The sequence below is a fragment of the Molothrus aeneus genome, chromosome 1 (assembly GCF_037042795.1).
Source record: "Molothrus aeneus isolate 106 chromosome 1, BPBGC_Maene_1.0, whole genome shotgun sequence".
Taxonomy (NCBI): Eukaryota; Metazoa; Chordata; class Aves; order Passeriformes; family Icteridae; genus Molothrus; species Molothrus aeneus.
In genome coordinates this window covers 4,104,798-4,393,155 of record NC_089646.1, presented here as the reverse complement: position 1 = coordinate 4,393,155, position 288,358 = coordinate 4,104,798, and the positions used below count along the sequence as shown (strand labels likewise).

The 288,358-nt window shown below is 44.2% G+C and overlaps 2 protein-coding genes across 3 annotated transcripts; one reads left to right on the top strand and one right to left on the bottom strand.

Moving 5' to 3' along the window:
* The first annotated feature begins 9,077 nt into the window (after positions 1–9,077).
* On the top strand, positions 9,078–35,577 carry GARS1 (glycyl-tRNA synthetase 1). The gene is made up of 17 exons (XM_066550662.1): positions 9,078–9,207; positions 12,536–12,637; positions 15,369–15,471; positions 16,504–16,645; positions 17,284–17,372; positions 18,704–18,780; positions 20,599–20,744; positions 21,237–21,386; positions 22,859–23,021; positions 24,003–24,167; positions 26,373–26,481; positions 26,795–26,939; positions 28,116–28,201; positions 28,675–28,784; positions 30,458–30,551; positions 31,852–32,042; positions 35,228–35,577. Exons 1-17 carry the CDS (start codon positions 9,148–9,150, stop codon positions 35,351–35,353), a joined length of 2,058 nt encoding a protein of 685 aa, XP_066406759.1. The 5' UTR covers positions 9,078–9,147; the 3' UTR covers positions 35,354–35,577.
* A 60,668-nt stretch (positions 35,578–96,245) lies between these two features.
* CRHR2 (corticotropin releasing hormone receptor 2) lies at positions 96,246–250,080 on the bottom strand. Of its 2 annotated transcripts, XM_066550642.1 has the most exons (13): positions 249,928–250,080; positions 235,116–235,209; positions 205,005–205,124; positions 167,713–167,798; positions 160,409–160,515; positions 143,789–143,906; positions 141,405–141,558; positions 138,706–138,766; positions 133,979–134,051; positions 121,005–121,090; positions 117,822–117,957; positions 115,338–115,379; positions 96,246–97,471 (listed from the first exon to the last, which is right to left on the bottom strand). In XM_066550642.1, the coding sequence occupies exons 1-13, from the start codon at positions 249,991–249,993 to the stop codon at positions 97,331–97,333; spliced, it is 1,284 nt and encodes a 427-aa protein (XP_066406739.1). In that variant the 5' UTR covers positions 249,994–250,080; the 3' UTR covers positions 96,246–97,330. The 2 variants fall into 2 exon arrangements, with proteins under 2 accessions (XP_066406739.1, XP_066406747.1); XM_066550650.1 differs by lacking the exons at positions 235,116–235,209; positions 249,928–250,080 and adding an exon at positions 205,269–205,676.
* Between the last annotated feature and the right edge of the window lie 38,278 nt (positions 250,081–288,358).

Below are 288,358 nucleotides of genomic sequence, written 5' to 3'. Positions count from 1 at the left end.
TGGGTTGAGTATTTTCACAGGGGTCATTGGAAAGGTGAAATCCTTCTGCGTGTCTCAGTTTTGAAGAAGCTTAATATTACAGCAATGCATCTGTGTCTCCACTCAGGAAACACATCAGACTTTGAAAAAACCCCTCAGAATCCCCAGGCTGAAAACATCACATGGTGTTGTGTGGGTTTTCTTCAGCTTTAGCTGTGGCATCCTCCAAGTGGTTCTTCACCTGAAGGTCATTTCCATCCCAGCTAGAAACTCCTGCTGCTGAGCATTTGAGGGATAAGGAAAGAAGCATCTTGGCTTGGGTTTTTGGGATCTGGGACTGCTTGGACATAAAATGTACCATCCCTGCAAAGCTTTCCACCATCACCCTCATTTTGTGTGTAGAAAAGCAACTCTAGCCTTCCATTCAAATTAAAAAACCAAAAACCAAAACAAAAAACCAAACAACCCAAAAATGAAAGGGGTATGGGAAAAGGCCAGGGTCTTGCTTTCTTCTTGAACAACAAAACCCATGTCTCAAAGCAAAACCAAAGTCACTTCATCATGATTTTGGAAGATGATGTACAGTGCTGTGGTACAACAGTGAGGGGAGGGTGTCCCTGAGCACGCAGCCACCTCGGGGCACAATTAGAAGAGTTTTCCATCTGAATGCTCTGTCTATTATAAATAACCAAGATTTTAATCATAACTCACTGCCTGCTGGAAGTCCTTTTCTAATGCCTTCTGTGGGCATTGGAGACTGGGGAGGAGAAGGATGTGTTGGTTATGTGATGGACTCTTTCAGGAGGACTGCATTCAGTTCTCTCCATGTCCATAATTTGGAAAGTCTGGGGAGTCTTTGGCAAGGTCCTCTTCATACACCCAACTACAGCACCAAACACACTCCTTAAGATAGTCAAGCCATAGGTGATGCACTCCTGCCTACCCTTGGAGTTTCTATCTCTTACTGTTGGTTAAAAGTCTGAAAAAAATTAGGCCAATATGTGGGCATTGGGCCTGGAGGATGCCTCAGCTCAGGTTTTGAAGGTTTAGCTCATGGTTTTTAACTCCTGGACCTTACAGGGGTAATTGCTTGGTTTGCTTGCAGTCTGATGAACTCCATGGTTTCCAGCCAAGCACTTGACCCAGAGAATCAAGGCAATAATTGTGTGACTCACAAGGAAAAACCAGAAATAAGAACAATAAAAATCCTTGGAAACATGAGTAGACTCCATTCCCCTGAAACACCACTATGGCACAGTCAGTTATGGAGCAGCACTTTTACCACCTGGGAGGAAAGGAGGCATGGACCTTCTTTGGATGTGAAAGTAAAACTGCTTATTTCTGTCTCTTCAGGAGAAGATGGGAAAAGGATGGCCTGAAAAAACTAAAACCAGAGAAGGAACAGAATGTATATTTAAGAAAAAATTGCAGCATGTGGCAAAATATTTCCTTTTTGTATCCTTTCTTGGGGTAATGGTTATTCACTATCTGAGTGGCACTAGTGGTTGTGACTCCTCTGAGGATGTAAATCACAGTGTCACAGGCTGGTTTGGGCTGGGAGGGACCATAAAGATCATCCAGTTCCAACTCCCCCATGCATAAGAAGAGCAGCTGTACTGCACATGTGATGGGCTGAATGGACAGCTCAGTCCCTGGGGCAGTGTCTGGTGACGGGTGGCTTTGATGAGGCTTACAGGAAAGCCACTCATGGTGGAGAGAAGCACTTAGGGTCCCAGCTGGTTCATGTTTTACATGCAATCATAAAAAAAATCAAACAATCGTTTAGCATGCAATAAGAGGATGGAGGAAGGGTTTTTTAAACCAGAGTCACAGCAGGTTATGGCCAGTACTGATTCCTTGCTGTCATGGTCAGAGGTCCCCTCTGATGCACAGGGGGACTCTCCTATCCTGCACTGATGTGACCTGGAAACCCCTGTGGTCTTGGAGTTCCCCTGGCTCCAGGCCCATGCAGGGGGGTGAAGGCACTGATTGCTGTTCAACATCCTGTCCCACCAGAGACTGGATGGAAAATATTGATTTCCTTTCAGAGGAGGCACATTCAGAGATGCTTTTATGGGGGGCTTGTTTCTCCTTGGAGGCAAAGGGAATGCAAAGAAAAAGCCCCTTTCCCTGTCATGCTGAAGGCTCAGGGAATGGAGCAGGAAGATAACACTGATAACACAAGGCTCTGTAACATGCAAGATCTTGGTCTCCTACACCAGACCACAGTGCAAACTCCTGGCTCCTTTGTCAGCCACCATTGAGCCACCAAACATTAAATTAAGTGCTGTCTCCACCAAGGTGCTGACAGTCCCAAGTGACATCTCTTGCTGCTCTATCAAATTCAGGGTGCCCCCATTGCAGGGAATGATTGACATCTGACTCCATGATTCAGAATGCTGAACAATTGCTTTATTAAACTATATTACATTATACTATACAATATTAAAGAGATACTATACTAATGAATACTAAAAGGATACTATACAAAAGATACTAAAGAAAAAACCCATGACTGTCTGAGACAGCCAGGACACAGCTTTGACCCAGTTGGCCAAGAAAACAAAACAATCCTCAGCAGAATCTAATTGACAAAATCCCTTCAGGTAAACAATCTTCCTAACACATTCCACATGTGCAAAAACAACAGGAGCAGCAAGTAGAGATAAGAATTGTTTTCTCTTCTTCTCTTTGTGCTTCTCCAGGAAAAATCCAGGGAGAGAAAACGATGTCTCTCTCTGTTCAGAGAATGTGAGTACCACACTGCTCCTTCTACAAAATGCCACATCCTCTCTGGGGGTGTTTTCAAGCTAAGGTGCCCTTTCAGACCCAAGCTTCATGGCTGGGAAGAAGCCCCCTGGAATCAGATGCAGACGCGGAAGAAAACTTGGACTAAGGAGGCACGAGGTGTTTGACCTGGTGACAGCAGTAATTGGCTCAGGTTTGTTGGCTTGTGGATATTCATGGGTGCTGTTGGAGGTGAGATGTGAGAGCACCACCAGCCCTGAGGTGCCACATTTTTCTGCACATGGATGCAGTGACTGCCCTTTGGAAGGAGGTTGTTATTCTTTGCCATGCCATTGCTTTGAGCAGTGGAGCAGTGAAAGACCTGCTCTGCAGCACCTAGAGAGGAAGCCCAAAGAACTGTCTTCTCCAAGAACAACCCACACCCACCCACTTGAAGGACAGACGCTCCTCTCTAGAATTTCACTGCCTCTTGGGAACCTTGAGGTTGAAAGCCCCTCCATGGCACATACCTGGAACAGCACTTCATCTTCCCTGGCTGTAAGAATTTGTCTTAACTAAAGATTTTCAATTAAAAGTCAAGACTGAATTGCTGCAAAGTGCCGGAGACAAGAGTCATTAATACTGGGATGCAAGTTTTAAATAATTTTTAATATGCTCTGCAAGACATTCATAAAAGGCCCTTAATCAATATGCGCTTCAATTCCTTGCATTAGGGTTTGAGAAATTTAAATTCATGGCAGGGGAAGGGTCGAGAAATCATAATGAATTTCCATCAGAGCTCTTACACAGCTAGACCAGGGAGATCAGCAGGGTCCAAGCTGTTGGGAGGGTGTGACCAAATGGATCAGACTTTTTTGGTGGTCCCAATCCATGGGGAACGGGTGTTGTGGCTTGTCATTGATATGGAAGCAAATTTTTGAGTCCCTGTTGGTGACAGCAGCTGTGATTTTGCTTGGCCATTTCAGCCAGTATCAAATATTCACTGGCACTACTGGCAATTTAAGCATTACCTGACTGTCACCTGGTGAGAAGAGCAGAGAGGATGAGGATGGGCTGAGCTGTGGACATCAGGGCTGCTCATGCTTGAGGACCCCAAATCTTCACATGCAGCATTCCCATGCCCTCACAGCTTTGATAACTCTCTTCCTGCAACCTGCAGGGTTAGTTTTGTGGTCGGTGCACAAGCAAAGCAAGCTGATACTCCTGCTTCCCACTGCCATCATCTCACAGCAGGAGCATGGAGAGGCACAAGCTTTTCCAAGGTGAGCGGGACCAAGAGAATCCAACTCATCCAAGAAGACACTGTGGCAATGCAGGTTTGAAGCTAAGCCTGTGCTTAAGCATTTGGCTGGATTTGGGCCAGAGGTGCAGAAAAGAAATTTCCAGTAAGGACAAACCTCTAGGAAGAACCAAACCCTAGAGGAAGCTCAGGGTGAGGTTTGTGCTTCCTATTTCAGTCTAAAAAAAGCCCTGTCCCAGGAGGGGGTGAGTTTCAGTAACATCCAGAGTGTCTCCCACACACACACATGCCAAATATTCCAACTCTTTGTATCCAGCCCAGGGGTGATGGCAGTAAAGCACGTGGAAACTCCACATGCAGATGAACCCTCAGAACATCCTTCCCTGCAGGTAGCCCAGGGACAGAGCAGCATCATCCTTGGAATGGCTCACAGGAGGAGGTACACACTGAAAGGAGCAGAGGTGGTTGTTGCAGCCAAATTGACCCCCAGAGATGATAAGAGGGCCTAGAGATTTATCTGCATGCTCTGTGGCATGGGTCTGGATGAGGGCCAGGTATTTCTCTCACCATTTTTCCTTTGGGGAAGGCAGGAGCTGGGGGCTGTGCCCTAGGAGCAGGCTGGATGCAGCCACACTGTTTCAAAGGCTGAAAAAATGCAGTCCTGTAGAAGAAAGCCAGGTGAAGCTATTTATTAGACTGCCTCAGGCCCTGCCTATTTTGCTGCCAGCTTAAAAATCCCCCAGTGCTGGGAAATCAGCTTGGACCTTGTGTGCACGTTGCTGCAGCTCAGCCTGTGTTCAGAGGGTGCATCTGTCTCATTTTGCAATCCTTACGCTTGAAATGAGCTAGGGAAAAGCAGGCAGCCCTTTGGAGAGGGATAGGGGAAAATAAAAAAGGAAAGAAAAACAGAAGGAAACCAAAAGCGCAGGCGGGAGGGAAGGGAAAGGCAGGATTTTGTCTCGGGAAGGCGTTAGAGCCTCTGAGGACTGTCCCCGCCGTCGCCTCGCATTGCGAAAGAGCCTTTGGCTCGGGTGCCCCTCGGTTTTCCAAGGGATGCCGGCACGGAAAGCCTGTCCCGGGCGCTGCTCGCAGAGCGCAGCGGGGATGCCGGGGAGCCGGGGGGCCCCGCGCCGGGGCCGGGATGCGGCGGCAGCGGAGAGGGCTCGGAGCGGGGCCGCCTGCCATCTAGTGGCACCGGGAGCCGGTCCCCTCCCTGCCCCGGCCGAGGGAACCCCCGGACGCAGCCCAGACCCCTCCGGCAGCCCCCGCCATCCCCCTGCATGCGCGGGAATCGCCTTCGGCTTTGGGGGTTCCGAGGGGATTCTGCCAGCGGGGCTGGAGCATCTCCGTGGAAAACGCGCCGAGACGGAAATGCGGCGGAGCGTGAATGTGTCTGCGAACCGAGGAGCCGCGCCGATCGATCCAGCAGCCATGGACTCCTGCCTGGGGCTTTCTCCCCCTCCCCTTCCTGCACCTTTCCAGCTCCTTACGCCTCTGCGAAGGGCTTCTCCTCCTTTCCCTCCATGAAAAGAAATAACCCGTGGCAGGAGCCGGGCTCTGCCCTCCCCTCCATCCCTTCGCATTCACTGCAGGCTCCCTCCTGCCTCCCATTTGTGGCCTCGTTGCTCCCCCACTGCTGCTGGTCCCCGTGGAGAGCAGCGGGGGGGACACAGCCGCGTTTCTTCTCTTCCTTCTCGTGTGTCTTTAACACCCCTAGATCTTTCAGGGATGCTGACACCTCTGTTTCTGCACCCAGAAGTTTGGGAGCTGAAAGGGGGACATGAACCCCCCCTTCCTTTGTATCTTCCTGCAAATTCCATCATGCACTAAATCTCCCCTGCTGTGCTGGGAGCTCCCCTTTACTCTGGGGGTGACAGTGTCCCATTTCATACCCAGGGAAGGAAATGGAGATGGCTTTTCAAAGGCCACCCCTGCAGGGGATGGAGTAATGCACTTCCTCAATCTCATCCTGCCCCTTGGGGTCCTTTTGAGGGGTACAGGGCAGAAAACTAACATGGACATATTCTAACATGGACATATTCTAACAGCCCCCAGCAGGATGCTTGTCAGGTGCAAAGAGGTGCAGACCTGGGATCAGATTTAAAAGGAGAGGGAAAGCTGGGCCCTGGGCAGTTGGGAGATGTCAGCCATGGTGTGCTCAGGAGTCAAAGATGGTGCCAGCAATGGGTGCTCCTGGCAAACCAGCACCAGGCACACAGATCATCTCTGATGGAGCGGGTCAGAGCAGCCTGGCAGCACCCCAGGACTCAAGAGCACCGGGAGGATGGCACAGGGACAGTGTGGGTCTGTGCCCAGAGCCCCTCCATTGGCAGAGGATGCACAAAGCCCTTCCCACTGAAATCAGCTTGGAGGGAAGGTCCAACCAACCAACCCCAGATGGGACCCAGTTCTGGGGGTGCAGTTTGCTCATGGTATCTTGTGGCAGCTATGCCTGATTTTCCTGCCATCCTGCACAACCTTGGATCCAAGGACTCCAAATCAACACTCTCCATCTTCAGCAGTGCCATCACAAAAGGGACATTTGGGATTTCCTTGTGTTCTCCCCACTCACCTGCCTCTAACCTTGCTCCGAAAATGTGTTCACCTTCCTTTTCCTTCCCTGTTTTCTTCTTCTTTTATTGCTTTGTTCTTTTATCTAAAAAAAACCCAACACACTTTAGAAGTTCAAGTTGACTGTACAGCCCAAACCTTGTGCTAGCCCAGAGCCTGGACAGTCAAGTACATCATGAAGGATTTATTCACCAGGACAGTCAAATACATCATGAAGGATTTATTCACCAGGACAGTTCCATAGGTGCTCTCAGCCAGATGCTTCTTGAAGTCCTTTGTGTGAAGTGCTGCACCCACAGTTAGTTGGGAATGGGCAGGCAGGAGGCTTTTTGGCCCTTGTGTTGAGGGTGCCCATTACCAGCTGTGCTGGGAACTGGTCCCAGGCATGTTTTTGTTTGTTTTTCCAAGGAGAGGTCAGCACCCTGTGCAAGGCAGGATTTTATCCAGGGGAAAAGGCTCAAGGCACCAGTCTGGCCCATCTCCATCCTGCATTGTGCTGCCCTGGGGACCAAGCCTCTGCCACTGAGGAGGGGAGGAAACCTTCTAAGAGGAGGAAAAAAAGAAATTTCTGAGAAATGGTGCTACTTGGTACAGGTACCTTCAAGTGTAGCATAGGAGAACAGAGCTGCCCCATGTCACTGGGGTTTCCCATCTTCCAGGGTTCTGCCCATATTTTCTCTACCATCCCAGCTGGCTGGGATTCCTCATTCCTCCACATGAGCCAGTTCCTTCTGAGGCTGATTCCACAATCTTCACTTCTTAGCTCCATGACAAGCTAGAAGGGGACTGCAGAGCCAGTCCTTACGCTTTTATCAGCACAGGATTAATTAAAAAAGAATTCAGAAATAGAAAACAGCTCGGCATTAACCTCATGCTAGAGCAATTTCCAAGCAGGTACGCCAGCAAAACAAAAACAGCAATTTGCAGCTAAATAAAAATAACAGTTAAGCATTTGAAACACAAATGCACCATTCAGGAGCAGCAGATAAATATTCAGACGCGTTCATTAGGAGGTTGAGGCTGTCTCTCAAATAAACAGACAGGTACAAAATAGCAGCCTGAATACTCCAATTACGCCAACATTGCATCAGTGCCGATGCTCCCGGCTCTGAGAGTGGGAGGGGGAGAAGGGGAGAGGGTGAGGAGGAGGAGGGCAGTGGGGAAAGCATGTGTGGGAAATATATATATATATTTAAAATTCGCCTTAAATTTTGTTTTATGTAACCAGTGTTTGGATTCTCTTCCTGGAGGGTTTAACTCCTGAGGATGGGAAGTTCTGCTGTGGCACCGTGCTCCTCGTGGCTCCTTCCATGGGCTTGCTTGGCCTGGCTCCCAGGGAAGACCCCCCCAGAGTGGGGAGAGCAGGGCTTGGCCCTAAACCCACCCTGCAGAGCCCCTGGGCAGGCAGGCACGGCCATGGATCAGCGCAAAGCAAAACAGCGCCCAGCCCAAAAGCTACAAAGCCTTTGGAGCTCAAGTACTGCAGCTGATCGGAAAAACAACATGACAGCGCCCTCAGCCCCCGTGATCCCCTTTGTCCCCGGAGAGTCCCTGCCCCAAGGCCAGGATGTGACACTGAGCAGAGAGCTGGGGGTGGCTGGTGCAGAGTCCTGGTGTGGGGCCGTGGGGATGCACAAGGACAATGGGGTGTCCCCAGCCACAAGGACAGCCACACTTTTGGGGGTGACATGTCACTGTGTGGTGACAGGAACCACCCTGCCTCACACACACTGCAGGGGGACACAGCATGAGCCCTGGTGTGGGCCTGGGGACACTCAGACACAATGGGGTATTCCCAACCCCAAGGACAGCCACACTTTTGGGGTGACATGTCACTGTGTGGGGACAGGAACCACCCTGCCTCACACACACTGCAGGGGGACACAGCATGAGCCCTGGTGTGGGGCTGTGGGGATGTTCAGGGACAATGGAGTATCCCCAACCCCAAGGACAGCGATACTTCAGGGGCTGTCATGTGTCACCTGAGGGGGAGCAGGTGCAGTACTCCCACCACACACAAACCCTGCTGTGGGCGTGCTCAGGGACAGGGGGTGTCCCCATCCCCAAGGACACCCACACTTTTGGGGTGCCATGTGTCACCTGGGGGAGCAGGGCAGACCACTTGGGAGGGTGTAGCACTTCTCACCATACACAAACTCTTATGCGGGCCGGAGGGGGTGCCCAGGACTGTCCCCTCGCCCTGGGGACCGCCGCACTTTAGGGGTGCCCTGTGCTCCCCTCAGGGCGGTGCCGGGTCCCGCCTTTCCCCGCTCCCGCCGCCCGGGGGCGCGCCGCTCCCCTCACGGCGGGGGCGCGGGAGCGCGCATTGGCGGCGCGGCGTGCGCGCGCCCCCTGCCGGCCGCGCGCGCCCTCCCGTTCCCCCCCGTGCCGAATCTGCGGGCGCTGCCCCAGTGCGGAAAGTGCCGCGCTCCACCCGCGCCGCGCTTTACCCCGGAGTCGCGATTTCATCATGCGGGGGGCGGGCGCTGCTCCGCCCGCTCCCCCTCCTTCTCCTCCTCCTCCTCCCCATGCCGCTTCCCCGTAGCGTCCTGCCCGCCCTGCTGCGCCGCCTCGCCCGCCCGCTCCGCTCCCTCGCCGCCCCCCCCGCCATGGACGGCCCGCAGGCCGAGGCGCTGCTGGCGCCGCTCCGGAACGCGGTGCGGCAGCAGGTAACGCGGCCCGGCCCGCGCCCCGCCCGAGGGGCTCGGCGGTGTCTCCCGGGGGTCGGGCGGGCTGTGGGAGGTGCCCCCGGTCCTCCCCCCCCGGGGGTTGCCCGCCCTGCGGAGGGGTGTTGGCGCATCCTCCCCGGGCGCTGCGGCGGCTCCGGCTCCGGGCGCTGCGCGGCCTGGAGGGGACCCCGGGGACACCCAGGGGGAACCTATATGGTCACCCATGGGGACACCTATAGGGACACCCATGGGGACACCTATAGGGACACCCGGGGGCTGCTCCGCGGGTGCGGGGCGGTCCCTCAGGCACAGGGTGCCGCGTGTGGGTTTCCCCTCATGGCTCTGTGCCCTCGCCGCGGTGCCGGGGCTGCCTGGCAGGGCTGGGTCTGTGCCTCAGCCTACCTGGGTGTCCCCTCCCGGGCTGGCTGTGCCCGGGCTGGCCCTGGCTGTGCCCTGCCTTAGGCCCCTGCTCGTGTCCCCCGTGTAAAGCAGCCCCCTCGTCCCTTCGGGGTCACGCTGTGATGTCCCCTTAGAGCTGAGTTTGTGCCGGGTCTCGGAGGTAAATGACGTTCATTTGGAGTTGCATATTTGTCTGATGCAGTAAGGGATGGTAATTCCTTTGCATATTTTCCATTTCATCATTCTGATTAATCAAGGTGGATGATGTGTCTGTCCTTTTAGCTGGGGCTCCATCGCGTTGTCTTCCCATCTCCCTCCTTTTACCTTTATCATTCTTCTTACCTGAGAAGGATTTGGTTGTCTTTTCGTTTCCTAAATAAATATTGTCACTCTGGCTGTGTACTGTAATGGACCTTGTGGAGTTCCTTCTCCTCTCTTCACCACCTGCCAGACCTGTGTCTGTGTGTCCCCCATGTGTCTCCCTTAAGTGGCTGAATCCATATTATTCTCCTGAGCTGCACACAGAGCTATGCATGTGTCCCTTGTATTTGCAGATTTGTGCGCGTGTTTCCCCATTAAATGAGTGGATTTATGGCCCTCTAATTATGCCAGCACTTCAGTGAGTTTTTATTATGAATCACTGTACAGCATAATGCCTTGGCAAGAGAGCTGCTTGTAAATAAAGCAATGATCTCTAGAACCAGCCAATTTATTTAGTTTAAAATCCTGTGTCATTTGCCTGTGAATACCAAGGCACCCCTTCTTTTCAGGGGTTTAAACTGGGGTGTGGGGCACCAAGGGAAAAATAAACAATAGTCCAGCTGGGGCCACACATATTGTGCTGTACAACTGGCTGTAGTAATTCCTGGAGATATTTGCACAGGAGGAGAGGGAGGGGATAACAGAGGTCGGGGTGGTTGATGCCTCTGGATGCAGGAGTCTGTGTCTGGCAGCTCCAGGAGAAGTGGTTTAATTAAACCTAAGGGACTCAGCCTATGGAGAGGGAGCAGCCTATCTTCCTGCAGCAGTGCCTGATGCAATAAGCTGCCGTGATCCAGGGGTGGATCCCTCCCTGCTTTGCTGGTCTGTGGGACAAAGCTGCAGCAAAATTTGCCACATCGAGTGCTGCTGTGCACTCCTCCTTTTGGGCAGGGCTGGAGATCGGAGCTTTAATTAGATTGAGTCCTGTCAGCAGGGATAATTATTTGCTTCAGTTGTGTTTGTTTGGTTTTTTTTTTTTCCCTTCTCCTTGCGTATGTCTGAGCACTCTTACTTATAGGTCAAGACAAAGAGTTGCTGTGTGCTGCTTTTGGATGCTCAGCACTGAGCAGGGTGAGGGCTCTGTTGAGTCAGCAGGAGCTGCTTTGCTGCTGCCTTGATGTTTTTCCACTGCCGACCCCCCTGGCTCAACAAAGGCAATTTGGACTCACTACTTTAAAAGAGAAAAACACCAGATCAGATCCCTCCCTCTGCCACGTTACCCTGGAATGGCAGTTGCAGTCCTCAGCCCCAGAGTGAAACTTTCACGTTTTTGTTTAAGTAGTTAACAGGAAGGAAACAGCAGATTTGTTCTGTTGGTGTAGCCGATGGGGTTAATCCTGACAGGATTCTTATTTTTCCTTCTTCTCATTGTGTATGTTTTAATGCAGTCCTTGGAGACATCCTTTTACTAATAAAATGCACTTTTGAACCCCTCAGTCTCTGGAGCACTTTTATCTTTTCTAATCTGATTACAGAATAGCAATCTGTTTATTCTCTTCTCTTTGCTTTCTCAGTTACCTGTAATGTTTTTGTCAGGAAAGTTCAGAATTTAGGAAAAAAAGTTGGTATTGTGGAAATGTTGTAATCCCTGTGGATTGTGGTTTTTTTCCTTTTTTTTTTCCCTCAAGATATGCAAGGTGCAAGAAAAATGCTGAACTTGGAGTATTCCATTTTTAAAACATCCCACTTGGGGCAGCTTTGACATCTCTGTGCTTTTTCCTCCAGCACCTTTGTCCTTCTCAGTAATTCAAGCTAGATCTTGGTTTTGGTGAAGAAGAGTGGACTCAAAGGGAGACTTTTAGTTCATTTATCTCCCAAGCAAGCTGGGCTTGACAGCTGAGGATCATGTTCATAGAAGAGCCCTTTTGGGTGTGTAGGGAGATTTCCCTGGGCTGAAAGGAGAGAGTCATCCCCACAGGGCAGAGAGACCTCTGTGGAATTGGTGGTGGTTTGACTCATGTCAAGACCTCCTGTAAGCCCACTGCAGGGTTTTGCTGCTCTGAAATATTTAGGCTTTGGGGTTTTTTTTTTAAGGGTATTTTTATTTTGTTGTTGACTTTGTTGTATCTCTAAATTACAGAACATGTTTTAAAAATGATAGCAATTTTTACTCAAAATGCATAGTTTTCTTTGCTTATACATTGAGCTGCAAATATCTGTCTTCTGTGAGACTTTCTTCTGAAAATTTATGTCCTTACTGGCCAGTTTTGATCAGGTAGAACAGAGGAAAAGAAGTCTGAAATGGTCATAGGCTTTGAAGAAAAGGGAAGGGGTGGAAGGAAAAGAGGAGCCTTCTGGAAGGAGATGGAGAGCACAAAGCCTGTGTGCACCATCTGAGAATCCACTTAGGGCATCCTCAAAGACAGAAGCCAGGAATTTGTGATGTACATAGAGGAATATAATCCCACATGGAGATTGAATAGCAGCTCTGTGCTTTAACAGTTGTGTGGGGTGGTTGCATTTCCCTAATGAAGTCTACTCTGCTAACTCTTAAAAGTGTTTAAACTAAAAGAGTCTGCTAACTTTAAAGTGTCTTTCTCACTTGCAGCCTCTGGAGACCTGTGTGCAGGCTGGACAGAAATCTCCTTTTGGATTGCCAGGGGAGCTGGAAGAAAGAGAGATCTCCTCTGTGGCAAAGAATGAATCTATAATGTTCTTTTTCCCCTAGGGAGAGCTGGTGAGGAAGCTGAAGGAAGAGAAGGCTCCCCAGGTGGACATAGACAGAGCTGTAGCAGAGCTCAAAGCTCGGAAGAGGGTTCTAGAAGCAAAGGTGAGTCTGGAAATTAAATTCTGAGCTCCACAGTTTTGTCTGAAAAGCCTTGAAATCTCTTCTTAATCCTTTATTGCAGGTTTGGTCTAAACAGTCCAAATTCAGTCCTAGATTCAGTCTTAGACTGAATCACTTCTGTAATAGTTTTTACAGGTTTTCAGCTAGTGGCAATTTCATTCTTTACCTGTTACACTAATTTCTGTTAGCATTAAATCAGTGTGGAAACAAATACATATGAGTTCAGGTTGTAATCAAAGCTGAAATTGAGTGCATATTCACTAATCTTTGTTTGCTATATAGATTTTTTGTGTGCAGAGTGAGAGCACATGCTGTTCACTGTGGTGAATTTTCAGATTCTTTGTGCATTGAAATGACCTGATTGTCATAGAATATGTTTCTTTAGAAACCACCCATTTTGCTACAGTAACAAAGTTTCTGTAGATGTTTCAAATAACCTGTAGTTATTCTTGACCTTAGAGGTGAAATTGTATCCCCTTTTTTAAATACAGCTAAGCTCTGAAGTCTTTGTGCAAATTAAATGATGAAACTTTAAGTTTGTTGTTTTTTGATCCATAAAGAAGTAAAATACATTTCTTATCCTGTGAGCTTCCCCTTCCCAAACTGAAACAACAAAAATAAATTCTTTAAAGCTTAAAAACAGTCACTTGTGCAGATTCACCTGTGTTCTAATTTCAATTTCATGTAAACATGATTGCAGTTGTGCCTGGGTGATACTCTTCAAAATAAATGAATTAATGAGTAAATACAGCACTTTTTACAGCTGCCTGACTGTGAGAATGTGAGTTCACCTGAACTGAAACCCATTGACCCTGTTTGTCCTGCTGGGTCATGTGGGATGAACAGGTGCTGCTCTCTGTCAGGTCTGGCCTTGTGGCTGCCTGTCTACATACACTGAACCCAAGAAAATGTCATTTTTACTGAGTATTCAGCATAGGGACTGGGCTTTGAAACCATTGCATGAAACCTGAATTGATAACTTGGTCATCCTGCAGGAAATACCATCTAGGGGTTCTCTCACTTTTGTGTACCAACCCTCAGAAGCTTGGGGGGATGTCAGCAGGCAGGTGAGGGATCCTGGTGTCCCTGTGGATGTCAGCAGGCAAGTGAGGGGTTCTGGTGTCCCTGTGGATGTCAGCAGGCAGGTGAGGGGTCCTGGTGTCCCTGTGGATGTCAGCAGGCAAGTGAGGGGTTCTGGTGTCCCTGTGGATGTCACCAGGCAAGTGAGGGGTTCTGGTGTCCCTGTGGATGTCACCAGGCAGGTGAGGAGTCCCTGTGGATGTCACCAGGCAAGTGAGGGGTTCTGGTGTCCCTGTGGATGTCACCAGGCAAGTGAGGGGTTCTGGTGTCCCTGTGGATGTCACCAGGCAGGTGAGGAGTCCCTGTGGATGTCAGCAGGCAGGTGAGGGGTCCTGGTGTCCCTGTGGATGTCAGCAGGCAGGTTTGGAGTCCTGGTGTCCCTGTGGATACCAGCAGGCAGGTGAGGGGTCCTGGTGTCCCTGTGGATGTCACCAGTCAGGTTTGCAGTTCTGGTATCCCTGTGAGCCCCACCTCTCTGTTGGAGGGTGCCTGTAGGATGCAGTGGGGAGGTTTCTTAGCACTTACACCATTTGTGTGGGCTGTCAGTGCAAGCCTGACTTTGCAAATGCAGCATCTGCCCTTGGGAGTGCAGCACTCCAGTACTGGGAGTGTTTCTCTCCTGATGCTGTTCCCAGCAAGGATCACAGATCCCCCTTTGGGGGAAGGCAGCACTGGTGGTTTTCAAGCTCTGTGGTTCCTACTTGAAGATGTCAGAGCAGCTCTGAATTTGAAGCTTTGAGCAGGGTGGAGCAGCTGAGTACACAGAGTCCAGTGCTTTTAAAATTAAACCACATTTATTTGTCATTATAGATGATAGAAAAGGGGAAATTTGAAATACATGGACACACAATACTTTCTGTTACCCAAAGGCTTTTCCAAGTGATAGTCTGAGACACTTAAGGGGATCTGAATTTATTGCACTTCTGGGCTTAACTCTGCCTTAATGATCAAAACAGCTGCCTTGAAGGAAATCTTTAAGTGTTGACCTCACTAATGGATTAGATTGTAAAAATCACAGGTTTTCAGATAAAGTAGTGAGTCTGCTCTTAAACATCGTCACAGTATCTTGTCAGGGCATTAAGGCACTCCTAAGTTTTCTGAGTGCTGAAAAAAAATTTGCAAATAGATTTGCCATGCACAAATACCTAAAACCACCCCTTTGGCAGAGCATGAGGATGATGGTGCTTGTAATCTTTGTAGTCAAAATTCTTTCATGTGAGGAACACCTTACTGAAAGGTTTATGTATGCCAAGAATTGGATGTGTGCAGTCTGAGATGGTCACTTAAAGCTCCTTTCATAGTCAGGAGAGGGAAGAAGGTCAGAATTGGTTTGGAAATTGGCATTTTTTGGCAGTGATTGTGAAGAAAGCTGAGGATAACTCACTCAGGGAAAGTTAGGTCATGAGTCCACCTCAAGTGTCTGAAATGATGCTGCATTCAGACAAGGATGTTCATAATTGAGCACTTGAATCTCAGTGGGAAGATTCCTCTTTGGAAAATGAGCATGTTGACAGGATACCTTTTCTTCAAAGTGGTCTTTGCAGGCTTTTGATTCACAGTGGTGAGTGAAGAGGATTTCTCCTCCTGCCAGAATCAGGAGCTATTAACTGGTTTTATTTTGCCTGACTTACAGGAGCTGGCCTTACAGCCCAAAGATGACATCGTGGACAGAGTTAAGATGGAAGACACTCTCAAAAGGAGGTTTTTCTATGACCAAGCCTTTTCTATTTATGGAGGTATGGGTTTGAAGAAATGTACATTTTAATCTGTTTAGGTTAATTTTCTGGTCTTTCTAGATGGGTGAAATGCTGCACTCTAGCAATGCTATATTAATGTGGCATACAAGATTTTTTTTTAAAGTTTGCTCTAAACTTTCCTGCTTGAGTCTGTAAACCTTTCAAAAATTCCCCCTTCCTGAAGTGTTTGGGTTGGGTTGGGGCTCAGTTTTTGTCTTGTGCTCTCTGAATGGAAATGAGTGGACTTTAAGATGCATGTCCTGAGGATTACATTGGTAGAAGATGGCTTCTTTGCTGAGGGTAGGATGTTTGGAGCTTAAGGAGATCATCAACTTATTTGTAACCATTCATCTCTACCTGAGCTTCTCTTGGCAAATAAATCACAGAATATTCTGAGCTGGAAGGGTCCCACAAGGATCATGGAGTCCAGCTCTTAAGTGAATGACCCAAAAGGACACCAATAGTGCTCAAACCCACTGTGAGCTTTAGAACCTGTTCCTTAGTGAACTTTGCCAATGAACTTTATGGCAGAATAAATGTGGCTGTAAACCTCTTCAGATGGCTGATATGAGCATCTCAGGAAGCAGCACAGTGCCTCTGTGGTTACTGCTCTTTCACCTTAGATAATAAATTAAACACTCTGACTTGTTTTATTGGCTTTTTTAAAAAATCTTTGCAGCCACACTGGTGATTTGCAGATATGTGTTATTTATTACTGACAGTAACACTGCTTCAGCTCCTGCATGGTCACTTCTTCTGTATTCAGATTCCTCCTTCACACAGATTGCTCCCACAAAACAGAATCCATTGGTGGAGGGAATGTGGTTTTTAGAGTTGTTGGTTGCAGGAGTTTATCAGTTTTAAATTCTGTCACAACCTGATGCCTCAGTGCTCTGCAGCTGAACTGTGCTTCATGCTCATAAAATGAAACCAGCTGGTGGAAATGCTGAGAAGGGAGGACATCTCCTCCAAACAGTGCAATCTCACACTGTACAATCTCACACTTCTTTTTTGGCCTGTTCCTCTTTGCAGGAGTCAGTGGTCTGTATGACTTTGGGCCTGTTGGGTGTGCTTTGAAGAACAACATCATCCAAGCATGGAGACATCACTTTATTCAGGAAGAGCAAATCCTGGAGATTGACTGCACCATGCTCACACCTGAGCCAGTTCTAAAGTAAATATGGGGTTTTTTGTTTTTTTTTTTTTACCTGCAGCATGTAATTTCTGGTCATAGGTGCTTTTTACAGTGTTCTGTAAAATTATCCACAGAGATCTTGAGTCTGGGTCACCCAGTTTCATTCCATAATTAGGTTCCAGCACACAGGTCAGTGTGATAAACTGCTGTTGTAAATCAGGGAAAGCAGTGGCATTCACATTTGAGAGTTCAAAGCTTCCTAGAAGTCCCATTAGTTAAGAAATTGTCATTATTCCTTTTTCTAAAAGATTAAGAAGACAAGGAAAGGGCAGAAACTTCCATTCAGCTGAGGTATAAAATACTGGGAATATCTCCACCTGAATTACTGGTTACTCCTCACTACTGCAGCTCTGTCTAGTTTTGATCATGATGCAGTTCCTGAAGGCATTAAGTGTCATCTTTGTGACACATTTTAAGGTTTAGATGCATTGATACTTCCCACATATCATATTTTCTGAGGGGTGATGCTGCTTAACATGACTGTAATCTGAAGCAGGAGTGAGCCTGCAGTTTTTGAAGGATTTCACTTTGATTAAGGTCTGTCCACTGGGATCACACAGACCTGGAGCTGTCTGGTGGCAGCTGTCACATTCCTCGTTTTGTGTCATCTCTTCTAGGACTTCTGGCCACGTGGACAAGTTTGCTGATTTCATGGTGAAAGATGTGAAAAATGGGGAATGTTTTCGTGCTGATCATCTCTTAAAAGGTTTGATTTTGTTCCAAGCTAGGTGGGCCTGGGGATTTCTTGCAGTGGTACAAGCACTGGAAAAAGAATCTTTCTCAAGGAAAGTCTGCTTCTGTGGCCAGACTTTGATACTTGTGTTTGCAGTAATTAATCATACCATACCAAAAACCCCATAGGTTCTCTTTGTGTCTTAAGTGAGGTTCAGGATCTCTGGTGAAAACACAGTTGTGTCCCTTTTAATAAAACCCAGTGTCATCAGGCTATGAAAGATTACTGTGTTGTCTAAGCCAAGGACTCCCTATATAACAAGATTTTTGTACTCCAGTGCATTTTGGTCTTAGTTTTCTTGAATTTCAGTTGCTTTTTTAAGTACTGAAAAACAATTTATTGATGCTGTGAGGGGTATGTTTTACCTGTGAGAGGTCAATTATATGGCAGTGGATGACTTTTATATGTACCTTAGAAATAGACTTCAGGCATTTCTTTGATTTGCAAAGTCCTCACACTTCTTCCTGCTTATTGAAATTTGTTTGGAAAAACAAACCAAGAAAGTCACAGAAATAAGAAGCCTGTTTGAAAACTTTCACAGGTACAGCTCCACTGTGAAAGGAAGGATTGTTCCACTCTGCCTAAATGAGTGGTGCTCTCTAGTTTTTGAGCCTTTTCCTTTAAATTCAAGTATGCAGAACAACCTATATTGGCATTAAAGTAGTTTTCATGATATTCATTAAGAATTTCTTTTGTCAAAAAAAACCAACCTCAAAAGAAGCCCATCCAACCTCTGCCTCCTTTGCTAAGCAGCCTCATCAAACAAGTGTGTCCCTGTGTTGTGCTGCCCCTCCCTGTGAACAGCCACCTGCTGTTACTGCCAAACTGAGCTGTTACTGACTAAAAAGTCAAATTGCTTTTTTCAAACAAGAGTGGAAAGTCGTGGCATCACTATGTGCCTTTGTGTGTCAGTGAGGATGTTGTGCTGTAATGTGGAATGCAGTCCAGCCTCAGTACCAGCTCTGTACCTGCCTCTGAGAATAAAATCAGCCTTCCTGCTTGGGTTCAGACTAGATTTAATTTATAGTCTGTAAAACAGAAAGCAAGAAAAGGACTACAAAGGACTGATTTGGTGTAGAGAAATAATATTGGAAAGGAACTGGACAAGAATTTGTTGTTTTCCCTGTGGCTCTCCAGTACAGTGAACTGTAGGTCACCACTGCCCTGAGGACATGACTGGAATTACCCTGTCGGGACAAGTTGTGGACATCACTTAACTCATGCTGGGGGATCCTCCTGAGCTGTTTTATACTGGGGTCATTGATGGAGTTGCAATCTAAACTCATGACCAACTTTTCTTACAGCTCACCTGCAGAAACTGATGTCTGACAAGAAGTGCACGGCAGAGAAAAAGGCAGAAATGGAAAATGTTCTAACACAGGTGGGTGCTGCACAGGGAGGAAATGGAAAATGTTCTAACACAGGTGGGTGCTGCACGGGGAGGAAATGGAAAATGTTCTAACACAGGTGGGTGCTGCACAGGAGGGAAATGGAGAATGTTCTAACACAGGTGGGTGCTGCACGGGGAGGAAATGGAGAATGTTCTAACACAGGTGGGTGCTGCACAGGGAGGAAATGGAAAATGTTCTAACACAGGTGGGTGCTGCACAGGAGGGAAATGGAGAATGTTCTAACACAGGTGGGTGCTGCACGGGGAGGAAATGGAGAATGTTCTAACACAGGTGGGTGCTGCACAGGGAGGAAATGGAGAATGTTCTAACACAGGTGGGTGCTGCACAGGGAGGGAAATGGAGAATGTTCTAACACAGGTGGGTGCTGCACAGGAGGGAAATGGAGAATGTTCTAACACAGGTGGGTGCTGCACAGGGAGGAAATGGAAAATGTTCTAACACAGGTGGGTGCTGCACGGGGAGGAAATGGAGAATGTTCTAACACAGGTGGGTGCTGCATGGGGAGGTGGCTGCTTCAGAGAGAGGGGTGTGTGATAGGGTCCAGAGGCAGTGGCCCTTTTCTGTTCCTGAAGGTCTTTACCCCAGAGATCCTCTCAAATACAGAAAATATAATTGTTAATAAATACTCAGAGCTCGCTGCTGAATCTCATCTCCATCTTTTTGAGAGTTTCTGCTGTTATATTAATTAATCTTTTGAGTGTTGGGTTGGTAGGGCTGAAGCTCAGTCTTGGAGTTGGTCTGCTCTGTTTCACTTGATACCCTGGCAAAAAGCTTTTACATTTGTCAGTCCCTTCTGTGGGATTGTCATACAAAGGAACAGAGATGGATCACAAGTTTTGTCAGGGTTTTTTTTTGAGTCAGCTCAGCACTGATTTGCTTTGTTCTGAAATTGTCTCAGTGCTTTGAAGCACTGGAGATTTGTTCCTCTGTCTCTGACACCCCACAAAGATTTTTCCTGTGTTTACCACGAGAATAGTTGGTGTTCAGTCTGACATTCCTGAACAACTGTACAAACATTTGCCTTTATTTTTTTGTTTTTCTTTGTTTTTAATGTTTGTTCTCATGACTTCTAGGATAAATGCTTCCAAAGCCATGCATTGAATGAATGTTTCCTTCCAGAAAGAGAAACTATTTGTCAGTGTTTTGCATCACTGAGCAGCTGTCATTAGTTTTTCCACACTACAATACTGAACTTTTACCATCCTTTAGGGAAATCTCTCTGTTAATAATAGAGTATTTTTATATCCTGTGTTTGGATTTGTTTTCCTGATATATGAAAGATCATGACAACTAGAAATGCAGAACAGCTCTGAAAGGGCATCTAATGCATAGCTTGAATATTGTGTTTCAAGCAGCAGAAGAAAAAAGAAATGAATGCAAACAAAGCCCTGCAGAAATTTTAGCTCTCTTTTCTCTCATTGCTGCATTTTTTTTGCTCCCAGCAGAGTTCCCCATGTTTTAGCTGAATCTGTTCAAAAGAGTCTGTTCTGGTGGGTGATGGTGCAGTCCCAATGACTTTCCTTGTGCTTTACACCCACTCTTAAGCTCAGACCTCCTGTGGTATGACTAAATCCCAGACCTATTACTAAAATGGGTTTGCAAATGTGCAAAGTATATTCTTCTATCACTGGTTCAAACTTCAGCTTGCTTGAAAATTTAGGTTAGAAGAGAATATTTTGGGCAGGTGATTCAGAGCTGTAGATCATGCTCAGGAAAAAATAAGGAGGACATTCATTCCTGTTATCTTGTCTAGTAATTAAAATAATTCTCTTGTGTTTTGGTATTAGTTGGACAACTATGGCCAGCAAGAGCTTGCAGATCTCTTTGTGAACTACAATGTGAAGTCCCCTGTCACTGGGAATGACCTGTCCCCTCCTGTTTCTTTCAATCTGATGTTCAAGACCTCCATTGGGCCTGGAGGAAATATGCCTGGGTAGGTGCTAATTTCATTCTGCTCACACTCTCCTTGATTTAGAGATGATTTGGAATAAAAACAAAGTCTCTGGAGTAGCCTTCCCCTGCCTCTCAGTCCCAGCCTCCTGTAGCAGGTTAGCATTCCTTGGAGTCTTGGGGAAAGGAGGAGAAACAAGGGGCAGTTGGAGAATCATGAAAATACTTAAAAGCACCCAAAATAGAGATCCCAGCTGTGCCCTTGCTGTTGGAGTAGTTTTCATAAAGCTAGTTAATGCTGGTCTGCAGTTGTCAGTGACTTCATGGCTGTAGAAAACCTACTTCAGGATACCTGTTGGAGGAAGGAGGTGAAGTTTTTCCTTTTCAGTCTATTGATTAATTGGGTATTTTGTCTGGAATTAAAAGCCTGAAGAGAAAAACTTTCACTTGTGAGTTTTGTAACAACTGTGGCTTTCTCCCTGCTTTCCCCACCCTTAAATCTTCCTGATTTTTCCTCTCCCCCATCTCTTTTCAGCTATCTGAGGCCAGAAACTGCACAGGGAATATTCCTCAACTTCAAACGTCTGCTGGAGTTTAACCAAGGCAAATTGCCTTTTGCTGCTGCCCAGATTGGAAATTCCTTCAGGAATGAAATCTCACCCCGCTCCGGCCTTATCAGAGTGAGGTACTGCCAACTTTCTCTTCCAGCAGGAGGGCACCTGGGAGCAGGGAACATCTTCCTTTGCTTCCAGGGTTTGTTGCAGCATTGTTTCACTTTAGTGCTTTCTCCCAGAGGAATCCTGGTTTTGTGCCTGGTGAGCCTCAGGCTCTACAGATGAATTCACAGTTTAGGTTTTAAGTACAGAATTTTAAGATTGGCTTGTGAGAAGCAGAATCTCTGAAATAGTTGTTGTGGTAGAGATAGACTCAGTTTCACTGACAGAATTTGGGTTCCATCATAGTCTAAAAAAATCACGTCCAAGGTAGCTGTGTTCTCTACAGGGCTTTGCTTATTTAGTTATGTTTGTGCAATTTCCTTTGAAACTGAAATCAAAATGTGCTTGACCTTGCAGCAATATTTCCTTGTCTCAGTTCCTGCAGATTCTGCAGCTCTACAGCTTGCTGCAGAGAGGAAGTTGGGAGATAACCTGACTCAGGACCAGTGTTGGTGTTGCAAGATCAGTCAAGCTGGAAAGCTCAGGGTTATTGGGAATTGCTTGCAGTTCTGTCTCTGGATAAAAGTGATTATTGCCTTTCACTAGGGATAATCTCTGTATTTAAACTGATCTATCCTAATTGGAAGTCTCTTCCTTATTATTTGGAACTAGGGCTCCCATGCACAGGCAGTACATGTTGTAAACCTGGTAATTGATTATTTTGTGGTGCCATAAATGTCACTGAGAGGCCATAGCATCCTTAGCACAGAGGGAACTCAGGAATTTCCTCACTCCTCCTGTTCTGTTTTGCTCATCTGGAAATGAGAACTTTTCTCATTGAAATCATTTTCAGTCAAATATAAATGATATGCTTGTGGCACATTTATTGGAGACTGTTATTATGCAATCACAGCAAATTACACCCTGATGGCTGTGATTTACAGTTAATGATTACCTAGAGCTTTTTTAAAGGTTGTTGATAATGAGCTAATTCAGTGGAAAGTGATTTCAAGTGAGAAGGTTTAGAATCAATGTCTGAGTAAAGATATTAAAGACAAGTTCTTAAAACAGAATTCATGCCATTGCTGCATGCAGCAGTATCATTATCTTCAGGAAATTACCACCTCACCTGGTTATTTTTGGCACCTCTGACATGAGTTAAAGCTACTGATTTAATCAGCAGACCCTGTAAGGAACAACTGCTTCTAATATGGGCATCAAAGCAGTCTGGAAAAACTCTAGAGAATTTCTGGAAGTACTTCCAAAGGTGGTGTTCTCTGCTCTGACTCATAGTGGGGTTAACCACGGCCTGGAGAGCTCTAGATGGATCTGTAGAAAGTTTTGCTAGGAATTTGAAGATGAAACTAAATCCAGTGATGAGACTGGTCCATGTTCTGCGTAGGATTTTAAATTACTAGCTTGCTGTGAGAGGCTGAAGCACAATGGTTTATTAGGGTCTAATGCATAAAATATTTAATAAGTGTGTGTTTGTTTTCACTAGGGAATTCACCATGGCAGAAATTGAGCACTTTGTGGACCCCAGTGAGAAGAACCACCCCAAGTTTCAGAACGTGGCAGATCTCAACATCCTCCTGTACTCGGCCAAGGCGCAGGTCAGCGGGCAGTCAGCGCACGTCATGCGCCTGGGAGACGCTGTCCAGCAGGTAACCCTCCCCCTACAGCCACACCCAGCTTGCTCCTTGCAGTATTGCACTCAAGGCTAAGTTACAAACTGGCTTTTTAAAATTAGGGCTCTGACTGATGTGTCTGTCCAGTCCTGTGTTGGTCTGAACTCATGTAGTGCTGTTGGAATAGTCTGAATCCAGGACTGAGGGCATGGATCACTGGGCCTACACAAAGTTTGTGTTGTGTTTGTGCCAGCTGGGGTTTGCTCCCAGATTTATGAGTAGTTTCTCTTCAGTGAATCAGTGAGACTGAGATCTAGGCCTGGTCCTTGCTACCAGAAGAGTGCAGGTGGTGTTGGGATAAGGGTTGAAAGCTAAACTTTACACTTAGCTAGTGAAGAGGGGCAGTAAGGATGATTAATACAAGCAGTATCTGGGAATCTCATATTCAGCTGCTGATCCCCATGAGTATGTGGCTTGCACAATTAGATGAATCACTACCTGATTAATGTAATTATGAATGGGTTGATTTACCAACCTCCTCCTCCTCCCCATTCCCTCTGACACCCAAATGAAAAAACCTCCAAAAACCACCAAAACACTGCCTTTAAAAAACACTGCCTTTAAAAAACACAAACAAAGCAAAAAGTCCCAAAAAAGAGCCAAAAAAAAAAAAAAAGAACACCACCCCTCTGTTGTATTGCAGCTGTGAACTGCAGGGTGCAGCTCTTGTAATGCCAGTGACTGCACTGCTGCATACAGGGGGGTATTTACAAGTAGGTGATCCTCAGAGCCAGTGGGTGATGAGTCCTGGAGTGACAGGAACTCACTGTTTGGTCAGATGGACACGGTGCCAGTGCCATGAGGTGAGTTAGAAGAGATGTAACAGCTTCAGGAGAGACAGAACTTAACCACAAGTTCTATCTGTAACGTGGCAGGTTGCCTGCAGAAGTTCAACAAATCATGACTTTGCTTCCTTAGGAATTCACATGGGTTTTTTCCCTATTTTTCTCCCTGCAGGGTGTGATCAATAACTCTGTCCTGGGTTACTTCATCGGCAGAATCTACCTCTTCCTCACCAAGGTCGGCGTATCCCCGGAGAAGCTGCGCTTCCGCCAGCACATGGAGAATGAGATGGCTCATTATGCCTGTGACTGCTGGGATGCAGAGTCCAAAACCTCCTATGTAAGTGGCAAAAGTGCAAACAGCAAGGGGAAGCCCTGTCAGATCTGATTGATTTCTGGCTTTTTAAAGTTAGAGCTGTGGGTCTGATGCATCTCTCTGGCTTCATGTTGGTCTAAACACACATAATGCAGTTGAAATATTCTGTATCCCAGGACCAAGGGGCAGCTCAGCTCCCTGCACAAAGTTTCTGAATTGTTCATGCTGCTTTGGGAGGTCCAGGTTTCTTTGCTGGAGCCTGAAGTAGCCTGGGGACACTTCACTGGTCAAATTTCATCTGGAGCTAAAGGAAACTGAGTCCTGGTGCTTTCCAAATACTGTAGCCTCTCTAACAGCAGTGGGGAAGGATTTGTTTTGCTGGAGGTGTTATTCCAGGGCAGATTGCTTCCTGCTTGAATGCTTGCATTCCCTCTTCCTTTCCCTCTTCCATGCTGTGATAAATGAGTTCACTCCTGCCAGTTCAGACAGCTGGTACTGGAAGAAAAATTCCTCAAGGATTTGTTATCATCTTCCTGCTGAGTCATTAAGAGCTTTTTCATTCAAGCCTTGTTGAGTGCCTTTTTTTCCCCTCATGTATTGTTGGTTGGATTTAGACTCATCACTAGTGATGTTCTATTACAGCATTTTAGAGGAATAGCAGCCAGTAAAATTCTGCCAAACTGAAGAATTTTAGGAAAAAACCAAATCTCCTGCAGCTCAGATGAGTGATTTTTCTTCATATAGAAAAGACCTGAAGGAATGGCTTCCTCTAAATATCCATAGCTGACCTCCACAAGTTCATAGCCAATCTTTCCAGCCAGCCCAGAACTGGACATGGTGTGAGCCCCACCATGTAAATAAGATTATTCAAATTTGCAAGCCATGTCATGATGATCAGGACAATGCTCACAGAGCAGGGTGTCCAACAGCCTAACCCAGGAGTGAGCACAACAATCCCAGGGGTGTGAAAGGAGCACCTTGGGAGCTGGACCATGCTTTGGTTTGTTGCTTAAGTCTGATCAGAAATGTTTGCAGCACTCAGTTGTAAGAAGGGAAGTGGTCTGAGTAGCTTAAAATCCATCCTAGAAATGTATTGTACACAATGGTGTGGGTTAAGGGATTCCAAGATCCACCCCACCTCCCATGGGCAGGGACACCTTCCACTATCCCAGGTTGCTCCAAGCCCCATCCAACCTGCCTTGAACTTCCAGGGATGGGGCAGCCACAGCTTCTCTGGGAACCTGTGCCAGGGCCTCCCCACCCTCCCAGGGAAGAATTTCTTATTAATGTCTAATCTAATCCTGCCATCTTTCAGTTTAGAGCCATTCCTCCTTGTGCTGTCACTCCATGTCCTTATCCAAAAGTCCCTCTCCAGTTCTTGGAGCCCCTTTAGGCACTGGAAGAGCCTTCTCTTCTCCAGGTTGAACAACCACATAAACCTGTATTCTGTGTTTTCTGAGAAGTAGCTGCAACACCCTAATAGCCAAATTTCTGAAAAAATCCTTCCAAAATACCCTGGAGCACCACGATTGTCAAGCACAGGGATTTTTTCTGTTGACACACCTTTTCTGACACCCTGCTATATCACTCCAGCTTGGAAAGCCATACAACATCTGGCTGCCTGTACATCCCACACTGATGTGACAGTGAGTGGGAAGCAGCTGCTGAGCCTTGTCTTACATGGGATTGTCTGTTAGGAAATCCAGAGGGAGGTTGGATTTGCTGCTTCACCAATCCAGTGTGGCCAGTATTCTGAGATTCCTCCTTGCCATACATGCTGAAATACTGAATTAAGAGCTTCCCTTGCATGGGATCTTTGTTGTAGCAGCTCCTAACCCTGGCTTTTTTGGCCATTCCAGGGTGGTTGATTCCCTGCTGTGTGTCCCATGGGGACATGATGCCTTGTGTGCCTGTGGCATGTGAGTGATAGGGCTGTGTGCTCTGGCCCCAGCCCGAGCTGTTGGCACAGGCCTTTGCTCTGCCAAGCCATGTGGAAAAGCTGGCCCTGAACACAGGCACTGGGCAGATGACTGATTGTTTCCTCTGGAAACAAATGGAATCACTCAAATGAGGGAGCAACTGGTGAGGGAGGGCTGCTTATTGTAACAGAGCTAATTATGTAGAAAAAACAGCCATGGGAGCAGGGAGGGCTTAAGGGTGAATAAACATATTTGATGGTTAAGTGGACAAAATGTGAGTTGGTGAAAGCTTCCAGTTTTGTTTTTTCAGGGTTGGATTGAGATTGTTGGCTGTGCTGATCGTTCCTGCTATGACCTTTCCTGCCATGCCCGTGCCACCAAAGTTCCTCTCATAGCTGAGAAGCATCTCAAAGAACCTATATCCTTTCAGAATAAAGCAGCTTCTCCTCAAATGGAAAGGGATTGGGCAGGGAGATGTCTTGGAGATCTGCACAGCTGTTTCAAGTTACATCTGTTTATTTAACAGGGAAACCTACAACTACAGACCAGCATGACTTTGGGAAGTGACCTGGAAAGAATTGAGCATTTGTTACTCCCTTCCTCTCTTGGAGGGAAGTTCCTTCATCTAGTAGTGGAGGAGATGTCTTTGTGTTGTGCAGCAATTAACTTAGACATAATGAAGGAACCAGGCCCTGCTTTCTATCCTCACAAGCTCCTTAACAGCCTTGTACAGAACAGTCAACATTGTTCAGTTTGAGGCAAATAAGGGAGCCATTGGCAAAGCTTACAAGAAGGATGCCAAGGTGGTGATGGAATACCTTTCCATGTGTGATGAGTGCTACATCAGCGAGATGGAGCAGCTGCTCAACGAGAAAGGGTGAGCCCTGTGTGTGTGGTACCTTCCTCTGACACCCTGATGTGGGCCCCAAAGGGCTGCTGCATTTATTTGAGCCACTTGAAACCAGTTTCCTGCTGAGAGCAGGCTGTGTGGGTCATCTGAGATGTTTGAGTGCTCTCACCAGGCATTGCTGGTCACTCATCAACATATTTCTGGGTGTATGCACATAAATATTTGTTTATCTGTGTGGGAATGAGCTGCTGGCTTTAGTTGGATCATCCCAGAAGAGAAAGAGTTCAGTGGAATGGGAATTGTTTAACAGCTTCCCCACTCTGGTTTGAGAGTGGACCAGAACTGATTTAAAACTTTAATAAAATAATTCTGTGACCAATGGAACAAAATAGTTAAATGAGAAGCAAAACTTGCCGGAGTATCCTCCAGTGTTTAGTGAGCTGCTTTAGGACCTGTTACAGCCTTTAATTTACTGTGGCAGTAATTTGTATGATTTTCTTGGACCTGCCCTCCTAACAACTGAAAATATGAGAAGTCTTTACAGTTGTCAGATTTGGCTGAAGCAGGCCAGCAGCAGTCTGTGTTAGGGGAAAGCTAATGGTGCAGTAACAACAAAATAAACTTAATTTCCTGCTTGAAATGGTACAAGGTGTAGGATAAATGGACACATTACAGCATAGTAACACTTACATCTTTCTTTCTTCCCCTGAGCTAAAATGTATTTCTTTCACATCTCTATGAATGTGAGAGTGTAGGAAAAAACAGTAGCACTCAAAATGGGCAGAGAAATTATTGCAGAGAAGAAACTTAGTCCATCCAGAATCTCCCTGGAATGGTTCAGGAGATGAGTTAGAAGCAATATTCCTGCTTTTATTGATAGTCCAGTGCCTGCTTTGTGTGCCTCCCTTTATCTCTTTGGTGTGTAGGCTTCATTCTGAGTATTTCCCAATTGACTTTGCTTCAGGCTGTTAACCACAGCAAATTCACTGTGATTATGAAAATGGTTGCTTTTAATGTACATGTAGTAATTTTATTATTAATGCAAATTTCTTTTAATGGGTATGCTACATGTTTCTTTCATCTCTGGGGTTTTCCCTGGCTTCTATCATCACACTCTCAGGGTCAAACAAGTGATGCAATTAAGGAAATAAAACTTGTTTGTTTATTGCTGTAGCTTTTAAATGACTTCTTTTTCATTTGCAGGGAATTCACTGTTGAAACTGAAGGGAAAACTTTTATATTAACAAAGGACATGGTTACTGTGAAGAGATTTCAGAAAACATTACATGGTAAATTTGATTCTTTGTTGTTTGATCATCATCAGGATACATTTTTGAGTATGAATTTTATTGGTAGCATTGTCCTGTTAGTATTGTAACACAGAATAGGAAAAATGCCAAATGTAATTTCCTCGAAATTTAAGAGTAGGAAGGCTTTTGGAGAGTCAGTGACTGCATCTCCACAGAGATAAGTCCTGATACAGGAAAGGGGGCTAGAAGGAAACTTTTTCCAAAATGCATGGATTTAGTTCCTCAAAGAAGCCAGAGAAAGGGCCCTGAGTTGTTTTCTACAGCCTAAATATGTCCTGTACATGAGCTAAGTCCAAATCTCTATTTCAGGTATTTGTATTTAGAGCAGAAATGTTTAATCTTTTATTCCATATACTCATCCACACATGAGCAAAAGGACAGCATCAGCAACCACATCTTTTTTCTTGTCTAAACACATTTGTAATGGTGATGTGTATTATTTTGTGTTCCAGTGGAAGAAATCATCCCAAATGTCATTGAGCCGTCGTTTGGCATTGGAAGGATCATGTACACAGTGTTCGAGCACACATTCCGCATCCGCGAAGGAGACGAGCAGAGAACGGTGAGGGCTGGGCCAGCTGCAGGCACCTGCCCTCCCCTGGCATCCAGGGAAAGGGCTGAAACAGCACTGCACAGTGCCCAGCAGAGATGGGAAAGCCCAGCTGGGGTGTGGCATTGCTGGTTTTGCCAGAGTGTTGGTGTTGTGAAAGTCCCCAGGACGAGGTGACAGATGTGAATTTGAATCCAGGTTCTCAGAAGGCTGATTCGTTATTTTATGATATTCTATTAAAAGAAATGAGATACTAAAACTATACTAAACTGTAGAGAAAGGATACAGACAGAAGGCTAGAAAACAGTGATAATGAAAACCCATGACAGACTCAGAGTCTGACACAGCTGGCTGTGACTGGCCATTAATTAAAAACAATTCACATGCTGGGGAAGCAGTTCTCCAAATCACATTCCAAAGCAGCAAAACATGGAGAAGCTGGGGCTTCTCATCTTGCCAGGAGAAGAAATCCTGGTGAAGGGATTTTTCATAAAATCTTATGGTGACACCAGAGTACTTTTCATTTTTACATGAGAGCATTCTGCTCAGGTGTGCATGAGGCTCTCACTGGATTCCTGGCAAGGGGGTGAGAAATTCCTCCTCTGGATCCACACTTGACAGTGTTCCATGGCTCAGAGAAAGGCATATCTTCAGTGTTTAATTTCCTTTCTTGCTGCTGCTTTTCCTGGAATCATACTTCTGTGCAGCAGGGTGGACAATGGACTGTTTGCTCAGTCCCCTGTGAAATTCAGCCTTTTCTGGTTCTGGACACCCCTAAAACCTTGACCTGAAGCTTTGTTGTAGCAGGGGCCAGAGGAAAGTGTGTGTTTCAGACAGAGCTTCCTCCAGCCAGTGCTCAGGTGTGGTGCTCTGTGCCATTGCTGGTGGCATGAGAAGCTGGCTGGAAACTTTGTGCTGCTTCCTGCTCGTTGTTCCTGGCTCCTGGACTGTGTTCATAAAAAAGAAATATAACATTAAAAAAGTGTTCTTTGTGTCTCTGGGTGTCACAGGATGGTACATTTATGACTGAGGGAACAAGGTTCAGGAGCCCAGAGTTAGGACACAGCTCACTTTGAATCCCAAACTGCTCCTGAAGTATAAAATACTGGGTTTACCTTCCTTCTAGTACCCATTTACTTTCCATGTAGCCTGGGCTGCTTTATATTGTGGTACATCTCACATGCATTGCTTCTGTCCCTTTTATACCTTGCTGATTGCCAGGAAAGATCTTATTATTTTTCCCTCACTTCTGGTACATTTTTATTTTCTGAGGGTGTCTGTGAAGGGTTCTAAAAACCTTTTTGCTGCATATGCTCCATGTGTGTGGAGTCTCAAACAGTTTGGTTTAGACTGTGCCTAAGACTAAATCTCCTGGAAAGACACCTCCACCCTTAATTTTTTATGTAATTCAGATGAGGTTAGATTTCTTTAGGAAGGCTCTAATAGACCTGTTCTGGTGGGAGGTAACATTTACCTGTCAGGAAATAAGGAGGAATGGAGGCTGGAGAAAACCAGTCCTGCTCCAGTGGTGTGAGATGTCACTGCTGATGCCCTAGAGTAGGCCAGAGACTCCCCATGGACACTCACCCTGCCTCCAGCCTCAGTCAGAGCTTATTCTCACCTCTGAGTCTGATCTGACCATTAAACTTGTATTTATTGACTTGTGCTTTTCCTTTTTTCCACAGTACTTCAGCTTCCCAGCTGTTGTAGCACCGTTCAAGTGCTCCGTTCTTCCTCTGAGCCAGAATCAGGAATTCATGCCTTTTGTCAAGGAATTATGTAAGTGTGTTAAGCACTTTGGGGCTGATGGGGCTGTGCATGGGGAAGAGAGGGCTCTCAAAATAGCATTTGGATCATGTGGCTTTCCAAAGTGCACAAGGAGAGTTGTTGACCTGAACCAGCTGAGTGTCCACCAAACTCTTCAGCTATGCTGAAAAAACCCACCACCATCTTTGTCTCTGTGTTAGTTTGGAGTGTAAAAGACATTGCTTTTTTTCCTTTTTTGTCAAAAATAAATCTTTCCCACTGCTTAGGAGAAGCTGGAGCAGTGGGGGTTTTTGTTTTGTAATTAAAGTTTGCTTTGCTTTTATTGGCCACCTAATATATTGAGTCTGTCCAGAGCTGCTGAGCCTGCAACCATTCTGTCAAACTGCCCACTGGCAGTGAGCATCATGGGCAAAGATAGGGGCCATAAAACTGAACAGAGGAAGGGTAGGAACAGGGCTTGCATGTCAGACAGTGCCTTTTGCTGTCAGCACCAGTTCTGCCTCGGGCTTGGTCTCCCTGCTCTGGATGTGCCCTGCACCGTGGGGCTGGGGTTGGTGTTAAAGCAGAGTCATGGCACTGATGACAAGGGGAAAAACTTGGTGACTTTGCACTTGGAGTGAGGGTTTTAGTGCAATGTGGAGAGCTGGGAGAGCAGGGTGGGTCTGACCCTGTGGTCCAGGGTGTGGTCTGACCCTGTTCCATTTCTACAAAGAATGGAACACTGGATGTTCTGTCAGAGTAAAACTGGGGCTCTGAGATGCTGCTTGCACCTGGGACAGGCAGTGCCTCATGGGGTGATGCCTAGAGAGGCTGACCTGGAACAGAGGCTAGACAGAGTTAAAGGAATAAAGTAGGGATTTATTAAAAGGCCTTCAAAGGATACACCTTGGGCAGCACAAGAGCCTGGCCATGGCTCTGCCCTGGATGGACTCGAGATGGATGTGAGATGGATGCTGGGTCACAAGTTTTTACACTTTTATAAGTTTTGGTCCATTTCCATATTGGGGTTAATTGTCCAATTACAGCTCCAGGTTATGCAGTCCCATCCTCCCAGATTGCTCTCCTCAATTTGCTGTTGTTTACACTTTTTGGGCCTGAAGCTGCAACGGTGTCCTTGGTTCTGGGGCTGGAAAAGGATTGTTTTGTGTGACTGAACTGTGAAGAGAACCTGCTAACACTTGATATGAAGTTCAGAGTCACACCCTAAGGCAGGACAGGATCTGAAAAATACAAAAGCTAAAACTTAAGGCATCAGGGGTATGGGGGAGCCTGTGCTGGGGCCGTGCACCAATCCCTGCTCTGCTCCCTGCAGCCGAAGCACTGACCAGGACCGGGATCTCCCACAAGGTGGATGATGCAGCGGGGTCCATCGGCCGGCGCTACGCCCGCACGGACGAGATCGGCGTGGCCTTCGGCATCACCATCGACTTCGACACCGTGAACCGCACCCCGCACACGGCCACGCTGCGCGACCGCGACTCCATGCGCCAGATCCGCGCCGAGGTCAGCCAGGGCACGGCTCACAGGGCTCACACATGGCTCACACAGCTCACAGGGCTCACACAGCTCACAGGGCTCACACAGGGCTCACAGGGCTCACACACAGCTCACAGGGCTCACACAGGGCTCACAGGGCTCACACACGGCTCACAGGGCTCACACACGGCTCACAGGGCTCACACACGGCTCACAGGGCTCACACACAGCTCACAGGGCTCACACACAGCTCACAGGGCAGGGCACGGCTCACAGGGCAGGGCACGGCTCACAGGGCAGGGCACGGCTCACAGGGCAGGGCATGGCTCACGGAGCTCACACACGGCTCACAGGGCTCACACACGGCTCACGGAGCTCACACACAGCTCACAGGGCTCACACACGGCTCACAGGGCTCACACACGGCTCACAGGGCTCACACACAGCTCACAGGGCTCACACAGCTCACAGGGCTCACACAGGGCTCACAGGGCTCACAGGGCTCACACACAGCTCACAGGGCTCACACAGCTCACAGGGCTCACACAGGGCTCACAGGGCTCACACAGGGCTCACACACAGCTCACAGGGCTCACAGGGCTCACACAGGGCTCACAGGGCTCACACACAGCTCACAGGGCTCACACACAGCTCACAGGGCTCACACACGGCTCACAGGGCTCACACACAGCTCACAGGGCTCACACAGGGCTCACACACGGCTCACAGGGCTCACACACGGCTCACAGGGCTCACACAGCTCACAGGGCTCACACAGGGCTCACAGGGCTCACACAGGGCTCACAGGGCTCACACACAGCTCACAGGGCTCACAGGGCTCACACAGGGCTCACAGGGCTCACACACAGCTCACAGGGCTCACACAGGGCTCACAGGGCTCACACAGGGCTCACAGGGCTCACACACGGCTCACAGGGCTCACACACGGCTCACAGGGCTCACACACGGCTCACAGGGCTCACACAGCTCACAGGGCTCACACAGCTCACAGGGCTCACACAGGGCTCACAGGGCTCACACAGGGCTCACACAGGGCTCACAGGGCTCACACAGGGCTCACAGGGCTCACACACAGCTCACAGGGCTCACACAGGGCTCACAGGGCTCACACACAGCTCACAGGGCTCACACACGGCTCACAGGGCTCACACAGGGCTCACAGGGCTCACACACAGCTCACAGGGCAGGGCACGGCTCACAGGGCTCACACACAGCTCACAGGGCTCACACAGGGCTCACAGGGCTCACACACAGCTCACAGGGCAGGGCACGGCTCACAGGGCAGGGCACGGCTCACAGGGCAGGGCACGGCTCACAGGGCTCACACACGGCTCACGGAGCTCACACACGGCTCACGGAGCTCACAGGGCTGTCACAGAGCTCAGACTGCTCCCAGAGCTCCCAGAGCTCGCACAGCTCACACATCTTACACAGAACTCACACAGCTCACACAACTCACACAATCACTGGGTTTGAAGAGGCCATCAAAATCATTGAGTCCAACCCAGCCCCCCAACACCTCAACTGAACCCTGGCACTCAGTGCCACATCCAGGCTTTGTTAAACACACCCAGGCATGGGGACTCCACCACCTCCCCGGACAGCCATTCCAGAACTTTCTCACTCTTTCTGTGAAAAACTTCTTCCTTATATCCAGCCTAAATTTCACTTGGTGCAGCTTGAGGCTGTGTGCTCTGGTTGTGTCAGTGCTGCTGGAGAAAGAGCCCAGGGCCAGCTGAGCACAGGCCCCTTTCAGGAGCTGCAGAGAGTGATGGGGGCAGCCCTGAGTCTCCTTTGCTCCAGGCTGAGCACCCCCAGCTCCCTCAGGGCTTCCTCACAGGGTTTGTGTTCCCAGCCCCTCTCCAGCCTCCTTGTCCCCTCTGGATGTGCTCAGTGTCCCAAGGTCCTTCCCAAGCTGAGGGGCCAGAGCTGGGCACAGCACTCCAGGTGTGACCCCACCAGGCTCAGGGGCTGGCACAGGCAAGGGTGCTCCTTTTCGCCTTGGGGACAACATCCCCTGCTGGTTCTGATCTGTCAGTAATCCTTGTGGGAGCTGCCTCCAGCTCTGTAACAATTTAGCTGTTGTGAGAAATCCCCAGGAACAGATAGGGGTCAGACAGAAAGTGCTGGCCCAGCTGATAAAGTGAGCAGAAGCTTTTGTTTTTCTTGCATGCAGAGGTGTTGATCTTACCTGGAAGCCATCCCTTGTGCTGACTACACTGCTCTTTGAAGTGGCTCTTTCCAAGAGAAGGCTGCTGAGTTAAATCATTGACTGGGTTGTGTCTGGCTTTCAAAGGCTGGGCTCCTTGTAATCCACAGGCACCAAGAGGCAGAACACTGGGGTTTGCCTTGCAGCTGGTGTTGCCTGTGCAGCACTACAGGAGCTGATGAACCACTGCCCCAAAGCTGTGTGTGCCCTAAGCACACTCTGCCAGTGTGGCTGCAGTGCAGACTGGAATAGCAAAATCCTCCCTGTGGTGGGCTCTGCCTCTGCTCAGAGCTGTGGATCTGCAGTCTTGGGAGGTTTTCAGGGTTTTCTTTTTTCCCTGATGTTCTTTCCTCCCTGGCCTTCCCTCCAGGCACAGGAGGAGATGGTGCTCACCTGTGAGGCTGAGTTGTAGCACCACAGAAGCACCTGCAGTGCCTGGGGCTGCTGAGCAGGCTGGGGTTTTGGCTGGCTGTAAAAGGCAGTGCCAGTTCCTCAGGGCACTCTTCTGTCTCTCTGTCACCTGGGTGACCTCTCACTGCTGACCAGCAGAGATGAGACTTTGCTATCCTTCAATTTCTGCACATTTTCAGCTTTCTGGTTGATCCTTTGCACCATGACAGTGTGCTGTGAGCAGCAAAGAAAAGGAAACTTGCAGCTTCTTTGGTGCTGGTCTTACAGTAGGTAGGGCCTAGCTCAATCCTGGCTTACAGCATCTTTGGGATGTGTGTAAAAAAACTTTTGGGGTTTTTTTTTCCCTTCCCAAACTGTTGCACAACATTACCTTGCTTTGGTTGACCATTTCCCTCCTGGATCACCCTAATAACAGATTGATCTAAGGTGTCCTAATTAATGTTTTTCTCCCCAAAAATGATCTTCCAGGAGATACTTTGAACCTATTCTATTGCTGATGTAAAAATTGCCCAATATCCAGCTTGATTTTGGTGACTTTGTGTTTCTTCTGTCTTTGTGGCTTTTCCTGCAGATCTCTGAACTTCCTGGCATCATCCGAGACCTGGCCAACGGTTATCTCACCTGGGCTGATGTTGAGGCAAAGTACCCACAATTTGAGGGACAAGAGACTGGCAAAAAGGACACAATAGAGGAATAAAGAAAAGGACCTGAAGTAAAATCCTGTCAAAATGTCCACTTTTTACTGTTCATGTTAATATGAAATAAACTTACCATGTATTATTCAAAGCTGCATTATTTGTGCACACAGGGACTATTTGGATATTTTTTTCTTTTCCTCAATTGCTGATCAGATTTAACTTTAAAAACTGAAATAATTGCAGCCTGAGCTGAAGGTGTTACAAATAAAACCACCATTGTATATGCCTGCCTCTCTGTTCCTGCAGCCTTGTGCTTTCTTTAGAAATGCCTCTTTTTTCTCTCATTTTTGCCCTCCTGCTCAGGGCTGTGGGTGTTTCAGGTTCATGCACAGGATTTCATCTGGGTTTGGATCACCCTGGGCTCTGGTGGAAGGTGTTGCCAGGTGCATGGGCCGTGTTTGTGAAGGGGTGATCCCAGTGCCAGTCCTCTTTTCTCCATTGTGGTTCAAGCAGCCACCTCAAGAGATGGCTTCAGTGCTGTATTTTTGGCTGCAGGTGTTTAATACCTGTATTTCTGCAGAATTGGGAGCACTTGCACACAGGAGGACAGAGCAGGGCTGGAAAATCCTGTTCCAGTTCTTGCTCCTGCTGGACACGGTTGGTTTCCTTGGCTGAGGGAGCGAGCAGCAAAGAGCTGGCAGGGTTGTCTTTTCATTCAGTGTCTTCTGGCAGCAAGGGCTGAAACCAGAGACTGCCCTGAGCAGGTGGGAGAAGATCCAGGCACCTTTCACCTCCCTGGGCACTGGAGGAGTTCAAATCCCTGTGCTGTTGGAGTACCTTGGTTTTGGGGAGCCTTAAACCCTCCTGACCTGAGCCAGGTAGGAGAGGCCTCACAGCTTGTCTTGCAGACTCTCATCCCACTGAGAAATCCCTGGGCTGAAACCTTCCCTTTAGAGGGTTGGGAAGTGTTCTCCAAGTTCTTGCTTGGGTTTAAACACTCATTTAAAGAGAAGTCAGAAAACACAAATCCTGGGATGGTTGGGGTGGGAAGGGATATTAAAGATCATCCAGTTCCAACCTTCTGCCATTGGCAGGGCACCTCCTACTGTGCCATGCCCCATCCAGCCTGGCCTTGGGCACTTCAGGGATCCAGGGGCAGCCACAGCTGCTCTGGGCACCCTGTGCCAGGGCCTGCCCACACTCACAGGAGAGAATTTCCTCCTAACAGCTCATCTAAACCTGCACTCTGAGCCATCCCCCCTTGCCCTGTCACTCAGGCTCTTGTCCCAAGTCCCTCTCCAGCTCTCCTGGAGCCCCTTTAGGCACTGGAAGGGGCTCTCAGGTGTCCCCAGCGCTTTTTCTTCTCCCAGCTCCTTCAGTTTTTCTCCACAGTAAAAGGGCTCCAGCCCTCAGAGCATCTTTGTGGCCTCCTCTGGACTCACTCCAGCTGCTCCAGGTCCTTCCCATGTTGGGAGCCCCAGAGCTGAACACAGCACTGCAGGTGGGGTCTCACAAGGGCAGAGCAGAGGGGAAGGATCCCCCTCCTTGCCCTGCCTCTGATGCAGCTCAGGACACTTTCCCCTCTGTGCTTTACCTGCCTGCCCCACCTGGCAGCCTGTGGGAACTGAATCAGGACTGATCCCAACCTTTCTGCATCCCAAAGCAGGATTTGGCTCTGTCAGCTGTAGGGGCACTGATCCTCTTTGGGAAGCATTAGCTGTGTTAGCCCCTGGCATCAGCAGCTCTGACACTCAGCAGGGAAAAGCTTTAAAAAGGGATGCAGGAGAGGATGCTTGAAAGCATCAATGGGATTCATGTGACTGGGAGCTTTCTCTGCACTGGCAGCTGATGCCTTCTTCAGCCTGGCAGGCAGACAGCAATTAGGGAAGGTTTCTGAGTGATTTCCTTCAGTTTTAGCTAAGCTCCTCCAGAAGCAGATGGACCAGAGGTATTGGAGAAGGGCAGCAAGGGCTTTCCAATGCCATCAGTGCTTTGGGGTGTCCCTGCTTTTGAGGAGTCCCTGCAATGATATGGGTTTGGAGCTGCCTTGAAGGACCTGTCTGCCTCCAAGCAGGTGTCAGACCTGCTCACTGCCAGACACTCCCTCTGTCCACATTTTCAGCAGTGGCTGAAGAGTCAGGACAACTCCTCTCCATCCATCTCCCAGCCCCTGCTGCTGTCCATGGTTGATAAAAATAATTAAACATCCCAGCAGATGCAGCAGGGCTATATCCTTCATGGAAAATCAGCAAACATTGCAGTGACTGGGAAAGTTCACAGGGAGTGGGAAACTACTGCCAGGGAACTCATTAAACAGCAAATTGTCATGACTTCACTGCTTGGGCTTCAAAGGGGAGATTTAGCCCAGGATGCAGGTCACCCTGTGTGTGGTTTGTAGTTAAAAACCTTGTTATTTGAAATATAAAACAATCTCTTGAGCCAGCTGCATGATGTTTAATTCAAGTGGAGACCAGACCAATGCCAGGCACAGGGGTTTGAACTCCTCCACAAGTGAGGTGCTCCTGCTGTTGCAGAGGGCAAAGGATGAGGATTTTGGAGGAGGTGGGACCTGGACCCCTGCTGGATGCATGTCGATGGTGGTGCTCCAGCCCTGCCCAGCATCCCTGAGCTCCTTTTTATTTCACAGCCTGGCAGATGTACCCAGCTGAACACAATTGTTCTAAAACTCACACGATTTCCAAAAAGTTGATGGCTCACCTGTGTTTCAAACAAATGAAAGGGCTGGGACATATCTGAGGACAGAAATTCAGGGCAGGACAGTGCAGATTTAACTCCAGCACCCCCAAGCAGCAGTGCTGGGAGCTGCTCCCATCCCCTGTGGGTCCCCCATTCCTGGGTGCTGTGACTGACCAGCACTTGGTCATGCAGGAATCTCCAACCTCCTCCAAAGGCAGCTGCAGGAAATGGCTCAGAAGGGGCTGCCTGATGCCACTCTGCCTGAACTCAGCCTGGGAGGCTCTGTCCTTGTCCTGCTGCTGCTCAGCACCGATGGGAGCTGAGCAGGGAGCACCTTCAGCCAGCACAGCACCTGCTTCCCAGGAGAGGGAGCTGTCAGGCAGAAAATAGCAGTGGAAAGATGGTGTTTAGGCACTGAAATGGTTTATTTTTAACTCTCCTAGGTGTTTCCGTTGTGCTGCAGCCCTGAACCTCCAGCACTGCCTGGCTCTAATGCTCTTTGTTAATTCAATGGCTGAAAATGGTGTTGCAGCATGGATTTTAATGCAGGTGGGACAACAAACCTGTGAGAGGCTAAGAAACGTAACTTGTGGTAGCTCATCCTCAGGGGAGTGCACAGAACTGTGCCTAGAATGAATCATGGAACAGTTCAAGTTGGAAGGGAGATTCAAACCATCTTGTTTTGGAAGGGAGATTCAAACCATCTTGCTCCAACCCCCTACCATGGGCAGGGACACTTCCCACTAGAGCAGGGGGCTCCAAGCCCCATCCAACCACCCCAAGAGTGGATGGTTGTAGTGCAGCCTCTGTGGTTGGCAGAGCCCAGGACATGATTTGGCTCAGTCTCAAGCAGGTTTTGCAAACAGGTGTCGTGAAACCTCTGGTTTTGCTCTGCTGCTGGAATGGGATGCTGTGGGAAGGAGTCTGAAGGTAACAACATTAACCTTACCTCGCTGGTGCGTTGCAAAAATCACCCTGATAATAAAGAAAAACTGCTGAAGGTGACAGGCTTGTCCTAACAAAGATGGCTCCAACAGATGCACTTTGGAAGCTCAGCTTAAACCTTTTTGATTCCTATCGTTGCTGTGACCTGCAATTCACCCTCTGTGCCACACAGGCAGAGTTTAGTATTTATAAGCAGGGGCTGCTGAGCCTCAGTCTGAGTCCACATGGCTCTGCCACCCTCATTTCCATGTTCCCATCCAGGCTGATCATGTAACACCTCTGTAATCTGCAGCCATCTCCCTGCTTTGGGACAGGAGAACACTGCCATTCATCTCATACAGCTCAGAAAGATGAAAAGTGCTGGCAAACCCCGCTGTTTTTTTCTAATTTACTATAGGATCCCTTAGGTTGGAGAAAAGCATTGAGCTGATCAGGTCCAACTGTTAACCTGGCACTGCCAAGCCCACCACTAAACTTTTGGTGGAGAAATTGTTTCTAATATCCAATTCTAAACCTCACCTGTCTCAGCTTGAGGCTGTTTCTTTTTATCCTATCTCTTGTTGCCTGGGACAAGATATTGACCCCCTCCTGTCAGGAGCTGTGCAGAGCCACAAGGTCCCCCCTGATCCCCCTTTTCTCCAGGCTGAGCCCCTTTCCAGCTCCCTCAGCCTCTCCTGGTGCTCCAGCCCCCTCCCCAGCTCTGGTCCCTTCCCTGGACACACTTCAGCCCCTCAGGGTCTCCCCTTCCATCCCTGGGATCAGCTGTGAATTCAGTTTAGGATCACCCCCACTTTCAGGAAGTGTTTGAAGAGAAGGAGTAAAATAGAAAAGTTCATTTTCTCTTCTAATACAGGAAGTGGCGAATAATTTATAGAATTTGAAGGTGACAGCTTTGAAAGAAGGGAAGGAGGAAAGATTTGTGTTTAGGCTGTTCTTCCTCTGCTTTGCATTTTCTGGTGGCCATTGGCTGCTCTGGCCCCTGTCTGATCACCGCAGGTCCTTGTCCCCAGTCCCTCTCCAGCGCTCCTGGAGGCCCTGGAAGGGGCTCCAAGGTCTTCTTGGAGCCTTCTCTTCTCCAGGTGAGCACTTCCAGCTCTCCCAGCCTGGCTCCAGAGCAGAGGTGCTCCATCCCTTGGAGTATCTTCATGGCCTCCTCTGGACTTGCTCCAGCAGATCCAAATCCTGTTTGTGCTGGGGACCCCAAAGCAGGGCACAGCTCTACGTGAGAGTGAAGTACAGGGGAACAATCACCTCCCATCTCACCAATACCCCTGAGCTTTATTTTCCTCTCAGCAGGAGCCCCTCAATAATTTTCCAAATCCCACAGAGCCATTTGAAAAAAAATATAACGATGAAGAGCAAAGCCCACAGGTGAATTTTCTGCTCTTGGGGGAAATCAGATATGAAATAATAAATATATATTATATCCTCCAAGCAAAACCCTGCTGGTCACTAATGCCCACAGATTAATTGTACTAATCCTGTGTGTTTGAGGGGAGGTGGTTGGATACTTGGCACTATTTTGGTCCATTGCTTATGAAACTCCATCTCTGTGTTTGAGAGAAAAGACTTTACATAACCCTAATCACTCAGATAAGAAAAGGACTAAACTGTCCCAGAACATTTTATCTTCTGCACAGATGCTGCCTATGAATTTTGACTTGATTAAATCAACACAGAAATGTAATATTTTTGTTCTGAATAACAAATGTCCTCTGTGGGGGAGAAGGGGCAGAGCTGCTCCCTCAACCAGCAAATGGAAGTGGGGATTGATGGAGGCTGGAGAATCCAGAAATTCACCTGCTCAGTGAAGAGTTGCTTGGAAAAATGTGGTATCCATTGCTTGGAAAAATGTGGTTTCAGGGTCCCCAGGATGAAGGAGGAATTGAGAATCTGACTCCATGTTCTTAGAAGACTAATTTATTATTTTATGTACTTATATTATATTAAAGAATGTTATACTAAAAATAAACTGAAGAATACAGAAAGGATACAGACAGAAGGTTACAAAGAACGATAATGAAAAGTTGTGACTGCTTCCAGAGTCCTGACACAGCTGGACCATGATTGGTCATTAAGTAAAAACAATTCACATGTTGCATAAACAATCTCCAAACCACATTTCAAAACAGCAAAACACAGGAGAAGCAATCAGATAGTTATTGTTTTCATTTTTCTCTGAAGCTTCTCAGCTTCCCAGGAGAAGAAATCCTGGCAAAGGGATTTTTCAGAAAATATGGCAGTGACAGAAAACAGTTAAGGAAACAATCACAGAGTGATGGAAGGGTTTGGGTTGGAAAGGACCTGAAAGTTCACCCACTTCCAACCCCCTCCTATGTCCAGGGACACCTCCCACTAGACCAGGCTGCCCCAAAACCCATCCAACCTGGATTGAAACATCCCACTGGGTCACCAGGTGATGTCTGGCCCAGAGATGTCCCCAGAGGAGCATCCCAGGTACCTCTGTTCGTGACAGATTTTTCCAGACTGATTTACACCAACATGGGTGAGGACCCTGAGTGTGTTTTTCCAAGATGTTTAAAGAGAGACTTGGAAAGCTGAGCTCCTTCTCAGTGATTCCTGCAGGAAAACCTCAGCCTCACACCATCCTCCCCTCAGCTGAATCAAGATGAGGGTGATGGTCCCAAGTGGATGCTTCCATCCTGAGCTCTCACTTCCCCCCACATTCAGAATGACTTGAATCTGACAGCACTGATGCACATCTCTCTCTAGTACAGATTTTATTTATATCTATATATTTATATATTTATATTATATCTATTTGTATATCTATATAATTTAATATTTATATATTATATAGTTATACATTTATATATTTACATATTTAGTTATATATTTATACATAATTTATATATTTATATATTTATATATTTTATATATTTATATATTTATATATATTTATATATATTTATATATTTATATTTTATACTATATATTATATTTATACATATTTTATATATTTACATATATATTTATTTATATAATTGCACATATTTATATATTTATATCATTTAGCATTATATATATATTATATATATAAAATAAATAAATATATATTTATATAATATATATTTATTTTATTAATGATTTTATTTATTTTATTTCATTTGTTTTACAGCAAATTACCTGCAAATCAGAGCACATATAGAAAAAATCTAGGGGGACGAGTGAGTCTCATAGCTGGAGGATCCTACACAGCAAAAGCATGCTGGGATGTGATGTTAAAATGAAGGATAAGTACAACATTCCATTTATTTTGTTCCGTGAACAGCAAACAACACTGGATCATATATTAATATTTCACTCCTGCTACTTACTCCATGTTACTCCATGTCCTGCCCAGCTACCTTTTGCCTACCACTAAATGGAAACAAAGTCATAAAAGATATAAATGGGAAATTTTGGGGTTATACCAGCCTCTCCACCCTCCTGCCTGCAGCAAAAATCTCCCTGAGAGATCCTGCAGGCAGAGCTCCACCAGCACAGCCAACTCTGCCAGAGAGAGGTTTTGCACCAGAGGCATCTGCAGTGCTGACCCCATGCACCAATTCTGTCTGATAAGTAAAAACTCCTCACTGTTCTTCCCAAATAATTTCATAAATTATAAATAAAATAATTTATAAAATTATTCTGTAGGTTAAAAGCACCATGGACTGACAGGGATGTCCCACTCCAAGCCTGGCTCCCCTCTGCTGCTTGTGGAGACACAGTCAGAAAGAGTCCTGGAGTCTGATCCCAGAGTCATAATGTAAATGGAGCAGAAAAATCATTTTTCCCATCTCTTTGTTTCTTTCACATGGTTTTGAATAAAGGGTGGCCAGCTCAGGTGTTTACATCAGTTCAGGTAAGATGAAGTATGGAATCACAGAACCACAAAATACCCTGAGTTCACAGAACCATTGAGTCCAACTCAAAATGGAATCACAGAACCACAAAATACCCTGAGCTGGAAGGGACCCACAAAAATCATTGAGTCCAACTCCTATCCCTGCACAAGCACCCCCAAAATCTCACCCTGTGGACCTGCAACAACCAAGGCAGGGAAAAACACATCTATTCCAAACTTTGTGAATTTCTCACTCACACTGGGAAGATTTGCAGGTGAGAGGCTTTGTTATGAGAATTTATCTCCATTCACCCCACAGCTGTCAGACTTTTCTAGAAAGCCCCAGGCACATCCCATAAACAGGGAGCTGCTTCTCTCTTCCAAAGCTGTGTCCAGCCAGGCCCTGCTCCCTCTCTAATTGATCTCCAGGGTCTCATTTGGAAGATGCTGAGGCAAAGCCTTTTCTCCTTGTATCCCTGCTCCAGGAACACGGTCTGGTACTCATCACTCACAATCCCCTGGCTGGAAAAGCTGTCACCTCATCAGGGCAGGAGTTTTGCCACGATTTTGTGATGTCCATGGCTGCCTCTCCACCATCCCAGCTCCCGTTTGTTTGTGTGCAGAGGGATAATTAGCAATACAAAACACAGGCAAAAGAAATCAGTGAGTGTAAGAGCTGAAATGAGGGATGTGGGACTCCAGGCAGCTCTTCCAAATGCAGTTTATTGTATCCAAGATGTTACAGCACTCCAGGGTGTGGGTGACACAGCCTGTGCCCACAGCTGTCAGCTCCAGCTGCACCCTTAGTTTAGGTTACAAATGTAACCTAACAATTTTGGTTACAATGCATTCTATATTTTTCTTTGCTGAGCACCTTAATACAGAAGAACCAATCTATACCTTAACTTTTACCTATAGCCTGTCATAACCACTATAATTACCAAATTCATGTTTCTATTCTCCAATCACTAGAAGTTAGTACATTACAGTTTAAGCTAGAAGTTGTTTTTCAGTTTTCTTGCAGTGGAAAATTCTGAGACCTTTTTTCCACTTGCAACATTTGCTGACTTGTTTGCCTGTGCTATCTTTCTGCTTGGTAAAAACATCTTCTTGTTTGAGGTGGGTTTATCCTTTGCTCTAAGCCATAAAAACCCCTTCTAACTAACACACCCTTTCCCTCTTTAGTTATCTAATAAAACTAACTCAACCATTCTTTTCTTCTATATCAAAACTTGCTTCCATCTCTATTCTTCATCAAACTCTACATTTAAAAATCCTTCTACTAAGCATATGTATCTGTAAAACTTTCTTGTCCAATTTTCATCTTTCCCAACAAGTGAGAAAAGGGGTGCTGGGTAATTTATTCCCCACTTTCATTTCATTCCTGAAAGAAAATCCCCCAGCCAGGGGTGAGGAGGGGGGCACTGGGGACAAGGGCTGAGCCAGCCTTGCTGTGTCTGCAGCTTGCAGAAATAGGGCAGAGCTGTGCAAAGATTACTGGAGCAAGAACATCTTGCACAAAACAAAACAAAATGAAAAAAAAAGGCTACAAAGCTTTCAGGAAGCAGCAGTCCTCCACCACGGCCTGTTTCCCAGTGAATGGATTCATTCCCAGCTTTTCATGTGGGTTTGGTGTGTGTTGCTGTTATCACGGTCTGTTATCACTCTGCCTGTTTAGGGCTGATGGATTTACCACCAGTGAAACAAATGCAGGGGGAAAAAAGGCCAATTGAAAGGACAGAAATGCTGGAGAGAATCTTCAAAATCAAACAGATCTACTGGGAGAGAATAAGGTGAGGGGATGCAGCATATGGAATCTGTCAAAAATAAAAAGTTTGGTGTTGTTTTAGGGAGATGCAGTGCCCGTGCTGCAGCAGGCTGGAAATAATGTTTATTTACTATAGTTGTCTTTTTTTAATTGCTGTTTTTAGGCAGCTAAACTGAGCTGCTCATTATAAAACCCCAGCAGACACCTCCGTGTTGTCCACATGGATGCTCTCACTCTGTTCTGTGGCTGAGCCCCTCAGAGCTGGGCAAGGAGAGAATCACAGAATTCATGGGATATCCTGGCTTGGAGGGGACCCACAAGGAGCATCGAGCCCAGCTCCTGGCCCTGCACAGACACCCCCAGGAATCACTCCATGAGCTCTCCTGCTCTCCTCTTCCATGACCTTTTTGTCTGTGGAGCTCAAAACTCCTCACAAAAGGGAAACGTAGTGAGGGGACTGAAAAAGGACATTTGGGGTGACAGTGGCAGAGCCAGGTCAGCATCCTCTGCCTGACAGGGTGAGGTGGAGTCCAGGAAAATGGTTCCTTCCCTGTGAACCCTCAGCTCCAAGGGAAGCCTGTTCCTGGGAGCTCTGGAGCAGCCTGCCTGGATTAGGCTGTGCTACAACCAGCAGTGCTGATGCCCTCAGAAAGCCACAATAAATCCATGCTCCTGCCTGACTGGCTCAGCTCCTGGAGCATCAGGTGGCTGCTGGACATGTGCTGATTCAGGCTGAAGGGACACCTAACTAAAAAAAAAATTATATTCCTGTGCACAGCACTGTGATGGTGCTCACAGGGGTGAAGAGACGAGGATCTGACTCCATGTTTCAGAAGGCTGATTTATTATTTTATGATATATATTATATTAAAACTATACTAAAAGAATAGAAGAAAGGATTTCATCAGAAGGCTGGCTAAGAATAGAAAAATAAAGAATGATAACAAAAGTTTGTGGCTCAGACAGAGAGTCTGAGACAGCTGGACTGTGATTGTCCATTAATTAGAAACAACCCCATGAGACCAATCACAGATGCACCTGTTGCATTCCACAGCAGCAGATAACCATTGTTTACATTTTGTTCCTGAGTCCTCTCAGCTTCTCAGGAGAAAAAGTCCTAAGGAAAGGATTTTTCAGAAAACGTGTCTGTGACACAGCACAATTTTCTCAATTCTCACGCTGAAACTTTTAGCCTGAGCCAGGGCTGGAGCCAGGGATGGGTCCCATGGCAGAGCTGGATGATGCCACCCCAAATGGGGTTCACCTGTGTGGGTGCAGGGCAGCTGGGTGCCCTCAGGGCTGGAGAAGTGTCCTTGGCCTGGCTGAACTCCAGACACAGCCACTCAGCTGTTTAACAGCAGCACCTTCCTCTGGCAGCACAGGTCAAAATGCTGGGGACACACTCTCAGAATTAGGAGGTTTTAAAGAAAATGTTGTTAATTCATTCATTATTAATTAAAAAAAAAATAGTACTGTGAAAAGGAGTTCAGTCTGTGTTGGGCACTGCATATTTCGTGCAGTTCGTGCTTTCTGATTTCACATGTGTGTCACTTAGAAGTCAAACCAATTTCTCCTTATTCAGTCATTATTCAGATAAATGAGCCCACAACTGCTTCAAAGCATGGGATGGAGGAACAGAAGGATGAGGGTGTGCCTCTGACATATCCTGCTTTTGGGATTTTGCTGAGATGCAATGTTTCCCTTAGTTTCTCCCTTTCCATAGGAGAAAAGCTATACCTGTCTTTTACAGGAATTTTGTATCCTCAGGGGAAGGAAATGCCATTATATTTGAAATCCTGGGAAGCACAGCTCCAGTTTTCCATTTTTCACTCTGGATTATGCCCTGTCACAGATGATGTTTTCATATTCTCATTCTGTTTTGGCTGGTTCTGTCAGTTTTTGGTTAAGGATGTGGGGTGACACATTGAAGCAGTTGGTTTGTTGAAGAAGAAGGCAGGAGAAAGGAGGCAGAGGAGAAGGGAACAGCTCCCCTGACATCTGTGACCTTGTGCTGCTGGACCAGGTACATTTCTTGGGGATAAAATCATAGAATCACAGAATGGTTTGTGGTGGAAGGGACCTTAAAGCTGGCTGAGGTCACAGATTTTAATATGGTCTCATAAGGGCCATAGAAAATATTTCTACGGCCTCATTAGGGCCTCCTGAGGGCCTCACCCCCTCAGAAGATCTGCAGGGGATCACAAACCAGAAGCTTTGGAGCTCTGATGGAGATCTCTGCCCTTGGCTTTGTTCCTGCCCAAGAAATCCCTCTGAAGGGAGGGATTTGGATCGGGAGATGGAGGAGGTGGCTCCAAGCACACCTTGAGCCCCACCTGGCCCCACATGGTGCTGCCTGGCTGCTTCCCCTTGGCTCTGGATGGCATGAGAGGCAGCCAGGGGGGTGCTGGTGGGCAAATACTCATTCCTCAGTGTCAAATCTGAGAAGGTAAAGCTCCTTTGGAAGTGTGGGATACTCAGAGCCCTGCTGCTCACCCAGCTTTCACCCTGCTCTCTTTCCTCCCCTCACTCCCCATCTCTGGGGACATCAGACTCTCCACAGCCTGGGATTCTCCAAGCAGTTCTCATGGGAACTATCCTGTTCTCAAAGGACAAGTAAACATCCCAAGGCATTTCTGCTGGAGCAGATGTTTGCTCTGGAGCCAAGGACCCTCTGGTTCCCACCACAGAGGACACGCCAAGCACCAAGTGTGTCCCACTGAGCATGAGAGGAGCTCTCCTGCTCGAACACTTCCCACCACAGCCTGTGCCCAGCTCCATCTCCATCCAGACAGGCTGTGCTGAAGGCTGGAGACAGAACTGGTGCTGAGGTCTTACACACAGATTGTCAGTGAGGTGATCCTCTGTGCTGGTGTTCACTGCGGTCCCAGGATGAGGGAAGAGATGAGGATCTGACTCCATGTTTCAGGAGGCTTGATTTATTATTTTATGATATATAATATATTAAAAGTATACTAAAAGAATAGAAGAAAGGATTTCATCAGAAGGCTGGCTAGGAATAGAAAAAGAATGAATGATAACAAAGGTTTGTGACTGACCGAGACAGTCTGGACAGCTGGACTGTGATTGTCCATTAATTAGAAACAACCCCATGAGACCAATTCCAGATGCACCTGTTGCATTCCACAGCAGCAGACAATCATTGTTTACATTTTGTTCCTGAGGCCTCTCAGCTTCTCAGGAGAAAAAATCCTAAGGAAAGGATTTTTCAGGAAATATCATGGCTACAGTCCTTGGCCAAATTCCTCCTGAATTCCGTGGAAAAAATGCGCCTAGCTTGTCTCAAGACAAGCCTTACTACAGTGCAAAACCAGATTTCTTTTTAAAAGTCATCAGAGCTTGGACCTCTCTTCATTAACACGACTTTTACTTTGGTTTAACTCCATTGGTTTCAGTTTTACCTGTTCAATTCACTTGTGGGCATCCTTTTCCTTGGTGACAGACACTTCTCAGGGAATGCTTACAAAGGTGGGGTTTTTGTTACATCTACGCAGTGCAAAATGGGCCAATGATTTGGATTTTAAGCATTTTGTTGTTATCTGGAAGCCTTTTCAATGGATTTAGAAAGAAAAGGATGAAGGCTGTTTTGCTACTGAGAAGATTTTGCTTTGTTCAATCCTGATGACCCTGCCCATGGCAAGGAGTTGGAACTGGATGATCTTTAAGGTCCCTTCCAACCCAAACCATTCTGTGATTCTGTGATAATCCCCAGTTAAACCCATTTGGTTGCCACAGGTACACACCTGGCTCTGGCACTGCTCACCTGTTGCGGTGTGGGGAGAAAACAATGTGGTTCTTTCACTGATGCTTGTGATAAAACCACCCCAGAAACCAGAAAAGAGGCTCAGTTTTCCTTCTTTTCTTTAAATACTTATTTATTGAGGAGACATTACAGAGGTGCACCTTCTGGTGAGCCAGCAGCGTGGCCCTCTGCCCAAAGCCCCTGCTGCACTGGGGGCACTTGAAGGGCTTCTCCTGCCTGTGCAGCTCCCTGTGGGCTGTGAGGGTGCCCTTCTTTGTCAGAACCCAGGACGTTCCTCTGGCTGCCCTGGAGGACTTGAGACCCCGGCAGGGGCTCAGAGACCTTGGCACAGAGTCACAAACACCTGTGCCTTTGATTTTAGCCCATGGAAACAATTCCCAACTTTGTGTGAGGATTTACAAGCCACAAGAGTTTGAGTGGAATGATAGTGAATTTATCACAGGGTGAAAAGGTAGAATTTTGGGGTTTTTAAAATGGTGGTTCAAGACACAAGATGGAGGAATCTTGGTGTGTCCTGTCCTTCTTCTTCTTCTTGTCTTCCATCTTCTGCTGTGATGGTGGCACTTCTGGATTGGTTTAGAGTAGAGACAGACTGTCTAACATAGGTGATAGGTACTGGAAAATTATTGTAAATAAAGCACAGGTAGTTCTTAGTATAAAAAGCGAACACCACCCCAAGGGTGGTCAGTGTGCCACAAACCAACCTGCTGGACAGACCTCAGCAGGTCAGAGAAAGAATGTAATGGATAAGAGAAAATAAACAGCCTTGAAAACCAGAGCTGAGGAATCTCAACTTCTTCCTCGAGCACGAGGCTGGGAAAAAAGACTTTTAATGCCTGGGGAGCCATTTCAGCAACAACAAACCTGAGAGTTCTTCACAAAGCTCTTCTGGCACTGGGCGGAGGCCAACGCGCTCCCCTCGCCAGGGGTGTGTGTTTGGGCACTGGGGGAGATCCTGGAGACATCCTGGCAGATCTCACCCTGGTGTGAGTCCTCTGCTGGGCAGGCAGGCACATCCCCAGGGGAAGGGTCTCTCCCCTGTGTGGATGCTCTGGGGGTGGCCAGGTGGTCCCAGGTGAAGCCCCACAAGGGAAGAGCTCCTCTGCTACCCTGAGGTGTCACAGACACATTTTATGAAAAATCCTTCATTAGGATCTTTTCTCCTTAGAAGCTGAGAGGCCTCAGAAACAAAATGTAAACAATGGTTATCTGCTGCTTTGGAATGCAACAGGTGGATCTGTGATTGGTCTCATGGGGTTGTTTTTAATTAATGGCCAACCACAGTCCAGCTGTCTCAGACTGTGGTCAGTCACAAAATTTATTATCATTCCATTCTTTTCCTTTCCTTTCAAGCCTTCTGATGTAATCCTTCCTTCTATTCTTTTAGTATAGTTTTAATATATCATTTTCTTTTAATATAATATACATCAAAAAATAATGAATCAGCCTTCTGAAACATGGAGTCAAGATTCTCATCTCTTCCCTCGTCCTGGGACCCCTGTGAACACCACCACACTGTGGATCTGCTGGTGCCACCTCAGGCTCTCCTTCTTGCTGAAGGATTTCCTGCACTCCTCACACCCTCACCCTAACCATGTCCCTCATGGCAGGTTCTCAGTGGCTGCCAGGTGGGTACAACAGAGCCACAGTGGGGCTGGAGCATCTGTGAGGATGCAAAAACCACCAGGACACACACATCCAAGAGTGCTGGAATGGATGCTGTGGGAACAGGGTGAAGAACTGGAGGAGTGGAGACTGTCTGTGTCTGACTCCTTTGCCTTCCAGAAGGTTCTGGAGGAAGGGGCCAGGATTGTGCCATCCCAGCTGTGTCCATTTGTCCACTGGGACACAATTTAGCTTATTCCAAAGCGGTCACCTCCTGTAGGGCAGAGGAGTTGCACCCTCAGAGCTCCTGTTCCTCTCCACTGACACCTGCATTTCCCCAGCCCCAGCTCAGCCTCTCCTCCAAACAGACCAGATCTGCCTGATGTCCCCTCAGACTCATGCAAAGCCCCAAAATCCAAGGAAACAGAGATCAAATATTCCTAGGTATGATCCCAAGGTTTTGTTCGTGTGGTGAAAACACAGACTCCAAGCATTTTATGTTCAGGCACAAAGTGTTTCACACAGAAAACTGTGACAGTTTGACAGAGTTAGGCTGGGTCCAAAAACATCTCTTTATACCCAGTTTGGAAGTGGTGATGCCCCAGCCTGAAGTGTCTCCACTATCCCAGGGAAATCCACCTTGGAAGTGAAGCTGTGCCATCAGCTGCCTCAGCAATCCACCACTAGATGCCAGTGAAAGCCCTGCCTGGTTCTCCCACTTAGAAAGCCTCACACTTGGGACAATTTGCTGTTACATTGTGAGGATTTTGTGATTATTTTTGTTGTTTGTTTGTTTTATTTTGTTTGTTAAGGTAATGCTTCACTTTTGGTCTAATAAAGTCTCTTGGATTTAGGCAGTATGTATGTGTGAACGTGTTTTGCTCTCATCCTCTCTGTTTCTCTCCACATTTCTTTCTGTTTCCCAAATATATATTATAAATCGCCTTTGTTTGCTCTTATTTAAATGAGAATTATTTCCCAGTGTCTTCCCAGACCCGGATCTCACCCCCAAGCTCCTTTCCTCATAAACCCCCCTAATCCTCCAAGATTTTCACCTGCCAAATCCTCTCCTCTGCATCATGATTTGATGTCCTGATATGAACAGTCATTCCAGGAAACACAGAGGTGCTGGCATGGCATGTCCAAGCCCTCTCCTCCTTTGGGAGATCATTCCTCATATCAGGTCAGCAAAAGGCAAGACACAGGTCCAGCTTACCCATCTGTGGCATTAATAACCTGTAAGAACAGATCTGCACAGAGCTGGGAAGGGATCAAGGAGTAGAAGCAAATTATTGCAGTGGTGCCTATAACCAGCCTGCAGGTGTTTGGTGGGAAGGTGAAATGAATGAAACTAGGAGAGAAATCCTACATGGAGAAAGGGTGAAAAGTCAATCTCACAGCCCTGAGCACCTGCAAGTTCTGCGCTGCACTTCCCTTGTGCAGAGATCAGCACAGGACTGAAATGATCTCAAATTCTGCCTTAGAGTGCCTGAAGTCCTGTACTTTGCAGAAAATAATTTTTAATGATATACAACATCATTACCTCTCCCATTTTACCCCCTGAGATTTCCACAGGTCTGAACCCTTGAGCAGCCACCAAGCTCTGGGTGGCTTGGACTGTCCCATGGGCACTCAGAGGGAACAAGGATCAGCAGCCACCCAGGGTATTGTGTTTGCAGGGAATGCCCCAACAAAGGCAGGAAGGATGAATCTGACTCCATGTTCTCAGAAGGCTAATTTGTTACTTTATAATACTATATTGTATTAAAGAATACTATACTATACTATACTATACTATACTATACTATACTATAGAATACAGAAAAAATACTGAATGCTAAAAAGATAATAATGAAAATTCATGACTCTTTCCAGAGTCTCAACATAGCTTGGCCAATGAGCGAAAACAACTCCCAGCAGAATCCAATGGAACAATCACCTAAGGGTGAACAATCTCCAAACACATTCCACATGAGCACAACACAGGAGAAGCAAATGAGATAAGAATTGTTTTCCTTTTCTCTGAGGCTTCTCAGCCTCCCAGGAGAAAAACCCTGGGCAAAGGGATTTTTTCAGAGAATGTGAATGCCACACCATGCAGAGGAGGGCTGTGGGAGTGTGTCCTGCCACCCTCTGATGGCAGAGGACCCCCTAGCTCAGGAACACCTTTGGGCAGGTTGGGTGTTTATGAATCCTTCTCCTCCAGCACCCGTGCACCTCTCGCTCTCTGGAGGGCCTGGAGCTGGTTGCCATTGGAGACAAGATGCTGAAATTGGTGGAGAAAAGATCTGATCCAGGCTGGAGATTTCTGTGTGGCTTTTTCAGACAACCCCAACCCTGTGTTTGACCTGCCAGCTGTGTCTGACAGGGCTACATAGGGGAAGTGAGAACCAAATTTAAGCCAAGCTGTCATATGCACCACTGCCTGATTAATTATACAGTGGAATAAAAATGAAATTTGGCAAAATGAAGGAGGATGGGTAAATGAAATCTTTTCTTTTTCCTATTTAGAAGGAAGTATTGCCAGAGGTTTTATTAAAGATGCCACAATTAATCACGTCCAGGAGGCTTCAGAGCAAGAGGTGGGATGTTGTGCTGGGTACACACAATGCAGGAGGGATGGACAATTGGGTGTGGGCAGATAAGGCAGCAGGGAGCCCAGTTATTTGTTCAGGTGAGCCAGTGATTGCTCCTGAGATTTGCAAACATGAGAGGTGCCAGCTGAGGCTGAGGGAGCCCCTCGCTGCCTTGTTGCACTAGGGATTGTTTGTGTTAATTTAGGAAACAGCTCTCACAGCAAGGCAAATGTGATACAAGAGAATAAAGTGTTCAAAATTACAACTAATTTTCTATGCTATTCCAACCCCCTGCTTTTCTTTAATTGCTTTTGAGCATCTGATTAGCAAGGAAATATTTTCTTTTTTTGACCTGCATCTTAGAGCTTCATTGTGCAGCCCAAGCCCACAGTTTCCCCTTCTGCCACAAAGAAAACAACTGCAGTGTCTGTGGCTGCTTCCATATCCATCATATTCATCTGATAACAGCTCAAAATGAAAAACTGGTGTAAGCACAAATGGGCCCAGTGCTGATTTCAAGCCTGGCCAGATCACAGTGACTTATCTGCTTCCTACAGTCAATGGGCTGCTTGAACCTGATGTTGATTTTGTTTTCTCGGGGAGAGCTCCTGGTCACTCTGTCCTGCTCTGTCAGGAGGGAGAAGGAAGGATTGTGGCTGTGATGCTCCCAAATCAGAAACCCGTCCTGTTGGGAAGGATGAAAGTTTGACAAGAAAGTCTCACAGATATGTGTGCTTGGCAGAAAGATTTTTGAATGTGGACTCTGAAGAAGGAATAGAAATGAAAGCAAGTTTTGATATAGAAGAAAAGAATTGCTGAGTCAGTGGCTAACCAAGGAGGCAAAGGGTGTGTTAGTTAGAAGGGGTTTTTATGGCTTAGAGCAAAGGATAAACCCACCTCAAACAAGAAGATGTTTTTACCAAGCACAAAGCACAGGCAAACAAGTCAGCAAAGCTGCAAGTAGAAAAAAGGTCTCAGAATTTTCCACTGCAAGAAAACTGAAAAACAGTTTCTAGCTTAAACTGTAATGTACTGACTGTTAGTGATTGGAGAATAGTAACATGAACAGGGTAATTACAGTAGTTATGACAGGCTGTAGATAATAGTTAAGGTATAGATTGGTTCTTCTGTATTAAGATGCTCAGCAAAGGAAAGTATAGAATGCATTGTAACCAAAACCAAAGGGTCTCCAGGCTTGTCTGCAGCTGGAGCTGACAGCTGTGGGCACAGGCTCTGTCACCCACACCCTGGGCTGCTGTAACACCTGGGATGCAATAAACTGCATTTGGAAGAGCTGCCTGGGGTCCTGCATCCCTCATTATGGATCTTACACCCTCTGTGCCCTACTCACCCTGCCCCACGTGCTGGCACCACTGGGTTAGAGCAGAAATTCAGAACAATACTTCTTTTCCTACCTCTTCTCTCCTTTCTTCCTTAGTCCATACACAGATTTACTTTGTGTATGCACCCTGGGCTGTCCATGGTAATATCAAATTGTTCTCTAGGAAAACTGCATGAAGCCCAGCAGATGGATTATTCCTGTATTTAAAGGGATTTCACACAGAATCACAGACTGACTGAGGCTGGAAGGGACCTCTGGATGTCACCTGGCCCATCCTCCTATCAAGCAGGGTCACCTAGAGCTGGCTGCCCAAGACCATGCCCAGCTGACTTTTGAATACCTCCAATTTCTGCAATTTTTAGTAAAAAAAAATTTGCTTTTACACTCCAAGAGCTTTCCCAGCTTGAAAAAACATCCATTGCATTGTGGACTCCAGAAAAACTGCTGCAACTCCCTGGTACAAACGCTAATTGTGCGGCAGTAAGTCACTTTAAGTGACCCCAAACACTCATCTCCTGCTCTGTGGGCTGAGTTGGTGGTTTGTGCTGCAGAACTGGGAACAGGAGGACTCTCCAGGCAGGCACAATGCCTTTGCTGGGAGCCAAATGCCACATTGTTGTCAGCCAGAGCTGCTCCTGTGCTCTGGGAAGCTGTCAGTCCCCTCTCTGCCCACCCCTGGTTACACAAACACAGCCAAGTGCTGGGAGCAAACCAGGGGATGGCTCTCCTGTTGAAAGGAGCAGATGATGCTTTTTAATGGGAAAAGCACCATAAAAGAAACCTTTGATGTGCCAGGGCTTTGTTGTTCTGCTGTTGGAGTCAATGGATCTTGAATATGGGCTCCTGCTGGAGAGGAACCAGGCTCTCTCCATTCTGAGAGTCTGCTCTTTCAGTCCCCCAAATTTTAGGTCAGAGTTTGTCTGCTCTGGTGTTTTGTGGGGTGTCTGAGCTGTGTTTCAGGTTAGCACCAGTGTCTGCCCTGCTCTCTGCTGGGTCTTGACCCAGGGCATGGAGGATCCTCCTGGCAGGAGCCTGCTCAGCCTTGTGAGAGACAACTGCTCACTTTAAAAATTTTAAAAGGTTTATTAAACCTGAACAAAAATACAACAAACATCTACAACAGCCTCCAGACCCAGAGAGGCTGGTGCTTCTCTTCCTGCCTGGCCCTGGGAGTGTTCCAGGCCAGGCTGGATGGGACCTGGAGCTACCTGGTCTAGTGGAAGGTGTCCCTGCCCATGGATGGAAATGATCTTTAAGGCCCCTTCTAACCCAAACCATTCTGGGATTTTATGGTTCTGTGGCCTGGAGTCAGCACAGCACGAGTGGAACCTGCTTGTGGTTGTGCCATCCTTGGCAGCTGTGTCTTATCTCCTGGTGATGCTTTTAGCTTTTATATTTTGAAGGTTTTAGCTTTTCTATTTTTCAGATTCTGTGCTGCTTTACTGTGTAGTTCTGAACTTCATATTATGGGATGATCATATTATGATCTCTCTGCACAGAGCAGGGAGACAAAACAATTCCTGCTCCAGCTGGGCACCAAGGACAAATGATCCAAATCTCAGCCCAAGAGCACAAACCCCGTGGGCTGGAGAGAGAAAAACAAGCAGGGTGGGACTGCAGGGGCTAAAGCTGGAATGGGACAATGAACTGCAAGATGCAAATGGAGCAGAACTGATCCAAGGGAGAGACCCCGGGAGCGCTGGTGCATTTTGGGGCCATTTTGGTTCATCTTGGGTGCAGCCCTGGCTGGGCTCTTGTGCTGCCCAAGGTGCATCCATGGAGGGCTTTAAATAAATTTTATTTATTCTTTATTCTTTTATTAAACTTTATTGTTTAGCTCCATCAAGTCTCTGTTCTAGGTCAGCCTTCACAAGGCATCACTGGCACAGCACAGTGAGATGCTGCTGTCACACCAACCAGAGCTGCTGCACTCAGAGCAGCCTCAGGCACCCCAGCCCTGTGGATCACTGCAGCCTGGGAAAACATCCCAGTGCAGTTTCCCTCTCCTCAGCCACTCCTGGGCACTGCAAACCCCTTCAGCCCTCAGGCAGCTTTGGGTGCTCCTGGAAGCAGGGACACCTCACTCCTGCTGCTCCCTGGCAGGGGATTGGGAAGGGAAGGTCAGTGCCAGGATCTCCAGTTTCACCAGTGGGCAAAACAAGGCCCAGAGCACTTTTACCCCATGTTATAAAGCACTAACACACTGCTGGGAATAAACCCCAAGCTTCCATCCACTTTCCTAGATGGTCAGTAAGGGAGGTTCAGATTTGCAGGCAACCCCTTGATGAAGGGAAGAATGATGCATCTGACTCCATTGATTCAGAAGGCTAATTAATTACTTTATTATACTATATTATTCTGTACTATATTACACTACATCTAAACTGAAACTGAACAAGAACTCAACTGAACAAAATCTCCTGACTGTCTCCTGACCGACCCTCAGGACACAGCTTGCAGAGATTGGTCAAGGAAACAAAACACTCACAGAATCCAGAATCCAGTTACCAAATCCCTTCAGGTAAACAATCTTCCATAATGCATTCCACTTGTGCACAAACACAGGGGCAGCAAATGAGATAAGAATTGTTTTGATCATTCTCTTCTCTGCTTCTCTCATTGCTTCTCTCAGGTTCAGAGAATGTGAATCCCACAAGGGAGGAGGAGGACAGGACATCTAGGCTACAGTGCTTCTATTCCCTCTTGGAATGATTTTAAATGAGTTTTTTATTGTTGTTAGTGACCAGCTCTTTCTGAAGAGCTAAACAGAAATCACTGACTCATCCCTCTCTTTTGTGTTCCTTTGGCACAATCCTGCTTAGAAAGCAGTGCCACTGCATTTCTTTGGCCTGCATGAAGAAAGCTTTATCCAAACGAGCCAAACTTCAAATCCTTCTTCTATGAAATGAAGTGTTCACATTATCCAGGGATGTCTAACACCTGCTTGAAACCTCCAGGGATGAAGAAGCTCCAGTCTTCTCAGCCAATAAATCCCAGTGTTCATTCCAGAAGGAAGCAGAATTGATGCCACAGTCCTAATGCTGGGTAATGAGCTCCTGAGGTTTCCCTTTGAGAGGGCTGCTGGATTGTGTCTATTTAGTAGAGCGTGTTTCAGCTTTGCAAAGTGGAAACGTGGTGTGTCTGAAACAAATGGGGCTGTTTATCCAACAGCAATCCACAGAGGTGGCACAATCCCAGCCACGTGCTTGGAGAGGATTTCCAAGTTCCGGATCCATATTTCTCCTGCCTGCTGCCTTGGCTCCTCCTCCCAGCTCTGCTGCACCTTACAGACCCCAAAACCTCCCAGCTCTGCTGCATCCTGCTGTGGAGCAGATCCCAAAACCCCCTTATTCTGCTACATCTTGCTGTGGAGCAGATCCCAAAACCCTCCAAGCTCTACTGCATCCTGCTGTGGAGCAGATCCCAAAATCATCCCAGCTCTGCTGCGCCTTGCAGATCCCAAAACCTCCCAGCTCTGCTGCATCCTGCTGTGGAGCAGATCCCAAAACCCCTCTATTCTGCTACATCTTGTTGTGGAGCAGATCCCAAAACTCCCTAGCTCTGCTGCATCCTGCTGTGGAGCAGATCCCAAATCTCATCCAGCTCTGCTGCATCCTGCTGTGGAGCAGATCCCAAAACCTCCCAGCTCTGCTGCATCCTGCTGTGGAAAAAAATCCAAAACCCCCCTATTCTGCTGCATCCTGCTGTGGAGCAGATCCCAAATCTCCTCCAGCTCTGCTGCATCCTGCTGTGGAGCAGATCCCAAAATTCCCCTTTTCTGCTGCAAATTGCCGTGGAGCAGATCCCAAACCCCTCCCAAATCTGCTGCATCCTGCTGTAGAGTAGATCCCACAACTTCCCAGCTTTGCTGCATCCTGCTGTGGAGCAGATCCCAAACCCTTCCAAGTCTGCTGCATCTTGCAGATCTCAAAACGCCCCAAGCCTGCTGCATCCTGCTGTGGAGCAGATCCCAAAACTCTCCTAGTCTGCTGCATCCTGCTGTGCAGCAGATCCCAAAACCCCACCCATGCTGAGCAGCACGTTGGGATTCATCTCATCTGAGCTAAGTTCAGACATTTGAGGCAGTTTTGCTCATTGCAGTCCCTCTGCTGTCAATAAATGATGGGATTTAGCCCACCCCCAAAAAAAGGGATGAAGTTGTCCTCTAGGGAATCCTATTTCTCTGGACATCTGCCTTAGACTGGACACCCAGACCACCAAAAGGAGGGGAGATAAACCCTCTGCTTGGTCTGCAGAGAATCTCCTTGATATCTGTGAGGTTGGTTTAGAAAGAAAATGTGGATTTGGCTCAGTGGATTAAACATAAATATTTCCTCACTTCTGAGATGCTCTGCCCCAGCATCTTCCAGCTTTTATCCCAAGGGAGCACAAGTCTCTAAAGGCTCTGTCTCATGGCTCTCTTCCCTCTGTGGGTATCAAGGCTGTGCAAAGGCAATAAAAATCTACATTTCAGCAGCTAATTGGAATATTCTTCCACATCAGAGCAGGTGAACTTGCATTTGACAAAACCAGGCCAATTCTGTGTGATCCAAATGTCCTCACAGATGGATATTTCCACTCAGGAGCCCACTCTGCTCACCAAGGGAGGAGCAGAAAAGAGCATTTTCCTCACCCAAGGAAGGACATTTGTGCTGGAAAGCTGTTTCTTCCAATAACTTTCAGGCTTTGACCTCTTTTTTTGAGGAAAAACATCAGTCAGAAATAAAGATACTTGTCAGGATTTAGAATTCTCAGTATATTTTTATCAGTTGATGGAGAATTTTTTTTTCTCCAGAGCAAAGATAACAGGACCTGTGAAATCAGCCAGATTGGAGCTCCTGTCAGCTGCTCCCTAGAGATGCTGGTTGAACTTGCCAAAGTTGAACCTCTTGAGTTAAAACTCTTTCTAAAATAATGAAATCTGTTAAAAAGGATTTAAGGATAAGGGGGGGGAAAAAAAGTTTGCTCTGAATTTATCTTTTGAAAAAAAAATCTTTTGAAACTTGAGATTCTCTGTAATAATGTGATTTCAAGCAGTGCAGCAGTAAGTGAAACAGAATAACTGAGGTTTTCAGGAATATCAGAAGTGCTTAGTCTCTCTGCACAGAGGAACTGAGTGTCCAGAGAGTGAGAAAAATCAAGGCTCCAGTAAAATAAAGCCAATATGTCCAAAGCAACTGTCCTTCCTCACAAAGCAGGCAGCTGAGTTAATCACTGGGGAGTATCTTGCTGTAAAAGAGAAAACAGTTTCTTTCACATCATGGTTTATCTGGGTTGTTTTGGCTCATGTCTGAGCTGTGCCCTCCCCAGACTGATCAGATCTCTGCTGGTTTCAGGAGCTCTGAAGGGGTTAACTCAGATGGAGGCCAGGTGTTTACTTTTGACTGAATTGGACAGGTATTTACTGTCCAGGTATTTATTTCTGAGTGAATATTCCTCCCTCCAGCTCTCCCAGCCTTTCTGCATTGGACATTTTGCACAGAAGCCCCTCGTGTCTCTGCTCCTGACTTTGCAGGTCCCACTTAATCATATTTGCATGTTTCTCGTTTTCCTCCTGTTTTTTATTTGACCCACAGTGATTACAGGAATGTGGAAGGAGAATATTGCCAACTCTACTTCTGCCTTGTCTTGGAATCCCTTCATTCATGTGCTAACAAAGCAAAAGTCATGTCCCATGATAATGGATGTGTTTGTAAACTGACAGGGAGGAAAATGATGGGAATTCGAAAATTTGAAAGTGGTAATTTGAAAATGATGGCTGGAAATGCAGGGAGGACAGTGCTGTGCTCATCTTTCCTGAGGAGAATTCAGGTTATCTGTATTTGGTGATGATCAAGAAAGGTGAAGCTTTTCCCCATTCTTTTCTCTGGGGGATGTGTGATCAACAAGGGGACTTTTGTAGCAAAGGGCAGCGCAAAATTCATTTCCATGGCACTCCAAAAATTAAGAAGCTCCCAAACATGTGACATCTCAGCTCTTCTGGGTTATTTCATTCCATCTGGCCTCCTTCACACACCTAAGGTTCTCCCAGAAAAATCCCTACCCAGTTTCCTCCTCATTTTGAGCAGCATATGCCAGGCAGTTTGTGGGGGAAAAGGCTGCCTGTGAAACTTGGTGGGTTCATGATCCACACCCCAAAGAGGTGATGATGGCAGCTGACATGCTCAACACAACAGAACCCATGAGGAACAATCCCTCCAGAGGCTCCCCCACAAATCTCCAAGAAAATTTCTCAGCACTTGTGACAACATTTCTGCTGAGAGGGGAATGCTTTTTAGGGAAAATATAGAATTATTAAAGTTGGAAAAGCCCTACAAGATTGAGTCAATTAACCTGGCATTGCTGAGTCCATCACTAAACCCAAGTGCCTGTCTTGGTTTGAAGAGACAGGTGTCCGCTGAGGAAGGCAGGAGCCTCCTCTGAAATGGAAAATGTAAACCTCCTCCCTCCAAATTGTTATAATTTTGGAATTAAGGGGATCTCAGGCAAAGATATGGGAGTAGGAATAACAGTTTTTTACTTGGAAAATTAAAAATTCAAATGCAACAGTACAAAAAAAGAAAACAAACCACTGCCAGAGTCAGATTAGGAGCTGCCCCCTGTGTGTCAGGGGGGTGGCACAGCCCCATCCCATGGGGGCTCAGCCCTCCTGCAGTGCCAGCTGTGGCTCTGCTGGAGCAGGGATCCTGCACAAGGGGGGAGTTTTCCTCTGCAGCTCCAGGGCTGCTGGAGATGGGCCTGGGCTCCCTCTGGCCATGCAGGGCAGCAGAAAGCTGCTCCTCTGGCAATGCACTGGGCAAAGGCTGCTGGGCTGTGCCAGGCTCAGATTGGATCCAGGTAGGAATGCTTGGCTCCTCCCCTGGGCGGAGCATCTCCCCATGGGATGCTGGGAGTGGATCAGCCCTGCAGGGACACTCAGTGGCCATGGACAGCAGAGATCTCCTGGAGGGAGGATTGGCTGTGGGAGAGAGAAAGAAAAAACTGCCCCATGGACAGCAGAGAACTGCCCCAGCTCTGACAGATGGAAATAGAACACACACCCCCATCTTTCAAGCTAAGACAGTCCCACCTTGGTACACCTTATGAGCATTTCCAGGGCTGGTGATCCCACCACTTCCCATTCCCATCCACCTGCCAAGCTCTCATTTCCTCCCTTCTTCCCTTCGTAAAGCTCAGGAAGTGTGAGAGGCAAGGCCAGTCCATGGGAAGCTTTGCCCAGAGTAACTCCAGCTGGGCAGAGCAACTTCTGCAGCATCAGTCTGTGCCCCAGCACTGGGGATTGCAGGTTGGAGATTGGAATCTCCTGCCAGTATCCAGTTTTAGGGTCTGTTGGGAGCCTCTAGAACTACTCTTGGAGTGTCCCAGCAGTGCCAGCCCTGCGTGGCTGGTGCCAGGTAGTGACAGAGTTGTGTCCCCTTCTCTGAAGGGCCCTGCCCTGGCCCTACTTGAAGTTTTGTCTGTGTTAAGGAGGGGGTGAAGAGGAGCCATAAAACAGCTGAATTCCTGTTCGTCTATTTGAGAGCTGTTCTGTGTCAGAGCCATCCTCTGGATGGTAGGAAGGTGTTTGCAGTGTCTGATGGGAGTCTGAGACTTACTGAGAAAAGTCAGAGAATTGTTCAAGAGAAAATCTGAAGTCCACCAGCCCAGGAGATGCCAGTGCCATAGTCTGTCACCCTGTTCTTCTAAGTTCTTCTAAGCCTTCTGATGTCTACATTTTTCTAATAGAGTTCTCATGCACTTTTATGTAAATAATAATTGCTTTTGCATTCCTTTCTGGAAGAAGAAAAATTTGATAGACTGTTAGTTTAACCAGTGTCATTAGAAAAGTAGCAATTTCATCCTCCAATCCAGAGTCACTTTGGAAATTCTATTTATATCGAAGTCAAGAGATAAACTTCCTTCTTTTTACCTTAGAATTTTCAGCCTCCATGTCACTCATTATGTGTCCTATTACAACAATAGTCAGCTCTGTGCTACAGGATGCAGGGGAGAAGGCATCACCAAGATATATTTCTCAGCAGTGTGGACAGACAGGAATGTTGGGTCCTAAAATCCAAAGCAGGTAGGCACAGTGTAAACACAGTCAGGATGCTCCAGATCCTTCAGCCTGGAATTCACAGAATGACCAGGTTGGGAGAGACCTTCAGGATCACGGAGCCCAACCCAATTGTGCTCTGAGACTTTTCACTCCTTGCTTTATGCAGCCATGCAGAGAAGGAAGTTATTTGATCTCTGCAGACAGCTCCTTGTAGCCAGAGGGAATCCATTCTTTGCTCTGCTGCTCTTTGGAAATTAGCATTAATTGACGGTCATTAGCTGAGAAGTGCCTCTAATCAGTCAGCTCTTTATCAAGCTGTACATTCTTTCATTCTACAAATCAGTCAGGCCCTCTGCCTTGCCATGGCCCAAGGCAGTGGAATAAACATCAGATTCAGATTCAGCGCCTCTCCTGCAAAAATCACATCCACATCATCAGCTTTTTATGCTTTTTTTCAGCCATCCATGGGACTTTGTGGGTTCAGTCTTGAGATTTCATGCATGGGCTTGACAAAATCTTGCTTCAGAATGGACCCTCTAAAATGCCTAAAAGTGATGCTCAAATTTAACAATCTGTAACTTTAACTGATGCCTTTGTAATTAATTACCATCAGGAAATCCCCACTTACTAGATTTTTACCACTGCCAAAGTCCAAAAATTTCCACAAGATGAGCTCAGTTCCCCAAACATGCGTTAGTTATCCCACAAAAAAAAAAGGGAAAGCATGGAAAGCCCACTTTTCCTCTTGCAAAACCCTTGTGGAGCTGTGATAAGACAGAAAACTGCTCATTTTGGCAGGTTTTGCCTGTGAAATCCCCAGACAGAGAACACAACAGGAGCCAATTGACAACTTCAGCAGGCTGTGTCTGCCTTGGCAGTGATGTTTGCAGAGAGGGTCAATCATTCCAGCTCCCAAACACACAGAAGGAGTTGAAAAAGAAAAGAGTTGAAAAAGTGAATGCATTAGAAAGTTGAAAGATTGAATTTTAGGGATGTTTGCAGGTGGATGCAGGTTGTAAGAATCACCAGCCAAAAGTTTATGTGCTGTTCTCTGCAGCCAACAGCCCAATTTATAATTAATATTAGAGGCTATTATTTAATGTGATGTGTTTTTAGGGATGATAGGAATGTGTTTCTATTTTCTCTGATTCAGAAAAAAAAGACATGGTGAGTATAATTGTTTAAAGGGAAACTTGAGGCAGACACTCCCATAGGAAGACAAAACTTTACCCAGCTGCTTTCAGAGAACATTCGAATATTTTGCCTTCAGAGATCATTCACGTTTCAAGAGATAGATTACTGTCATATTTTCTGAAAAATCCCCTTGCCCAGGATTTCTCTACTGGGAAGCTGAGAAGTCTCAGAGAAAAAGGAAAACAGTATTATCTCATTTGCTTCTCCTGTGTTTTGCTGCTTTGGAATGTGGTTGGAGATTGTTTATCCAACTGGTGGTTGTTTTATTGGTTCCATGTGAATTGTTTTGACTTAATGACCAATCACAGTCAGGATGTGTTGGGACTCTGGAAGGAGTCAGGAGTTTTCATTATTCTCTTTTAGCCTTCTGTCTGTATCCTTTCTGTATTCTTTAGTTTAGTATAGCATTCTTTTAATATAATATAGATCATGAAATAATAAATTAGACTTCTAAGAACACGGAGTCAGAGTCATCATTCCTCCCCTCAGCAGGGGTCTCTGAAAATACCACAGACCACTGAAGAATTTTTTTGGCAGAAATGAAGAATTCAATTGAGAGAAAAAGGACAATGCTGCAGACACACTTTGCCTGTGGCTCCTGGTGAGCAGTGGCTCCCAGAGCAGCACATGGGGTTTTGAGGAGCCTTTTTCCTTCTCACCCTTGTCCCTGGGGTTTCCTTGTCCATGGCCTCTATTCCTTTGTTCCCCTGGTGTTATTATTTATGTCTCTGCAACCCTCTCAGTTTGTAGATTCCTCTTTGTGAGAAACCATTGGGTTTGATATGGTTATGGAGGAAGGGGAAAATGCAAGTTTTGCTGTTTTGGCAGGGTGCCACTTCACAAGTTTTCTTCCTTTTATCACCACTTCTTATTCTTGCCTGAAACGAGTGACAGAAACAGCTCCCTGATGGTAGGAGGGGAAAATTGTTAGGATGAAAACACAGTAAGCTTCTTTAAAAACACTGGTGCCTCTTTTGATATATTTTTCTACATACAAATGAGATCCACTGCTATAGAATTTACCCAGATGAGAGATCTGTGGTTTTAGACAAACAGGATGTTTTGATGAAAAATGGAGATATTAAGAAGTGAGAGAGATGAGGAGAGGGAGTGGAATTATTTGGGGAAGGTTCCTGTGTTATTCTTTGAGGAGTCTGTGTGGTGAGATGATGTGTTAGACTTCTGGGCCTTTGTAGTGTATTTTCATTATTTGTAGTTTATGACATTTTTAGGTTCCAGTTAGGAGTGCCACAGGAAGGGAGGCAGATCTGAGTGGGAAACAATTGCTCTTCTTCCAGGAAGGACAGCTCACATGGGAAGAGAAGAGAAGAGAAGAGAAGAGAAGAGAAGAGAAGAGAGAAGAGAAGAGAAGAGAAGAGAAGAGAAGAGAAGAGAAGAGAAGAGAAGAGAAGAGAAGAGAAGAGAAGAGAAGAGAAGAGAAGAGAAGAGAAGAGAAGAGAAGAGAAGAGAAGAGAAGAGAGGAGAGGAGAGGAGAGGAGAGGAGAGGAGAGGAGAGGAGAGAAGAGAAGAGAAGAGAAGAGAAGAGAAGAGAAGAGAAGAGAAGAGAAGAGAAGAGAAGAGAAGAGAAGAGAAGAGAAGAGAAGAGAAGAGAAGAGAAGAGAAGAGAAGAGAAGAGAAGAGAAGAGAAGAGAAGAGAACTCACCAATACAATGCTGAAGGCCATCAAAGGACAGAAAGGGAACTCTAGCCCCTGGCTGAAATGTTCTGCTTCTCTCATAACTCCATGTTATGGTAGGGAGCTCAGAGTGCTTTCCAAACAATCCTATTCAATCTCTTTTTTCCACAACCCTGACCTGGTCTGGTCATCTCTGAGCCACCTACTCCATGTAGAAACAGAATGGGTTGGAAATCCTGTCTCGTGACCTACAGGTCTCCTGAGGCAAGGAATGCTGACCCCTGGATAAAAGGGAGAGTTCTACTGACTCCTGGATAAAAGGGAGAGTTCTACTGACTCCTGGATAAAATCGAGGATATCTAAAATAGATAAAATAGAGAATACTGACTCCTGGATAAAATAGGAGTTTCTACTCATGAACCCTCCCACTGGGAACAGAAATCTTGGAAGGCTTTGCCTAAATCATTGATGATAACTGGGAAGGAGAAGACAAAATGTTGTTTTCATGCAGTTGGAGACAATCACTGATAAGTTTATATTTTCTGGATTAGAAATTCGTAAGGAGATCTCACTCATCCAAACCCAGGGTAGGTAATTTGTGATCTAGAAGAGCCAGTTTCTCTCTGATGACCTCAAATGGGCCTGGAGGTGTCTGACTCTGGTGGTGAGAGGAGGTGGCTGCCTTTGGAGCTGACAGGACAACTTGTGGGGGAGGCAAAGACATTTCAAAGTCCAAACTCAGTTTATTCATGAATTAGGTGTCTAAGTGCCATTCCCTGGAGTGCAAGAGCTTGATTCAGTCAGCTTAATGAGAGCTGCTGAAGATTTCTAATGGTGTCTGCAGTGACCTCCTGGATCAGCAGCCAGGCAGGATGCTCTAAATTATCTAAATTATTATTGTCTTATTTAACACCCAAAAATAAGGTTAGAGAGATCACACCAAAGTTTCCATGGGCTGGAAAGGTGAACCATGGTCCTGACCACTGCATTCTGGTGAGAGAAATCCACGTTGGTCATGATGCACTCTGTCACTTTATTCTGCAGACTGTCACAATCTTCAACTTGAGTGTAGAAGGCACCAAAAAGGCTCCAGTGAGCTGGGGGTCATTGTTGGGCTGATCACAATCTTGGTCATTAAAAGTAAGCGATAAACATAAAATTCACCAGGTTTCACACACATTTCTGCAGTGAGCAAGGGCTGAATGCCTCCTAGCATAATATTTAATCTGGAGAAATGGCACCTGAGTGTTTCTTCTCTTCTCTCTCTCCTCAGCATCCTGCCTTTGGAATCAAATTCTGCCTGGTCAGCCTGTTCCTCTCCTGGGCTTCTGACCAGCTGATCATGTGGAAAGAGTAAAGCTTAATTGCTCTGACCTTGACAAAAGTGTAAAAGCACAGGAAGAAAGGGATGAAAAAGGAGCCACGTTCTTCACTTGTTAGTGTCAATTCATAATAGTTAAAATGAGCAGAATGAAATTATTGTATTTAAAATGAGGGTTTTTTTCATTATAATCACTCTCAATAGAAGCCTAAATGGAAGATATATGATTTTTTTTTTCCCTTTCTTTTTCCTAAAGCAGAGAATAATTTTTTTCCTTCCCAAACAAAGAAGTCTTATTGTGCTAAATCCCAACTAGCAGAAAACATCTCTTGTGCTATGTGATTGCAGGTATTATCCTTTGTGTTTAAAAGATACAGATATGTTGAAAAAAGCAACAAGCTTCTAATTTAACTCTTTCCTGAGACCAAGATCTTCCATGTCTCTGTAAAAAGGGATGAACATCATTTTGGTGCAGCTTGTTCACAGGGATGATGTGGATGGACGTGTCCCACCTCCTGCTGAATTCCAAATGTTGTCTGGGAGATGTGTGGGAAAGGGCAAGCCGGCCTGACTCATCGGGAATTGTAACTTGGAGTTTTCCAGGATTTTTCACCCCAGATCTCATTCCTCTGATATGTTCCCAGCTGCTTCTCAGCAAAGACTCTCACGAGTTGTGAGTGGTTTGGTAGAGCTCGTTGTGATTTACCCAAATGTGGTTGGCCAGTTTTGCACGGGGTATTGCCATTGAAATATTTCCACCTGCACTGTCATGCTCTTGGCAATCTACTCCACTTGGTTAATTTTATAAAATTGCCTTTTCACATGAATTTAATTGGAACAGCAGGAGAGCAGCCCCAGAGCTGGGACATCCTGTCTCCCCTTCCAACCCAGGCAGTTTCATCCTAAACAGTGACATTGTTGGATTCAGCCTTGGTTTTGGCCTGGACAGCCTATGAAGAGCATTTCAAAGAGTAATTTGTGTGCCATTAATATTCTATAAGATGACTCAGAGAGGTAGAAGACTCAGCAGACAGCTGGAAACTGCAACTGCCAAGCAAGCAAGCAAGGTGCTTGTCACCTCTCCCAGTGCCAGTGGGGGTACAGTGGGTCCTGGAATCAAGGTTTATTTGGGCTGAGCTGATATTTAGGTTTTCTGAGTGTAAAAAAAAAAACCCAAAACTGGACATGGCACTTGGTGCTATGCTGTAGTTGAGGTGTTAGGGCATGGGTTGGACTTGATAATCTTAGAGGTCTCTTCCAACCTCATTATTCTGTGATTCTGTGATTTAGTATAAAAACACCCCTATAAAATAGAAATATTTTTGTATGTTCTGAATGTATGTAACAGACTATGTGTGGTAAATAAGAACTAGAGACAAATTGTCACCAACACATCCATAAAACCACCAGAAACGATGAACACCTCATTATATTCCTCTTCTGGGATGAGAGATGCACACAGGACCTGCTGTCTTCTCCTCTGAGTCTGCAGCCAGAATTTGGACTGTGTGGCTGCCCAGCAGCTCCAGTGCCCTGATCCCTCTGCTCCCAAGAGGGCACAATCTGTGCAAGGTGCACCCCTCACCTGCTCTGCTCTGCTTTTGAGCCTGTCCTCCCAATGCACAGACATGGACACTGGGCAAATGCTCTTCCAGAGGAGCCTGGAAGTGTCCCTGGAAATCTTTCTCCTAACAAGGTGACATTCCCTCCAGTTCTCTAAAGCAGCTCTGGAAATGTAGAAAGACAAGTTCTGCTGGGAGTCTACCAGCAATTCTCCCAAAAGATCCAGCCTTTGGATCCTTTGGATCCCAGCTCTAAAGCCCTGATGGTGTGAGGGTCTGAAAGGCAATGGTGACATTGCTACTGCAACACTATTTTTTTATTCCTGGAGAAGTTTTATATAGTCAAGCACTGTGTGTCTGGAATTTTCCCATTTCACCTCATTTACCCACTTGCAATTTATCAACTCCTGCCTTGCAGTCTTCCTGCCTCTGGGCTCTCCTTATTCCTGCATGATGCTTCCTTAGCACAGCACAAGGAGCCTTGGAAGGTGCAAGAGGAATAAATAAATAAATCCATCTGTGGCACCACGTGGAGCCCTCTCCAGCCCTGTGCCTTGTGTGCTGTTGTCACGTTTTCCCCCCAGAGACCAGCACAATGTAAATGTGAGACAGAAAAGCCTCATGCACAGTCACAGCTCTGAAAATCCATCCTGTGAAGGAATGAACAGCCTGGGTTTGTTTGGTTGGCTGGAGTACAGTCACTTGAAGCACTGAGCTTGTGAGGGGAAGCACAACAGCATTTTTACTGCAGGGATCACTAATTACCCCACAGAAATGAGTGACCTTCCCTGGAGACCAGCTCTTATCACTCTCTGTGTCTGATTAAGGTGAAGCCTGGTAGATGGAAGTGGAACTGGGAGGTCTGACCCAGACATCTGATATGCCTGCTTTAGCCTAATTGCAGATGAAGTGATTAACTGAAGAATAGGGATTACATTTTACATTAGGGATTAAATTTTTTCCCAGGGACTTTTTCTTGCCTGCCAGAGAGATGCCTCCAGGACCTGTACAAGCAGGTGAACATGGATTTCTTTTTTCTCTGGCAAGGGAAATCTGTTGCAGTCTGGAAGGTAACAGAACACCTGAAAACTTTGTGTCTCCAGAGGAGAAAAGACAGAGACCCTCTAGGTCTGAGGCTCGGGTCCCAGGGGCAATATGGGCTCAGCTTTACCCAGGCTGAGCCTAGGAACCTATTTTCCTTCATAATTCTGACTTTCTGGGTCTGGAGCTCAGGGACACAGATATTTTGGAGCACAGGACTGTGTCCATTTCCATGGATCTCAGTGTAATGGATCAAGGTCTTCTTGGTGTTTCAGAGTATTTAAAGAGTGGCTGCAGAGATGGAGATTCACTTTTTATGGGGAGCTACATGGAAGAGATGAAGTGTAATGGGTACAAGTTACTCCTGGGGTCTTGGGATCTCTAGCTGGTCACAGGGACCCCAAGATGTGTTAGAAAGTCTCTTTTTCCAGCCCAGCAGTTGAAGAAGGAGTCAGAGCTCTTCAGTTCTTGATCTCAAGGTTGTTTATTGCTCCTTATCTATAAAATTTGTTCTCCTGGCCTGCTGAGGTCTGTCTGGCAGGACAGTCAGAGGCACTGTGACCACCTCAGAGGCAGTGTTATCTTTTATACTAAAAACTACGTGTACAATATTTACAATAACTTCCCAATACCCATCACCTGTGTTAGACAGTGAGCTTCTACTCTAAACCAATCTAAAAGTGCCAACATCACAGCAGAAGATGGAGGCCAAGAAGAAGAAGGAACAGGCAAGTCCAAATTCCTCCACCTTGGGACCCCAAGCCCCCATTCTAAAAACCCCAAAAATCTATTTTTTCACCCCGTGATAACTTCACTATTATTCTACTTAAACTCTTTTGACTTGTAATTCTTCATATAAAGGTTGGGAATTGTTTATTCCATGGGTCAAAATCAAAGGCACAGGGGTCTTGGGCTCTGTGCCAAGGTCTCTGAGCCCCCTGGGCAGGGGCTGGAGCCCTCCAGGGCAGCCAGAGGAATCTCCTGGGTTCCAGCACTGGGGAGATTCTAGTTGGACACAAGAGGAAATTTTTTCTCAGTGGGAACTATCAGCCACTGGAATAATATCTCTCAGGGAAGTGGTGGATTCCCAACACTGGACATTTTTTTGTGATTCTTTTGGACAGGGTGCTGGGCTGTCTTGTCTGGATTGTGCTTTTCCCAGGCAGTATTGGACCAGATGATCCTTGAGGTGCCCTCCAACCTGGAGCTTGGTGATTGTGTGATGTCTGGGTTGGGATGAGCTGCCCAGTTGTGGATTTCTTTGCTCTTTCACCCTTGTCCTGGGCATGTCTAAGCTGTTCAGCCTGGTGCAGAGCTGCATGGACATGGCCTTAGGGACCTGTAGGGAGCTTTTCCTTTGTCTTTTCTCCTTTGGTGCTTTCCAAGCTGATGGAAGCTAAGAAGAGCTTGTGGGAGATTCTACAGCAAAACAAACTTCAGTCTAAAAATATCTTCAGGCTGAGGCTGGAGTATTTAATCCAGGTTTCAATGAACTCTCCCTGTGAGTTTCCCAGCCCCAGGCTGGTTTTCAGAGAAATAAAGGAAAGGGCTTTGTGTCCTCACACCTCCAAATGACTCATGAGACTAGTGACCACTCAACACCTGCAGGCATGAGCAGCTCCAGCCATCAGAAAACCTGGTTATTTTTTATTTGTTTGCCCAAATTTCTGTTGCCTTCCTTCTGAGTCAACGCTGACCCCAGACAAAAATAAACACAAAACATTTTGCCTTCTCCCCATCACTCAAGCACATCACACTCCCAGACATCCATCCTCCCTTCCCTGGCAAGCATCCTGAATTCCATATGCACTTGGGACAGCAAGGAAGCCTTGTTTTTCTGCCAGATTTAGCAACTGGTTACAAATCTGTGTGATTGCTCAAAATCACATTGAGTTTTGAAGGCTGGGTAGCAGCTTGGAGGAAAATTTGCTCCTGGAGGAAACATCCTGTGCACCCAACAGTTTGTTTACTTTCTGTAGACACACCAGTTAATTTAATCAAAGTTATTTCTACTTCCAGCTCTTTTTTTTTGGCCTATGAACCTTATTCATGACAGCCCTTCTGTGTTTCCCACTGCTAATTTTAGTCAGTGTTTTCCTAGGAAGGACTGGCTGTGCTAACAGAGGGTCAGCCTAGGCCAGGGAGCCCTCACAGTGTCTCAGTGCCAGTTTGGGGTTGGGGGAAGCTCTTTACCTGTCCTTTACCTGTCCTAGGGTAAGGCCACAGCTCACAGTCCAGGCAATGTGACACCTTAGCTCAGCTCAGGTTTAAAAGCTGTTTTGGCCAGAGATTTATTCCTTTATATTCTCCCTGGCTAAAGAGCAGCTATGGCTCCTGGATCTGCCATAAGGATAAAAAACCAGATGTTTGGCTTTTCCTCCTGGATTTTCCTCAAGATTTGTGCACTGATCCCATGAACCAGCTGTGAACCTGTGGCTGGAGCAGGTTTGGGTAATTTGGTGGATAGAGGGGGAGGATAAGCAGAAGGAGGTGAAAGAGGGAGTTTGATGGGGTTTATCAACTGATGTGGTGAGCAAGATAGAAAGGGCTTCACTTATTTGTGATCTGGTAAAGGGAAAATCCCTGGGGGTTCTAGGGACCCCAGGATTTTCAGCAATTCAGATGGGCAGGTAGGAGGACAGAAGGATGGACACTGTGCATGAAGGGCAGGGGGGTGGATGTTGATGTTTGACAGATATTTGGCACCAAGCTGTGCAGCTCCAGGGAGGGAAAGCAAAGCTGCTGTCCCCAATGATTGGGGTACGGAGGCATTCTGCCATGGCAGGTGCACCAAATTCTACCTTTCCCTGAGGGTTCTGGGGTGGGGTTATCTCATGGAAAGCTTTAGGAGTTTCTCTGGCACAGCTGGGTAGTAGGAATTACCCCCAGGCAGCAGACAGGGCATGCTGGGGATGCCTTTTACCATCTAGAGGTGAGTGGGTTTTGCTTCTCCCTGGGACACCTGGCGTTTGGAAGAGCCTGGGGACTTGGGTGACAGACCAGCCACAATCTAACACCCTGTCTCAAACATGGGCACATTTTTGCAGAATGAAAATACAGGGGGACAAATATTCTGAGCGAGGCATCCTGTTGTGCTGGTGCTGTGCTAAAATCTGAGATGTATTTAGAGCACAGAGGGAGGGGTCCAAAGACACTGCTGAGATTTCTGAGAATCCAGTTTGAGAGCACCACCTCCAGACTGCAGGGTTTGGGGTTTTCAGTGGGTAACTCCCATCAAAGCAACCCCAAACCACATCACTCTTTTGACTGCACTTCTTGAGGGCATTTTGCTGCTGTGGAGACAGCATGGATCTCACACACAGCCAAGGACTGCCAGTGCAAGGCTGTGCCCTCCAGGCCTTGCTCACAAAAGTGACAACAGAGCATTTGGCTGAGGATCAGGTTTTCTAACAAGTCAGAAACGTGCTGACAGCCACAGAGGTGAGACATATGGTCCCCCTTCCCTCCTTGTCTTCTCCAGAGTCACTTGGTTTTCCTGTGTATTATAAAAGACTCATTGCAATCATAAGGTCAGAGATGGGCTTTATGTCAGACTCTCTTCCTCTCCTGAAGCCACCTATTTTATTTTTTGTTCTTGTTGTTCAAGACATTGTTCTGGAAAGTCCAGGGAAGGACAGGTGGAGATCTCAGTGGCATTTATTTTGGCAGGGAGCTTCTCAGCAGCTCTGCTGCTGGATGGGTGAGAAAGCAATATCTCAGCAGGAGCTTATTAGTGGATTTCAGCTGTGTCACTGCGAGGAATCACTTTGCTACCAACAGCCATCAGGCCCTGAGGGCTGGGATGGCAACTTTAGAAGTGTTCTTTCATTGCTGCTGAGTACCCAGCTGATTGTTCAGTGTCACAGGCTGGGTGAGCTGCCAATTTGCTGAAACAATAATTAAAAAACCCCAAACCAAAACAACCTTGCAGAAAAGAGTTATGAACGGCATAAGGCTCTGTAAAGCAATGAGGTATTTTTGAGCATCCTTTTCTGAGCTGGTTTGACATTTTTAGTGGGCTAACTGGCTGCTGATTGGACAGGGCGTGGGTGAAAGCTGCAGCAGGGATGAGATAATGCATTGCACAGTTTGTCAAATTCCCCCCTGATGCCTGGGTTGAGTCAGGATGGGGGAGCGTGGGGCTTCGTGTTTGGCTGGGCTTGTTTGCAAACACCTACTCGTGCTCTCTGAAACGCAGTGAGAAAAAACACTGGGGGAATTTTTGGGGGCTGAGAATGCAGGGAGCAGCTTGGATGCCCTGGAAGGGAAGGGTGGGAAATGGCTCCGAGGGACGCGGCGGCGCCGGCGCGCTCCTTCTTGGGAAAGCTGCAGAGATCTGATTTACGAGGGGTTCTGACATTGCAAACTCCTTGGAGAGCTCCTCAGCAGGCCTGGGAGGACGAGGAGAAGGAAGCAGCTCTCTAGAGAGGGGAAAGGCTGCAGCCAGCATGACCTGCAGGGGAGCCTGGGTTAGGAGAGGGCTTGGAAAGGCAGAGGAGATGTCAGGGCCCAGGGGCGCAGGAGCAGGGACATCACAGCCATGCTGGTGTACATCACGGTAGCACTCTGAGGGGGGACAGACAGACTGACCCTGCCCAGAACCAGCAGGGGCAGTTTCCAACCCACACAGGAAATTTCCCAGGGCTGCTTCGTGGGTAACAACAAAACCCCTCAGGAGGGCAGCGGGTGGCTCATGGAGCTCTCTGGTCTGCAGAGAGGAAAATGTTGGGAAGGATGAAAGTTTGCCAAGAAAGTCTCACAGATGATGCTTGGCAGAAAGATTTTTGAATGTAGAATATGAAGAAGGAATAGAGATGGAAGCAAGTTTTGATATAGAAGAAAAGAATTGCTGAGCCAGTCTTACTGGCTAACCAAGGAGGCAAAGGGTGTGTTAGTTAGAAGGGGTTTTTATGGCTTAGAGCAAAGGATAAACCCACCTCAAACAAGAAGATGTTTTTACCAAGCAGAAAGATAGCACAGGCAAACAAGTCAGCAAAGCTGCAAGTAGAAAAAAGGTCTCAGAATTTTCTACTGCAAGAAAAATGAAAAACAACTTCTAGCTTAAACTGTAATGTACTGACTGTTAGTGATTGGAGAATAGTAACATGAATATGGTAATTACACTAGTTATGACAGGCTATAGGAAATAGTTAAGGTATAGATTGGTTCTTCTGTATTAAGATGCTCAGCAAAGGAAAGTATAGAATGCATTGTAACCAAAACCAAAGGGTCTGCAGGGCTGCCTGCAGCTGGAGCTGACAGCTGTGGGCACAGCTCTGTCACCCACCACCCTGGGCTGCTGTAACACCTGGGATGCAATAAACTGCATTTGGAAGAGCTGCCTGGGGTCCTGCATCCCTCATTATGGATCTTACACCCAGAGCTGTGGAATTTTGGTGCTTTCTTGGGGATCTGGGGTCTCTTCATGAGCTTTTCAAGGTGCTTGGAGAAGCTGCCGACTAAGATTATCCTTAAGGAGGACTTACAGGTGTCTTTTTGGAGAGGCTAAAAAGGGACATGAGGGTTGGGAACAGGAAGGCCAATCCCTGCTTGTACTTGCAGAACTTTGGCTACTATGTCTGCAAGAAAATGGGGAGAGAACAGAAGACTCCAGTCCCCACCAGTCCAATGTATCTGATGGCCCCTCGAGCACAGATTCTGCAAATCCAACAAGGATTTCAGACTCAGAGGTGGAATGGGAACTAGAGAGCTCCTCAGTGGGAACAGAAAGCTTCTCAAAGCTTTCATGACATAAACCCAACCTGGGTAGGAAGGATCTTTTCTCAGATTGCACTTCCTGGATTCTTTGAGCAGCTGCAGTCTCCTGGCAGATGTAAGAAAGGATCAGGAGAAGACAATTCTGCAGCACTGTGAGGTGAAACCAGGCTGAGCAGGGATTCCATGATTGTCCTGCTTTGCCCTGGAGTTTTCACAGTGGCAATAAACAGCCCCTGGATGGTGTCAGGAATGTGACATGTCCAGCTTGAGAAAGGGATTGCTCATAGGGAAAGGCCTGCTCTCACTGAGGCATCTCTGAAGGGACAGAGGAATGGCTGCTCTCTGTACACATCTGTAATTTGTGTTGAACATTTTGCATTTTCACTTGGTGCTCAGCAGTTCAATGCATTTATTTGGGTCCTTTTACCTTGATTCCTTTTACAACCTGATTTATTTTCCTTTCTGAAGGCTTAGCATTCACTCCAGACAGCTAAATGAGTCTGCTGCATAAACCAGAGGAGCCAGTAAACCTTTTTCCTCTGAAATTCCTGCTGTCTTTTCACAGCTGAACACCAAGACAAACCCAGTCTTTAGCCTCAGGGGGTGACTGCCTCATCCCATGATTTCTACCTGCTTTCATTGGGATTGGCTCCTGGACATCTCTGAGGAAGATCCTTCCCTTGAGATTTCCAGGAAATCACAGCCTTGATCCATTATTCCCTTGAGATTTCCAGGAAATCACAGCCTTGATCCATTATTCCCTTGAGATTTCCAAGAAATCACAACCTTGACCATTACTCCCTTGAGATTTCCAAGAAATCACAACCTTGACCATTACTCCCTTGAGATTTCCAAGAAATCACAGCCTTGACCCATTATTCCTTTGAGATTTCCAGGAAATCACAACCTTGACATTATTACCTTGAGATTTCCAAGAAATCACAGCCTTGACCCATTATTCCTTTGAGATTTCCAGGAAATCACAGCCTTGACCCATTCTTCCCTTGAGATTCCCAGGAAATCACAACCTTGACCCATTCTTCCTATCAGATTTGCAGGAGATGTCCACGTTCCTGCTGTGGCTTCAGCTGGTGTCCCAGCCCAGGCTGTTCAAAGGACTAAAGCACAGCACAACTCCTCCATAATTTCCTTTCCTGGTCCCTGTTTCCTACCCTGTTCCCATTCACATGGAAGGATAACACACACCCTGTCTATTTTTGTACATCACAACAAGGTGCTTGAACAAGCAGCATTTTCCACACTGTGTTGGAGCTACACAAGCTACACAAATACTACTTTACTCCAAAAAAGCACTCACAGCTTGGGCAGGGATGGCCTCTGTGGGTGGGGAGTGAGTTTGCTAATTTTGGAAAGCTCCAGTCAAGAGCCACTTGTTGAATCCCAAATGTTTCTGCTGGGATTGCCAAGGGCTTGCCCTGCAAACTGTGGGTGTGCACGTGAGTTACACTGACAGCAAAGCCTGCACAAAGCTGATTCTGGGCTCCTGATTCCTCCCCCACAGGGAAAATGCCATGGAAAATGCAGAAATCCATCACTGTTGGAAAGTGCAATGGTGCCACTGCTCTGTGGATGTCCCTGAACTGGGTTTTGGGGGTTATTTCAGGCACTTTGTCTCCATCAGCTCCTTCCCTTGCAGCGAGTAGATTCTCTTGTCAAAGCTGTTTATCTCCTACTTAAAAAAAAAATAAAAAAAAGAGTCAGGGAACAGTCTCAGAGGGTGGGGTGGGCTTGTGTTGTGGGTTTACTTTTGTGCCTGAAACACAAAGATTAGGCCAGTGCCTATCCCAGAGCACAGGGACACAGATCCAAGATAGACATTCCCCTGTTCCCATGGCTGAGGAGGGCTAGCAGACAGAAAGGCTGTTAAATGCTGGAATTAGAGAAATGTCTCTTGCTTTGACTCAGCTAACAATGTCATATTCAATCCAGAATGGCAATTTGAAGATGGATCAAAGCCTTATGACAGCTATCAGCCTCTGATAGAATACTTTTGTTGGAAAAAGTGGTGAAAGAAGCACAGCTGGCAGATTGGTGGATAATGGATTTAAAATTGCACACACTGTCAGACCTAAAGAGGTTGGGATTTTTGCTGAGAACTCTTGCCCTATTTCTTTAGATCACAGTGTGTTGATGCTCCAGGGAAAATGTGTTTTTGGGAGCAGTTTCTCAGCTGCATCAAAGCACTCATGAACTGGAGATGTTTAACAGGACCTTTGATGCTTAGAGAGGCTACCTGGAACAGAGGCTTAGAGTTAAAGGAATAAAGCAGGGATTTATTAAAAAGGCCTTCAAAGGATACACCTTGGGCAGCACAAGAGCCTGGCCATGGCTCTGCCCTGGATGGACTCCAGTCACGAGTTTTTACACTTTTATAAGTTTTGGTCCATTTCCATATTGGGGTTAGTTGTCCAATTACAGCTCCAGGTTATGCAGTCCCATCCTCCCAGATTGCTCTCCTCAATTTGCTGTTGTTTGCACTTTTTGGGCCCGAAGCTTCAATGGTGTCCTTGGTTCTGGGGCTGGAAAAGGATTGTTTTGTGTGACTGAACTGTGAGGAGAACTTGCTAACACTTGATATGAAGTTCAGAGTTATATACCAATGCAGTACAGAATCTGGAAAATATGAAAGCTAAAACTTAAGGCATTGCCTTGAACTGACAAAAAGAAGCCTTCAAGATTATTTTCCCTCCTTTAACTGTAGCCTGCAGTCAGCAAAACATTTTGACACAAGAAAATTGCTGTTATTCAGGGTTTTCTGGCTGCCTGTGTGTAACAGCTGGGCTGTTTCAGACCAGGCTGTGCTGTGGTGGTGGCTGCTGCTTTTACCACAGAATTGTCCTCAATAAATGCCTTGGATCCTCAGCTAGTTTTGGAGCAGGTTGTGTGGGCTGGGGAAAAACAGACCAGGAAAGATCCATCTGACAACATCAGGAGCCAGGCTGGGAGAGCTGGGAGTGTTCAACTGGAGAGGAGGAGGCTCCAGGGAAACCTCAGAGCCCTTCCAGGGCCTGAAGGGGCTCCAGGGAAACCTCAGAGCCCTTCCAGTGCCTGAAGGGGCTCCAGGAGAGATTTAGAGAGACTTGGGACAAGGCATGGAGTAACAGGACAAGGCCAATGGCTTCAAACTGAAAGAGGGCTGTCGCTACAGGACATGAAATAAAACAGCGTGGACACTCAGCTCTCCAAGGTAAAAAAGTGTCTTTTTAATTTCTGACTCCGACATTTATTTCTAAAAGTGACAGTGGATTGGAGGGTGACAGTGCCACCTCTCCAATGACACTGAACAAACCAACAGTCTGTTAAATTTCTCCTCTTCTGTAAAAGAATGCAAAACAATAAGTTATTTACATAAAGTGTGTGAGAAAGTTCGTTACAAGAATGTAAATATCAGAAGGCTTAGAAAATCTTAAAAAAATGAGACAACAGAGGGTAGGTTTGAGTAGATATCAGAAAGAAGATTTTAACAGTCAGGGGGTGAGGCCTTGTCACAGTTGCCCAGGGAAGCTGTGGCTGCCCCATCATTCAAGGCCAGGCTAGATGGGGCTGGAGTAACCTGATCTCATTGAAGATGTCCCTGCTCATTGGACTCTCTGACCTTTAAAGGTCCCCTCCATCTCCAGTTATTCTGTGATTCAATGGGTCTCTGTCCAAACCCAGACCCATTCCCCTCAGTTCACTTATTACCATCAGAGAGAAACAGACACTTACAGAGGCCTAAAAATCTCTTACAAATTCCTCTTTTAGATGATTATCTCATCTCTGGCCTCCTGATGCTGTTAACTGGCTCTCTGTGGACCACAGAAGGAACACAGGGCAATCAAATAGAAGACACTTCTATAACCGAGGTCAGTGCCAGCAGCTGGGTGCTGTGGATGCTTGTGCAGGATTTCACTGCCAAACTGGACACATAATTTGTGTCCACAGTGGCAGAAATGACTTTTGACAGAGGCAGCTTTTGCAGTTAAACCATTCTAAGCGTGGTGTCTCAGGTTGCAGGGTACAGCTGGGGCTGTGTGTTCTATTTCCATCTGTCAGGGCTGGGGCAGTTCTCTGCTGTCCATGGGGCAGTTTTTTCTTTCTCTCTCCCACAGCCAATCCTCCCTCCAGGAGATCTCTGCTGTCCATGGCCACTGAGTGTCCCTGCAGGCCTGATCCAATCCCATCATCCCATGGGGAGATGCTCCGCCCAGGGGAGGAGCCAAGCATTCCTACCTGGATCCAATCTGAGGTTTGGGACAGCCCAGCAGCCTTTGCCCAGTGCATTGCCAGAGGAGCAGCTTTCTGCTGGCCTGCATTGCCAGAGGGAGCCCAGGCCCATCTCCAGCAGCCCTGGAGCTGCAGAGGAAAACTCCCCCCTTGTGCAGGATCCCTGCTCCAGCAGAGCCACAGCTGGCACTGCAGGAGGGCTGAGCCCCCATGGGATGGGGCTGTGCCACCCCCTGACACACAGGGGACAGGGCATGGTCTGACTCTGACAGTGGTTTGTTTTCTCTTTTTGTACTATTGCATTTGAATTTTTAATTTTCCTAGTAAAGAACTGTTATTCCTACTCCCATATCTGCCTGAGAGCCTTTTATTTCAAAATCACGATAATTCAGAGGGAGGGTGTTTACATTTTCCATTTCAAGGGAGGCTCCTGCCTTCCTCAGCAGACACCTGTCTCTTCACACCAATACATTTGATCATGAAAAAGAAGCTTTGTTGCAGCTGATTCAGGCAGCCCCAGCCTTTCCCTGCCTGTCAGGGCTGCACGTGGTGTAGGGGGGTTCAGCTGATGGATGGTAACCCTGTGCTCCTTCCCTCAACCCACCTGACCTGCAAGGCAAAACCTGGCTCTGACCTGGCCAACACCCCATGGCTTGGTGTGCCTTGTCTCCAGGACTGGATTATCTCAGTGAGACTTTTTCTCTATTATTATTATTATTATTAGTATTAGTAATAATAATAATAATTTAACATTTATTATAATAATCCTATCTATATCTATATTATTATTATTATTAATCTATGTAGTTAGTTAGCTCTGTTTTTTTTCCTGATCTTCTCCCAAGTAGCTTTCTGGGAGTAAACACCATTGTCTGGAGAAAACACCATGTTTTCTCCAGATAATGAACACTTTATTGTGACCTCACCTCCTTCTCACACAGAAGTTATTTCTCTGTATGAGAGCAGGGGCTGGGAAGTGGAGTGGTTGCAGTGCAGCAGAAACTCTCAAATTGCAATGGTTTCACATTGCATGGACAAAATTGCTGTGGTGGAAGTGGCTCTGCAGAAGATCAGCCTTGCTCAGGCTCTGTATTTCAGTGTTTCCACACCAAATGCCCTCCACTCCCAGGGAATGCAGGTATTTACTGTTTAGGGTAAGTGACTGTGACAGTCCAAAGCTGTGAGTGCCTCATCCACACAGAAATGGGTCCCTGAAATTCACTGAGTCCAAAACAACAGCACAACTCCCTCTTCTTGGAGAACCATGTTAGAGGTGGTGAGGTGCTTGGGGACAAGGACAAATCACCTAAGATCACAGATCCTACCAGATTTTGGCTCTCTGGGGCTACGAGGGAAGGAAAAATGCCCCATGGAGGAGACTGAGAACATTTAGTACATAACACTGGAATCCTGATCCAGACAGCATCTCCTGCCATTGGAGGTATTTGAGGATATGGTTTAGCACTGGAACTGGCACTGATGGGTTTCTTGAACCTCAGTTATTCTCCAATCTGATGATTCTATGCCCCACCTGGGTTATCCCAGCTGGTTTTACCTGGCCCAACTCCATGGAGAGGTCTCCAGTACCCTGGGGAATTCCAGATCCACTGAGTCCCCAGCTCCAGGAGGGAATTCAGCTCAGGATGAGTCACCTACAGTACAGAGATCATCTCAGATCTCTCCACAGCCACTGCTTTTCTCCAGCAAGGCACCAGAGATCTCAGAATCCTGGGATGAGGCAGGACACACCTCTAAATCTCAGTGTACTTTCTCTTCTCTGACCTCAGCTCCAGTAGAAGCTGCCCTTGGATTAGTCTGTCCAAAACATGATCTCTTGGGATGTTTTATTTCTTCATTTTTTATATATATTTTCAAACAGCCTTGAGCACTCTCTCTTTATAGACAGAAAAGTGCCTCAAGCACAAGGTACAGTCTCTAGGGGTGCTATTCACAATAAATAACCTGCATTAATCAGAGACGAAGTACAAGGTCACCTCCTTCTTCTGACTTTTCTTCTTTAATTTGGCTTCACTCCACGCTCTGTTGCTTCTTTCTTACAAATAAAAAAAAAAAAAGAAGAAATATTACAAAATAAGAGGTGTTTGAGTTTCTGTGGTGCTCACTTGTGTTATGCTTTTTCTCTCCTGGCCCAGGAGAAGGAATTGTACAGAGAGGAATTCCTGCAGTAGCACCTCCATCTCCACGGCCTCACCAGGAGCATTTAAAATCCTAGAATTCCAAAATGGTTTGGGTTGGAAGAGACCTTAAAGAACATCCTGCCATGGGCAGGGACACCTTCCACTGTCCCAGGCTGCTCCAGGCCCTGTCCAACCAGGAATTTTCTTATGGCATATTCTTATCCCTGTAGGGGAGCCCTGTGTGCTCTGTGTTTCTTTGGTGCCTCAGGTAGATGGATATGTAGATAAGAGAGGAGGCAGCCCCAAAAAAGCACCAAATTGCTTTGTTTTACTGGAGCATGGGGTGGAAGTACAAAACAAAAAAGGACAGAGTGAGCATTTTTTGCTAGATCTCACTCTGGTCCTCTATGTTCTTTAAATTAGAGCTGATTCCACAACAAAATTCCCCCGTGGTTCACACCAGAGATATGTAGAAATAAACATCTAATATCTAAATATCTAATAAATGCTGAGGGTGTTCAAGGAATGTTTTGGGTGAATGCTGATATAAATCAGAGCAGCAGGACTCACTGGGGCTATAATGGAGTAAAACTGTTGAAGTGAAGAGTAATTATGAGAGCGACATTTGCCTCTGGTGGGGATTTCCAGCTCCTGTGACAATCTGGAAAGGCCTATTGCACACTGGGAATGGTCCCAGGCACTGTCCAAGGGTCTCATTCCCTTGGCAGCACTCAGGTATCTCCTGAGGTTTTCCTTGGCTTCTTCCTCTGAAAGTGAATGAAAAAGAAACTGCAGATAATGAAGATTCTGAGTATTTTCATTTCTGTTCTGTCTGATTCATTGCATATCATCTATCCCTCCAGAAGAAGAGATTTCTCCTCTTTTTTTAGTTAGTGGTTGCTTTACCCCTATTTTTCCATTGAAGACAGATTTTTAAAATATATTTTTTTTCTCTGTACTTTTCCCCACATAGAATTTCTGCATAAATACATATTGCAGTGTTCAAGTTGGCAAAATGAATTTTGTAGTGACAGTCTGATTCAGGAGCTGATTTCCCCTGAAAGGATGATAATGATATCATTAGCAGTTTTCTCCTCCCACTTGCACCACTCTGGATCCAAAAGGAGCTCCATGGAAAACAATGGATGTGATTCATCATCACATCAGACCAAAATAAAAGTGAAGCCCCAGTGAAACCATCCAGGTGGATTGAAGCAGGTTCAGAATGTGGATAATTTCTGTGCTGAGGGAATTCAGCACATATATAAAATAAAAGGGGAATTGATCCTTACAGTGCCTGTTCCTCTCCCTTTTACTGAGTGAGGAGCTCAAAGGTGCATTCCCTCATCCTGGACATCCCACATGAGCTAGGATGGATCCTTTCATCCATCACCAGAGGATGCATCCTCATTGTACCTTGAGAAGCTGTTGGAGTTTGTCATCTACAGGGCAAGGCCATGTCCAAAAATAACACAAATTGGGGTTAAAGTGACTGATTTTAGTTTATTCTAGTCATAAAGGACAAAAAGTGTTGTTGTTCTATTTCTCGAGTCCCATACTTGTTGTTATCAGATTTCTAAAGTCCATACCTCCTTGGTGTGCTCTTATGGCTGCAGATCTTCACAGCATGGACTCTTTCTGCTGCATGCTGTTCTCTCTCAGGTCAGGGCTCCTCCAAGGCTCTCCCTGACTGGCTAACCCACCCCCCTTTTATCTCAGTTATCTTCATTGGTCACAGCTGCAGCCCAATTAAGGACAACCAGGACCTCCTGGAATAAAGCCTATATACAGATATTCAAGTACAATACATTTCCTCTACTATATTTCCCCCTTTTCTTTTACTTACAGAAGCAGGTTTTACATACAATACTTCAAGTACAATACATACATTTCCCCATGACTCACAGGCCATGTACAACACACATAGCTCCTTGCTCAAAGGCCATACCCTTTGACAGCTCCTTGACCCAAAGGCTATGTTTTCTCACAGCTCTTGGCTGTCTCATGTTCTACCAACTATCACATCGGGGTCACCAATTGTTGTTGTTCTATTTCTCTAGAGTCCTACAATGATATTCTCAGACTTCTGAAGTCCATATCTCTTTGGTGTATTCTCATGGCTGTAGATCTTCACAGCACTGACTCCTTCTTCTGCATGCTGTTCTCTCTCAGGTCAGGGCTCCTCCAAAGCTCTCTCTGACCAGCTAACCCGCCCCCTTTTATCCCAGTTATCTCCATTGGTCGCAGCTGCAGCCCATCAAGGACAACCGGGACCTCTGGGACAAAGCCTCTATACAGATATTCAAGTACAATACATTTCCTCTACTATAAAAAAAGAAAGAGGAAATCAAGGCAATTGGTGGGTGGCATTAAGACTTTTTGAATGAAGACAGCAAGATCTGCACTTCAAATTTATTTAGGGGTTTATTTCAATGTTAACCAGATTCTTCTGGCCAAGGTTTAAATTATGACAGGGCTAAATTACCAAGAGTAACCATGGATTAAAAAGGAGACCTTGAATTTTCTGATCAAACTCTAGAAGGTAGCAAGCACTTGAAAGAAGAGCTGACTAATGGAACTCATTTGTTTTGTAAACTCTCAAGGGATAAAAGTTATAAATACCAAAAATTAATTTGTTATAACATTCCTGACATTGCCCATTTTTGCATAGTTTTATTTTTTTTCCATCATGAAAATCATTCTTGGTTCCAAACTCTGGATTAATATTCATTAAAAATTATAAAATTGATAAAGGTTTAGAAGATAAAAGTGATAAAAGTTTAGAAGACTAATATCAAAAAGGAATTTCTTTTTCCAACAAATTCATGAACATTTTGCAAAATGTTTTCTTCCAATTTTCCCTCCCTTTGAGATGGTCCTGGTGAAGTTAATTTCTGCTATGATGCAATGACAGATTTCCAGGGAACTCCTGACAGACAGAGCTGTTGTAGCCATGAGGAGGGAAAGGATTTTGGGTTTTGCTTTCTCCCTGCAGAAGTGGCTGAGAGTGAAATCCACCCTTTGTGGCAGCAGGAATGATTCTGCCATCAGCCTGGAATGGCTGGGGCATGGTCTGGTTCAGCCACAAAGTGGTGCCTGACAGTGGAAATGTCTGAATAAAAGCTGCTTGAGAACATTAATAGTTTTTATCTCAAAGTGTCCACGTTTCTGATCTCTCCCGTGTGCTGAGAACAAGGGCTGGAGGAAAATGTCTGAGATCTCATCTGGGGGTTAACTTTTGGCAAAGGAGAACTTTCCATAATAAGGGTACAGTTTTTTGGAAAACCAAACATTGCTGGGAGTTTGTTAAAACCCTGCCATGAACTTCCTGCAAGAATTCAGGAATTGTCACCCAGGCTGCTCCCAGCCTTGGGGGTATGGAAGAGCTTTGAGGCTGCTTAAAAATCAACCACTGCTCCTTGCACACCCCCTCTGCCAGGAACAGCACAAAGAAAACAAGAAGGTGGAAAATGTTATTTCAATTAATGCTTCTTCCATTACTGTCACAGAATCCTGGAATGGTTTGGGCTGGGGATTGTGTCCAGCTCTGGCCCCTCAGCTTGGGAAGGACCTTGGGACACTGAGCACATCCAGAGGGGACAAGGAGGCTGGAGAGGGGCTGGGAACACAAACCCTGTGAGGAAGCCCTGAGGGAGCTGGGGGTGCTCAGCCTGGAGCAAAGGAGACTCAGGGCTGCCCCCATCACTCTCTGCAGCTCCTGAAAGGTGCCTGTGCTCAGCTGGCCCTGGGCTCTTTCTCCAGCAGCACTGACACAACCAGAGCACACAGCCTCAAGCTGCACCAGGGGAAATACAGGTTGGATAGCAGGAAAAAGTTTTTCACAGAAAGAGTGATAAAGTTCTGGAATGGCTGCCCGGGGAGGTGGTGGAGTCCCCATGCCTGGGTGTGTTTAACAAAGCCTGGATGTGGCACTGGGGGCCAGGGTGTGGTTGAGCTGTTGGGGCTGGGTTGGGCTCAATGACCTTGAAGGTCTCTTCCAACCTGGTCATTCTGGGAATTCTGTGAACTCAGATTGTGGTGGTGTTTGCAGGGGCCCCAGGATGAGGGAAGAGATGATAATGTTGACTCCATGATTCAGAAGGCTGATTTATAATTTTATGATATATATTATATACTAAAACTATACTAAAAGAACAGAAGAAAGGATTTAATCTGAAGGCTGGCAAGGAATAGAAAGGAATAGAATGGTAATGAAATCTTGTGACTGACCAGAGAGTCCAAAACAGCTGGACTCTGATTGGCCATTAATTAAAAACAACCACATGAGACCAATCAAAGATGCACCTGTTGCATTCCACAGGAGCATTATTGTTTACACAGCAGACAATCATTGTTTACATTTTGTTTCTGAGGCCTCTCAGCTTCTCAGGAGAAAAAATCCTAGCAAAAGGATTTTTCATAAAATATGTCCATGACACTCAGATCTCCACAATTCTCATCACCCAGGCTGCTCCCAGCCTCAGGGATATGGAAGAGCTTTGAGGCTGCTTCAAAATCAGCCACTGCTACCTGCAGGCCTGCACAACCCCTTTGCCAGGAACAGCACAAAGCAAACAAGAGTGGAAAATGTTATTTCAATTAATGCCTCATTCATCACTGTCAGGGAATCATGGAATGGTTTGGGTTGAGAGGGACCTCAAAGCTCATCCACTTCCACCCCCCTGCCATGGGCAGGGACACCTTCCACTATCCCAGGCTGCTCCAAGCCCTGTCCAACCTGGCTTTGAACTTCTGTGGGTAGATTATTAGAGTCCAAAAAACCATTGGATGGATCCATTATATAGAGAGATTTAATCATATATTCCTGATCAGTAAAGAAAGGAAAAAAATCTGGGAAAAGCTGGGATGTGAGGATCCTAGATCTTTTCCATCTCACACTTGGGCACCTGCTGAAAGCTCCTGACTGTTGTTGTGAAATTAGACAATTATGAAATGGCCAGGAATCAGTTAAACTCACTGATTTCTCCAAAACACTACAAATAAAACCTGCATCTGTGAAAAAGGCAGAAGAGAGGTTTTTAACTATCTCTGTCTGACTCTAAAATGCCACTGCCTGTGCATTTACTAATTCATGCCACACCTTGAGTAATTCCCTTTTAATTTTATGCTGAGTACTAATGTGAGCAGCTATTTTTTCTTTACTTACAGTGAATTTATGCTGGAAAAACACGAGCTCATAATGACTCTTGATCCAAGCTGTGTATGAATTAGCTAATAAACCACAACAGAAGACTGGAGATAAATCATGTTTGGCCCCATGTGAAACCCTGCTTTGTTTACCTTCTTGTTCATGAAGGAGGCAATTAAATTCACTGAAAACTGCAAGATCTCTTCTGTAACATGTGGAAAAATGGCAAAAATTCTCTGGTGAGCCAGGGGATCTCATATGTAAAAGGCATTATTAAAGAGTTTTAAAAAAGAATATTAAAAACTTCCAAGTGTGAGCAGGGACACCTTCCACTATCCCAGGGTGCTCCAAGCCCCATCCAGCCTGGCCTTGGGCACTTCCAGGGATCCAGGGGCAGCCACAGCTGCTCTGGGCACCCTGTGCCAGGGCATCCCCACCCTCACAGGGAAGAATTTCTTCCCAATATCCCACTTAACCCTGTCCTCTGCCAGTCTGAAGCCATTCCCTCTCCTGTCAGAAGTCCTTCTCTGCGATTCCTGTAACCCCTTTAGGTGCTGAAAGGCTGCAGTGAGGTCTCTCCAGAGACTTCTCCAGGCTGAGCAACTCTCCCACCCTTTGTGTTGGGGAAGATGAAACAGGAAAGCCTTATCAATATGATTGCCTGGCAAAAGATTTTGAGAATATGGAAACTATAAGTGAGATTGAAATGAAAGCAAGCCTTGAGATCCCTCAGTTACTGAACAACTGGAAAACAATGGTGTGGCCAGCTGAAGGTGATCCCCTTTTGATGAAACAACAGCCTCTGCTTGCAGACAGGCCCAAGGGTCAGAGCAGACCCCATTGGCTTGGCAGAAGGGGCCCAAAGAGGAGTTTTTAGGGTTTAAAATGTAACACAGTATGGTAATGTAATGATTCTTATAGGCTGTATGTAAATGCTTTAGGATTTGTATCTTGTACTAGATTGGTTAGTGAGAATTAGAATATTCAGCACAGAAGAAGATTTATGGTATTGTAACAGGAACTTTGCACTCTTACCTCTTGTCTCTTAGCTCTTGCCTTTTACGCTCTTTCCTTTTACTCTCTCACCCTCTCATCCTCTTTACCCCTCTCTTCTCTCAGCCTGCTCTGAGCTGTGTCTGGCAGCTCCCAGCAGGGCCCTGCACCCAGGCCCTTTGCAATAAACCCCAAGTTCCATGACCTGGCCTCAGAGATCTCTCATCTCCATCCATCCTGACCATCCTACCCCTGCCAATCCCACACCTTTGCTCACAGGAGAGGTTTTCCCTGTGTGCAGGCTCTGCTGGTGACCCTGGCTGGGCAAACAGGAGCCATTCCCCACCCACAGGCTGCTCCCAGGGCTGCCGGGGAAGGGAGCACTGCCTGCTCCCATTTCCATCTCCACAGCAGGGGCTTCCTCCCAGCTGCCCAGCAGCCACGTGCCTGCCCCAGGGGTTATGGCACATCCCAGTCCCAAAGCTGAGTCAGGAAAGCCTCAGAGTTGCTTTTGATGGGCTTTTCTTCCTTCAGCTCTCCATCCAAGACCAGCAGTTCTGCTGTGAAAAACTCCTCTGTGACTTGGGAATGTTTTCCTTGGCACTTTGTGTGAGTTACAATTATTTTATGGCTTTTGCTCTCTCTAATTTTTTTTTACCCTTCTCAGTTTAATCCTACCAGAAAACAGGGGATATAGAAAACACACATGGGGGTACCTCATTCTGCTTGTCCTTCTCAGTGAGGTGAATCCTGATGGAGAGGTGGGAGCTTCACCTGCTCTTGGACAGAGGCAGGAATTGAGGTGTTGGTGCCTTTTCCTGCAGCAGATTTGAGATTCCTCCTTAGCTGGGGACAGAGGTGGGCCAGTAATCCTGTGGAGTTGTCATAAAGCAAAAAGATATTTGGGAATCCCCCACCTTTTGAAAGCCACACACTAAATGCTCCTTGTGTGCAAGAGCTGCACATTTGGCATCATCTCCACAGGGTTTGAGGTGAGTCTTTGTCTTGGTTTGGATAGACAGGTATCTGCTAAGGAAGGCAGGAACCTTCCTTGAAATGGAAAATGTAAAACCCCTTCCTCTGAATTGTTATGATTTTGAAAATAAAAGGTTCTCAGGCAAAGATATGGGAATAGGAATAATGGTTCTTTATTAGGAAAATTAAAAATACAAATGCAATAGTACAAAAAAAGAAAACAAACCCTGCCAGAGTCAGAGCAGTCCCTGTCCCCCTGTGTGTCAGGGGGTGGCACAGCCCCATCCCATGGGGGCTCAGCCCTCCTGCAGTGCCAGCTGTGGCTCTGCTGGAGCAGGGATCCTGCACAAGGGGGGAGTTTTCCTCTGCAGCTCCAGGGCTGCTGGAGATGGGCCTGGGCTCCCTCTGGCAATGCAGGGCAGCAGAAGCTGCTCCTCTGGCAATGCACTGGGCAAAGGCTGCTGGGCTGTGCCAGGCTCAGATTGGATCCAGGTAGGAATGCTTGGCTCCTCCCCTGGGCGGAGCATCTCCCCATGGGATGCTGGGATTGGATCAGCCCTGCAGGGACACTCAGTGGCCATGGACAGCAGAGATCTCCTGGAGGGAGGATTGGCTGTGGGAGAGATAAAGAGAAAACTGCCCCATGGACAGCAGAGAACTGCCCCAGCTCTGACAGATGGAAACAGAACACACAGCCCCACCAACATCTCTCAACCTAAAACAGTCTTCCACCTGATTCTGGATGCAGATGTTAATCTGGTCCTGGCAAACAAAATACCCCCATCTCAGCAGTGCCACAGATGGAATGGATGTGCCTGCTCCAGTGGTACACACACTGCTGTGCCACTAAAACTGTCTGTGAGCAGCAAAATAACAGAGCTGAGTTTGATTGTTCAGGTTGTTGATTCATTTCTGAACGACTGCTGGATAACACCACCCAAAAAGATGCTGATGTGTGAGTGACAGGGAAAAGCAAAGTGATCCTCACTTGCTGAACAAGGGACCAGGAGTCTGATGGGTTTGGTTTTTAATTGGCTCTGGTTGCCCAGCATTTCAGCTGGGGCTGCTGCAATCATTTCACAAGGAGCCTGTCCCACGTGAACCACAAACATCTCGTGGCTGGGAGCTCCTGTCACTGCAGAACCTGTGAGAAATCTGATTTATGGAAGGAGCTGGGGGGCTGCACAGGCTCAAGGCTTTCCTCCCACCCCCTGGGATCACTGTGAGTTGGAGAGGCTGCAGATTGGAGCTGTTTGGTTTTGTACATCCCTGCCTTTATGAGTTCAGCAGGAGAGGGAACTGCGTGGTTCCTGAAGATTTATGATGTTGGCAGCTTTGAGAAAATGTTTTTATGCAACTTTTTCTCTTTTTTTTTGCTTTGCAAGCAACTTCCCAATGCCTGTCAGTGCTGAGCAAAGCAAGTATGTGCACATATTGAAAGGCTGTGCACACCAAGAGGGGGAAAAGCACGAGGATGAGAGAGGCAGCTGCTGCAAACAGGTGAAGGTGAGCCTGGAGCACAGCACAAATGTGGAGCAATATTGCTGGGTGCAGATTTTCCTCAGGGAGTGTGTAAAACATGCAGAATGAGTAATTTCATTAAAAGGAGAAAATGCCCATCAGCAAAGCTGAAACAAAACCTTCAAGCAAATTTAGTGGATGCTTGTGTTGAGCTGCTTTGTGCAGACAATGCACCTTCATGCACAGGAGGCAGCTCAGGACCAGTGAAATCATCACTCTCCTACTCCAAACCCAGGACTGAATATTTTCCTTCTGGTGGAAAGCGTCCTGCTCATGGCAGGGGCTGGAATGAGATGATCTGTAAGGTCCCTTCCAACCCACACCATTCTGTGCTCCAGTGGATCTGTGATATTTGCAGCAGATCTGTCAGAAATATGTCAAGTTCATATACACTGAAAACCACACAAGAATGTTTGAGGGTATTTATAAAGTCACTTGAGTCTGACATGCTTTCAACAGAAATCTATGGATGCAGCAGGTTTCAGATCTGCATTGAGTTGTGCAAGCCTGTCAGTTTGTCATGGGGTTTTGTGCATTTTGGTGTTGCACATTGCAAGAAGAGCCCACACTGTGTGAGCTGCTCTGTGCACAGGCACTGAGGGACCTGTGCACCCCAAAGGGAGAATTCTATGATTCTGTGATTTGTGTTTGGGTTTCTTTCTCCAAAAGCTTATCCAGTCCTGTGGGAAATGCAAGCACAGAGAGCTCCCAGGGCCCTGAACAGACAAGCTCAGAGATGGAGATGGAGACAGAGATGGAGAGAGGTGCAGTGCTTGACCTAAGACCTTGGGGAAGGCTTGGAGCTTTAGAATACAATAGTGAAACAAACACGAAATAAGAATAAAGATTGGTAGTTTAAGTAGAAATGTGTTTTAAACAAGTAGAAATATGGCTCATATAAGAAAATAAATAGGCTAAGCAAGATAGTATTTAATTATACTTGTATAGAACCATAAATCAATTATTAATTAATTATAACTACTAATTATACTTCTATAGAGCTATAGAACAATATAATTCTATTGTTAGACAATTAAAGTCTAACAATAGAACTTGTAGAGTTGGTAAAAAAGATAGAGCAATAAGTTTCTGTAGAGTTATGACTGGATAGAAAATAAGTGCATTATTTGCTGCAATCATTGCAGCAAATTGTGTAAAATGTAGCAATTAATTGGTTATGAAGATAATAATGAGCTTTGTGGAAGCAGCTGATTGGATAAGAAATTTATAAAAGACATTGTAACTAGAATTATAAGGGCTTCTGATGTGATGGCTTTGGATGCAACAACCTTACAGTCTCACCCTTCCATGAGACTGATTTTGCAATAAACCATCTTTTAAATGCCTGTTTCTGTATCCTGAACACAATCCTTTTGTTAGAGAGAAGGATTCTTTAATCCTTACTCTCAATGACCTTTCTGAAGTACCTGAGCACAGGTGCCTGCTCAGGGCTCTGACCAACCTGCCCTGGCTGAAGATGCCCCTGCTCAGTGCAGGGGGTTGGACCAGATCACCTCTAAGGGTCCCCTCCATCCCAAATTATCCTGAGGATAATTTCACAGAACTGGGGCAGTCCCTGCCAGGGAAGCTTGCAGGGACACACAGAACCATGGCTGCAGCCATGATGTTTTCTGAAAAATCCTTTCCTTAGGATTTTTCCTCCTGAGAAGCTGAGAGGCCTCAGGAACAAAATGTAAACAATGGTTATCTGCTGCTGTGGAATGCAACAGGTGCATCTGGGATTGGTCTCTTGTGGTTGTTTCTAATTAATGGCCAATCACAATCCAGCTGTCTCAGACTATCTCAGTCAGTCACAAGCCTTTGTTATCATTCCTTTTCTATTTTTAGCTAGCCTTCTGATGAAATCCTTTCTTCTATTCTTTTAGTAGTTTTAATGTAATATATATCATAAAATAATAAATCAAGCCTTCTGAAACATGGAGTCAGATCCTCATCTCTTCCCTCATCCTGGGACCCCTGTGAGCACCACCACACCATGGCAACCTCAGATCTCTCCCAGAGGAGCTGGGCTGCCCTCAGATCCAGCTTTCCTGTCCTGCCAGGCAGCAGCAACCCCAGTTTCCCTCGTGGAGGGGATCCCTGCTGAGCCAGCATCCCTGGGCTGCCACTGCTGCTGCTCCTTGGCTGAACTGCTGGGCTGAGAGTCAGCAACCAGCAAAGGTCAGAGTGAGTCAACCACCAAACCCCAGGCAGGACATGCAGGGTTTCTACTGTGGAAATGCACTTTTAGGCTGGCTGTGGCTGGCCAGGGCTGGGATGAGCCAGGTTAACTATTCCCAGCTCATTAACACTGTGAACACAACCCTGCTGGACCCTGAGGACACCCCCCTGCTGCTCCCTGTGCCCTCACCAGCAGCACCCAGCAATTTGTCCTTCTGCCACCTGGGCAGGCTACAGCGCTCCTTTGACACCTGTCAATCAGCAGAGTGCAATTAATTGGCTCAGCCTCTGAGATGAGCCCTTGCAGCCCTGGGGTGCAGAGGGGAGATGGGGCAGGGGGGTCATTTCTGTCATTTCACAGCCTGTGCACAGTGCTGAGCACACACAGCCCTCCTGGAGGCTGCCTGGCTCGTTAGCTGGGAAACTCATTAAAGCTGGAGGAATTCTTCTTCCAAGCTTTGGCCCCTCAGAGCACAAGGTCACTACAGCACTGCTCTGTGGTAATTACACCAACCAGCATTTGCTTTCTCCTGCACTAATTAGCAAGTGGAGAAAGTTAAGAAACCAATGTAGAACCCAACAGGATTGTCCAGGTGATCCGGGTTTTTGGTTTAATTACATATTTTCTCTTTTCCAAAAGTTTCTCCTGAGAGGCTTCTTCCAGCTTTGTAGAAGACATATATGAGAAAAGGAATGAAGTGAATTAATCTGTGAAAATTTCAAGGATTTATGTGAAACCTTCACACTAATGAACCTACAATATCCTTTCCATGTAGGGATACCCAGTACTCAGAGGACTGCAATCCCAAAATTGCTTTTTTTTCTCCCCATGGACTGAGAGAAGAGCCTTGTGGTGGCTGTCTGCAGGAGTAGGTAGCAATGGAACCATGAGTGTGAGGGTGGTCAGAGCAGGGCCTGTCCCTTCACAACTCCTCTCTGCCCATCCTCCTGCCCCACGCTGCACTGAGTGACTCCATCTCCGCATTCAAAACTCATTTTCCACCCCAGAGCCATTTGGGGTGGAAACACGACCTTGTCTCACTGCAGAGCACATCCCCAGGGGTGTGGTGCTCTGCTGGAAGCTGCAGCTGTGGATTTCACACCCCCTACTCAGGCCCCAATCCCTTGGCTGTGCTGCACATGTTCAGTGATGGAACCCAAACCCAACCCTCAATTCTGCATCCCAGTAACTGCAGCACAGCTGGCTCCACTGCAAGCTGGAACTGGGCATTTACTGCAAAGGAGGAGCGGAAAAAAAAAAAGATTTAAATAGTGTCAGAGGGAAGCAATTAGCCCAGCTCCAAAGTCAGCTTACACTTGTGCCCCAGCCAGTTGGCACACACATGATCTGTGGTGCTCAGCACTGCAAACATTTTCCTGGAAGAGCTTTGGAGAGTCTTGTTTCAAGCACTTGAGTGCTCATAGTTGTTCATTTCCATAATGACTCACTGAACACAAGCAGCTTTGTTTTCCTCCTGCAAAATAAGCCATAAATCCAGAGAAATTTGATCCATTTTCTTCAAATGCACAGGGGGCCATGGACACACGTGTGCATGAGCACACACACAGACACACACGGGCACAGATGCTGTCACTGCAACAGACCCACCACCATTTTCCTGGCACTGATGAGCTGAGACTGTTCCTGCTGATCCAAAAGCTACATCTGAATCAGCCCAGACTCGTGCCATGAATGATTGTTTTGTTGAAAGGGACACACGGCTTTAAAAGGCATCACAAAGTAAAGAGGAGAGTTTTCCCTAAAGAGAGTGACTTTATTCATCTGTGCCTTCCTGCCAGGAGACAGCAAAGGAAGAAGCTTCTTTTGAAGAGAGGAGACATGAGCATGTTTCCAAAGCCTCTGGTGCACAGGGAAAAAGGCAGCAGCCAGACCTTGATCACGTTCATTTTTCTCTTGTCTTAGAGGCATGACTGACAATACCAGTGCTTGGAGGATGGCAGAATCCAGGTTGTAAGGCACCTCAGGAGCCTCCAGTCCAAACCCCCTACTCACAGCAAGCTCAGAATGTTGCTCAGGGCTTTATCCATTTGGGTCTGAAAAAATCCTCAAAGAATCTCCCACCCTCACTGGTAAACCTCTGCCACTGCTTAACTGCCTTTATGAGGAAAAACTTCCTCCTTTCTCCATCTTATCTGGCTCTTTTTTGTTACAGTTTGCCTGTTCCTCCTGCCTCAAGCCACTGTGAAGGGCTTGGGTCTGTCAGCCACCTTGAGGTACTGGCAGGCTGTAGTTAGCTCCATCCAAAATCCTTTCCTCATTTTGAATCGGGTCCTTTTGCATCTCTGCACATGGAGAGTGCTCCAGACCTGAGCATTTTGGTGCCCCTGTGGCTGATCTTGCATTAGTTTATGAATATCTCCTGTGCTGGGGTCACCAAACTGGGCACAGCATATGGCTGTGGTCTAAGGAGTGCAAAGTAGAATAATAATTTCCTTCAAAACATCCCAGAGCTTTGCTGCCAGGTCACACGCCTGGTTTGGGTTGATTTCAGCATCCATGAGCTCCCTGGGTGCTTTTCCACACTGCTGCTCCTCAGCCAAGTCCTCACCTTCAGGAGAGGCCAAGGAACTCCCCTTTGCTGCCCAAGACATCTGGGGAACAGCTCAGCAGCTCTGCTCACAGGTATCCTGGATAATCACCAAACCATTGATTCACAGTTAAAAGGCAAGATCAGCATCACTCAGTGCAAATTCAGAAATATTTATTTGTTTTCTTGGCATGAGGGTGTGTGGCTCACCTCCAGCATTTTTATGAAGGGCTACCCAGGGAAAATGGAAGTTCTTGCTTATCTGTTTTGCTCCCAGGTGTTTTCTCCTGGGCTGATTTCCAAAGAGCTAAAGCCAAATTAATCAATTTCTGAGCACCGCATGTCTTGGGATGCCACCAGCAGCTACTCTGGCTGGTGTTCCCAGGAAAGGAGAGCATTTTGTCATCCAGCCTGGATATCCCAAATGCTGTTGGTGACAGATGTTAGCTGTCCACCTCTGGGACCAGAGATGCAGCAGAGACAAGAGCAGCACCACTGCTGTCAGGAGAGTGAACTGTGAACTTCTTCCAAAGTCCTGGGGGTGAGAGCTTGCAGAGCTGACAAGGTTATTTTAATTTTCTTCAAGCTGCACAATTTCCTTGGGTAGGTACCAAGTGCAGTGGGAGATCAGCCACCTGACTTACTAAGACACAAACCACATTTAACTGTCTTCACCTATTTATTGTCTTAAATGTTCAGGGAATACTATTTTAAGTGAAACTAGGGGCATTGCAGCAATAGCCCAAAACACTGGCACAAAGTGGGTGCCCTGGCAGTGATATATTCCAGTGGCTCACTGAGGTAAACTCTAAAGGACCCCAGAGTTAACCATTAGTTCACTGCTTCAGCTGCCAAATTTCTTCTCTATCTCTACTCAGACCTGCTCCATGTCTGCTACACTCCTGGCAGCATCAATAACCTGCAGTTTCTGACAGAATCTGCTGCCCTGCAAATCCCTTTTTCCTCCCAGCATGGCCCAGAGCCAGAGCAAACACAGAGATACTCACAGTGCATGTTTCTAACCTGTAGATGTGTCCCTCCCTTCAAACACAAGATGCCAGGGGCTGGGCATTGCTACTGTGAGGAATAAAAGAACTCACCCAATCCTTGTCACTGTCATATCTTCTGGAAAAATCCCTTTGCCAGGATTTCTCTCCTGGGAAGCTGTGAAGCCTCAGAGGAAAACAGTATTATCTGATTTGCTTCTCCTGTGTTTTGCTGCTTTGGAATGTGTTTGGAGATTGTTCACCCACAGGTGATTGTTTCATTGTATTCTGCTGGGAGTTGTTTTCACTCTTTGGCCGATCAGGGCCAAGCTGTGTTGAGACTCTGGAAGGAGTCAGGAGTTTTCATTATTATCTTTTTAGCCTTCTCTAAGTATCCTTTCTGTATTATTTAGTATAATTTAGTATTTTTTTATATAATATAGACCATAAAATAATAAATAAGCCTTCTAAGAACATGGAATCAGATTCAACATTCCTCTCATCAGGGGTCTCAGAAAATACAGCAGGTCCTCTCTCATCAGGCACTCAAATCTCCTTCCTCCCTCTGTTATCTCTTTGAAGCACATGAGTCCAAATGAGTTAGGAGAGGGAAAAGTTACAAAATGTTGTTTATTTAAATTTGCTGTTCATTGCCAGCAAGCTCAAAGTTTAATATGACTGAGCTGATAGGACAGACAACCCCCCCCCACCCCCCATAAGCAGGGGATTTATAACAATGTTTTCCAAGAGATTTCCCAGCCCCTGAAAACTAGAGCAACATAAATCTGGAGGTTTAAATCAAGCTCGTGCTGAAAAGTCCTATAAAACATCTGAAGAAAATTCAGAGTAAGCTTGATAAAAGTGGAAACAGCAAATTACTCCAGCTCTGTTGAGATGCAGGTGATGGAGAATGTATAACACAACATTTTTCTTACTGCTGTGGCAAAGCCCAGTGGAGAGAGTGCAGAGGGACAGGGATCCAGTACGAAACCATGAGCTGAGAAGGGAGGCAATTCTTCTTGCATTTAAATGCCCCCATGTCAGGATATTATCATGAGGTTGTTCTTCTTCTTGGCTCACTATACCGAACAGGATTTCCTTCCCTGATTTTAGCTGCAAAACCACTCTCAAGACAGATGTCCTCTTTAACTTTCCAGAGTTAAAGAAAACGATGCCTGGTTTTATTGAAACCAACCCAGAGTAGTGTTTATTATTGAAAATATACAGTTTTCTTGAACATCACATAAAAAGCCTGGTAGATACAACTGCTCTAGTTCAAAATGCTCAATAGATACTTTTGTGCAGCACGTAGCATTTTCCTTGGAACACAAACATCCTCTTCTCATCCGTATTATCTTTACAGTGCTTTCATTTTGTGTTTTTTAAACCCAGAAGAGCTCTCTTTCCCTGCCCTAATGCTCTGAGCTGAAAACAAACCACTTTCCAAAGGCTTTCCACTTACACTGTGCTTGGAAGCGTGGGGCTAAGAGGAATGAGAGTATTTTGTAGAGCTACTTAGAGCTACTCCTGTCCTTTAAAAATCTGTGTAAGAGCAGGGCATGGTGCTCACCAGGCAAAGTGCCCTGTGTGGAACAGTCCAGCGATGCCCTGGCAATTCCCAGTCTGTCCAAGAGAGAAATGGGGAAGGCAGATAAATTCAGGCTTTTCACACCTTTTCACCATTCAGATGCTCTTCTTCTTGCTGCCACAAGTTCTCAAATGACAGTTTTGCACAGAAGAAACATTTTTACAAAGAAAACAAGAAAGGGATGGGCTATTATACACCAAAACTGTTGAAATCATTGGGAATCAATGTACAGAGTGAGATGGGCAGTGTGTTCAAAACAGTTTGCTCACCACAATATGAAAAGGGGAATAAAAACAAAAAAAAAAAAAAAGAAGAAAGTAAGGTGAAAAAAAATTGATTATTCCTGCCAGTGTGCTGTTTTAGACTTTGCATTGTGAACTTCCACAGGATGCAGTCAGGGTCGAACCTGTTCCTTCTTTGAATCTGTTTTACCACCACCAACTCCAAGAGGCTTTTTCCTGGTTGCCTCCAAGCAGCATCGCGGACGTGGGAGATGAAACAGGATGGGCCCCTCACTGGAAAGAGATCAGTGGGGCCAAAGGAGCAGAGTTTGCAGGTTGCAGGAAGGGGCTCTGGGGCGGGAGTGGAGACAGGAGAGCTCTGAAGGCCACGGGGTGGTGGTGGTGGTGGTGGCGGTGGCGGTGGTGGCGGTGGGAGGTCAGACGGCCGCGGTCTGTTTGATGCTGTGGAAGCTGATGCGCGTGGGGGACGTGGGGATGGACATGGCCCGAGCCACGCGCACCCGCAGGGAGTGGTGGTCCTGCCAGCGGTGCCACCTCTTCCTGGCAGCAGAACGCACCTGGGGAGGAACACAGGGCACAACATGAAGGCACAATTTCAGGTTTAATTTCAGAATTTCAGAATTTCACCCGCAGGGAGTGGTGGTCCTGCCAGTGGTGCCACCTCTTCCTGGCAGCAGAACCCACCTGGGGAGGAACACAGGGGACAACGTCAAGGCACCATTTCAGGTGTAAAGGGAAGCTGGACAGTGCTGGGACAAGCAAGTGAAAAACAGGAGAAGGGAACCCTAAACCTCAAACAGTGGGAGGGAAGGCTTGAAATTGTCACAGGTGATGCCTTAAGCTTTTAAAGGGGGGGGAATGATGCCTTAAGGTTTAGCTTTCCAGATTCTGTACTGCATTGGTATATAACTCTGAACTTCATATAAAGTGTTAGCAGGTTCTCCTCACAGTTCAGTCACACAAAACAATCCTTTTCCTGCCCCAGAACCAAGGACGCCATTGAAGCTTCAGGCCCAAAAAGTGCAAACAACAGCAAATTGAGGAGAGCAATCTGGGAGGATGGGACTGCATAACCTGGAGCTGTAATTGGACAATTAACCCCAATATGGAAATGGACCAAAACTTAAAAAAGTTGAAAACTCATGACCCAGCATCCATCTTGGATCCACCTTGGGCAGAGCCATGGCCAGGCTCTTGTGCTGCCCAAGGTTTATCCTTTGAAGGCCTTTTTAATAAATCCCTACTTTATTCCTTTAACTCTGTCTAGCCTCTGTTCCAGGTCAGCCTCTTTAGGCACCACAGGGACTGATTCAGATGCCTGAATGGGAGCTTCTAATTCACTGATGTTCTCTTGAGTACTTGACTCAGGGAAAAAACAAATTTTACACACCTTATGTCCTGTATCTGGTGTCTTAAATACCCCAGAGCATTTCCAACAAGTCTAAACATTCATAACTGAATCAAGCCCTCAGGATGGCTGGACCTGATGGATGGTGCATCCAGGTCTGTCCAGGACCTGATGGAATTCTTGGAGAGCCCCATCCCAGGGGCCCCTGCTGCCCTTGGATGTGAAGAATCACAGGGGATCTCACCAAGCTCTGGCACACCTGACCCAGCACCTCCAGCAGGCAGTGGAAGTTGCTCCACATCAGCAGAAGGTCATCCTCAAGCAGGTGCTGACCAATAGGTCAGATGAACCTTGAATTTAAGTGTAATTTTTTTTTTCCCTTGGAGCATAGAAAGAGCCCAGGAACTCTGGCTCAAATATATACATATATAAGCAAGAGAAAAACAGGAGAAGGGAACCCTAAACCTCAAACACAATGAGAGGGAAGGCTTGAAATACTCCTAAAAAAGACCAAATCCCTGCCAAATCCCTGGCAGGGAAGACTCAAAGTCAGAACCTGGCATGAAGCATTTGGACCAATTTCTGGATATTCTTGTTGATATCTGCTTACTGTAGAGAGGAAACCAATTCAAACCCATAACCCAGGGAGATAAATAAGCCTACAAAATTAGGTGAGAGGAATCTGGGCCCAGCTTTCTGAAGAGTCCAAAGCCTGGACTGTTCATGACACTTGGAAAGGATGCTGACATTCTGCTGCCAACCTGGAATCTAGTGAACTTTGGAAGAAGCATTGTTACATAAAACTATATCACGCCAGAGCCTCCTTTAACCAAAAGCATTGTTTTTTACAAAGAAGGGTTATAGATAATGCAATATAGACATTACACCTCAACTAGTGACCTACAGATCTCCTCCTCACCAAGAGGGAACCAGTCAGTGTGGTCAAAGGGGATGATTCATCTCCTTCTAAAGCAGGTGTCCAAAACAGACCAGATATTTGTGGTCAGATGAAAAATACCTATTTCCTTTAATAGGTTATAAAATGAGTCTAGACAACAAGCTCTATTTAAAATGTCTGGATTATAAATTTAGGTAAGTTCAGACAATATTGTTATCTAATCATGGATATTTTTTAGTCTTTATCATATACTTATTTTCACTGCATCCCCCAAAAGTAAAGGATTGTTTGAAGCCCCATTTTACCACAGGCAAGGGGAACTTTGGGCATTATCAGCAGTGATGCTGTTGTGGAGGAGACCTCAAAGGCATCAGCTGCCTGGGAGGAGGCCTGGGAGGAGCTTTCAGAGCCTGTGAAGCCCTTGCTGGCACAGGTTCTCAGCTCTCAGCACCTGGGTGAGGTCAATCCAAGCCACCCTGGGCGTGTCTGTCACCACCACTGGCGCTGCAGGGAAGGTGGAGTGGAAAATAAAATTGCTCAAAGATGAAGAAACATTGCTTTTCTTCATTTATTTGAGAGCTTGGGGACTGTCTGCAGGGGCTTTGTGAGGTCTACTCAAAACACAAGGAACACACAAAGTCTCCAGCCCCACTTCGGAGCAGCTCAAATGTCCTGTCTAAGGGTGCTCAGATGAGTTGAAACACCTCAGGATTGGAGGTGTTTCCAACCCAAACCACACACCCTGTCAGTTTTAGGTGCCTCAGATGAACAGCGTGAAGGCCCCATGGTTAAAACACAGAAGAGTTCACAAGGAGGACACAGAAAAGGGGAAACTGCTCCTCTTCTCTTGGCTGGTTTCAATTGTCCCATGTCTGGGTGGGCTTTCAGAGCCCTGGGCTGTAGCACTGCTTGTGAGAAACTGTGAGCAGACAATCCCCTCCCAGCACAGCTTTGCCCATGGAATACTGCAGGTTTTTGAGTACCAGCCTGGAAAACACTTTTGCAGTTGCCTCTTTGGGGCCTTTTCAGAGGAATCCTCAACCTGGAAATGTGGCTTTTCTATCAGAGCCCTTCTAGAGGCAGAGATTGGGCAAATCAGAGCAGAGGGTTTCTTTCTTTGGTTGTGTTCTCAGCTGTGATCTGTGCTACTGCCATGGTTGGCATGGTGGTTTTAGGTCATAGCTTGGACTCAGTGATCTCAGAGGTCTTTTCCAACCTAATTGATGCTTCTGTGATTTAAGATAAGCAGCTGCAGATTTCTAAGGTAAGGTGAGGAGAAAGCTACTCTGGGTTTCTTCTAATTTTCAATCAATGATTTGTTTCAATATAAATAATAACGTTTTTTACACTTAGTAGGGGTCAGACAGAACCTAATGAAACAAAGAATATGAGGGAATAGAGCTGGAGAAAGAGAAGAGAGAACACCAATAAAAGGAGAATTAAAGACAGCACTGCCAGGAAGAGCATGATCATCATGAGTGATTTGGAGATGAGAATGAGAACAATGTGGTTCAACAACAGCGCAGAGGGTTTCTGGAAGAGCCTCTCATTATGGAGCAGTAGCTTCAACACCTCTCCAGCAGTTTCACGATGGGGTTTGTTCAGGTTATAAAATGAGTTGAATGGCACAGTTATATGAAATAGCAGAGTCAGGATGGATGGACTCCATCACAAACTGCAGCAGCCTGGACCATCATCCCCTTCTCCCCAAAATGACCTCCCTGGCTCACTGAGCCCTCCTGGGAAACAGGAGGAACACTGGAAAGCTGTGCCATGGTGTTGTACTTGGGAATTCACTATTGGCAAACCTACCGTGGTTCCACCTGCAGTGGCAGAGGGATCCTTGCCCCTGGTTCTGGATGGGAGGGGGGATATAAAGCACACCCAGAAGCAAATCCATGTGGCAGAGTCCATGTAAAGGAGGAGGCACCTCCCCTGACAGACTCACTCCTAATCTTGGCCAATTATCACAGAATCACTGAATGGTGTGGGCTGGAAGAGACCTTAAAGTTCATTTTATTCCAGCCCCCTGCCATGGACAGGGACACCTTCCACTGGACCAGGCTGTTCCAACCCCCATCCAATTATTGGATCCATTATTTATGCTTCCAGTACAGAGAGTGGAGAAAGAGACACAATTCCCCAGAGGATGGCACTCAGACCTGTGGAATTAAACACTCCTTGCTCCTCTGGGGACAAACCCAGCCTAACTGAGTGCTTAAACCAGACAAGTGGTTTAAGTAACACATGAACCACTGTCATGGGAAACTGTCCCCTGAAGCCCTGAGATGCAGAGGGAAGTTGCTTCTTGAATGCTCCTTTCTCCCCAGATGTCACCAAATGCTGAGATTTAGAAAAAATTTTCTTCCTTTCTTCTGCAGTGAAATTTTGTGGGTTGGTTTTTTTTGTTGTTGTTGTTTGGGTTTTAATATTTTTTTATTTTTGTGGGGTTTTTTTTGTTGTGTTTTTTTTTTTTTTCCCTGAGGAACCAGTGTGAAGAGATACTTACTCAGCCACTGAAGCCAGATTAGATTTATCATTTGTGCTTCAAGCCAACCAAGTCAAAAAGAGCCACCTGGAGATAAAGATGTGAGTCTAAACAAGCAGTTGGCTTTTGTGATATGGTTTGAGACAGGATTAAAAAAAAAAAAACCAAAAATGCTGTCTTCTTGTACAGCTGGAGCCATTCCTAATGGACTGGGCACATGGAAATGGGCTCTGCACTTTCAAGGGTGAGGGCAAAGCATTTTTTAATGACAGAATAATTAACTGCAATTAGTATGTGACCAGAGTGCAAGCAGAAAAGGTTAAGGCCAAATTTATATCCTGTACTTGAACTCAGAAACAAGATGCTAGGTTAACTTTAGGCAAGAAAAGAAAAAAAAGTGGCTGTGGCTACTGTAATAATGTGTTAAAAGACACCAAAAAAAGGCTATAGCACAGTGGAAGAGTAAAAGAAAAAGAGAATGCAAAATACCAACTATCAAACACGGTTGTTAATCTCTGTAAGAGCAGCCTCCTCTATTAATTAAGCATTTCTAGAGTCAAGACCATGTCCCAGAGTCAGCATTAGCACATTTATGACCTGAAATTGCCCAAGGATGCTCTGGGCTGTCATCAGTGCTTAGAGCTCCACAAGGAGCCCTGGAACACAAATTATCAGCCTCACCTCTGTGGAACTTTAGTTGCTTGACAGGACCAACATTTCCCCTGCTCTGAGCACAGAGTGCCTGTGTTGACCCTTAGTCTGTCTCTTTCTTGCAAGCAGGTCCTTTTTCAGAAATGCCCTTTTCAGCTCTTTCTGCCATGTGTAAAGTCAATAATCCCAGTTTCAGAGCTGTGGTCAAATCAGGTTTGCCAACATTATTTGTGCCTACAGAGCGTGGGCACTGCTTTGGAACAGTCAAGAAAAAGGATTTGGATAATGGGATGAAAGGAAATCAGTGGGGAACTTTTTCTCTTCTGACTGGATCACCTAATCAGAGCACCTGTCAGCCTTATAGAGCATACTAAATAAAAAGTACTGTTAAAAACCTCTTTTCCCCCTCCTCCACAGCAGAGTAACAAAATAAATGAAAGAGATGGAGAGAAGGATGAAAACATTCAGAGAAGGTTTTCTGTTGACAAAATAGACATCAACCTTGTGCTGCTATTACCTGTACTAGACACTGGCAGCCATAAACTGCAAGAAATTGCATCTGCAAGAAACTGAAAGAAACTGCATTTCAACTAGAAATGAGCTGAGAAAAGAGCCTTGAGTAACATTATAAATAACATTTTGGAAGAAATGTCATGTATCATTAGGAGAGAGGAAGAAGTTTTGATCCACTTACACAGAACAAAGGGGACGAGTCACCTGGAGCTTTTGGATGTAATAAAACTAAAATATACTAAAATATTATATATATATATATAGATATAAACAATATTTATAATATAATATTATATAAAATAAAATATTATATAAAAAGAATATTTATATATAAATATACTAAATATAATATATACAATATTACTATATAATAAATATATATATTTAAATATATAATAGTATATATAAATTTAAATATACACTATTTAATATATTTATTATATAGTAAATATATATATATTTACTATATAATAAATATATTAAATAGTGTATATTTAATATATATTAAATTATATATATAATTATTTATTTTTATAAATAATAATATTCTAAAATATAATAGTTATTATAATAGTAAGAAGAGTAGGAATAAATGAGCTGCCACAGCAATGGAAGCTGGAATTAAGGCTATTGGGATGTCACCACCCTCTGTCCCCAGGGGACATCCCTCACCTGGAAGTGTTCACAAGTGAGGGCCAGAAGGAGAGCAGGTCCTCTCTTTTAGAATCCTAACTGTAACCTTTCTGTACCAACAAACACTAACCCCCCCAAAAGAACACTACATTTAACCTAAAGCCATAGAGAAAACATCCAAAATTAAATAATAAAACTAAAATTACAAGTGTGTAGTTTAAATAAAAGTATAACATATCACATAATAAAAAAATTAAAGTTTAAAATTTTAAAATATAGTAATATATGTGAAAAATAAAATAAAACTTTTAAAACAGAAACTAATTCTTCTTCACCTTCTTCTTTATGGGTTTAAGTACTATTATATAATTAAATAAAAAATTTTGCATTACAAACCACACATAATTAATTATAAAGTTAAAAATAAAAATAATTTAAGTATTATTTCTTAATTAAACAATTTCCCTTTAAAAATGTTATTTAAAGAAAGATACAGCTCCATTTTTAATTTATTAAAGTGCCATAGAACTCACAGATTATAAAACTATAATATAGATAAAAACTAATAAACATCTAAATCCAAACATAAAATACCATCTCACACATTTAATCCCAACAGTAGCACAAAAACCCCATCTATATCTATATCTATATCTATCTGTATCTATATCTAATCTATATCTATATCTATCTGTATCTATATCTATATCTAATCTATATCTATATCTATATCTATCTATATATATCTATATCTATCTGTATATATCTATATCTAATCTATATCTATATCTATCTATATATATCTATCTATATCTATATCTATATCTATCTACATATATCTCTCTATATCTATATCTATATCTATATCTATATCTATATCTATATCATCTATATCTATATCTATCTATATCTATATCTATCTACATATATCTATATCTATATCTATATCTATATCTATATCTATATCTATATCTATATCTATATCTATCTATATCTATATCTCTATCTATATCATCTATATCTATCTCAACACTCTCTGTCTGTAGAATAGTCACAGAATACCAGAATGGTTTGGGTTGGAAGGGACCTTAAAAATAATTTCATTCCACTCCTTCCACCATCCCAGGTTGCTCCAAGCCCCGTCCAGCCTGGCCTTGGGCACTGCCAGGGATGCAGGGGCAGCCACAGCTGCTCTGGGCACCCTGTGCCAGGGCCTGCCCACCCTCACAGGGAGAATTTCTTCCTCACATCTCATCTGTATATTCATGGTGTTCAGCAGTCTGTGATTAAGTTCTTGCTCTGCTCAAATGCCACTTTTTATTCCCAGAAATCCTGATAAGAAGGTAAATTAATTAAATGGGTAAGGTTTACATAGATCTCGATGGGCTTTAAAAAAGACGGATTTTTTTTTTTTTCTCTGAAAACAGGTTGCAGTGGTGAATTCAACAACTTCCACCTACATCTAAGCACCTTTTTTGCTGTGTTCCAGATCCTTGTGCTGCAGTTGGAGGTGACTGGAGAATAACTCTGGACTTTAATTCTGCAAATTGTGGAAGGCTGATGAATTTTGAATGGATCTTTTTGCAAGCTTCAGATGAACAAGAGGGACTTTCAAGCAATGTCCAGACGAGCAAAGTGGATCTTTAAATTTCAAGGCACTGGTCTCACTGTGCCTGACTCTGCAGTGAAATTAATTTTCATGAGATTTTTGAAGTCTTGGCCTCTCCCTGTAGAGACTCAATAAGACCTAAGGTACTGGCAACACCTCATCAAAAAGAGACAATTAAAATAGGTCTCATTTGTGTGAATCATTGCCCATAAATGAAGCTGAAGGTGAGAAGCTCAGCTGGTTCTCTGCATGTAATAGGTGTTTAGGATTTGAGGGGTGGGAAAATCCCATCCATTAATTAACAGAACTTAAATAAATGTAAGGTGATGCCTTAAATGGTACTTTACAAGTTTTCCAAATGTTCAGGGTGTTCCTTGTGCTGGTGTTTGCAGGGTCCTCAGGATGAGGGAAGAGATGAGAATCTTGATTCCATGTTTCAGAAGGCTGATTGATTATTTTATTATATATATTATATTAAAAGAAAATTATATATTAAACCTATACTAAAAGAAAGAGAAATGAGACATCAGAAGGCTAGCAAAGAAAGGAATGATATTAAAATCTTGTGACTGCTCAGAGTCCCGACAGAGCTGGACCTGTGATTGGTCATTAATTAAAAACAACCATATGAGACCAATCAAAGATGCACCTGCCACATTCCACAGCAGCATTATTGTTTACATGGCAGATAATTATTGTTTACATTTCATTTCTGAGGCCTCTCAGCTTCTCAGGAGAAAATATCCTGGCAAAAGGATTTTTCATAAAATATGTCCGTGACAGTTCCTCAGGGAGGAAGGATGGCAAATGCTGGATTTAATAGCAAATGTTGTGTTGGTCAAATACTGGCAAAGAAGCAGAGTGGCCTCAGCACAGAGACCCCTGGGCTGACAGACCTTGGATCTCCAGGTGAGGAGCTCTGATGCTCCCAGAGAGACAGGAGTGTCTTTATCCACGTTTTATCAATCAACCACATCACTGAGCACCTGCACCTGTGCAAGGCTCCCACAGACCCAACCCCTCAGGCTAAAGGTGCTCACGTTACCATCACAAAAATATTGAACTGAACATCCCCATGAAGATGCCATTATCTGGATTTAATCCTCCTGAGGTCAGGAAGGGATGCAGTCAAAACAACCTGCAAGGCTCAAAGGAAACAAAAACAAAGCTTGGGCACAATGTTGGGTTTTGTTTCAGCAGGTACCCTCTATCACACCACTATTTATGTAATTGTTATGGGGTTTTTTTCTGCCAAAAAAAAAATATCCTGCTTAATTAGTCTGCAATCCCTTTTTTTTTGGTTGTTTTTCCCAGGGTCTTTGGCAGCAATTCATTACAATCTGGGGATATTTTCATAGCCTGGGATGTCTAAGTTTATTTGTAAGGCCACAGCAGTGCAATTTTGGTATCCTAAATAACAGTTCAAGAAGCTGCAATAATTCTGACCAGCTATACATTAGACTTGCCACACATTTTTGTCTGGAAACAAATACTGCTCCTTTCTTCTGGGCCACAAAGGACCAGAACTGCCCACAGCAGAGGGAGGCCAGGGGTGCACCCAGCCCACCCCAGCCCCTCTGGCTTTGCTGTGGGGTGCTCTGGAGTCACCCTCACATCAGCAGTGGTGTAATGAGGAGGAAAATGGGATGGGAAAGGACCCTCAGGGCAAAGGGAATTAAACTTTAGCCCTCCAGTCCAACTCCATATTCGTATTTTTTCAGAGATTTTAAGGAATGCTTAATGCACATCCTTTGGGCTTGGGATGAATAATGTGGAGCCAGCCTGGGCTGATGGGCAGGGGATGAGAAACCGTTTCAGGGGTGACTCAGAGCTGGCAGTTCTAATTAACAGCCTCCCAAGATGATCAGATCAAAGCAAGCCACTTTGAGCTTAATAGATTTTGAAAGACAGATGATGCTTGGCTAAAGGATCAACAGAAAAAAAAATTAAACATATTTATCTTTGCCTTGCACCTTGTTGTGAGAATAATTTACAGTGGCATCTGATCTATTCCTCTCTGATGATGTCTTCTCTCCAAGCCAGTTAATTGCATTTTAAATGTCAATTCATGGATGATTATTGATATTGGTCAGATAATACTGAGTCTGAGTCCTGAGCTAAGAATTCAGGCTCTAAAAGGATGTTTTCAGACTCAGGTCTAGCTGGTTATGTATCCATCCAGGATATGGATAGAAATGAAGGACAGGCACTTTATTATGGACACAGAACTCATAATTATATAATAATTAAGGTAGGAAGGGACATCAGAAGGCCTCTGGTCCCATACCATGACCAGAGCACATCCAAAACAGTGGTTTTATCCAGTTTTGAAATTATATCAGGGTCTTACCAAGTCATTTTCTGCACAAACAAGGACAGAGATCTCAAAACACCTTTGAGCCTCTCTTCCAGTGCTTCATCATCCTCACTCTTGTATTTTTTCTTCCCTGTTTAATTTTGCCTTGCTCCCTTCATTCAGCTTCAGAGTGGAGCTTGCTTTTCCATGAGCACCCCCTCATCAAGCACCATCCCTTTGTAGATGTAGGTTGTTCTCAAACCCTGTCACCTCCATTCCCAAGCTCCTGCTCTGGGATGGCCGTGCTGGGCTCTCCCATCATGGCTGGAAAGGTCTGCAAGGATCACTGAATTGCCATTCCCTAGCTCCTGCTCAGGGATGGCCGTGCTGGGCTCTCCCATCATGGCTGGAAAGGTCTGCAAGGATCACTGAATTGCCATTCCCTAGCTCCTGCTCAGGGATGGCCGTGCTGGGCTCTCCCATCATGGTTGGAAAGGTCTGCAAGGATCACTGAATTGCCATTCCCTAGCTCCTGCTCTGGGATGGCCGTGCTGGGCTCTCCCATCATGGTTGGAAAGGTCTGCAAGGATCACTGAATTGCCATTCCCTAGCTCCTGCTCAGGGATGGCCGTGCTGGGCTCTCCCATCGTGGCTGGAAAGGTCTGCAAGGATCACTGAACTCTCTAAAGGAACTGGTGGTAATTGGAAATTGCAAGAAACACTTGATATCAAGGAAAAGTGATTTCTGGAGCAGGGATTCTTACTCCTCTGTTATCCTCTGGTTGCTATCATCACTGCTGAGGTAGCAGGAGTGCAGCCAGCCCTATTTGGAATATGAAACACTTTAAATGCTCTCTTTGCCTCTCTCTGAAATACTTTAGTTTGTCTCAGGAGAAAAGTATCACTGTTAAAGTCTGGCTAAAAGGTAGACATGACACCAGTAAAGGAACTGGATGGAAGATCCCTCTTCCTTTAAAGAAACTTTGGATGAGTCAAAGGCAGGAGAGAAATGCTGGGAGTGCTGTACTCATCTTCCCTTGTGGATACTGACAGTTTGGTCAGAGAGAGAAACAGAAAAACTTTGCCAGGAATTGTTCTGGGGAGTTTTAAGAAGACTGAGAGAAAGAATTAATACAATCTTGCAGCTGGTGTTTTGAACAGTTGTTTTCTCATAAGATGTTCACCAAAGGGTGTTTCCTTAATTAGAAATCATGTGAGGGCTGTTGATTAAGAACCACTCAGGTTCTGGGTGAATGATGCTGGTTAGAAATATTGTCAAATTGCAATTAAGGAGCCTTTTGCCTCTGAGAATGTTGGAGTCAAGTGTCACCTTTCTTCCCATTCCTGACTCAATGGTGACATTGCCCTGGGCAGAAGGGGCTCACTAAAGAACTGAAAGGAAAAACTGACCAGCAGTGAAAAGGATCCAGCAGGAGTTGTGTGGGCATTCATTCCTCCAGCCCAGTTTCACACCATTCACAGAACCACAGAATGGCCTGGCTTGGAAGGAACATTAAACCTCATCCCTCCCACCTCCTGCCATGGGCAGGGACACCTTCCACTGTCCCAGGGTGCTCCCAGCCCCATCCAGCCTGGACTTGGGCACTGCCAGGGATCCAGGGGCAGCCACAGCTGCTCTGGGCACCCTGTGCCAGGGTCTTACCATCCTCACAGGGAAGAATTTCATCCTAATACCCAATATAAACCTGCCCTTTTCAGTTTGAAGCCATTCCCCCTTGTCCTGTCACTACATGCTCATGTAAAGTCTATCTTTGCTCCAAAAATCTCCATTCTAAACCCTTTTTTTTTAAATCCAGCGTTACCTGAAATTAAATTCAGTCTTGTGATCTGTGAGATGACTGAAAACATTTTGAGGAGCATCTTGTTTTTTTGCAGTCATTGAAACAGAAGTTCACAAGCTGCATTCACTCTCAAGTGGCATTCAACATAAATGCATACCGATTTTTCATTATGCCAATTTTCATAACACCTCAATTTCTCAGAAACCTCTCATTGTCAATTTTCTTGGAAGTCCATAGATGCTCTTTTCCACTTGGATTAAATACAATTTGCATATTTTTGCCCTCTAGTGTTTCTCTCTGTCCAAAAAATGTAACTTTTTTTTTTTTTCCATAAAGCCTCTAAGCAAATTAATGAGTCAAGTGCCAAGGGGCCCCTTGTGCCCACCCATGGCACACACACTTCATTCAAAACAACTTCAGACCTTTTCAGAAGCAATAAAACACAAAAAGCTGCAAACTTTTAATCTAAACTGCTTCTCCTCCGTGGATTCACTGCAATAATTTGTCTGTAAGGCTTGGAAAGAGGGAAGGGAACAGAGCTGGGGAAGGGTCAGGAGCACAAATCTGATGAGGGAGCTGGGAAAGGGGCTCAGCCTGGAGAAAAGGAGGCTCAGGGGGGACCTTGTGGCTCTGCACAGCTCCTGACAGGAGGGGACAGCCAGGGGGGATTGAGCTCTGCTCCCAAGTCAGAAACAACAGGACAAGAGGAAATGGCCTCAAATTGCAGCAGGAGAGGTTTAGATTGGAAATTTGGAAGAATTCCTTCACTGAAAGGGTGGTCAGGCATTGAAAGGGCTGACAAAGTGGTGGAATGCCCATCCCTGGAAGTGTTCAAAAGCTGTGGATGGGGACATGGTTTGGTGGGGGCTTGGCAGTGTGTGGTGAATGGCTGAACTTGATTATCTTAGATTGGTTCTTTGATTTACTGATTTTTTTATCTTCAGCTGAGGGGCCTGACAGCCTCTCTCATGCAGCCAAAAAAGCCTGAAATTATTTCAGCTTCACAGTCCAGGAGCTGTGTGAAGCACTGTGTTCTGTGGAAAGGAGGGCAGGGGAGGTGGCTGCATGCCCAGGTCAAATGTCCACTCAAAAATGAGGGAAATAAAATCAGACTGTTTGAAATTCTTTGCATGGACTGAATTTTAAAGCTTCACTTTTCCCCTCCAGTGCTGCCACATTTGTGAGACCAAATCCCTGAAAATCGGGACATTTTGTGGTGGTATCAGGGGTTACCAAGGTGTCATTTTTGGTTAGATCTCAAGGCATGTTTGTTTCAATCAACAGAAGTTACAGAGGAAAAACTCTCAGCTGTTTCATTTTCCAAACTTCACAGACAGAACTCTAGGAACACAGACAAAGGGACAGAAACTTCACAGAACAGAATCCCTGAATCCCAAAATATCTCAGCTTGGAAAGGATCCATAAGGATCATCGAGTCCAACCCTTGCCAACTCTGTAGGCAAACTCTACTTTGGAACAGCCTCTCACATCCTGAGTGTTTTTAAGATGCTGATTTTGATTTTTAAACCCAGTTTTAGTTGTGCAGAGGTTTTGGAGCTACACAGACTGCACTGCTCAGATATTGTGGGAACTGTACTGAGGGGTACAGCATAAAGCTACCAGAGCCAGCAGAATTTTCCTCTTTAGTTTTCAGTTCATGCAGGTTTGTCAGGACACATGGTCCCATTTCCTGTGGCTCTGTCAAAATGCAGCCTTAAGTAATATTTCTGCCTTTTGCTCAGATTCCAGTAACTGCTATTAATGCTTTCCCTGTACCCAAACCAAGTGTTTTTTCACATCAGATTGAGAAATAGTCTCAGCATTTACTAAATCTCACTGCAAAATCTCTACGTGCACTTTAAAACACAAGCAGTAAATTCATTGCACAATTTCCTTTCCTCAGAAGGGACTGGTGTTAATTGTAGGCTCTCCTTATTCTGAGAACATTAAAATCCATCACAACTTTTCAAAGGCTGCATCCAATTCCAGCCTGGACAGGGAAGGAATTTTAGTCCCTATTATTCTCCTTCTTCCTCAAAAATACTTCCTGATGAGAAAACTCAGTGAAATCACACACTGAGCCTCAGGAAAAAAAAAAATCCAAATCAGGGTTTTTAATGTTGTTTCCTAGGGAGTAGAACATCCCTACAACCATTCTTTCACACCTGAGGAACCCACAATGGTGTTTCCTCTGTCTTCCACTAAATGCAGCACCTTTTAGTCTAATAGCAAAAGGAAACACATGAATTGTGAAGGGACAAGTCTCCCAGATATGAAGCACTCATTGAAGATCTTATGAGGGAAATTTTGGGGTTTTTTTGAGGGCAATCCATAATTTTTGAGCTCTACTACAGACAGCCACTGGCAGTTTGTAAGTGCCCAGCAGGATGTGTATCAAACACAGGATGGGATGGATGGAGCTGAGATCACAGCATTATTAAAGCTTAAACTGATGGATTTTCCAGGCTTTTTGCTTGTGTCATCATTCAGAGCAAACCTGGCACTGGGTGGGGGGATGAGTAAGCTGATAAAGACCTTTACATGCATTTAAAGAACCCAGCTCTGCTGCAACTGGAAAACCTGAATTATTTAAAACCTTCTGAGACAGCAAGTTATCAACCCATCCACCACAGCCAGGAACACTGAAGAGATATCTCAGTGAAGAGATACCAACAAGGCTTCAGTGATTTCTATGAAGCTTTCAGGCTACTGAAAGGCTGCCCCTCACAGGTTATTTTTCCCTTTTTTGAGCAAAATCTGGCACCTCATGGGGATTGAGTGGCATTGCCTTCATCACCACTTCTAGTAGGGATGCCTGGCTGGGAGCAGCTCAGCTTTTAAAATAGTGCACTGTGAAATGCAAATTTGTGTTCTGGACAATGTGATTACACACCCAGAAAGCTCTGAAAATTCACTGAGTTTGCTGCTTTCCTTCAGTGCTGTGCAAAGCTGAGGCTAGAACAGAACAGGAAATTTTATCCTGTAAAAGCTTTCTGATATTCCAAAAAAACATTGTCACAGTACATTAAGACGAACCCAAAGTTTTTTCACAGTTTTAAAATAGACAATATTTAATATTTGGGGGTTTGGACTTGTGGTTCACCTCAAAGAAGCAGTCAGAGAGTTGCCATGGTTTAGTCAATCAAGTGGAAGTTGCACGTTAGATGTCAAAAAATGCTACAGGGAAGATTTCCCTCCCAAATTCAGCTTTTGTGGGTGCCCACATGGCAGCAGGGTGTCTGGACATGCAGTGGAGAGCCAGCCCAGACTGGAGCTGCTCAGGTGAGCAGATGGAGGTGCTTGTTGTAAACCAAGCTGATAAAAAACTCCAAAAGCAAAAAGGTTTTATTGGCTGGCTTGAATTACTGCCAAAGAGCCATCTGAAAAACCCCATTGGATCCCAGCTGGCTTTCCCACTTCCCAGTCAGATGAGTGTGGCATTCACATTCTCTGATAAAATCCCTTCACCCAGGATTTTTCTCCTGGGAAGCTGAGAAGCCTCAGAGAAAAGGAAAACAATTCTGATCTCATTTGCTTCTCCTGTGTTGTGCTCACATGTGGAATGTGTTTGGAGATTGTTTACCCACAGGTGATTGTTTCATTGGATTCTGCTGTGAGTTGTTTTCACTCTTTGGCCAATCAGGGCCAAGCTGTGTCGGGACTCTGGAAAGAGTCAGGAGTTTTCATTATTATCTTTTTAGCCTTCTGTAAGTATCCTTTCTGTATTCTTTAGTATAGTATAGTATCATAAAATAATAAATTAGCATTCTAAGAACATGGAGTCAGATTCATCATTCCTCTCTGCCACAAGGGTCCCTGCAAATACAATAGATGAGAATCTTCTCCAGATCCTGGATCAGCTGGTAAGAGCCATGGGGATGCCTCAGATCCTCTGCAGCCTCCCCAGCAGCACCAGATATCTGAGTTTAAGGACATGAATCAGCATCCCAAGCTGGGTGTCTCAACCTTGGACAGACTCCCTCAGAAATACCTACTCCCAGTGTGATGCAGCTGGAAAGTCAGGTCTGGAATCAGTCCAGATCTCCCAGTAGCTTGCTCTCAAGGCCTAGAAGTGCATGAGGTGAATCACCCTCCTTTGACAGGCTCAATTATATCTGAACTCATCAAGGCCACAGGAGATGGGATGCTGGCTCATGGCTTTGGACAGACAGCTTCAGACTGGAATAGGGAAGGGGAAGTGTGGATATTTCTCCCAGTAAAAACAGCTGAAAGAATGCCAGAACAGCCAGAAGAGTGAAAACCTGCTGTGAACAGCCAACAGCTCCAAGTCTGAGTGCCACAAAATGGAAGTGGGGTGACAGAAAGTCCTGACTGGCTGTGAGATCACATGGCCTGGGTTCCAGCCCCTGATGGTCACTGGGACACCAGTGGAAAAAGGAAAAAAGACTTTAAAAAAGCCTGCTATCTACAGGAAGATTCTCCTTCTGCTGGAACAGTGCAGACCTGATGAATACGACAAGTAGATCACAGAATATCCTGAGCTGGAAGGGACCCACAAAAATCATTGAGTCCAACTCCTGCAGAGACATCCCAAAAATCCCAGCTTGAGCACATCCAGAAGGGACAAGGAGGCTGGAGAGGGGCTGGGAACACAAACCCTGTGAGGAAGCCCTGAGGGAGCTGGGGGTGCTCAGCCTGGAGCAAAGGAGACTCAGGGCTGCCCCCATCACTCTCTGCAGCTCCTGAAAGGGGCCTGTGCTCAGCTGGCCCTGGGCTCTTTCTGCAGCAGCACTGACACAACCAGAGCACACAGCCTCGAGCTGCACCAGGGGAAATACAGGCTGGATAGCAGGGAAAAGTTTTTCACAGAAAGAGTGATAAAGTTCTGGAATGGCTGCCCAGGGAGGTGGTGGAGTCCCCATGCCTGGGTGTGTTTAACAAAGCCTGGATGTGGCACTGGGGGCCAGGGTTCAGTTGAGCTGTTGGGGCTGGGTTGGACTCGATGACCTTGAAGGTCTCTTCCAACCTGGTCATTCTGGGAATTCTGTGAATCCCTGGGAGTGTTGTCCAAACACTCCTGGAGCTCTGGCAGCCTTGGGAATGTTCCCATTCCCTGGGGAGCCTGGGCAGTGCCCAGCACCCTCTGGGGAAAAACCTTTCCCTGATACCCAACCCAAACCTCCCCTGACACAGCCTGAGGCAAATGCAGTTCTACAGGCACCTGTATTTTGGAGGAAGGTTTAAACTCCCTGTTTTTTAAGAGGCAAATGTAATGGTGACAATTTATGGAAGGAAAGTTGGAAAGAGAACAGAGAAACCTGCTGCCAGGATATAAAAGTGGATGTGCTTAGCTCAGAAAACTGAGCTGCTTCTTGTAAGCATCACCTCAGAATTCATGAGGAAGAGGGAAAGATATTAATGTAAAATAAAACAAAGAAATATAATAAAAATAAAATAAATTTGTAAAATGAAAATATTTAAAATAAAATTCTGCCTCTTTAAGCCATGCCCATTCTTTCTCATAGCCCACAATGAAATTAAGAAGCAGCACAAACAAAGTTTATACCAATACAGCAGGAATAATGAAATATGGAATTGATTTCTGCAGAGACTAAAATTATAGCTGGACAAAGATGACACATTTTAATGCAGGTAAATGAGTCAATGACAATGTAAGCAAGGGAAAGATTTAAATCTCTCACACTTTGGGGTGGAAGTCAAACACGGAGGGTTATTAGTGAAGCATTTCTTGCTTGAGTAGCAGTACCTCATATTAATTCTGATTTAATCTGTTTTCAGCCCTCTTTTCTGAAGGCAACAGGCAGTGATCACTCAGAGGTAGTGACCCACATGGACAAACTCACTCAGATCAGCATGGTACAATAAAAATGGGTATGCAGCATATCCTTAACCAGAGTCCAGCTCAGGAGTAATTATCTATGCCCAGAAATTGTCTTTTTAAATTAATGAGTAACGTCAAAGAAGTCTTAAGATGAAGAACAGAAAATTTATTATCTGGCACAACTTCTTTCCCTCTGCCCTGATCTCACAGGTAATAGTCTGAAACTGATATAGTTTTGAGGACAAAGGCTGGAAAATTCAGGTGCACATTAAGAGCCTTCTATAAGAGACTGATGGGACTGGGACCCCCTGTAAAAAAAAATCTCAGGTCTCTGTAATCAGGCACCCAAACAAATTCCACCTCCCAGGGGTGAATTACTTACCTCACCATTCAAGAAGCAGTAAAATACTGACACAAAGAAACCCTGGAAAGAAGAGAAAGCAGGCAATTATTAGGTAAATATTTGAACACTGTTACTGACAGAGGGGATTGTCCCTGCAGCTGGGCTAAAACATCTCTCCATCATGCAATCCCCCTCAGAGGAGCTGTCCCATGGCTGACAGCTCTGGGGGGACACCCCAGGCACTCACAGGGGTGTTAAATGGCTTTAGATGGTCCCAAGAGGGCAAGTGCATCATCAGAGTGCTTAAATTCACCTGAGCTCAAAGGCTCTGGGCAATCTGCTGACAGCAGTGACTGCAAAGGCTGGAATTCCTGAGAGTGGAATTCTGCCCATCTTGGTTTTAGGGCTGTAATTATTATCACCATGAACCACCAGAGACATTACCCAGTCACCAGAGATTCCCTGTGCCTGCTTTCTTACACACATCTTCATAGAACTAAAGAGCAATGCAGCATTTTTTTTTTGAGACACTGAGCAACAGCAGATAAAAAATACAATCAATTTTAGAGAATGAAAGTGTGGAATTACTTCACAGGTAAAGGCCAAGCTTCCTTCCTTGTCAGGCTAAAGGGGACATATTTTATTTTGGATATTCAGCTGTGATTTCTGGTGGGATGCAATCAGTAAGAGCAGTAACCCAACCCTAGATTTGGCTTGCCAGCTGCATGCTTGTAGTGATATCCTGGGCATCAGAGCACTTGTTCCTGCACACAGGAGGTAAAAACATCAGTGTCAAACAAATTCTCACCCTAGTTCAGGAGGTAAAGCTGCAGGACCCACCTGGGCAGAAAGGAGTGGCTAAAGATCCTTCAGGGTGTTCAGTTGTTTTTGGGCTTGTGCCAGATTCACAGAGGTGGGGCAATTTCTCACATTGCACTGCCTTTTCCATCCTGCCAGAGCTCCAGTTAATCCAGGGCAGGGAGGAGATGGGGCTGATGGCTCAGAGCAGGCTGGGCAGCACAGCTCAAGTGTGTCTGAAACACTGTCCCTTTCCTCCCAGAGAAATTCCTACCAACAGTTTGTTCAGTGATCCATCCCTTGAAACATGAATGATCTTTGAATAATAGAAAATATCAGGAATTTCTCTGAAAGCAGCTGGTTAATGTTTTGTTGTCTTCCTTTCTTTTTAACCAACTAGTTCTAAACTTACACTCACCATGTCTTTTTTTTCTGAATCAGAGATAATAGTTAAAATAAATTGCTAACATCCCTTAAAAATAAATATCACCACATTACATAACTTCTAACATTAATTAAAAAATGGGCTGTTGGCTGCACAGAACAACATATCATTATTGCCCTAACAAAGAGCTTCTTTTTATTCCCTTTTCTCCTTTGCTGGGTGCAATGAGGAACTAAAGGTGAGACTGATTAAATAAACATAAACTTGTCTGGAGACTCTCAGAACCCAAACAGAGCAGCAAGTCCAACAGGAAGGAGCTGTTTCCCTTTGGTTTAGCAACACTGAGTCCAAGTCTGAGCCCAGTGTGTGCCCTGGGAAGAGAGAGGCACCTCAGGAGGGGGACCCCTCATCCTCTCTCAGGCAGGTGGAATGAAACATCTCTCTCTCTACTGATTTTATGTCAGGAGCTGAACTCAGTGCTGACTTAAGGGAGATGAATCCCTCTAGTCCACACTTGAGAGGATTTCCCACTCCACATGACACTCTTGTACATCTATTATTCCTGTGTGAACTAAGCTGTGCTATTTGCTGAGAGATGTGGGACTCCAGGCAGCTCTTCCAAATGCAGTTTATTGCATCCCAGATGTTACAGCAGCCCAGGGTGTGGGTGACAGAGCTGTACCCACAGCTGTCAGCTCCAGCTGCAGGCAGCCCTGCAGACCCTTTGGTTTTGGTTACAATGCATTCTATACTTTCCTTTGCTGAGCATCTTAATACAGAAGAACCAATCTATACCTTAACTATTATCTATAGCCTATCATAACTACTGTAATTACCATATTCATGTTACTATTCTCCAGTCACTAAAAGTTAGTACATTACAGTTTAAGCTAGAATCTGTTTTTCTTTTTTCTTGCAGTGGAAAATTCTGAGACCTTTTTTCCACTTGCAACATTTGCTGACTTGTTTGCCTGTGCTCTCTTTCTGCTTGGTAAAAACATCTTCTTGTTTGGGGTGAGTTTATTCTGTACTCTAAGCCATAAAAACCCCTTCTAACCAACACACCCTTTGCCTCCTTGGTTAGCCAGTAAGACTGGCTCAGCAATTCTTTTCTTCTATATCAAAACTTGCATTAATTTCTATTCCTTCATCAGATTCTACATTCAAAAATCTTTCTGCCAAGCACACAATATCTGTGAGACTTTCTTGGCAAACTTTCATCCTTCCCAACAATTTGCAACTATAATTTCTATCACAGATTTTCATTTTCATGGCTGAAAAGCAGCAAGGACAGAGCTGTATAGAGGATAGAGCTTTCAGCTGTAAGCCTGCTCTCTTACCTGAAAAGACTGAAGGAAGGAATTGAAATAGATGAAAACAATCTGGGAAATGTCATCCTCGCCAGGGTTGACAAAGAAAAGCATGTAGGTGATGCCAAGCAGGGGCAGGAGAACCAACGTGGCCTTGACTGCCTTCCTGTGGGCAAGGAACAGGAAACAAATGAACTGTCACTGTCACATTGTGTGAAAAATCCTCTTTACCTGGGATTCTTCTCCTGGGAAGCCTCAGAGAAAAAGGAAAAACATATTATCTCATTAGCTTCTCCTCTGTTTTGCTGCTTTGGAGATTGTTTATCCAACAGGTGGGTGTTTGACTGGTTTGATGTGAATTGTTTTAACTTAATGACCAATCATGGTCAGGCTGTGTCAGGACTCTGGAAGGAGTCACAATTTTCATTATGATCTTTTAGCCTTCTGTCTGTATCCTTTCTCTATTCTTTAGTATAGTATTCCATAATATAATTATAATATAATATTATATAATTATAATATAATTTAATTATAATATAATATTATATAATTTTAATATAATATAATTATATTATAAACATATAAAAATTAAAAAAATAAAATATAAAAAATAAAATAAAATATAATAATAAATTCTAAGAACATGGAGTCAGATTCATTATTCCTCCCCATGACGGGGGACCCTGAAAATACAACATGAACACAGGGAAGAACAACCATGGAAAGGAGGAGCAGGGCCAGAGTGCCACCCTCCCTGCCTGGGCAGTCCTGCCCACCTGGGGAAGTGTCCCAGGACAGCCTTTGAATCTGCTGCTTCCCCCACTCTCTGAACTCCAGGGGGTGAATGGGAACCTAATTTATATCCCTCTCTTTCTTCCTCCTTTTCTCTCCTACCAGCGAGGCTTGCAGCCTTGGGATTCTCTGCAGGTTTGCTGAGTGATTTCTGACACCCCAGGGAGATGTGATCAGTGCCCAGCTCAGCTGAGACCCGCTCTGTGCCCAGCATTTGAGGTTGTCTGCAGTGTAAACACTTTCTGCAACATCTGCCCACCCAACTCAGCTGCTCAGGGCTGTCTCAGGAACCACAAATCACAAAGCAGGTGGTGAAAGAGTGATCATCAATAATCATCAATGAGTAACAGAATTATTAGGAACTAATCCTTATTATTGGTGCTGTTAACAGTGTCTTGGGCTGTCAGCTGATAGCAGCATGTCATTGTATGAATACAAAGGCTGAAATTTGGCTAAGTCTGTGTAAATCCCTGGATAATGCCATAACAGGTAGATAAAGACAGGCAGGGGAGCACAAAACCAGTGTCAGGATAAAGTGACAGCCTTAAGGAACCAGCTGCCACACAATTTAATATCTGCTTAGCAAAGGGTTGCACTGCTCTGCCTTAGAGCATCAAGGCTTTGCTGGAATTCTGGAAGTTTCCATTTAGGCTGGAAAAGACAATTCCCTCAGAGAGCCTGCAAGGATAAGATCATTGTCATCTGTTCAGGAACAATGGCAGTTGCTGTAGATTGATTCACTCTAATGTCTCTAATGCCTCCCTGCAAGCTGCTGAAGGGATAAAAATGTACTGAGGTTTGAATCAAGGCTTTTTCAGGCCAGTTTTAGTTTTATGGCGTGAGGTTTGAGCAAGAAAATGGGATGTTCTTCCCTTCATTTCTCAGGAAATGTGCAGAGAAGGGTCTGCACTTCAGACCACTGTATGGACTTCACTAACAAAACCCTGACAGGAGCAAAAGGAAGGAATCAGGCAAAACAACAGAGCCCATTACTGCAGCAAAACTGCCTCCAAAGTGCAGCCTGATTTGAGGACATCAAGATGCAACTCAGCTTGATATGCTGAGATTTTATCCAGAAATGAGTTAGAGTGACTGATCTCACTCCACAAAACCTGTGCCATTTCCTACTGCAAGGACCTGATAGTCCCTAAGTCCTTCAAATATCTTCCAAGATACTGCAGATGACAAGAGGAGGGCACTCAGCATCTCCTGGTGTCTGAGAATTTGCTTTTAGGCTGTTAAGGCTGACCTAAGCCCACACTGCTGTCTGCAGGGGCCAGGCCACCTTCCCTCCTGCCTTTTCCTTTCTGCCATCCCAGTGCTTGTGGGGTCTGCTGGGTGTGGGAACTCATTTCCCTGAGAAGCCAAACCCAAATGAAGGTACTGGTTAGCTGAGGATCAGTTCTGTGCTACAAGCCCCTGAGTGGTTACACTAATTCTGGCAGCAGCTGGAAGGAAGGGGCACAATCACCCCTCGTTCCCCTCCCCTACATTTTAAATGGAGCATTAAATACCTGTATGCATACATGTGGTGGTTTGACAGGAAATGTGTTTTTTGGGATGCTATGGTTGGGCCAATGGATATTCAGATTTTAATACTGGCATCCCAAAAAACACATTTCCTGTCAAACCACCACAATACATTAATCACAGAATTCCAGGGTTGGGTTGGAAGGTTAAAGATCATCCAGTTCCACCTCCTGCCATGGGCAGGGACACCTTCCACTATCCCAGGGTGCTCCAAGCCCTGTCCAACCTGGCCTTGGACACTGCCAGGGATCCAGGGGCAGCCACAGCTGCTCTGGGCACCCTGTGCCAGGTTCCCACCCTCACAGGGAAGAGTTTTTTCCTAATATCCATCCAAACCTACTCTCTGTCAGTTTGAAGCCATTTCCCCTTGCCCTGTCACTCCAGACCCTTGTCAATGGTCTCTCCCCACCCTCTTGCAGGCTCCCTTTAGGCAAAAATTCTGTCACCCCAAAGCCTTTTCCAGGCTGAGCAATCCCAATTCTCCCATCCTCTCCCCACTGCTCCATCCCTGGGATCATCCTGGTACCTCCTCTGGACTGGCTCCAGCAGCTCCAGGTCCTTCCTGTGCTGGGGAGCCCAGAGCTGGATGCAGCACTTACTCTATAAACATTTGTGTACACACAGAAATGGGTAAATCTGTCCTCACATGAGACCAAATCCTTCAGATTTCATGGAAAGGAGGGGATTCTCTGTGTGTTGGGGCACGCCTGAAGTGAAATGGAGTGGACAGAAAAATGCAGGGAGGCTTTTCTGGGGAGCCTGCACACATAAATACTGTGGGCCTAATTTATGAGTTCCATCAACAGTGGCACCTGGAAAGACAAAGATGGGATGAGGACAGGACAATCAAGGCAGAGCTCTGTTAGCACCAGAAATCACAAGCTGACTTACCTGTACTGGATTGTTTCTGAAGTGGTTGAAGCTCTCAGCTTTGTCATTAAAATCCTAACTATGTTAAATAGAAATACAAAATTGATCTGGAAAAGAAGGGAGAGAGAGGAAAAAAATGCAACCAGTCAGTAAAATAATGGCTTACAGGATATGATACACCTTAAAAAGCACATTTTATAGTTTCAATCTGAGTGAAAACAGCCTTTTGGCTTTACCACTGATTGCAACAGACTCAGAAGTTTACTAGAAATACCAGATTATACAGCAAACATCCAACAACTCTTAATGCTTCCAAAACAGCAGTGAAAATGGAGTACATTATTGCCCTAAGAAGGAGCTTCTTTTTACTGCCTTTTCTCCTTTTCTGGGTACAATGAGGAACTAAAGGTGGGATTGATGGATTTGCCACTCTCCTTTTCAATCTGCCGAGCTGACTAATTATTATTTGTGCTGCAGCCTCACCACTGAGAACTGGTATTTGCTCTAATTACTGCTGTACCATCTGCTGGCAACTTTCTTGCATAGTGCAAACAGGAGATTAAAAAACCCAACAAAGTGAAGAGAAGATTGATTTTTAGGCTGTGATCAGTGGAAGGATTTGGCTCTTAGGAGCAGGTTTGGAGTTGTTTTCAGAGCATAAAGCAGGGCAGCTTACAAGACATGGGTCTGTCCCAAAGTTGTCAGAACTACACAACTGCTGAAGTCCCAGCACAGCTTGGGAAAAAATATTTACCTGACACACAATCCCAGGGGCTCCTGGCATTTTTCAGCCCCTGAATGGAACAATTCTGTGATTGACATCTGAATATTTACAAACACCCCAGCAGAGCTGCCAACTGAAAGGTGTTCTCAAAATATGCTCCTTTTTCCCCATGCTATGGGGTGTATTTCAATGTTTACATATCTTGGCATCCATCAGAGCATTCCCTGTGGCTCCTGCTCCATGGCTCAGAACAAATGGAGCAATAAAACACCTGAGCAGACTCTGGAGACTGGCAGCACTGGGAATTGTGTAAACATCCTATGTGAGATACAAAAATGCTGTTCTAGGAGTGAACACGGCATTTTTGGAAATGATTTCCTCAGCAGAGCAGGGCCCTGGGGAGTACAAGAAGTAAACAAAGCACTGCAGCCTATGTGCTTGTTCTTCTCAGATTTGTTTTTTGTCATATTAAGAGCTTGATACTGGTTCATGCTTTATTTATCAGAGACAAAAGCAGCTCCATATCTGAGGTTTTGAATTGAATCTTAAACTCCTCACACTGGTGCCTGCCCTGTTTCTCAGTAACACAAAGAGAGATGTTCAGGCAGACTCTGCCCAACAGGAGGTGAATGGGGGTGACCTTCACCCACAGAATGAAAACTTCCCTCTCTGCAATTCTGCTGCTGAATCTTGAGGTTCTCTATCAGCTCAGAGCCATGCTTGAGTTATTTCTACCAAGGGTGCAAAAAAGGCACTAATCCAAAATGTGCCAGTTTTGCAATTGTAATGAAAAGTGCCAGACTGAATTACAGACTCCAAGGTAAGAGAAAATTCCAAGTATCAGTGGGGCTGATCACGTGGCATTATAGTGATGAGCTGGGTGAAGAAGGCATTTCAAGTTTCCTAAGTCCTGCTTCAATGTGACAGCATCCTGCCATCTGAACTGGAAATTCAAATTGCCACAGTCTGCATCAGAAAATGAGGGATTCTGGCCTTTTGTGAAATTCATTTGCAGAGGCGTGATTCATCAGTCCAGAAGAATTGCTAGCTGAAAATTCTGGGAGTTCTTTCACCAGAAACACTCTAATTCTATAAAAGTCTGGTTTTAATTCTCCCAGTTCAGCTGCCCAAGCCCAGAGCAGAGCAGCACCTGAGGCATCCCTGAAGCCTGTGAGTGGCACTGGCACATGTGACACAAAGCTGCTGAGAGACCTCACCTCTCTCCAGGAGCACCAGGAAGGCAGATTCCTCAGTGCTGACTTAAAAAACTGCCCAGGTGTCTAAGGAACCCTGCCAGAACATAATTTCTAAGTCCATTTTCTAGGAGAAGGTAACAGCAGCATTGGCCACTCAAACTGAATCCTCCTCCTGAGTAATCTCATCTGAACTTCAGAGTGACTTTGACTCTGCTTCTTCCATCATTGATGTAGTCTTTTACCAGTCTGCCTTTACCTGCAAACCAGAGAATTGGGGTTTTTTTTAAAGGCTGGTGAATGGGACAGGGGGAAGAAGAGTATCCTGAGCTGGAAGGAAGGTGCTGGAAAAATGGGTCTCACGTGTGCACCCAAGAGTTGATGGCTTGGATGCAGGGGACCACCACTGAGTCAGGAGAATCCTCTGGCCATTTCAGTACATGAAGGGAGCTTAGAAAAATAATTCACAACTGTTGTGTTGTGTCTGTGCAAGTTGGACTGTTCTGTTCCCCTATCATGCAATGGTTCTGCCCTGGTTCTCCCTTCCCTCCTTTATGCTGCCAGTTATCCCAACTCCTCCCCAGTTGCCTTGGAGATCAATGTACCCTTTCTCAAATCCCTCCCCATTGCCCTGTCCGTCACTCGGCGCTCCCACCCTTCTCTCTGGAACTCTCTGGAAACTTCCAGCTAGAGCATCGAGTGATTGGCTCAGGGGCCAGGGCCCCACCCTCAAGTTATCCCCATTGGTGTTCTCCCTAAGTCAATCTTTTGTATCCCACTCCCCTCTGAAACCCTATTCGTCCAAGGACTGCCTCCTCCCCTGTGTCCCTCCCTCCTTATAAGCTGTTGCAACCCCGCCTTGGTGCTCTTTGGCTGTTGGTTTCTCCTGGGATCCAATAAACCTGGATTCACCACAGCTGGAGAGCGCTCTCTGATTTCTGCTGACTGTAGCCACAAGCCAAGCCACGTCCTACCACAAGGTCACGCTGCTGTCACAGCACAGAGCGTTTGCCTCCGGTGCTGTCCCGAACCATGGAGATCAGGACAGTGCCCCCATACTGCTAGCAGTGCTGGATAGCTGGCCAGGACATCCCAGAAGGACAATCTTTCTCCAGCTGGAGCGCTTCACACAACTCCTTTTGGCTTTAGAATTTCCTTTAGAATGTGTGAAGCTCCTTCAAGGCTTGGTTTTCTGTTGTCATCTCATTGCAGGGGTTCCATACTGTTGTCTCCTTATCACAAAAGTTTCAGACCTTCTTGGTGTTCCTCGTGGGCAGCTCCTCAGAGCACTGACTCTTTCTTCTTCACAAAGTAGCCACTGACTCCAGTTCCCTTCTCAAGGGGCCACCCCACTCTTTTATAACATCTTCTTTTCATTGGTTACTACAGCTGTGGCCTGGTAAAGTCAGGCCTATTCCTAATCTTTGATAATTGGCCCAGCTGCAACTCCTTAGGGATAAGATTACTTTCTATCTTTATTTTCTTATATCTCCCTACAGTTTTCCACTTTCTCCTAAGTTTCTCTGCCCAGCTGTTTCTGCAGCAGAACAGGACATGGTTGCAGCTCTGTTACACACACAGCTCCTGCTGCTGGCTTCATCCCACAGTTTCTCCAGGAAAAGGAATAACTGATTCTTCCCCATTCTGGATTTAGTACCTACGAGAAAAAAGCCAAGTGATTTGGCCTTGGCTATAAATCAATTCCATCCCAGAGTGAGGATTAGAAGAGCAAGAGCATAAGGAACTGAGCTGGGTTGGCATCATTTCTTGTCAGATTAAGCAGTTGGTTATCCCAAGATCTATTTGTATTCACTGCAAAGAAGTGGAAACTTTTCAACAGTGGTTCATTTGACATATTTTAAATGAGTGGCTTTGAACTAACAGGGCTTCGACTTGAAGCAGTTGCCCACACAAATATTCCACTGATCTTCAGAAGTTATCCCACATGAGCTTCAATGAAGTGAATGGGGCTGTGTCAATGAGGTTCTGTGACATTGCAGGCTATGGAAACTCAAAAATGTTTGGAGGCACCAATGTTTTGTCTCTCTTCAGGTTTCTCTGAGAGATCTTTAAGACTTAGATAGGGTCACCCCTACAATGCAGATCTTAGCAAGCAAAAAATCCAAGGGAGAAGATGAAAATGTGGTCACAGAAAAATACTTATTTTTCTCTTCTAGAAGCACATTTTCAGTGTGTTCACTTTTAATGATTTCTTTAAAAAAATCCCCACTTTGATGGCACTCTGAACTCCATTTCAGAAAGACACTTGGCTCAGTAGGGTCTTTTAGCAGCACTCAGAGATGTCTGAGTAAACTATTTTAACTATTTCTGAATTGATCTGAAGATCAATTTTCGGTGCATAATCAGATGGGGTTTTTAATTGTCTATTTGTCCTTGCTGGGCCTGAGACCACAGCTCGTGGGGATGATGGGGGCAGTTTGCTCAGGAGAGGGGACATGATCTGGGAATCAAGCAGGGAAGTGGCTGCTGCACACAGCCTGCAAGGGCTGAAGGCTGGGAGATGAAAATGGAGCTGTTTTCTCAGCTGGAGAGAATCCATCCAGTCCTAGTGGCTACCAGACTGAGGCTGATTTACAGCAGAGCAGATGAAGGCTCTGCTCTTTGTTCCTCAGCTAGATCACAGTGTTTCAGGGGGAGAAGGATCTCACTCCACTGCAAAGTGAGTTTTCCTAGGAAACAGCCTAAGTGCTGTATTAACCAAAGCGCACAATTATTTGTCAAGGACTTCTTTGTTATTATCAGAGCTCTGTGTCAACAGATTAATTCCTCAGGGCTGGGCAGCTCTAATAAAACCCACACATCAGTTCCATCAATGGAGACCCAGGAAATGTCATTTAAGAGAGGCAATGATAAAAGGCAGTGCATCCTTTTTATTTCTCTTTAGGCTCATTTTCTATTTTCATCCATTTCTGTTTATCCATGTTTTCTGCTTCCTAATGGAAAATATAACTAAGGATTTTTACCTTGACATTTACTGGTAAATAAAATGAATCCAAAGGCAAAGTCTTGAAGATAGAATAAAATGGCTTATTTCTTCTTCTCCTTTATTTATGCCATGCTAAGAATATCATTGTTGCTGGAATAAGACCCTCTCCAAGTACAGATGGGAAAGAAAAAAGTTTCCATTTCTTGCCAGAAGTTTAGTCTTTCCATTTCTAAATTGGGATGAAAATTCAGACCCCCAAAATGGAGTTACAAGCCAGTGATCCAGAAAGTATTTGAGCCATCTGTTTTGGCACTGTTCTATCACAACCTGAACACACGAGCTCAGAAACTCTTCTGAACCAAAAGAAACTTTTCAGTAAATGATTTTGGTGGTAAAATTTTTCTCTCATAAAAAGCAAACTCCACTTGGGAGGAAATTTATCTTGCTTATGAAGATGAAATAGCCAAAGTGCACAAAAGAGGCAATGCTGACTCTGAGGGCTTCTCTGCAGTTTCCCCCAAGCCCAGGAGTTTAAAAGGGAGGTCATTAAGCTCTGCTCTTTCTTTTGAGAATTTAATGGACAACTGGCTTTTATTTTGCTCATTTTCTGCTGGGTTTTGTATTTCATGCTTCACAGAAAGCCTGTGCTCCTTTGCTTCCTAGAATGTTTGTTCCTCTTCGCTCCCAGGAACCATAAAAATTATTCTATTTAGATTTCATATTTTTATGCAGTGCTGTAAAATCACCTCAGGGTTAAGTAACCCAAATTGGGATCAGAGCAGTCCTTTGAGTGAGAGCTCTTGGATGCTGCCACCCTGACCTCAGATGAGCACTCTGCCACTTAATTAATGCTTTGTTTTAATTGTTCTACCATGCTGGCCTGACCTGATCCTCAGACAGAGCTTTTTATCACAGAAGTTTCTTTTTGAAAGGTCACAGGCACCACAATGAGTCCTTTGGGCAAAGGGCTGGAAAACACTGTTATGGACAATCAGGAATAAGGATTCCTGAAATCCTTATTTGATTAAGAAATCCTTATGTGATTAAGAAGAATGAACATTTCACAAACAGAAGTAGAAATTTCAGAAAATTTGTAGAGGGTACATGATATTGGACACCTTGCTGGGCACTTATTGACTCCACAGCTACAAAATATGAATAGCAAAAGGTCAATAATAGCAATGGTGGCAAAATTGGAGATAAATTCTGGATGGACTGTAATCAAACCAGCACATTATCTTTGTGCTCTGTGCAGCTAGCACAGCCTGCATGCAGAACAGCAGAAATTATGATAAAAGTCCTGCAAGAAGAACTCAAGGATGTCAACAGGTCATGAACTGCAAAGCTGCAGAAGTGGAGGAACTGCTCATCTTCAGAGAAAAGAGATTTTAAAAAAATCAATAAGAAAACTAATTTGATCAGTGTTTGAGAAAAAACATAAGCCATTCAGATAGGAAGGAGAAAGGGAAATGAAAAAATATATCAATAATAATAATAAAATCTCAGTGTCTAAACAGAACAATGCAGAAGTGGAAACAGAAGTGTGAAGAGAGTCAGTAGAAACCAAGAAAATATTCAGAGAAGCAATTGTATCAGCAAGGAGGATGCTTACACAGGACTACAGAATGCTTTTCAGCAAAAAAACCCCATAAATGAAATGTATAGAGCTACATATACAGGTGAGATAATTATTTACATAAAATAGTGGCTGAGAAAACTTTGATTTCTTTATCAGATCAGAAGAACTTCAGCAATGTGGACTATGGTGTCTGAAATGGAGCATGACAGATCAAAATAAGTGAAGACAGTGACAGGACAAGGGGGAAGGGCTTTAAATTGGAATAGAGTTGGTTTAGATTGGGTATTAGGAGGAAATTGTTTCCTGGCAGGGTGGGCAGGCCCTGGCACAGGTTCCCAGAGCAGCTGTGGCTGCCCCTGGATCCCTGGAAGTGTCCAAGGCCAGGCTGGACAGGGCTTGGATCAACCTGGGACAGTGGAAGGATAACTCTCACTTAAGAAAAATTCCTTTTTGTCAATAAATCAGCTGATTTTGTTGATAAGCTTAAGCACCTCCACTCTCTGATGTGACAAACTTTAAAAACACCCTGTCCTTCCACAGCCTTGGTTCTGAAAAACTGAACTATCTCAGGTATTTACTGATTTTTTTTTTCCTGTCAAGGCCTTCCACAGCATCAGCCAGTGGTTGCTGCATTGAGATACTGATATTTCCCATAACCTGAAGCTGGTCTGGACAAATTCTTTGTAAAGAAGAGAAACCAGGTGCGAAGGGAAGAGTGCTGTGGTTTGTGAAGTCCTCTGAAAGAGTCAATTAGAGAACAAGAGAGAGCCAGTGGACAATTCCCTGAAAGGAATTCCAATTCCACACTCCAGAGGTTCCCAGAGAAATTTGGCTGTCACAGGCTTGAAGGGAAGAGCACTGTGCATAAGAACAGAAGGGAAAAGGGCAGGAATACATATATATATATATGGATATATACACATCTATTATTCTGATTTCTCAATGGAAAGAGGCCAGCAGCAGGTCTGTGCTGTTTCACAGCAATCCCAGTGATCTGTAAAAGGGATTGAAGAACAGGATGACAGATTTTTAGTGGCATCAAACTGCTCAGAGCAGCAAAAACCAAGACTGATTGCAAAGGGCTGTCCAGGGACTGAGTGATCAGGGAATAACCTGGCACTGGAAATCACCTGATGGGAAGGTACCACCATGGGGAGACAAAACAATCTCAGCTTTACATGGAGGGTTATGAGCTTTGGGAGTTTTCATTCACAAAAGAAATGCTGGAATTACACTCACTGGCTCCCTGAAAACCTCATCTCAGCTCCCAGCAGAAGAAAGGAAACTAAAAAACCCACCTGGAATTACTGAGAAAGAAAATAAACCAGGCAAGAGGATGCAGATGTAAAAATCCATTTGTGTGGTCACACCTTGATTACTGGGGTTAGGTTTGATCTTGCCACCACAAAAATGCTGCATCATTAAAGAGCAGCACATCATAAAGACCTCTTGGCTATCTCTGGTTTTCCCTCCTGAGCAAAATCCCACACTGAAATAAGGACCCTTAACTCCTCTACTTGTCACCCAGGAATCTCAAAGCAAGGGAGGATAGCTTTTAAATAGATAATTTTTGAATAGATAATAATTAAAGTGGCTTTATAGCTGGAGAAGCTGAGCTTTGAGCAGCAATCTAACTTATTCAAAGTTAAATAAATGATGGATGAAGGCAGAGGCAGAAGTGAACTCCAGGGCCTCCCCCACCCCATACACCCACTCACTGCAGCAACTAACTGGTTGTAGTGAATTATTTTTAACCAGACACAAAAAACTCCAGAGGGTGCAAAACTCTTCAGTTCTCAAGCACAAGAGGGAAAAAAAATCTATTAAAGCTGAATGAAAGGTTTTGGACAAAAAAAAATTGATCTGCCTGTTTGAAAAATGACAAATTTATACAGTTTTAACTCTGAGAAATATTGCAGAGCAGTTCATAGCTGGGGTGAGCTCATAGCAGAAGTCACTGAGGGAAAAAGCAGCTCAGGTAACTGCCTCTGATGCCTCTGATGCCTCTTCTCTGAGACTTGGCCTCTGACCCTGCTCTGTTTTTGTGGTTCCCCAGTTCTTTGGCAGTTTTACATCTCAAAGTGAACACAAGAAATGTGTTTTCCTTAATGAAATCAGGAAGATTCACTGATTTTATTAAGGAATTCACTTCCCTGGCATTTTTATCCAACCCTTTGCCTCTTCTTTAGCTTCAGTGATTATAACTTGGTTATGTGACTCTGAGAAAAGAATTAAAAAAACCAATGTGTTCAATTGAAGAGAAAATATCTAATAGAGTGTGTCTTTCCAGTGCTATGAGAAGTTAAATTTCAAAGCATCCAATGTGCTCAATTATTAGTTCTCTTGTGGGATATGTAAAAGTCAAAATCCATTCAGGAATGAAACAACAACAAAAAAAGATTATCACCTAAATTTTCTCCTTCAGATGTTTTGTCAGTAAAAATACAGGTTTCTTGCCCAATATACAGAATCAGCACTTATATTCAGTTTCCTTTTTTTTCCTGCAATTTTCTCTAAAATAGTTACCCTGTTTTCAGCTCAAGTCAATCTCTGAGCTCCTTCTACACACACAGACAAGTAGAAAATCAATCAATCAATCAATCCAACAACTCCACTGCTTCATTCAAGGTTTTGTACCCAGAATACAACACAATAATGTGATGTGGAGATGGACTTTAGGGCTACTGCCATGATCAAAGGCATTTTTGTGGTCAGTCTTTATTTCCCAGTGAGGCTTAGAGCTCCTGCATGACCTGATCCTCGTGTTACACCATCCTGTGCTGCAACAGCTCAGTGCACGGAGGTGAGAAAATGAGAAATCAAAACCAGTGGAAATAATTGTTGAGAGAAAAAAAATCCTTAAAAATAATATTTCAACAGAATTGCATCTTTAGAAGCAAGTTTTATCCCTCTAAGAATATTCAGCACTCCAATCATATTGGTTGGTGCAATGATGCTTCTGGAATACACCAAGATGTGTTCAAGGGGTAACCAAAGCTCACCTGAGCTGGACACTGAGCTCTTGGCTCTTCACTCAGGTGGGTGAAGCCAATTGTAACTGCCCCAGGTGCACAGGAACTGCAATTTCATGGAGTATTTAGAATTTCAGCTTCTACTCCTCTTTTGGAAAGCCTCTAGTGCTCCTCTAGTTAGTCCTCTTTTGGAAGTAACACCAATTTCTCCTTGTAACCTCTGTGTCTCTCTTTTTCCAGCAGAGGCCTGGGATAGCTGTCCCACAGAGTTGTCATAGAATGGTTTGGGATGGAAGGGAACCTTAAAGCCCATCCTGTTCCACCCCCTGCCATGGCAGGGACACCTTCCACCATCCCAGGCTGCTCCAAGCCCTGTCCAGCCTGGCCTTGGGCACTGCCAGGGATCCAGGGGCAGCCACAGCTGCTCTGGGCACCTGTGCCAGGTTCCCACCCTCACAGGAGATAATTTCTTCCCAATATCCCATCTCAATCTACTCTCCATCACCTCCAAGCCATTCCCCCTTGTCCCATCAGGCCTGTGCCCTGTCCTGTTTCTTATTTCACAAAACAGAGCTACAGCTCCACTTCAATTCCTCATTAATTCAACTCCAGCTCATGAGCAGTGACTGAAAGATGTCTCAGAACTGTCCTCTTCCTGAAATCCCTGTGTTTTCCACTTGTGGTGGCCACTGTTCACTGGAGGGAAGAGGAAGGCAGCACTTTGTGTGTCAAAATGGAATTTTGACATAATCCCATCTGAGGGCAGTGATGTCTGACTGTGCTGCCCTGGGTACATGGCACATGTCAAATTTCAGTGCCCTTCATCCAGCACTTTTCACAGCACCCTTGAAAGGGTCACTGACTCCAATAACAGCAAGTGATGCTTCAGTCATTATCTCCAGTTTTAATTTATTCTCATAAGGATCAAACAAGCGAGCATGTCAAGTGGCTTTAAGACACTGTAGGGTTGTGGGTTTTAATTAGAAACACTCCAAAAATGAACTGACAGTTCAAATAAAAAATAAAACAAAGCAGGGGAGCAGATTTTAGGAATCAGGACTGTGCTGTAACAGGAGGTTTCAGATTTGCAGTTTAGATTTTGTTTGCAGAGGGATGCTTTCCTGCCTCAGCAGTGCTCTCTGAGGGGAATAACCCTAAAGTGAGGGGAGGAGGGGCTTGTCCTTAAATTATATCAGCTCCTTTCCACCCCACAGTGCAATCACTGCTGTTATCTCATTAGTGTTTTAATTAGGGCCCAAGTGCAGGCAGGCCAAGGTAGGAAGGTTCAGTTCAGTGTCAGCTCTGGGCTCTTCAGTCACTGGCCCAGTTTAGAGGGGGCTCGAGGCTGTTCCAAATTAGAGGCAGATACAATGACCTGTACAGAAAGTGGCAGCCCCTAACCAAACCTCCATCTTCTGGATCTCTCTGGGGTCTTTAAATATTTACAGTGCTGTTCCGGGGAGAAAAAAGCCATTTCATGACTCTATAGTATCTGTCAGAGATGCTGCCCAATGATTTCACAGATCCTGTGGAATAAAGGGCTTATAGAAAATTCAGACTCACAAATTTCCAGGCAATGATGTGAAACCCAAATGCTCCAAGCGTCACAAGTCTCCCACCTTTTGTTGTCTAAATAGGATTTATTTGTGAGGGAATCTCTGTATCAATGAGGGCAATTTACTGTGAGGCTCTTTCTGGTTTTGTGATGGCTCCCTCAGCTACACAATTTATATTTTGTATATCACACCCATTGCTATTTCTCTCCTTAGAACATAAAGAAAACAATTTTTACATAAAAATATACTCTATTATGGGTTTCTTTTTCCTCTTTTCAGGTGATCTTTTTGCTGTATCTTAACAATTAACACAGAAATGATTGTTAAGATTGTTAATCTTAACAATTAAACAGAAATGACCTTTCCTGTTCTCAGGACACACACTCAGATCAGCTGCTGGGCAGCACAGAAACGTTTTTCACACTGAATCCCATGAACAGGGCACTGATGACAAGGTGAGAACATGAGGCTCCTTAGCCCTGAGAAAGCTGCCAGTGGTGCCTGCTCAGGAGCATTTGCACCTTCCCTGTAGGGGCTGGAGTGACATAAGGGACAGCTACAGCAAACCTTGTGTCCTGGGTTGTAAGATAAGTGTGAATTCTATCCCCATCTGTCAGAGCTGGGGCAGTTCTCTGCTGTCCATGGGGCAGTTTTTTCTTTCTCTCTCCCCCAGCCAATCCTCCCTCCAGGAGATCTCTGCTGTCCATGGCCACTGAGTGTCCCTGCAGGGCTGATCCAATCCCATCATGCCATGGGGAGATGCTCCGCCCAGGGGAGGAGCCAAGCATTCCTACCTGGATCCAATCTGAGGTGCTGGCACGGCCCAGCAGCCTTTGCCCAGTGCATTGCCAGAGGAGCAGCTTCTGCTGCCCTGCATTGCCAGAGGGAGCCCAGGCCCATCTCCAGCAGCCCTGGAGCTGCAGAGGAAAACTCCCCCCTTGTGCAGGATCCCTGCTCCAGCAGAGCCACAGCTGGCACTGCAGGAGGGCTGAGCCCCCATGGGATGGGGCTGTGCCACCCCCTGACACACAGGGGGACAGGGCCTGCTCTGACTCTGGCAGTGGTTTGTTTTCTTTTTTTGTACTGTTGCATTTGAATTTTTAATTTTCCAAGTAAAAAACAGTTATTCCTACTCCCGTATCTTTGCCTGAGAGCCCCTTAATTCCAAAATTATAAAAATTTGGAGGGGGGTTTACATTTTCCATTTCAGAGGAGGCTCCTGCCTTCCTTAAGCAGACACCTGTCTTTCCAAACCAAGACACCTTGGTTCCCTAACAGGGGGAACCCACTGAGTCCTGGGAATTTGCTGTTGGTTCATCTACCTGGAAGAACAGAATAATTTCTTTTCAGCTTTGTCCTTACTAACAGCTAACTAATACTTTCCATCCACACTCAGGTTTGTTTTGTCTCTGGGAAAGCACCACTGTGCTTCAGCTGAAGGCTCAGAATGGGTTATGAATGAGCTTCCTTCTCCCTCTGCCTAATCTTGGTTGGCACAAGAGATGGAGTGTTGGGTAAACAGATAAACAGCCTGGTAAGCGTGGGCAGCACTGGGAAGGAAACTTTACAACAGGAAATCCAGAAACAAACACACAGCAGTGCTGGTGATGGAGAAAATGGAGCTGATTGTGCAAGATAAAATTCCTCACTATGATTATTACTTTTTTCCTAAATAATGTGTGTGACAGAATTGCTGTAGTTGTCATGAGCCCCAGATGGATGAGCAGATACTGTAATGCACCCCCTGGATTTTAATATTTTTCCTTTCTACCTCTCAAAACTTGTACAAAGGCAAACAGCTCTGCAGAGGGAGGAGGAAAGAACTGCCCAAACCCAAAGGAACAGCCAAAACCAAATCGCTTCAATTCCTGCACTGTTATCTGCTGTGGCCTTTTCAGAGAACACCTGAAGATGTTTGGCCTTGTTTGTGTCTTATTTTTCACAAAAGCAGACGTGGAACATGACAGATCAAATTTTCTCTCAGTGGGAGATTGCAGTGTCCTCCCACCCACATAAACACATACCAGGAGAACAAGAATCACTGGCCCTTGGTAGATGTAGTCAATATATTTCCCTGGCTCTTTTCCAAACCAGCACCTGTGAAAGACATAACAAATAAGAAAGCAATTTGTAAAGGTAAATTCACTTCTTTTAGACTGCAATATGAAGGACACTACAGAGAGGTGTTCCTTTGCTCACTGCACTGTTTATATATAAATAATCAGCAAGTAATGGAATTTTCTGCTGCACATCACCTGTGGTTGGACACAGATCTTAGCCCCACTTTCCCTTCCATTAGAACATTCATGTTCCCTTGATGGTTTTGGCTGTTGCCTATGTGAATATTGGTAAGAAATATTAGAACCTGCTGTAAGAAGGATGCCTGAGAATGGAATTAAAGAAATATTCTGTGTAAGAGAAAAAAACCCTGTTATCCATTGCAGTGCCCAGAGACACATTAATTAATTAAAGCAATGTCTCAAGTTGCATGGAAATGCTGTCTAAATAAAACACTGAATGGATGAGAAGTCATCCCATTGGCTTTAAACGAATCTGGGGACCACTGGGGACTCTGGAAGTGCTCAAAAACCATGTGGATGTGGCACTTGGGGACAGGGTTTAGTGGAGGACCTGGCAGTGTTGGTGAGTGGCTGGGCTCCACGATCTGAGAGGCCTTTTCCAACTCTAATGATTCCATGGCCACCAGAGCCAGCAGACAGAGCAGAGCCATCATGTGAAGCCACCAAATTCCTGCTCCAACATTCCTTTCCAGGCTGTCTGGGATGACCCAGAACAGGCTGGGAAATGGACTCAGGTGAAGAGAAATCACAGGTGAGCCCCAGAGCAGAGGAGAGCCTGGATGTGTCACAAATGACCCAGCACTGGCCTGACTTCCACTAATCCCAAGTGTTTTTCTCCCTGCTGTATTACACAACAGAAGAACCCCGTGATTTCACAGCAACCCACACTGACACTCACTTCATCCTCCTCCCTGAGAATAATAAATCTGCTCTGTTTGTGTTGGTAAATGAATGAGAGCCTGGGCTCAGGTCTGAGCTCACACCATTCCCTTTTCCTTGGGGTAGTTTTGGTCCAAGCCAAAAACTAACCAAGGCCAAAACTATTCCTGGGGAACAAATCTGGAGCTAGCAGGAGCCAGAGGACATTCCCAATAGTCCACAAACTGCAGCTCCCCTGATTTTGGAGGCCAAGAAGATTTAATGATGGGGTTGTGAATTATTCCATGCTATTTGGAAGTCGAGCCCTAGGAATTAATCCAGGCCCAGCTAATTCAGTTTCACAGATACAGCCATGGGGTCTGCATCCAGGATTCCACCAAGCTAAGACAGATTCGCATTCATAATTCCTTAAGGTTGAGATCATTGGAGCTCCAGATCCCTTAGGAAGTAGATTTTGGAGTTCAAGGGTCTGGGAGTTTTCTTCCCTGTCATGGATACCCCATAACAAATCTATACAGTAAAAGTTGTGCCTTCCCCATGCTTTCTTTGTGAAACAGATAATTTAGTGCCACTGGAACCATGGAAACAGAGATAATTCCCGAGCCACAGAGACCACAGAGCCACATTTGCACTTTTACAAGCAGCAAGATGTAATGGGTTGCCTCAAAGAGGTTGGAGTCTGTAAGACACAACCTCACGAGTCCAGGGAAAATGAACTGGGATCAGGAAAGCTCTGGTTCAGATGGGATCCTTGTGGATCACGCCACACCCTCAAAACCCCTCTCCAAAATGTGGTGTTTGCTAAAACAGGAGGAGCTGCTTGACCATTGCAAGATGCTCTGACTGGACAGGGGTGTTGAGGTACACAGCTGGAATCAGCAACAGTTCAGTACCTCACAATTATTTGCTTTTTCTTGGCTCAGTTCCCACATCCTTTAAGTTCCAAATGAATGAGGGAGCTTTGAATGTTTTAGAAATGTGAAAGATGTCTGCTATTCCCTGGTGCACTGAGCATGAATTGATAATTTTGCAACTCATCCTCCAAAATTTGGGCATGAGAGCAAGACTTGGAATAAGGTTCTTCCTCCAGCCAAGTTATCATCCAAGAAGAATCCCCAGGGCAGCCTTAAATGAATGAAACTGTGTTTTTGAATTTTATTTTTTTTAATGTAGCTGGAAAGACATGAAAAAAAAATTGCAAGATATGCCAAGGGCAGGAAACAAATTTCTCCACAACTTGCAAGATCTACATTTGAGAGCAGATTTTGAAGGGTATTTTGGGAGAACTATTTTTTATTGCCTGAAACTCAGAGAACTAAGAGGAGCAAAGAGTTCCTGGGAAGCTGGCTGCCCTAGCAGTGGGACTTACATGAAGCAGGACTGAGGCATGTGGCAGAAATTAGTGGGCTAGAAAAAGGCAGCAAAGAATTTGGAACTGAGCTGGTAGAGCACAAATGAGGTTCCAGGGCAAAGGCTGCTCTTGTTGCTCTCTGGAATTTAAATGTTGCTTAGCTCGAAGACCAAAATGCTGAAATTTATTATCTGAAGTCCAGTATTAGACCAAGGTTGTGCTGAGTGAAGAATTAACGTGGATTTATTTCCACACTGAGGAAACAAGGTTGTGGCCAAGGACAGACTCTGCAACACAGAACTCTCCAGGGGTGTTGATGCTCCAAGGTTCCTTTTGTAGGTAGTGAAGAAAAAAAAATCCAACAGCTTTTTTAGGTCTGTGTTATTCTCATTAGTAATAAACCAGATCTGTTACACTGTAATGTAAATATTTCTAATAAATCGGGTGAGTAACGCCAAGAGGAGACAGTCATTTGCCAGAAACATTACAAATGTCTGCAATTGATTAACAATATTTCATATTTAGAGTCTTAACTGTTCCAACTAGGACTTTTAGCTAAGATATTGCAAACTGTTCTGCCAATCATCTGAACTCTTACTTTAAATCCAACACAAGCCATTGTTCCTGCAATAAAATAATTTCATTGAAAGCAAAAAGCGAAACTTAAATCACTGACAATTATTTGGTGCATCTGTGGGAAATAAAAGCCATTTAACCACTTTTTATTCTTTTTTTTTACCTTTGGAAAGATAAATAAACACCCCCTGAATATTGAAGAGGACAATTCAGGAAGACAGTTGTGATAAGACTCAGATATGTAAAACATATTTCTGCTGAATAGCACTACTTAATATTCTTCAGGGATCTCTGATAGTTCTTTATAAAACCAAATCCACCACTGGTTTTATCACTATTGTTAATTAGATCTCACTAATGTTCCTCCCCTTAACAAATGCCCATCAATGAAATTACTGCAATAGCTCTTAATAATTTGTGGGTGATTTTTTAAATTGAGATTTAACAGCACTTTTTTTCCCCCAAAGTTGCCATATTTTGCTAAAGAAGCGATAAACCCCAGGCAGGATATTTGCCACAGTACCAATTATAGTTGCCTCACTGTGCAGCAAATGATCTCTATTAAATACAAAGATCTCTATTAAAATAATATTAATAGATATTAAAGATCTCTATTAAATACAAAGATTAAAAAGTCAAGAAGTTGCTTGAAGCATTTTCTTAACATTCTTTCTATTTTAAGCTTTTAAACTACGATGAGCTGCACTACCTGAACCCCAGCTCAACCTCCACACAGCTTAAATGGATACTCAGACAGAGAAAGAGGAAATTCCCATTTTTCCTGAATTTTGGGCAGTCCCAAACAGTCTTGGAAGTGTAGGGGTACTTGTTGGTTTCTTTGGGTTTGGATTGAAGGCACTTGAGATGGTAATTTATATTTGGATTTAAGTGTTTATTATTTCTTATCAGTAAAACAGTCTCACTGCTGTGAGTTCAGCAGTTTTTCATTAGAAGGCACAAAATGGCCACAATCTCTTGTTCCAAGGTCTTTTCAGACTAAACTATCCAATTAAGAACTGACACCTGGATTATTTTCCCTTTTAACCCAATCACTGATCCCACAGAGCTGCAATGGGGACTTTTCTGCCCAATTACAAAATGCCACCCAAACCCATGGAGAAGGAGGAAGAAGAAGCATGGAGCAGAAACCCAGGATGACACCCTGTGCCCTCCATCTGCTTCCATCCACAACACACTAAAAACCCCAAACCTCAATTTCTCACCCAGTGACACACCTGCACTGCTCTCTATAATCTATACTTTTGTGGGTTCCAGTCTATCTTGAAGTCTGGGGAACTTTCTCCATGAATGAGGGTCAGAGTCAGTGCTGCCCTGGGGGTCAGGGCAGCCCAGAGCAGACACAGAAACATTCCCAGTGCCCTGGGTTTCCACAGGAAGCTGCAGCCAGTCCATGTTTGCTGCCTGTGTCCATCTGGCTGGGTGTGACCTCCTGGGAGCAGCACATGACTCCCCCAGTGCTCAGGACAAACGGACAAAAGCTCTGGCAAGGAGCAAAGTCAGGACCCTCCATTTTAGAAGAGGAACTTCCAGCTGTTTGGAGAATCAGTGGATGAGATCCCCCTGGGAACCTGTCCTTAGGGACAGAGGAACTCATCAGACCTGGCAGCTCTTCAGGGACATTTTTCTTGGGGAACAAGAGCTCCCCAATGCCACGTGTGAGAAATCAGGGAGGGCAGGCAGGGATTGGGAATGGCTGAGCAAGGAGCAGCTCCTCAAACTGAGGAAGAAGGAAATGCACAGCCAGGGGAAGCAGGAATATGTGACCTGGGACATGGTTCAGATGTGTACTCATTTCCTGATTTGTTTAGACAGCCACACAAACACAAATATTAACATCACTTACTGCTCATTTTCATAATACAGCTTGCCAATGGCCCAGGCAATGATGATTGGGCAGGGAATACCTGCAGGGGCAAAAAAAAAAAAAAAAAAAAATTAGGAGTTAATAATGGATGGATGTGTCCATGGTACCAAATTAAACTCATATCTGTGTGAGGAGAGTCTCAGTTAATGAATGGGAGACTCTAAACAATAGTGGTCCTTAGTCTGCTTGAGACATCACAACTGCTAAAATCCTTTCATTTAAAAATGAAAAAAGATCATCCCAACAAAACTTTAGTAAGGAAAGTTAATAAAAATATTAACAAACACACACACAAATGCCTATGCTTCCATAGAAGTGACCAGAAGAATTTTGGCTGACTTAAAGGCAGTTTTGGTCCCTTTTCATTTTCCTGCAGCTGGTACAGCAGCATGTCTAAAGACAGTACTTGGAAGTGAGTGTTTAGGTTTTTATTTCCCAGGCTCCAAGAAGCTTGTAAACATACTGGGATCTCTAGATGAAGCACAATTTCAAAACTTTCCACTTTTTTTTTTTTTGAGTTCAGTGTTCCTTATGAAACAGAGTTATGAGAAAGAATAGCTTGGTATCTTGCAGTATCAGAATTTTTGGGTTTTTTTCTCTTTCTGAAGGATCCAGCTACTTTTTAACTTTACAGACATCACTGCACTCCCTATAAAGGGTGTGTGTTAGGCCTTCCAAACCAGCTGGTTTGAAGGAGATTTGCTGTAGGAGGCACCTGGAAGGGAGGAAGAGTAAATGGAAGTGGCCTCCTGACTCACACTTAGGCAAGGGGAGATTTTCAAAATTCAAAGGGGAGGTTTTTGCCTCTCCATTCCCCCTTAAACTTCTCACCTCAGGAAAACCCAAACTCAGCAGCTCCATCCCCCATTCCAAAGTGCAGGTTGATGTCTCTGAAACCACTGAAATCACTGAGGTGAGTGCACGGACAGAGCCCCAGTGACTCTGACCCCCATGAAGGAGCAGAGGTGCATTTGTCTCTGACACAAATTTGTCTCTTTTAACCTCCCTCTTGCTGCCCCTTCTGTGGGCAATGGAGACTTGGAAGAGATGGAAAGAGAACCACAACACAGAGGGGCTGAGTTGCTGAGGGGTCATCTTGAACCTCAGCAGCTCTGATCTCCTGCCCCATCATCCCTGGTGGCTCCTGTGCCCTTCAGATAATTGGGTTTTGTTTCATCTTGTTCACCACACACATTTAAAGGCTCTGGTGCACTCATCTCCCCATGTTCTTGGAGGAATGGACAGGGAAAATGGAGCCATGTCCTCTCTTCTGAAGGAAAACATTTTACTTTTCCTCGTTAAGTGAAGAATAGGGATTTGAGAATAAGACTGGTAAAAAAACGTGTATGAGGAGGCAGAGCAGAGCCAGAATGCACCCACAAGGTGGCTGGAAAGGTTTATTCAGCTCACAGCACTCCTACACTGGTAATCAGAGACCCAGAGGATTCTGACAGAGGTAGGGAGTGAAAACACTCAGGGATCAAAGCAGTCTGTGGGTGTGTGAGAGCTGTGTAAGCAGCTGATTTTCCAGTTTGCTGAGAGAATTGAAAACTATTGGGGAAAAAATTGAATCAACTCCCCAAATAAACATTTTCTTTCTACTACAACTCCTCTTTCCTCCCATTTGATTTTGGATTGAATGACATATTTTGTTTCAAAGGCTGTTTCTGCCTTCAGAATTGCAATCCAATTACTTCTGCAGAGAGGGAGAGGCACTTCTGAACAAAATGTCATTCTGCTTTCACAAAAGAAAATATTGGTGACTTTTTTCCACCTTTCTTCCTTCAACAGAAAAAAACTGCTAGATTCACTAGTTCTGTTTGACCTTAGATTTTCATTCAAGTGAACAAACTGCCTGCATGGGCTTGTCCTGGCAAACATCTCCTGGCAGAGTTCAAAACATGGAGATGCGTGTTGGTTGGGAAGGATCTCTGAAGGTGTTTGCTCCAATTTCTTACTCTGAGCAGAACCATCAATACTCACCCAGGGTATAGCCTGGCTAAATTTTTAATAACCCCAAGGTCAGAGGTTTCACAGCTTTTATGTCACATATTTCAGTGTTCCACCATCTCCTGGTACATTTTCTGTTTCCTTAATACCCAACTGGAACCTCCCAGTCTGCAGTTTATGGATTTTGTCCCTTTTTACAACACCTGCTATTACCAAGCAGCATTTGGCTCCATCATCTTTGTAATTCTCTTTCAGATCACTCCTGGTACCAAACAGATCCCTCCTCATCTTCCTCTTTGCCACATTAAAACAGCTCAGCCCCTTCAGCCTCACATCACAGCTGATGGCCTTCAGATCCCTGATCACATTTTCAGCTGGAGAATCTCCTCAGTTTTTCCACATCCCTTTCTGACCTCAAGGACCAAAACTGACCACAGCATCCCAAAGGCAGCTTTGCCACAGCTGAGTCTTTGAGCAGCCCCAAGGACAGTCCAAAGATGATGTGTGACTCTTTGCTAAAGGCTGTTTTCTAGGAACAAATCCCTCAGCAGCTGTGGATAATGAGGCTCTTTTTCAAGCCAGCTCCACACTTAGAAAAGTCTATTCAGAGTGAGTGGTCCAGATTTCACCCCAGGGGGATTTATAATATCTATTCTTGCCTCTCTTTGTCTTTAACACTTTAATGCCAGGTACCACAGAGCACCATTTTAACCACAAAGGTCACTTACACCATCCTATGAAGAGAAAGACCCATTTCCTCAGCTTATCAGTGGAGTAAGTCATCACTATAGCAGTGTGTAAGTAGCAGCCTTCCACAAACATCCAGAAGAAGTTGGTCACCACAAAGTAATTGTAGACAGTGGTAATACATCGACACCAGGGCTGGAAAGGGAACAGAAAAGAATATTTTAAAGTCATGGTGAGAACATTTCAAAGACTCTGTATGTTGTTATTCCCTTAAAAAAAAAAATAAATCAATGGTAGAATTCACTCATGGGATGCAGATTTATCCTGTGGCTTGGAATCACAATATTTTAGGTGCTGACAGGAACTCCCAGATCCATCTGTGACCTTCTGTTGAGGCTGGCTCTGACCATAACACACAGGATCTGCTGTATCCAAACCTGTCTGGAAAATTCAGGTTCCAGAACAAGCCTCCAAGAGGAGCAAGTCATGTCACCACAGGTGAGCTGTGTCAATGTCATGGTCTTGCTTGGTTTCCACTGAGGAGAAGAAGCACAACTGATATTTAAAGGAAAAAATACTTTAAAAGCATGTTTTTACCAGCCAATTTATCCCCTCTGTTCCTGCCACTGGTGCTTCATTCTGTAAGTCATACAATGTCACATGTCACCTCTGAATTTTGCCACAACCTCAACAGGAATTTTTTGTAAAATGTGAGAAAATGTGTTTTTCCTCCCAGAATGGCTGTGCAGTGAGAGCACAGCTGTGGGAGGCACAATTAGCTCCAGATGGGAACATCCCAGCAATAAATCACAGGGAACTGAGGGTAATTTCCACAGTGCTGCTCACCTAAATCTGGGAAAACTTCCTTCTTGCCAAGCAGACATCTGAGGAACAACTCTAATTACCTGGGTCATTTTGGTCTCACCATTCTCCAGCCTTTTAATTAGCTCTAGTGAAGTATTTCCAACTCTGACCCTCAGTTAAGTTTTTTTTTGGCCTTCACAGACAGGAGTTACTGATGGTCTACAGGCAGCCAACAGAGCAACAGATGCACCACCAAGCCCAGTAAAATTCTGAGGTTTTAGAATTTACTGGGCAAGAAGCACAGTCACAAAATGACGGCCCATCCACAAGTTGTGATCACTTCTGTGTCTCGAATGGAAATAAAAAGAAGAAATCTTTCGGATGTGTTAACACTTTCATTTCTGTATTATTTCATCAATATTTGAAAATTGGTTTGGCTTCACCCTTAAAATAGGATTAAAGCCTAAAACAACCCAGAAGCTTAAACATTTTGTTTTCAAATGTTTGTTTAAACAAAATTCCCTTTCTTTTCCTTTCACTTTCCTGGAACTGTACAAAAACCTTGATATCCAAGTCAATTTTTCCTGTGTCAGAACTAAGAGGAACAGGATGGTGGATTGGGAAGATTCCGATGAATTTTGAGCAAGTCCTTTGTGGATTTATTAAAATTGAAGAGTAAACCAAAATTGCAGAGCTCATTAGTTCACACCTCTCTGTTTATTTAACTGAGGATTCTTGATCCCCACATGTACCCACCATTAGGCTCCAGATAACTTCACCCATTCCTTCTTGATTTTTTTTGCAAGCATTATAAGCTTAATGCAAAATATTTCCACATTGATGCTTCTGTATGTGTTATTTAATCTCCACTGATCAGCACAGAAGAGATCACATCAATAGCCAGAATAAATGACGTTCCCATTAATTCTGGTGGTGTTACTTTGACTGACTTATCCCACAATCACATAACAAAGTATTCACCAAGCTTGTATAAAGCACCTTTCCCAAAAAGGCTGCAGAGAAAAGATGAGCTAATGAAAACTGGGGCATGTGATGCCCCATCCTTATATTTGCAGGTTTATATTTTCATTGTCACCTTGTGCTCACATTTTAAGAGGTATTTGAGTCCTGTCTCCAACAGATTTTTCCTAAATAACTGTAAAAATCTCACTAAAGATTTGCAGCATTATCATGAGGGCAAGTCACACAGCATGGAACTGCTGACCATAAAGCTCATAAACTCCATTTTCTGGAGTGTGACACTGCCAGAAGCACAGACAGAGCAAACACTGAATTAACAGAATTTACATTTTCTCCAAGGAGCTCTGGGAGAGTAATAATTGAGATTTATGCATAGACACCTTCTTTATGTGGGCACTAATGATTTCTATTTGTTTTCCCAAAGCATGGGACTGAAGTTCAGATGTCAGATCTTACATTTGAAGAGCTCATCAAGGATGATGAGTGCCCAGCTGACACTGGAATGAAGAGAAGCATGGAAACCTCTCTGAGCATGTGGTGTAAGGGTCATAAATGTCATAAGTGTCCCTTGAAATATCCATACAAATAAACTCAGCACCCTGAGCTCCAGGGCAGGGCCCTGCCACTTCCCTGCACTCACCTCATTGCTCTCATGGATGTTGTGATCTATCATTTGAAGCAGAAACCACATCACATTCCTCAGGATGAACGTGGTGATCAAGTTCCAGTGGATAATATTCCTCAGACATCTGATACTCCTGAGCAGGGAAACACACTGAAGTGAACATATATAATGAATATATCCACCCACACATCAAAAACCATACAGAACAAATGAGTAAATTCTGTTCATTGCATAGTTTATCCCCCTGCAATCCCTCTGTTACTCTGTGAAAAAAGGAGGTTTGTGTTTTTGCAAAGCCATGGACAACAAATTTGTCTTGACAACACAATTGAATCAAGTCAAGCAAGTGAAACTGCTTGGATCTACTGGAAGATAAAAAAAATCAAACATTCAAACTGTTCTTTCATCCTTGGTTATTAGTTTTGCTCCCCTTCCCTCCATCTCTAGAACCACTGGAATTGATAGAAAAGCCTCTGAACAACCAGGCTGCCCTGGAGGCTGCTGAGTTGCTCACAGGAGGAGATTTAGTGACAAATATTTGTGCTGGAGTGGCAAAGCTGGAATAGTTTACATTTGGTTAATTCCTGAACAGGTTCACCTGTGTGAGTTTGAATTAATGTAACAGGAGAGCATTAACTGCCTGCTTTTCAATCCTGGGCTTAGCTGGCTTAAACTTGCACCTTAAATGAGGCAGAGCTGCACACCCTCCTTCATCAGGAAATATTTGTGTCTGGCTTTAGTCCCTCCCCAGCCCCCATTCAGGTGCAATGTAAATTATGAGCACAATGTAAAATATGAGCTACAGTAAGCTGGGACACAGTGCCATAAAACAAAAGAGAGAGGGCACACCTGAAATATACTTGCTGCTGGAAATGGCTCCAGGAGGCAGCCAGGGCATGATGCTATTGCCAGAAAACAAAGCATCACTGAAGCAAGACAGAGTCACTCGTGACAGGTTCAATCATTCAAGACCAAAACATTTCTGATTCTTTGTGAACTGGTAAAGGATGGAAAGTGTCAAGCTGCAGCATTGCAGTTACAGAATCTTCAATTAAATTGCCTTTTCTCATCTCAAAGCAAACCCCTTCTCTGTGGCATTCATATTTTCTGGAAAAATCCCTTTGCCCAGGATTTTTCTCCTGGGAAGCTGAGCAGCCTCAGAGGAAAAGAAAAACAATAATTATCTGATTTGCTTCTCCCGTGTTTTGCTGCTTTGGAATGTGTTTGGAGATTGTTTACCCACAGGTGATTGTTCCATTGGTTTCATGGGAATTGTTTTTACTTTTTGGCCAATCAGGGCCAAGCTGTGTCAGGGCTCTGTAAAGAGTCGGGAGTTTTCATTATTATCTTTTTAGCATTCTGTAAGTATCCTTTCTGTATTCTTGAGTATAGTTTAGTATAGTATTCTTTAATACAGTATAGTATTATTAAATAATAAATTAGCCTTCAGAGAACATGGAGTCAGATTCATCATTCCTTCCCTGTCATGGGGCATCCCACAAATACAATACCTCTCCATTTATGAAAATCACTTCCACAGGGTTTCAAGCAGCCGGAGCACTTCCTGGGATTTGGCAGTGGCCATATCAGGCTCCCTGCTTGCCAGGGAAGCTGCCAGATAATGTGGGACAAACACAGAAAGTGGCTCAAAGCTTCTCAGCTGGAAGGGACTGATCTCACCCCAGGGACAATAAAAAGAGAGGCACAATCCAGAAACCAACTTTTTGTTGCTTCAGGCCTTTTGCAAGGCAAACAAGCCACTCTTCTCAACAACAAACATCATTTTCCTCACTCATTGTACTGTTCTTAGGGCTAAATGAGTCAGTCTTAGGGCCAGAAGCAATTCTGTGGTGTCCTTCAGCCTCACAAATCTCTCAGAGATTTCAAGCACTTCAGAAAAAAAAAAACAACAAAAAAAAAAAACAACAGAAGACCTCCCACATATGAGACACTTACAGAGAGACACTCAGAGGTATAACCCTGCTAAGCCAATGTTAAAATCACCTCTGTTAAAATCACAGAGAGACACTCAGAGGTATAACCCTCTTAAGCCAATGGTAAATCACCTCTGAGTTTAACAAGTCAGGCTGCCAGAATTAAATTGGTATTTGGTTTGAGAGCCTCTGTGACTCATGGTGAGTTAATCTGGAGAACAAATCTCCAGCTGCTCAGACCCCTTTCTCTTTTTATTTAAGCTACAAACTCCAAAACACTGCTCTCAGACATGTCAGACCAGCCTCACTTTGAGAATTTCACTTTTAACAAAAGGCTGAGGTTCAGGGTTTGGCTTTCAAAGAAATGAGGAAACCAAGCTGCCCATGCTGAGCCCCAGGAGAGCCCCTGGCTCTGAACCATCCTGCTCAGGGCTGTCCTCTGTGCATCTCCCTGCCCATAAATGTCCTGCAGCTCCCCTTCACCTCTGTGTTTTATTCACCTCCTCCAGGTCAAGGATTAGCAAATGAAAGGATGAGTTTGAAACATTGCTTCTAGGGAGAGAAGGAGGCAGGGGACTAAAACTAAGGAAATTCAGGTCAAACTGTGAGTTATTGAGATGAAAGGAATTGCTTTTGAGAGCTTTAACAACAAAACAGATTTGGCACACTTGAATGTATTTCTTGGCAAAGGTAAGATAAAGGAGTGGGGAAAAAAAAAATCCTTGCTGCAGGCATCTATTTAGATAGAGATATATTTAGATATTTTTTAGTTTAATCATTCCATAAGCTGGAACATCACTGAATCTGGCTAGGGGAAATCTTATTGCCACAAGATTTACAGCAGGACATTGGACTGGACACACAGGCAAAGAGGATCAAATAAAGAGTTGTAGATTTTGGGATCATAAAAAACAGATTTTCCCCCAGTCATCAAAACCACATTGTCTTCTTTGACAAACTCAGTGGGCTTGATGACCCCTTCCTTTCCAACCTCAGCAATTCTATGGTTCTGTGTTTTTATCTATTGCCTACATGATCTTTGTGCTCCTTACTGCTTCTTGCTTCCTACTGGTTTTTATTCTTTGTCAATCACTCTGCACCTTCAGACTTTTAGTGATCTGTGCAGGACCCAGAGCAAGAGGGTCTGGTCTGTGCTGGAAACCTCCAATTTTAAGAGATAATCATTAAAACACTCCTTGTTTTCAAAAAGCCCTCTTTGTTGAGGGAAGGCATGTTCCTGAATATGAAGTAAAATGAAGTATATAAATGTGGCCAGCAGCTGGAATTGACCAAAATGAAGCCTGAAGCTTTGGCTTTGCACATGGAACAAGGACAGCTGGCTCTCCTGTCCCACTGCCTCGAGCAAAAGCCATCTTTTGGGTATGAGTAACCGCACACCACTGCCCCATTCCCTTCTGGAGACACTGGGTGTGTGGCTTGGATGGTCAACAGCTCCTTTTACCTGCTAAAAAGCCTCCTGTCTTTGGGGCTAACAGAGCCATGAAAGGTAACCTGAGAGATGACTGAAAGTGTCACAGACTTTCTCAAATAACTCAGGCAGTGATGTGACCCCAGGCACAGAATGGTTTGAACCTTTTCCCTGAATTTTTTTTTTCCATTTTATTTTCTTTTAATAAGAGTCCCAACTGGACACTGAAAGTTTGCTATTGCTCACAATGAGCCCAGAGCCCATTGTTCTTTCCTCTAACTACCACCAGCACAGAAATCACAGAAATCAGTGGCAATAATGCAATTCACAGCCAAGGGCAGGGAAAGCTTGAGAAATAACTGTGTCAGGTTTGCAGTGGGGAGGGAGAATCTGCAGGATAATAAAGTGTGTGGGAGGCTGCAGGGCACAGCAGGGCTGCAGTCCATGGAACAGGGGAACAATCTCTTGGCAGGCACCTGAGAAAGCTGCTCTCATTTTCAGGCACTGCTGGTGGGTGCAGTTATTGCAATTTGGCAGGTGTAAAGCATGTGGAGGGGTGCTGAGGAAAGGGTCTCCCCATTCCAGGCTTTTTTTCAGGTGAGAGTGCTCTGCTGGGCTCAGGAGCTCACCCTGTGCACAGAATGCACCTCTGCAGCCAGGCTGGAGTCTGAGGTGGGCACTGAATGAAGGACATTTCCCAAACTGGGCAGCAAAAGTGCTGAACAACAGGAGACCTGCAGCACAGCTAATGTTTGCTGAAAGGACAAAGCTGACCTTGTCACACTCATTCATCTCAAAGCCTGAGGAAAAAAAAAACCTCAGAATACTCATAGGAGTAATTTATCCTCCACAGGTCTTTTCCTGGCTCTTGTTAGATAGGAGGTAGCTTAAATTTATGAGCCTTAATTTAAATGTAAATACCCCTGTTAGTCATGAAAATGACCTGTCCCATTTTGAAAACTTAAACACTCCTATCAGTCTTCTATGCCAATGAGCCCCACAGTTCTTTTCTCCTTGATTAATTATTGGCTTTGCTCTGTGCAGTGGAAAAGTAACCAAACCTGTGCTCCAGGAGCAGCAATAACTGCCCTCACAGGCAGCACAGAAAAAGAATATTCCTGTAACTCTGAAACTGGCAGGAGGTGGAATTCAGAACACATCAAGCTGTGTTACAAGTTAGTGAACTGAGCTTTTCTGGAGGCACAGGGGTTGGCATGAATGAATTCCCCCAAAATCCAGAAGCTAAGAAATTGGGGGTTGTTCTTACCTCAGGAGGGGGATGTCCCAGTCTAGGGGTGGTGGCAGTGGCAACATGAAGGAAATGAGAGCACAGAGAGCAGAGAGCTGCCTCTCAAGAGGGAAAGAATCTCGTGGGAGAGGGGAGAAATGAGTGCTGAACTGCTTCACACACAATTACAGCACTGCTGGCAAGGCATTGTGACTTACAGAGCCATGCAGAGCTCCACAGCCCAAAGGATCTAATGATGGAAGGTTTCCTATTCCTCTTCATGTCAGGTAACATCACTTATGCCATTTCCACTTGTTTTACAAGGCTTGATGTGTGCTGAATGGAGCAAGAACAGCAGCACATATCACCACCCCAGAGATCCTGAAGGCTGGCACATCACAAGACACCACAGACTGAGGCTACAGGCTTCCACTGAGGAGGAATTTATAATTTCTTTCCTTTCTTTATCATTTCTTTATCATTTCTTTCTAATCTTTATCATTTCTTTCTAATCCTTTTCAGACAAAAATCACTGCTCAAAGCTTTGGCTGGACTCTTCTGCTGGCTCTTCCCTGGTGCATGGGTCTGAGGATGGGTGGAATAAAGAGAGAAGTTGCAGGAATTCACTGACCACAGACTCAAAGATTGAGGTCAGAACATAAAGACATAAGAACTTCCATGTTCACCCAGACCAATGTGCCATTTAGGCTGGGAGTCAGTCCCTGTGGGGATCAGTAAAAATTAATTTGGGAAGGAGCATTGGAAACAAGGGAGTTGAACTGCAAGTTTGTCCTTGCTCTTACCTCCCTGCTCCTGGCAGTCAGAAGATATTCCTGATTCAGAGGCTGCATTTACATGCATTAAATTACCTCACTGGTGGCTCCAACTCCTCCCAAGAGCCACTGGACTCCTTTTGTGGTGTAGGTTCACTGGGGTCAGACCATGGGTTACTCCACTAACATGATGGATTGAAGAGCTCATAACCTGTTATTCCCAGTAGAACATCTTTGTCTGTGTGGGTTCCTCTTCTCTGCTTGTCTGCCCACTCCCAAGGGCTGGATGAGGAGGCATTTCCTCACAAATGCACCCCCTCCTGTCCTGTGGGAGCTGCAAGGTGAAGGAACAGAAAAAGCCTGGATCTGGACAGCAAGAAATTGCTCATCCATGGGCTGTGGGAGCAAACTGGGAGGAGTGCTTGGTGCTGCACCCTGCAGCCACGCAGTTCAGGCAGCAATTTCGCTTCTGGCTGTGCCTGAGAGCTGATTTTGGGCAGGAAATATCCCCCTGAAGTACAGCAGGGTCAGACAGGCACAAGCAAGGGGTTTGTGTCACCCTGAGTGAAGGAGCAGGCAGAAGGAAAAGGATTTCCTTGAGAAGAGAAAAGGACAAACAATTTCTGACATGGAGAGCAAAGATATCTCCACTGGAGGCATCTTGGCTTTGTAAATGAAAGGGTTGATTGGTTCCTCATGATTTCTTAAGAACCAGTGCTTTCCCTGCTGAAAGGTAACCAAATACCTCCTCCTGAAAGAGCAGGAGGTTCTGACAAGGGCCTGATGCAGAGGTGTCCTCATGTCTTCATGTCTTCATCTCCTCATGTTTTCATGTCCTCATCTCTTCATGTTTTCCTGTCTTCATCTCCTCATGTTTCATCTCCTCATGTTTTCACATCCTCATGTTTTCATGTCTTCATGACCCAGACAACTGGTTAAGGGATAAGAAACACAAATAGCATTCTCTGTCCTTCCATTTGGAGGGAATGATGAAGGAAGGAAGAGGAAGAGCCAGCAGATCATCAGTACTTGGTATGAGCATGGTGTCACCAGGAGAATTTTGGGTTTTTTTTTCATCATGGGTTGGTCTAAATGACACCAAACCTGTTTCAAAGGCTGATGAAGTGAGGCTTTGGGTAGAGGAGTGTAGCAAGTGACAGCCCACTCTCATGGGAGACAGTTATGAAGTGCCTTGTTATTTGCAGGAATCTGGGGACAACTCCAGTGGAGCTTGTGCAGAGAGAGGAAACAAAGCTGGGAAAGCATCTGGAGTTTGATGAGGAACAGCTGAGGAGCTGGGGGTGTTTAGTCTGCAGAAAAGGAGGCTCAGGAGAGACCCTCTCACTCTCTAGAACACCCTGACAGGAGGGTGCAGCCTGGTAGGGATCAGGCTCTGCTCCCAGGGGACAGGGACAGGACCAGAGGAAACGGCCTCAAGTTGCACCAGGGAAGGTTTAGATTGAGTGTTAGGAAACACTTCTTTGCTGAGAGAGTGGTCAGGCATTGGAACAGCCTGCCCAGAGCAGTGGTGGAGTCACCATCCCTGGAATTGTTCAAAAACCATGCAGATGTGGCACTTGGGGACAGGGTTTAGTGGTGGACCTGGCAGTGCTGGGGTAATGGTTGGAGTCAATGATCTTAGAGGTCTACTCCAAGCTCAGTGAATCTCCATGGTCTGTAGGAAGATGTGTGTATTCCAGTGAATCCAGAGTGCCAGAGCCTGTCTCTGGCTGTGCTGGCCAAAGCAGATGAGATTATCTGGGATTTGGGATGAGCCTCCCTCTCACCACACACACACGGAGCACTCAGCTCAGCTCTGCAGCAGGTTGGACATGAAGAAGCAATTAAGGTGAAAGCCAACATGCTTCTCCTTGGCTTTCCTAATTAGTTAATCAAGAGCCAGGTGTTTGTGAGCAATTGCACACAAGAACCCCTTCATTTGATCTGAGAACAGACCATGTTGTTCCCTGACTCAGTTTCCTACCACCAACATCCTGAACTGTGTGCAGGGTGTCAGAGCTGGGCTTCCATGAAGGAAAACATCAGCAAAGGGAAAAAAAAGCAAAATTCTCCAGCAGCTGACTGCAGCCTGGGTCAGAGGTGGGCAGGAAGAGCTTCTGGTTGTTGGCAGAGAGAGGATGTCCTGCTTATTATTTCCACCAAATGACCTTAATTGTGTGATTCTACAGAGAAAGCAGAGAAATAGAAACCCCATTCCTTTTACTTGCAAAATTGTGAGATCTGGAAAGGCAGAAAGAAAATCACATCAATCCTTTCTGTAAAGGTGGCCTCACTGATTCAGAAATGGACATCCATAAATAGTCCTGCTAAAACTCAAAGTAGCTTTCAGTTCATTTATTGGGTTTTTTCTCACTCTATCCATACAGTGGTATTTTTCCTCTGGGATGCACAGAGCCACTATTTTCTGATTCAAAGCATGAGACAAACAATTAACATTAACAATCATAATAATGTGCCAGCATGGTTGAAAGCTCGCTGAAGCAGTTGAATTATCTGCATTGAAATAACTGCAAATGAAAACTTTATTAAGGAAGCTTGGAAACCTTCTATTAATTAATGTAGTATTCCATTAATAATGATGCTCAATTAAGACTGCTGTCCCAAAGTCTCTCTGGAAACAGTTGATAGGAGAAATAGGAGTGCCCTTTGCTGGAACCCTTCCCATGCCACGACTGGAATACGCCAGAAGGAGAATCATGGACAATACTTAAAAAATTATTTCCCCTCTTTAGTCTTTTCTAAGGCAGGCAAAGCACATCCACAAGCCATAAATGGCACAGAGTGGGAAGAATACCTCACAGCAAGTTATTTCCCAGGCTCTGTGCCTGTCAGGGCCTATTTGCTTTCACCCACATGGAAGCCTCCCCTGAGGTCCCCCCATGGTTTCTTTCCCCTGTGTGCTCGATCGGTGACATATTCTGGAGCTGCTAATGCTTCCAGATGGGAACAGCAGCTGGAGAGGCTGGCAGGGAAAATCAACTTCTTGATGGCAGTGGCCTGGGGGAATGTAAGTATTCCCACAGGAAAAGCAAGGGAAGAATGGAAGCCTGGAAGGAGGTGACAGCTTTATCAGGAGGACAGGAGTGAAATGCTCAGGTGAAGAGGAGAAGCAGCAGCTTCCATGAGTATTTAGGATGTGCAAAGACCCTAAAAATAAACCCACTGTGGAAGCATCTGTGTGTTTGTCTTTTCCAAAGCTTCACTCTCCTGCCTTCAAGCCAGTTCTTAATCACAGGACATGGGGCATCCTGCCTGCTTTAGACACAAGGGCTTCCAGCACTGATGCTCCAGGGGTGGGAAGGATGCAGCCAACACAACACACAACAGGCAGGGCAGCCCCAGACTGGCTGTGCTCACTGCTTAAATAAGGGAGAACTTAAATTCCCTTAAATAAGGGAAACCCAGCCCCTGCAAACTCCACAAACACTACTCCAGCCTTGACTGTGCTATCAAGACATCCATTGCAGAAAATTCCCAATTTTCACAAGAATGATAAAAATACAGATGACTTTATTTAGTGCAGCTTGTGATTGTGGCTGAAGAAAAAGATTTAGGACTCTGCTCTAATTTCCTCTGCTCAATGGTGGTTAGATGCCAGTAATTTTTGAACAAAGAGAAAACAGGGCTGCAAAGTATTTTTTTGAGCAGAAAGCACCTTGCAGCTCAGGTTTGCTGACACAGGTTGTAGTTATCAGTCCACACTGTGGAAAGGTGAATGTTTTCCATGGAGAGTGACCACTGCAATGAGATTGCACAAATCAGAGACAGGACTTCAGAAGCCACACAGTGAGAGCTCAGAGTGGTTGATCTGGCTTACAGCTGCTGTTTGGGAAATACAGTGCACAGCATGTCCTCATTCATAATCCCCTCATGGGATTACACAAAAAAAAAAAATCTGAAACCAAATTAATTTAAATGACCAGCTAGAGAATTCAAAGGTTATTTTTTTTTTTTATTTTTTTTTTTTTTAATTTTAATACAATTACACAATTAGCAAAGTTTATTACATTATCCACATTTGCAGGTACTGTGGTGATAAACCAAGGAGGAAAGTCTGAACTTGCTGATGCTGCTGTTCACACTCTCCTTGGCCTCATTTACACCAAGACATGGTGTGAAATATTTAATTATTTTGGAGCACTTGGCCAGGAATTCAGGAAAGATTGGCAACCTCCCAGATAATCATTCCTGAGCTTGGTCTAAATTCCTCATTCTCATGGTGCTCTGGGCATTAGGAATCGTGTCCAGTGGCTCAGCCTGGGCACATCCCCAGGGAAGCTGCTGTTCCCATAACAGGCAGAGGCAACCCAGAGCTGCCAGGGGTGTCCATGGCCCATTTAGGGGTGACAGAAATCTCCACCTCTCCCCTCTCCCATGTTTTAGCTGACAGAGCATTGTGAAGCAGCAGAATTCACAGAACCATGGAATTGTTTAGGTTGGAAAAGACCTCCATCAGATCCAACCACTGACCCAGCACCCCTAAGCTCTGTCGCCAAGTGCCACATCCACAAGGTTTTTGAGAATTTACAGGGATGGTGACTCCACCCCTGCCATGGGCAGGCTGTTCCAATGCCAGATCACTCCTTCAGTGAAGAAATTTTCCCTAATATCCAACCTAAACTTCCCCTGACACAACTTGAGCCCATTTCCCTTCTTCCTGTCCCTGTTCCTGGGAGCAGTGCCTGATCCCCCCAGCTGTCCCCTCCTGTCAGGAGCTGTGCAGAGCCACAAGGTCTCCCCTGAGCCTCCTTTTCTCCAGGCTGAGCCCCTTTCCCAGCTCCCTCAGCCCCTCCTGGTGCTCCAGAGCCTTTCCCTGCCCCATCCCCTTCTCTGGACACCCTCCAGCACCTAAATGATCTTTTAGATTAGGCAGAAGACAAGGTTCCTGAGTGCTGAACAACTACAGTGGAGTTAGTGAGGGAGCTATGTATGCAATTCTACGGGTGAAAACTGAAATTGAATCATTTAGCACTTGAACAGCTGCAGGTGCATCTGCAGGTCATAACTCTAAACATCATCTTGAAAACATATTTTCTGATTTTCCTTCCCAGAGATGACTCAGGATGTGGTTTTTTAAATCAAATTGCACTCCTGAGCATGATTCATATATGAACTGCAAAGACCCAACTTTGCTTTCCTCCTTTCTCTGAAATGTTGGAAAAGTTGCAATATTTTCTCCACTGTTCCCAAAACCATTCCATCATCATCAGAAGCAGAACACAGGCAAGTTCTAGCCTGTCAGTCAACATAGATCTAGATCTTGTAAGAGCAGTTCTATAATCAGAATTCAAACAAGTTCATATCCATCTCCAAAAACTCACAGCCAAAATCTTGGCAGCAACAGAAACGTACCAGCAGTGACAAACTTCTAGCACAGGATAGAAAGTGGCTCCAAACCTCAGGTCAAGAAAGGAACTGAGGAAAAACATTTAATAAGTTCCTGATACTCAAGTTTGACTCAATTCTTTTCCTCCACCACGCTGCTCTGGGCTGGAAATCATCCTTTCATATCCACTCACAAATCTGTCTGTAGAGCACCCATACCCATTTTTCCTTGCACTGACACTGTCCTTGATCATAAGCAGCTCTTCAATTTCCAGTGTTTATCCCATGGTGATGTATTTATAGGCAGCAGCAACACTCCTCAGTGGCTTTCATTGTGCTAGGTTACAATACCATGATTTCAGATGCAGCTTGTGAAACCTTTCACATTTTAAGAACAGAGCTCTCTGGGCACATTTTTAATTACTGGTATTGTTGCAGGAGCTCATGAGGGCCCTGCTGTCTGGGATTTTATTTTGTGAGGGGTAGGCTCTACACAAAGAGTGTAAAGAACAAGTCCTGCACATGTGAGGTGAAGAGGGGACAAGTAAAGGCAGTGGGAAGCAAAGGCAATGGCCTGGGGTTAATCAACAGGAAAAGTGTTCCTGGCCTTCATCTGAGTTCATCAGATGAGACTCTTCACAGAGATTCAGGCAGTACAGGCACTTCAGATGTTTTGTATTTAAAGATGCCTCCCTCATTGGGTTTGTTCTTATTTACAGAGCTCCATAATTTTCATTCCTGCCTGTGGGAATTGGAAAAGCAAAGTCAAAAAAGCAGACACTGAAAGATTTGATCTGCAACCTTAGAAGAAGCTTAGATTGATATATAATATACAGATATACAGATATATAATATACAGATATAAAGCAGAAAAATCATAAACTTATGTTACAACTACAGTTGTAAGAATATGCCTTAAATAAGTGAAAAATTGTATTAATAAGACAGTGAAAGGTTTATAATGTAAAAGTCTAGTTGTATAGAGTAAGCTGAGTTTAGAAGTTATAATAGAAGCATTTATGTGCATGTGAGACAGAAGCCTATTGAACAAAAGTATCCACAGTGCAAAAGAAGTGAGTAAAAGTGATAGGTTAGAAAACCAAAATAAACCCTATAGCAACTGTTTGTTAAGTTAGAAAGTTCTGTATTACCTTGTAATGAAGAAACTTGTGACTACTCTTGAGCTATGGCTGACTGCTTGCTCCTCTAAAATCTCACAGCCTCTGAGACTGATGTTTGTCTGAGCAATAAATCCTCCTTAACCCAAAAATAGTCCCATCCCTTCGTTTTTAGCAGTGATACCTGCCTTTCTCTGTGGCTTTCACTGTGGACTGTTAGAGGGTGGGACAGAGCTGTGTTCAAACCCACACTGCCCCCAGCCCAGCCCAGGATTCACGGGGAAGTTTAAAATTGCCACGTGTTGAACCATGAACGAAGGCTCTGCTGTTAGAAGTGGCAGATGGAACAGACTGAGCTGGGCTGGCTGGGAAGGCAGGAGGTGAGGGGGGACATGGAGCACTGACATCAACTCTGTTAAGTGATATTCTAACCTGGACTTGCTCCTGCCTCTTGCTCCATGAGAAGAAAGGATCGTGCCTTAGATGTGGAGTCTACTCTGCTTTAATCACATCAGGAACCTCATCCTTTTAAATGCAAACCAGAACTAATTGTGCACATCTCCTTCCCACTTGAGATATCCCCAGTCTGCAGGTTCTGAGAGGTGTCACTTCACTTTGCTCTATGAAACCTGCTCTGTATTGATGCTCTGCATTTCTCCTGACAGGTTTCTACAAATTATTTCATCAGACTCTTCCATTCTTACCAACAGACCCCTGCAGCAGCAATCCTGCCAAGCCTGCAGCAGACTGAAGAGCAACAGGGTAGTTCAAAGGAGCTTGGAACAGGAGAGGATAAAGGAAAGTAGATAGGAGATGGTTAGGGGGGAGAAAAATGAAAAAAAAAGTGATTACATTGTTTGAGAAAAAAAAAAGTTCCAGTCTTTTGGGGAGAAATAATATGTGAGATTTAGGAAATCTGTGTGTAATCATAAAAAAGAATGGGGACACTGCCTCAGGCCTGTGAGAAAAGAACATATCAGATGCTTTACTGGGGAAATTGAAAGAGCTATATTTAAGGGCTACAAGAAAGCTGAATTTCCCTCAAAACTTCAATTTGCTTTCACTGCCACCATAGCAGTGACAGAAGATGTTATGACAATGTTTTTGGGTTTGGTTGTTTTTAGAGCTGCCTTTATCCAGCAAGGACATAGCATTTTTAATCTCCAGCCTGTGTTCCTGTCAGCACTGTCCTTTATTGGATTCAAAACTCAGCAGGGACGTGGATGCTTCCCAGAACAAATACCTTTCTTCCCCTACTTCTTCTCTGATAACCACTGCACAAATAAAACTTCTTCTGATGGAATCCACCCAGGTCACTGCTGGCCACTGCCAGCACATTGTTTAATAACAAGTCAGGAGTTTTACAAAGGACTCTTATTCTATTCTATTCTACTCAGAGGATGCTCTAACAGCACAGTGACAAAGGAAAATCCAGGACAAAGCAATTTGGGTTTCTGCATTATCAGCAACAGCAAAGGAAAAATGTGATTCAAACCAAGTGTTTTAATCCTTTGGATTTTTTTTTTTATTATTATTTTCTTTTTCTTCAGCTTGATTGGTATTATTGATAGCAGAATTCCTCCTATGGAAAATTTCTGCTTCAGCAGTGTGAGATTGTGATTCTGTGGGATGATGAGGCTGAGTCAGTGGAGGGAGGGAGCAAACCTTGACTATTAATGAGGACAAACAGAGAATCCCAGCAGTGCAGATCCATTCAACAATACCAAATGAAATACCCTGAGCAAATCTCTCCAAGGCCTGTATTGGACATCAATCCACTTCTGCAGCACGCTTTGTGCACAAATCCTTTGTTTTTCCTTCTTGCTGTATTGTTTTCTGCTGCTGAGTTTCTTTTGTTTTACATGGTACAGACAGAACAGCTCTCACCATTTTAAGACCACCAACATCTAGACCTTGAGAAAGTGATATTGACTTGCTGCCACAGTGACTCACTGGCATTCAGCCACTGTGCCAGCAATAACCAAGGCCTCTCCTTCACTTTTTATTATTTAGGTGCTAAATGAAATGTTTACTGGCTTGGTTGTCATTGCAGAGGTTCAGATGCAACAGAACTGGAGAAAACACGGCTGAAATGGGTCTTCACAGGAAAAGGGGGCCCTGGCTGAGCTCTCATCCCCTCCCAGTTGTGTTGGGGTCTTATGGACACAAATGGCAGATGATTTCATCACCTGCTGCTACATCTGAGATTCCTGACCCTTAAAACACTCTGATTCCTCAGTGTTTAGGGCAGCAGGACTTTTCTGCTAAATGAAGGGTGGGATGTGAACAAAGGATGAAGCTGCTTAAGGAACGGAGGAAGAATGAAGCTGGGTACAAGGTGACAGGATAAATTTGGAAAAATAAGATTAAGATCCAGTTCCTTCCCCCTTCCCAGTTCAGCACAACTGAGGACTAAGCCCCACTGGGCTGGGGCAGCACCAGTGATGGTGAAGCTCATTTCCAAAAGCAGAACACCCTCCTGACCAGCTGAACAAATCCTTTATTGGATTCAAAACAGCAACACCTTTTGTCATGCCAGGCAAATATTTCACCTGCTCCTAAAACCCCTGGAGTGAGAGATCCCAAAGCCTTGCCAGCAGTTCTGCTCCAACAGAGCAGGTGTGCTCCAGCCTCCCCCATGAGACAGAGCTGCCTTTGGGATCCACCTGCACTGACAGAGCAAAGGAAAATTGAGCAGGTCCTGGGGGAGAAGCACAAAAATTGGGAGCAGATGTAAAACTTGAATCTTCCTGGGGGTCCTCTGTTGAGGACCTCAATGAGGATTCACCCTCCTTGCATTTTCCTCTATTTTCATCCTCAGCAGGGACTCATGGAGTGAGGTAGATGGATGGAGTAGGGCAAGAATAAAGAACTGGCAGATTTCTACTTTAGGTCAAGATGAGGAACTATCAGATGGTATTTTCTTGGCCAGGAATTATTTAAATTCTCTCCTTCCACCCAATTCCATCATACCTTCTTCCATCCAAAATAAAACAGCATTTAAAAAAGACCCAAATAATAGAAATTGATTGTCAAAACGTATTTGTTCTTGGGGCACTTTATAGGGGGAAATTTGACAAAGATGTCCATAGCCCAAAATTTGAGTAGGGACAGCCTGCAAGGAAACATGAATTTGGGTTGCCTTTCCTGGAACATCTCTAGAACTTCAGAAAATGGATGTATATTGAGAGACCCTGAGGAATCTCCTGCTGGTTAACTCTGGCTGCACACTGGACACGTTTTGCACGACACACTGGGAATTTGAAGAGATGGACTATCTTAATTCACAGCACGTACAGGAAATTCTTAATTGCTACTACTCAGTTGATGGTTCTAATGTTGAAGCTGAGTGCAAAATTTAAACCTTAAAGTTTAAATAACAGAAGAACAGTTTAGAAGAATGCAGGTGAGCCACCTCTGTGTTTGAAGCTGGATAACATTTATATCATCCTACCTAATTGTTTCTGTGTTATTTACTCAAGCACTTATAAAAGACTGAGCATAAAAGCAGGGAATATAGCTCCTGCAATGAATAATTTGCATTCTTTATTCAGTGCAAATTCATTCAGGTCTCCAAGCACTGTGGGAATTAGCTTTATATGCACTGTAGAGGGCTTGAAATGGAAGTTTAAACTGATGCATCATAAAAGTTCCCATTTAATGCTTTAAGGTGCTTTTTTTCTTTCCATTAGCAAGATTATTCTGCTTATAGATTCTGGAGTGCGAGAAGATTCCTATTGTTATTAGAAAAGGCCTTGTTAGGGATGCTCAGAAGACTTAGCTAAGACTTTGGGGATGCTCTGCTCCAGGAAAACAGTAATTCTTGCACTGAGGTCACTGTCAATCATCCTGCTGTACTCCTGGCCAGGGGGAGGATGTCCTCCACCCACAGTTCATCCTCTGCTATTAGAACAAGGTTTTTCTTAAGGATTATCATTGCACAGCATTCAGTGGAGCTGGTTTTAAGTTGAGGTTGTACTCTCCTGGACAATACAGCACAAATTATACAGAAATGGCAGGCATGGAATACAAGAAATAAAACAGAATTAACCCATCAGGCCACTCCTATGAAAATACATTCCTGTGATTCAGGCTGTGGAGATACATATGATGACTCATCCACATCTACTTGTTTTCCACCAATTTGCCTTTCCTCTTGTCCTTTCTCTTCCCTGTAGCCCTCACTCTGCTTTCACTGACATCTCCATTTGCCAAACTCTCTTCAGCACCCTGGGCCAGATCAGGGAAGGGTTTCTATGCAGTCCCCTTGATTTGCATTCATCATTTCATCAGCACTGCTGGGGATTAAGCTCCACTAATGATGTTCCTCTTTTTATTTAAGAAAACTTCTAAGCCCTTTAATGAAAGAAAAACCAAAATTAACCCAAAACAAAATGGAAAGATTTTGTTCTGTCTCCTTTGGCTTAGATCCAGGTTTTAGCTGTCAGGGAATGCAAGACATTACCATGCTCTGCCTTGTGAGAAAACAAAATTTGCCCTCAAAACTTGCAGCTTGACACACTCAGATTTTGGTCTCCCTTAATGAAGAACGCTGTGCTCACTGATTTTTTTTCCTGCATCAATAAATCATGTTCAGTTCTTTCCCTGACCCAAACAGGCTTCAGCTCCTACACTCAGGAGGAGCTCATCCAGCACATTAGTCAGCAACACCACAGATCTGCTCAAGAATATAAAAGCCATGACCACTTTCAGGACCACCCATGACCTGGACAGAGTCAGGAGAGGGCTGGAGCAACCCAGAAAGTGTCACCCAAGGGAGTTAGAAACATGCAAACACATTACTCACCTCAAGCACAAGAAAAGCATAAAGGCAACTATGAGGGCCCCTACTGAAATACAGTGGCCCAGGTAGTTTATGATGAGAGCAATCTTGTAATGGAGCGCATACTTCCTCTGGAGGTAAAGAGATAACAGCATTAAATCAGCATCAGTCTCCAAGCACTGCCATCCAGGAACAGTTTAGCACTTCAGAAAACAGTCATTACTTTTATTTTTCTCAACTTTATAATGATATAATAGTACCAGGGCTGATGCCTATGTGTAAGGCAAATATATTGTCCAGGCACACAGGCTTGGTGTCATTTCACTTTGGGATTTGTCCACAGTTTCTTACAATTATCTGCAAAAAAAAGTTATTTTGTCCCCACTTTCCCATTTTTTATTATTATTTTTTCCCATTTCCTCAGATTTATTTGTTTTAAACCTTTGTCATTTTAGGCGACAAACCTAAAGACACATCTCAGAATTTCAGAAGTTATAAAACATCCTTTTCTTAGGAAACAACATGGTCTTAATGAGCCAGGTTATGCCATTTTCCTACTCAAATGGCTTGGTTTTCAAACAAAAATGTAAGCAAGATTAAATAACAAGCTCTTCCCACACAGGCAGGTTTTCCTCTGAGGGACATTCCTTGCAGGCTGTGATCTTTATCCTTCCCACCAAAGCAGACTAAAAGCTGGAACCCAGTGCTGTCCCTTCAGTTCTGATAAACCAGGGATCCTGTTGTTTTTTAGCAGCAACCCAAATATGTAGTGAAATTTTCTGTATTAGCGTATATTTCCTTGCATGTGGGGGAGATTGTTGGCAAATTCTTGATCCTGTAAACAAAATTTTAAGTACAGAAGTGCTCCCATCTAAATCAGTGAATTTAGGGATTTAGTGACCAAAATTTGGCCTTGCAGAAACATCTTTATTGGTGGGCTGCTGTTGGCTTTGGAGAAAGCAGAAGCATCTCCTCTCTTTGCCTGGCTAGGAAGAAGTAGAAAGACACTATTCAGATAAATACTGAAGATGGCTAAAAAGAGGTTTGCTACTGGAAGACTAAATGTCCCTGAAAAATATATTTATTATTGGTTTTGACATTTATTTCTTTTCAAGTTAAGCAGATCTTTCCCCACATTGGGATGTTGCCCTCCTTCAGAAGAACAAGGCTCTTAAAAACCAACCACCTACATTTCCTCCCTTGTGATAAAAATATGAAAGTAAAATCCTACAAATGGCATAATTTAAAAAAAAAATTGGTAGAATTTTTTTTTTTTCATTTTTTCCCCAACAATTTCCCTTAACATTTTACTCCAGTGAAAGGAATTTGTCAGTGAATGAATGTTTGGCTGAAACTACAACCAGCAGCTGTAGCTCATCTGTTCCATTGTTCTGTGAAGATAAGCATCTTCCAGCACTTTGCCAGAGAGCCAGGGAGCTCTCTTGGAATCATTTCTGTGCTGAAACCTGCCTGCATCTTCAGCTCACAGAGTAAATGTGCTGTTTCTGGACACAACTCAACCATGCAGAGTATTTTTAAGTCTATTATAAAATCCCCTAAAATAAACTTCCCCATCCACGGGCCTATTTTCTGAATTGCCTGGAGGTGAAAAGAAAAAAAAAAAAAAAGGCAACAAAACGAAGCTACAGAATTCAAATTCCACGCTGTGTTTTATTGATCCTTCAGCTGAGGGGACACCTGAAGGGAAAGAAAAGTCACTTGACCTGCTCTGCCTACCTGTGCAATGCTGTTTTATTTAACAATGCCCTGGCAAACTGCAGGGCTCATTGACTCTCCTGCTTAATTGACAGAGCCAGAGGATCACAGAGTATCCCAAGGGATCCAAAAGGATCATTGAATCCACTGCTTCTGACAGCACTATCAAAATCCAAACCCATCTGACTGTGTTCAGAATTGTTCATTTAGGGCTAGAAATCTTCTGGGAGATGGCAAACCTTGTGTTTTTCCAGCACAAGGTTCCTGCTCTTTCAGTCTGACCCTCCTTTGGCTCCTGAACACTATCTGAACTTCACTCAAGTTTTAAGAAGGTGTGGTTCAAAACATGAGAAAATTAATTGGAAAAATAAACTTATGAAGCTCCTGTTTGATGCACTGATGCTGAAGGAAAAACAGGCACGACTTTCGTATTTTCTGCTTCTGATGCTAACGAGGTTTCCTGAAGGCAAATTCAAACACCACAGAAACAAGAACTGCCTTGGTGCCTAGGGAAAACTAAGCTGACAGGGTGGCAAGATCACTTTCCATCAGCCTACATGCAATCTGCATCTCTGGAATGGGAGGCAACGTCTTCAGGGCTGAAAAGCACGTGCCCAGAAAATCATGTGTTTGTTCCCCAAAGCTCAGCCATGTCAAACACTTGCACAGCTCTTTTCTGACTCGCCCTCTTGGACACCAATACATTGAAAATGTCAACAACCTTCTCCTGTTACCCAATATCCTTCTGCTTTCAGGCAAGATTCGCTTCACTAAAACAAAGATTTAAATTCTATTCAGGCTTAGGAGGAGAGTTGCTAGAAATGAGCTAGAAATTAGAAATGAGCTAGAGAAGGAGATCATAGAATCCTGGAAAGGTTTGGGTCAGAAAGGACCTCAATGATGATTCCTGCCATGGCCAGGAGTGCCAGCTACTAGAACAGGTTGTTCAGAACCCCTGACCTGATCCAATCTGACCTGGAACACTTCCATGGATGAGGAATTCAGGGATGGGGAATCCATGGATGAGGAATTCAGGGATGGGGAATCCATGGATGAGGAATCCAGAGATGGGGAATCCAAGGATGAGGAATACAGGGATGGGGAATCCAAGGATGAGGAATCCAGGGATGGGGAATCCAGGGATGGTTTTACCCCCTGGCCACAGCAGGTCACATCACTGCAATCCCATTCCATGACTTTAGACGTGACAATCATGTTACACCAGGTAGGGCAGAGGTGTCTCCAGAGCTTCTAAAACCTGGCAGAGGTGTCTCCAGAGCTTCTAAACTGAGGAATGACAGCACAATGTCTTTACCTGCACTGGCTTTGCACATCTAAGGCATGCTGGGCTCCCCTCCAGGCTAATGACAGACTCATTCTGTCTAGAGCACTTTACCCCTTGCTTCAGCTGCAATGTGACTGCTTAACCTGCCCTAAACAATTCAGTGAGTGATTTGAATCAATAACCACCTAATAAGAGCACTCTCAGACCATGTGCCAAGGATCTGGCTTCCTCTAACAGAACTTACTGACAGGTCCTGCCAGCGTTTACAGCTCATGTCTCCCTGGGAGGCTGCACACGCCACTGCCAGTCAGTCACTTCCAATTTCCTCCCGGTGCCAGGATGATCTCAGCACCAGCACAGCTTAAGGACACCTCTCCAAAGACTTTCAGAAGCAACTGGGAAGTATCTTTGTCATGCCAGATGACTCTGAGCTCACTGCTTTCCCATCCTGAGCCAGCTGGGAGCTGCTGTGGCTGAAGTGACCGTGCTCCTATGCAGGATACATTAGCCTGAGCCCAGCGTGGTGCTAACTCAGCTACTCAGCTTGAAGCCACCTCAAAACATCAGCAGAAGCAAATTCACATACAGCTGCCACAGACCACAGCACCAAAGTTCCTGATTTATAGCTCTTTTTGGAGGCTAAGATGTTTTTTGTGCTGCCTGAGACACTCACTAAGAACAGAGACTTGTGTCAGATGCAGTGAAGGCCTTTTCAACACAGGAGCTTGTAGGCTGAGGAGAATCTTTCCATTTGTCACACATTGTGCCACTAAACATCCAGCTGGATCAAAATTATTTCTGTATCTTGTTCCTGTGCCTGGAGGAGGAGCCAACTATTTGTTGAGAGGGTGAGATCAGTCTGACAGGAGGACACCAGCACTTGGGTACCCGCCCAAGGCAAGGGTTAGGGGCAGTTGTGCACACACAGGCACCTTGTGTCCCCTGAGGTGCAGTGGGGACACTTGTGATTCCCAGCTGGTCCTGGCAGGACCTCCATGGCTGCTGCTGAATCAGAATTTTTAAGGTTGGAAAAGACCTCTAAGATCATTGACTCCAACCCTGCCGTTCACCACTAAACCCTGTCCCCAGGTGCCACATCCACAAGTTTTTGAATACTTTCAGGGATGGTGACTCCACCACTGTCCTGGACAGCCTGTTCCAATGTCTGAAAAACCTTTCAGAGAAGAAATTTTCACTAATACCCACTCTAAACCTCCCCTGACACAACTTAAGGCCATTTCCTTTCCTCCTGTCCCTGTTCCCTGGGAGCAGAGCCTGAATCCCCCAGGTGTCCCCTCCTGTCAGGAGCTGTGCAGAGCCACAAGGTCCCCTCTGATCCCCCTTTTCTCCAGGCTGAGCCCCTTTCCAGCTCCCTCAGCTGCTCCTGGTCCTCCAGAGCCTTCCCCAGCTCTGTTCCCTTCTCTGGACATGAAGGACACAGGCATTCCAAGGGACATTTTACACCACACCACACAACTACATTTAAGGAACTAGGTCTCAGTCAGAGTGGGAATCTAGCAGCAAATCAGTCCCAGAGCAGAGTTTTAGCAGCTGCTTCTACAGGTCTCAACCACAAGCAGAGCAATGATGCATTAATAAACCCAGTGAATGGGTGTTACTGAGCTGATGGCCCCTAAGACTGACCCACAGCTGGGAAAACCATAACATTTCTATTGGTACATTACCAAAACTCTGTCATAAAGCATGGGATTGATGTTGAAAAGTCCTGTTCCTGTCCCCTGTTATCAATCACTGAATTAAAATCAGGTGATTCTTTAGCACTCTGCCTGTGAGTGGTCAAGCTTAAAAGCAGTGTTGGTTTTTTGGATTAAAAATAAACACAAGTCACAGGGCATTACCCCCCCAGCTGATGTTTAGCATCTGCTAAACTCAACAAATAACAATAGACCCACTTGTGTGCCTGAATCTCACCTTTAATCAAAATGGAGCAAATCTGTGGGGATTGTTCCTTTTTTCTATTTTTTTTTGAGATCACAAAGTATTCATCTGTAACACTGAGCATTATGAGAGATTTCAAAAATATTCACAAATATTAATATTTGCAAAGCTTGTCACAAATCTTTAAAGATCTAATAAATGAGTTTTTAAGCCTCTGTAAGCAAGGGTGGGGGAACATCTGCACTTTCATCTGTTTAAGAAACATGCTATTTAAGGAGTTTTAAGCTATCACCATAGCTGCAAAATTTTTAAAAGCCAAAACAGAGTAAAAGGAATAATCCTGTCCTCTAGTCACAACACTTCTCCAGCCTTTTCAAATAAAACCCCTCTGTATTTGCTTGTGCACAGACAGCCACTGTTGGGAGCCATGCAAACACATAATGAGTGTTATTTAAATGCAGCAGCCTTTTCCTGAGTGGCTGCAGCTCACTGCTCCCAGCTCAGGTTTCCTGTACCACCTAAGCCACACCACAGATCTCAAATCTTGGCCCAGCTCTGCTCCCCATTCTCCAAATCAGCACTGGCTGCTCCACATCCCCTCTCTTGCTCCCTTTTAAGACATGGCCAGTCTGTCCCTCCAGTGCCCCAGCTTGTGCTGGCCCCAGCGCTCCTGCAACAATGCACTGAGATGCTTTAGGGACCTGATTCATCCAAAAAAATGACCCAGCAGCAAGTTAGCTTTTAATTTTAAATGAGGATGAGGGGCTGCACTGGGGTGGTCCCAGCTTAGGCTGGCCTAAATTGCCTTGGGAGCCTCTCCCCTGTGCTAGAACACCTTGAATGTCCCTCTGGGTGGCAGTCAGGTACTGGCACAACTTCTCCTAATTCCTAGAAGCCTCTAGGAAAAGGATGAGGGTTAAATTAGCCAGAGGGTAAGAACAGGTTCCTCCTCAGCAGCTGGTGTGTTATTTGTTTTCTGATTCACTGGAGAAAACCCAAGACTGACCAAGCACATGGACCTTACAGGATGGATGCTGCACCACAGCCAAAGCACATCCTGGATCTTTGGGGTGCAGCACAGAGCCCCTGAGCACTAAATGTGGGATCTCATCTTCCTCCTCTCTGTCCCTGGCATGGCACAACTACAAGGACACAATGAATTGAATGAATCCCAATGATGCCTCAGCTTTTAGCTTTTATATTTTCAGATTCTGTGCTGCTTTAGTGTGTGGATCTGGGCTTCATATCAGGGGATGCTGAGCTCTGTGCACAGAGCAGGGAGACAAAACAATTCCTGCTCCAGCTGGGCACCAAGGACAAATGATCCAAATCTCAGCCCCAAGAGCACAAACACCGTGGGCTGGAGAGAGAAAAACAAGCAGGGTGGGACTGCAGGGGCTAAAGCTGGAATGGGACAATGAACTGCAAGATGCAAATGGAGCAGAACTGATCCCAGGGAGAGAGCCCGGGAGCGCTGGTGCATTTTGGGGCCATTTTGGTTCATCTTGGGTGCAGCCCTGGCTGGGCTCTTGTGCTGCCCAAGGTGGATCCATGGAGGCCTTTTAATAAATCCCTGCTTTATTCTTTAGCTCTGTCCAGACTCTGTTCTAGGGCAGCCTGCACAAGGCATCATCAAAACAAACCAGTCTGAGCTGCTGGGCTCCACCCTCGTTCCCAGAGGGAAAAGCCACTCCTGGCAGAGACAGCACAAAGCCTTTATGGGGTTGTGTCCCACCACAACACTCAACACAAGAGGAAGAGGAAGAGCATGAAGGGCTTGAAGGCTTAAACTGTGTGAGGGTGAATGTCTCTGAGACATATGAAAACAAAAGGGCTTTGCATAATTCCTCACAGCCCTTCTGAAGGAACTTAATCCCATATGCTAATTTAAATCCGATAACTCTTATCTCATGCAAGACTGATTCAGTTTCTTAAAGACAGCTGGGTCCTGAGTCTACTTCTTATGTATTTTTTCTGTTGCTGCCCCTTTACATATTTGCTTAAGGAGAAATGACATTGAGATCTGTAAAGGTCAGTTGTTGATGAGACCTCAGAATGGGCAGATATAGGGTGGAATCAGCTGGCTGAACTTATTTTTTAGTGCCAAAGAGGCTTTAGGTCTTATTGTTATTATTGCTAACATTTACTGTAGCAGCTGTAGGCTCTGAACAAAGCTAGGAAAAATCTGCATAAACACACATCATCAGGGACAGAGTGAGATAAAGCATCCTTTTTTAAGAAAACATGTGAGTAGGGGATATGGAGAGAGGATAAGTGATTTGCCTCAATTCACAGGGAGGTTTTGTTGCAGAGACAGAAATGGAATCTCTTTCAGAGGTCCCAAATTAGCACGTTAACCTTAAGTTTGGTTTTGCATTCATTTATGCTGAGAAATCTCATTGAGAAGAATGAAGGGAAAAATACAGACCTTGTCATCCAGAATAGGCTCGCACTGAGAGTAGTTTATCTTGGAAGCCCATGTCCCATTGCCCAGGCATTCTCTGTAGGCATTTCCTGGTACAGACCAAAATAAAAGAGAGATGAACACTCTGTGCTGGACTTAGAACAACTTAGACATTTCACAGGTTCAAGACAAGACTGACAGAACAGATTATTTACAAGGCAAATCAACTTATCCCACCTCTGTGATGACTGGAGCAACCCACTCAGAAGAGGAGAAATAAATAACAAACACATCTACAGACCATGAGTATTTAAAGGTATTTATTAATAGCTTTTTCTTACAGAATATCAGTTCAGAAGACAGCAAAGGTATGGGAACACTTCAACTGAAACCACGCCTGGTGTTGTCCCAAGGTGCCAGTTGTCACAGATCCTAAGTGAAAATCACAAATTGCCAAAGCAGAGATTTAATGTCCAAATTCAACATCACCCTGCAGGGCTCTGGGAAATACACATGGGAATACTGGAGTGAAGAGGGGAGTTCAATTTCTGGCAAGCACACTCTTCATCCCAAGGAATTCTAAGAGAAAACTGCAGTTTTCCTGTACAAACCTTCCTCCACTCCTCAAAGGCACATCCAATCCCAAGAAAGAGGCTCTTGGTTTTTTTCCATTCTTATTTTGATCTGTTTCTTAGAAACAAGAGAATTAAAATAAAACAGGAAATCCAAGAAGATCCCCAAAGGACCAATACAGGCAACTTCCTGATGGACTCTTCATGATGTTGTTGCTGCCCTTTACCCAATTTCTTTTTGAGCCTTTGCCACAGTCATTTAGTGCAGGAAAATCAAATGGTCCTAAATGTGCTGCTGACACCAGCCTTTGAAAAAGGTCAAGAGACTTTTGAAAAGGTGCTTTTGAAAAAGTTAAAAAGACTTTTGAAAAGGTCCTTTTTCTTACTGAGAAGGGAAGTCAACAAATAACAGTCCCTGCAGATGCTCCAGATGACACTGTACCCGCACACATCACTGAATTTCTCATTGCTGGTGTCCAGAGACACTTTTCCACAGCTCCTTTTTGGAGTGATAAGGACAAACTAAACAAAACAGTCTGAGTGGAGTTCAGGTGATAGGATCTGATTTACATCCCTAAAAGCCCTTGCATTTGTCCCCTCCTTTGGCCAGTGCTGAGGCTCCCTGTGCAGGACTGTTGCTGACTTTGAGCCTCTGTAGCAAACTCCTGACTCTCCAGATGAGCTGATGCTTAGTCGGATGCCGAGTCCCACTTCCAGAGTACTGCTCATATGAAACCATCATTTTATTCATTCAAACCCTTGGTTTTACTCATTCTGACTCTTCATTTTCCCTGGTTGTATCCCTCCAGCTCAGCTGTGGAGAGCACAAACACAATCCGTGCTGAGAGGCACTGGGGATGCACAACCCACATCAGTGCAGCTCCCTGAGCTGTCACAGCACATCTCCCACAGGGTGAGGGCATGAACAGGAGGGGGAAAATCAAACTCTGAACTTCTCATGTCCAGGATCTCCTCCAGTATCAGTCATTTCTCAGCACCAGCAGCAAGCAGATCTGGCTTCTGGGAACCTCTCATCCAAACTCCAGCTGTCATTGCTAATTTATACTCCACAGTAAAGCTCTTCTCTCTTCTCTTCTCTTCCCTGAACTTCCCTTCCCTGAACTTCCCTTCCCCCTTCCTCTCTCTCTCTTTTTCTCTCCCTCTCTCTTTTTTAATGACAAAATGCAGCTCTTTTATTCAGTGCTTTGAAGGAGAAACATCTCCTTTATTGGGTGAGGTAAGACCTACACTGGAGGCACGTGGAGGAAGCAGCTTTGTTCCAGCACTGTGTGCAGAAAGGCACTGGATTAAGTTCAGTTTTTCTTAGTGACTGTCACAAAAAAAAAAAAAAGGAAAAAAAAAGGCAGAATCGTAATTGAGAACTCCACTGTAGAAACAAACAATGAACACCCAAGAAGAAAAGAACACTTACATGATCTTTCTAGGGCAACAAGAGCTAATAATAAAGAAATGTAGCTATTAGCACTAATTTTTTCCTAGTTGAAAAACGATTGTGTAAAATCTCATTTTCCTAGACAAATGACATACTGAAGAACTCAGAATACTTTATCTTATAATTTCCCCTTCCTTCCTGACTTTATTTTCAAGAAGGAATACACCAAATAGAGATTTGGTTGTTACAAGATGTGGTTATTTGTGCTCTGTGTGCACTTGCACTTGTTTATTATATAATATATTAATATTGTATAACATAATAATATACTGTTATTGTATAACACAATAATATATTGTCATTGTAAAACACAACTGGACAAGGAGATTGAATATTCATGCAAATGAATAATGAGCAGTAGATGAGTCAGGATGGCACAGGCAGCACTCAGCTCTTGACACATCATCCAATATTCACTCCTGGGCCTCAGTCCATGGTCTCTCCTTCCACTTTAAAAATGCTGATTTCCTTTTCTTGTAGATTAGTGGCTCTTGGTTTCTTCTGCCTAATCATCAAGTCCAGGAGACAGGCAGGGAGGTAAAAGGGAACTGCTTGGACAGAAAGGAATATCCAGGAGTGCTCAGGGTTTCCAGCTTCCACAGAATGGATTTCAGCCCCTCCAGGCTGCAAATGCATCATCCTGTTTCCCCAAGGGCTGACTCAGGGGTGTTGATCAGTCATACTCCACCAGGAAAGCCAAGGACAGCAGGCAGAGCCCAGTCACACTGTGGTGTTTTCGGGGTCCCCAGGACAAAGGAGGAATTGAGAATGTGACTCCATGTTCTTAGAAGGCTTATATTATATTATATTACATTATACTGTTATAAAACTATATTAAAGAATAGAGAAAGGATACAGACAGAAGGTTACAAGGAATGATCATGAAAACTTGTGACTGCTTCCAGAGTCCCAACACAGCCTGACCCCGTTTGGTCATTAAGTAAAAACAATTCACATGAAACCAATCAAACAACCACCTGTTGGATAAACACTCTCCATACCACATTCCAAAGCAGCAAAACAGGGAGAAGCATTCAGATAATTATTGTTTTCTTTCTTCTCTGAGGCTTCTCAGCTTCCCAGGAGAAGAAATCCTGGCGAAGGGATTTTTCCAGAAAATATGATGGTAACAACACATAACAGCAGCAGCACCATTCACAGCTCTCCTGGACTCTGAGGTGATGTAAAAGGGGTCTCCACCCCTGAAAAACCTCATTCCACACCACAAAAAGGCAGGTAAAAAATCTGAGCACGGCCACAGCAAAGCCTTGGCAGGAATACGGCTGGGATACCCAACTCTCCCTGACTCCAGCTCTTGGGAAAGTCCAGCTCAGTCTATTATTTTATAGCTCTTAACAGAATATATCCAGATAAACAACCTAACACCCACAGAAATGTCTCACTTTTATGTATTTATACACACACACCCACACTGCAGAGAGCCTGAATTTTATTCTTAGTGGAGTAGAACCATTTAAGAGCAAGTGAGAAATTCAAGGTGGAGAGCAAAAGTTCCTTGAATAAAGAAGAAAATTAGTGTTGGATTGTTGGGTTTGTGGTTTTTTTTTGTTTGTTTCTGTTAAGCTTGGGATTGAAGTGTTTGAGATTATATTTTGTGTTTAGATTTAGATGTTGATTATTTCTTATTTATATTATAGTTTTATAGTATTTTGTCTGCTATTTTATAACAGACAAAAAACAAATCCCAAAAATACCACTGACACACGACATAATTAAAAACTTTAAACAAACAATAAAAGAGAGTAATCTAAACTCTCCATACTTCAAAAAACTATTAAAGAACACTTTCTGCAATTATGATCTAGTACCTCATGACTACAGACATATCACCACCACAATTTTAACAGATTCACAATACATACTATAAAAAGTCAAATAAAGAGAAATTCTTACTACAGTAATAAAGTCTTATATTAGAAACATTGTATTTATCAAAATACTTATAAATAGAAACATTGTATTTATCAAAAAAAAACCCCAGACTGTGATAATCACAACTCTGTCTGTTTGCAGGGTAAATAGGACTTTTCAGGAACTCCAGCATCTTTGTTGTTTCAATAAAAAGAAAAAAAGAAAAAGCTGATCACGCTAGATTTGAGCCCATACATCAATAATAATGGAAAGTGATTTTCATTTGACGTGGAAGAACATGAGGGAAACTCAGACTTTTATTTACCCATTTGAAGGACTCCTCACACTCTGCTGTTTGATAAAGGGGGGAGACATCCAAACTCTGTTTCCAGTTTTCCCATAGCTCTCCTCAGCATCCCTGAGACTCAGCACCACCATTACCAGAATAATTCTGGGAAAACTTGCATGGGATGAGAGCAGTTTTCCACAAATCAGCTCAAGGACCTTTGTCCTAAACAGAAATGTGTCTTTTGGACATCTGAACTCATGTAAAATGAATTCCACCTCAATTTATTTCACTTTATTAAGAACACTGCCAGAGACTATTCTGAAGAGCCCTCAGTGTGTGTCTAAACAGAAAATGGAGCAGCAACATCCAATATTTGTCATCCTAGCTGTGATTTGTCCCCTCCTTAGAATCCACTGACAATTTTTTGCTGTGAGGGTGACAGAACACTGGAACAGGCTGCCCAGGGAGGTTGTGGAGTCTCCCTTTTTGAAGATACTTAAAACCTTTTTAAGACACGCTCCTGGGCAACTGGCTGCAGGTGGATCTCAGCCATCCTGTGGTTCTGTGATTAACTGCATAAAATTATCCTCTGGAACAGCTTGGTAACACAGCTCAGGTACAATGTTCTACATCAGCTTATGAGGTAAAACCTAACCCTTAATTTCATTTCGAACTGCAGATGATGTTGCATTTCCGAGTGCGGTATGCAAAGGGAAGCGTTTGACGAGTGGTATTTTTGTATTTTTCTTTTTTTATTGACCCTGCTGAAGAGCACACAGCCTTTCAGGTAGTGGTAACTCAATATGTATGGATTGGCCTGGTGGCAGGCTGGTGTTTAGTCAGTAAAAGGCCATTAAAAGCACGACACAAACAGGAGACAGGAGCACTGGGTGAAGGTAAGTGGATGCCATTCTCAGCAGGGAGTTCACCACCTCCTCCCAGCCATTAGTGAGTGAAAGACAATTCCAGACACTGCAGGCAGGCGCTGCCATCATGCATCTTGTCCCTTACTACTGGAACTAAACTGGTTTTGAAAGAGATTTTACTTGTCTTGCCACGTTTCACATAGATGACTTTTGGACAAGGTTTACATTTCCAGTTATCATTAAAATGGAAATCTGACTTCTCTGGCTATTTATGCCTCTCATCTGGCTATTTATGCCTCTCATCTGGCTATTTATGCCTCTCATCTCATGGATTCTACAGAGTGGCCACGGAATCCTGAGCCAAGTTCATCAGCTACTGGAGGGAAGAGAATAAATGGAAAAATGAATAAATAAATAAGACAGCCTATTAATCCCTGAGCTGAGGGTATGTGGCTGCTTTGGCAGCTTGCTGATCCATGGCAGCTGTCAGCTGAGCTGAAATGAAGGGTCCTTCCATCAGAAAACCAGAACACCCCTGAACACACTCCCTAGAACACAGAGGGGTTTGGGAAGTGGGGTTGGGGGTGACTGTGGCACAGACTCAGGAATTTTCAGTAATTATTTTGTAAAACTCTTACAGACAGTCTGGTAAATCTCTCCACTGTGATTCTTACTTGTTAATATCCTATATGTACTTTTTTTTTTCTCACTTTTTAAGACAACTATTAAACTGGTTTTGCCTCTGATCTAGCTGAGCAATTTGCCATCCTTTTCAGGCTAGGTTAGTTCTGCATATTTGCCACAGGTGGAGTTCAAATTTATAATTTTGGAATATCAGCTTTCAGCCAGTCTTGTCCACATCTTACTAATCCCTTCCTGCTCTGGCTTCAGGGCACAGCCCAGCAGCCCATGGTGCCCCCAACATGAAGGTGTTTATGCCAAATTTTCCAATGGAAAAGAAGCCCAAGTAAGTGAGATTTCCCCTTAGATATAAATTAAAATAGTTTCTGTGATATGCTGGTCTGTTAAATCAGAAGAGACAGTTGAGAAATCCTGCTTTGTCTCAATGCCATGATTAAAGCTGGATACCATCTTCTGAGCTGAATAAATGGATTTTGAAATGCACAGTTTTAGGACAGCAAAAAAGCCCAAAATATCCCAGTGCCCAATGTTGCAGCCTAGGAGTTGCTCACAATACAGAGCTCAACTTTTGTCTCTTCCAATATTGGATTTCATGAGGAATTCAAACCCAGTTTAAGGGATTCCTATTTTCCAAGGAGTTCTAATCACTGGAACATTGCAAGATTCTCCCAGTGTCTCCTCCAAACAATTTATATTCATTTAATGTTCAAGACATTTTGCTTGGTATTAGGCAAAAAATTTTTCTCTTGGGTACTTATCCACCATGATCCCCAGTAAATCCAGCAGGAAACTGCATGGTACAAATTCCTCAGATTGGCTGCCCAGATTTCACAGGAGTCTGATCAAATGAGACAGAAAAAAACCTGTGTTGCATAAGGCACACATCCCTTCATGTATAGACTATTCTTAGCCCCTTTTCAAAGTCTCAGAAAAACAGCAAGCTTCTAAAAATAGGGGCTGAATCATGGGGCTATAAATTATTTATTCATGTGCCACACTCCCTCTTTGGTGCTTTATTTTTTCCTGATTGTTGCAGTGACAACTCGAGCCAGGTAGGATTCACAAAGCATCAGGACAATTGCTCACTATTTCTAGAAATTGTAAGTGACAGCAGCATAGAACTGTGACATCCAGGAGACTGGAAAAAAAAATTAAAATAATCTCTCTCCACATATTTTGTTTGTGAATGAGGGATATTCTGACAAAAATAAGGAGAGGCAAGAACAGTTATCCAACTGATGCTCATTGTACATCAGCCAACATCAGCTTGAAAGCCAAGAGGTTTTCTCTGGATGTCACAGCTGGGTTTTTTTAATTTGTACAGAAATATAATGCACTTATAGGAGAGTCTTGGAAGGCAGATAAATCATAATTTAGGCAAGAAATGTTCCCCTAGAAAAATATTTCTAAACTCAGCTCTGTCTGGCTCAGCGCGATGTGTCCTCAGGCTTTCAAGCACATTAAAAATGTTGATGAGGTTTCTATTGTTTTCCTTTGCCAAGAAATCCTAAAAAGGTTTGCAAGAACCTCGAGCAGCCTAATTATGCTCACTTGCTGCATTGATTTCCCATCAGCTGAAGAGCTCAAGAGGCTCACCCAGGTCACAGAACAGGTCAAAAGCAAAAGCAGGAACAGAACCTTTCAGAAATTTAGAAGTGCTCCAGGCTCCTTCAGAGTTTAGAAAAACACTCTGTGGGTTTCTAGCCCAAGGCACCCTCTGTTGGACCTACAGAGATTGAGGGCACCTGAGGTACTCAGTTCTGTTTGTACAGAGGATCACAGAATATTCTGGGCTGGAAAAGAGTTTAAAATGATCCAGTTCCACTCCCTGCCATGGCAGGGACACCTTCCACTAGACCAGGGTGCTCCAAGCCCTGTCCAGCCTGGTCTTGGACTCTCCTTAGCCCAGGCTGGGGCTCTTGACAGTGGCATTAGGAACATCCCACAGACTAAATTGTGCAGAACTGGCAGAAAAGTGGCTCTTTTCAACCTTGTTCAGTGAAATACCCTCTAATGTAATGCTTCTCACAAAAAATACCACACATTCTGTTTGACTTTCTGATCCCCACATAGTTCACCTCAGGAAACACAATTTCTTCCAATATTTTTCACTCCTTGTGCCTTCAGGGTTAATGAAAACTGTTCCATAAAATACAACTTTTTTATAGCAAATACTCTGTTTCATCACAGCTTTGTTTTGAATTGTTTCAGGATTGAGGTGTGGGCACTGACAGGCAAATCCCGAAGTTGCCCTTTCCCAAGACAATCACTCCTGAGAAGGATGATCTAGGAATCATCCTGAAGCTGCCTTCCTCATCCCAAATTGCTTATAGCTCCTGTGATAACCCTCCTATTAATAACTGAATAATAAAAGAATTAGTATTCAAATATATCATTATGATCCCTACGTTACATTAACTTCCTTAAGAAATTATTTCATGGCTTGTGATCAAGGAAACTCTTTTTCTGAAATGTTACAGAAACTGCTGAGGAACACCCAGCAGACATGCAGAGAAAACCCAGTGAAGAGGCTCAGCAGCACTTGACAAATGCTTGGTTAATCCTGCCTGCAGCCTCCCAAGGCTTTGTGCAGTTTGCAGGAAAAGCCCTGAGACAGCCCAACCCCAGGTGTGAGCATACACAGAACACAAAGGTTTCCAGCTCAGACCTCCATGTATCTTTTAAAAGAAAGATAAAAGAGGGAGATTACAAAGCACAGGTTATTCCTCAGGTTATCATCTTTTGCCTTCACCTGTTTTTCAGCACAAGAAAAAAAAAAGAGGAAAAAAAAAAGAAAGCCCAACAAAATATAGAAGTCAAACCAAACTCCCAACCCAAACCAGTTCACTTTTAGCTGAACAGAAATCAGAAATTGTATAACGCCCCAAAACCCTATTGAAAATAAAATTCTGGCTGGGCTTATTTCCACACCCAGTTACTCAAATTAATCTCTCCTGACAAGCCCGGTGTCACAGAGGTGTCACACAAAAGAAGATGCACAGACATCACTTGTACTTCAGCAAGTCACTGACACTTGGATTGCTGGAAACTACAGGAACACCCAGGAGAGTCTGTGGGAAATGGATTTATGGAAAATTTCTCAAGTTTGACAGAAGGTTTACATACTGTGTATTTGTATGTAAACTTTGAGATAAGAAATATTGACTTAGACTGGATGTTATGGAATGGGATATATATTGTTGAGAGAGAAATTGAATTAGAAATAAGTTTTAAAGGATGGTTTTATAAATAAGATTAGATATTTTTAAGAAATAGAACTATGGAAGATGTATCATAGTAGCACTTACAAGGGGTAATTTTAGATGATTGGTTTTCAAGTATGTATTTACAGTATGGTGTGGTAAAAGTTGATAGGTTAAGAAATGCTTATAATGTATGGTAATTAAGAAATAGTTGGGTTTTGATTGTGATGGTCCTACTTGTCCTAGTCTTACACTGCTCTCTGCAGAGGAGCTCAAGATTAATCCATTTAAACTCTGATGTCCTGATGCAGATGCTGATGTGTGAGTGAAGGTTCCAATGTCCATCCTGCCACAGACATCCTGCACTATTTGAGGTCACCTGTCATGTCCATGGTATCTACTCAACCCAGGCCATTAAACTGTACTAAATCCCCAAATTTAAGCTAATTAATTGATCTCAAGATTGCAGCCAGCACAGTTGAGACAGATTCAGCTGATCCATGGCCATTCACTTTATGGAGCTGAGCTGTTCTTCCATTGACCCCACACTGACAACAGGAGGGATTTAATCACCTACAGCAAATAGAACCCTCTTCAATCCTAAATTTAGGTGCTTGGGGTAAACAAAACACTGGCCTGGATGGGTCTGTAATTTGATGTGGAACAATCACTTTATGTTTATTTTAAAGACTTTCTTCATTTGACTCTGAGTAATGCAATTTTTGTTTTAAGGAAGAGGCTATCATCCAACCTGTGTTTGCATGGATCATGCACAAATTACCAGGAAAGATTCCCCAGCCCAGAACACTTCCACCTGCATGGAGAGGGAACTTCCACGTACACAGCTCCCTAAAAAACAGAAAGGTGTAGGCTAAGGAAATGTTCTTCCTGCTGGTTAGTCCAAGAGGTCAATAACTCTTCCTTTGTTGTGCAGTGGCAGTGAATTCCTGCAGGGCACCAGGAGCAGGAAAGGCATCACCCAGGGCTGCAGCACCATTTGTTTCTGAGCCTGACACACCAGGAGAGCACAGAGCCATGAAACTCCCTCCCTAACCCCCTTCTGGAAGGCTGGGAGGGCACAGGCTGGTAATGATGTTTCATCTTTATGGTAATTGCTTCTTAGCTGAAATTCAAAATTCAATTAGTCACCTGGCATAATTACTGAATGCGCAGAGAGATGGCAATGATAATGAGAGGTGTAACTGTACTTTATTACCTATAGTAAAGCACTGTGGGACTGAGAGACTCTAACTGATTAACACAGGAGGGACAGCAAAGGAGCTGGAGGCTGGAGTTTAGGACAGATGACTGGAGAAGACAATTTGCACAACCCCTTGAAAGAAAGGAGTATGTGCAGCCCCCCTCTGCTTTAGTTCTTGCCTTAGCAAAGTGGGAATGTGGGAAGCAATACTCTTCTCGGAGAGCTTTCACTGCCTGGAATTTATTCAGGAATTTATGAGTGGAAGTCACAAAAGCAAAGCACAGCAGCTGTAGGGATGGCTTGTGATGTAGCAGAGACTCAGTGTTCACTGGGAATAATCCTGACCTGCTCTTAGAACTCTGCAAAAATAATGAGAAAGGTAGCTGAGAAAAAGAGAGATGAGAGCAGGTTCCAAAATGCACCCATTCATGTGGTATTTGCCTGGAAAGGTTCAAATACCTTTTGTCAAGGAATTCACATGAAACCTCTGGTCCAGCAGCAGAGGCTGTGAGAGGAAAGCAGCACACAGGAGAGACAGAAAATAAGAGCTGAGAGGAAATATCACACACAACACAGGGAATGAGTTAGGCTAAAAGGCCAGGAGGATCTGCAAAACCTGATTATTATCCCTGAGTCAGCACTGGGGGTTTGCCTACACCACAGGAACCACAACAGTTGCTTGGCCTTACAGGGATTCTCTTTGTTAGGTGGTTTTGGGTCGGTTTTTTTGGTTTATTTTTCCATTTCAAACCATTGTCCAGATCATACATCCAGCATTTTATAAGAATCCTTGCCTTTTAAAAACCCCAGCCCTACGGGATGATTCAGACAGGTCCTGTCACACTTGCACATCTTGGGACAAAAACACAACATCCGCTGCTGTCAGCTCGTGCTGTGTGTGCTTGCCAGGAAGTTCCTGTGTTTTCCCCAAGCCTAAATATTCATCAGGAGAAGGCAGGCAAGAAACAGACTGTCTGCAAGACAAAAAAACCCTGCAAACATCAGACCAGTGACCATTTGCCAAAGCAGCCCCTGCCAGCTTTCATAGCAAAGCCTAATATAGGAACATAAGAAATTCCAGATGTTTCTTGGCAGATATGAGCCCATTCTGCTGAACCACATTTCCCCTTCTAATAATATAAGTTTAAAAAGGGGATGAGAATGGGCAAGTTCTCCCAATTTCTGTGAAGTGAACCTAAGGTGTCTGAATACAATCCTTTCTCTAACCAAACAATTTTGTGGGACAAGCAAAATATTCAGCAACATCACGAGGCTGAATTTTGTCTGTGGAGATTGCAGATGTGGGGGTTATAAATAGCTTCTTTAGGCCATCACAGACTAGGTTTGTCTGAGATAAGAAAGTCAAGTCCCTGCAGATACAGCGAAACACAGTAATTCCAAGTCTCAGAAACCTTTTACACACACTTAACAGTGTTACATTTTGCTGTGGGCTGTCCTTCCACATAAATTCCTTCTCCCACTGGGTGAAGGATAAGGTTTAAAAACAGCTCTTGCCAGGAGAAAGCAACACCTACCTCAGATCTTCTTTCTTACACAACCACAATGAGAAACAGGAAATTTTCATTAAATAAATTACAATAAGGAGCGCTGGGCTTTTGAGCTCCAGTTTTGCCTCCCTCTCAGTTCTTCTCTTCCCATCCTTGAAAACAGTGCCAAAAAGTTTATGGAATTATCACCCAGCACAGCACTGCTCTGGGGACCTCAGTGTCCAGAGATGCTTTATGTGCTGAGAAGGGCAGCAGGAGATAGCTGAGTTTGTAGATAAGCAATTGCTAGGCTGATGATGCTACTTGGATTTAAAAGTTCACCAACTGACCAACTGCTGAATCCCTCCAGGCTCCCCTTTCCATACTTTATATTGTTGCTTCCATTGCTGCATTTCTAGACTTCCCCAAAACACAGCATGGAATATGAATCATGTGCCAGTCCTTCCCTCCAGGACAGCACTTATTGAAACTTAAAGTGAGATCAGAAACCTGAGAGAAATAATATTTCATATAATGTTTGCTAGTGCTGTACAGACACCAGGAAATTTGGTTTGCAAGTGATATCAAAAAGGAAGTGAAGAAGTACAAGATTAATTTTGAGAGGGAACTGTGAAGGACCATATTGTTCTGTAAGGGCTGTTTTCATGCCCACAGCATCTTATCAACCAGCAAATGCAGATCAGAGATATGCCTTTGGCTCTCTGAGGGTGAGATGGGACTGTCTGCACTGCTCCTGGGTTCTCTGCTTCAGCCCAGCTTCCCAAGACATCTCTCAGCCCCCACACAAATGATTCTCCACAAGAGATTCCCCCATGCACAAGGAGCTGAGTGATCATTGTTGGCCAGGAAGACTTTGAATAATCTGCAGAAGGCAGCTGGAAAAGAGGTGAAGAGGTTGTTCCCCTGCTATAAACTGATTAATACAATGCATCTCTCATTTGGGAAGCCTGCTGTTATGTGGGAAGGTGCTTTCTTATCAACTGGTAATGATTGTCTCTTTGGGGGTTTGAAATGTCATGGGAGGGAGAAAGAGAATTTTAAAACCTCTTCTAATTTTATAGCACATAAAATGCTGTCAGCACATGCTGTGACAGTCTAAGAAAAGCATTTCACCAGCTTCATTTCTTGGCTAAACTCCCTGATGAATTTTAAGATCCTGAGCTTATTTCAAGCAGGAATGATAAGTGGGCCACCTCTAAAGCATCCCATGTGGTTTTGGGTTCCCTGCAGCCTGGCAAACGTGGTGTGGCAGCTCCAACATCATCACACACATCTTTTAAAGATCCACATACCTGTGATCTCAGTGCTGCCTGAACCACTCAAACAGCTCTGGGATCTGCAGGAAATAGGAGGATTCATTCTCCATGCAGTTCCACAATGGTAAGATGTGGATGGAAAGGATAAATCATCTCACACTGCCACTGATCACTGCACACCCTGCACATCTTTACAAGCAGGGCATTAATATTAGGGTTGTCATATAAATCTCACAGTACAAAAAAGGACAGAACAGCTCTCTCCCCATCCCATAAATATTCTAGACCCCTCTCAGAGCACTAAAATGACACCTGTCACTGTTTCAGCTCAGCTCAGTGTTTTCCTCAACATTCTTTCCCTATACTTCACTTTTTCCCTTTTTTTCTAAAGCTGATATGAACATCTTCTCTTCAAATCTAGAAATTTCCAGACCCCAAATTTGCTGGTTTAACCATGCCACAGATTTATGTACCACCTTCCTGGGACATGGTCCTGACATAAACACTGGCACCAGGGATTTGGCAATGGCACAATAAATCTGATCTGGACTGAAATTAAACAATAAAAGAGGGAAGCAGGGCAGTCTTCTTATGCCAACACCATCCCTAAAGAAATGCTGCATCCAGCAAGGACATAAGCCAAGAACTGGAGGTGCAGGAAATGTTCCAAGTGTTCCAACGAGGATAAAAGAGTTGGTGATGCTTCAGCACTTCCCAGATTTAGTTTAATACAGGTAACTGCAGGAAGGGCTAGAAGGGAGGATGCTGCAGAAAGCTCCCATCATTCAGAGCTGGATTTTCTTGCTCCTTAAATACCTGATGGTTTCGTGTCGTGCTGATGTAGAAGATGGGCACTGATTGGTTGTTTATGTAATGCAGGAAGAGTTTTACAAACTAGATGGGAAAAAAGGTCTCTTAAAAAAGATTTACCATCTCCTTCAACAAAGAGAGCAATTAGATCAGGTAAAATATGTTTGGAAGTGCTCATTCACCTCAGAGAAATGTTTAGTGCCCATAATTCACTTTCACTTAGCTGAGACTGCATTTAGACATTTACTGACTTTGGCAACAGATTTTCTCAGATCTTCTCTTATGACAAGAAAAACTACTGAAAACTCATACATTACATCTCTTACACTGAGGCAGATTTATCCTCAATGCCATTTGCTTTTCAACTACAAAACGAGCTCCCCAAGAGCAAATTTAGTGAGCAATATTTAACCACTGGGTAGTCAAGTGAGGACTGCTTAATTGATATTCTCCTTGGTACCAAACCATAAAACCTTAAATCCCAAGCTTGCCACAAATGTGGTGTAGAATACAAAAAAAGAAAAAAAATATCCTACAGACAACAGGAAAAGAAGATGCTTGAACGAGCAGATGAACTGCTTTGGACTTCAAAGAACCCAAAGTGCATGAAAAAATGTCTGAAATGTTAACACATTTCAAATTAATTCAGCTTTAGACTTCCTCTACCAAGTAATAATGAGCTACTGGTATATCAAACGTGGGAAAGGTGAGATGGTGATACTAAAGCTGTTTTCTTTGATAGACAAATTAAAAGGTAACTTCATTTTTTTAAAAGGTGGAGTGAAATACTGATTGCATCTGAAGAGCAGTGAATTATGTTTTACAGCAAGAAAAGCCTCCTGTGCGCATCATGAATGGGGTATAGAAAAGCTACGTGATATTTTTGAAAAATATGCTAGCTTGAAAGTTTAGACCTATTTTCATTTTAATGAGAGCATGAAAAAAATCAGCAGTGCAATATAAAACCTCTGCACAAATGTGCATCCAAATCCTCAAGCCTCCTCTCTAAGAAAAATAAGCAATTACTTAACAGTTCCACTGGAAATGTTCATTTTGGACCAGTGCCTCAAGGGATGAACTAAGTGCCGTTCTATTAAGCTCTGCTTGTTCCCTTTTTTACCCTATGAATTTTATTTTAAAACAGTGCAATAGGGAAACCCACTTGTGTCCAACTACTCTGTCACCTCCCATTGCCAGAGCAAAGCCAAATGGCAAAGACCTTCTGGAACACCTGCAGTTCTTACTTCATTTGCCACCCCTGAAGGAATGAAATTCCAGAGCTGGGTCAGAACTTCTCTCTAGACAAGATAGGAGGAGAAGAATAAAGAAAAGGGGGGGAAAAACTTTTTAAAAATGATGATACAAAGGTCCATAGTGCTACATTCTAATTATCAGTTCACAAAATACACCTAAATAATTCTGCAAGCCTCCTCTTTTGCTTGTATTGCAGTGGTGCCTCTCCAAGCCCGTGCAAGTAGCCCATCCATCTTCAAGATGAGATAAAAGGCTTTCCTCACTTGTTTTTAGTCACAGAAACAGTTCAGATGTGGAGACCTCTGGGATTATTGCTAAAGATGGACATGTCCAGAGGGTGATTTGGTCCCTTCCCCTTTCTCTGTTGACCAGAAGTGGATTTAAGAAGGATTTGAGGAGTCATCACTCAGAGATGGCTCAAGTTCAGCAAGATAAATCCCACCTCATATGGACAAAACCCCCCTTAATTTGGATATTGAGGTTCAGTGCTACAGTCTTCTAGCACTAGGCTTAGAAGAATTCTACAGTAATAAAATCTGAATGAAATTGTACATTCTCTCAGGATGGGCTGGTATGGCAGGGTTACCTAAGGTGCACACAGACCATGCAGAAAGCCACAGCCTGAAGAGATGTTAACACTTCCAGAGTCTGGACTTTGATCCCTCCATGATTTTAGCAGGTGTAGTGAGAGATTAATACCCACAAAAGAACATTTTGAGTCTTAGGAATTGGAGTCTTTCTACTTGGAGGTTTTGCACAGCACTGGCTTCACTTCCAGCAGCAAAGCCTCAGGCAGAGACCCAGACCCTTGTGGTGCTGAGATTGAAAACAGCACCTTTCCAAAATTCCTGTGAGCTAAGGCTAGGAAAAAAAAACAGTGTAAGAACAAGAAACTGGAGGCTGGGTGCAGGATCCAAGCCAGGCAGTGAGGAGACTTCAAAGTACACAACAAAAAACCCCAGCTCAAAAGAGTGATGGCCACAACAAGCATAGCAAGGATGGCTTCTACATAAGTACTCCTTATTGGAACCCTGGCTGCTGAGAATTTCAGATTTCTGTGCTGCCAGGCACTGACCCCCAAGAGAACACTGCATTGACCCTGAGGCTGTGGAGAAGCTTCCAAAATGAAATGATAGAACTGGGATTGTGAGTGTGGAGTTTGGATAGAAGTGTGTGATATCACAGGGTGGGAAACTTAGAGTTTAAGGGTTTAGAATACAGGAATGGATATAAAGCAAGATGGAGGTTTTAGGGTGGAGGCTGGTCCTTCTCCATGGGTTTGGGTGGTTTTGTGTAATTGGATAAAAAAGTCCCCATCACAGTCATGGGTGGTTGGTTATTGGGTTAAAAGTAAAAATAATTTAGGTGTCATTCCCTAATTGGACGTTTTATCCTTAAAAGGCCTTGCAGAGAGAGAGATGGGGCTCCATTTTTAGTTTGTTAGAGAGAAGTGCTGTAGAACTCAGGGTTTGTGAGACTGACATAGATAAGAACTGACAAACATCTGAATCTGAACAAGAAATTCAGTCTCACACATTTAATCCCGACCTTGGCAAGAAGTTAAGACTTGACACTCCTGACTCATAAAAAAGAGGGCAGTGAAGATGGTGAAGGGTCTAGAGGGGAAACCTTATGAGGAGAGGCTGAGGGCACTTGGCTTGTCCAGCTGGAGAGGAGAAGACCGAGGGGAGACCTCACTGTGGTCTTCAACATCCTCCTGAGAGGCAGTGGAGAGGCAGACATGGATCTCAAATCTCTGGTGATAAGCCCTGAGGGAACAGCTTGAAGCTGAGTCAGGGCAGGTTTAGGTTGGAGATCAGGAAAGGTTCTTCCCCAGAGGGTTGGGCACTGCCCAGGCTCTCAAGGAATGGGCACAGTCCTGAGGCTGCCAGAGCTGCAGGAGAGTTTGGACAAAGCTCCCAGGGATGCACAGGGTGGGGTTGTTGGGGTGTCTGTGCAGGGCCAGGAGCTGGACTGGATGATCCTTGTGGGTCCCTTCCCACTCAGGATGTTCTCTGATTCTATGACTCTGTAAATTCTATCCACAACAAAAGCAGAGATTCCCCATCCCTGGGAGTGTTTCAGGCCAGGTTGGATGGGGCTCTCAGCAACCTGGTCTAGTGGAAGTGTCCCTGCCCATGGCAAAGGGGGTTGGAACTGGATGATCTTTAGGGTCCATTCCAACCCAAACCATTCTCTGATTCTGTGATGAGGGAGTTCACAGCTGAACCTTCATTTCCCCTGCTGTGCCTCATAAAGAAAGATTTCCCCCAGAGCAGCCCACAAATGAAGTGTTAGTGAGTAAAAGATGACTTTACTGTCACGCAGCTACAACATCCTGGAGTAGTTGGAGTAGTTCCCAATAATGGCTTTTAAAATTAAATGATTAACAAGATTTTTTTTTCCCTTCTCAGCTGTCTGATCTTAATTATATCATGTGAAATGAGATAATTTGATGCACCACCCTCAAACACTTCTCCTCTTAAAATAGAATCTAAATCTTTCTATAGATAGAAGATTCTTTAAGTAATTACACATGAAGTGTTTAGAAGAAAATGTCTCTTACTTTCCTGTGCACAAGAATTTATCTTTAGATTAATCAATAGAAGAAGGCTAGCAGATTATTCTAATGACAGCAAAAAGGTAATTAAAATTTGCTCTTGTTATTTTTGAAACACAAAGGAGATGCAATATACCTCACGTAACAGTTTCTTCTGGTCATCTTCTGTGATATGCAATTAATCACTGTAATTAGCTGTTACATGACTGCACATCACAAATATGTCAGGAAGAAACATTTAACTTCAGAGAAGTACTAAGGATTTAGTTCAGTCTGAGAGAACAATACAGCTCATTATCTCTCTAAACAGATTTACAGTGCAAAATGCATTTGCCAATGACTCCAAGGGCCTCTGTTACCTTTGTACTGAAATCATTTATGAAAACCACTCACAGGATGCTTCAGACTGCAGGAAATGCTGCTTGATTACAAGTGACCACTGCCAGTTTACAAACTTTCCTTTACATCTATTTTCTCCTTTGTTTTTTTACCACTTTCTTCACACTTTCACTTCTCCCCACCCTGAAATAGTGCTGTTTATGGTCTGTTTTGAAGTGACTGGCCTCAGAACTGAAGCACTGAGTTACACAGAACACATTTGTAGGAGGGTTCGGGCAGCCAGAGAGCAGCAGTTTAACAGCCAACCCTCCTTGTGATAACTGAGAGGGAATTTGATTCACAAACGCTGCTGAAACGGCAGAAACTGAAGTTCCTGAAGTTGAATGGAGATCATTTAGTGGAGGAGAGCTTGGAGGTGTCATGGTACAGCTCCTCAACAATCAGCTGATGGCACCAGGCTGGAGCCTGAGATCCTCAGCTAAGGCAGAAACTCTCATTGCTGTGGGATTTTAAGGACCATGCCAAACAGGATATGTCATGTCAAATGACATCAGAAACTTCAGGGAAGCTTAAAAACGTTTCTAGGGAATGATGATCCCACAGATCAAGGCCTTTGTTTCAATGAAAAATGAATAATTTTGATATTCTTTGAAGTGAGACAACTGAGCCAGAATTTCACTTAAAAATAACACCACTTTAGTCTGGTGTGTCTGTTTTGGGAAAGGATATCTGCTACAGGCAGAGAGAATTTCTTCATGAATTCACTGAGAGATAAAAATGTCTCTGAGTCAGCACTCTGAATCCTGACTGTGCTCCGAGACTGAAAACCAGGGAGTGCATTTAGCCATAAACCACAGGCTGGATTTAAAGCATTTCCACCTGGTGTAAAATACAGTCAGAGACGAGATTGAATAAATATTCCAATTTAAAATTCCAATCAAATGCCCCAGTTTGCCTTCTGGAAGTCTCTCCCTAGGACAGCAGCCTGAGCTCTGCAGCATTCAGCCCTCCCAACTGTATTCCCAAGCTTGAAGAATATTGTAAAAAATATGTCAGGATGAATTTTTCTGCATTAATGTGATATCCCCCTGGGATATCAGCCCTGGGTGACTGCCAGGTGCCAACCAGACCTCTTGCTCTCCACCTCTCCTCACCAGAATAAGGGGATAAAATAAGATGGAAAACATTTAGCATGAGAAAAAGACATTTTAGTGAGTAATTAACAATTTAGCTAATTAATTTGGCTCTGGCAAATATGGGGGCAGCCCCTGACCACCTCTTCTCAGAATAACCACTCCTGCATTACTCTGCTACCAAACCTTTGCCACATGAACCCAGCACAGCTCCTCTCTTTCCTCTCTGGACTCCCAGTAGTTGCCTGGGGAAAATATTTTCCAGAGTTTGTTTAGAGCTTATTAAAAAAAAAAAAAAAATCTGGTCCTTAAGCCCCACAACAGTGCCACAAAATGAAGCTAATTTTACCATCAATAATCAATAATCTTGTCCACACAGAAAGAAGCAAACAGGAAGTGCTGGTTTAATGGTTGGACTTGATGATCTTAGAGGTCTTTTTCAACCTTAATTCTTCTATTATTTTATGAAGACAAGACTGCAACAAACACCAGGACAGCAACAAGCCACAGTGTGGCAACAACCAAAACTAATATTTTGCCTGATCATGCAAATAAAAGATGATTTCAAGTCTTCTGTGAATCATTTATTTGCTTGTATTCATGAAATTCATCTGAGTATTCATGACACTGCTACTATAGCAGCTGAAATCTACTTATTAAAAAATAAATCTCTGTGGATATATTAGCAATTCCAAAAGAACACAGAAATGTCTGGAGATCTTATTCCCTATCAGTGATCTGATTGTCTTATTTAACTCTTTTATGCAAAGTTTCTCCTGCTGAGCTTCCTGCCAGAGCCTCATGTCAAAGGCAGGTTTGTGTGAACTGTTATTACACAGCACCACTCCTTCATTACAAAATTACATGTATTACGTGCAGCAAAATTGCATAATCTGTGTAATTAGCTCATCTCAGCGACTGCTGGCAGTGAAAGCAGCTGTGAAGGTTGGGCAGAGGGGAGAGCTAATGACACCCATTCAGGAATAAGGATTGCACCTGGAAATCTGCCTGCCCCAGAGCACAGCTGGGATCAGCACTGCCTGGGGCACTCAAAAATGCTGATTTATTGCAAGTGCTGTGGCTCCTTCAGGTGGGTGTGTGAGAGCTGGGCTGAGCAGACACAGAAAGCTCCAGAGTCAGCCTGTCAGACTCACTGTGCATCAAACCCCACAATGCACAGGACAAGCTGAGCCCTCTCCTTTCTGCAGAAACCCAGGGCACTGGGAATGTTTCTGTGTCTGCTCTGGGGTGCCCTGACCCCCAGGGCAGCACTGACTCTGACCCTCATCCATGGAGAAAGTTTCCTGGATTTCAAGATAGACTGGAACCCACAAAAGTGTGAAATAGATTATAGAGAGCAGTGCAGGTGTGTCACTGGGTGAGAAATTGAGGTTTTGGGGTTTTTAGTGTGTTGTGGATGGAAGCAGATGGAGGGCACAGGGTGTCAATCCTGGGTTTCTTCTTCCTTCTTCTTCCTCCTTCTCCATGGGTTTGGGTGGCATTTTGTAATTGGGCAGAAAAGTCCCCATTGCAGCTCTGTGGGATCAGTGATTGGGTTAAAAGGGAAAATAATCCAGGTGTCAGCTCTTAATTGGATAATTTGGTCTGAAAAGACCTTGGAGCAAGAGATTGTTGGCATTTTGTGCCTTCTAATGAAAAGCTGCCAAACTCACAGCAGTGAGACTGTTTTACTGATAAGAAATGATAAACACCTGAGTCCCAACATGAACTACTGCCTTAAGTGCCTTCAATCCAGACCCAGAGAAACCCACAACTGGGACCTCCACACTTTCCTATTTTGTTTTCTTCTTTCCTTCCTTCTCCTGACAGTAGCTTTGTTTCTCCTTCTGCTACTTTTTAAGTGCAAACCCTGATTTCTGCACTTTTTTGTGTCAGATTAAGTCCTTTTCTGACCCACAGCTGGGGCAACTGAGAGGTGTTTTAAAAACTTCTATTTTATTTTCAGTCTCACAAGAAGGGTGAGACAATACAGATGCTATAATTCACACCATCACAATCAGATTAATTACAATACACTATAAGCATGTCTTGGTCTATCGGCTTTTTGCCAAACCATGTTGTAAATGCCTTAAAGCTAATTATCTAAAATCACCCCTCATGGGTCCTATTAAAATGCATCTTTCCTAGTTCTATTTCTCCAAAGTATCCAGTCTTATTTGCAAGGCCACCCTTTGAAACTTGTTTCTAGTTCCATTTCTCTCTCAACAATGTCTGTCCTATTCCATGACATTTCTAAGTCAGCATTTCTCATCTCAAGTTTTCCACAGAGATGCACACACTGGGTGATCCTTCTGTCAGGCTTTGAGAATTTTCTATAAATGCATTTCCCATATTTTGGACCCAGAATTAAGCTGCTGGTTTCACTATTGCTGCATTTATTGCACTTGTGGGCTGCTGACCCTGTCACACCCTGCACTCCTCATCACACCCAAAGTGCCCCCTGCACCCAAGGGGTGACACCAGGAAGCCTCCAGGGAATCAATACATGATTATTTAAGTTTTTGCATTTTATTTAGGTTTTAACACTTTAGAAAAAGGTAATGCAGAGCCTGATCAAAGGCTGCTTCTTCCTCTCCTTGGCTCACATCACTTTGCCTGAAAGTTTGAAATTCCTCTTCATCCGTGCTACAAAGTTGCCTGATGTATTTGAAGTGTGTTTTCAGAAAAAAAGAAAAAAAGTAATGGAAAAAATTCAGTTTTTGGAAAACAAAGCCCATCTCCGCTGATAAAGCGGGACAGTTCACTAATTTATCTTCATCGGATCAAGGAATGAAGCCAAATCCCCTGGAAGGGATCTGACAACAGGGTATGTATTATACTAGGAAATGTAGCCTAGGAAACAACTCTGCATTGCAGAGAAGAGCAGCAAATAGCTGCATAAATGTGATTGTGATAACTGAGCACTTCATCTGGCACACAGAAAACCTGCAGGTGCTACAGACCAGCAGGCCTGCACCAAGACAGCAAGGCATGAAAACAGAGATACAGAGCTGTATTGTATTCACAGGGACCCCTATTATTTTATGATACTATATTATATTAAAGAATACTATACTAAACTATACTAAAGAATACAGAAAGGATACAGACAGGATGCTAAAAAGATAATAATGGAAACTTGTGACTCTTTCCAAGTCCCGACACAGCTTGGCCCTGATTGGCCAAAGAGTGAAAACAACTCACAGCAGAATCCAATGGAACAATCATCTGTGGGTAAACAATCTCCAAACACATTCCACATGAGCACAACACAGGAGAAGCAAATGAGATAAGAATTGTTTTCCTTTTCTCTGAGGCTTCTCAGCTTCCCAGGAGAAAAATCCTGGGCAAAGGGATTTTTTCAGAACATGTGAATGCCACAGAGCTGTGAAATCTTGTGGCTAAACTCACAAATATATTGGTGACTGTACCCAGCACTTACACAAATTAAATATCCAACCTTGTGGATATTTCTGCAGTTCTAAAGGATTAATGAAAGTATCTCTGGTTTTCCCAGACCACACAAAGGGATGCTTTCCATTTAGTTCACATCTCTTTACTGAGAAGATTTTCACTACTGAAAAAGAGACCTGAAAAGAACACTATTACAGCACTAAAATCCAGCTGCCTGCTTAGCACTTTATACACCCGAAAGTCTTTGTATGGAAACTCTTAAAAAGCACTGCAAAACACAGATTCTCTCCTCAAAACTCTCCTGGCTCAGCCCCAAAGAAATTAATGACACTGAGGAATAAAGGTGACATGTTAGCAGGGAACTTCTTGCACTCTAAACCAAAAAAAAAAACAGGAGGAGAGAAGTCTTTCCAGAGTTGGAAAGCTTCAGAGTGGCTGAAATATTGGAGTTAACTTACAAAGGGCAGGGCTGAAGGATGGGAGCCAGAGCAGGGACCAGCTGCAGGGTATGAACAGGTCCCATTTGCTGCCTGTTCTGACAGAAACAAGGTGGAACCTGCCTCCATCCCTTCCCATCACACTGGCACAGCCACAGATCATGGCTGTGATGAATCATGAGGTTGGAAGAGACCTCTAAGATTGTCAAATCCAACCTATGCCCTAACACCTCAGCCAGACTATAGCACCAAGTGCCATGTCCAGTCTTTTTTTAAACACATCCACATATGGTGATTCTACCACCTCCCTGGGAAGAGCATTTCAGTACTTTATAATTCTTTTGGTGAAAATTTCTTCCTAATATCCAACCTGTACCTTCCCTGGCGTAGCTGGAGGCTGTGTCCTCTGGTTCTGTCAGAGACCAACCCCACCTGTCTGCAGCCTCCCTGCAGGAGCTGTAGAGAGCAATAAGGTCACCTCTGAGCCTCCTCTTCTCCAGGCTGAGCACCCCCAGCTCCTTCAAACACTCCTCACAGGGTTTGTGTTCCCAGCCCCTCTCCAGCCTCGTTGCCTCCTCTGGATAAGCTCAAGCATCTCAACGTCCTTCCCAAACTGAGGGGCCCAGAACTAGACACAGTGCTGCCTCTTGGCTTCAGCAGGGCTCCAGGACAACCCCACCCAGATGGATCCCTGCCAGCTGGGGCCAGGGAAGCTCTGGAAGTCACTCTGAAGGCAACACAGCCAGAACCAGAGTGCTTCTAATGGGAGGCTGTGGTTCTGCCATGTGTCTGCCCACCAAATCAGGGGACAGGAACGTCCTCTAAGAGACAGAAGGAAAAATAATGAAGAAAACCAATTTATGGACATCTCTTTCCTGTTGAGATAAGGGAAGGGAGAAAGTACTTAGGCCAAACATACTAAAAATCAAGCTGCATGTCCCCTTTTCATTTACAAGACAAATACTTTGGGTCTGACATTTTCTTCTGCTGAATTTTGGTTTGCTCAGAGGCTCTGGGGGCCCTGCAGTCAGGAATTGTGTCTGTTAATGCCTTGGATTTGGGACAGTATCACCTGACTCTTTACATCTGGTATTTAACCCTCAATTCCCTTCTCTCACCTGCTGTTCTTTGGGATGGCAACTCAGATTTTTGCCTGCTATGCCAGAGCTGGTGGTGAGGCACTGCAGTTCTGAGACACAAATGCTTTCTGCATGCTTCCCATAGGTTTGTCCCATCCCTTTGTCCTGCTCATAGCAGAGATGCCAGATTTAGGTGATTTTTAAGGCACCTTTCAATTCAAATCATTCTCTGATACTATGATTTGAAACTTCCAGCACTTAAAAGTTCATCCCAAGGAAGCTATTTTTATCCAGTCTTTCCACCTCGAGCAGATAACTTCCATGAATGAGGCATCACTGAGTCATTGACATTTCAGGATTAAATCAAAGCAATTAGCCCTGCCTTTTCCAGCTGATTTTCACTGAGGTAACGTGGCAACTAGACAAAGGTCAGTGCCCCATGAGTATCACTCAATTCCCCTAAAAGCAAGCAAAGGATGAACTAAACCATTTCAATGGTGCAGGAAAATCACATATTATGCATCAATAGGTAAATGGAATCAAAGCAAGAGCTTGAGATCACTCTCACTCTGATGCACATCTGGTAGCTCAAGTTCTTCATGGAGAAAACACCATCACTAACTCACAGGCATCCATGAAAAACAAACAGTTGGTGATAGGAGCCATCAAAGGATCTAGCTGAGATCTGCAGGGACACCACAGAAATGCCTGCAGAATTCATCTGTGTTGTCATATACAGAGTGCAAGAGTTCTATTATCATTATATTGTAAAGGTTCCACATTGCCAGAGTTTTGTACCTCCTCGATGTTTCTTGTAGGCAGCTCCTCCAGGCACTGACTCTTCCTCATCCTCACAGCAGCCAACTGACACCAGATCCCACCCATCCACTCTTTTATAACACTCTAATTATTGGCTACAGCTGTGGCCTGTTAACATCAGGCCTGCTCCTAATCTTTAGTAATTGGCTCAGCTGCAGCTCTTTAGGGGATAAGATTACATTCTATACCACCTTCATTTACCCATACTGTATCCCCCTACACATCTGATCCAACTTGCAATGTCCTATTGCCACACCAGGCTTATTTTCACCAAGCAAAGCTAGAGCTTCTTCAGCTCCATGGTCAAAATTCACAGAAGTGCTTCATTTCATGAAGGAAATGAAATAAAATCCCAGTGAGGTTTTCAAAGCTACTCAGGAACCTAAAGACTCACACACACATAACTGACCTACCACTGAGAAATCAATTTTTTTTTCCCTGAGGTTTCAGGAGGTGAATTTTAGCTCAGGTGCACCAGAAGCTGAGTGCACACACAGTTGATTTTCAGCTGGTCCCAGAGCATCAGTGACTCATTCACATCCACCCCATTCATGCCTCTCTGGGCCTGCTCAGGGCCTGGGAAAATGAGAATGGGGTTGAATAAAGAGCCCAGGAGGGATAATGCACTGAATTCAGCCAGGAGACAGGCAGGTATCTGACCACTCAAAGAAGTGATGAAAAAATAACCCCCCAGATTCTCTCAAAGCCCAGTAATTGCAGTGAGTGTGGTTATGTGTAATCTCAGGAACTCAGCCACAGATTTGCAGCTGAGATCTAACAGAGAATCAGTAAAATAGGAAAGACTTTGCCCCTGTTTGCTGAAAAATCCAACTACCGATCAGCCTATTTCTAGTTTCAGGAGAGCTTTTTACACATCCCCAGGATAAACTGAATCACACACTGCTCTGATGTCTGTGCTCTTCTGACATACTCACCTCACTGGGTCAGCTCAGAGATCCTTCTATCCCCCTCAGCATTCACTGAAGGAATAAAGCAAAGTGCTCATGGAAAATAAAACTGCTGTTATTACTGTTGGATTTTTTTTTCCCAGGAGAAACATGCTGTGAACACAGGAGAGATGAAGGGATTCAAAACAGATTAAGGCAAAAAAAGAAAACCCAGACTGAAAATGGGTTTGTAGGTGGACAAGGATGACTTAACTGTGTGAAAAGATCTTTGTGGGGATCTTTTAGTTCTTCCCAAAAAGGAGTGAGAAGCAGCAAATCTCAGAATTCCCACTGCTACAGCCACTCCTGGAACTGGGTGATGCAGTGAACCACCACAACTGCACTTGGATTTATCCCTGTCCCATTTGAGACAGGCTTGGAAACAGAAAGCAGCAAGTGGCAATTTGTTCCCTCACTTTCACAGCCAACAAAAGCCTTCTGATTTTTGGGCTGCTAAGGAGACTTCCTGAGTCACAGGCAGCTCTAGTGGAAATGTGCATTATCAGACATTAATTTGGTAATTAATGACATAGGGGCAAGTGGGTGAGTTTATACAGGATAGTTTTGTAGAGTGGGAAATTCAGAAGTTTGGATCAGAAGGCCAAAATTAACCAAAAAGTGAACCTATGAGATCCTGTACAAACTTTGATACAAAGTACAGTAAAACTTTAATACAAAGTTTTCCCCTTAAAGGGGCTCTCTCTCCAAAGGCCTTGTTTGCTGGTGATGGGGTCACTGTCCCCACTCACCCAGACAGGTGCAGCCCTGTCCAGATCCCTGCAATCCCACCCAGGACATCACCCTCCACATCCACATCCTGAAAAGGAAAATAAGCCCTTGATGAAAAGGACTTCTCAAAAGGGCTTTCCAAGTCAGGAGTCTCTCTGTCCCCCCCAGAGCTCCTGGAACAGGAAAAATTCCCCCTAGGAAGGAACCTGTGAGGAGCTTTCTCTGTGGAAGGCCAACATGGGGAAATCTCTCTGAATCCTGCTTCTCCCTTTCCCCTTCATCCCCAGCTTTTTGCTCTGCTGTCCTCCAAAGGAATAGGGTGTCCCCTCCTTGTGGATCCTAGACATCCATTTCCAGCACCCTAATTCTCATTTTCCACACTGGTTCCCACACAGAGATCAGAGTTTTCAGTTGTTCAAGTGTGTTAAGATCAGCCCAGAACCAACAATCTTGAAAATCCTTCTGCTTCCAAACTCAGCATCAGCTGCTCCAGCTGCAGAGCAGGAATACAGTGTGGAGCCTGGAGATCCTGCAACAAGTCCTGACTGCTCAGGAGGTACTCTGAAATACACAAATGCTGATGTTTCAGGGATTGCTGGCATAATTCAGCAATTCCTAAGTTAGATAAAAATTCTTAGAAATGAGAAAAAGAATCACTGGGAAGTCACATCTAAGTTTAGTTAAAATGGTGATGATGCACTAGCAAACCAATTTCCTATTTTCTGCACTAGCAAACTAATTTCCTATTTTCTGTGTTTCTCTCATTTCCATAACACATTTTCTATTTTCCAATGCTCTGTTTACTACTCCCTGGCTGACTGAGGAGGATGCAGCTCCTCTGCATTAATTCCTCTCTCACAGCATGATCAGGGCATTCCAGCCACCAGGGGTTTGGGACAATAAAACCAAACTGGGAAAGGTTCTTCCTTCTTTTGGTTTCCCAGGGAAAACTCTTCATGAGACTTGAGAGTATTTTCTTTCTTTAAAAAAACACTGAGTTTCTATTCCTATAATTTGTTTCAAAGTATTGCTTCTCCCAGCACAAGTCTCATATGAAGCAGTATCTGCTCTTTTGTTATTCCCAGCACTGCAGAGAAAGAAGTCAGCATAAAGCAATCCTAGTTTTATTGATTTTATGAATTTGTCCCAAGAGCTACCAATTATGAACTCCAAGAATAACATCTGAGGGGAATGAAAACCACACTGAAAAACAAAGAAAAAAGAAAATATCTACTAAAAATCCATTCCCCTTCAATTTCCATGGGAAACCTTATTTCTCATCAACTTCTCAAGCTGCTAAGAATGGCTGTTCTAATCTGGGTGTCAAGTCTGGATGTTGGGGTCCAAAACTGTGTAGGAGGTTCCCTTTCCCAGGACAGCAAACCTTGGGCAAAGCCTTGAATGACTGTCAGAGCCTGAGAATTTTATTTGGACAAGGATGCAGCTTGAATGTCTGTTCTTCCAAGCCACAGAAATTGCAAAGATTCACCATTACATGAACAGCAAAGATACTTCTGAGTCATAGCAGAGCACAGAGGGAAACCTAAAGAACCTAAATCTGCCTAATTTATTGATTTAATTGTTCTGCACAACAGGCAGGTCAGAGCTCAGGTGGTACTGCCCCACTGGTAACATGCTGGGATCTCTGCTGCTCAGAGTGACCCTGAGATGTGTTGGAAAATCTCTTTTCCCAGCCCAGCAGTTGAAGAAGGAGTCAGAGCTCTTCAGTTCTCTGTCTCAAGGTTGTTTATTGTTTCTTATCTATAAAATTCTTTCTCCTGTTCTTCACTCAGCAGGACAGTCAGAGGCAATCTGCCTGCCCCGGGGTGGTGTTATCTTTTTATACTAAAAACTACAATGTCTAAAATGTTTACAATTACTTCCCAATACCTGTCACCTGTGTTAGACAGTGAGCTTCTACTCTAAACCAATCTAAAAGTGCCAACATCACAGCAGAAGATGGAGGCCAAGAAGAAGAAGGAGAAAGGCTGGACATGCTCACATTCCTCCATCTTGCTCCCTGAATCCCCATTCTAAAAACCCCAAAAATCTATTTTTCCACTCCATGATAACTTCGCTATTATTCTAACAGAATTATTAGAATAATATTATTCTAATAATTCTATTAGAATTATAATTCTATTATCTAATAATTATATTAGAATCTATAATCCTATTCTAATAGAATAATCTGTTATTCTAACCTAAACTGTTGTGGCTTGTTGATCTTCATATAAGGTTGGTAATTTGCTCCATGGGTCACAATCAAACCCACAGGTGTTCTGGGCTCTGTGCCAGGTCTCTGAGCCCCCTGGCAGGGGTCCTGGCAGTCCAGGCCAGCCAGAGGGATGTGCTGGGTTCCCACAGTAACACACCTGGGAGTTATTGCTGGTCAGTGGGAGCACCTGGAGCATCTGCCAGGTCCTGAGGGAAAATCCAACAGCTGCTGCCAGGGACAGCACTGAGACATCAGAAGGGTAAAAAGGGCAGCAGTGCCATGGTGAAAACAGCATTTCCAGCCATGAGCAACCCCTGCATCATCCAAGGGCCGGTTCCTGCAGCCTGCTCAGGCTCCTCTGACAGCTTTGTTTCACCCCTGAGCGGCTGCACTGTGCCCTGCACAGCTCCACATCCTCTGCCCCAACACACCCCTGGGAACAAAGCTCAGCACTGCCCTTCCTGCAGCTTTCCAGAGCAGCCCTGCTGAAACAGGCGACACCCCATAGAAGAGGGGACACAGGATCCCTCCCAGAACGCCCTTCCCACGGTGTCCTTGCCCCTGTCCACCTCAGCGAGGCTCTTCAGCCGTGCAGCAGGATGGGGAGCAGCTCTGTCCCAGAGCAGGGTCACTCTGCAGGGGACACTGGCTTTACCTGCACTCTAAGTGACACCCTGTGGCTGGCAGGCGGAATGGCGGGTGACCATGGCCCCGGTGACACTGTCCCCCAGCTCTGGTGACAGCAAACACAGGCTGCAGCCCCCCGAGTCACACAGAGTCTCAGGTGAGCCCCAGAGTGTCTCAGGTGAATCACAGAGAGTCTCAGGTGAGCAACAGAGATCCCCAGAGAGTCTCAGGTGAGCCCCAGAGAGTCTCAGGTGAATCACAGAGTCTCAGGTGAGCAACAGAGATCCCCAGAGAGTCTCAGGCGAGCCCCAGAGAGTCTCAGGCGAGCCCCAGAGAGTCTCAGGCGAGCCCCAGAGAGTCTCAGGTGATTCACAGAGAGTCTCAGGTGAGCCCTAGAGTGTTTCAGGTGAGTCCCAGGGAGTCTCAGGTGATTCACAGAGTGTCTCAGGTGAGTCCCAGAGTGTCTCAGGTGAGCCCTAGAGTGTCTCAGGTGAGTCCCAGAGAGTCTCAGGTGAATCCCAGAGTGTCTCAGGTGATTCACAGAGAGTCTCAGGTGAGCCCCAGAGTATCTCAGGTGAGCCCTAGAGTGTTTCAGGTGAGTCCCAGAGCGTCTCAGGTGATTCACAGAGAGTCTCAGGTGAGCCCCAGAGAGTTGCAGGCGAGCCCCAGAGAGTCTCAGGTGAGTCCCAGAGTGTCTCAGGTGAGTCCCAGAGAGTCTCAGGTGAGCCCCAGAGAGTCTCAGGTGAGCCCCAGAGTGTCTCAGGTGAGTCCCAGAGTGTCTCAGGTGAGCCCCAGAGAGTCTCAGGTGAGCCCCAGAGTGTCTCAGGTGAGCCCTAGAGTGTCTCAGGTGAGTCCCAGAGAGTCTCAGGTGAGCCCCAGAGAGTCTCAGGTGAGCCCCAGAGTGTCTCAGGTGAGCCCCAGAGTGTCTCAGGTGATTCACAGAGAGTCTCAGGTGAGCCCCAGAGTATCTCAGGTGAGCCCTAGAGTGTTTCAGGTGAGTCCCAGAGCGTCTCAGGTGATTCACAGAGAGTCTCAGGTGAGCCCCAGAGAGTTGCAGGTGAGCCCCAGAGAGTCTCAGGTGTTCAGCACCTGGCAAGAACAGCCCCAACTGTTCACAGTTCCACCTCAGCCTCCCACAGTTTGTCTGGGTGGAAAATGGGTCATAAAGCACCATAAAACAAGAAATCCCAATCCACAAGGAACAAGAAATCCCACGTCCACGCTGCATGCAGCTGGATGGGATTTCTCCTTTCATTTTGATATGGTGTGATGAGGATGTGTGATATATTTACTTCTTTCCCTTCCCCATCTGCTCCTGAGCCATTCCCTGTTCCTCCTCATGCTCTAGAAGCACACATTTTTGCAAGTATCATCTAATTCCAAACTTGTGGAAAGAAATGGACTTCAGTCCATCTGTTTGCCAGCTGGAAGTCACTGCCAGCTTAGACAACAGCAAGTTCCAGAGAGATGGATGGGGCAGCTGCCTTAGGGAAAGAAAGAATCACAAAGAAGCCTCCAAAATAATGTGGGCAACCCTTTGTTTGCTGACCCTCCCGATGGCCCAGGGTTTAAAGCCCTCTCCAAGATGTGCCACGGCTCAGGTCTGACTGACTTTGGTGCAGAATGGCAGCTACAGTTCCAGTTTTGGTGAAGTTTTGGGTGAATTTTGCCCCAAAGCCAAGCCTAAACTGAAGAGAACCCAAATCAGGTGCAACAGGACCACAGCAAAGCCACCTCAAGTTATTAGCAAAGAACAAAAGTACAAATCCATGTTTAACTGGCTGGAGAAAAGGTCCTTGAATGTTGACTGAAGGAACATTAACAACCTCCTTATTTTACTACAGCAATTAACTTGTGTCCTGGGCTCAATGAAGAAATCACATGTTTTACATGATGATAGTAGTGGGAGCAAGTAAAATGGATTCTTTTCATTCCTCCTCGTAAATATTTTTTCCGACACTTTTCTTCCAGACTACAAAATCAGAGCCATCTCATCCCACAAATTATGCTTCACAAAGGAAAGAAAAAAAAAAGAAGAAAAATTTAGGGGGGAGCAAGTGAAGCCTCTCCCATCTGTGCCTGACTGAAATCCAGAGCCTCCCACTGTATTTCTGGAAGATGTGTGTATTTGTGTTTCTCTGCAAAACTAGCAAGAGAAAATGAACAAAAATGGTTGAAATCTTAATCTGGACACAGAGCTTTGGAGACAAGCTGACCTAATCAGCTGCAGATCTGATCTCCTCAGAGAGAACCTTTACGAGCTTAAAAATGATGTTTTATTTCCTCCCCCAGAATTCCAATTCTGGACTTCTTTTTTTCCACTGTCGAGTTTGTTGCATTTCTCATCAGTCTCCTTCCTTTAACTTTCATGTACTCTTGACTTCCTAGCTGTGAAAATACTGTGTTTTCATGTACTCTTGACTTCCTAGCTGAAAATACTGTGTTTCACCCCCCAGGATGGCTGATACATGGCTACTGCAAGGCTGTAGACTTTTTTAACGAAAAAGAAAATCTTTTTCTAGTGATTCCATAACTAAAATTGACTACAAAACATTTATTTTTATCCCAAATCCCCTGTCATTAAACAGTGGGATAAAAGCCTTCTGGACATCTAACAAGGTTACAGAAGACAGAGGAGGTGAGAGTAGTTTTAGGATTTGATAGTAATTTTTTTGAGTGTGGAAACACATATGCATGCCCCTGATGGACATTTTATTTCTCTCCAATAATGATGAAAAGCCATCAGAACTTCAGGGCTCTCTGTCATTTACAGCAGGACTTTGCTTTCAAAAACACAGCCTTTAGAAATCAAGCCAGAAAAACCCCTGGGGAACAAGTAAGTCATGTGAATGTGATCAACAGAAGTGGTCAAGACACTAAAATACATGAGATAAAACATAAATGAAAATGTTAATTGAGCCTCTGGGCCAGCCACTTCTAAAAGTGCACATTTCTGTAATTATCAGGACAGGGCTTGCCCACAAAACACGAACAAGACTCTGAGACTTGATTTCCTAGCAAGGCTCATGTTCTATATGCAGGCTGGAGCCACATCTCCAGAACTCTGAACAATAATTAATCAGAAGGAAAAGGAGCAAAGGTTAGATCTCCATAAAAGAACAGGGTTTTAACCTATGAAAATTAGCTCTTTTAAAAATCGGCTCATCCCTTTAAACCCTTTCCAAAGAGGGGAAATGCATACCAGAAGAGCTATTAATTCACTTCTTCCCCCTTCCCTCAGCACACAAAAGATTATTTCTCTGTGTTCAAGATGAGACAACCATGAACTGCAGGAATTCTTCTCTCACTGTGGAGCAAGCCCTGCTAGCAGGTACAGGTGTGATCCCTGTGCCAGGGGCTCCTTCCCCCATGCCCACCCACGGGAACAGCAGTTGCTCAGTCACCAACCCCCTCCAAAGCTTCCTCAGCAGGCAGCTGGCTGCAGGGCCAAGGAAAAGGTGGTGCACACCCCCTCAGAACAAGGAGGAACCAAGTCCCCATCAGGACAAGGTTAGCAGTGATTATGTGCCTGTTCTCAGCTGCACAGTCCCCGGAGAAGGTGAGGAGGATGCTTTGTGTGATATCCAAAACACTCCTGTGAGGAGGATGCTTTGTGTGATATCCAAAACACTCCTGAGAAAGTGGCTATTTCAGTCAAAGAGCTTCCCTAAACTGAGAGAGAGAGAGAGAGAGGGGGATCTGCAGGCAGGGAGCTGGAGCTACAGAGACCTTTTGTTCCTGTGGATCTAAAAAGCAGTTTGATCTCAATCCCCAGGTGTGGGATCACTTCAGCACAACACATGCTCAGGGATGAATTCAGCTGCCCGAACACAGGCATGGGATCATTTATCACTGAGCATCTGCAACACCTGTGTGGCCTGAGAGATGAAACACAAGCCTGCAACAAGGCTGAAACAGCACCAAAATACCCCATGGCACGTCTAAGAGCACTGTCACTTCTGCAGAAGCCGCTGAGCTGAGCTGCTCATTTAGGCTGAGCTCAGTAACTCCCCAGGCTTCACCCCTTCTGTCAATTAGAGCTCTGACTTGTATTAGAGCTTAAATTCTTAAATTAGCTGTTGATACTACTTGGAAATACCTGGCTTTGTGGGTTTTAATCTGAGAAATCTTCTGAATGCCTGCAGCTCCTGCCTGCAGCCCGGAGCAAAGTGAGCAGCCTGTGATGGAGGGGTGTCACCACAGAACACCCCCCTTGCCACACCAGGTGTTTGAGACAAACTCAGTTCAGTTGAGGCTACAAAAGTCAACACTTTTTGTCCATCAGATGAACATTTAACCCTGCTTTTTTACCTTCTGCACAGGGAAATCTGTAGGGGAAGTGTTAATGGAGACATACTTTAGCCTGTAACACGCTCTAAGTACGTGCTTGAACAGCTGCTTTATAGCAAGCAGCAAAACCAGGCTCACTACGGGCCATTTGCTGAATTAATCAAGCTTCAGGATATCCTAGTAAGTGAATTAATCTGTTTCCTAAAACAAGACTAAAAGCTTCACACTGTCAAAGCATAAACACATCTAGAGGGCAGCAATGATATTGTCATTTTCCACTAAATATAGAACCTGAGCAGAGACAAGTGCACAGTCACACACTGCACCAACACAGACTTTTTTTTTTCCCCTGTTTCTTTTAATTTTTTTCCCCTTTGAGAATAATACATAAAAATTGCATAGTTGTAAGTGGATAGCATAATTTTCAGATCCTTGGTCAAAGAGCATTTTGCCCATATTCACACTTCAGGGTAACCAGAGTGTGATCTGTCAACGTGACTTTACTTCCCAAATAAAGAGGGAGGAAAAAACCCCCAACATATCACCAAAATAACAAAATGTCAGGGATAAAAAATCCTCACAGACTGACAGACTTTGTTTTATGAATGCAGCTGAAACTTATCTGAGTCACTCAGCAGCTCCCAGGAGACACAGAGAAACACAGACCCAGGCACAGAAATCACCACGGGAATTTCTTGCAGTTAGGATGGAAATATTTTACACAAACAGTTTATTCTAGTGTGGCAAACAGGAGGGGAGTTTTTTCAGCACAAGTTCCTTTTCTTAAGGAGTTTTTAAAATGCTTTTTGATTGATTTTGCTGGCATTGGCAGGGTTTGATAGCATTCCCCATCTGAGTTAGAGCGAACAGCAAAGCCTGAGAGGTGCCAGGATGGACACAAAGCAGGGGAGGTGCAGCCAAAGCCTCTGATGAGCTGATCTGTGCAGGAACCTACCTGTCAGTTTTTGTCTTGAATTCCATCCCCTACATGCACAGAGACTACAGTGAGGGGCAGAAACAGCCCCATGAGTACCAAAACTTGGCCATGGATCAGTGTCTTGTGGTGCTTCTCTGAGTTTTTCAAAAGCTTTTCACAGAGTTTGGGCACTTCCCAGTCTGCATTTGCCAGTGTCTACAATTCAAAAGCTTTCCTTGACAGGGAATGCTGCTGGGCTCATTCCCTGCAGCTGATGAGCTGCTTTCAGGAAACTGGTGGGAAATTGGAATCTTTGAGAGCCTGATTTCTAAAACTGAAAAAGAAATCACTGAAACGGATCCAAAATTTTTACAGGCTTTCAAATGAGAAATATGCTGACAGATATACAAAATATACTCACAGATATACAAAATATACTCACAGATGTACAAAATCAATGCCAAAAAAAAAAAAAAAAAGCTGTAGTTGCTAAAAGGTGGCAGCTCATGAACATGGGATACCTGGTAGTATAATAAATGCTGAGTTACAACCTAGAGCTGGATAAGCTCTCAGTAAAAAAAAAGGCAATGCAAGGTGGTTTTTCTAACTAGGTCTGATTTTGCTCTCCAAAAAAAACCAAATCAGTATAATATAACAAACCATCATTTCTCCCTCTGCCTCATCAAAATGCAAAACAAAATAGAACAAAACTACATGTCCTAGGCAGAAATCTTATGTTGATTCAAGCCATCTCCTATCAGACCCTCATTTTGAGCTGTATTATTCACCTCTGAGATTTGCAAGATCCATTTCCCATTCTTTAATCAGTTGTCTGCGCTCATTTTATCATCTGTATGGGGAACACAGCTGAGGTTTTCAGCACAATCAGCCTCGTCACAAATGAGGCAGCCCACAAGCCAACTTGGTGAAATCATGCAAGTGGTCAGAATGTGTTAGTATTTGGTTTTCCCAAATTCTGGACATGTTCTGCATGCAGTAATTTTATTTTTCAAATGCCAAAAGAGATTGCACCTGTGTATTGAAACTTTAACCTGCTGTCCTACTGCTTTCCCAAGCTTTAATCACTTAACTGCTATTTCCCAAGGAGCTGCTGATTCCAAAATTTGACCAAATTTTTATATAATCCTTCCCTCTGTTTTCTGCACTACATCTTGGAGGAACCACATACGTGGAAATGCATAAAATCAACTGGAGGTAGCTACTCACATTTTATGTTGAAAGGAGAAAAATATCCATTTCCTCAGAAAATAATGCTTCAGCATTTAAGTAACATATTTCTATTAGTCTTCCATTTAATTAACATGCCATTGTTTTAAGAGCAAAGAATTTAAGAAACTCATTAGCACCGCAATACAAGCACCAGCCACCACTGAGAAGGAGAAGAGCAGGGAAGAACTTTAAATCAGGTCATTGATGAACTAGTGAAAGCATCAACAGAGTTTATAGAAACCAAACTGGGGCAGTCAATATTTTTTTTTCTTTCATATACAGGAAAAACATTTAAATTCTTTCCACTGTGTTCTGCACTGCCCTTAATTCTCAGAAGTTTTCCTCTGGTCTCAAGTGAGACTTGTCCAAGGAGTGAAGTACCTGCTGTAATCAAAGCCAGCATCACCCAGCCCATTCCAGGTTCCCCCCTGTTTTACTGCAAAGAGCCAGGTCTGAGATTAGAGGGCTTTAGGATGATTTTGCAGTTCTCTGAGGCAACTTTTACTCTGCTCAAAGTCTGTCCCTGACAACAAACCTGGCAGGGGACTTTGTTTCACAGAACCAACACACCAAACTTCTGGCCAGTTATCTGACCATGATACCTAGAGCTGGGGAAGGAATAAATTCACTTTCTACAAGTTTAAAAATAAGATCTAAAATGTCAGGGTTGCTCTTTTACGAGATGCTGGCCACACAAAATTAACACTACCTGCAAGTGAGATCACCAACACCCAAGCAAAAGTTCAGAGTGAAACGTGGAATGAAATTATCCCTGCATGGAATGAAATTATCCCTATCAAAACTACACTGAAAAAGTGAGTGACAAACAAGTGGGTGCACATATTTGGAATTAATATGTTTAAAAACTCTTAATGAAAGGTCCAAAGGGTATTGACAGATAAGCAAAAGGAAATGAGTGCCTGGCTCCCACAGCCTGAATAATAAATTTGTAGTGAATCATCATGATTGTCTACCTCGAAGAATAAAGCATCCAGGAGATTTCTAAGGAGCCCCCATGCTCCCTTGCTTTGCATATTATTTGCCTCCTAATTTCCTCTCCTGTCTCCCGTGCAGAGCTGATGCAGCTCCAGCCTCAGCAGCCAGTCCCTGATGAAGTTGCTAAAACAGATTGCAGCCCTCAGCCTTCTTTCTGTGTGATACATCCAACTCCCAGCAGGATCTGAGCCCCTGCTCACACAGCCTGGAAAAGGCACTGTCTGTCTTTTGAAAATACAGTTTAGGTGGTAGGATTAAGTATTCCACAAGCCCAAGGTTGTCTAATTACCCAGGTGGGTGAAGCACTGCTACAAACACACTGAGCTGCAGGCAGCTACACATGCACAAACACCCAAAGCACAACACACAACAAACCCTCCCCAGACTGCAGAGGATATTTTCTGCCTGGATCTCCCTAAATGCACTCCAGCAAAGAGGAAACAGTGTCCACAAGTCTGCGCTTCTGAGAAATCTGCATCATTCCAGGCAAAAATTTTGAATATACAAGCTGGAATGTGGAGGAAATGTTGATTCCCAAGCAAACTTTTTGGTTTTATTTGTTTCGTTTTTTTTTCTTTGAGGGAAATGGATTTTGGGTGTCCCCAGGCGCCTTCTGAACACGAGATCTGCGGGAGAAGAAAGGAGTTTGTACTTACTGGTGGTGTTGTACTTGATCCCATTGAAGAACTCGGGGCAGGGTCTCTCCACGAGTTCCCCCGCGGAGGTTCTGGGCCAGCAGGTCCCGATCTGGTCCGTGGTGGCATTGCAGTACGGACCTGGGGTTAGAAAAAAAGGGACAGAAAGGCAAAAAAGAAGCGGTTCAGAAAGCACAAAAGCCACGCACTTTGCATCACAAAACAAACCCAATCTCAGCACTTCTAAAGCTTTTCCCGAGCTCTGCACCAGGTAACAATTCCTACCATCAAAGCCCAGGAAAGGGAGAGAGGAACTCTCTAAAAAAGTCTCGTGTAAACGATCCAGGAGGCTGCAGTTCACATCAAATTCTTCTAAGATGAACTGAGAGATGGTCACATCCATTATTCCCTCTGGGACTGCTGGACTGGATCAGGCTCCTTCACTCCTTTCTGGCTGCTTTTTTTTTTGGTCCTTTCTTCTTTTTTTCCCCCTTTCTGGAGCCACGGGAGCATCAAGGCGCGGGCACCCCGCAGTCTGGTGCGTTCGAGCCTCTGCTGCTCGCAGCGCGCTGACAACTTGGCTGAGGCTGCGTCTGCCTGTGCAGCTCAGCCCTCCGAGCTGCTCTTCCCTTTAAATCCAGCGGCTCGGGAGCCAATGGCATCGGGCTGAGCCCGGAGCGAGGGGCTCTGCTCTCCTCGGTGTCCCTGGGCTCGCAGATGCCGCCTCACCGTGCCAGAGCGCTGTGCTGCTGCATCCCCCTCCCTCCCTCCCTCCGACACACTGAGGCACAGTTTTATTGTTAGCTCCAGGGATGAGAGCTTTTGCGAAAAGAAAAAAAAAAAAAAAAATACTCGCTGCAAATGAAAGCCAGGGAGAACAGGAAAAGCCATCAGAGGAGGAGAACTCCTCGGGTTTTGTGTGGAGTGAAGCAATTCCTGCCTTCGCTGCGTGGAGTTGAGGATGAGCAGGGATGCTGGGGCAGGGGGGGAAGGAGGGGACCCGGTCCAGGAGCTGCTGTTCAGGCCTTGAGAAAGAAGAGAAATAATAAAAGCAGGGATGAAGGAGATGATCTGACAGAAGAGAGGTGTTGGGATAAAGGGATCTGGAGTAATTATAGAATCACAGAAGGTTGGGGTTGGAAGAAATGTTAAAGGTCATCTCATTCCAATACCTTCTAATAGACCAGGTTGCTTCAAGCCCCATCCAGCCTGGTCTGGAGTAAAGAAATCTGGAATTATGACCCACAGAAGAGACAGAGTGAGAAGTGTAGGGCACCAAAGGAACACACCTTTCAGCCCCTCACACGGATGGGATGGGGTGAACAGCAGAGCAGGGCAAGGCACAGAGGGCTCTGAAGCAAAGGATGGATCATTCAGGGGAAGAGGAAGAAAAGAAATGCCCCTGTGATTTTCCAGTGGTAGGAGAGGGCAAGATTTTCAGAAAGGATGAGCACCCAGACTGACCAGGAGAAAGAGGAGGAACCTCTAAACCAGCAAATCCTGGTGCGGGGAGACAGAGAAGAGCAAAGAGCTTGACAAACTGAGGTCAGTGTGGGACAGGAGAAGGGTCTGGTGAAGGGGAAGGAGGAGAAATTTGGAAGGAGCTGCCCACCCAGAAGGCTGGTTATCTTTGGGAAATCAAAACTCAGCAGAGTGGGAACTGGGTGAAGGGCAGCACTCTGGAACATGCTGGAGAGCAGCTCAGACCTGACCAGCCTTTCTGACTTGCTATACCAGGCTATGAGGAAATTCTTAAAAAAAAAAAGTGTTTCTGAGAATCATTTATGATTACAGATTCAGAAGGGTTTTGGGAAGCAAACAAAAAACTGACTTGTAAGGGAGTAGACCAAGATCGGTAGATACAGAAGTGGCAGAAAGGAATGCAGAAAAAGAAGGCGAAGACAGCAAAATGAAACACTTCCAGTCTATTCACAGCTTTAGATTGGACAAGGTGCTTACACTGAGCTCAAAGCAGTGGTACTTCCTATAATATTTATCTCCCACCTTGCAAAGGCCTGGACTTCCCTTTTATTCATATTTACGACTGAAGGGCTTTATTCTTCGCTTTTGAAGGACTAAAAGAATTGTGGCATCCAGAGAGAAGAAAAAGGAAAAATAACTGGGTTAGAACAACAAATAAATTAACAACATGCACTGAGGAGAGAACTAGCCAGGATGTTATTTTGCCATGTGGGAATCTGGAGATTTTTTAACATTTTCAGACTGCAGTGGCAGAGAGGGGAGGAGTGCCACTGTGGTTTTGGGATAAGTATTTTTATTTGAAATATGAAAAAACCCCTGAGAATAACAAGTGTACTAACTCTCTAGACACTGAGGAAGTGAATGCATCTCTCTGCTTCTCTCTCTGGAGCCTTGATCTCCCTCCCAAGTGAATGTTCCCAAAACTGCAGCCCCTCTGGAGAAATCTCAATTGCAACAAATTAACCCTTCTCAACACCAACAGATCTCTTTGTCACATGCATCTACAACCCCAAAAAGAAGGTGAGACATTTTTTTTAGCATCAGTCATGTAACATGACCACGACCAACCCACTGGCTGGCTTTGAACAGTGCTGTGAGGAGAAAACCCTTTTTCTTCAGCTTCCAAGAGTAAGGGATAAAGGGTGCTATAAACCCTCATCTTCTCCTTCCTGACAGTTCAGTTGAGCCCATAAAATTCCCTTTTGTCCTCAGGGGTGGCTTTGAGACCTCCTCACAGGACAGCACCTGAATGTGCCCAGTGGTACCACTGAGCCCAGTGGCTGCTCCCACCCAGGCAGGACTGAGCAGTCAGCAGCACACTGGTCCAGGAGGTTTTAAGTTTATTTTTTTTCCTGCTTCTGCTGCCTCTCTGTAGGAGAAAAATCACACAGCCTGGCCAAAAGTCTTCATTTCTCACCTACTGTCTGCCCTTTCTATTTTTTCATGCTGTTTGTTCAGCACACTGGAATCAAAATCCTGCTCGGAGGCTTTGGGTACTGGAGTTTCCTGAATTTTTTGAGGAATTCATCACTCAATAAATTACAAAAAAAGAATGACAGTTTCAAAAAAAGTAACTACTTTTAAATTTGGTAAATGTTTCATGTTCCTAATTCTGCCCTGTGTTTTCCAGAATAAACTCTTGAAGATTTTTTTAATGGTTCAAGTATTACAGAGTTGAACACTAAGCTGGATTTCATTTCAGTTCTGTTCTTTATAGTGGTTAGCACCTGAAACAATAGCCCTGAATTAAACTAAATATTTTTTCAGGATCAGGAGAATGATTTCTTCATTTAAGTGAGGAGAGCTAGAAAATCTTCAATCTAAACTGATTTTCATCTTTTCAGTTCAAATTTTAGAAAATCTTAGAAGCATTATGTATTGCACAATCCTGTTGTGTTCCATGTATTTAATATTAATTTAAAAACCCACTGCAAAAATAAATATAGAGGGGATGAATGTTGAGGATTAAGTCTGAATGAAGAAAATAATTTACTGTACCTCAGTCCACAAATCAGCACCACTCTTTAATAATCCCAGTACTACTGTAACCTCTTGATGAAAAAACTACTTTTGCAGCTATCCCTGGGTACAATTAACCACTTCACCAAAGTTTCCCTCTGACTGGATCTAGTGAAATCCTGACTCTGTCAGTTGGACTCATTTGATGCAAAAATCTTGTTCTTTACACAAGAAGCAATTTCAATGATATGAAAGATGGACAGAAATCCTGCAGCTGCTGACACTTCTGCTTCCCTGCCCATGCCATGGTGCACGTGACACAAATCAGAGCTTGGCAGGCAGCAGAGATCTGCCTTGGAAATTCCTCAGCATCCCAAGAAAGCTGGGATTTGGTTCTTGGCAGGCAGAAAAGCTTTGCCAGCTTCCAAGTGGGCTCATTCCTGCGTGCTGCTATTCACTGCTTGGTTTGGGTGCATGTGCAAGGCTCTGGAAGAGAACAGACAGACAAATAAACCTGAGCTCACTAAGACCCTTTAAAGAGGACTTGTTAAAAGGTCACCTGCAGTTCTTCTGGGAAAGGAATGAGCTCTGCTCATAAATGGCAGTGGAAACCTCTGTATGTCAGCCCTCCCACCACTGCTACACAGCTGCTTTCTTCATCTCCAACCCACTCCAAGCCACAGCTGATGGAATTAGCCAGAGCACAGCTTTTCGTTTGCCCCACTAACAGTGAGCAGCAAGGATGAGCTGTGATTACCCAGCAACATCCAAATTCAGCTCTATGCAGACTCAGGCAGTCACTGGAAGTGTTTGGAGAGGGTGGAAGGAGCTCCAGAACCACCTGACTTCTCCTCAGACACTCAATCTACACAAAACCAAGAAATTCCTTGGTGTATTTCAGGACCCAGGATGATAACTGAGAGGAGGGGGGAAAAGCAAAAAAAAAAAAAAAAAAAACAAATAGAAAAAACCCAGAACACAAGTTCTCTCCTCATTTCCCTTCCTCAGGGAAAGAAAAGCCACTGTTTTCAGCCTCCCACCACAGTGACAGTTTGATCACTCATGTTCTCTGTCTGTCAGTGTGAAGAGCTCCTGCTCTCCAGGCACAGCAGTCACCCTGTGCTCTGCTTTGTACCAACAAGGCTCAGGGCAGGAAATGCACATCCTCTGTCCATCTGGTGACACCAATGTCCTCTGTACCTCAGTGCCATTTGGCTTTCAGGAATTCTACCTCACCAGTGTGGAAGTATCACACTGAGTCACAGTCCCAGTGTTGGCTCTTCAGCTCTCTTCCCCTAACCCAGGTGTGTATATCCACATCCAGACTCCTCATCTCATGTATAAACTGCTCGGTTAATTCGCTCATGGAGCTGTCACTTCTAAATATGAGGCTGGATGGTTTCAAATGGCACAATAATTTATTTTCTCATCTCCTTTTCCTCTCTAAAAAGTGTCCCCCAGTTACCTGTGTTATTGCAATGACCTTTCAGCATCAAACTTTCAAGTTACTGGGACTTTTCAGCTTGGTCCTTTCCTTTTAGTTAAAAATGCCAGCTTTGGGAGTTGGAGATGAGGGTTTGAATCCTTTCTTCCTGAGATAGGATGGTGGGGTAACTCTAAGAAGGGGTTTAGTCTTCAATCTTTGGCTTACAAGACCAATGTTTTTATAAACTATTAGAGTTAATTAGAGTTTGAGTAGTTTATTCTCTAGGGTGGCTGCAAGGGGGAATAAAACTAGGATGACTGTGAGGTAGGTGAATGAAGCTAGCTGGCCAATGATGATGAATGGGTGTTCTACAGGTTGGCTGCCTACTCTAACCTGAGCACCTGCCTTTTAGCTTGGTAAGGAATGCAGAACTTTGAGGAAGGTACAAATTTACCCAAGTGGCTTCTGGGCCACAAAACTCAAGGCCCTCCTTCTCAAGCTGCACTGTAAGACTGCTCTCCCTGCACATCTCAAATGCAGTGACAACATGGCCATGAGCTGGTAGAATATTTATCTTCCCATTCCAGGTGTGTAAATGCAATTTTCAGAGTGGGAGCACGTTCAGACCATAGGGAGCAAGGTAATTCAAATAGCAAGAGACTGAGGACAGCCTAAGGATCTCCAGAGACAGCTCCAGAACTGCCATGGATATGTCACATATTGCTGACTTCTCTGCCACACCACACCCCAGCTCCTCACAATGAATTCCACTCTGCTGCAGGAGTAGGCTGCTAAAAAAAAAAAAACCAAAAAACTTCTCAAACTGAGAGCTACACTTTTAATCAAAATCTGGTCCTCTCTGAGTCTACTTGAGACCTACACTGAAAGTTCAGAGTTGAAAACTGTTGTATGTGGAGAGGAAGATTAGGCACAGATACATAGAGATCTTTGTTTCAGCTGATAGACTCATTTGTTAGAAACAGGAGACATTCTTTATCGCTAGAAATGAAGTATGACTCCACTGAGCAAAGATAAAATTAATAAATGCAGGTCTGTGGTGATGAATCTTTGCAGCTCCATTGATGCTGGAAAATATTTACTGGGGGTATAAAAAGATCCAACAGCGTAAATAATAAATGGCTTGTAGCCATTTCAATACAATATCAATATATTTTTTTTGGCACATTAATACACTTGTCATTCTCTACAGCTATAAAACCTGCATGAGTGAATCATGTTACATGAGACAAACGATGAGACACTGCAGGGAGATTACAAGAACACAAAACACACAAAAGAACCAACCTTGACACTCTAATGAACTGCCAGAGCTATTTTTCTTGAAGTGAGCTGCTTTAGATGAATGTACAGAACATCATCTACTGCATAAGAGCACAGCAGCATTCCAGAATAACTCTGAATTTATACAGGGTCAAATTCAGAGTCAGCTCTTTACAGACACACAAAAACACAAAGGAACCCATCTGATATATTTATCTATGCCTGGCAATGGCCTGGTGCTCTGTTTACAGCATAAGCACAAAAGACAGCAAAAATAAAGAAGGTTAAGTCCCATCTGAACGAATGATGACCATGAGGATGTGTATCATTAGTCCCACTCGTTCTATTATGTACGATGGGACCACAGTCAGAAAGGATGCAAAGATTCAGAGGTCTTGTCCTGTTCTCTTCTCCAGCACACATCAGCCACAAAAGTCCTTGTGGCTTAATTCAGGATATGCCAAACTTTTGCTCTCCCTGCCCCCCACTCTGCTTTGCTGTGCTGCCTTTCAGTGCATGCTGGGAAGATCTGAGTGGTCTTCCCATGCAGCATAAACTGGGAGGATGTACAGAAACAAAAGACACCAAAATGTTCGGAAGTCAATCCCTCATTTCCTCTGGACACTCACAGGCACTGCACAGTGCCTGATTTTGAAACAGCAGGTAGCTCAGAAAGCACAAAGAGAGACAAATAACACATGATCATGCTGCTGAGTATCCCAGCTCTAAAAATGACCCAAATCAGATGCTACCATGTCTTAGGTTGCAAATGCAAGATGTGGCTGGGGGTGTGTGTTCTATTTTCCATCTCTCAGAGCTGGGGCAGTTCTCTGCTGTCCATGGGGCAGTTTTTTCTTTCTCTCTCCCACAGCCAATCCTCCCTCCAGGAGATCTCTGCTGACCATGGCCACTGAGTGTCCCTGCAGGGCTGATCCAATCCCAGCATCCCATGGGGAGATGCTCCGCCCAGGGGAGGAGCCAAGCATTCCTACCTGGATCCAATCTGAGCCTGGCACAGCCCAGCAGCCTTTGCCCAGTGCATTGCCAGAGGAGCAGCTTCTGCTGCCCTGCATTGCCAGAGGGAGCCCAGGCCCATCTCCAGCAGCCCTGGAGCTGCAGAGGAAAACTCCCCCCTTGTGCAGGATCCCTGCTCCAGCAGAGCCACAGCTGGCACTGCAGGAGGGCTGAGCCCCCATGGGATGGGGCTGTGCCACCCCCTGACACACAGGGGACAGGGACTGCTCTGACTCTGGCAGGGTTGCTCTGTATTACTGCATTTTAATTTTTTCTAATAAAAGAACTGTTATTCCTATGCCCACATCTTTGCCTGAGAGCCCCTTAATTTCAAAATTGTAATAATTTGGAAGGAGAGGGTTTACACTTCCCATTTCAAGAGAAGCTCCTGCCTCCCTTAGCAGACACCTGTTTTTTCAAACCAAGACATACCAACAAAACCAGCCTGTTTCAAACTGCCATGATCTAATTGATAGGGCTTCCTAAGCAGCTTTAACAGAAGAAGTAAGAAAATTAACCCTTTGGGGTCTGGGCCCTGCCTTCACGGCCTAGCACACATGGTAGCTACAATGTCGTGACTCCCATCCAACTCATATTTGCTTGGGTTTTCTTTGAGGAGCACTGTGGGATCTCAGCACATCGTTCCCGATGTCCAGAGATGCCAGGAGAACCCTTGGGGGTCTCGGAAATCCTGGAATGTTGCCAAGAGTGTTTGGTGGCTTGATTTTGATCCATCCACAGAAGTGACAGCAATTTGAGGACATGAGAATCACTTTAGAGTGAAGGGTGTAAAAGGGACACATTTAGAGGGTGAAATATAAACTTTAAGGTTTTTGGTACAGGGGGGTTATGGAGACAAGATGGAGGGATCAGGGCGTGTCTCGTCCTTCTTCTTTCTTCTTCTTGTCCTCCATCTCCTGTGGTGATGTTGGCACTTGGGGATTGGTTTATGGTGAGGATGCACTTGCCAACATGGGTGAAAAGCATTGGAAAATAAAGGTAAATATTATGTACGTAGATTTTAGTATCTAAAGACATGACCGCCCCGTGGGTGGTCAGAGAGTGCCTGTGACTGCTTGCAGATCAGACCTCTGTTGGGCAGACAGAAAATTTTGTAGATAAGAAACAATAAACAATCTGAAGACCGAAAAATTGAAGAGTCCAGACTCGTCCTTTGAAATGCGTGCCACCCAAGAACCACCCTACCCGTGTCGGGGCAGAGACAGACAGCCGGACCCGACAGAGCACCATCAGGCTGGTGTTGGGACCCTGGGCTAGTGGCTTCTGTACTCCTTTGGGCCCAAACCAAGTGGAAAATTGAGGCCTTGTAACAGAGTGAAACACTGCAGCGTTGCAGGCTCTCAAGACTTCTCTGAGCCTCTGCTTTCCATGAGTTATCAAAGCTGCCATTTATTGGCAAGAAGGATCTAGACTCTGATTCCACTGCCCAGAAGTGTGTGACCTGCAAGATCTGAGGTACTCCAGCATGTCTGGAATAGCCACATGAGGCTGGCAGAGAAACTCAGGACCTTGGGAAGATCCATCCCTTCTGAAGCAGCAGCCACAAGGCAAACATTGTGCACTCAGGCATTCCAGCTGTTCTGGGACACCTGGAGATATCAGAGTGGGCAAAACCTGGGCCTCTCATAAAAGGAAGAATCCCATCAGCAGCATGTCACAGGGAGGCTTTCACTATTATACATAGGCTTTACTCTATGTAGTAGATTTTTATTCCTTCAGTTAATTTAAATCACTCATAAATGTGGCAAACCTTCTAAAAGACAAAGAGTAGCACAAGCCTTGAAGAGCAACTAAAGTTTTCCTGAGAATTTTCTCCCCTTTGTTGAATTGTTACGTTTACAACACATCCCAGAGAGGAAACAAATTTTGGACACTTCCTTTATGGGGTACCCAGTGCAAATATTTCCTGAGATTCCAGTTAACTGAGGTGTGCAACCAACAGAAAAAAACCAAGAACTTTTGCAATGAGATTCACCTGATGAGATTGATTTTGTCCTCAGCTCTAACCATTACCCTGAGTACATCTTTACTGTCTATAAGAGAAACCAGCTTGGATTGATGTAAATGTCTGCATTAATCAGATTAATCCCATTCCAGATGCCCTGAACAAATATCAAATTGTTTGCTGAGCTTTTCCACACTCGCCCACCTTGTCTCCCTGGAGGGTTTGGCAGCTGTAATCCCCTAACTTTGGGCATATCATTTCATAGGAGAGCAAGCAAAACTATTTGAAATTAAACACATCAGGAATAAATAGGAGAAGAAAAATGTCCTGTTAGGACAGGACTATCACAATGCCAGCAGCATTATGTTCAGAGATTCCATGTCTTAGATTTAATGGAATTATTTACCAGAGGAAATCAATACAACACAAACACTGTGTAATAGATTTGCATCTCTCTGCCAGCCACCACTCAGCAAACACCAGAGAAAAAGCCTGGAAATGAAGTGGCAGGAATGATGAGCAGAATACTGAGAATACTTTGAGAATTGAGACAGGGGTTCTCAAACACATCATTTTCACCAGACAGTGAGGAGGATCCAGTCACACCAGACCCCAGCTGGAATGATTAGGCATGAAAATGGATTATCATAATATTATTATGGCCATGATAACTGAGGAAAAAGAATGCAATAATTGCCTGATCTGTGATTTTCAAACTGCTGCTGCACACATTTACAGCCCCAGAAGAACAGGGAGGATGTCAGAACATTAATTCTGCTGCAACAGCTTGTGCCTGTGTCTGGAATCAGTGACCTCACAGAATTTTGGACACCTCCTGGGATAAAAAAACCCTCTCCAGATCTCCTCCCTTGCTTGGCTCACTACCCCTTGATGTTTTCACCACCAGGGTCAGTATTTCTGATTCTGCAGCTCAGGGTACTTCAGGTCTTGCATGGTTTAGGGTATTTGAGAGGTTCATAGAGGCAGAAGGATTCATCTCACCTAATTCCAGCCACCTAAAATTTGGGTGTCTAGACTAAATCAGGTTCCCTAACAGTCTCCAGGGAAAGGGACACTTTCAGAGAATGATGATTCATTTAATTTGGAGACAAATATCTTCAAATTTACAACTCTCAGATATTCTACTTAGTAGGACATTACTCACCCCAAGATATGTTTGTACTTTGGAAAGAGCTGTCAATTGCTAACACATCACATATCTGAGATGGGTTTTGGAGCTTCACTTACATGTCAGACAGAAACTGAAAGCTAGGACTTCCTGCTGCTTTGAAATGCACATATATTTGTTAAAATGCTATGTTTTTATTTGAATTTTAATGATCTTGTATAAAACCTACAGAATCCTGTTATTTTAAATCATACAATTTGAGCCACCTGTAAATTGTCTGTGCCCATTTTATGGCTAAGAACTTTCAGAGTAAGTATAAACCTTGGGAAACAGTTTAAAGCCCCAAAACCCAAGTTTCTTCTGTTCTTATCAAGACATTGGATATGCAGCTCTCAATCTGTAACTGGTTCCATCAGCATTGGTTATAGTGGATTTTTATAAAAGCCATGGATCAATCCACAAGAATTCAAAGCAAAAAATGAAATAACAAAACCCTGAAAACTGAAATAAGCACCAACATTGAAACAGATTTATTTCAGCATAGTTGTAAAACATGGGTAAATGTCATCAAGTAGCTGATAGTGGGATGGAGATTTTAATAACAGGTGCAGCAACAAATTAATCCTGGGAAGTGTGGCACTCCCAATCTGCTTGACAGCACAGCTGGGTTTCTTTCCCCAGGATGTGTTAATGTGGTTTTTATTTGGAAAACTGCACGTCTCGCCCCAATGAATATTAAAGAATGAGTTTGGGGAAAACATGGAACATTCTGATTAAACATTTTGTCACTCACATGCTCTCACACTCAATTGCAAAGGCAAGATAACAACATCTCATTGCTAAGCAAGTGATGCTCCTCTTCTGAACTCATCAAATCTCCTTGTTAACCTTCCAAATGTCCCACCACCCCCCAGAGTGCCCATCCATGATGCTGCTAACTGCCAGCTATCATAAGCACATGTCAAAATCTGTGATTGATGCCTGGAAAAAATTATTTTTCAGCACTTCTACCCTTTCCCAGTTAATAAGATCATCAGAATCATCACTTACAGCAATGTTTCAGGCAACAAGAACCTGCTCATCACGGCTTTACCTTTGGGGACTACAAAATGAAGAAATAATAATTGTTAATTTTCTTTTGAAGAGGTTTTTTTTTGGCAGTTATTGCATTCTGAATACTAAGACTTACCTTTGTGAGCACCAATTTATTTTCATTTTCAATTCCTGTAAAGTTATTAAGTATAAAACCAATCAGTTTATCCCTAAAGTTTATCCCCTTCACGCAAATAGCCCTTTTTTAGACTGAAATAATGAAGGAATACCCACATATTATTTCCCTCACAGAGTTCCTCAGGTGCTGTGGGATTCCTCTGGCACAAAGGACTAATGCAAGTGAGGTAGAAGCCATCCCTAACAGGGCTGGAAGTTCCTAGCTCTGAAATATGCTGCAGTTATTTCTGCCCCTGGTTTCCGGGCTGGTCTGGCTCTCTGCCAGAGCTCATCCCTTTCCCTCGGCCACTGGAGGGCTCTCCTAATTCTTCATTACTGCAAAGGAAACGTCTGATTGAGGACAGAAACACTGCAAAAAAATAAAAAAAAAAAAATCCTGCTTGGAGTTACCTGAATGCAAAATCAAAATCAATCAAAAAGCTATCAAAATAGGAAGACTTCACTGCTTCATCCAGAGATCCACATGTGGAAAAAGATGCATTTTACTGTCCTGCCTTTGGCAGCAAAAAGTGTTGTTACAGTAAGAGATGAATTTCCCTGAAGAGAAAACTTCCTTTTCCACCCAAGTTTATGAGCTGCACGGAGATTATGGGTTTGAGGTGGCCAGCAGTGCCTGCCTTCATCACCCGTTCCTCCCCATCGCTTCGCTCTGAAATCACAACCCAATTCCTTCTCCAGCTAAGTGTGATTTCAGCCTCCTGCCAGCTCATTTCTAACTTATTTCCCACCCCAATACCAATTTCCCAGGCTGGTTCATTTTTCTCTTGATGGATCAATCATCAAACATCAGACCATTGCCAAGTGAACATTTCTGATTGTTTCTTTCTCCCCTGCTTCTTTTGGATCAGAAGGGCTGAGTTAGTCAGACCTAAATTGTTTTGTGGAAACAGAACACATTTTTCTATCTTTTTTTAAAGCCATATTGAGTACCAGAATAAAAGATAAGTGGCTTTGATCACCCCAGAATAATAATTTGGGATGAACTTTGCCCTGCATCTCTGTCACTCATTGATCACCCAAACTCTTGGGTATATGCTGAATCAAAATCAATTTTTTCCCCACCAGCCAGAGAGGGAAGTGGATTTTAACATTATCCTTGTATGACTTCTCCGAGTTAGCTTGAATATTTTTAATTCTAACTGAGACACAAGCCAGCCAGCCCATCAGGCATGGCAGAAAATACTTTATTTTCCATGAATTAGAAGTAGCTTTGAATAAAGAGCCTTGGCTGTGGTCATTTTATCCCAAATCCTTTGAGACAGTCTAACACAGATAGAAAAAAAAATGCCAGTGATAATGGACAAATGGATTTTCTTGGCCTTTGCTTCTGTCTTTGAATATAAAATTAGCTAGAGTTGGGCTGAAACATCCTAGGGGTCATTTAAATTATACCTTAATTATTTAGTCAGAATTGTACTGGATTTTAAGCTTGCCAGGTGACAGAAAATGTAGACGGAAGAATAAAGGTGTAAGATTTTGAGCAGGAATTTACATCAGTTTCCTAGATTATTTTTTTAAATCTGCAGCTTCCCAAATGAAATAAATGGGTTGGATCCTTAAATTTTAGATGTTGATAAGTGTTCAAGGCCAGGTTGGACCTGTTGGAGACCTGTTCCAACACTTGCAATTTCCTAGAAGTGGAGTCTGAGGTGTCTGACTTAACTGGTGGTTGTCTACATTATGTATATTAAACATTAAACTTTTTAAAGCTTTCTCCACCTCTATTTTTTATTTCAGATATTTTGATTTATTATTATTATTATTATTATTGTTGTTGTTGTTGTTGTTGTTGTTGTTATTATGGCATTGGAACTAAATGAACTTTAAAGTCCCTTGCAACCCATTTTATGATTATAAGTGAAAGTTATTTCTCCCAACACAGTCCTGTGAGTTTAACATTAAAATTCCACTCTCCACAGGAATCAATAGCTGAGTGCTCCCCCACACCAAGAAAGACATGGATTTAAAATTGTTTTATGGAGAAAAAAGGAGCAGCCCAATTTACCCTCTTCAGATTAAAAAAAAAACCAAACAAACACAGCATCATCTCTTTATAAAAAACGTCCTATATAAGATTAAGCAATTATGTTTTTTACAAGAAAACACCACCCCTCTTCAGCAGAATTATACTGGGTTTTATGGATTATGTTCCCTAAAAGTCTTTGCTGGAGGCAAAACCTGCAGAAAATATAAACTAAGCAGTCCATAAAAAATTGATGGATGGGCACTGCTCATGCCAGCACTCCTGCGAGCTGCAGCTGATGTGGCTGGGATCATTTGTCTCAGTTTATGGTCTGCAGAGGAGCTGTCAGGGCAGAGAAGTTTCCAGGTTCCCTTAAAAGTCAAGAGGGATCCACTCTGGGAAGTCAGTGGATTCTCTGGGATGGTTTCTGTCACCATAAAGGAGACACTTAAATTGGATCAGATAAACTGTCTTCTGAAAGTGTCTCTTTCTCAATATTATTAGCAATTTTATTAGCAATAAAAACAAAACAACCTGGCCTCACCTGCTCCCTGGGACATGTCTGTGCTATAAATATAAAGGGACAGAAATTCCATCTGAAACCAGGACTGGAAGATCTCTCCTGTACAAACAGCCTCACTTTGTGCAGAGTTGAACACTTCCACTGAGGCTTTGCTTTGGCTTTTGTTTTTGTACAATTTTCTGTGATGATTTTCTTTTGGCTATGTAGGAATCCTGTTCCTAACCTGGATGTCCTGTGTCCAGCTTGGGGTCCCCAGCACAGGAGGGACAAGGAGGTGTTGGAGTGAGAGCAGAGGAGGCACCAGGGTGATCAGAGGGATGGAGCAGCTCTGCTGGGAGGAAAGACTGGGAGAATTGTGTTTGTTCAGCTTGGAGAGGAGAAGATTTGGGGTGACCCAATTGTGGCCTTCAAATGCCCAAAGGAGCCAAAAAAAAGATGGAGAGAGGCTCTTTACAAGGGCCGGATTGGCAGGACAAGGGGGAATGGCTTCCCACTGCCAGAGAGGAGCTTTAGGTTGGATATTGGGAAAAAAATTGTTCCCTGTGAGGGTGGGAACCTGGCACAGGGTGCCCAGAGCAGCTGTGGCTGCCCCTGGATCCCTGGAAGTGTCCCAGGCCAGGCTGGACAAGGCTTGGGGCAGCCTGGGACAGTGGAAGGTGTCCCTGCCCAGAACTAAATTGTCTTTAACATCCCTTCCAACCTAAACCATTCTATGACTCTAAAATTTGTTTTTGCCAACCAACAGCACCAACTAAGAATAAAGTGAAGAAATAATTAGAAATAATGAGCTGTATCCTGTAACTGCACCTGCTGACTTCACAAATCCATGGTGTGTGTTGAAGCATGGGGGAGGCTGCAACAAACAACCAGCTAGAGCAACAGCACTAAACCAGCTCATTTTGCCCCATTTTCTGGACCCAGTAGGAGTTGAACTGTTCAGGACCAAGAACTCAACATTGCCACATTCCTGCAAAGCACTCAGAAAATAGCCAGCTACTGCAAAGTGCTGATTTGGGGGATTTTCTGCTGAGTATCTGCCATTTGCATAACAAAGAGATTTTAATTTTTCAGCATTTACACTTGTGCTTTTAATACAGCCCATCAGTTTGGGGCTGATGTAATTTTAAGAGCAGCAGTTAAGAGAAGAAAAATCTCATTGAAGCACATCCTTTCCAGAATAAATACAAAGGGAAGGAAGGAGGCAAACAAGCAACAATAAACTCTTACTGTTTAAAGGATAAAATTCTCCTCCATTCTGATTATGTTGAGATCTGCAGTGTTTATCCCAAGAGACATGCTGATCTGGTTTAGCTTCTAGATCCTATCCTAATGAGAAAATGAATCCTAACAATAAAAGTATGATTTATAACCATGAGACAGATTTGGAGTTTCCATCTCTGAGATTAGCAGTGCCCCAGAAAATCAGAACTCATTGGTCTCCTAAAAACTTTCATTAATGGGCTGAAAGAGTAAAAACAAAGGAAAAACTATTAAAATAGAAAGCAGCTGGGAACCTATGAATGCTGAGTTTACATGGATTTGCAAAGAACCAGGTATAGAAAATGAAGTTTTCCAAGAAGAGCTGGTAACCTTCCAGCAAGGAATACAAATGCCTTCATGAATCAATTTATGTTATCCTGTGACTTGCTCCTAGCAGGAGCCATCCCTCTGGAGATGCCTCTTTCCTTACACTGACTGTAAATCAGCAAAGACAGTGGCTGGTTCAGAGGCAGGCAGACACCTGGGTGACCTGGCCCTCCCCAGGAGGACAAAATATTGAGGTTGAAGCATGAACAGGCTAGAAACAGACTCTGCATCTTTTTAATCCTTGTTCCCTTGCCTTTGGACATGATGTGTCCTCCTCTCCCAGCTGCAGCAGCACAACCAGCCCTCTTTGGCTTTATCACCTGGCTCCAACTGTCCCTCTTGCTACTGACAAAAGGTTTTTTGAGAAGTTTTCAAATCATTCTGCCTGCACTTTAACAACCATTTCAGTTCTAAGGAGCCAAAGTCTAAACAGCCCCTTCCTTTACATTTCTGAACATACATAATCTACACCAAAGTGTGCTGATGACACAAAAAATGCTGTTATTTCAGCATTAAAGTAGATTCCTTCGCTATGAATCACCAAAACTGGTCTTCAGTGGCACACAAATTGTGGAAGCAGAAGCCCACAGCAATGGAAAAGAAATGTTCTATGCCAAGCAGCAAGTGATAGGACTAGAGGAAATGGCCTCCAGCTGCACCAGGGGAGGTTTAAATTGGATATTAGGAAAAAAAATTCCTCATCAAAAGGGCTGGAAGCATTGAGCCAGGCTCAGGGAAGGGTGGAGTCACTGTGTACATGTGGCACTTGGGGACATTGTTGAGTGCTGGGCTGGGCAGTGCTGGATTTATGGCCAGACTTGATGATTGTAAAGGTCTTTTCCACACAAATGATTCCAGTAATTCTAGGATCATTCTTCAAAATGAACTTGCTGCTTTCCCTAATTGAACCCCTGTTGTTCAGAACAGCAATTTCATTGGATATTTACTATTCAGTTTATTGGAGAAACACACAAAAAATGCACACCAAGGGCTGCAAAACGTTGATGATACCTTAATTGCACTAAAATGAATGAAAGCATAGAATAGGAGGATAAAAATGAGGGGCAGAATTATTCTCTTCTAATTTTAGGCATCCACAGTGGAGAGTGAGTTTTATCTTCATTATTTTAAAGTGTGGAAATCTCTGCATTTATTCAGACAAGCCTCTAACTTTCTAATAATTTTCTAATCATTTTCCGATTAGACATAATGGGGAGAAATGGATTTTAAGGGCATTTTTTTCCTTTATGGATTTAATATGATTTTTTTTAATAAATGGATTTTCCAAGCTTGTAAAATATTTTCCCTTGTTAAAGGAAAATATTTACAGTTATGGAGATCAAGATTTTTTTTTAAATCTCTAGCAGTAATTGTTGAAAATGAAACACATTCCTAAATCTGCATGATTTGGAGTTTCCTAAAGGTAAAATTCAGTTTACTCTCACTTAGGCAATGACTAGCAACCAGAAGTATTAAGCTTTTAAGCAGATGTTTTAAAGTTTGTTTTTACCTATGGGAAATTTTATATTATCATTGCCATCGTGTTGGAAATTCCTAACCAGAAAGGAACAGCAAACACTCTGGCTGTAATTGTATTTCCTCCTTGGGAATCCCTCAGTACATCAGGGGAATTGAAAGAAAATTTTTCTTGGAATATCCCGTGGCAGCTGCTTCTCCATTCAGTCTTAGACCACTGAGCTTGTGCAGAAATGGCAGCAGGAGAAGAAAACCCTAAGAAGTCCCAAACACCCTGATTTTCAGAGCAAAGTCCAGCTCTGGATCCTGCTCCACCTCATCTCCACGACCCCCATCTTCCCAACAGCCCAGCAGGCTCTGTAAGGTGAATAAGGACCAGTGGGGACACCTAAAAATCTGCACCAAGATGCAGAGGGGGACCTGAGGGTCCAAAGAAGAAGATGGAGTGAGAGATGGATGTCTTACATCTCAGGAATTTGGGAAGGAGCAGGAAGGAAGAGGGAAGAGAGTACAGGAAAAGTGTGGAGGAGAGGGGAGAGACACCCACTCAGCTGTGCCCCAGCTGCTCAGCCCCTCCCCAGCCAGTGAAATTCCCAAATGAGCACTGAATCTTCACTGTCTCAGGAACAGGGTAGAGAAGGTGAAGGCAAACACTGACTCAGACAGCACTGACATGAAGAGAAATTAAAAAAGAGTTTTGGAATGCAGCACTTCTGCTGCTTATTCTTGGACAGCCTGAGAGATTCCAGGAAGAGAAGTGCTGGACAGACCAAAGGCTGTCATGGTAACAAGGTTAGCAGCACTTCTGTCACACCTTAAACCCTGTAACTGCGTGTGCTGAGGTGCTTGGGCAAATTCTCTTTGAGGAAAATCCCACAGCTGACCCCTCCTAGGCGCTGTGCCAGAATATTCTGCAATATTCAGTGAGGTCTGCCAGGACCAAAGTGAATCAAGAGCTTGCTTTAACTCACTTGGACTGTGTTTCAATTTCCTTGTCAGGTTTGATCCCGTGTTTGAGACTTCCCAGCTACTGCTCAGATCACACAAAGGCTGGACATGATCAGGTGAGGATTTTGCCTTGCCCACATCCTTATCCTCTCCCATAACATCCTTGCCCACCTTGCCTAGTAATTAATTAAGCAAATATATTTATTTACCCCATAAACACACCTACAGCATCCCCCATTAACATTTCCATATCAGTAACCAGCTGTATCCATGGCAGAGATAAAGAGGACAGATGTTTTTATAATGCTGATCACCTTCCCCGTGCTCCATAAAACCTTTTAAATACTATCTTTTGTGGGGCATAAAGGCTTTTCTGCAGCACAAAACACACCAACCACTGTCAGTGTCATAAAATTTATATCCTATTTTCTCCACATCAGAACATGTTAAGGGGCACATTTCATACAGGAAGAGAGTGGTGCAGAGAGAGGAATTTCAAACCCAGCTCCAGCTAATGCTGGACAAGTTATCTCCACTGCCCTTACTTGAGCTTTTAGCAGTCACTGCATTATTCACTGTGAACACCTCAGCACTCCCTTCTCCAGAGCAATTGCCTCTGCTCCCTGGAACTTCCCAACAGCCACAAAAATTCAAATGGAATCCATTCTTTTAGCATGGACTGGAACGATGAGCTTCACCTCTGAGGAAGATCAAATGAAGATATCAACACTTGAGAGACTCAGCTAAAAGCAAGAGCAGTTGCATCAATCAATTAGAAAGCTCTCAGGTTGTGTGTGGGCTTGCCAGGCTACCACAGAATATTTAAAACTTTTGCAATGCAAAAATGTCAGCTGCTTGCTTTTAATTGCTCTGGGTTCAGGCCCAACCAAGTACTGCAGGCAGCCTGCAGAGTGAGAAAGCCTCAAGTTCTGATATTCCTCTGGTGGCTGCCTTTGAATTCTTGGCAAATAATTTCATTTTTCATCTTTCACCGTACATAGAACAGAGGTAAAAATATCCACCCCTCATCTTACCCGGATTCTGCTTTTGCTATGAGTTTTTTAAGTTTTAATCTACACAAAGTTAACCAGAACAAACTATTTCTGTTTATTGCAACACTGGAAGGAAGAAGTAACTGCAGAATTGTGGACTTCACATAATACACCACAGTCAGGCCTCCTGGAATGAGATAAAAAGTGACAAAGTGCTCTGAAATCTGCAATGCAGATCAAAAATCAAGTATTCTTTGCTTGTTCCATCTGTGGACTATGGGACTGCAGAAAAACAAGGTTACAGATACCATGTAATGCTGCATAGATTTTTCCTTTACTGTGTGTTTTCCCCAGTCAAACAGACACATTTATTTCATTGTCTTGTGGATGTTGATAAAATTCTGATGATTTTAACAGAAAAATAGAAGACATAACAATTTTTACTGTGCATGTTTCAGCTGCTGGCCCTGAGCTCTCTGTCTCCCTGTTGAAAATGGTCATAAAATTTTATCCTCTAGGTAGGGGAAATAACAGCCCAGAATTTAATATTATGGATGGCTACATTAATTTTCACTGTCATCATGTAAAAAATAATTCCTTTTTTAAAAAGTCGATCTAGTGGGTGAATTTCTGTATTACTTACATCAGAGATTTGTAGCACAACAAGCTATTTTACAGCAACCTAAAAAAACCCTGTATTTTTTCTGCTAATAAGATTTTTACATTTGGAACTGAGAAGGTTTCATAAGAAATTAAATAAAAGAAGACCAGTAATCCATCAAAACAATGTGAGAGACAGCAGCCACATCTGAGTGAACTGGGCACTCACCCAAGCAGAAGTGACAAGCACTTTAGGTGGCAACAGTGGCATTGAAATACCATTTCCTTCCTCTGAAAATAAAGACTTTTAAAACCTCTAGGAGTAACAGGGGGAAAAAAAATTTGGTAAGCATCCTGCATAAATAAATGTGTAAATTGAGTTTATTTATCCATGAATAAAATGGAGATTTGTGCAAAGTTTTAAATTAACTCAAACAAGAGAACATTTTTCTGGAGAGAAGACAGCAAAAAATACTGATCATACTCCTAAATCCTAGAACTGAGTTTACCCAGTGGTTACTGGAAGGACAGTTTCAGCATAATGATACTTTTGATTTCTAAAATAATCAGATATTGATACATACTTCTATGTGTATATTTTTATGCATATATAGGTATAGGTATGTTTAACAACCCACAAATTGCTCAGATATGAAGCTTCTCATCTTAGTGAGAAATCTTGTGTTTAGCTGATACAAATTTCAGAGCTCATGCCCACTGAGGTATGGCTCCACACTGAGGATTCATTTAAAGATTTCACACCCACAGGGATGAACTCACCAGCACTCTCCTTGAACAGATTAACAGCAAAATTGCAAATACATCTCACTGCTGATATTAACTCTTTCCCCTTTATTTACACAGGAGGCAGTGAGTAATAGTCTCCCACCTGCTGTGGAATTACCTCAGGGATACTTTCAAAGAAAGAGCAGGTTCTTAGGGGAATGATTAATTTCCTGTAACTGGATATTGCAAAGTAGGCATCTACAGCTGAGCAGGCCTTAGGCTGCCTTTAAACTCAATAAATAAAAAAAACCTAGGCTTGTTCAAAAATACCAGGGCAGCCCTTTTGGTTCTGCCTGAGGGTCTACCTACTGCATCTTCCAGTTCCCAGCAGTGGATATTTAGGGAACAACACAGAGACAGGAGATAAATGAACACTCTCCCAGCTCCCATGTTCATCCCAGAGGATTTCCTGATACAGGACAAGGTTTCTCTGGCATGGTAATAACTCCCTGTGTATTTCATAGTGACAGCAGGCAAGAGATCAGCTTCTAAATGCTTGGCCTGATGTACCAGGGATATCTGCACAAGGTGGAGAGTCCAGAGGGTGAGCAGGGAGCCTTGAAATCAGGCTCCTGTTCTACATCAGTGGAGCTGAGACCACCCAGCATTTTATACCCTTAGCAATCTGTTTCTCATTTGTGTCACCTCTTAGCTACTGGTATGTGCAACTTGAAATATCTGCATCCATAAACAACCCTTTTGTCTGACCATTTATGCACAGCAGTAGCACGACAAAGAGAATGAATCTGCTACAAAAAAAGATGCACAGGGCATGAAGTGTTGAACAGTTCAAGTCCAAGTGGCTTACATAAACCATGTTAACATTTTCCATTATCTCTTTCTTATACAGCCAGCGTCCACCCTCTGACAGTTTAACAAGTAAGATGAATGCCTGGAGGGGAAAAAAATAACCCTTCTGGTTCTTATTTGGTAATGGAATAAGAAAGCTGAGCAATGTAGAGCTGGAGCTCTACAGGTTCCTTTGCACTTTGACAAGCTTCAGTGCTTAACTATTATTTTTAAGTACATGGGACAGTGGGCTGCCCAGGGAAGTGGCTGGGTCACCAGCCTGGAGGTATTTAAAAGGTGTAGATGTGGCACTTGGGGACAGGGTTTAGGTGGACTGGGCAGTGCTGGGTTGAGGGCTGGACTCAGTGATTTTAAAGGTCTCAGACAATTCTGTTGTTCTGTGGTTCTATGACTATACAATAAGATGTTCTTATCTCAAGGCTGGCCAAGGCCAATTAATTCCCTGCATAACAGAGTTTATTCATCAAAGTTCAACCAAGTGATGCAACTCAAGAGTTAAACAAGGAGCGGCCAGCTACAGCTTTACATCAGGTGATTTCTTCAAGCTGAATCTCTGATCCATTTTCTGTGTTCAAATTCTAGTCCAAGGTAAGGTAGAACAGCACCTGCAAGTATGAAGCATCCTTTCCTTTCCCTTCCTCTTCCTCAAAGCATCCACTGCTGGATCCTCAAACAGCTTTGGGCACATCTTGAACACACCAAGAACAGAGGGTGGAAGGTCACCCTCTTTTTTTGCTGTCAGTAGTTGGTACTGAAGGAAGGCAGCACCAGCAGGCATGATTTTATCCACACAGACTTTACCCTCACAGGGAAATGGATGGAGCTCAGCCTCACCTTGGTCTGGCTTCGTGGTGAATCTGCCTCTGAGTGTGGTCAGAAGACCTCTTCAAAAGAAGCATGGAAACATTGGCTTTGTCCAAAGCAGGGAGACAAAGGTGAGACCATGACTGTGTGTCAGCAAGAGCACATCTAGAGGTGTCGCAGACATCTTTTGTGCAAAATCTTTTCTTTAAGATTTTCTCTTCTGAGGAGCTGAGGCCTCAGAAAAGAATGTAAACAATGGTTATCTGTTGCTGTGGAATGCAACAGGTAGATTTTTGATTGGGCCATCTTGAATGTTTATAATTAATGGCCAATCAAGACAGAGCTATCTCAGACAGAGTCCAAGAGAGCTGCTTTTCTTTTCATTCTTATTCTATTCTTATCTTAGTTAGCTTCTGAGGAAACCTGTCCTTCTTTTTCTTTTTAGTATAGTTATAATGTAATATATATATATCATAAAATAATAAATCAAGCCTTCTGATCATAGAGTCAACATTCTCGTCTCTTGCCTCATCCAAGAGCCCCTGTGACCATGGTCACTTAGAGGCTCACTGCTAACCTGGAGAGTCAACTCAGTCATGGGTTCATGGGTGTTGGACTAAGCTCTTTTCTGACCCAGAACACCACAATCACATCAGAAGCCAACTATTTCCTAATTACAATACACTACAAGTGTTTCTATCACCTATCAGCTTTTTCCACATCATGCTGTAAATGCTTTAAAGCCAGTCATCTAAAATTCCCCTCATGGATCCTATAAAAACACATCCTATTAAAACACATCTTTCCTAGTTCTGTTTCTCCAAAGTATCCAGTCTTATTTGCAAGGCCACCCTTTGAAACTTGCTTCTAGTTCAATTTCTCTTTCAACAAGGTCTGTCCTATTCCAGGCATTCCTAAGTCAGCATTTCTTATCTCAAGGTTCGCATACAGATGCACACACTGTGTGAGCCTTCTGTCAGGCTTGGAGAATTTTCTATAAATCCATTTCCTACAATTGGGCACTAAACTGAAACGAGAAACAACAACAAAAAAATTGCCTGTTCCACCCAATCTCTCCCATTTCCTAATAATAGTGCACCTAATAACATCCTGCAGCTCTGCAGATGTTGGACATCCTCTGACCCACCCATCCTTCAGACCAGTGCCCTCTGTAGTACCACTCTGATGGGTTTACTCTTAGATTGGCCACGGTGTTATTTTAATCCTTGAAGGGCTCATCACCCCCCAAACCCAGAAAGAAATGCTGATTTAAAGGGCAGGGTGTGTTTTCATTTAGGAGCAGACACACTGAGATGATTCTGTGTGAGCAGAAAAGGCACTTGATCTGTTCTGTGGAACTTGACAAAATGAGAATTTCTACAGTGTGTATTATTATCTATCAAGGTTTCCAAAAAAATGGTATGTAATTTAGAAACCACTTTCAGCAAATGGTGTTTATTGTACCAACTGTATAAATTCAAAGATTTGGTATATTTGATGGAGTGGGGCATTTTAACAGTCACTATTGAGGGTCTGCTGGGAATGCACCAGACAGAGGTGACAGAGCCAGGACTGAGGTGTGCCACACTTCTGAAATATGAAAAAAACCTCAGTGTCTGCTCCCAGGGTCTTTACATTCCTGTGTCATGTAAAATCAGAGGGCAGATTACTTCCTTTGGTGCTTTACTGAGGTTCTGCAAAAACACTTTTCCATGGCGCCAAGACACTGGGGCAACTTCTTACTGAAACATGTTTCATGTTGAGATTTTACAGCCTCTTTTGCACAGCTTAGAGATTTGTTGTTGTAGATTTGGAAGAGCTCATCAGCCTCTGGACACCTAGGATAAAAGTGGGAACCTTTGGATGTGTTTACCTATCTCATCCATAAATCATTTACCCAAAAAATAAACCCCCAAACCCCTCATAAATATTTTGTTTCTACAGCAAATTTAGAAATTAGATGTGATGCTTAGGGACATAGTTTGGAGGTGGATGGGGTAGTGTTGTATTAGTGGTTGGACTGGAATGGTTCTAGGGGCTTTTTCCAACCTAAATCACAGAATAATTTGATTTGGAAGGGACTCAAAAGGATTATCAATCCAACTCTTAAGTGAATGGGTCATACATGGATCAAACCCACAACCTTGGCATTATGAAATTTTTCTATTACTCTAAATAATCCTCTCTAGTGGACCACAAAACTTGTTGGACTGTCTACAGTTTCCTAATACACAAGGGATTTCCATATCCTCAGTTTGGAACTGCACCAGACTCAAAAAAAAAATGCAACTTTTTAAAATTATAAGGGCAGTAATACAAATTGTTCAACAACACCCAGCACTGTCAACTTTATTTTGGGAAGCACAAGCAAGCAGAGCTAGACTGCCTGGTATGTCATTTGGGGCAGTGGGAAAGTAAACCAACATCATCACCTCTATTTAAACAGTGCTGTTGCAACATCTGAAAATAGGAAGCGCTGGGAAGGCTGCTGGTGCCCAGCTGGAGTGGTGATGGTGCAAACATTGATGTCTGAGGTTATCTTTCTGCCTGGGAGCAGTGACTGGGTGCTGTGGATGTGACCCTGGCCCCCAGGCAGCTGCAGGAGCAGCGTGGGGAGCTGCAGCCAAGGGAGTGAAAGCATCTGTGAAAATAAATTGCCCATCCAAAGCTCATTCCAAATGGGGCTGCTCATTGATGTGGCCTGCTGGGAAAATCAGGAGGGAAGCAGAGAGAATTGCTGCCATACCATTACTCTGGAGGGATATTTAGGGATATAATGATGCCAAATCTTCTGTTTCCAGGAAACAGAATGGTGTGATGTACAGAAATAAATAACCCCTGGAGCAGAGAGGGGCTCACCTTCGCAGTTGGGGATGGGAAGTAAATTATCAAATATGCTCGTGTGTCATAAAACTTTCATCCACTGAAAGGATCATTGATTCAAGAGTGATTGAAATTGATTATTTAAAACCAACAAGCCAGCCAAGAACAACACTATTCATACATTCCCAGTTCTGTGCGGAGCCTCTAGAATCAAACACTGTCCCAGCAACTGGGAAAATGATGGCAAACTCCAAGTGATGTCAGGTTAGCTGGACACTTGATGAGCATCTTTGATGAGTTGTGGATCTATCCCTGGATACACTCCTCCCACATCCACCAACACTTTCATTAAACCACAGCTTCCCCAGAGACTTGGAAAACACAGGAAACAACACAGGAGCAGTGTAAGCCTGGATTTGTACGGGTGGAATCCTGCGCCGCTCAGAATCAGGATGTTTCCACCATTTCTGGGAGACAACAGCCTTTCACTTTTCACTACAAAGTGACCAGAATGACGGCAAGGAACCAACCCCCAGCTCAAGAGGATCCAGTCACCAGGAGGAACAAATCATTTTTCCTAATCACTGACTAATTTAACATTTTCAGAGGCTGTCAGTAGAATTTATTAGTCCAGTGCATCCCAGGACTTCTTGAAATGAAGTGCACGACATCTGATTTACTGCCTCTCCTTTACTGGGTTGTCTGAATACACCTAAACACCATAAATGCAAACTGCAACCTTCAAACTGACTGAAAGGGAAGAAAGAGAAGAAAAACAGAGAATATGATTTGTATACTGATAAGGCACATAGCATGGGCCATCCACATGCTGTTTTTTTGGTTTGTTTTTTTAAAAAATTTGTTTTCAAATGAATTGTCTTTTGACAAGGTCTTAAAGATTGTGTGGTCAAATGTGTCAATGGAACAAACAGGGGGATCAAAAGATTTCCATGCAGATCAAGATTAAGCAGGATCAGATGCAAGCCAAGACTTGCAGTCTCCTGTGGAAACACATTAGATAGGAAAGGCAAGGGATGTGAAGGGAATAATGCAAAAACATTCCACAATGCATGGAATATCAGTGTGAACTGAGGACCTCTGTTCTCTAAGTTCTTATAAAAATTCAAGCTGTAACTCAGTGCCTGTATCACACACAAATATAGAATTATAGCCACCTGCTCATCCTGGTTATCATTGTAATTCTAGTCAAACCAGGCCAGGAAATTACAACTTTAGAAACATCCTAAGCTGAGTCCTATAAAAAAAATAAATTCTGCCATTTCAACCAATTCCTCTTATATATGAAAGTGAAGTAATAATTAAATACAACTTTTTTTTCAGGTACACAAACACAAAGACACTTCCCATCTGGTGTGGTGCATTTCCCCCATTACTCAGATCTCTTCTGGATTGTTCTGTGATCCCAGGAACTCCTGCTAGGCCATGGTCTTTGTGAAATGAGTTTGGTGAAGTGTCCCTGACCCCATAGTAAGGACTTCTGTGTGTCCAGGGTGGGAGCAGAGACCATGTTGGGTGGGAGTGACAGTGGGAATATTCAGTCATTCCCCGACAGCCTTGGAACGTTTCTTACCTTCCATTGTTACTGGAATTTTAAAGATTCCAGTAATTACCCACCCAGATTGTGGCCAGGATGGAAATTTAGATACCTACAGAAAGTGTAGTATGAATGTTGCCATCTTAGCTCTGTGATTGACTGTTGTAGTTGTAATAAATTCTACTGACAGCCTCTGCAAATGTTAAATTAGTCAGTGATTAGGAACTGCTAAAAATCTTGTAATCCACTGTTGGTTTTTGGCTTTTTTCTGCCTCTGTTAAGTTTGGGATTGAAGCTCTTGAGATGATATTTCGTGTTTAGACTTCGATGTTGATTATTTCCTATGTATATTACAGTCTTACAAGGCATGAGTTTTGCAGTATTTCACTAGTAAGTTACAAAATGTCTAACTATTTTTCTTTACAAGGTCTTTCAAGGCTAAACTACCTAATTAAGAAATGACACTTAAATTTTTTAACTTCATAACTAATCACTTGTGTCCTGCAATGCAGACTTTTCTGTCTAATTAAAAATACCACACAAATCCATGAAGAAGAAGGTGAAGAAGAACCAGCTACTGCCTTAAAACTTCTGTCTTGCTTCACATATATTACTATATTCTAAACTTTCAACTCTAAGTTTTCCACCATGTGATATTACACACTTTTAATCAAATTACACACTCATAATCTTAGTTCTGTCATTCCATTTTGGAAGCCTTCTCCACGGCCTCAAGTCAAATGCAGTGTTCTCTTGGGGGTCAGTGCCTGTCAGCACAGAAAGTCTGAAATTCTCAGCATCCAGAGTTCCAACTAAAAACTGTGAACAAACCTCATCCTGCTGCTGGTTCAGAAGCCGTGTAAAAATTCCATCTGTGGTGAATTGGTGTTTTTACAACATCCCATTAAGATCACCTTTTGCTGGGATACATTTGATGGTGGTGCTTTAGGTGATGCTAATTAATTACATCTGTAACCCTTTAGATTAGACAAACCAATCACCAGGTCTGGGACTAAGGCTGAACTGAGCTGCACCTAAGCTCTGTAATGAGTTTAACAAGCAAGGGAGGTCTACTCTGACCCTCATGACTCAACAGAAGGGCCCCTTTTGCCGTTTTGCATTTTTCATCTCTGTGTAAATCATCCTATCTCAATTCTAACTTGGTTTTCCTCTGTGTGATTCATCCATGTGAAAAGTGATAGAGTGGACCTTGACACTGAACTTTGCTAACTCACACTTTTACAAATTCATGCTAAACATACTTCTGCTAATGGCTTTGATGGTGATTCTGTAATGACCTAAACCACTCATTGACACCACCATCATGCTCAGGAACTGAATCCAAGCAATCCTGAAGGTGCCATCTAGGGATTTTTCAAGGAAAAAATGCCCAAAAGAGAAAATGAGTTATGTTGCTTTCCAGCTCTGAAAAAGTATTTCTTGGTTTAAATTGTTTCAGAATGAATTTACAATGTCATTCTCTCAGCCATTCTGTGAAATTACCCATGCATTACATTCTCAAAAGCATTTTATGCCATCTGTTTGGGATACTTAGTGTGAACATATTTGGGGGTGAAATTAGTAATTATAAGAGGAGGAAATTAACATATTGGACTAATTAACAGCATCTTCTGGAAAAGAAACAGGGAAGATAATGAATTACAGAGCTTAATGTTTACTGTTCTCCTAGCTAAATAAAGATTGTTCAATATGGCTCTCCTTAGGTTTCTTTTCTTGATTTTTTTTTCCCTTCTAGAATATATTTGCACTATGTCAAAGAACAGGAGCCAGAGAAAGACTCAGACACTGCAGGCTCTGTGGTCTGGCTCTCTCCATCCACACCAATGCTCCCGGGGGACACATCCTTGTCATGATCAAGTTCAAAATGAGGCCTGCAACACAGCTCACCTCATTTTGGACACTGAAATATTACAGCAGACTTAGTTCCATAAGCTCATTATTCTTGGACCCCAATAAAGGAAAAGCATTTCATTTCTGCTCCATTTTAGGTTTTAATTTAGGATTAAATGGTGCTTTGGTCTTTAACTGTACCAACAGAGCTCTACTGACCATGAAGAGGTGGTGATTGCATTTCAGACCTCCATTTTTAATGAGAAGGCTCACAGCTGAATAGCCCAGAGTGTTTGGAAGATCCAGTTTTCATGGAGCACAAAACCAACAGGTCATGGCAACCACCACGTTCTTGTTGATGACCCTCCACACTGAGAAAAGATCACTGGTCCGTGCTAAGCAAAAAAGTGAATTTTTGTCCCTAGGGTGTCCCAAAGTTCACCTCATGCTTGTACCTGAGGCTGACCATGGAGCAGATTTGGGGTTTACTATATTTTACTATATTTGGGGTTTATCACCTGTATAAAACCACTCTCAAGGTTCTCAGGATTTTAACGTATCATAGGGAAGTTTGTTCTAAAATAAGCTGCAGGTTGCACTGACTAAATAAAAATCAACTTCCATTGCTTTACCTCTGATCAGTGATACCTCACAAAGATAGTGGAATGGAAGAGAGGCTTCTGTAGCTTCTCCCTTCCCTTTTGCCATTAAAATTCTGTTCCAGTAGCCACACTCCACTGGAGAATATGCTGTGTGTTCATGCATCACATAAACAGCCCAGAAAATTATATTTTGTCAACAACTGAAAAATAAATTGTTTGCTCGCTTCTAAGACAGCCTGGCGTGAAAATTTGGGGTTTTTTTTCTAAAATAGAAGCTCTGCACAAGGAAAAACACTTCATGAATAAATGGCAAGTTTTACGATAATATTTACAAACACATTCAAGAGGCAAAGAACACCTAAAAGAAAGGTCCAAATATAGAACCTCATTTATCTTCCCTTTGTTTCCAGCTAAGGAATGGAAGAGATGGTCATTAAACTGATATAAACAAACCTGCTACATGAGGCAGAGCTGCTTCCTGGAACACAGTGGCAACAAGGGGCAGAGCTTGGGGCAGGTTCATAATACAGGTCAACACACCCATTTATATGCAAATTGAGAGGCAGTTCAGGCACCACAACTTTCACACTTCAGTCTGATATCTAGATCAGCTTATTGTCCTTAAGGAATAGATTAAGTCAGAATAAAACACCACTGATCCAACATATTTTTCAGAAAGGTTTTTAATTCCCTGAGCCTCGTTTCCTTTGCCATTTCTCCAGGGATGGAGAACTGGCTGAATGATAATACCTACATTATATTTTAAGCTCCTCCCTCCACAAATATTCACCAAGGGGAGAAAGAAAGTGAAGAGGAAGAGAAGAAATGTAGTTTTTCCCCCAGAAGCACCATTCCTTGCAGCACACAAGTCATGCTGCAGAGGAGTGGCTCTGAGCATGCTTCTCCCACTTCTGAAACAAAGTTGGATCCAGTTTCACATTTCTTACAGCATCATTTCTGTGCTGGTGCATTTTAGCCAAGAGACAAGTGCTTTGCCCTGCTTCTAAAATCTGGTCTGGATAAATGGAGAAGACATTTCAAATATATTAATTTTCAACTATCACATCAGTCAGTAAGTACAGTTAATTCAATAGATTAAACTATGAGAAAGAGCTGTCAGTAGTTCCCCTGAAGGGAACTACTCCAGGTGTGTAAAATTCCAAGTTCTCCTTCCTTGTCACACCACTGGACATTGTCACCAAGGGAAAGCCAAGGCTGGAGACAGTATGTTTATCTCAGCAGGAAAAGATGTGCCTGGAGCAAGGACACTTTGAAAATGGATCCTCCAGTAACAAGAAGCCACCAAGAAATGGAGGAATAAATACCTGTGACGTTGGCGCGGGCTGACAAAGCTTCGCAGTACTTTTCCAGCAGCACAGACAAGGGCAGGTTCACAGAGGATTCACAGTGGAGAACTATCTGGAGGAACAGAAAGAAACCAAGCAGGTAAAGCAGCAGCCTGGAACAGATTTTCTCATTCATGAGTACAGCAAGCCCCCAGCAGTCTCAGAGCAGCTCCCATTCATGATTTACTCGGGTGCAGACACCCCCTGACACAGAAGGTTTGTGGTTGTACTTGCTCAGCTCCAGGGCATCACACGAAGTTCACCTGATTAATGCAGGAAACTGCGAATTAACCACCCAATCTGGATCTCTCCTTGTGGGAGCTGCTCGATGCCTTTAACAAAGCTCAGGATCCACTGTGTCTCACCTAAAAGGAGACACCTGAAACAGCAAAGCTGAATCACATCCCATTAAAGATCATGTGTTGAGTTTTTTCGGTGAACTTTTAATTGGTATATGGGTGCCAAAGATCCTTGCACATTCAAGAGGTACAGCAATTGGCAAAGGGCAGTTCAGAGGGCTTGAAGAAGGTGTTCCCATGGAATATTTGGGATAACTGGGCACCCCTGTAATGTGTCCTGTGGCTCTTTTTAGTCAATGGAAGACACACAAGTTTCTGACCCTCAGCATTCAGGGCTGAGCCTTCTTCTGGGGCAAATTACAGTGAGAAAGAGCAGTAATGCCAACGTGGGCACTTTGAGAAAGCTGCAGGTTCAGTACAAGGTAACAGTACAACCCCAAGTAAATTTTAGGACATAGAGTTGAAAATCAATGGGGATATCTTAATTTTCACACTCAAAATGAAGCACCCAGTGCAGACAGAGGAGAGAAGCCCACACCAAAATACAGAGCCAAGCTGGGATCCTGCTTGAAGCAAGAGAAGCTCTTGGAAATTCCTTTAAGAAAGGCAGAACAAAACGCCGCAGGAAAATTCAGGAGTGACAAATCAATGACAGAAAATTCCATTTTCCATCTATGAAACTGGCTGAAAATCTTTCTGAGGGGGGATATAAAGCCATGGTAACACACAAAATGCCTTTGCTTTTCTGTTTACACAGAATGACTCCAACACAATTCAGCAGCTTTTACTCAGGGAAACAACCCTATCCCTTGAAGGTTGGTATTATATTTCAGTGCTCTAAAGTGTGTGAAGTGATTGAGGAACCCATTTCATGTCACTGAATTCTCTGTTGCTTAATAAAAAGGAGAGTAAATGCTCATGACAATAGAATCCATCAGCAATGTTGGTGTCTAAAGAACAACTGTTCTTTGTACAGCATCTTTTTCTACCTATTTCTCACTTTGCTATATATCACTTTGTTATTTTATAAAATAGGAAGTGTTGAAGTACAAACAGAAAGTCTTTCCCAGACTTCATTCTTTTCATACAGAAAACTCCATGAAGGGGCTGTTTTCTCCTCCAGGTGTGAGGATTTGTGAAGAATTTTGAATGAGTTAGAGAGGGGACTTCTAAGTTGCTTTAGATAATGTGATTTATTTTTCTTATCTTTTACATAGGTAGGAAAGGTGAGTTCAGATCACATCTTCACCACATAACTCAAAAACTCCCCAGACTTCTAGTTACAAGACCTTTTAAAGATTTATTAACTAATAAAACACTACTAACAAAGATACTTATTTTTTGACCTAATTCTTAAATATTTTGTTTTATGGAGTCACAGCACAGTGTAAGCTTTTTTTAATTAATCATGTTATAACACACAAACTTACAATACTGTACTCTAAAACTTTAAACTTTCTTCTACTTGTGAAAAACGCTGATCACTTGTTTTTAAAATTTTAAAAGTTTAATAGTAGTAAAATGGTTTTAAAAATAGTAATACAATTAGAGTAATAATCATTTGGACAATTTGAATTAGTACAATATGAGACAACAGAAACAAAGAGTTGCTGACATCCAGGTACCTTTTTATGGGCAGCACAAGCTTGAAAAGGGACCCACATTAGCAAAGGATTAACCCTTAAAACAACAGCCTGTTGCATATTCATACATCTCATAAATGATGCATAAATTCCATTCAAACACAGGATTCTGTCTGGTCATAGTTGACTTCTTCCTCATAATCCTGACGCCATCATCCTGCCTGAGTGAGGCAGGAAGAAGTTGCTTTCTTCTGATAATGGAGCAATAAATTCTCTTTCTCTGAAAGATTCGGGTGTCCCGTGGCGGCTATCTCAGTGCAAGTCCTTTCCTTAAAAAGTCTCTTACATAGCATAGTTTCTATTTTAACATTCTGTTATAACCTAAAACTACATTTAACACACTATTTAATAGAATTAATAGAGCATTACTTTCTAACACAACACATACAACATTCATTTGAATATTTGCGAAAAGCCAATCATAAAATACACATTTTTCGCATACTTAACAGCTCTCTGCTTTAAACTACAAATCTACATTCTCACTTCTAGCACCTAAGTTTGGAAGCCTTTTCTAAACTCTCAGATCAAACCTTGTGTTTAATTCTAAACTTTGCCTTACAGGCCCAAAGCTCTGAGAGTTCCCGGCATTTCAAATTCCAACATCCAGGGAGGCTCTGGACTCCTGCCCCCAGCAGCAAACCCTCCCCACGTGGCCAGGTCAGGGAGATAAAGCCAGGAACAGATTCCACCTCCCGAGGCACAGAGCTCCCGAAACCCAGGCTCCGCAGTGGCCACGTCTCATGACCGAGCCAGGCACGGGAGCTGACACAGCAGAGGCATTTCTCCCCCTCCATCCCTCACCCCTCCACCCCTCTGCCGCCTCCCAGGCCAAAAGCACTGCCTCACTTCAAAGAAGAAACCCAAGCCATCCCCGTGTACTGTAAATACGCCGCGTGTTCAGCTGAGCCCTCCCCAGGACGGTGGGGAAGAACAGACAGAGGTCAAGCTGAGCACAGCTTGGGCAGGAATAGGAAAGGTTAAATGTCACATTTGCCTTAGGGTCAGCTCAGGTTAATTTGGCTGGGGGGAAAAGTGCCTTCCACAGATTATGTTACTTTTGGTTTCATTTTCTCTCCGCTAACCACAGTGAACGGACTTGCTGTGTGCGAAATTTCTTTAAAAAAAAAATTGTATTTAAAGCAGACAAACCCAAACGATGCCTCAGGTTTAGCTTTTATATTTTTAGGTTCTGTGCTGCTTCAGTGTGTGAGGCTGAGCTTCATATCAGGGGATGCTGAGCTCTGTGCACAGAGCAGGGAGACAAAACAATTCCTGCTCCAGCTGGGCACCAAGGACAAATGATCCAAATCTCAGCCCAAGAGCACAAACACCGTGGGCTGGAGAGAGAAAAACAAGCAGGGTGGGACTGCAGGGGCTAAAGCTGGAATGGGACAATGAACTGCAAGATGCAAATGGAGCAGAACTGATCCAAGGCAGAGACCCCGGGAGCGCTGGTGCATTTTGGGGCCATTTTGGTTCATCTTGGGTGCAGCCCTGGCTGGGCTCTTGTGCTGCCCAAGGTGGATCCATGGAGGCCTTTTAATAAATCCCTGCTTTATTCTTTAGCTCTGTCCAGCCTCCGCTCTAGGTCAGCCTTGAAAAACTCCTCTTACAATAATAAAAAACAGCAAAACAAACAAAGAAAGAGAAACATTTCAGTAATGTAGAATTTTAAAGATAAATAATTGGGCCCATGACTGCACAGAAATTATATTTTGAAGTACTGAAATAATGGCTTTGGGTCACTAATGCATGACTTTACTCAAACTGTATTTCTCTTAAAACAGCTATTCCGTAACCTCTGCCACCAAATCAGTTCTTTTTTGTCCTGAAAATTTACCTAAATCATGCACAGAAATGTCCAACTTAATTCCTCTGAGCCACTGTGAACATTTATGAACAAATAAACCTAATGTGCTGAGCCAAAGACTGAGGTGGAAATCAGTCTTTTACTTTCCAAAGCAGGGACACCAACTAAGAGCAGGCCAGCTCTGAGTCTTCCAAAAAAAAGATACAGAGCCTTTGGTCAACTTCCCATTTACATCTGGGAGGACTTTGGGAAAAGGATGAATTGCTCTGGTGTCACTGTCTGCCTCTCTAATGGGCATTTTATTGGGCCTTTCCCCTTGGACATGGTCACTGCTCTTCATTAATTCATGAAAGATCTTTATCTCTGTCAGAGGACATCAACTATGAGACACAAGAGTTGCCTACTCACAGTTCCCACCAGTATTTGTGGTTATTTCGTCCAGCTTAGAGAAGATTTGTAACATCATTTTAAGAAGAATTAACAAAGAGTCCTGTTTTGAAATACTGAGTTCCACTATGGAGCAATATAGAAATGTAAAACCAAATGAACACTGGTGCTGTAAAATTCACCTGCATGGGAGGGGTTGTTTTCTCCTCTCAAACATGGAAGAAATGGTGACAGGAATCTAAAGGAATGGCTTTGGAATATAAACCAGCCCCCAAAGCTATGGATAGGATCCAAAAATGTCAACACAAGCATGGGGCTACCACAGAGACACTGTCACCATGATATTTTCTGAAAAATCCTCTTTGCCCAGGATTTTCCCCTGGGAAGCTGAGGAGCCTCAGAGAGGAATGAAAACAAGAATTATCTGATTGCTGCTCCTGTGTTTGCTGCTTTGGAATGTGGCTTGGACATTGTTTACCAACAGGTGAATGTTTGATTGGTTCCATGTGAATTGTTTTTAATTAATGGCCAATCACAGCCAGCTGTGTCAGACTCTGAGGAGTCAGTCATGGGTTTTTATTATTCATTCTTGTGAAGCCTTCTGATGTATCCTTTCTCTATAGTTTAGTATAGTTTTAGTATATAATTTCTATGATATGATATATGATATGATATGATATATGATATGATATGATATGATAATAAATCAGCCTTCTGAGAGCTTGGAGTCAAATTCTCATCTCTCACCTCATCCTGGGGACCCTCACAAGCACCACAAGACACAATGGAGCATCTGCTAAATTTAAATCTCTAACAGTAGATAGCAGCACAGTGGGAGAAGTCAGCAGGAATGCAAGCTGAAGGGAAGGACCAAAGAGGAAAAGGATGACCCACAACAGTGGAACACCCCTTGCCAAGGGGGAGGTGAGTTTGGGTGCTGCCCCACATGGACAGATGCACACACTCCCCTTTCCCATCCTCACACAAGAATTCCCAGATGCCATACTGCAGTGCTCTAATAAAAGCCACTTGTTAGGCCTCCCTGTCGAACATCTGCTGGTGGCCTGCTGAGAGGTGCTGACATCTGACACAGCCTCAAAGCAGCAGAGCAAAAACTCTTTAAAAAAAAAAAAAAAAAAAGTAGTTTCTAGTACTCCCGAGGTCCCAGAGAAATCCATCCCATTAAAGTACAACAGCATTTCAGCAGAAAGCCACTCCCAGAAAAGCAGTGAGATTTGTACTGAATAGCTTAGACTTCAAAACAGAGAGCAGCAGCTGAGCTGATCACACAGGGATTCCTTTGGAATTCAGGAAGAGAAGCAGGAATTTTCCAGATGCAGTTCATCTGCAGTATTTTAAATCTTTAATTGGAATGACCTCCACTGCCTGGGTCTTCTGCACTATAAGGACAGAGTCACTTAGATGCATCCTTCCTAAATTTTCTTTAGACACTGCATACAAAAGGAGAGATGATGGCTGCAGAACACACAAGCACACCATCATCCTATTTGATCATCTGTGCTCTTTCTTTTACTGAGCAAGATGAAGTGACCTTCCAACATGGAAAAATGTGGAGTTATTAACACAAAATGTGCTCAGCCCACAGCTGACAGGAGAAGGGTCCATCTCATGTCTTCTTTGCCACACAAAGTCTTACCCTGCACTATTAACTGTGCTCTCTATAAAGCCAAAGCATTTTCCACTCCTGAGAAACCACCTCTTGCAGTGGCATGGATCAGGTCAGGAGGATGCTTCTCCCTGCCCTTCATCTCTGGGAACCTCCACTGCTCTTAAGACTCCAGCTTTTCCCATGTGTTTCTTTAAAATATCTGAGGTTGCAAATGCTGCCTCGTTTCAACATCAAAATTGCAGCAACACTGTCTTCAGCACACAGAAAAGCTGCTGCTCAGTAGCTTTGCACAGGGAAAAAAAGAAAAAAAAAAGAGTGAATGTGAGAGAAAAGGGAAACCTGCATTTAATTTTTAGTTATTCAATTAGGCAATGCAAATAAATTCACTCCATCTCCACAATGAGACTGAGTTCTCACCCCAACTTTTGGGATGGGCATGCTCAGAACGGTGGCTCAATTAAAAGCAAAAATTTAGTTTGTGTGCAGAGAAGCTCATTTTAGGGAAACACAGGCATCTAACTTCACAATGAAAATGTAATTAGTGAAAGAGCTCAACTCAGCAAAATCAAACTTCCTTGACAAAATCCATCCTCTGTTTGAACAGTTTCCAAGGCAGGTGGGCATCTGGCAAGTTCTACATCACTGGTGTGGGGAAACAGATGCTTTGGGGAAAAAACCATCAGATATTCCTTGGAATGCTCTTATAAAAAATGCCAGTGTTCATTTGATTAGCTCTTTCCTTCTAAGAGATGGCAACACATGGGAGAGAATGAGGAGAGCTGGAATATTTGCTGACTACTAATCACCTGAAAGAATATGCACAATCAGAACAGTGAAAGCTGCTACTTTAGGACAAAACCAGAGATTAGCACAGGAGAGGAGAGGAAAGTCATCTTCACAGTGGCCAGGATGGATTTATATTCACGGCCAGGTGGTTACTTCATCCACAAGATGCATCTGAAAGAGATGCTTATCAAAGAACAGTAGTCAGAGGGCCATTGTGTTGGAAATACTTGTTTTTTGGAGAACCAAAAAGGTCATCCCTCTGCATGAAAATGTTTTTGGCCTTTCTCAACACAGTGACTTAAAATCACTCGTGCAGCAGCACTTGGCAGCGTACAATTGTTTGGCTTGGCTTCACCAGAAGAATAATTTCCATTTGGGATAGAAAGTCTAAATACAAGTTTTCACAGGAGCCTGCAACCTGAAACCTGAGCCAGCTAAGGTTACAGTAAAGGGAAAGACTCTGAGCACAGTTCAAGAAAAATAGGCTCCTTTTCAAATCATCCTTCAGCCCTTGAAACTCCCTCTGAGTTAATCCAAGTGGCCACATAAAACATTGCTACTTGTTAGAGAACACCAAATGCTCCAGGAGACACTGCTCCATGATCTTAGAGGCCAGATGTACTCTGCAGCTCTTCCAGGAAGTCTGGAAAAAGAGACTTAAAGTCTGCATGGAATGGGAATTAGGACCCCAGTTCAATAAAGCAACTGAACACATGCTCAGTTTTAAGGCATGAGATGAAATCAATCTTTATACAAAAATAAATTTTAAAAAACCCCTCGAGCACCTGCTACACTGAACCCACCACTGAACTTCACTGTTGTCTCTGAAACTTGGAGATTTGCCTTCAGTGAGCACATGCTCTGCTGAAGCAGCTTTTAGAGGGGAGGTTCTTCATCCACTGAAAGCCACGCAGGTGCTGAGGGATTTTCTGAATCATGAGATACAAACCAAACCTGGTTAAGGCCACACACGGGCTGGACTTGTCCAACCAGGTCTCCAAGCCCTACCAAAGCAACCTGAGATGTTAAAAATGAGCACAACTCCATTTGAACCACAAGCTGCAGCTTTCCTGATATAAGATTGTTTAATGGAAAAACTTTTCAGATCTCACATCCTTGAAGAGTTTCGTTGGTCATTCCCCACACCTGTGGGTATCACATTCAGAGCCTGGAAGGGGAGCAAGCCCCTCAGGGCGCTCCTGCCTTCATGTCTGCCCTCTCCTTAGGTCTGTGAGTAATTTTTTTCCCACCCAACTCCCATTCCTGTGAATCCTCTCAGCAGCTCCAATGTGATTCACCTCACCCTCCTATTCCAGCAGCCTTTGCTTCAGGCTCCCCAGTGCTCCATGGAAGAAGGAACCACTGTCAAGGACCAGACCATCACCTGTGTTTTAAACATGGACTCCAGGGTGAGATAATCCTGCACTGGAGACAAAACACTCAGGGAATCCAGAGCAGCTCAAGTTTAAAAGTCATATTTACCCAAGTGAATGCCAATACCTCCCTCATCTAACCTTTGTCTACATGCAGAGCCCCTGCAAGGATCATTCACCCATCCATTGTCACCACTGCCACTACCCTTCCAAAGCCACCCCTCACAGGCTCTCCACTCAACAAATCTGAGCTCCTAATCTTCGTTTTTCATGTCTCTGCCACCTGAGAAAGATAAAAAAACCCCATCTGGATCAAGACTTTATCAGCTGAAGATATCTGCTCAGCTTCCCATGGAATGCCCACAGTGGTACCTCTGTATCCTCCACAAAATGTTCCTCTGACCCAAGATTTCCTGACAGGGATTTAAAAATGAGCCAGTGAGGTGGCACTGGGTATTAGCAGTGAACTTTCTCTCCATCTTTCCTTAAACTGCTAATTCTTGGGCTGGAGCCCACTTCTAGATTTGAAAACCAAGTATCACAGTGAAATTTAACTCCAGGTCTGGAATTATCTCTCACTACCTGAAGGGGAATCACGGACTCTTCTCTGAGGAGTCAGATTCCTCTCAAGAGCTGACAGCACAGCATCAAGACAGGCATCATTCACAAACTGAAGGGAAATCTCATAGAACATAAAGAAAAAATTATGCACCATGACAACGACAGCATCAGAACAGAGATGTTGTAAAAAGACATTTCAGAGATGTTGTGAGAGCTCCATCTTTGCAGATTTTCACAGCTGAACTGTGGACGAGAATGATTTGGTTTTGGAATTAACCCTGCCTTCTGGCAATCCCTTCCAGCACAAATTATTTTCTCATTCCTCCATTTTATATGATTTATAGTCCCTACAGTGAAAAGAATCACAGATAACAATTATTCCCCAAGCCTTTCAATGGGCAATGCAATACACAGCTTACATACAGACTGTATCTTGAACAATAATCAGCAATCCAGAGGCTTTGAGGTTTTTCTCACTCATGTTTCTAAGATTTTTTACTGTGTTCACATAATTATAATTGAAATATTTTTCCAAATACTATGAAAATACATTTTTTAAATTATTACTCTGTTTAAAGATAAAATTTCCTTTTAATTCTTTTTTTTTTTTTTTTACTTTCTGAAGGAAAGAAATACTGCAAGTCTGACAAGACTTCAAAACCCTCATGAGGATACTTCTTTTGATACAGTAGGGGATTCTTACACTTTGGAAGGTGTCTCAAGTTCAAGCTAGACTGAACAGCTGATGTCCCAGCAGGTGAGTTTTGAGGCAGGATGAGGAAAGATCCTCAGTGCATCTGACTGGAAGCACACCTGGTCAAAAATGCTTTCCTGAGCTCTGAGACACCATTCTCAGCAGCCAAGGGACACCCTGGGCTTCCTCTCTGCTTTGAAAGAGCCAGCTGATAGCAGAAGGAGCAGCCTGGTCCCTGGCAGGGATGTTTGCTCACAAAACAAGCAAGCAGCAAGGGAAGAGCTGTGATGGCCACAGTGCCCAGCACAGCCCTGGCGTGGCTCAGGAGCCTCTGCTGGCCTGAGCCCCCTGAAACCCAAGCCATGGCCAGGCCTGGGATCTGCTCCTGCCACTCAAAGGGAATGGATACCTCAGCGAGCAGAGCCTGGCTGGCAGCCCCACAGGAAACCTGTTCAGGCCCGTCAGCACACTTCCTTCCCTTCCCTTTTGCCTCCTTTCCTCCTTCCTTTGTGCTGGAAAAGCCACCCCTGCCAGGGCACAGCACTTCCCAAAGCATGGCAGTGCAGAGAGAACGGCGCTGAGCAGCTCTGCTGCCTGCCAGGGAGCTGGGGAAAGCAGCAGGGATTATCCCCCAGCCCTCCGAAGCAGCAGCTCCTCTGCAGCCCTCTGGCACTTGAGCTACTATTACCAGGGCAAGGGTTTAGCATTGCAGTGAGGACAGCTAATGTATTTTAATCTCCATCTGCATTACTCACTATTTACTTTCCCAGCATACCCAGCCCAGAGTGGACAGTTAACTCAGCCAGCATTATGCAAAAGTTTATAGAGCTTTAATTGGCTTCGTTGGATTAGCTTCATTTTCTTACAGCTCCGTGGAAGAAGCACTTTTCAGCTCTTGAATTATCCAGTGGATTTTCTTTCTTATTTAGTGAAAACATGCTGAGGTTCTGTGCAGGCACATGAGGCTTAAGGGATGTTTGGAGAGGCAGATTCCAAGTTCTCCACCCCAGAGCTGGGGAAGGAGCAGCACGCTCCCAGCACCTGACTCTCAGCGTTGCCTCCTCTGCACAGCAAGGAGGGATTTGGGAATCAGAGGTCAGGACAGGACATTGGAATTCACCTCTGTGAGGTGCTTTTCCCTCTCCCTTCCACAGCCAGATGGACCAGCCCTTGAGAAGATCCAGCAGAACATCTGCTGGTGAGAGCCAACACAGATGAGCCCAGGGCCAGGGAGCTGAGCAGTGCCTATCACAGAATGTGCTCCTTGTCAAGGAGCATTGCAGGGAGCGTCCCACAAACATCCCCATGCTGGCACCACAAACTGGAAATGAAATTTTCATGTATTTGGATGTGACTGACAAGATTCAAGCAGACAGTCACCCGAAGGACAGCCCTGTCTGTTGACTGATCTACTTTCTATTTGTCTTCTCTTGAATAAAGGACCACAGCCAAATTTAGGCAACTTGTCAGAGAAGAAAATTAAAATACTCTACCCAACACTTAAATCAAATATAGATACCTTCAAAGCTGTTAAGATTAAAAGAATTATTAGCAGTTAAAGAAAACACTTCTGTATGAAGAAATAGCTTGATAAAGCAAAGCATCACAAAGAGTTTAGTTGTCATGAACAGAAAGATAAGGAGACAAAGACAATGTTTATGCAATAAACACAGGCCATTGAGTACCCACATGAGGCAGGGAGGTGAGAGGGGCTCGCTGGACAGCTCCAGCTTTACATCCAATAAATAATGTTTGCACTCTAAGGAAGAGCAGACTACATTTGGGATTAAAAGTGGTGTAAAATACAATAAATAAGGACATGGATACGATCTGTTGCAATTTATAGACATGGTGTGGGAAAGAAAATTCCTGCAAAAAGTCATCTGCTGGATCAACTTTTAATCTAGAGTAAATCAGCTTTTCCCTAAATCTCCTTTTTGGGTTTGCAGTGCTGCAAGACCTGAAAGTGATATAAACTACAAAGGAACAGATTCAGCAGCATGTGCAGCTTGTTGTTGCCACCCACATTTCCTCACCTCCCCCTCTCCCCAAAAAATAAGATCTGCAGAACTATTAAAAGAATCTAGAAATGTGCAAATGTTTGTTCTAATACAATATTTTTTAAATATTTGGTTTACTAATATATAGGGCAAAATGAAAATAAAAAGAAAAAAGGAAAATGCATCCTTAATAAGTCTGTAACATCCACTACCCCATTTTTCTCGTGGTGGACCTCTCAGATCAGCACATCAGCAGCAGGAACTTGGGAATCCCTGACACAAAGAGAGCTCATCACCAAATTCAAAGCAATGAAGAGTTGGCCGTAGAGGAAAACCCCTCCCTGGGGCGAGCCCAGAGCGATGGCAGCACAGCACTCTCCATCTAAGCCAAAAAATCAAGCAGTGCAAAGGTCTGTTCTAAGTCCTGAATCACTTCTACTGTTCAATTTTTTAGAATGTCTCCTGGCCACATTGCTGCCCCAAGGAATCTGGTGGGATCTCACCCAGTTCCTGGGAATGATCTGGGAGCAGCATGGACCAGCTCTGTGCACAGTCTGTGCAGCATCTCCCTCTTTTAGATGCTGAAGGAGCTCAATCACATGAGCACAAGTCACTCCCTGGCATTTTTTTCTGGAGAGCTTTCCTGGAAATATTGATGTAGCAGTGGAGTTAGAACCTGTGAGGCTGAAATTAAAATTCTGCACCTGAGAATGCACAGGCTGCAAAGAGATCCCAGCTCTCCTTTCCTCCACAACCACGCTCTGGTTTGGAATATGAAGGTCACAGAGTTTAGAGGACTTGATCATGACTTTTCCTCTGCTCTTGACAAGATAATAATATGTAAGCAGCTGCCTTATATGCACAAAAGCTAAAGCTGCTTTCTTGCTGGCTAAGGGCAGGGATGAACATCATCACTGAAATGTTTTATGGCAAAACTACAGCCAGCCAACACCAGCACACAGCCACCTCCCTCCAACACCCAGTAATTGCCACGGGATGGTTACAAACTAAACCCTGACAAAGTACTGCCCCAGGAGAGCCTTCTCCTGATGAGATGTTTATGCTGCATTAATTCACAATGGGGCTGAATTTTGGCAGCCTCAGACCAGGAATACTATTTAACTTGTCATCACTGGCTGATACACTCACACTGCCCCGGCTCTTTTAACAGCTCCAGGAGAACAAATAAATGATAGCAAGCCTTGCTTTTGGTTTTGATGAATAATCCCCCCTTCTCCAAATTACGTGAACTTAGCAAGGACTTTATATAAAAATGTCATAAGACTCATTTGCCTTCGTTTTATGGTTTGTTTTTTGTTTCCCACATTCAGTTAAATGTGTTTTCAAGTGCATCATACGCCCAGAACTCCTTTAAGAGAACATAAATCTCAGTTCAAGTCCTCACCCTTTTGCTGACCAGCCCTGTGAAATCTGTCAGGTCATTTGCACCAGCATTTTCATGTGGCAGATCTAATTCTGTACCACAAAGTTGCCTCATCTCGTGGGCGTTGCAAACCTGCAGCTCCCATAAAACACAATTGCTCGGCTGCTGTGAAAACTTAAACTCCCTTAACTGGGTAAGGGCCTGCTCTCACAAGCAGCTATTTTCCTCAAATCCACAAATGTGGATAAAGGCACTGACTTTGAGTCCACTTTCGAGGGTTTTCAAGTTAAACAAGAATTTAAGAGCTTTGGCTTTAAGCCAAAGTTTTAAAACGCTGCTCTTAAGCTTCTTGGTGCAAAGTTCCCTCCAGCTGGAAAGCAGAGATCCAGATTTATTGACAACATTCAGGGATTAAAACACTCCCCAAAGGAGCAGAAAAACCTTCTGCTACAGCTGGAGCAACCAGAGCTGAAGATTCAAAATGTTATTTCCCACACAGGTATACAAAAGCCCCTGTCAGACACCAGCATGTTCCACCCAAACAAGCTCCTCTATAAAAACAGAGAATACACTCAGAGTTCACATTTCTTGGACTAAATCATTTTATGGAAACTTCACTTTTTGATCCTTAATCTACCTTCTCTTCTCCCTTCTTTTTGAGGCAGTTTTGTTATTAAAGCAGTGACACAACTACCAAAATTAGTAGGAATAATTCAAATGCAAAGTTGCAGCAGAACTGGAAACCTGGAAAATCCAAAGATTCTATCCACAGAGGAAACACATAGCATTTCTTGAGTGACTGAGAATGGATCAGTCTGGCTAAATACTCAGTACCTGACTAGTTTTGATAACCTCACTGACAAGTCCCACACTCTAAAGACAAACTGAGATATTTTGACGGACCAAAATAAATCAGTAAGAGAAAATACAGACTAGGAGAGAAAAAATAATAAGAAACAGAGATCAGAAAGAAGTGGTTTGGGGTTGAAAACAGCAAGTGTGTAGACCCATGCCACTGTGATCCTATGTGCACTGATCTCTTCCTTCGTTTGGGGATAAAAAAAACCCGACACTGGCGGAGGTGAGAAAGTATTCTCTCACTTCTAAGGAAGCTACTGTGAAAAATAAAATGAAATTAAATTGTTGCTTGTCTCTGAAGCCTGTCGTTGACCTGGCTTTTCTTTTTCTTTCTAAATTAGAGAGGGGACCAAAAACCAAACAAACCCCCAAAATAAACAAACAAAAAAGCCCACAAACAAACAAAACCCAAACCAAACCAAAATAGACAGAACTTAGGGAAACTGGACAGATTTTCTTTCTTTATCTAAGGAAATGTTAAAGACAGACCAATTACACTGTGGTTCAGAAGGGTCACTGCCACTTTTTTAAAGCTGTGGGAACAGCCTTTACAAATTCTGCACAGGTTCAAAGCTGCCTAACCTCTCACGTTTTCTTTTCAAGTCTGGCTTAACCACACTTAAAACCACCGCTCAAAACAAACAAGTCAGGAAAGCTCTTGAAGCCCTGTCCGACAGAGGCCAACCTGATTTCCACCTCATCCCAGCATCTCCCAGGGGGACGCTGGTGATGGAGAAGGACCACGCGGAAAAGCTTCCTGCGGGTTTCACTCGGGAGAAACTCGGAGTAAGTGCTTGGCTGGGTGCGTGGGCTGAGCCCTGCCCATCGCCACCCCTGCCCGCCGAGGGCTGCTGGAGCACATGGTGCCAGCACAGGCACCGGGACAGAGGCCGGGGCACCGGGCACCGCCAGCGAGCGAGGAGATCTGAGAGAAAACCCCGCTGGGGCAAGGAGCTGCCAGCCCAGCGGGGTCCCTGTGCTGGCACCTCTTCAGGCGAGCAAACGTAGCTGTGTCACAGGGCAGGGGGCACTAAAAAGGGCGCAGGGACTCGCTCCAGAGGTGAGCGGGCAGAGGGTGTCTCTGAGAGCACCTGTGATGGAGCAGGAAAAGGCCCCGGGCACGGACGGATCCCCGGGCAGCAGCTGGCAGGGAGCGGTGCCCGCCCGGGCTGCCCCAGAGCCGGGGACGCACCTGCGAGGGCGCGGGGCACGGTCCCCGCACGGAGCCCCGAGCGCCCGCGGCTGCCCCGCTGCGTTCCCCGCGGCCGTGGGGCGTCCCCCCGCTCCCTCCCCGTCCCGGTCCCTGTCCCTGTCCCGCACCCCCCGTCCCTTTCCCGTTCCCGTTCCCGTCCCCGGCACTTACGGGCAGGAGCAGGAGCGCGGCGGCCGCTGCCGCGGGGAGGCTGCGCTGAGGCGCTCGCCCCGCCATGAGGGCTCGGGGGGTGCCCGGGGCTCAGCCGGACCCTCGGCGCTGCCCCGGCGCCGGCATCGCCCCCCGCCTGCTGCCCTTGACCCCTGCCCGCCGTCCCGGAGCCGAGCCCGGCGCTGCCGCCGCGTCCCAGAGCAAACCCCCGGCAGGCAGGGAGGGAGGGAGAAGGGGGAGCCGAGCCCGCCCTCCGCCCAGGATTCCTCGGGGATGGAGGCGGCGGGGGGCCCCCGGGGGAGCGCGACCCTCACAGGCTCCAGCAGCCGGGGGGACCGTGCTGTGCCCCGGCTCCGAGCGCCACAGGGGCTCCCCCTTCCATGGGGCGCTGGGTGGAAGCGGGGCCGCGCTCGGCCGGCAGCCGTGGGGAGCCCCCTCTCCGAGCGCTGGGTGATGGAGATCCCTCTTCCCCGAGCGATGGGGACGCCTTCCACACCAGCTTCCAGAAATAACGGGGAGCCTCCTCCACCCTCCCGTACGCTGGAAATTCCACTGCCTCCAAAGTAGCCAGGAGAAAGAGGATTCTCCCTGCCCACGCTCTGGGTGCAGTGGGGATCATTTTCCAAAATTAGGTGCATTGGATACACCCCTTATAGCCCCCCAGGAGCATTAATAATCCCTTCACCACCCCATTTTGCCAGGCATTAGGTAAAATGTTAACTCCACTGACTGAAAACTTTCAGGAGCAACAGGCTTCCCCCAGTGCCCAGGTACAAACTGCATTGCATGCACAGTGTGCAGAGGTGTTTTATAAAAAGAGAGAGAGAGCAACTCTTTGCTTGAGCACATAGCAATAGGATGCTTTTTAAGCTAAAAGTTTAGATTAGATGCAAGGAAGAAATCCTTCCCTGGATTGTGGCTGCCCCATCCCTGGAAGTGTCCAAGGCCAGGTTGGACAGGGCTTGGAACAATCTGGGATAGTGCAATGTGTCCCTGCCCTTGGCAGGATGGTTGCAACAGGATGATCTTTAAGGTCCCTTCCAACCAGAGTCTTTCTATGATTCTATGGCAGCCTACAAGCCTGGGAAGGAAAGGAAGAATCCTCCCTGACCTTGTGCACTCTGAACCACCTGCCTATCCTCCAAGAGTAACAGGACATCCCTCAAGCCCAACATGCAACGTTACCAGGTGTGATGAGGATCTCCACCTCAAAGATAATGAGAAGCAAATCTCCAATCTCCCTCTTTACCCCAGGGCAAAAAGGTTCTGGCTTATTGGTCACCAAATTCATCCACATGCCTTTCCCAAAGGCTGTGGGGCACCTCCTCTGCTATTCCCAGCTGCCATGAGAAGCCCTTTATCCCCCAGCACCAAGCCTTGTAGGACTCCCCAATACATGTACACTCGTCTATCCAGGCAACCCCAAACTTGCCTGTTTGGCTGACCCTTGTGCACTTGGTTTCTGAAACAAAAGACATTTGTCCTGCTCTTATTACAGATATTTGCCAGGCTAGACCCCTGTGACAGGAAAGGCAGAGAAGGGACACTCCTCATCTTCTGACTTGCTCAAGGAGCTTCTGGCCCTCTGGTTGTTCTGGGATAGATGCTGATGATCAGGGAATTGGAATCTTACAGCTTTGGATGCCCCTGAGCCTGTTGGAGCCCAGTTCCTGTGTCTAGCAGAGTTATCACTCCCGGCCCTCCATGTCCAGTTGGCCTCTCCATACAATGGATGTGTCTGTGGCATTGTTAGGTGTGGGCATCAGGCCAAGCCCTGGGGTTCTCCATGCCAGCAATGAGCCTAATAAGATTATTTTCCCCTCTTCCCCACCCCATCTGCCCAGAGGACAGCCAGCTGTGCGTGAATCACAGTCAGAACCTTCCCCCAGCTGCAGCTGGGACTGTCCCCAAAAGGCCAGCTGTGTCCTGAGGCACACAGCTCTGTCACAGTTCTGGGGCAGGAGCGGACAGGAGCAGCTCCCTCCAAGTCCTGCTGGATTTCCTCAGGGAGCAGTGCCATACCCTGCCTGTGCAGTCACCTGTTGCCAGCTGTTTCCTTCAGGGAGATGGAGCCTTTTCTTCCTTTTCCCCCAAGACAGTGTCTTTCCACAGCCCTCCTTGTTGTTTGTTGGGGTTTTTTAAATCAAAATCAATTGGCATAAAGGTCATAGTGGCACAGAGGAAAGAGTTCCAGCAAATTTTTCAGGGTTTGCAGAAGCTTAGCAAGTCTTACTCAGATGCAGAAATACCTGGACATCTTCCTTTAAGGCCTTGCTGAATTATTTTGCTTTTTGTCATTTGCTCAGGAAGGCATAAAACAGCCTCTGACCCTCTCTAAAACACCTATAACAAGACTTACATTCCTAATTTCCTCCAAGAATCCCATTTAGGACAACATGAACATCACAGCAAGGAGATGGGCGCTTATATACACTAGAAAACTTGGAATCCTCCTAAGACACTGGCAAAAGTTCTCAAAAAACAGCATTATTTTCCCTTTTCCTCTGGTTATTCAACAGTTTGAATACATGTAAATATTTAAGCTTGCCTAGTTTTCCCTTTTCTGCCTGTTGCACACCAGCATTTGTTTCCTTTCATTATTAAAAGAAAACAAAGCCATATCCCAAAGTTGCATGCTTCCAATTAAGATGAGTTCGTTCATGAAAATGCAAAAGGGAGGAATAAATCCAGCCCAATTTTTTATTGCATTTAAACATCCACCTCCGGGACTGGAAACTCACACGTGACAGGATTCCATGAACTCATGGGAATGGGTAAGAGAGGCCTGGAGCTGCCTGTGCACAGACATCAAGTGCCCTGGAACCAGGAAGGTTTTCCATGGCTTTCTCTTTTGATTTATCTGTGTTTATTGCGCTGCCCAGAGCCTCGTAATCTTTAAAGTTGCATTGAAACAGAGCAAAACCACCCCAAAACTGTGACTATCTAAGGACTAAACAAATCATTCCCATGGTCTCGTGCCCGAGGCTTTTTCCCTTGCAGCTGGGTTGCAAAGTCCCACCAAAGGTTTTTGTTGCCTGGGTTGCTTATAAGGTCACTGCCTTTTGGATATTCTTTTAGGGTGGAGCTCATGTTGCAGCTTTTCCTTCATTTGGGGGACTCTTGTCCCAGTCATGTCCTTTTCTAAAACTTGTAGGATCATGAATTCTACTGGCTGGGATTCTGGGGGAGGTTGGTCAATGTTAACATGGAAACAGAGACGTACAGACACACAGATATCCACACAGCCATCGTTTCTGAAACAAAAGACATTTGTCCTGCTCTTAACTACAGATATTTGCCAGGCTGGACCCCAGTGCCAGGAAAGGCAGAGCAAGGTCACCCCTCATCTTCCCGCTGACTTGCCCAAGGAGCTTCTGGCCCTCTGGTTGCTCTGGGATGGATGTTGATGATCAGGGAATTGGAATCTTACAGCTTTGGATGCCCCTGAGCCTGTTGGAGCCCGGTTCCTGTGTCTAGCAGAGTTATCACTCCCTGCCCTCACAGCCATGTGTGGATATGGCATGAGAAATGTAAGCCTTGTTCTTCCAGGGAGCACCAAGACCCCTGAGATCAATGCTCAGAGATGGAGTGAGTCTCCACATGGGATCATGGCAAGGACCCAGTTGCTCAGTCCTTGCCCAGATGACTTTCAGACATGGCTTGCAGTCATGCCCATACAAGGATAACTCCTTTTTGCTTGTTTGGTGGTGATTTTTATTCCTCTTTAAAGCTCCTGAAAAAACTTCAAGTCTAAGTATCCCCAATACTCTCAGTGGTGAAGCTGTACAGAAAGAATCCTCACTGGAGGAAGGGCATGGGCAGTTCTTGGTGTCACATCTAACACAGGAAGGTCCTTGCTGTGTCCATAGCCCTGAGGAATTTCTAAAATACAATGAAATAACTTGAAAAGCAATTTCAATAATAACCACAAGCCTCACACAAGACATCAGCAACCAAAGGGTGAAATGGGGCTGAATCAGGTGCCAACTTTGTCTCTCTGAAACACTGGAGGACCTCTCAGGGTGATGAGGTGTCTTTCAGTTGAAAGGAAACATCAGAAAATACCAAATACATCCCTTCAGGTGAGTTCCAGAGCCCTCTTCTATGTGTCCCCACTTGGGGACAAATTGGGTCCCCATTTGAACTTGGATAGGTTTTAGGCCTCTTGTGCAAGATCTGAGTAAATCCAATTTTAACATTGGATTTAAATTTAATTTTAAATCCAATGAATCAGATGTTTTATTCATCCCCTAAAGGAACAAAGTTAGAGCCCTTTCAGAGATGTGACAGCTCAGAACAGCTACAATTCTCTGAAGTGTTGTGCTGCCCTGTTCCCTCCTGTCTGCATCTCAGCTCTGTTTCAGAGTGGCAGGGGAATTGATCTGGGTGTGCCAGACCTGGAAAAGGCCAAGCTGGGAGAAGGAATGGGAGGAGATCCCCCCTGATTCTTGTAGAATGAGTGAATGCCACGATGACATTTGAAACCAGAATAATTTCTGCAAGGGAGGAAAGTTAGCTGGAGGGTTCTTATTAATTATGAATGTGATGGTTTCCTGAAATAATGGTGGGTCAGAGTTGGTAACAAGCATGGCTCAGGAAAACAGGAAAACTCTGACAAAGCAAAGGCACAGAGCTTCTTCCTCTTCAGTAGGTCAGTACTTGCAATGGCACTGGAAGGAGGGATGTAAGTAGGATGGAGGAAAAAATGGTGATATTTAAAGAAAGTTCCATTGTCTGAAATGGCTCTGAAGTCTCTGGGGTGTAGTATTAACCTTGGCAGTGGGGAGAAAGAAGGAAAATTATCTGAAAGCATCACCCCCTTCAGCATAAAATAGATTTTCTGGCTTTCTTTGCTGTGGAACTCATGTGGCCCCTGTATTCTCATGGAATAACCCAGGGCTTTTCCTGGTGCTCAGTGTTTGGCACATCCCATTGCCAAGGAGATGCAATTGGCTCTTCACTTCCCAAGGGCACCACAAACCTCAGGGAGCACCGAGCCCAAAATGGGCTGGTAGAATTTTTCTGGTGGCTGCAGGCCCTGCCAGGTGTTCCCCTTTGCTCAGCCAGCTGTGGGACAGCAAGGCTGCCACATCTGGGGATGCTGATCTGGCTACTTGGGGCTTTCAGGTGCTTTGCTCCAGGCTGGGAAGGACAAGTGGCAACCTGGATGCTGTTCAAAGTTCCCTGGCAAAGCAGTTTCAGAGACAAATTTTAAAAATATGGTGAAAAGTATTATCAAGAGATGTTTCACCTTAAAAATGGGGGAGGGGGGAAATGTGTCATGAGAGGAATCACCTAATTTGGGTTCAAGAATTTCAAGCCACACCGAATACGTAGAAACACATCTCTAAGTAGATAAGACATTTTGGTGGATTCTTGGTAAAACTTGATTATTTCCAAATAGCTTTCAAGTTAATTCTGTGGAAATAAATCTTGGATTTCCAAATAGCAGAGAGAAATGCGTGATTCAGCCTCTCTCTTTCACTCTTTTATCAGAAATGTCTTCTGCATTTTGCATTTAGATTGCAGTGTTCACCTGTATTTTACCACACTGAAGGAGATCTGGCACTAAACAAATGAAGACTGAGACAGTTCCATCCAGCTTTAATCCACTGTGATTACACTAAAATCTGACTCATGAGTTTTCTGCTCAAGTTCTTTCTTCAGGATGTAGTTTTTAGGATTCTTTCCTAAATTTTATATTTGTTTTCCCCCTTGGCAGGCAATGTCTTCATACAATGCTCACTCTTCAAGGAGTGATTTTTTTTATATCAGCAGTCTTAAAATAAATGACACAACTTAAGGGCTAAACTCCCAGTCCTTTTAGCTTGAAATCACTTATAGCTTAGTGTTGAGGCCTCAATAAAAAGAACTTTTATTACAGTACTTTTGTGAATGTAAAGCAAAACTGGAAGATTCACTGCTTTGCAAAGAAATTCATAGAACTTATTCCTCTCCTCTTCCATTTCCCTTCCTCTTTCTGGTTCAATATTATGTCTGGGTTTTTGGGCTCAAGTAAGTTATTAATTTTCAGCTTGCCATGTCCCCTTACATGCTAGAGTAGCTTTCATTCTGTCTTGAGGGTCAGACATCCAATGTAGTCCTGCAATTTAAATGTTACTGTGGACAGGATTTCTCTTGTGGACTGAGATCAATAACTGTAGGTGCCTCAATATTTTAATGCTGAGCCCATATTGTGATCAGTGGAGATCTAGGGAACCCAATGAAACAAATATAATATACTTTTCTGCCAAATAAAGATGTCTCTTGGGGCTCACTCTCATTTCTGACAAGCTTTATCATTGCCTGAGAAACTTCCCTGCTGAAGTGCAGTTTCACCAGACAAAGCTTTGGGAGGATCCTTCCCTTGACAGGCTGCTCTGAATTCCTTGAGGTGTCAATTATTTTAGCAGCTGAGCTATCAGCAATTTCTGTCCCCATATCTGCCAAGTCATTTTAGGATTTCCTTGTCTGGGGTTATCACTCAGCCCATCAGGAATTTCCTTGGAAAAAACTTTCTCTTTGCCAGTGTAATGTTTGTTTTATTTCTTGCCATCATCTGGCAATGCTGCTCACTTACCTTTTCTAGTGAAAGGTTTGAAAATCACTTTTTTTTTCTCCTTTTTTCCCCCCAAGAACTGTTTTCAGGCTCTCTGGAAGCTCACAGCACAAGGCAAGAATGGCAAGAAATATCATGAACCAAAAAACAAACAAAAAGGTTCAGGATATTTCTTGCCATTCTTGCCTGACACTGTCAGTGTTAGTGGACAGGACTGGAAATTTGACTCAGCAGTTGGCAGGTGAATGAATCAGAAGCAGTTTTACAAATATCCATTTGTCAGTCACAGCAATAATAATCCAATTTTACACTCTGTAGCCATGTGGGTTTCAGTGAATCCACACTGGAGGTACACACAGGAGAAGAACCAGGCTTATCTAGTGGAGGAATGCATGAAATGGGGATTTTCTACATCCACTTGTCTAGAATTCAGCTGTCAACATAATTTATCTCTCTTTATCTCTAGCTAATGGTGCTGTGTCATCCCTGAAGAAAAGCATCACTCTTCCCAGGAATAGCTGCCTTCTATTTTGGATCGTGCTTGCCGGGTTTTTTTCTATTGCAGGTTTTTTTTCTATTCTGAGTGGCTGAAATGACTCAAAGCATGGAGGCAAATGCATTTCTGTTACTTCAGACTTAAAACTAAATATCACAGAATCCCAGAATGGTTTGAATTTGAAGGGACCTTAAAGCTCATCTCATTCCACCCCATGCCATGGGCAGGGACAACTTCTACTAAACCAGTCCATCCAACCTGGCCTTGGACACTTCCAGAGGTAGAGCAGCTTCTCTGGGCAACCTGTGGCAGTGCAGCACATTCTAAAAAAATGAGAATTAGGCATCCCTGTGAGTTAGGACCCTTAGCTTGGACACAGATATAACATTTATCCTGAATGTGACCATAGAGTTTGCTTTTACAATTTTCCATTGGTATACCAACTGCTTGCAAAAATCTTGCTGCCAAGACACTGATAAATAAACAAATAACTTATTTATCTTCTGGTAGAAAGGAGAAACAAGAGATTTGCACATAATGATTTTTTTTTCTCTTTCACTTCTTGCCCTTCAGCTGTCTCAGTGTTGCCAGTCACTGGAGCCAGCAGCAGCACAAAGCTCCATGTGCTAAACAGTGGGTCTGGAAATGATGTTGATAAATAGAAATAAATGCAAGCACACAGATTGAATATTAAGCACAGGTTCCTGTTAGCACTTCAATCTCTGCATAAGATGTTCACCAGATGTCCAATATGGGTCCCTAAACTTTTAACAAGGACATAGGAAATGAGATGTCAGTTCCTAAGATATCTTATGGCTTAACAAATTACCATCATAGGTAGGACTGGGCTGAAAAAAGACATTATTATTATTATAGGGTGTCTTATAGGGTGTTCTCCATTCCCCCTTTGCAGTCAGCGGAGATCTGAGCCCAGCTTCACTCCACAACACCCCAGACTAAGTGTCTGTGGCCCATCTGAGCACCCACATCCCACTTTGGCCTGTTTCTTCCCTTGTCTGTGAAAGAAGCTGAAAACAGTGAGTTCAGATGGGGATTGGAGATAACTGAAATTAGGTGAATCCCACAAATCCACCCAATCTTTAGCTACAGAAGAAATCACCCTGCAAATGTTACAACTTGCCATCCACTTTGCTGTTCCTCATTGCCACAGGATTAGGACAGTGCACAGTGACTGATGCTCTGGCCCCACACCTTTAAATCCTCACTGAGAGGCACCAGCTTCAGGCATGAGAGCATTTGATTTCTGAAGCCTGTCTTGTTCACAGCAATTAATTAGTGCCACCTTTGGCAACACTTCCCTGTGATGAACATCTGGCTCCCAGAGTGTGAATCAAAGCTGTTTGTGCTGCCTTGCTGTACGTGAGAGCTCTTCCAGGCAGGAGAGCTGGAGGACCTGTTAGTCACTCATGCTAATACTCCTCTAAATATTGCAGCAATCAGCCTCAGCAGCTTCAAAGGGTCTGAGATTTTACAGAATAACGCTTCACTCAGGCAGTACCTAATTAAAACACATGCTGGTGGGCCTGCTGTGGCTCAGCCAGCATTGCTTGTCTTATTTCCTCTGGCCTGGCTGGCTATCAGTCAAAATCCCTTTCCAGAGCAACTCTCTGCATCAGATTTTTTTAGCTCACAACTTCTTTTAGGCAGAAATAATGGCCTTGTTCACACTGCCTTAGATTAGGATGGCTCAGCCTTTTCCAGGCTGAATTTTACCTGAATCCTGTGCAAGGATTGCAACCTCTCACCTGGAAGGTCAGATGAAGTTAGCAGGGGATGCCCCACTGCCAATAAAAACAATTTGGATTTTTGGGCCCACAAAATTCATTTCTAGCTTTACCCCAGTGTTTCCATGGACACTGCAGAGAAGGTGGCAAAGTGGGTGGACTCAGCCTGTGGATTAACCAGGAAAACATCTCATAAAAATATAAAGACACTCCTCTGAAATTCCACAACTTATTCATCTTAGCAGCGCTGAAGCTACTAAAGCACTTAGAGAAATTTCCTTCCAGACCTTTAAGGAAAAGATTTTTATGCTGCTTGCTCACCACTTTGCATTTCTAAACCATCTTTTTATCCATCTACTCTCCTTTTTTTTCTGGTCCAGTCTGTACTGAGCTGCTGTGTCAGCACCCTTTGCAAGCAGGATTTTCGTGAGCTATGGTAGCAGGAAGGGGCTGAATCATTTCATGTTTATTTATCAGAGATATGGTAATAAAGAATTTCCTTTTGCTCAGAAATGGGAGTTTTCTGGGTATTGCTTGTTTGTCAATAAATGCTGCTTTACATCCTGAGGCATGAAAAGGAAAGGAAGAGATTACTGTCAGGGCTGAGGCAATTTACCCTCTAATGAAAACACAGGTAGAGATATTAAGCTAAAGACACCTGCTGTTGAAATGCTTCAGGGTGTGTAATTTTTGTCTTGTGTTCTTTTTTTAGGTGGAAAGCAAGCCAGACACTCTCTTTCCAGATAAACTGGTAGGAGCATTTGACTGAATCTTGAGTTTCATCCCAGAAAAAAAACCAAAACAAAACAAGTTCTAGTCTGTATAGGACTGAAATTTTGTGCCTAAAATGGTTCAACTTCCTTTTGGCCCCAAGAACAGGTACAGAAAATGTTTGACAGACTTAACAAAGGCTTTATTCAGTAATTTCAAATCTTTAAAACTGCTGGGTAAAGCACGTAAGGATGGACAGAATAATATTCCCCAGATACCTGCAGCTGTCAGCATTAGTGGCTGAATGGCAGACAGACCCCACAGATCTTTCTTTCCAGCCTCATGAAAAATTCAGGATGCTGCTGAGAGGTACAGATACAACTCATGTCCTGAAAACAGTGGCTCCTGCACATCAGCCTGGGAATCTCTGATAGGTGTGAGTCCAAAATTCAGCTGGGCAGCAAAACCAGATCACCCTTATAGGGCTTGAATTAAAATTTGAATATTTGGATATTTTTTGAATTGAAATTTGTGCAGCTGCTCCACAAGTATTCCATGTCTTTCAGTATTCCATAAAAGGTACAAATGTTGAAATTCCCCTACATGGAGGCAGAAAGAACCAGCAGTAATGAATGAAACCAACATTGTCTCTTGCCATGCTTGCACATCTCTTCTGATCCAAATTGGGAAGAGCTCCAATGTATTTTACATTATTTAAGGAAAAGACATTCAAAGAGCTCCTATCAGTGCCACAGGGAAGTAATGTGTTTAAAAACTAAGGTTGGGGATTTTCTGTACCTCATTGGAAAAATCCCTGAGCCTGACTGGGACGTCAGCCCTGCTTTGAGCAGCAGGAGAGTCGACATCTCCAGAGGTTCCTTCCAACCCAGGTTTATCTATGATTTTGTATTTCATTGCAATTTATTTTACATTTTTCCTTTGGGAAAAGTCTTTGTAGAAATCCTGATGGGGTAAAAAGTGAAGTGTGGTTATCAGCAGTAGATTGTGGTCCTTGTCAGGTTGTGCTCTACCTGTGTGATTTACACCAGGAGCCAGGTGTAGAATAGATGGATTTGATATCCTGCTTCTCCACACACCTGGATTTGCTTTCCACACACCTCCCTCCCATGGATGGTGTCAATCAAATGAAGCCAGGGAAAGCAGAGTGAATTTTTTAAATTTTACCTGGTTAAAATTAAGGAGAAGACAAACAGAGCTCACAGAGCCACCGAGTGAAACACAGACAAAAATACTTGTTCTGAAAGAAAGGAAAAGGCATTTATGACAGAGGGGCTTTCCCAGAGCTGAGTCTCCAGAGAACACTGCCTGCTTTGGAGGATTCATCCCCTTTCCTGGCATGGAACCACACCTGCCTTCTAACTAATTCTAACAAAAAAACCCCAACTGATCCCTTGACCTCTCTGTCCAGGGGAATCATTTTCTCCTACTTCAAGCAGCAGTCAGGATTAAAACAGGCAGCAGGCTCATCCTCGTGAGCCCAGTGGGGAAACACTTACAGAACAACACTGTAGGATACACAAGTAAAGCTTAAAACCAAGAAAAGGCAAATTTAAATACACCTGACATCAGCCACTGTGGTGGTGAGTGCTGGGAGCCCTCCCAGCAGTGCCTCTACCCCTGTGGTGCTGGCTTTGAAAAGGGCATTTTTGACAGAATTCCTCCTCACTGATATCCAAGGGGACTCAGAGGAATATTTAGAAATGTTTCTCCTCCCATTTCTCCTCCCTTTGTTGGTAAGCCCATGACTTGGCAGTGCTGGATTAGTGGTTGGACTCGATGTTCTTAGAGGTCTTTTCCCATTTCAATGACTCTATGATTCTGATGGGTGATTTTCAAATGCTAGATTATATCAAATTTTCCAGAGATTAGGATATAATACTCTGCATTCTCACATTATGTCAGTTTTTCTGTGCAGGAAGCCCATTGATCCTCCCCTCACCTCCCTCTTTCCATAAAATGAGTCTCTTTCACTATGAGACTTTCTAGAACATGCAGTTCCCATAATCATCAGAAACTAACAAAGTAGCAGGAATCTTGATTTTTGGATTCAGAAAAAAAAACCAACCCAAAACATAAAATGAAGGAAAGACCACCATATTTGAATGTCAAGGGCACAAGAGCCAGGAATTCAAATCTCACACATTCCACTGCTGACATGTTGTGTTTTAAGCTAAGTCTCTCTTCTTTTCTTTCCCCACTTAGAAAGTTGGAAAGGGCCAAAATGCTTCTGTTGTTACCATGAAATTCAGCATCAGTTTGCAAAGCATGGAACTTGTGGTGTTTATACCCACAAACAATATTTTTGTGCTTGGATGGCAGGCAGGAAGCTCCCTTCCACTGCATGGTGGGAGCACCAGGTACTGAATTTATTGGAGGTGATCTAAAGGCAGCTCTGTGTGCCTCAGCTACACCATAATTGAATCCTGAAACCACAGGATGCTGGCTCCTCACTTCATCTGACCTGTAGACAACTCTGTGGCACTAAAAGGGCCTTGGGGACAAATTCCTGCTTTTCTTTCAGCATGGAGAGGAGACAGCTCCAGGGAGAAGTGAGAGCACTTTCCAGTACCTAAAAAGGCTGCAAGAGAGCTGGAGAAGAGCTTTTTACAATGGTATGGAGTGACAGGGCAAGGGGTAACAGCTTTAAACTGAAGAAGGGTTGATTTAGATTAGATATAAGAAAGAACCATTGTATGAGAGAGGCAAAACAGTGGCACAAATGATCCGTCCATAGAATTATTCAATGTCAGGTTGGAGTGGGCACTGAGCAGCTTGATGTGGTTGAAGATGTCCCTGCTTATTACAGGGGGTTGTACCAGATGACCTTTAAAAAGTCACTTCCAACCCAAACTATTCTGTGATTCTTTTTCTTTCAGTCTCACCTTTGAATTTGCTAGTTCCTGTATTCTTACAGGCAATATGTTACAATAGCCACTGTGAGTCAGGACCACTGGCATAAGGCCACCAGGATTAATGTAACCAAGTAATCCAATCTTAATGAGGTTTAAAAAGGAGCTTGACAGTAGTTCCAAAGCACTTTTTAGATGTATGGCTTGTCTGTGATTACTGAAGCATGCAAAGAATGTTATTAATAGGTCTGCAGTCAGGTGAATAGGTCTGGATTAATTTCACGTAGCAACAGGCAGTGGTGGTTTAAGTTAGTGGAAACTTCAATGACAAACATGCTGATAAACTTTCCAGGAGCTTGAGGAAACACAGCCATGGAAAATCGATCAGGGTGGATGTGTTTAGTAAAGGTTTGTATCTCAGAGTCATCCTTTGAGCAGATCTGCTCTGCTCATCTCAGCAGCACAAAGCCCCCCTGGCAAACATCCTCCCTGAAATCTGAAATTATGTACCTGGCTGCTCAGCTGGAAGAAATAAATGGTTATGAAACCACACTGTCTGCAATGAACACAAAATGCAGATGTCACTGATTCCTGACAGGTCTGTGTGTGAGCACAGAAGTTTCACAGCTCAAGGCAGTGACCCTTGGTAGTCTTGTTTTACAATTCTTAATTCTTCAAGGCAAGAAAACAGTAAACAAATGTTCCCTGACCACCTTCTCCAAATGCTTCAGGCTCCAAGTCTTCCAGACACCACTATGTTTGCAATATAGTCCATTTTAAAGCCACAGAATACAACTGTGAAATGAAAATAGGGTAACCTAGCTAATATCCCCTTGATTTTGCATTTGCCATGCCCTTTTTTGGTCCACTGGCTAACAGACTGTCCTGTCCTTCTCTGATAGTTCAAGGTCCAAGATCAATAATTCTGGTTGTCTCAGAATTGAGGACATAATGACTGCCAGGTTCATGCATCTGAGTTAAAAGTTCAATGGCTGAAGACTGGTTGTGAGTAAAAGTAATAGCACAAACAGTCATTTTGTAGAGGACATAAAAGCACACAAGTTGTTTTTTTTTTAAATTTTAAATAATGACAAAAATGCAGGCCTTTTTGTGAACATCATCTAAAGCAGAAGAGAGACAATGTGCTATTGCTGAGGCAAGCCAACTTTGCTGGGATTATTCTGCTTTCATAGCCAGTGAGAATATGGCTTCAGACTTTTAAAATGCTCAAACTACTGAGCCAGATCTGGCCCTCACTGCATGCAAAAAAGGCAGGAATTCTCATCAGCCTCAGTGGGGAAGCTCTGCTTAAAAGCTGAGTCCCAATCCTGCTCATTTGTTTTCAAGGAATAAATGCCTCTCAGTCAGTGTATTTTACACTGGTAGTAAATTCTGCCTTCTCAGTGTCTGAGCTTAAATCTGGAGACTTAAGCAATTAATGAGGGAATGCTCATCAAGAGCCAAGGCATTAAGTGTCACATTAAGGATTTTGTACAGCATCTGTGCTCTCATGATAAAGAGGCACCAGGTCAGCTGCTCCTTTAAGCCCTGTAATTTGTTTATGCATTCATTAAGGCAGAACACAAAATGCAGTGATCAGTCTGCTCCCAACTCCCCCACCAGAATGATTATAACTCTTTTCAGCATCTCACAAGTGGTGCCTTCACTTTTAGAACTGCAGATCATCTGAAAGAACCCATCAGAAACATTCCTATGGAATTTCCCATGAGGAAATGTCAACCTGTCAAAAGAAAATTGTATCATGGAAATATGTCAAGTTGATAAAACACTGTGTTGAAAAATCAGAATAGAACACTTCCATAGAAATATTCTCCTGTCAGTCTTTCAGGGGCAGCAGGGTGTGATTTCCATTTTAAACTAGCTTTTATTTTTACATTATTTCCCATGAAAAAAAAAAGAGAGCAGAAATCATAGAATCATAGATCATGGAATTTTGGGATGGCTTGGGTTGAAAGGGACCTTAAAGATAGGGAGGGATAGCTTTCACTATTCCAGGTTATTCAGAGCCACATCCAGCCTGGCCTTGAACACTTCCAGGGATGGGGCAATCATAATTAAACATTTTTAATGTCCCCCCCAAAAAATGACATCCAATGCAATTGTTAATTTAATTTTAGGGGGAATTTTGTTTCTCTAGTACCCATTGAAAAATCAATTTTTTTTTCCCCTGTTCAGAATTTCAAGTGAAAAAGAAAATCTATTTCCCTCTCAGGTTTTAATTAAAACATGTATTTCCCAAATCAGAAGTGGAATGGTTAAAGTGCATGGTGGGAGGTGCTGAGGACTCAGTGTGTAGCTGTGGCAAGATATCCTAATTTAAGAAAAGGGGAAGATGATTCAAATTCTCCTTCACCGTTAAGCTGGGAAGAACAGAAAAAATGTGTATTTTTCACCATAATTAGGCACTCTCAGAAAGAGAAAAGAAAATGTAGAAACCACAGAAATATTTAGATTTAATAAGGAAAATCAGAGTAAGTATTGCAGTAGCAAGGGCAAATTCTTAGAAGAAAAAATTTGTGAAGGGTTTTAAGATGCAAAGACATGTAAATACCAGCTGACCTTGGGATTCTGGGTGACTGCACAGAAATCTCCATGGACACAAACACCTTCACTTTACCAGGCGTGGGCTGCTACCAGGGCTACTCCAATGGGATAACCAGCACAAAATCAGGTTGATTTTAGCAATGAAGCAAGAACACAGGACTTAATCCTTGTGCAATTTGGCATATTTTACATCTGAGAGTGGTTTGCTTTACCCATCCTTGTGTCCTGGTGTGAGCCCTCCTTTCTGTGGGAAGCTGTGGATGACAGTCATGGAAACTCATCGTGTCCCAGGCCACATCCCTCTCGATGGGAGCAGGGATGGGTCAGCTGCAAAGGCTAATTCATCTGAGTGGAACATCCTACTAACAAAACTATATTGTTTCCATGTCCAGAATTAGCTTAGCTGAGACTAGACTGAATATCTCAGCCTTGGCAGAACGTAGATATTTCCCAGGAGACAGATCCATAATCTATCTGCTGTCAGCTATCACAAAAATATGTTATTGCTTTCCATATAGGATCAGGAGCAACAGCAGTATTCCACAGATTCTCTGGCATTTCTCCTGCCCAGATTCAGAGTGTATTTAAGGCTACACTGCTTTTTTGGCTCAGTTGTTTTGTTTTGTGGTGGTGAGAGAAAGTGTGGGAGAAATTCAAAATGGAAGAGATCTCCTCCAAGACTGAGGGGCTGGAATCTTGCAGTAAGAAAACCTGGGAATGGAGCTGCTGGAACTTCTTGAGCAGATTGTCCCACAGAAGGAGATGGGTGGCACACAGGGATTTATCCTGGGATTTGATATAGTTTGGTTTGGGAAACACTGAATTGACAGAGCCCAGGGGAAACAAATAGTCATGTTCTTTATAGCTGCTGTCCAGGTGACTGAGAGAGAGTCACCACAGCACAGCCTGAAGGAGATAAATGCATGGATTCCTGAGGTTTAGCAGGAGAAAAAGATGGCAATCACCAGAAAAGATGCGGTACACGTTAAGAAAATCCGGATTTTCCAAGATTTAGGAGTCAAACTATTCATGAAGGCTTCATGCCACCTTCCTAAATAATGGTTCAGGGATACAAATTCTAGTTTGCCTATTTGGTTACTGCATTTCAGCAGCATCAGGATGGATTTCACTGACCTCAACTTGCTGCCTGCCCTGCACACAAGAGCAGACAGATCTTGAAAGATCCTGAGGAGGGATTGTCTAATTCAGTTATTCCCTTCTGTGAAAGCAGTGTACATCCCTCCTATGGAAACTATATAGTCATGAATAACTGGTATTCCAGTTTTCAAAAGTGCCCTGCCTCTAACTGGGGTGAAAGGTTTCCTTTGAAGCAGAGTTTCATTTAGGCTATGAACCAAGGCAGACCCAGGAAAACATGGGTGTTAGATTTGATGGGAGATGCATCTGATGAGCTGCAGGTGTCTCTGTGGCAGTAAAAGATTTTAAAATCACAAAATTCGGGGAGCTAGAAAGAAAGTTAGGCTTAGTAGGCCCTGGGAAAATGTTAAAGGTAGACCCTGGGAAATGTTAGACCTTGTATTTGCTAGATCATGTGAAACTGCACCTGTGAAGTCAGTGTATGATAAATGATATAATTGTTAGATGGGATTAGATATAATTATTGTTTAAAGAATCATGAGAAACTATGTTACGAGTTTGAGGGGGATCACGAGAAATCCATGCTTGGATTAAATCAATGTATACAATAGAACAATGTAAGTTTAATAAATAATATGTAAGTTGTATAACAGTAGAATATAAAACATATTCATCCCAAACCCATGTCAGTCAGATTTGGGTCTGTACCCCTGACACCCAGAGCTGTCAATAAAAGCACCTGCATACAATCATTCTGTGATTATGTGTTCCTGAACATTAACATCTGTTCCCTTTATAGGAAAAGGGGACAGAAACAGAGTCCTGAGGCCACTGAGGGGCTTTACCAACCCCTCCTGAGGACACCACCTGCATTTGTGTCCAGTCCTGCTCCTCCAGCCTTGGCCTGAGTCATGCTGGGTGAAAATCTGCCTTTTGCCAGTGCCAGCTGTGTTTGGACAGGGACACCACTGATCTGGACTCAGACACCTCCCAGCTTCACCTGTGACCTGCCTTGTCACCATGGGCCAGCATGGCAGGAGCAGGATTACCCATACCTCATCCAGCCTTGACTTCCAGCCTTAACCTGGCACTTGCCTCATCACCATGAGCTTGCCTGAGGATTTTGGACTTTTGGCTGAAGCTCAGTGCCATCCCTGGGCTCGCCTCCTATTGAATTTATGGTGCCCCTGACACCTGGGAATGATTGGTGTCTGAATCCATTGATTCAGAAGGCTGAACAATTGCTTTATTCAAATTATATTATATTATATTATATTATATTATATTATATTATATTATATTATATTATATTATATTATATTATATTATATTATATTATATTATATTATATTATATTATATTACTACTATAATAAAGAGATTGAAAGAATACTAAAGAAAAACCCATGACTGTCCCCAACAGTTGACACAGCTTGGACCAATTAATAGAAATAATTAATTAATATAAATTAATTAAAATACAAATAACCATCACCAGAATCCAGATAAGAACTCCCTTCAGGTAAACAATCTCCTTAACACATTCCACATGTGCACAAACAACAGAAGCAGAAAACAGAGGAAGAATTGTTTTCTCTTTCTCTGAGGTTCCTTGCTGTGATTCCCAGGAAATATCCTTGGGAAGTGGTGTCTGCCTGCTCTCTATGAAGACAGCTGTAGTTAAAGCTTCTTTTTGGGGTGCTGCAGGGCAGGATCAGGGCCAGGAGCTCCTGGGGCTCCTGTCTGGTTTATCACCCTCAGCTCCTGGCTCCCTCTGCCTTGGGAAGCAGCTGCTCCCTGCCATGGGCATTTCAGAGCTGTCTGCTACAACCTGCAACTGCACCAGGGGAGGAAAATCAGAAAAACTGCCAAATCCCCTTAAAATGGGGAGAAATTTTTCATTACTTGGGATCTGGCTTAAATAGCATCTCATAGCTCCAAATCCCTGAGGTGAGCAATCCCAGCAGCCAGAACCTCATCTGTGGGGAGAGAAAGTTTTTATTTCCATCATTTGTTATAAGTGCCTATCTTGTGCTACTGGGTAGCAGTGATCATAAAATCATGGAACAGTTTGGAGAGGAGCATATATTCAATGACTGATTAGAACCTCCCCTCTGAAGTACTTTTATAAATCCAACTGATAAACTTTTGATCTTTCAGCCAAGCATTACTCTACCAGTAGGTTAAATTAGGAGTTAAACATATAGCTATTATTAACAGGTATTTTCCCCCCTCTCTTGCTTCAGCCAGGAGACATTACCTGAATAAACTCAGGCTGATCACATTTGAATATCCTTGAACAGGCAGCAAATGCAAGAAGTCAGTTTGAGAGGGGACCATAATTCCTTTATTCCAAGAAACAGTTGTTTAGTTCTGTAACAAGATGAATGAAACTTGAATTTCTTGGCACTTACTGGAAGAAGAGATTATGGACTCTAATTGTTTTGTTTTGTTTTGTTTTGTTTTTTTTCCTTTAAAGGCCAAGCTGATGATGAGGCCAAAGAATATTTGCCAAATCAGCCTGAACCATGGCAGCAAATAGTATTTTCCAGATTAAATGCCAAAACATTTCAACTCTATGGTCAAAAAATCCATTTACATCAGCCTCCTGAAAGCAGTGCACCTGAGGAGCTTTTAGGTGATATTTTGGACGTGTGAAGTGGCAGAAACAGGCAGAAAAAAATGTTTACCTGTGTTGGTTGTTTTTTTTTTTTCCCACCTCAGTTGATTCAGGGATCTGGTTTGTTGAGTTGTAACAGCTCCATGAGGGTGCAACTGAACTGATGTGAGGAAGAGAAAAGTGAGGGAGCACAAAGCATCCTTGCTGCTGCAGAAAATCCCATATGGAACCAGGACTTTTGCTCAGGTGAAACTGTCACACCTCTGAAATACTGATCACAATGAAAGTTATTGAGGACCCAGCAGGTAAGGAAACAACTCAAAAAAAGAAAAAGAAAAGATAGATTGGTTTTTTTTTTTCCTTTCCTTCTTCCATTGTGCATCATAAATCAGGCTTTGTATTTATTGCTGGAGAGCCTTTAAAAGGCTTTGTAAAAGACTTTAAAAACAACAAACAAATAAAAACCCAGAAAAACCAAAAAACACCAAAACCAAAACAAAAAAAACCCCAAAACTCCACTGCCAAGTCTCATTCATTAGGCTAAGCCAATCTTGACTCTAATTATTAATGAAAAATTATCCAAGAACTAGTATTGTTATTTGGCACAGCAAGCTAAACCAGCCCTGTGCTTTAACATTTTCTGTTTCTTGGGCAGTTTCTGGTAAATACCCAGAAGAGATCAGAAGAGATTTTTAAAATTGATCTTGCCAGTGCTAAATTTTTCAAAATCATGAGAAGTCTTTCAAATGGCAGGGTTTGAAGATGCTTATTTACAACCTTCTCCATGTATTTATAGGGAATTTCTGTTTTTCTTGCACCAAGTGTTCAGAACTCTTTCCATAACCAATAAGAACAAAATAAAGAGTATTGGAGGGCTCTGAGGGTTTTCTTCACTAATATTCTTTCCAGTGGTTTTACTACAGAATCTGGAGAAACAAGTGAAGTGTGAACTAGCTGGGTACTCATAGTACAGGGTATGAGTTGACAGCAGTGAATTGTGGTGTGGCATGAAATTCATGTCTGAATTCATGAAATTCATACCCCTCTTCCACAGGGGTGGGTAGCACAGAGTAACCAGAGAATTTCAGCAATAAATTATGAGCCACTGATGCCTTCCTACAGTGTGCCAGCCAGGGAGAAGCAGAAAGCTTATTTGATCAGGTTTTCAGAGTTTGTAATGGAAACATAATAGCCATGAAAATTTGAGGAGGTTTATGGATTGTTTTTTGGGTTTTTTTTCATCCAGGATATTCATGCCTTGACTTGATGCTGCTCTTCTATCCTAACAACCCTTTCCAGCCTGGTGCCCTGTGCCCACTGTCTCTCCACTTCAAAAATAATGACAAATATCATCTTCCTGCTTGCCCAGCTAGCAGAACACACATTCACACTTCCTGTTTGAGTTGCAGCACTAAGTCATCTGTTTCATAAGACAGCTCTCCTTTAAAAATAGCAGTGTGTGTTTGGGAACACTGCCTGCCTGTCTCTGCCACAGGATCCTCCCTCACCACTGCGTTTCCCATTGTGTCAGCACGAGGCTTTTTGACCCTGAAGGTGGAGCCAAACTTTCAAATTCTTCCTTGAAATCCCAGCAGCTGCAGGACCCTCATGGTGAGGGCTTTAGTCGGGTTATTTTTAGAAAGGCAGCTTTAAACAGTCTAAATCTGTCCTCCTTTGCCCAGGAGCAGCTCGAGGTAAATTCTGCGAAGTAAAGGAGGCTGAAGATACTAAACCAGTGTGTGCAGCAGCAGGTCCAGGCATCTCAGCTCCTTCCCAGCTCAAGTCAAAGTCAGGTATTGCTTTTCCTGCTGATTTTATGCAGAGGATGTTTCACCACTGTGGTGACAGTAGCACAAAATAAAATTGACAAAATAAAAATGACACCTTTTGCATTGGTTTCACCCAGGAGTGAAGTCAGGCTGTTTTCAGGAGAGAGCCCCCACATAAGGAATGAGCTCTCTGAGGAGCTGAAGCAAAGCAGAGAACAGCCAGGATGGTTCAAGCACACAGCTGTGCCCCAGATGTTGCTCCAATTACCTTACAGGCCAAGCACTGTGCAAAGCTTGAAGTGGAAACCTTATCAGACCTTGAAGTCAGGGGAATTTTTTCCCTCCTGGATATTTAATGCAAATTCTAGAAACAACCCAAGGGGAATATTTCTCTGCCTCCCCTTGCCATGTCAGATTCAGACATCCACCCCAAGGGATCTTCTGGGCTTTGAACCCTATTTTGAGGCAGTATTTAACTACTACCCAAAAAGTGCTTGAATCAAGAGGAGAAAGTGTTTCTGCTGTGTTCTTCTCTCCAGCATTTCCTATTGGTCAGAAAATGGTGCCAGGTTTGAATAATCTCAATGTCCCAACACATATCCCAACCTTGGATCTGTCCCTTTATCACTAAATTATGCCCTGTACCACTAGGCTGATCTTTTACACTAAACAACCTTCCCAATCCTATGGATTAACAAAATGTGTGATACCTCTCTAGTTTCTTTCATAGTTTCATAACAGTCCTTCAGCTCTAAATTGGGCAGATCAAATCAGGATATTTGTTTGTACTTGCTAAACCACAAAGCTCACTGTCAGCTCAGAATGCTCAGTTTGAAAGTCTAATCAAGCCTGATGTTTTTACAAGACACTTCACACAAGATTCTTGGAAAGGCGTTCCTCAATCCAGTGGATTATTGAATTAATTGTCAGGAGCAATGCCATTGCCCTGCACAGATGGGAAAGGGAAAGCAAAACAGCTCAGTGACTTGGAACCCAGACAGACCCCTGAGGATATTAATGTCACCAAGTCCATGAAGGGATTATGTGGATCAATAAAAATAGAAACAGTCAATGTCGTGTTGAAAAAGACAAAGAAGGTCAAGCATAACTTGATCAGGGCAATACAGGGAAAGAGAGCATGAAGGGAATTGTAACACATTCATCAACAGTGAACAAATACCCTTAGATGAGTGATTTATTCTCCAGCTTCTCTTTGTAAATTGCCCAGTTATTTCTCATTTCTCTTCTCCCCTTTCCACCTCCCCAAAATTCCTACCAAAACGCTTCGGAAAGTAACGCCCAGCCTTCGACCTGCACCCCAGCAGTTTGTGCCAGAATGAAATGTATGACATGGAGGAAGCAGCCTGCTCTGAGAGGCTGTGGCAGGTTTCTGTGCCCCTTGGAAGAGAATGACTTTTCAGATGAGTTATCCTTGGATTGCACAGAGCCATGTTTACAAGCTGAAAGGAGCAATTAGCAGTAAATAGTCTTTTCTGAGTAAGGAGCTTTTATACTCTTAAGAACCAGGCTTAATTGAGGAACAAGCAGTTGTTTTCTGCTCCAAGCCAGCAGAGCCTGCTGGAGAGGGGGGTACTCTTGTGTCTGATGTTTTCTGTCACTTATTGTGGGGGGTGCTGGGTTTACTTGGCCCTTACTAATCCCAGAATCACAGAATGCTTTGGGTTGGAAGGGTTTGACTGACTTCTTACATTTGCTGCCTGTATAAGGATGTCTAAACATAAAAGATCAGTCAGTTCCAGCCCCTCTGCAATGGGCAGGAACACCAGGACAGTTCTTTTTTTTTGTCAGGGCTCTTTTGCAATATTCATTAAAAATAAGTTGTCCAACACTTTTTTAGTTATTGACACTGCTCTGGGCATCAGAGGGGGAAAACAATAGCCCTGCTCAGGCACTTGTAAATAATCCCCTGTAGATAATCCTGTGTTCTATACCTGCAGCACTGGGTTCCATCAGCAGAGTGCTGTGTCTGTGGCGGCCTCCACACTTGCTGTGTGTCTTAGGTTGAAAGATGTGGCTGGGGCTGTGTGTTCTATTTCCATCTCTCAGAGCTGGGGCAGTTCTCTGCTGTCCATGGGGCAGTTTTTTCTTTCTCTCTCCCACAGCCAATCCTCCCTCCAGGAGATCTCTGCTGTCCATGGCCACTGAGTGTCCCTGCAGGGCTGATCCAATCCCAGCATCCCATGGGGAGATGCTCCGCCCAGGGGAGGAGCCAAGCATTCCTACCTGGATCCAATCTGAGGTGCTGGCACAGCCCAGCAGCCTTTGCCCAGTGCATTGCCAGAGGAGCAGCTTCTGCTGCCCTGCATTGCCAGAGGGAGCCCAGGCCCATCTCCAGCAGCCCTGGAGCTGCAGAGGAAAACTCCCCCCTTGTGCAGGATCCCTGCTCCAGCAGAGCCACAGCTGGCACTGCAGGAGGGCTGAGCCCCCATGGGATGGGGCTGTGCCACCCCCTGACACACAGGGGGCAGGGCATGGTCTGACTCTGGCAGTGGTTATTTTATACTACTGCATTTGTATTTTTAATTTTCCTAGTAAAAAAATTGTTATTCCTATTCCCATATCTCTGCCTGAGAGCCCCTTAATTTCAAAATTCATTCAGAGGGAGGGGGTTTACATTTTCCATTTCAAGTGAAGTTCCTCCCTTCCTTAGCAGTCACCTGTCTTTTCAAACCAAGACACTGCAGCATCCAGAGTTCCACGTGGTTTCTGACCAGCACCAGGTGAAGAATCTGGTCCAGCAGTGACCCCAAGCCAACCCCAGACAGGAGATTTTGCTGTGCTGTAGCCACTCCTTGTCCTGCCCCACACACTTTTGTGGAGGCTGAATGCTCACAGCAGTCCCAGAGGAGGGGCAGCTCCCAGCTCCCACCCTGCTGTGCTTTCCCTGCTCTCAGAAAGGCAGGAATGTCATACAGTTTAAAGAGTTGGCAGTTCTTGGCCTCGTTGGACAGGCCAGAGTGGCTGCTAATCAAACCTGAGCCTGGTGCAGGATTATTGCAGCAGATCTCCTGACAAATTTCCCCCCAGGGTGCTGGCAGGGTCCTGCAGTGATAATACCAACAACAGCAGCCAGCCCATGTGTGAGTGCCTATGGCAGCCTCATTTTGCCTCCTCCCAGAGAGCTTTTTCCCTGTTGTGAATGTGTTTATGAAACCAGAATGTTGTTTCCTGGGTATTGAGTCTTTATATTTCCAAGAGCTGTGACTGACTGGGAGAAGAGCTGTCATTTCTCTATTTCTGCTGCCTGTTCAGACACACACATCCCCACACAATCCTCTCTCCTGGGCAGTGGTACAGCTGTTCTTTTATCTGTGATAATTGTTTTATTATTGTTATTCAGCTAACATGAAAACTGTGTGGCTGAAAATAAGCAGAACGAGTCTGTAGGACAGAGAGTGGATGGCAGAAAAAAGAATTATTTTACTAAAGTGTTCTTAGATGGTGTTTACTGATTAAAGGATAAATCAGCACCAGCATGCCTTGGTGACACAGGAGTGTGAGTACAAGTCCCTGGCCTAAATCTGACAGGAGAGTGATTTGAATTGCAGTCCCAAAGCTCCTGGGATGAACAGTGAACTATTGCTCATTCAGTCAGACCCTTACTTGACTAGACATTACAGCCCTGTTGAAATGCTGTGCTCATTTCCATAAAACACTGATAGTTTTGAAGGAAAAAATTAAATTGCCAGGGATTTTTTTTTTATCAAACCTGCTTAGGATCACATTAGTCTCTTTCAGAGCAATCGCTTCCACAGCCATTTCTGAATCTAATTTATTTTCTGTTGTTATTTACCAAATAAGAAGGGTTCTGATATGATTTCTCGTATATAAATATTATCAAAGCCAGAGCCCTGCACATAGATATGTAAATGTATCTGAAATGGCTTCTTTCCTGCAGATGAGAGGTAATAAGGGACAATTCATCACCCTCTCCTCATTGAACTTCTGACAGGTTAACAAAACTTCTGGGACACCATGGAATCCAGACAGAAGACAGTGAAATAAAACAGCTTCTAAAGTGGTCAAAGGAGCACAAATGTGATGAGGAGCAGATGAGGGAACTGGGAGGGCTCATCCTGGAGAAAAGGAGGCTCAGGAGAGACCTTGTAGTTCTCTAAAACTCCCTGACAGGAGGTCTCTTCATCCAGAGAATCAGTGAAAGGATGAGAGGAAACAGCCTCAAGTTGTGCCATGAGAGGTTTAGGTTGGATCTGAGGAAAAATGTCTTCACAAAAAGGGTTGTCAAGAACTGGAAGAGGCTGCCCAGAGAAGTGATGGAGTCACCAGCAATGTTCAAATGAAAATGTTCAAAAGAGGTGTGGATGTGGCACGTGAAGATATGGTTTAGTGGTGAACATGGTTAAAGGTTGGACTTGGTGATATTAGAGGTATTTCCACCCAAATGACTCCACAATTCATGAGGCTGATGGTTTCTGGGACAGCACCATCCCAGTGTGTGTGGGGTGATCCCTGCCAACAAACCCAAAGGCATTTACTCATCCAAACAAAAATACACCAGAGTCCATACTAAAAAAATTCTAAATAAAATCTAAATACTAAAAAACACTAAATATTAAAAAAAAAACAAAAAAACAACAACAACCTAATGAGGGAGAAGTTGGAGTTCCTGCAACTGCTGTGTGTGCAGCCATGGCCTGTGGCCTGAGAGGACATCACCTTCTCCTGAAATCTGGGGAACCTTGTGCCACTGAGCTGCAGTGCTCAAAGGGTGGTTTTCCTCCCTGATCCTCACTTTAAAAAGTGGATGTGGGAGACAGCTGGCTCAGATTCCTCACCCACCCACAACAGTAGCATTTTGCTGCCTCAGTGTCAACAGTTGACAAGCCTAAATTGTGAAGTGCTTCAGGAATGGTGAAAAAGTTGAGATTGTTATGCTGAGAAAAACCTTTATTCCCCTGCAGGAATGATGCATAAGCTAAAGGTTAGAACATTTTAATTCAGGGTGCACAGAGAACATGGAAATCAGATTTTTAGCAATACTAAAAATAAGTAGACTTATTAATAAGGAGAATCTTTAAACAGCAGAGCAGATAGAGTACATATGGGTTTTATTTTTGATCCTTTTATCTACGAAAATGCAAGAGATGTTCAGCAAATATTTACTCCTGGTTTTAAATAAACCCTGGTTTATCCTGATATTCCTGCCATGTTTGCTTTGTGCAAACAGGCCAGAGAATGAATATATTTGTCAGATCACATCTGTGAGAGATTCTAAGTCTGCACTTTCTGTTCAAGCATTTTTTCCATAGGTTTGAACACAGGCATCAGAGTTCAGGATGTCTTGGGGAGCTGCTCTGCATTTTGGTTCCTTGCACAGGGAACAGAGCTTTTAGCATGTCTTTTCCTCAGGGAATAACTCTGTTTACACATTTCAAATATGCTTTCTGCGAACACACTTGAGCACTAACCCAAATTGTTTTGTTCCCACAAGCACAGCAGATGATTTTATTTTTCCCTTTGACATTGGACTGTCCAATTAGCCCCTCCCTTTTCACAGCTACTCTATATTACCTCACCACCTCCTCACAGCAGACAGCTATAGAAACAAGAAATGGTTCATTACATGGCATCTGACACAGACAGAGACTATAGAACATGGAAAACACTACAAAAATATTCCAGGTTAGTAATTCAGACTGTTCAGATCGATCAAATTGCAATTTTTCCCACAAAGAAAAATTGCCACAAACTTCAAGCTGGATCTCCTGCTCACCAGGCATGTCGTGCTTCAAACCAGATTTAATCACAGCTTCTCTTGCCCTCTGTACACCACTGCCACTATGGCAAATTGGATATTTAAATCAGCTTCACCTGGCCAAAATAGCTAGGACTGGACTGAATTTCAAAAGTTGCCATTGAGAGAATTCTCTACTCATTGCCAGAGGGACCAGCAAGATCCTTTGGAAGATTTCAAATTCCCAAGGGGGCACTAGGTCAGGCATAGAGACAAGTGTTGAAGAACTGACCTAAATCTCACAGTTTTCTAAGGTTTGTGAACACCAGGCAATAGGATGGACAAGGTAAGAGGGTTCCTCAGAGGACAACATGGTTTGGGTGCTAAAATTTAATTAACACTTATCACTAAAGAAACAGTATTGTATTTGCAGGGAATGCCCAGACAAAGGCAGGAATGATGAATCTGACTCCATCTTATCAGAAGGCTAATTTATTAATTTATAATACTATATTATATTAAAGAATACTATACTATACTATACTAAAGAATACAGAAAGGATATGTATTAAATGCTAAAAAGATAATAATGAACACTCCTGACTCTTTCCAGAGCCTCAACACAGCTTGGCCCTGATTGGCCAAAGAGTGAAAACAACTCCCAGCAGAATCCAATGAAACAATCACCTGTGGGTAAACAATCTCCAGACACATTCCACATGTGAGCACAACACAGGAGAAGCAAATGAGATAAGAATTGTTTTCCTTTTTCTCTGAGGCTTCTCAGCTTCCCAGGAGAAAAATCCTGGGCAAAGGGATTTTTTCAGAAAATGTGAATGCCGCAAAACAGTTTAAAGGGAGACTGAATTGACCATGTTCTTTCTTTGAGAGGAACAGTGGAGGAGAAGAACCAGATATATTTTCTGTTCATGATGCAAAATTGTCTCTTGTTACAAAAGAAACCAGCACTGCTTGACCAGATATTGGCTGTTCCCATCAGGGAATCAGCCTGCACTCTGTGCCACTCTGGTAAGGGCTTGGACTGCATTCCTGGAATCCACTTTTGGGAAAAACTGAAGGAAATGAGCCAAATATCCTCAACTCAGATGTGGAATATGGTCAGTGGGTAGACCACAGGCCTGGGCATGGAAAGGAAGATGATTTTCTGTTACAAGCATCAAAAAGAAAAGTCTGGGCACTGCTGTCCTGCCTTCATCTGTCCTCATTGTCACACATCATTTTTATCTATACCCAAAAAGTGGCAGGAAATCTTCAATAGCACGAGGACCAACACCAGTTCCTGAAAAACTTCACAAATATCCTACGTAATAGCAATCCTTTACTGACAGACATTTCCAAGCTGTGACATTTAACTGCTCTTCATTTGTGTATGTGTCCCTGAGGTACTTTTTTCAGTCAGAATGTCACTTAGAATCCACTTAGGGCCCTGAAATCTGTTGATTATACCACATGGCTGTATTTATAAACCAAACCTGGAACAGTAACCTGATGGAGAAGCCATCAAGATTGTCTACCCGGTCCTTGCTGGTGTATTAACTCTTAGCACAGGCAGTGTGTGACACCTCTTTTTCTCCTCTTTGTTTGCAAGTTTAAATGTCAGACACTCAATTAAGATGATTTAAAAAGTGACAGTGGGTGAGATTCATCAGGCCAGATGACCACAGTGCCATTTGAGCTTTTTGCCTGGTTTCTCTGCAGAGATAATGGGAAGAAAGAGCTGCTTGCTGGGCATTATTCATCTTGCCCTGAATAGACTTTTCAAACCTGACAGGTGCCTGGTGCCCTAGGAACTCACATTTCTCTGCAATGACAGATGAAGCACCAGGTAATGTTCTCAGCTGTGGGTATCCACAGCCTTGCCCATTTTAGCCATGTGGTTACAGTGTGTGCTTACAGCCCCTGGGCTGGAGGAGCTCATTTATTTTGGTGTGTGGCTGTCAATGAAGGATAATTTGTATCCCCTGCCATTTGCCCTGGGATAAGAACAAATGCACAGACATCTCAGATGACTCTGATAACCTATTAGGCCTCAACAACTTGATGGCATTTTGAAGTCCTCAGGGCAGTCATAAGAGGGGAATATGAGGAAAGGTCTTGTGTTCTGTATTCTGTTCAACAAGGCTGTCTGAGCTGTGGGGAACAAAAGTACAGTGTCAGCCAGCAAGATAAAAGAACACTTTTGCAGCTGTTATTCCTTGCCCCAAATCGCACACCAACCAACTGAAAAACATATTTGGCCTTTCTCCAGAAAATAACAACATCCTCCCCTGATAACTCCTGACTAAGGAGATATGTTAATGTGTACTGGAGATAAAAAGCAGTTATAGCAACAGCTCCATGGGCTGTAAAGGTGCTGTGTGAGCTGAGAGCTGGGCTCCTTCACAGAAGGTGTTTGTTGGACAGGAGACAGTAAGGAATTGGGTAATGATTCTGTTCTGACCTGCAGGCTGTCTGGAAAATACATTTGTGAGGTTTCCCAGGAATTTCTTACACTAATCTTGAGGTGCTGAACATAGTTTTCCTAGGAATATCTCGGCACGTGTCACGTGCAAATTAAAATTTAAGCAATAAACAAGGGGAGGAAAGAGTCAGTGAATTTTGCAATGATTGTTGAGTGGAAGATAGGTTTCTAAAATATCATGAATTTCTGCTGCTTTGATTCTCTCTTCCCTGCCTGGAACAAGCCTCTGTATGCCTCCAGCCTGACCTCCTGCTTGAAGCAAGCAAACCACAAACATTGGATTGATTCAGGGGTGGTGAGTCTTGGGTGCTGGGCCAAGGATGGAAATCTGACAGATTCCCTGTGTCTTAAGTTAGAAATAAAGGTGTGTAATCTAATTAACATCTGTCAGAGCTGGGGCAGTTCTCTGCTGTCCATGGGGCAGTTTTTTCTTGATCTCTGCCACAGCCAATCCTCCCTCCAGGAGATCTCTGCTGTCCATGGCCACTGAGTGTCCCTGCAGGGCTGATCCAATCCCAGCATCCCATGGGGAGATGCTCCGCCCAGGGGAGGAGCCAAGCATTCCTACCTGGATCCAATCTGAGGTGCTGGCACAGCCCAGCAGCCTTTGCCCAGTGCATTGCCAGAGGAGCAGCTTCTGCTGCCCTGCATTGCCAGAGGGAGCCCAGGCCCATCTCCAGCAGCCCTGGAGCTGCAGAGGAAAACTCCCCCCTTGTGCAGGATCCCTGCTCCAGCAGAGCCACAGCTGGCACTGCAGGAGGGCTGAGCCCCCATGGGATGGGGCTGTGCCACCTCCCTGACACACAGGGGGACAGGGACTGCTCTCACTCTAGCAATAGTTTTAGGTTTTTTTGTACTATTGCACTTGTATTTTTTTAATTTTCCTATTAAAGACCTGTTATTCCTATTCCTAGATCTTTACCTGAGATCCCCTTAATTTCAAAATGATAATAATTCAGAGGGAGGGTATTTACATTTCCATTTCAAAGAAGGCTCCTGCCTTCCTTAGCAAACACCTGGCTTTTCAAACCAAAACACTCTGAGCAACCATTTCCTCTGCTCCCTCCCCTGCTGATGGAAACCTCACACTCTGTGTCCAGCCTGAGCTCCCCAAGCTGGAACTTGTGGTTGTTGCCCTTTGTTGTCTCCATTGCCAGTAGTGGGAATAATTTGACTCTCATATCTCATTTTCAGTGTCAGAACTCTCCTCCTAATTTCTTTCTTGCTGCCAGCCACAGCATCTCAAGTTCCTTCCACACTCCTCCACCAGGGATATCTGGAGGATGTGCTACTGCTGAGGGGAGTGATCCTGTGCCAACAGCAAACCTAATGTGGATTATTAACAAACAAAAAATGTTGAAATTGATATTTATAAACAAAAATAATTAAGCTGTCAGTCAGTTGGACAAAGCCCTGTTGGTCTAAGAAACTGCATTGTGACAATGACTTGGACTTGCAGTGCAGGAGCTGGAATAACCCTGAGACCAGTTCAAGTTCCCAATTTAAACTTTGAGAAGAAAACTATTAATTAATTTAAATACCAGACCTTTAAAAAAACTATGTCAGTGCTATTTTTCTCCTTATTCTTGCAATTTCAAGTAACCTTTACCAAAGATCACCTCAGATTGTGAGAGCTGATGTAACTCGATATCCACATCCTACTCTGTTCTTGCAGGAATATCCCAGCTACCACTTAAATTTCCTTGACTTGCACCACGTCTACTCTACATCCCTTCAACAACAAATGATCTCTGTCTGCAAGTCCTGGGCTCACTCCCACAATATTTTTCAGTCTCCTGATGGAACCTCCCTACACTTGTGCCCCCTCCTCTCCAGATTTACTCTATTAAAGCCTAATGGGTCCAAAGAAAATGGGATTTCATGTGCTGATCACATCCACCTCACTGGAGTCCCTGCTGTTCTACTTTGCAGGATTTATGTCCCTCTCTGCTTTTTATCACTTAATTTCTTTTTAAGACAGGGACACCTGCCAGGAACAAGGAGGTGAGATGCCATTAGATTCACAAAATGCCCTCTGCTGATATAACAGGTTACTCAGTAATTACCAACTGAAATTTCCACCAAAAATATTAAAAGCCATGTGGACACTCGATAATGGGTTTTTCTGGAGTCAGTTTGTTTGTTGGTTTGTTTTTCTTTTTTACCCTGTTATACCAATATGATCTCATGGAAACCTTCCTGAAAAATCAGATTTTCAACCCAGCAGCTATTAATTTTTCAACAGCACTCTCAGGAGTGGGAAACAACCCACTCTCATAAATTTCCACAAAGACATTTCCATGCAAAGTTGGCTCCACCAAGCCAACAATCACAACTTCCCTGCTTAGGAATAATCCATGTATTTTCTAAGACCCATAGGTGGAGAAAGATGACCAGAGACAGCTCTTGGCTTTGACAGGGTTTCCTTGGAGTTATTCTCAATGCACTCACCTGAGCCCTGCAGCCAACACCAGCCTGTGTGGCTCCAGCTTCCCTGTCCACCTCAGGGCCTGGAGTGGGTGTGGGTGAATAAGAAATTGATGTTTGGTCCTGATTAACCATCTCCAGGGGCAGGAATGCTGCTTGGGAGCTGGGGGAGAAAATCAAGCACTCGCTCTGTGCAAGCAAAATGAAACATCTGTTTATTGCTCCTTAAGGTTGCTGTCCCAAAGGAGTTTTCCTCCTCTGTAGATTGTTCCACCAGTCTTTCCTAGGTTACTCAGCTTTGCTCTCCAGGAGCACCAGGCATTCTCTCAATGAAGAACTTTGCCAAGTCCCATTCCCTGCTGTTCTGATTCCCACACCTTGTTAAGACCAGCTGGCCAGTCACCTTTGATGCACCCCAGAGTATTTCAGATCCACTGAATCTCCCAAATCAGGGCAAACTGATAACACAACACCCTGGTGTGATGCAGGGCTGGAGAGGAAGCCCCTGCCCTCAGCAGATGCTCCAGGAATAACCAGGAGGAGCCAGATGTTCTCTGGAGCTGAGCAGTGAACAGATGCTGGTGAGGACAGGAGAGGCAGCTGGGAGCTCCTGGTGTCTGTGTCACACAAATGCTGCTGGTTGGGAAATCTCCTCTCTAAGAACAAACAGATCTCTGGACAGAAGTCTTTTCTGCCACTGCCCACATGAGAACAGGAGGGTTCTGAGTGCTGAACACCTCCAGTCTCATGTGCAGTTTGATGGTGATGGGCAGAGCTCACTTGAGCACCCATTGGAAGCTCTGAGTGGAAAAATTAGGAAGGCAGAATCTTTTTACTCTTGGTTTTACTGCCTAATGAGACCATCTGCAAAATAAACTTAGCACTGAAGTTCAGTGAAGGAAGAATAGCCTTTTAAAATCTCAGATCTTTGCTTGTGACTGAAAAACACACTAATATCAGTTAAAGGAATAGTAGGAAAAAAGGAAAAATACAAATTTATTATTGCTTTTTTGCATCTGCATCTAGACTGGGCTTCGGAGGCTTCATGGATATTTTCTTTGAGCAGGTAAAATAAAGAGACAGGAAGCCTGGTCTATTTTTAACTCTCAAAAAAGCATCACCAGCACACACAACATGCATCCCTACCACTGTCACAAGGTGGAGTCCACCCCAGAGCTCACCAATTACAAGTTTGCTTAAGTATTACCTGGCCCAAGCTCTTAAATACCTCTCTGTAGTCTTTAAACAAAATCCCCTCAAACCTTTAAATCCACAGCATTACAAACAAAACCTGAGGATAAAGAGGGGCATTACAGTCAAGACTTTCTTCCTGGAGTCTGGCATTCCTTCCTTCATTGCTATTCCTCCTTCAGGAGGGCTGGAGGGCTCTGAGGAGGCACTGGAGCCTTTCTCAAGAGCACTGCATGGATTTTGTAGGGGGCCAACATGTGCTGGCAGCTCTGACCCAAGACAGCCAAAACAGGCATGGAAGGGGTAAGGAAACGTTCCTAAGTGAGTAGGAGATTTTATTCTGCTCCTGTACTTGAATCTGAGTCTCTTGAATTTCTGCACTTTTCCTCCAGTACCACCACTTCACATGGACCCATGGCCCTCTTCTCATTTTTAGTGGTTTCGTGTTTATCTTCAGGCAAAGGCAGATACCTGTAGAGGGGAGAGAACAGCAATCATCCCTGCAGAGGTGTGTGCTTGCTCACCCATTTGGATGGAATTTTAACAGCACTGTGCTTGTAGCTGGGGATCTGGAGAAGCAGCCACAGGTTACATCTCCCTGAGAGCAGGACCAGCTTCTTTCTCTCCTGGTGCCAAGATCACAAAAGTTTGGGGCATAGGAACAACTTAATCTGCCCTGTTTGTTGTTGGAAGACAGCTGGGCCTGTCACACTCAGAGAGGCACCATCAGTAGAGCAAATATTTTTTCAATTAATGAGTGTTCTATGAAAATACACCCTTAGAAAAAGCCTGAAACATCCCAAGATGCTAGATTGATTTACCAAAATTTTCTTCGTGTTTGTTTTGGGGTTTTTTGTTGTTGTTGTTGTTGTTGTTGTTTGGTTTTTTTGTTTGTTTGGTTTTTTTTGGTTTTTTGGGGGAGTTTTTTTGGGGTTTTTTGGGGTTTTTTTGTTTTTGTTTTTGTTTTTTTTTGTTTTTTTTTTTTTTCCCAGAAGAATACAGGGAAGAAAAGGTGCTTTAACACTGTGGAAACTTCCTGTTGTATCATTTTCTTTTTTAATTAAATGTTTTGCTGGTTTTGGTTTGTGATTATTTACATTTCCATATATATCTATACATCTATATCTATACATATATATATATATATGACTTTTTTGCCAAATTCTAGTTATAGGGATGATTTTAAAGCACCCATCCACATTTCCATTGAGAAACCTGGGAAAAACTGTGTGAAGTGACAGGATATTCCTCAGTGACTGACACTTTCTTGTGCATTAAATCAATAAATTAAATCGCTTCAGAAAACAGTATTTTATGAAGGAAGACAAGAAAATGAGGAAGAGAAGATAAATTAAGGGAAATGTGTCCCCCATTTCCAAATGTATTGGGTCAGACTGGGATGGAGTCAGCCATCACATACACAGATCAATATTGTGTGTATTCCAGTTTAATGGATTAATAAAGTTACAAAGTTTCCCAGATTTCATTATAAGCCTTCATAAAAAGATCAGAAATGTCATAAAATGCAATAAAATATAGAATATAAATTGACCAGGGACTCATAATGATTTATAATAATTTAGATTGAAAATGAACCTCTGATGCCTCCAGTGCAACCTCTCACTGAAAGCAGGTTGGATTCAAAGTTAGAGGAGATTGCCCAAAACATTTCCCAGCTGAGATTTGAGTATTTCAAGGATGGTGATTTTCCTGTTTCATTTCCAGCTGGCTCCCTTTCCTCCCAGCAGGTGCCTGATATTCCTGATTTCCAGGGCAGGAATTTATCAATGCCATGTCTGACCCAGGCAACAGAAACTTTGGGCACTCAGGTGTGGACAAGCCTTGGTCTCAGAGCTGGAACAGTTCACACCCCTGAAGGTTATTGAGCTTCTCTTACTTTTTTTTTTTCTCTGAAGGTCTCCAAACACTCCAATAATACGCAGGCTGTAAACACAGATTTCTCCAGGTGGATCAGCCTGGAGCAAAGGAGACTCAGGGCTGCCCCCATCACTCTCTGCAGCTCCTGAAAGGTGCCTGTGCTCAGCTGGCCCTGGGCTCTTTCTCCAGCAGCACTGGCACAACCAGAGCACACAGCCTCAAGCTGCACCAGGGGAAATACAGGTTGGATAGCAGGGAAAAGTTTTTCACAGGAAGAGTGAGAAAGTTCTGGAATGGCTGCCCAGGGAGGTGGTGGAGTCCCCATGCCTGGGTGTGTTTAACAAAGCCTGGATGTGGCACTGGGGGCCAGGGTTTGGTTGAGCTGTTGGGGCTGGGTTGGACTCAATGATCTTGAAGGTCTCTCCCACCCTGGTCATTCTGTGAATTCTGTAAATTCACTGCAGTATAATTATCATTCAGTTTTCAAGGAAAATTTGGACCCAGTGTTAGATTGCTGTCTAACCAGGCATGGCTCTCCTTGGAAAGAATTTCCATTTCCTTCCTTGTTTCCATAGCAGGAATCAGAAGACAAAATTAATCTGCCAGAAGCTGCTCATAACCTCAGAAATCCCATTTAGTATTTTTGACTCTCAGGTTGCTGTCCCACTCTCCAGACAGCATCTCCCATATAAAAAACCTATAACAATGCCAAATCCAACACATTAAGGCACTTAAAGAACAGCTTAAAACCTATGTTTAATCAGAAACAGAAACCTGAAATAATAGATAAAATAATCTGCCCACACTTGTGGAATAAAGAAATGGATCCTGGCTCATTGTGTGGAGTTTGGACTTACCCACCAGTCAGTTAAGCTTATTTTATGATAAGAACTTGAAAGATATGACAGAAAAGCTCAGTGATGTGGTATGAAATTATAAATGGTTTTGCTTCATAAAAAATAGTGGAAAAGAAAGCAAACCATAGTGATAATAAATTCTTCATTTAAAAGACCCATTCCCAGCAAAGAGCAGTAGTTTTCAGGAATGAAATTAGGCAGAGACAGCCAGATAAATATCTAACTGTATAATTCCTTCCTGAGCCATGTCTGACTCCAAATCTCAAAATGATCCTTAAAAATTGCAGATGCATTTTCAGGGTTCAGAAAAAGCAATTTTTGTCTCAGGTGGTGGGGAGTTATGTCATGTTATTGTTTAGAACTTCCTCTGGATCGAACAAGCTGTGGCAAACAGCTTTTGGTGGATCAGGAAATAATCCAGTGATACCTGGACCACTTGTGTGACATTTCTGAGTGAACTCTCCCTGCAGGGTGGGGACCATCAGCTGGAGACAAGGAAAGGTTGTTGAGATGGTTCTAAGAAGCTGAAAGTTGATTTTAATCCTAAAGGACAACATTGAGTGATGACAACTGGAGAATGTGACAGTGGAAAAGCAAAGCAGGAAAAAATCTAAAAATCTTTTTAAAAATCTTCTTACCTTTACTATTTCCCACAAAGAGCAATTGCTCTGGTGTGTGAAATGGAATTCCAAGAGCAAGATGATTCCTACAGCAATAAATAAAATATAGATCCCTCCAGGAAGTGGCCTTGGACCCTGCCCACCCAGAAGCTGATCTTGGATCTGATCCTCTCCAGTTGCCTCATGCACAGACACATCAGTGTTGGAACTCTGGCTGCTGAGAATTTCAGATTTCTGTGCTGCCAGGCATTGACCCCCAAGAGAACACTGCACTGACCTGAGGCCGTGGAGAAGCTTCCAAAATGGAATGACAGAACTGGGATTGTGGGTGTGGAGTTTGGATAGAAGTGTGTGGTATCACAGGGTGGGAAACTCAGAGTTTAAGGGTTTAGAATACAGTAATGGATATAAAGCAAGATGGAGGTTTTGGGGTGGAGGCTGGTCCTTCTTCTTCCCCTTCTTCTCCATGGGTTTGGGTGGTTTTGTGTAATTGGATAAAAACCCCCCCTTGCAGCCACGGGTGTTGGTTATTGGGTTAAAAGTAAAAATAAGTGTAATTTCTTAATTGGACAGTTTATTCTTAAAAGACCATGTAGAGATAGACATGGGGCCATTTTGTAGTATTTTAGAGTGAAGTGCTGTAGAACTCAGGGTTTGTGAGAGTGTGACAGAGATAAGAACTGATAAATATCTGAGTCCCAACAAGAAACACTGTCTCCAGTGCTTTCAATCCCCACCCTGACCAATGAGGAGGAGAAGGAGAAGAAGGAGAAGGAGAAGAAGAAGAAGAAGAAGAAGAAGCAGAAGAAGAAGGAGAAGAAGAAGAAGCAGAAGAAGCAGAAGAAGAAGAAGCAGAAGAAGAAGAAGCAGAAGAAGAAGAAAAGAAGCAGAAGAAGAAGAAGCAGCAGAAGCAAAAGAAGCAGCAGAAGAAGAAGCAGAATAAGAACAAGAAGCAGAAGAAGAACAAGAAGAATTTACTCATAAGGAAGCAAAGAAGTCTCTCAGCAGACCCCCAGGGCTCATGGTCTCTCTGGCTCTCCCTCCATCAGCCAACTCAGCAGTCTTGCATCTTCCCATATCCACCTCAGACTTTTGTCCATCCCAACATCTGGCTTCCAGGTCTCTTATCTCCCTGACCTACCCCTTCATCCCACTGTTTTCCCATGCTTGTTCCTCCCCAACCAGCCAAAATACTCCCTTTCCCCTCTAACTGCTCTCCCTAACATCCTGCAAGGAGCCTCTTGTCTCCATCACCTCTGTCACCCAACACGTGGGGTTGAGCCTCCCCTGGGAGCCCTGGGGCCAGCAGGGTCCTGGGATTGCTCCTCAGTAGGTTTTGGGGTCTGTCACCTCCCACAATGTTTCTCTGCGCTCCTCTTTGTGCAGGGTCAAAGCCTTTAACCACAGGACCTAAAACATCTCCCTAAAATCGATTGTGTCCCTATCTGCCCTCAGTTACTTCAAATGACACTCCTGGCTCTTCAGATCTGTGGGGTTTTTTCCAACAATGAAATTTCTCTGTGTCTCTCCCTCCCATTTTATTGACTGCCAGAGAAAGGCACATTAAGCCCTGTTCCATTTCACATGAGGGCTTAGATCTTTGAGATATCTGTATTGCAGACTTCTCTGGGCAAATTGCCTGAAAGCTGCTTCAAAAACCAAAACCAGCCCCCTAAAAAACCCAACTACCCAACACCCCAGACCTCCTGCTCTCAGAAACATTATTATTTTTTATATATCCTCCTTGCTCTGCAGACAAGCACCACACAGATGTTCAATTCCTTCATGCTGCCACCCATGTTTAGAGAAAGCTGCTTTCCTGATGAGGCTATAAATTATTTTATTCTTCAGCAAATGCTTATTTATTGACTTGCCTTTCTCATGCATCAGAAATCCCCCCCAGTCTCTCCCTGGAGAAACAGGCATCTCCTGCTTGTCATCATAGTGATTCCTTTTTAGGAAACCTTTTTAGATTTCAGCAGCCCCAAACTCGCATCCCCCTTGGCCCTAAATGCCCACTTGTTCTTGCACACGCTGCTGCCAGTGGGAAGAAGCTGGGGGGGAATGTATGAATAATCTCACATCCCACATCTCACACAGAAATCAAGATGGTGTTGTTGCTGCCCACAGTCCTGTCTGGTGGAGTCAGACTGTGGCACAAGCAAATAAAGTGGGGGACTGAGGCCACATGCAGAAAAGTGGCTGGGGATGACCTAAGTCACAACTGAGGTCAAATGTCCAAGGAAATCTTTGACTCTCTCTTCCTGAAATGCTGTAGCTCTTCTAATAAAATAAAAATAACTTATTAGGGAAAATAATAAAAAAATAACAAACAAACAAAATAAAACAAAGCAAAACAAAACAAAAAACCCCAAAAAACAAACAAACAAAAAAACCCAAAACCATAAAAAACCCCAGCCAAACAAAAAAAAAAACCAAAAACAAAACCAAAAAAAACCCCAAAAATCAAACCAAAACCAAACCAAACCAAACCAAACCAAAAAACCAACAAACAAAAAACCAAACCAAAACAACAACAACGAAAAAAACCCCCAAACCCAAAAACAAAACAAAAAATCTCCTCAAAACTTGAAAAAAATCTCCAGCAAGATTTGGGACTAAGTACTAGTTTTGGATAGAGTAACATCTAACTCAGTTTTAAGTACTTTTATCTGTTATAACTTTGGGTTTTTTTTAATTTTTAAAAAATTTAACCTGCAGACTAGAACCTGGTGACATATTTTAAAAGTTCAACCAGTACAGGATAACTTGTAGCCTTTCAAAAAGAAAAGAGACACAGCCAAATAATCACCCATTTAGCTAAATCC

Bases quoted from the DNA above. Each gene is read 5' to 3' on its own strand.
- GARS1 (XM_066550662.1), top strand. From the start codon at position 9,148: ATGGACGGCCCGCAGGCCGAGGCGCTGCTGGCGCCGCTCCGGAACGCG. The intron at 12,638-15,368 runs GTGAGTCTGGAA...CCTGACTTACAG, and splicing joins AGAGGGTTCTAGAAGCAAAG to GAGCTGGCCTTACAGCCCAA. The intron at 24,168-26,372 runs GTAAGTGGCAAA...TTGTTTTTTCAG, and splicing joins CAGAGTCCAAAACCTCCTAT to GGTTGGATTGAGATTGTTGG.
- CRHR2 (XM_066550642.1), bottom strand. From the start codon at position 249,993: ATGGCGGGGCGAGCGCCTCAGCGCAGCCTCCCCGCGGCAGCGGCCGCC. The intron at 160,516-167,712 runs GTCTGTATTTTT...CTTTACCTCCAG, and splicing joins AGCCTATTCTGGATGACAAG to AGGAAGTATGCGCTCCATTA. The intron at 143,907-160,408 runs GTGAGTAATGTG...TTCCCTGCTCAG, and splicing joins ATGCTTTTCTTGTGCTTGAG to GAGTATCAGATGTCTGAGGA.